The 215,450-nt window shown below is 44.6% G+C and overlaps 1 protein-coding gene across 1 annotated transcript; it reads left to right on the plus strand.

Moving 5' to 3' along the window:
• Nucleotides 1–74,291: 74,291 nt before the first annotated feature.
• LOC116463624 (hepatic triacylglycerol lipase) lies at nt 74,292–208,305 on the plus strand. Its single transcript, XM_032146804.2, has 9 exons — nt 74,292–74,421; nt 176,937–177,121; nt 180,412–180,594; nt 181,161–181,278; nt 184,354–184,587; nt 186,936–187,178; nt 199,459–199,576; nt 202,117–202,335; nt 207,174–208,305. The coding sequence occupies exons 1-9, from the start codon at nt 74,334–74,336 to the stop codon at nt 207,283–207,285; spliced, it is 1,500 nt and encodes a 499-aa protein (XP_032002695.1). The 5' UTR covers nt 74,292–74,333; the 3' UTR covers nt 207,286–208,305.
• The last annotated feature ends 7,145 nt before the right edge of the window (nt 208,306–215,450 follow it).

The following is a 215,450-nucleotide window of genomic DNA, read 5'->3' on the forward strand; positions in this document are numbered from 1 at the left end:
ACACACACACACACACACACACACACACACACACACACACACACACGTCCAAGTAACCCAGAGCCCGCTGCTGCTGCTGTGACCAGGGACTTCTGTACAGACCTCCATTCCTCCTCCTCCCCCAGTCTCATGCCCATCCTTATGCCCCCACTGGGGGAGTTAGATTTCTGCCTAACATGACTGTTCTGGCACTGCACCTCTCCAGGGTCTAGAGATCTATCCCCAAGCTACTAGTTGAGCTCTGCTCCAAGGGGACTCTGGCACCAGCTGCGTGTCTGGTTCCCTTTGCTGTCCTGGCTAATGATAAGAGCAAGGGCTTGAGACTCAGACAGGCCTGAGCTACAACCCAAATCCACCACTTACTAGCTGTGTTACCTTCGGCAACTTTCCTAATCTCTCTAAACCTCAGTTTCCAGTCTGTGACATAAGAAAAATGAGACCTACCTTGCAGGTTACATTGTGGATTAGAGATGACCTTCATAACACCAAGTAACACAGCTACATGGCAGGTGCTGACTACATGATGGCTATTGGTTTGTGTCCTCTGGGTCAAATAACCTCTCTATATCCCCCCAAAGGATCCAGGCATTGAGCTAAATACTCATTAAGCCCCTACTCTGTGCCAGGCACTTTTCCAGGCACTGGAAATATGCCACGAACAACACGTAATTCCCGTCTTCATGAAACTTAGATCCATAATAAAAGAGATAAAGTGCTTGTACTAATTCGCTAGGACTGCCATGACAAAGCACCATAAATTAGGTGGGCTTAATGACAGAAATTTACTGTCCCACAGTTATGGAAGCTAGAAATGTGAGAACAATGTGCCAGCAGGGTTGGTTTCCTCTGAGGGCTGTGAGGGAGTACCTGTTCCCTGCCTCTCTCCTGGTTTCTGTAATGACTGGCATTCTTCGCCTTGTAGATGCATCGCCCTATCTCTGTCTCCATCTTCACGTGGTGTTTTCCCTGTGTGCATGTCTGTTTCTGTGTCCAAATTTCCCCTTTTGGAAGGACACCAGTCACACTGGATTAGGGTCCATCCTAAAGATCTCATTTTAACTTGATTACTTCCATGAAGATTCTATTTCCTAATAAAATCACATTTGGAGTTACTGGTGTTTCTATTTCAACATCTCTTTCCAGGAGGAAAAAATTCAGTCTATAATGGTGCCCCTTTCTGTCTACTTACTCCGTCTCATTTGATTTGTGAGTTGAGTTGATTCCACACAGGAATCCTTCTAATCCACCTTAATCTCCTAGAATTGGACATATCCAGCAAGTTCAGTTCAGGCTATCTCCAAGAACCATCTCTGTCTCTCTGTCATCTGCTCTCAAGAAGGTAAAAGACCCCAAAATGGACCTTGCCCTGTCTCAAAAGAGGGACTACATGACCTCCCACAGGGGCTCAGGCCATAGCCCAAGCTCCTCTTCCAGAGTCTCCAGCTCAAGCCACCTGCCCACCACACATGGTGCCTGATGCATGTGCACTTGTCCCAGGCTCTAGACAAAGGGTTTCACTCCCCGCACCCCGTATTTCCTCTTACTCGGTCATCTTATATAAATGGAAAAATAATCTTGTTGTGAAATTGACTATCTCCTGCAGCTTAAGTTGGAAGAATGTTTACATATTTGGCCCCAGGGAATCATAAACATCTTGCAGCATATGTTAACAGTTACTACATGACACCATTCATTTTTAGGATCTCAAATTACTAAGTGTTCCCACCAGGATTCTCCTCCAGTGGTTAAAAGACTGATGGGCTCGGTTTTCCTCGTCAGGCCTCAGAGAAATGACATTATTGGTTCTGGCTTGTTCCCTTCAAAAAAAAAACAACATCTCATAATGGGAAAAAGCAGAGGAACCAGCCACCAGGAGCAAGCCTTGTTGCAAAATATCCAGAAATGCCCAAACAGAGGAAGAGTCAGTTAGTAAAACTGATCAATGGTTGCCAGGGGTTGCGAGGAGGAAGAGATGAATAGACCACGCACACAGAGGCATTTAGGGCAGTGAAGCTACCCTGTAGGATCACTGTAGTGGTGGATAAGTGTTACTATACATTTGTTAAAACCCACGGAATGTACAACATCAAGAATGAACCCTAATGTAAACTATAGTCTTTGAGTGATACGGATGTGTCAGTGTAGATTCATCAGTTGTAACAAATGTGCCACTCTGGTGTGGTTCGATAGTAAGGGAGGCTGTGCATATGTGGGAGCTGGCAATACATGGAAAGTCTCTGTACCTTCCTCTCAATTTTGTTGTAAACCTAAACTGCTCCAAAATATAAAGTGTATTTTTAAAAAGTCAATTACTATAAAAGAATGGCAATCATTAGATTTGGTTTAAAACAATGGTTTCTAAATACCAGTGAGTAAACCTGAGATGGATTTAAAATACAGACACCTGGAGCCTACCTACTGCCTGTGCTTCTCTAACAAAACACCTCAGACTGTGTAGTACTTTATAAACAATAGAAATTTCTTTTACAGTTCTGGAGGCTGGGCCAGCAGGTTTGGTGTCTGGAGAGGATCCCAACCCTGCTTCCAAGATAGCACCTTGCTGATGCATCTTCCAGAGGGGAGGGACACTGTCCTCACATAGGAGAAGATGGAAGGGAAAGAGGGCACTCGCTTCAACCTCCAGCTCTTTTATAAGGGAACTAATTCCACTCGTGAAGACAGAGTACTCACGACTTAATCACTTCCTGAAGGCCACACTTCTTAATACTGTTGCAATGGGGATTAAGTTACCACAAAAACTTTGGAACAGAAACCATCATTTAAACCATAGCACCTGCTGGCCGGGCATGGTGGCTCACACTTGTAATCCCAGCACTTTGGGAGGCTGATGCGGGCGAATCACGAGGTCAGGAGGTCGAGACCACGGTGAAACCCCGTCTCTACTAAAAATACAAAAAATTAGCTGGGCGTGGTGGTGGGCGCCTGTAGTCCCAGCTACTCGGAGAGGCTGAGGCAGGAGAATGGCGTGAACCCGGGAGGCGGAGCTTGCAGTGAGCCGAGATTGCGCCACTGCACTCCAGCCTGGGCGACAGAGCGAGACTCTGCCTGGAAGAAAAAAAGAAAACATAAACCATAGCACCTGCTGAAAATCAGAATCTTATAGTAAAAGGAGAGAACCTGTATTTTAAAAGAATGCAGGGAGACAGGCTGGCAACATGGCTGAATAGGAAGAGCTCCAGTCTGCAGCTCCCAGTGAGATCAACACAGAAGGCGGGTGATTTCTGCATTTCCAGCAGAGGTATCCAGCTCATCTCACTGAGACTAGTTAGACAGTGGGTGCAGCCCACTAAGAGTGAGCCAAAGCAGGGTGGGGCGTCACCTCACCCAGGGGGTACAAGGGGTTGGGGAACTCCCTCCCCTACCCAAGGGAAGCCATGAGGGACTGTGTCGTGAGAAACGGTGTATTCCAGCCCAGATACTACACTTTTCCCATGGTCTTCACCACAGACCAGGAGATTCCCTCGGGTACCTATGCCACCAGGGCCCTGGGTTTCAAGGACAAAACTAGGTGGCCGTTTGGGCAGGCACCAAGCTCACAGCAGGAAGTTTTTTTTTTCATGCCCCAGTGGTGCCTGGAACACCAGCAAGACAGAACCATTCACTCCCCTAAAAAGGAGGCTGAAGCCAGGGAGCCAAGTGGTCTAGCTCAGTGGATCCCGCCCCCCACAGAGTCCAGCAAGCTAAGATCCACTGGCTTGAAATTCTCACTCCCAGCAGAGCTGTCTGAAGTCAACCTGGGACGCTTGAGCTTGGTGGGGGGAGGGGCATCTGCCGTCACTGACGCTTGAGTAGGCGGTTTTCCCCTCACAGTGTAAACAAAGCCGCCAGGAAGTTTGAACTGGATGGAGCCCACCACAGCTTGGCAAAGCCACTGTAGCCAGACTGCCTCTCTAGATTCCTCCTCTCTGGGCAGGGAATGTCTGAAAGAAAGGCAGCAGCCCCAGTTAAGGACTTGTAGATAAAACTCCAATCTCCCTGGGACAGAGCACCTGGGGGAAGGGGCAGCTGTGGGCGCAGCTTCAGAAGACTTAAACATCCCTGCCTGATGGCTCTGAAGAGAGCAGCACATCTCCCAGCACAGTGTTCGAACTCTGCTAAAGGACAGGCTGCATCCTCAAGTGGGTCCCTGACCCCTGTGTCTTCTGATGGGGAGACAGCTCCCAGCAGGGGTCGACAGACACCTCATACAGGAGAGCTCTGGCTGGCATCTGGCAGGTGCCCCTCTGAGATGAAGCTTCCAGAGGAAGGAACAGGCACCAATATTTGCTGTTGTGCAGCCTCCACTGGTGATACCAAGGCAAACATGATCTGGAGTGGACCTCCAGCAAACTCCAGCAGACCAGCAGCAGAAGGGCCTGACTGTTATGAGGAAAACTAACAAACAGAAAGGAATAGTGTAAACATCGACAAAAAGGATATCCACAAAGAAACTCCTTCTGAAGGTCACCAATATCAAAGACCAAAGGTAGATAAATCCACGAACATGAGGAAAAACCAGCGCAGAAAGGCTGAAAATTCCAAAAGCCAGACACCTCTTCTCCTCCAACACATCACAACACCTTGCCAACAAGGGAACAAAACTGGACAGAGAATGAGCTTGACGAATTGACAGAAGTAGGCTTCAGAAGGTGGGTAATAAACTCCTCCAAGCTAAAGGAGCATGTTCTAACCCAATGCAAGGAAGCTGAGAACCTTGAAAAAGGGTTAGAGGAATTGCCAACTAGAATAATCACTTTAGAGAAGAACATAAATGACCCAATGGAGCTGAAAAACACAGCACGAGAACTTAGTGAAGCATACACAAGTATCAATAGCTGAATTGATCAAGTGGAAGAAAGGATATCAGAGATTGAAGATCAACTTAATGAAATAAAGCATGAAGACAGGAGTAGAGAAAAAAGAATGAAAAGGAACAAACAAAGCCTCCAAGAAATATGGGACTATGTGAAAAGACCAAACCTACGTTTGATTGGTGTACCTGAAAGTGACAGGGAGAATGGAACCAAGTTGGAAAACACTCTTCAGGATATTATCCAGAATTTCCCCAACCTAGCAAGACAGGCCAAACTCAGGAAATACAGAGAGCACCACAAACATACTCCTCAAGAAGAGCAACCACAAGACACATAATTGTCAGATTCACCGAGGTTGAAATGAAGGAGAAAATGTTAAGGGCAGACACAGAGAAAGGTTAGGTTACCCACAAAGGGAAGCCCATTAGACTAACAGCAGATCTCTCTGCAGAAACACTGCAAGCTAGAGGAGAGTGGGGGCTAATATTCAACATTCTTAAAGAAAAGAATTTTCAACCCAGAATTTCATATCCAGTGAAACTAAGCTTCATAAGCGAAGGAGAAATAAAATCCTTTACAGACAAGCAAATGCTGAGAGATTTTGTCACCACCAGGCCTGCCTTACAAGAGCTCCTGAAGGAAGCACTAAATATGGAAAGGAAAAACTGGTATCAGCCACTACAAAAATATACCAAATTGTAAAGATCACTGACACTATGAAGAAACTGCATCAACTGATGGCCAAAATAACCAGCCAGCATCATAACAACAGGATCAAATTCACACATAACATAAATGGAAATGGGCTAAATGCCCCAGTTAAAAGACAAAGACTGGCAAAGTGGATAAAGCATCAAGACCCATCAGTGTGCTGTATTCAGGAGACCCATCTCACATTCAAAGACACACACAGGCTCAAAATAAAGGGATTGAGGAAGACTTACCAAGCAAATGGAAAGCAAAAAGATGCAGGGGTTGCAATCCTAGTCTCTGATAAAACAGACTTTAAACCAACAAAGATCAAAAAAGACAAAGAAGGGCATTGCATAATGGTAAAGGGATCAATGCAACAAGAAAAGCTAACTATCCTAAATGTATATGCAACCAATACAGGAGCACCCAGCTTCATAAAGCAAGTTCTTAGAGACCTACAAAGAGATTTAGACTCCCACACAATAATAGTGGGAGACTTTAACACCCCACTGTCAATATTAGACAGATCAACAAGACAGAAAATTAACAAGGATATTAGGACTTGAACTCAGCTCTCTGGACCAAGCAGACCTTATAGACATCTACAGAACTCTCCACCAAAAATCAACAGAATATACATTCTTCTCAGCACCACAACACACTTATTCTAAAATTCACCACATAATTGGAAGTAAAACACTCCTTAGCAAATGCAAAAGAATGGATATCATAACAAACTGTCTCTCAGACCACAGTGCAATCAAATTAGAACTCAGGATTAAGAAACTCACTTAAAACCATACAACTACATGGAAACTGAACAACCTTCTCCTGAATGACTACTGGGTAAACAACAAAATTAAGGCAGAAGTAAATAAGTTCTTTGAAACCAATGAGAACAAAGGCACAACATACCAGAATCTCTGGGACACAGCTAAAGCAGTGTTTAGAGGGAAATTTATAGCACTAAATGCCCACAAGAGAAAGCAGGAAAGATCTAAAATTGACACCTTAACGTCACAATTAAAAGAACTAGAGAAGCAAGAGCAAACAAATTCAAAAGCTAGCAGAAGGCAAGAAATAACTAAGATTAGAGCAGAACCGAAGGAGATAGAGACACGAAAAACCCTTCAAAAAAATCACTGAATCCAGGAGCCAGTTTTTTTTTGAAAAGGTCAACAAAATAGAGCGCTAGCCAGACTAATGAAGAAGAAAAAAGAGAAGAATCAAATAGACACAATAAAAAATGTTAAAGGGGATGTCACCACTGATCCCACAGAAATACGAACTGCCATCAAAGAATACTATAAACACCTCTACGCAAATAAGCTACTCATCTGACAAAGGGCTAATATCCAGAATCTACAATGAACTCAAACAAATTTACAAGAAAAAAACAACCCCATCAAAAAGTGGGCAAAGGACATGAACAGACACTTCTCAAAAGAAGACATTTATGCAGCCAAAAAACACATGAAAAAATGTTCATCATCACTGGCCATCAGAGAAATGCAAATCAAAACCACCATGAGATACCATCTCACACCAGTTAGAATGGCCATCATTAAAAAGTCAGGAAACAACAGGTGCTGGAGAGGATGTGGAGAAATAGGAACACTTCTACACTGTTGGTGGGACTGTAAACTAGTTCAACCATTGTGGAAGTCAGTGTGGCGGTTCCTCAGGGATCTAGAACTAGAAATACCATTCGACCCAGCCATCCCATTACTGGGTATATACCCAAAGGACTATAAATCATGCTGCTATAAAGACACATGCACACGTATGTTTATTGCGGCACTATTCACTATAGCAAAGACTTGGAACCAACCCAAATGTCCAACAACGATAGACTGGATTAAGAAAATGTGGCACATATACACCATGGAATACTATGCAGCCATAAAAAATGATGAGTTCATGTCCTTTGTAGGGACATGGATGAAACTGGAAAACATCATTCTCAGTAAACTATCGCAAAGACAAAAAACCAAACACCACATGTTCTCACTCATAGGTGGGAATTGAACAATGAGAACACATGGACACAGGAAGGGGAACATCACACTCTGGGGACTGTTGTGGGGTGGGGGGAGGGGAGAGGGACAGCATTAGGAGATATATCTAATGCTAAATGACGAGTTAATGGGTGCAGCACACCAACATGGCACATGGATACATATGTAACAAACCTGCACATTGTGCACATGTACCCTAAAACTTAAAGTATAATAATAAAAAAAAAAGAAAAAAGAAAATCTAGAAGAAATGGATAAATTCCTGGACACATGCACCCTCCCAAGACTCAACCAGGAAGAAGTCAAATCCCTGAATAGACCAATAACAAGTTCTGAAATTGAGGCAGTAATAGCCTTCCAACCAAAAAAAAAAAAAAAAGCCCAGGACCAGATGGGTTCACAGCTGAATTCTACAAGAGGTACAAAGAGGAGCTGGTACCATTCCTTCTGAAACTATTCCAAACAATGGAAAAAAAGGTACTCCTCCCTAACTCATTTTATAAGGCCAGACTCATCCTGATACCAAAACCTGACAGAGACACAACAAAAAAAGAGAATTTTGGGCCAAATCCCTGATGAACGTCGAGGTGAAAATCCTCAATAAAATACTGGCAAACCGAATCCAGAAGCACATCAAAAAGCTTATCCACCCATGATCAAGTCAGCTTCATCCCAGGGATGCAAGGCTGGTTCAACATATGCAAATCAATAAATGTAATCCAATCACCATAAACAGAACCAATGACAAAAACCACATGATTATCTCAGTAGATGCAGAAAAGGCCTTCAATAAAATTCAACACCCCTTTCTCCCAAAAACTCTCAATTGACTAGGTATTGATGGAACGTATCTCAAAATAATAAGAGCTATTTATGACAAACCCCCAGCCAATATCATACTGAATGGGCAAAAGTTGGAAGCATTCCCTTTGAAAACCGGCAGAAGATAAGGATGCCGTCTCTCACCACTCCTATTCAACGTAGTATTGGAAGTTCTGGCCAGGGCAATCAGGCAAGAGAAAGAAATAAAGGGTATTCAAATAGGAAAAGAGGAAGTCAAATTGTCTCTGTTTGCAGATGACATGATTGCACATTTAGAAAATCCCATCGTCTCAGCCCAAAGTCTCCTTAAGCTGACAAGTGACTTCAGCAAAGTCTCAGGATACAAAATCAATGTCCAAAAATCACAAGCATTCCTATACACCAATAATAGACAAATGGAGAGCCAAATCATGAGTGAACTCCCATTCACAATTGCTACGAAGAGAATAAAATACCTAGAAATACAACTTAAAAGGGATGTGAAGGACCTCTTCAAGGAGAACTACAAACCACTGCTCAAGGAAATAAGAGAGGACACAAACAAATTGAAAAACATTCCATGCTTATGGATAGGAAGAATCAATATCGTGAAAATGGCCATAATGCCCAAAGTAATTTATAGATTCAGTGCTATCCCCATCAAGCTACCGTATACTTTCTTCCCATAATTAGAAAAAAACTACTTTAAATTTCATATGGAATGAAAAAAGAGCCCGTATAGCCAAGACAATCCTAAGCAAAAAGAACAAACTTGGAGGCATCATGTTACCTGGCTTCAAACTATGCTATAAGGCTACATTAACCAAAACAGCATGGTACTGGTACCAAAACAGATATATAGAATAATGGAACAGAATAGAGGCCTCAGAAATAATGCCACACATCTACAACCATCTGATCTTTGACAAGCCTGACAAAAACAAGAAATGGGGAAACGATTCCCTATTTAATAAATGGTGCTGGGAAAAATGGCTAGCTATATGGAGAAAACTGAAACTGGACCCCTTCCTTACACCATATACAAAAATTAACTCAAGATGGATTAAAGACTTAAACATAAGACCTAAAACCATAAAAACCCTAGAAGAAAACCTAGGCAATACCATTCAGGACATAGGCGTGGGCAAGGGCTTCATGACTAAACACCAAAAGCAATGGCAATAAAAGCCAAAATTGACAAATGGGATCTAATTAAACTAAAGAGCTTCTGCACAGCACAAGAAACTATCATTAGAGTGAACAGGCAACCTACAGAATGGGAGAAAGTTTTTGCAATCTAATATCCAGAATCTACACAGAACTCAAGCCAATTTACAAGACAAAGACAAAAAACCCCATCAAAAAGTGTGCAAAGGATACGAACAGAAATTTCTCAAAAAAAGACATTTATGTGGCCAACAAACATATGAAAAAAAGCTCATCACTGGTCATTAGAGAAATGCAAATCAAAACCACAGTGAGATATCATTTCACACCAGTTAGAATGGCAATCATTAAAAAGTCAGGAAACAACAGATGCTGGAGAGGATGTGGAGAAATAGGAACACTTTTACACTGTTCGTGGGAGTATAAATTAGTTCAACCATTGTGGAAGACAGTGTGGTGATTCCTCAAGGATCTAGAACCAGAAATACCATTTGATCCAGCTATCCCATTACTGGGTATATACCCAAAGGATTATAAATCATTCTACTATAGACACATGCACACGTATGTTTACTGTGGCACTGTTCACAATAGCAAAGACTTGGAACCAATCCAAATGTCCATCAATGATAGAATGGATAAAGAAAATGTGGCACATATACACCATGTAATACTGTGCAGCCATAAAAAAGGATGAGTTCATGTCATTTGCAGGGACATGGATGAAGCTGTAAACCATCATTCTCAGCAAACTAACACAGGAACAGAAAACCAAACACTGCATGTTCTCACTCATAAGTGGGAGTTGAACAATGAGAACACTTGGACACAGGGAGGGGAATATCACACACTGGGGCTTGTCGGGGAGTGAGGGGCAAGGGGAGGGATAGCATTAGGAGAAATACCTAATGTAGATGACAGGTTGACGGGTGCAACAAACCACCATCATACGTGTATACCTATGTAACAAATCTGCATGCTGTGCACATGTATCCCAGAACTTAAAGTATAAAAAGAAAAAAATGCTAAGGATACAGTGAAGTACCACAAGTTTGAAAGACACTGTGAGAGTCTCAAGGCAAATTCTCCCGTATCCCACGTGTCTCTGAAGTCCCTGTGTCCCCAGCCCCCAAGCCTACTTCTCTCTAGTCCTCTTTCCAGCTCACTTGTACACTCACCCTGCCCTTCCTACAGATCTACCTGCCACCTTACATTATCACTGCCCCGCCTCATTTATCTTACTAAATCCTGTCTTCCTCCTGGTGCTCAGTTGGGTCCATCACCTTTCTCTGGGGCCCTACAGCACCCCTGGCTTCTACAGTAGCACTTGCTATTCTCACTGTAATCCTTGTTGGCGCATCTGTCTCTCCAGCTAGACCATCAATATCTGCAGGAATGTAGCCTTTTTCCTGTACCCAGCCCAGATTCTGGTTCACCACATCCTTGTTGCCTGAGTAAATAATGAACTGAATCCTCCCAGGCCCATCCCACGCTTCTGTGACCACTCCAGTGAGCAAGCTCACTCTCACACAGACTCTCCCCCGTCTCCCCCGCTTGCTTGCTTTCTCTCTGTGTGTGTGTGTGGGTGTACATGTGTGTGTGTGTGCATGTGTATGTGTGTGCATCTCTCTTAGCACTGGTCTGGAGTTGTTACTAGCAGCTTTCTTATGTGGCTGTAAACTGGTATTTTTCTATTTTTCTGTTTGTATCCCCTCCCACCCCAAATGTCTGGGACCATGCTTTCTACCCAGTAGATTCCTGCAGATGCTTGTAGATGGCTTGGTTGATAGAGACACAGGGTTGTACAGAGGAAATAACAGGAAAACAGAAGACCTGGGTTCAAGTTTCAGCTTCACATTTAGAGACTAGATTTGCTGCATAATCCAGAGATTATTCCTTGACAACTATGACTCTAGACCTCTTTATTTGTAACTAGGGGTTTACCATTCTTTCTGGGATGCATGTAGGTTAGATAGAGTAGGGGAACAGTCTTAAACCTTTGGTGTTCCCTATATCTGCAGGTGAAGATGTACTGTGGTTAGAATGAAGTCCAACTACAGTGATACTGTTCCATAGAACAGTGTAATCACCCACAGATCCCAGAGCAAAGGGGAAGGAAGGGATGGGAAGGGAAGAGGCACAGCTTATCACATCAGCAGCAGTCCAACCACAGGGCCTCAAATCAAAACCTGTTCACCCTCAGGTGGGGAATCTTCGTCATGCCAAGGTATTGCCATTGTAAATCAAAAAGTGGCTGAAGCAGATCTCAATCAATTTGAAGTTTATTTTGCCAAGGTATTTCCATTGTAAATCAAAAAGTGGCTGAAGCAGATCTCAATCAATTTGAAGTTTATTTTGCCAAGGTTGAGGATGTACCCAGAAAAAAGAAACACAAGTTACAGTAGGATCTGTAACCAGTATTTTTTCCGAAAAGGGTCTTAGGAATTTCAATATTTAAAGGCAAAAGAGCAGGCAGGAGGTGAGGAGAGGGAAAAAAAAGGGAGGGTAAGGAATGGGGCAAGTGGTTACATTATTGTAAGGCTTTGATTAGCACTCAGTGAAAAGAAGGGAATGGGGGAAACAGTCAATTATACATTCACCTCATGCTCAGTAATCCTACATTTTACATAAGATAAAGTAAGCATGTGAAATTACAGCTATCCATTTGGGAATAAAAGGAAGGTAGTTTGTTGTGTGACTCCAAAAAAGTTCCCAACCTTAACTTTCCCTTTGACATAGTGAGTTTGGGATCCTGAGATTTTATTTTTCTTTCACATTTCCCTCCTGTTCTCCAAAATCTTTTGGAGAAAGCATTGTAGAAGAAAATAAGTCTCTGGTCACAGGTTCAGTCATATCCCTCAGCTCTAGAATGGTTTACTCCTAGAAGGTGAGGTCTCATATGGCTAGGAAGGCTTATTCCTAAGAGGATATGAAGTCTGCTGTCCCACAGAGAAAAACAGAAGGAGGAAGAAACAAAGAAAAAAGGGCAGGGAAAAAAGGAGGATAAAAAGGCCAGATTATAACAACAAAGGGAAAGCAATCCTGAAAACACAATTCAGGCTATATTACCAAGAAGGCCAAGAAGTCTATACATCTGTAGGCAGGCAGGAAGGTGATATAAATAAATAAATGCACACATATATAGGTTATATGTATGTGTATGTGTATATATATATACAGAGACAGTGTATGTGTATATGTGTGTGTGTATATATATATATGTATGCGTGTGTATGTATATATATATACACATATAGCTGTTATTTCTCCCAAAGTCTAAGTTGCCTATCTTCAGTGTGTAGGGCTTTAAGAAAAGAACAGTCATAATTTCTAGTGATTCCAAGTAGTAGTTAGAAAAATGGGAGAAAAAAATAATTTGAAAATGTTAGCTTGGAGACTTGTAGTCAGGAAAGAATTCAAGGTACAGTCCAGATAAACTGTAAGCAAATAATAAAAACTGAAAAACAGACAAGGCTAGAATCTAATAACAGGTTTACTATAGTTTCTTTTGAAACATTATTTTTCTCTCTCCAGTTCCCCATTTTTACCAAAGATAAATTATAGTAGGACCAGTTTATTTGCAAAATAAGTTTTAGTCTTATTATACTTAGCCTGATTATTTGCATCAAGTGCAGCAAGAATAATTATTGGTCAATAGGCTCTTTTTGAATTGGCTTTGCTGGAGCTTTTTCATAAGGAATCTCAGATTAGATTTTTAAGGCCTCTCAAGCCCAGCTGAGAATTTATCTGTACCTATATGAATTGGGTGAATTCCTCCCTTCTCAAGATCCCAAAATAACTTGAGTTTTCTGGGCCTGTCAGAAAGTGAGGCAGGCAGAATCGCTTGAACCCAGGAGGCAGAGGTTGCAGTGAACCGAGATTGTGCCATTGCACTCCAGCCTGGGTGACAGAGCGAGACTCTGTGTCAAAAAAAAGAAAAGAAAAAAAAAAGAAAGTGACATTCTTTACTTATCACAGGTCAGGAACCCTGTGAAGGAACTACATTGACAAAATACGAGGCCAATAGTTCCGAGGGGCTTTTATCAGCTCCATAAAGTCAATTTGAATTCCTCAAAGCAGTCTGTTCATATCTGAAAATGTGCCATTCAAGTCAAAGTCTTGGTAAAATAACCAGTATCTCCAACTGTGTCCTATTACAAAGAAAATACTCTCACTGAACTTATGCAAATAAATATATTGCCAAAAATTAAGAATACTCACAAATAGTTGCCAAATTCTGGAGAAATCAGGTAGAGAAAAAGAACATGTTTCAAATTTTGCTCACAAGAGTATACTTTACTCAATTGTTAAAAACTAAATGGCTCAAAAGAAAAAAAAAGCTTTATTGACACTGAGAAACAAAACAAAAAGAATCAACAATGTTTCAGACAAAGAAAACAGGTCATAAAAATTATTTCAGTCCTCTATTAGTTTAGTCACATGAAATTAACTCGTTCCATTTCATATTGGGGTTAGTAAACCTCATGAACACATTCGTTCTTCAATGAGAGTTCTGTAAACACTTTGTTTTCCTCAAGTTCAATGGCACAATCACCAAGGTTATGAGAAACCTGCATTTAAGAGCACTCAACAGAATCCTTTCTGTGAACTTCCCTAAAGAAGCAAGTTTTGGACAATAGTTGACTATACTACTTTTTGAGAAGGATCAAAGTAAAACAACAACTGTGGATGATGAAAGTCTTAGGATGGCCATGATCAAAGACACAATTGACAAGGAAATTAGGAAATTTCTTTGGCATACAATAACTTAGCATAATAATCATAATTATTATTGATGATACATATTAAGACATATCAGAATTATAGAAATCTCATATAATTTCAGAATACATATTAACAATACATTTACATAAATAAAATTCAAAGAAAGTTAAATTAAACACCATATAATATTTGTCAATGCTTCCTGTATGATTTTAACATATCAAGTAAGCTGATATATCTCTTTTGGATTTCAGGGGACCTAATACCTAAAAAGAAATTAATGAAGTCAAAAAAGCTAAATTTAGAACTTGAAATTTTGATTTTGGAAGATTTGTCAAATATCAAAGGTTTAAAACACTTGATATGCAAAATAGGATCACAAGTCACTGTAAAATAAGTCATTCATTTAGCCAAAATGATAATTCAAAAGATTTTTAAAGCAAAATCTTTTTACTTTTTGGCAGAGAGGAGACTCAGTTTCCCAAACAATAAGATCCAGTAAAGACAGCTGACTGAATCTGACTCTTCTCTCTCCTCTTTTTTTTGCAGTTTACTCAAAAGGTAAACAAAAATCTTTTACTCTCTCTTAAAATTACATGAAAATCTTGTTGAAAAGAGAAAACCAGATTTTACCTTTGCATAGTGTATTATTAATGCTAAAGCTATTTTTTAAATGAAATCTCATAAACAAATCCATCAATCTCAGTTTGACTATAAGATTTCCATAAACCTTTTATAACATTTTATCATCTGTTTCTATTTTCTTTTTTTCAACTTTCTATATCCATTCAGTTTTATCCATCATTTCTTTATTCCTTCAATTTAAAAAAATACTTAAAAACCTCTGGTCTAGACAAAATTACTTTCCCTTTAAAAAAAATTACATTTTCGTGTCTTTTTATAATACTTTTACTAAAAGCACATTCTACTTTTCTTCTATATTTTGCGTACAGAATTATTTCTCTTATGTCTAGTGCTTTAAAAATATATATTGATTTCAGTGTTAACTATTAGCAACTCTTATTTTTAGTGAAAAGCCTAGAAAGTAAGCAATTTTACTCATATATCAGTTGTAGGGCCCAGTATAAAGGACACTGCCTGAAGCTAGGTTTCTTCATGGCCCCTAAAGTTTCAAATCTAAATACCCTAAGTCTGTGGACAGCTTAAGCATCTGTGACTTGTGCTTTTTCCAAAGAGGGTTTGGGGAACTTCAATATTTGAAGGGGAAAGGGCAGACATGAGGGGAAGAGGGAAATAAAAAAGGAGGGAAGGTAGGCAGTGAGGCAAGTGGTTACATTCTCCTGAGGCTTTAATTAGTGCTCAGTGAATCTACATTTTACATGTGAGAAGAGGGGAGTAGGGGGAAAGTCAATTATGCATTCATCTCACACTCAAGTAAATCTGCATTCCACATAAGATAATGTAAGCATGTGAAATTATAGCTATCTGTTTGGAAACAAAAGGAAGGTAGTTTTTTGTGTAATTGGACTCAGTTCCCAAGCTTAACTTTCCCTTTGGCATAGTGAGTTTGGGTTCCAAGATTTTAGTTTTCTTTCACATCATCACCAAACCTATGACCCCACTGGCCCTTCTGTCCAGCAGAATGTTGGCTACATACTTCAGTAGCCAAGACCTAAATTTACTGCACATCTGCTTGAGCCAATAAACTGCAAGAAAAGAAGCCTGCCACCAGCCCTCATAGCCCAGTGGGTGTTGGGATCTTCCGTGATTCTGGGCCCACATCATGCATAGTAGGAAGGTGTCAGCTGCTTCCAGGAGAGGGGGTTGCTGGCAGAGCTGGCCCAGGGGAAATCACTGGCTGAAAGATACTTGGAAATTAACCAGCCCTACCCAAATCGCTGAGAGGGGTGACACTCTTTTCTCAGAAGCAAGACTGTCTAAAGGAAGCTCCCCCTACAGTGCCCCTACCAAGACCTTGTAAGGATTCCCAGGAGGATACCCTTATTCTACCAGGATAGAACAGGTGAATACACTGGGGACTTTGCAAAACACCCATTCCCCGCAGCCCCTCTCTGGACATGCCTGGTATTAACTGCTACTGCTTCTGCTGTCCTTATTATTTTTCTACCTATGCTAACCTTTGTGTGGACCATGGGAGAGAAGCTGACACCAGAGTTTGCAGAGTGGTGGCTGCCTGTTTGCTGTGACTTTATTCAATTGTCCAGCAAACACCAATGTCTTAGGCTGTGGCAGCCTCCATGCCTGGAAGGCTCCCTGACTCTTAACTTATCAGGTGGATTTGTGAATTTCACAGTTCAAAGAGAGCCTTTGTTACTGTCAGGGCTGAGGGAAAATTTTCCCTTTGCCTTCTGAAGGTCCACTGAAAATCACTGGCAAGAGGCAGATTAATAGTAGAAAAGGAACAGAAATGTATTTGATCAGAGTTTTACATGACATGGGGGCCTTCAGAATGAAGACCCAAAGATGGAGGGGAAACTGTTATTATGCTTAGGTTCAATAAAGTATGAACAGTGTAGAAATATGATTGGACAAAAAGGCTATGATCTAATGCTAATAGACCGAGTGGGCGAACCCAGCAAGACCTGTCTGTCTGGATTCCTCTCAGCCCCTCTGAGCGTGCATTCCTTCCTTCTGGGTATGGGCAGAACCCTCTCTGGCATGAGGGTCTTATGACCTACAGCCAAACAAGCTAGGTCAGATAACTTCTTTGTGCCCGGTTTTTACACAGAAATGTGGGGAGAGAGAGAGTAATATTTTTAGTTTTCCTGGCTGCCTTTGGGGAAAAGGGGTTCTGGTTCCTATGACCCACCTTGGGAAAGAGACTAATTTCCATGGGTAGTCTTTGGGGGAAATGGGACTGAGAGGCAAGACAGGAGGTCATAGAAAAACTTTTGCTTCTGAGGATTTCATTTTTGGATATTGTTTTCTGAGCCCCAACGTTACAATGTCAATATTCTATCTCTGGAAGATAAGGAACAGGAGGTCTCTATTAATCACTGACACTCCAGTTAAGTTATCTGCTCTTTTTCAGAGTCAGCTTTTCTTTGGGGGTGAGGAAAGGGAACAAAAAGAAAATTGTTCCTAACTTTTCAAGGAATAATTCAAGTGTGTCCTTGACAGAAGTTAGCTTTCTCCTGGAATGAAAACAGCACCTTAAATTTTCATAGCTTGTTTTTATTGTCAAAGCACAATTTTTTGTGTTGTCTTCAGAATATTCTTATAAGTTAACCGTGGACAGCAATGATCACACCCTTACTCAACAATCTAAAAAACAAAAACTATGAAGGGTCACGTTTAAGAGAATCTGAAGTTTTTTACTTTGATTTTTAGCTGAAAAGTATAGGAGAATTTTAAGTTTATCAATAGTTGTGCTATTGTTAAGGGAACTTGATTCACTATAATTACATGTTTAGTGGATACAAGAGTAATTTAAATGCTTAAGAGGGTTTTGCTGATTAATATTGTAAATTTACCCTGCCAGGCAGGTGAATGTTTAAAAAGCAAACATATTAATTTATAAATGTTGTTGAAGATATTTAAGGGAGCTGAATTGTGTCTCTTCTCCAAAAATTCAGATATTGGAGTCCTAACCCCCAGTACCTTAGAATGTGACTGGATTTGGAGATGGGGTCTTTAAAGAGGTAAAATGGGGTCATTAGGGTGGGGCATCACCCAATATGACTGGGGTCCTTACAAGAAGAGAAAAGGAGGACACACACATACACAGAAAACCTTGTAAAGACAGGAAGAAGGTGGCCATCTACAAGCCATGGAGAGGGACCTCCAAAGAAACCAGCCCTGCCAACCCATTGCCCTCAGACTTCAAGCCTCCAGAATTACGAGCAAATGTCTGTTGTTCAAACTATCTAGTCTGTGGTACTCTGTTACAGCAGCCCCTACAAACTGATACAGTCGTAATTAGCTAGACTTGAGATGAGATTATCCTTACAGGGGAAGAAAAATAATTTCCCTCCCCTTTTTCTGAGTTTTATTGGCATGGACCCTTGTAACAAAAGACAGATTAACAAGAGACAAACAGAAGTTTATTAACAGGTCTACTATATATATATATACAAGAAAGATACCCAGGGAAAAGTGAGTAAATCTCCAAGAAGTGGCTTTTAGTTCAGGTCAAATATCATCTTAGGAAGTAAGGAAGGGAAGGAAGGGAAGGGAAGGGAAGGGAAGGAAGGAAGGAAGGAAGGAAGGAAGGAAGGAAGGAAGGAAGGAAAGAAAGGAGGGAGGGAGGGAGGGAGGCAGGCAGGCAGGCAGGCCAGTTTTGCGGAGGTCAGGAAAAGCACAGTAATAAGAGCAAGGTTTTTCCTGTGGATTTACTCAGTGCCTTCTCCATTGAGAAAAGGCTCTAGTGATTCGGAGCATTTCTTCTCTTCCTGGTACAGAGCAGACACCTTACAAATGGGGATTTCCTTTAGAAAATACAATTCCCTTACAAAAGGGTAACTTCTACTCTTTGTTTTTAGAATTACTCTGGTGTCTACAGTTTCTTAAAATAATTAGCTCAAAATAATCCTTATGCTAAAGAGGCATATTTTGGAGTAGCATATTCTGGCCTCCCACAGTCATATTTTGGAGTGGCATAGTTTTGGTATTCCACATCCTGGAAGATCTAAGGGGGCCCAGTGAAATCACAAGGGTCCTTATAAGTGGAAGAAGGAGGCAAAGGAAAAAGAACTAAAAAAATGACAGTGTGAGAAGGAGGTGGCCTGATTATGCTGGTTTTGAATATGGAGGAAGAGGCCACAAGCCAAGGAATGTAGCCTAGAGACACTGGAAAAGGCATGACAATGAATTCTCTCCTAGAGCCTGCAAAAGAAACACAGCCCTGCCGACGCCTTAATTTTAGCCCAGGAGCCCAATTTGGGACTTCTCACTTCCAGGATTCTAAGAGAATAAATTTGTGTTGTTTTAAGCCATTAAGTTTGTGGTCATTTGTCACAGCAACAATAGGAAGTTAATATACTTTCATACAGGTCATTTTTCTAATACAGTTCTCAATGCAGCCCTTTAGGACTTCCCTACTTAAAATTGAACCCCTCCCCACTCCCCTTTCCTGCTTTATTTTTCTCTAACATACAATATAGTTAGACTTATTTATCATGCTTATTGTCTCTATCCTTTGTTTAAAACATAAACACACAGCTGGCAGGGTGGCTAATGCCTGTAATCCCAGCAATTTGGGAGGCCAAGGAGGGCAGATCACTTGAGGTCAGGAGTTCGAGACCAGACTGGCCAACATGGCGAAACCCCATCTCTATTAAAAATACAAAAATTAGTTGGGCGTGGTGGCGGGCACCTGTAGTCCCAGCTACTCAGGAGGCTGAGGCAGGAGAATCACTTGAACCTGGGAGGCAGAGTTTGCAGTAAGCTGAGCTCGCGCCACTGCACCCCATCCTGGATGACAGAGCAAGTCTCCATCTCAAAGAAAATAATTATTTATTTATTTATTTATTTATTTATTTTTGAGACGGAGTCTCGCTCTGTCGCCCAGGCTGGAGTGCAGTGGTGCGATCTCGGCTCACTGCAAGCTCCGCCTCCCAGGTTCACGCCATTCTCCTGCCTCAGCCTCCCGAGTAGCTGGGACTACAGGCACCCACCACCACGCCTGGCTAATTTTTTGTATTTTTTTTTTTTTTAGTAGAGACAGGGTTTCACTGTGTTAGCCAGGATGGTCTCGATCTCCTGACCTCGTGATCCGCCCGCCTCGGCCTCCCAAAGCGCTGGGATTACAGGCGTGAGCCACCGCGCCCGGCCGAAAATAATAATTTAAAAATAAAAATAAAACATACACACACAAAGGCAGAAATCATTGCTTCTTTGGAATAGTCCTACCACACAGTAGGTGCTCCATAAAAATTCAGTGAATTAATAATTTAACTTGAATACAGTATTAAGACTAATCCTTTATCCACATAATAGCTTCCCTGCACCAAAAAAATTAGCAATTTTGTGGTTGTTATCTCTTCATATTTTCCTCATATAATTTTAGAATCAAATAGAGCCTGCTCCACCCATAATGAAAGTCAAGGAGGAAAGTACATTGGAAATGAGGAATAATTAAAATAATTGTATTAGGCAGGGCTCCCCAGTGAAATAGAACCAATAGGAGATTAGATAGATAGATAGATAGATAGATAGATAGATAGATAGATAGATAGATAGATAGATAGATAGACAGACAGACAGACAGACAGACAGACAGACAGGTAGATATAGTCATGCATCACTTAACTACAGCATTGTTTTCTGAGAAATGAGTCATGAAGGCAGCTTTGTCATTGTAGGAATGTAACCAAGTACTCCCATTCATCAAAGAAAAAGAGAATGATTTTTTTCTTTTCTTTTCTCCTTTCTCCTTTTCCCCTGTTCCTCAACTTCCTACTTAGACCTCCCCATCACCAGACATTCCCCACAGGGCAAGTTCATCTAACCATATGCTTAGACGCTCCAGAGTGGAACTCTCTCCCACCTGAAGATTGCCTCCAGAGGCAACAGTCAATTTACAAGCCTAAGTATGCCCACGACAAAATTCTCTCCCACCTGGAGAGTTTCAGGAACTTTTAAAACCTAGTTCTGCCCATGAAGGCGCCAGCTCAATGGCCCGGTAGATAAGGCACTGAAGCGAGTTATGTGGACCTCCATCCAATTGCTTTCTCCCCTGCATGCCATTCATGCCAAGCCCCCTTTTAAAATAATTTCTTTTAAAATAATTCCTACTTTCTGCACCTGCTTCCCTTAAGAAGCCTGTACTTCTTCCCCTAAGCTAGCTTTGAAATATATCACTTTTTTTTAGAACTAATAAACAAATTTATTAACCTTACAGGATACAAAATCAAGATGCAAAAATCAATGGTGATTTTATACACCAACAACAATCTCATTTATATTAGCAACAAAAAGAAATCACTTAGTAATTAACTTAGCGAAAGAGATGAAAAATTTGTACATTGAAAATTATAAAAGATTGATGGAGGAAATTTAAAAGACACAAATAAATGGGAAGACATCTCATGTTCATAGATTGGAAGAATTTTTTTTAACTTTTAGTTTAAGTTCAGGAGTACATGCGCAGGTTTGTTATATAGGTAAATTTGTGTCATGGGAGTTTGTTGTACAGATTATTTTATTACCCCAGTATTAAGCCCAGCATTCACTAGCTATTCTTTCTGATCTTCTCCCTCCTCCCACCCCCACTCTCCAATAAGCCCCAGTGTGTGTTGTTCCACCATGTGTTCTCATCATTTAGCTTCCACTTATAAGTGAGAACATGCATTATTTGATTTTTTGTTCCTGCATTAGTTTGCTAAGGATAATGGCCTCTAGCTCTATCCATGTCTCTGCAAAGGGCATGATCTCATTCCTTTTTATGGCTGTATAGTATTCCATGGTGTATATGTACCACATTTCTTTATTCAGTCTACCACTGATAGGCATTTAGGTTGATTCTGTGTCTTTGCTATTGTGAATAGTGCTGCCATGAACATACATGTGCATGTGTCTTTATAATAGAACATAAAGCAGTTTCTTTATACCAGACCTCGCTCTTGTTAATTGGACTCTGCAAGCGGTGAGTGACTGGATCTGCATTTCAGTTACAGAAACAACATAAAGTGTACTTACTCAAATTTACATGATAGAGTCAAATATACAACTAGGCTATATGATAGAGCCTATCGGTCCTAGGCTAAAAACCCTGTACCACATGTTACTGTACTGAATACTGACAGCAGTTGTAACACAGTGGTAAGTATTTGTGTATCTAAACATATCTAAACATAGAAAAGCTAAAGTAGCATAATCTTATGGGACCACCATTGTATATGTGATCTATCATTGACCTAAATGTCATCATGCAGAGCATGACAGTATACATATATAAAATAAGGAATTGGTTCACAAGATTATGGGGGCTGAGAAGTCCCAAGATCTGTGATCAGGCAGCTGGAGACTGAGGAGAGTCAAAGTATAGTTCCAGTTTGAGTCTGAAGGCCTGAGAATCAAGAGAGTAGATGGTGTAAGTTCCAGTCCAAAAACCAGCAGGCTTGAGACCCAAAAACAGCCAATGTTTTAGACTGAGCCAAAAGGCAGAAAAGACCAGTGTCCCAGCTCAAGCAGTCAGGCAGAAGGAACTTCCTCTTACTTGGCCTTTTTTTTTCTATTCGGGTCTTCAATTGATTGGATGAGGCCCAGCCCCATTAGGGAGAGCAATCTGTTTTATTCAGTCTATCAATTTAAATGTTAGTCCCATCAAAAAAACATCCTCTCAGACACACCAGAATAACATTTAGCCAAAAGTCTAGACACCCTAGGCCCCGTCAGGTTGACACATAAAATTAACCATCACAACAACCAATTTGCATCAATAGCATTGGGCAAAATGGTTTAGGACATCTAACAAGTGAAATAGAGGAGTTGCTCTGCCCCGACCAAGCCTGAGCCTTGGCTCCACCCCAGCTGGTTCCTGTACTTGGAGAATAGGAAATCTTTGGAAATATTAGTCAGTTCCCTAGAACATTTAGGAATCCTTGTCCTATAGTCAGCCATTTCTCCATAAATACTCCATCAGTTCTCACCTGGATTCCAGACTATATCCACACAGACCATGTATGCGTGAATTCAATAAATTCTTTACAAAGTAAGTGTCTGATGACTGGGTGCCGTGGATCATACCTGTAATCCCAGCACTTTGGGAGGCCAAGGCGGGCAGATCACTGGAGGTTAGGAGCTTGAGACCAGCCTGGCTAACATGGTGAAACTCTGTCTCTACTAAAAATACAAAAATTAGCTGGGGGGGTGGGTGGGGGGGTTGTGTGTCCCTGTAGTCCCAGCTACTCAGGAGGCAGAGGCAGGAGAATCACTTGAACCTGGCAAGTGTAGGTTGCAGTGAGCCAAGATCGGGCCACTGCACTCCAGCCTGGGTGACAAAGTGAGACTCCATCTCAAAAGAAAAAAAAAAGTGTCTGATGATTGTGATTACTTCTTTCATTTTTAAGACAAATGTTCTGGGCTCATCCATCTTTGGCCCAAACTTTCTAGGAACATCAGCTTTTTACTTGTAGCAAAACTATTTACCTTTTTTTGTAGACCAAATTATTCCCTTAACATAGGTAACACAGGCCAGGTCTTGACCCTAGGGAATCTGAACATTTTCCTGAATTATTTCTATGTTCTTCTTGATATAATCATGGTAACAATTCCTTCTTTTCTTTCTCCTTCAGGAATTTATTGAGCACTTATTATGTGCTAGTCTCAGTGATTAAAAACACAGTATTTCTGCCCCCAAGCAGCTCAAATGAAAGGAAGAGATGTAAATAAACAATAATAAAATGTTGTAAGTGCTGTCACGGACATACACAGGTTCAGAACAGTGTACCCTTGGTGAGACATGGGCTCAGGAGCTGAACTACTCAGATTCAAATGCGGCTTCCATCACCATCTAGACACACAACCTCACATATGTTTAGGCAGCTTGTCTCATTTCCTCAACTGTAATGGAAATAAGGAAAGTGCAGACTTCATAAGGCTCTTGTGAGAATCAATGAGACGATGCTTGCAAGGTGTCTGGACAGCTCTCAGCCTATCGAGAGAGCTCAGTAAGTATTCAGGGATCTCTGTTATTATGCAATGGAAGCACAAATAAGGAAATGACTAAAAGTGGCTAACTCCTACCCAGAGGGGTCTGGGAAGGCTTCTCAAGGAGGTGACAAAAGATGAATCCTCTTCCAGGAAGGAGGGAGGGGAGGGGCGCTCCAGGGAGAAGGAGTGGATAACCAAAAATCCTGAGGGTGATGGGGAACCCAGGAAAGTTGGTGAGCAAGAAAATGACACAAACTGATGTGTGTTTTAGAAGAATTTCTTGAGTAGCCATGTAGAAAACAGATTGGAACAGACGGAATCTGAAGGCAGAGAGAGGAGCTATGATGCTGTCACAGTTATACAAGGGAGAAGTGAGAGAGGCCTGGATGAAGGCAGGAGGAAGGAGAGTAAGCAATGGCTTCAGAGACAGAATCAGTAAAATTGATGACACCTGGTGAAGGCAAGGGGCCGACCAGAGCAGAAATAAAACATTTGTTCTTAGAACCTGCGGGGCTTCTTTCCCAAGGCTGGCCGGGATCTCACTGAACAGCCATCGGCCCCTTAGCTGGCAAAGCTGTAAGATTATACCTAAGTGGAGGGACCTCTGGAGCTGATGGTCACATTCACAAGGTCTCTGAAATAGAGTCTTGGAGCAAGAGGGAAAACAAAGCCTGCCCCAGACTCAGGGGAAGCTGAAGGAAGGGTCTGGGAAAACAAACACAGCATCTGCATGTCCAAGACCTGAGGCCCCTGGGTCTTTCCCTGGACACTTGGTCATGGTCGATGAGCATTTGTCAGACGTGAATGAAACTCAGTGCTGGGCCCAAAGGAAGAGAGCAACTAGTAAATCATAAGAAAAAAAGACATTCTCCATCCCTACCCCTTGGCACTTGCTCTTAATTCCTCAGCAAACTGGATGGCAGGCCAAATAATCAGGGTATTTGGAGCCAGGGGCTTTATTTATCATTGTTTCTTCCTAGCCCATCTCATTCCCCTCCCTCTAAGACTCCAAGAGAACTTCCCTGGTAGCTTACAAAGATCCATCACTCAATCGCAACATGCACAACAGGCCAGGTTGGGGAGTTTGTGTTTTTGCCTTGTAAGTCTGTGTAACAACAAAACACAAACTATTGAACATTAAACCTTTAGATCTATATATCCCTGTTGTTGTTGTCATGGCTGCTGCTGTTTGTAAGTGCCAAATATACAAATCTCCAAACATCTGAACACTGTGCCTCCAAGTATAACTACTCTTCGAATTTAAATGAGGTTTCCGTCTAGAATTTTCTTTGTTCTTGAGATGCCAAGTCTGAGAGTTCTGAAACCAAGTGAAATAAAGGTATTGAGTTTTCTGCAAAGACTGTGGCTGTCCAGCCACTGTACAGAATCTGGATGTGGCCGGAGTGGCCGCTCCCATCTGCCTCAGCTGGCCTCTACCACCCAGGAAAGAGGGGACCCTGGCTGCCCTGAGGAATCAACTGCTCCACTATTTCCTGAGGCAAATCTCAGCAACTGATTTTTACTCAAATGTACCATGCTCAGGCCCTGCCTTCTGGATTAGCTCCTGAGTCTCCTCCTTCCTATGAATAGTTTTTAAGACAAACAAAAAACCCTACAGATGTACACAGTTCAAAGGGCAGACAGGAACATCTGATTTCCCCATCCCAAGCTGAGGTCTGGTATCCAGTTAGTCCACCTCATCATTGTTTCTCCCTGCCATTTGGTGTTACTATTGAACATGGTCCTCAGAACTTGGAGAGGAGCCTGCACTCCCACAGAGCTAAGATCAGCCATTGAGGCTGCTTAGGCTTCCAGGTCACAGCTCCCAGTGCTCAGCGATTCCAGCCCCATGCCACACCTATGTGCCAAGGAGCTAGTTACCCTATCCCTCTGTGTCAGAGACTCTCACTGCTCTTCTCATTTTCCCTTTCTGCCTTTCCATCCTCAAAGAATCATACTTCTTTTCAATCCCTGAAACTCAAAGGGTCTCATCACAAAGGGCCTCATCACAAAGGGCCTCTTTCTTCAAACAAGGGAACCACCAGCCAAACTTAGGGATGGGTTCTAGCAATAGCCTCTAGGGGTCTGTCTTATTCAGCTCAGGCTGTGATACAGTTTGGATGTTTGTCCCCTCCAAATCTCATGTTGAAATGTGATCCCCAACATTGGAGGTGGGGCCTGGTGGAAGGTGTTTGGGTCACGGGGGTGGATCCCTCACGAATGGCTTGGTACTGTCCCAGTGGTAATGAGTTCATGTGCGATCTGGTTGTTAAAAAAGAGACTAGATCTCCCTCTCTCTTGTTTTCTTTCATCACCATGTGACACACCTGCTCCCCCTCTACTTTCTGCCATGAGTAAAAGTTTCCTGAGGCCTCACCAAAAGCTGAGCAGATGCTGCCATTCTTGTACAGCCTGCAGAACCATGAGCCAAATACGCCTATTTTCTTTACAAATTGCCCAGTCTCAGGTATTCCTTTATAGCAATGCAAAACAGACTAACACAGTCTGCTATAACAAAATATCATAGACCAGGTGGTTTACACAACAGGTATTTATTTCTCATAGTTCCAGAGGCTGGGAAGTCTGAGACCAAGGTTCCAGTAGATTCAATTACTGGCGAGGGCTCTCTTCCTGCCTTGCAGATGGCTACCTTCTCACTGTATCCTCACATGATAGAAAGAGAACTCTGGTCTCCCTTCCTCTTCTTATAAGGGCATTAATCTCATCATGGGGCCTCAACCCTCATGATCTCATCTACATCTAGTCACATCCACATCCAAAGGTCCCATCTCCTAACACCATCACATTAGTGTTAGGACTTCAGCATATGAATTTAGGGAGACACAAACATTCAGTCCATAACCAAGTCTGAAACCTAATTGTCTCTTTCCCCTTGAGGAAGGAGCTTCTTTGCAGTGAAAAGGAGACTGGTTTTCCTTCAAAGTTGACATGTAACTTGCAGAAATTTCCCTCTGTAGAACAAATAAACGGGAACACACACATATCACAAGTTAAATCTTCAGCCAGGTGAATTGCTGCACATGTTGGTAAGCTACAGAGTGATAAGGCCCATGGACCTTGCTTTGCCCATTTCCTACACGGATGATTCTCTTCATTCAATGTGGACCCTATGTTGCAAAGACTTCCATGAGGAGGGGAATGCATGCAAATTCTACTCATGTTTTCACAGAAGTGGAATCTCAGTGTTGAAAGGGATTTTGATATCACTATCTAACCCCTACTCAAGGTTTTAATCCCCTCCTGATCTCTGCCAGTGATTATTCAGCTTATTTTTAAATGCCCAGTGACAGAAAACTCACCCACTTCTTTCTAAGTTCTCACTTGCTGATTTGCTTACTCACATCTGAAAACACACACATATACACACACATGCATTTTTGGAAAACTGTTAAGTACAGTGTAAGAGAAAGCTTTGTGTTGAATGGACCTAAAATCCCAGCTCTGCCACTTTCTGTCCAGATTTTAAGGAAATGTTCTAACATTTTTGAGCTGTAATGTCATCACCTAATAAAAAGAGAAAGAAGAAGAATACATACTTCCTGGATTGTTTTGTGAATGTATTAGATAATGAAGTGCCTAGCATAGGTGTTAGTTTCTCTCCCATTCCTTCATCACCCTTCCCTTTTAGCCTTTTGTTCATTTCCTGCAATGTGGATATCTTGACTGATGATTTGGGTTAATGTCAAAATACTTTAGCCAATAGGCTATTGATGAAAACATCACAAAAAGCCATAAAAAAAGGCATTATGTTGACAAGGGAGACCCTTGCTTGGCAAGTAGACTCGTAAATCCAAGACAATAATTAATGTCCACACTTGATTTCAAATTCTTCAAGGACATGGATCTCGTCTTATATCCCCCATAGAATCTACCATAGGTCTTTGTGCATAGCAGAAACTCAATAAACACTTCAAAATTGAATTATGCTTTCTGTTACAAATTTAATTTCAGGAATGTATATAGATCATGGCAAAAATACAAACAGTATTTGGATGTCTGTTACTTTTGGGTTATCAGTTCCTACATGAGGGTATAGAGGTTTGTTTGTGCATTTAAGCTATCAAAAAGAAAGTTTACGGTCTCCAAGACTGCTACAAACTTGAGGGCTATTGCATTAGCAACTAGGCAGTAAGTACGAATCAAACCCCTGCAAATGTGTGATTGGATTCATTTCTCCATTTAGGAGACTAGAGTATTTGAAATTTTTTTTTTTTTCAGTAGAGACGAGGTTTCACCATGTTGGCCAAGCTGGTCTCAAACTCCTGACCTCAAGTGATCTGCCCACCTTGGCCTTCCAAAGTGCTGATGTGAGCTACCATACCTGGACAGAGACTAGACTATCTGAAAAGTTAATTCTCAGTTACCCTATATCCCTAATACCTGGCACAGTGACTGGCAGAGTGGCAACATTTCATGGGTGGATACACCAATAGATTGATCTATGGGTTCCAGAGTTTCCACTTCATTTGAGTTTTACTTGCTAAAAAGGTAATCAAAGTAGAATGTATGACTGAACTTAAATGTCTAGTGTATGCATTACTTACTTTAATGTAATTTAAATATTCACATTATCACTTAAATTTTAATATTGCATTCTGTTTCATTGGATTATTATATAAGGTAATATCAAAACCTAAATGACTCCAAAATTATCAAGATAAGTCACTCTTTGTGAATGAATTTGGTACAAATCGACATAGAATGATGAGCTTAACCTTGTAGAAATAACTCTTCCCAAGAGCTAGTTTGTAAATAGGTTGCTGTTACGAACTCAGGCATCGGCTAAATCAAATCAAGATTATTAAAATGTGACTTTAGAGAGTTATTAGAAAGAAAAAAATGTTAGTAGAAAGAGATGGCCAGCAAGCAGCAAGCAGCCTTCTTCAGTAAACTGTAATTATCTTCTTAATATCTGTGCAACCCCCACTTGTATCCCCATTAAACTACAAGCTCTAAGAGAGCAGGGACCTTTCTTTTTTCACTTTGGCACCCCCAGATCCTAGCATACCACCTGACATACCATGCATGGTGGGGTTTCCGGAAGAGCCTAGATGTTCTCCCTTTATTCCTTCTAGATTCTAAACTAGTTGGGAATCAAAACATCAGCTTTCTTAATAATAGAGTGGAAGCAAAAACAGTTTTTACTATTTCTTTCCTCAGTGAGATCTTGAAGTAGGGAGAGTTTGGTCTCTAGGACAGATCCCACTCAGCTAGCTTGCTCTGCATGGAGGGGATGGTGAAGCTGGGAGTATAGAACAAATATTGTCACCTGCAGGGAATCAAGGCCTCTTGCTGTCAAGAATTGTGAAGGGTCTGAGATTGTAGCCTACTTGCAAGCTAACAAGGAGCTTGTAACTGTTTTATGGATGCTGGCAAAAGACATAAGACTCCTGAGTCAGAGACAAATGACTGTATTACTCATAGCAAATGCCGTAGCCAAAGTATTAGTTTGATGGTCACACCAGTTTCCCATTTTCTCTCACTAGGTCCCATAGGGACAATATACGTGGTCCTAGATGAACCCTGAACATGCAGAGAGTTGTGTTACAAGAGAGAAAGTCTCTACTTGGGTGGTTCACTGCTTTTATAGCAGGTGGAGGCAAAGCCTGCTCTGTGTCCAGAGAGCGATGTCACCTTCTCTCTCAAGGTTGCTGCTGAAAATGCAAACTTGGGAAAGAGTACTCACAGTCTTGCATTCATGGCATACACAGAAGAACATGTAGAGATGCTCAGGGCCCATAGTAGATTGCCCCTTCCAACACCAATCAGATCAGGACCCCCTTCCCATGGGAGAGGAAGGAGAGGTTGAACAGAATGGGGAGGAGTTACTCCAACACCTCTCTCCTGGAAAATAGAGCAGCAATCCCCTCAAAGGGGAACTTCCCAGATTTTTGCTCACTTAACCCTTTGGGTTTAACAAGCAGGTCAACTGGGCTATGGATGCTTCTCTTTGGGAAGAGAACAGAAGTTTACGAGGGTAATCCTGCTCCCACATTTACTGGGATATGTCCAGATCCACTATTGTGCCTTGTATGGTCCTCTAGGGACGAGTTGTGGGCAGTTCTAATTTTGCCCACTGTGATGGTTAGCTTTATGCGCCAACTTGGCTAGGCTATTATGTCCAGCTATTTCATGAAACACTAATGTGAGTGTTGCTGTGAAGGGATTTTGTAGATACGGTTAACATCTACGATCAGTTGACTTTAAGTAGAGGAGATTACCTTTGATAATATAGTTGGGTATATAGTTGGGAGATTACCCTCATCCAATCGGTTGAAAGGTCTTAAGAGTAAAACACGTTTCCCCGAGGAAGAAAAAATTCTCCCTCAAGACTACAACATTCACTGCTGCCTGAGACTTTCCAGCCAGCCAGCCTACCTTACAAGTTTCAGACTTACCAACCTCCACAACTGCATGAGCGAATTCCTTGAAATACAACCTACCGCTATGTTTCTCTACAGAACCCAGACAGATAAACCCATGTATCAGAAATAGGCCAGAACAAGATATTAAATAAATCAGCCGACAGCTCTACTGCGTCCTTGCTCACCACACAGCCTTGTAATGGCTTACTCAGGGTCTCAAGTCTCTGGACACCTGAGAAAAAACAGACATCAATAGTCCAGCCACTGGGAGATAACAAATTGTCATCTTTGCTGGGATATTCATATTTTCTGAACTGAAATACGAGAGCACATGGTCAAACAGATATGAGTGTACTTTTAGGGAAAATAGAATATTTGAAACCTGTTTGTTCCAAAAACTCTGGGACATAGAGTCATTTTGTTTATACAGCATATGGGCTTGCTTCACCCTATTTCTCCCCACCAGCCAGATATTCTAAATATACCTCACAATGTTCAATTTCTGGACACTGTAACACCAAGGATCTTCCAATTACTCAACAAATCTCCACCGAGTACCTCAGAAAGTCCAGGCACCATCTTGGCATTTTGGATTAAAGGAAGAAGATGCCATTCCTGCTCACTGAAGGTGCACAGCCTGATGGGGGGGCAGAGGGCAAGTGGAAGGACAGTCACAGAACAGGAATACCTGTGTCCCAATAAAGCCCAGTCCCTTGTACCCCCACAAGGTTCTACCACCCCACCTCAGAGGCCACATGAGAGGGGCCTTCCTTCTGTGCCATTTCATCCCTTCCTAAACTCAACAAAGGCTCTCTGTAGTGTTCAGGGTAACTAAACTCACTTCTCTGCAGGATCACCCCAGCTGCCCACATCCATGACTCTCAGTTCACCCAAAGAGAAATCACAGGGACAAGGCTCACCCCAGTGGCAGCGTCCTTGGTCAGCCTGGCCCTTTGCCCTGCTCAGACAGGCCTCAGAGTCACCAGAGCTTGTCCTAGCCCCTAGGTCCAGGGCTCCCTTCCTTACATGCTGCTGTTTTGTTTTTTGTTTGGTTTTTTTTTTTTTTTTTGAGACGGATTCTCACTCTGTCACCCAGGCTGGAGTGCAGTGGCGCTATCTCGGCTCACTACAACCTCTGCCTCCTAGGTTCAAGTGATTCTCCTGCCTCAGCCTCCCAAGTAGCTGGGACTACAGGCACCCACCACCACGCCTGGCTAATTTTTTGCATTTTTAGTAGAAACGGGGTTTCATCATGTTAGCCAGGATGGTCTCGATCTCCTGACCTTGTGACCCGCCCGCCTCGGCCTCCCAAAGTGCTGGACATGCTTCTTCTGAGAAAGACTGGAGCTGACAAACATGAACTGCTGCATTCCTCTGTCCTGGATTTGCCTCCCACACTGGCCTATTAGCTCTGGAATGCAGGAAGCTGCTTTCCCAGACCCTGATCCAGCTGAAGTGTTCAGTGCCCTTGTGTTGAGGGAAGAAGGAAAGAAGGCAGAGAAAGAGTGAAAGAGGCTTTACAATGAGAAACCTCAGTGGCAAAGTCAAGAGAGCATGAAGAAGAATCCCAGGATTGAATACTGTCAGCTCTTAACTTTTAGTGTGACTTTGGGCAAGTGACTAAAATTTGTGATCCTCAGTTTCCTCATCTGTAACAATGGGCTCACAGTAGTTCCTACTTCCTAGGGATAAAGTGAGATGATATCTGTACAGCACTCAGTGGAGCATCTAGCAAACAATAACACTCTGTGTATGTTAATTTTATTATTATAATCATTATATCATCACTCTTGACCTGTAATTCCTTGCTCACAAAATGAGGAGTTCAACCAGCTCCCAACTCCCTTCCAGTTCAACAGCTCTGTAACTTGGTAAGGCAGAAATAAACTCTTTTAATTTACATCAGCCCCACTTCACAAATGACAATGGACACTAGGAGAGTGGAGATGCTGGAGCCCAAATTTGAGTTCTGCCAGCTCCAGCATCCAGTTTTGGATGATTGCTAAATCCAGTTGAAAGGCTTCCATCCCTAAATTGACTTGTGTCTTGCGTCTTGTTGCAATGCTAAGCTAATATTAAATCTTTCATTCGGCACACATTGAATTGCTATTGTCACATTGTGTCTCAGATTAGCTTTATTACATTATATATTCAGCCACGTACAGCTCGCTGAAAGCAGCAACCAGAGTCACCTCTCAGCTCTCTGCAGGCTTCAGAATGTTTTTGGGATTGTGAATTTCTTATAGAATGGGACAAAATTTTCATTGAACAACTGTCAACTTTCATTGGACAATTCACACTTAACAACTAAGGAAAAGAACCTCAAAAGCACTGTCTGCCAGGAATATAAATCACTACTGATCAATTTTAATGACTTGAATCATTTTAGTAATAAAACTGTTTGGGAAAAGACTGAAGGATTGTGTCTCTTAATCTTACGCACCCAGAATCTGCTATTAAATATGCCCAGGGCAACACTGGGTTATGGATTCACTTGAAGAACCATTTAATTCCTCAAAACGATCAGGACTCAAGTTGAATTTATAAATGGAATTAAACAGAAGATTTGTTGCTCACTAGAGTTAGTCAGTAGAGCTGAGATATATGGGTGATTTTTCTCCCATTAATGAATCTCTCAATACTCAAAAAGTAATAACTTCTGAAGAATTGCACTTATCCAGGACAAACCGGAAAGAGCAACTACAATTCTTCTTCCTTCAATATTCCACATGCTTCTCCTTCCCCAGTGAAAGCCATCTTCTTTTTCTAATAGAGTTTGCTTCCATTTCTGTCTACCCCTCCCTCAAAAAAGAAAATTACAAGATTAGCTAAAAATTAGATTGCAGTATGTTTCACAAGTTAGTACTTAACTGACCACGTATTGATTCATGACTGTTAATGTTGACTCCTAAGTACACTATAAGACCCTTAGCAGTAGAAACACCATCCGGAGTTTTCCCTGTGTTCTCCCACACATCCAGAACAGTGTTTCTCAATAAGGGCAGCTTTGCCCTCTGGGGGACATTTGGCAATGTCCAGTCACATTTTGATAGTCACGACTGGGTCATGGTAGATGTTACTGGAATCAAGTGGGAAGAGGTCAGGATGCTGTTAAATATCTTACAATGCTTGGGACAGCCCCCACAACATCGGATTATCCTACCCAAATTGTCAATACTGCTGAAGTGGAGAAATTCTGATCTGGAATCATTCTGGGCCCATAAAAAATGCTCAAAATGTTTGTTGATGGAATACAACTGGCTCGTGTTCACAGGAAGACAAATGACAGCTCAAAGGGGTGTGGGGTAGTTAGGGGGTTCATGGAGGAGATGTGCTTAGTAGACACTTGTAAGTATGGGTAGAACTCAGGTGAGCAGGGAGGAGGAGAACAGGAGACATTTCAGAAAGGGAAAAGCTACAGATGTATGGCACTCACGAGAGGTCCGAGAAGACTGATCTCATTGGTAAAACCTAAAGAAACCCTTCAGACCAAGGAGATCTTAGTAGAACAGAACTCAGCATCAAATTTGACTGAATAATGTAGTTTGGTTTCAAAAACAACTGACTATATGTTTTGGGGAAGGGGAGTAGGAAAAAATTATATTTAGCACCATTTATATTTATATAAATAGCACCACTGATTTATATTAGCACCATTTTACAGATAAAGGAAATGAGACATGGAAATGTTAACCATAAACTTGGGAATATTTTTGCTTAATACTTTGGTAAATCTGCTTACTTATTACACCTCTTGACATGGGCTGGGTGTTATTATAGACAATACCGCCAATGCATGGTAGCCCATGGTGTTTACACATGGGCTCTGGTTGAGAAACACTGTTCTGGGTGTGTGGGAGAACTCAGGGAAAGCTTCTGACGGTGTTTCTATCACTAAGCAACTCACAGTCTACTATGGGCTCACACTGACTCCACCACTCAGTAGTTCATGACCTTGGGCAAGGGGCTGGACTTGTGAATATTAAATTGGCTTGTAAGGGTAAAGCAGACAGGACAAGACGAGGCACACAGAATATGCTCAGTCATGTTGGCTGTTTTTATTATCGTCATCCTTTTTAATGAAGGTTCCTTAGCCCTAGCCTACAAGTTTCTGCTGGATTCACCACCTGAATAAGCAGCATCAACTCATCTGGGTGTGGAAAATGAAAGGGGAATTCATATAGGGCCCAGGGGAAAACTTTCCCTTTGCCCTCTGAAGGTTTCCTGAAAAATCAACTCACAAAAGACAGATTCATTGAAAGGCATATAAAATTTATTTGATCACAGTTTTACATGACACGGGAGCCTTCAGAATGAAGACCCAAAGATACAGGGGAAATTGTCTGTTTTTATGCTTAGGTTCAACAAAGTAAGGACAGTGTATAGAAATACGATCGGATAAAAAAGCTATGATCTAATACTAACAGACTGCGTGGGGAAACCTAGCAAGGCCTGTCTGGATTCTTCTTAGCCTCCCTGAGCACGCGTTCCTTCCTTCTGGGTTTGGGGCAGGGCCTTCTCTGGAATTGGGGTCTTATGACCTACAGTCAAACAAGGTGGATCAGATAATTTCTTTGTCGCCAGTTTTTATGCAGAAAGATGGGGAGAGGGGAAGCGGGGAGTTAGAGTTGTATTTTATGTCACAGGGCTGCCTCTGGGGAAAGGGGGTTCTGGTTTCTAGGACCTGCCTTGGGGAAGAAGCTAGTTTCTATATCTAGCCTTGGTGGAGAATGAGACTAAGAGACAGGAGGGCAGAAGAAGATCAAAGACAAACTTTTGCGTCTGAGCTCTTCATTGTGCGTTATCACCAACATTAGCAAGCCCCTTTCAGGACTTTCCCGACTCTTTTCGTTAGACTATTTTCACAGATCTCTCAAAACTCAAGGATTTCAATGACACTATTCAAGCTGAGAACATTTTCTCCTGCAACCTCCTTGTTAAATCTGTAGTTTGGACAAGGAAGCAATAAAGCAAGCATGTGCAGGCTGCTGCTTTGAGTAGCCAGCTGAGAAATGATTCCCACTAGGGTGGGTGTGGGTGTGTGTGAGTGTGTGTGTGTATGTGTGTGTTGTAGGGAGAGAAAAAATGCAACGTACACAGGAGGATGACCCACAGATTCTGAGAACAGAGTGTCAGTCTGCAGAAGGCAGGGAATTTTACACTTCTGAGCAATCAGCACCTTTATGTGCAATTTATTTCCAGTTTTAAACAAAATGAGGTGGGTGGTTCCTCCGTCAAAGTTACCTCCCTGACTTTTAATGACTCATTAAACGGGAAAGGATCGAGAGGATCCTTAATGGTGAATGGGGCTGGAGGCTCTGCCACTGAAAAGGACTGGGTAGACTGAACCTAGAAAGGAGAAGCTAATAGGGCCCAGAGTGGCTGCCTTCAAATATCCGCAGGGCTGATAGTGTGGACAGGAATTAAATATGTTATGTGTAGGAGCAAGTTGCAGAGAGCAGGTTTCAGTGCAACATACCAAATGTTTTTCTGCTATTTAGAATAGTCTAAAAATATAATCCCCTGTCAAGGAGTAGTGAGTTTCCCATCATTAGAGTTATGCAAGCAGAGGCTGCATGACCATTTTGCAGGGATGTAGTAATTATTTCAAACATTAAAGCCATTTCCAATTATATAGTTCCCAAATTTAAAACTTGCATTGCCTATTTGGACAGGAGGGGTAGATTCTGCTTATTTTCTTTGCCTCCCGCAGGCTTGACTCCATACCAGTGATAGAAAGAGTTTCCATCTCCAAGGCCAGCTCCTGTTGATTGTTACTGGATGACTGGACCACTATGTGGAGGTTTCCGAGGCTATGTAATGTGATCGATTAGTAATGCTAAGGACAAAAGGAAAGAGCAAAGGAGGCCCACTTTTCATTTCTATTGTATATGCAGCAGCTATATATAGTTAAGGATAAGATTTTTAAAACATTTTAAACCTAATTTCCCTTCTCGATAAGCAAAATTCTTTCCTTTCCACCATTATGGTTAGGGCATGAGACTTATTGCCTCAGGGAAGGGGCAGCTGGATCTCCCTAGAACAAGGAGACTATGGGGTAAGGAAGAAGAAAGATATAATGTAGGGCAATTTCCAGCAGATAGAAGGGTAAGTAGCAGCCCTTCTTCAGAGGAAGTGAAGAGGTCTGGAGAGGGTGAACTGGGAAGAAGGAGCTTCCAGAGACCTCCCTGCCCTGCCTCTGAGCCTCACTTAGGGCAGGGAGTAAGGACAGATGGAAACCTGGGGTAGGATGAAGGGAAAGATGAACACCAAGGAGGATCCACAGTGCTTCTTGTTTGGAGTTCCAGAGGAAGGCCATCTCATGCTGCCCTGCGCCAACCACACAAGGCAGCCACAGCAGGTCAGAATGACCGGGTGGCATGTGTGAGAGAAGAGGGCCACAGTAGGGGTCCGGAACATCTCTGTTCACAGGTGGTGTGGAAGTGTCTGGAGTTCTCAAATGCACTAGTAAGGGATACAGAGTTGAGAGCAAGGGGCCAGCCTTGAGTGGCCATTGTGAGTCGCCAAGTGACACAGTTGATTGCCAGAGGTTCTATAAGGCCATTGAGGTCTGAGACGGACATCACATCAACAAGGAAGTCACCAAGCCTGGAAGGTGCTAAAAGAGCACACCCAGGGGACCCCACCGTGAATGTGTCAGTAGCAGGTGCACAAGGACAGAGGCTGTGGCCAGAAAGAGTCCCGCTGGAGCTCAGAGGAAGCTGGGACACACAGCACTCTCACCAGGAACCTCTCCCTGAAGCAGAGAGGATGCAGAAGCTTCTCTTGTTTGAAGGCACTGAGGAATGTCAGAGGGAGGGGAGACCCTCTGAAATCACCCACAGGGAGCCTGAACTTCAAATTGACTAATTGCTACAAAGGCCATTTTAACCCAGAAAAGACTGAGTTGCTTTTAATTCACAAGTATAAGTCATAGTGTGTGGCATGATGGAAATGGAACTGACCTTTCCAAATCTGAGTGTGGCCGTTGCAGCATCTCCACCGTCTCCCTCACACACATACCTGCTGTAAGTTCATGTGCAGTCAGTCATGAGCGCCTGTCAAGCTGTAGCTACAGCAGTAAGATCTGGAAGACTTCTTGAAAGCAAAAGGAAAGAAGGAAGACGATTAGGTGGGCAAGAGCATTGGGCGTGTGGGTAGGAAAGAAAAAGTGGGAAAAATCCACCTAAAGGATAGCAATAACTAACACTATCGAATGTTTCTCACATAGCAGGCACTTTGCATCCTCATTACTCCAAGTGTGGCCTGGAGACCAGCAGGCATCACCCAGAGCTTGTTAGAAATACAGAATGTCAGGTTACTCCCTAGACCTACTGAATAAGAACCTGCGTTTTAATGTGATCTCAGGTGATTTGTGTGCTTGTTAGAGTTTGAGAGGTGCTACATTACATGATTTAAAATAATCAGTTTAACTCAACAATTCTATCCATTCAAAATTATTTTCTTATTTTGCAGATGAGGAAGCTGAGATCCAGCCAAGTTCACATATCTAGTAAGTGACAGAACCTAGATACCAACCCAAGCATCCTGACTCCAGAGCCTTCTTCGCTGTACCAAAGGCTTAGGTCACTCCACTTGTTTGTTTCTGGTCAAACATGTGTTGACAATTGTGTGGATGCACACCTAGAATGTTTTGGAATGATCTGTGAAAATATGGCAGTGACAAGATTTCCTTTTCCAATATGTTTTCCAAAGCAAAACACCAGACATTCATGATTCAGCCCATGTCTGGGATTCTGCATGATCAAGTGCCCCCAGTATTTTAAGCTTTTGGATAATTCATAGCTATCATGTCTAAATTGTTCTGCTTGTTCTAAATTTGCCCTGCATGTGTACCTTTCAAGATAAGTTCTTTCAGCTGATAAACTCCTGTTTTTAAATGCAAATGTGTTTTGAAATGTATCTGTTCCATCATTTCTCCTTCAAAATCATACTATAGCTGAATTACTCAAAAGGAATTCTAGTGAAGCACAGAACATTTTCAAGCATAAGCCTGTGGTGCTTTTCATCTAAAAAGGTGACTAACAGCTTGCATAAGCTTATAACCAGACTTAAAGCTTAAAATCCCTGTGGAGTTTGCAAAGGGCATTGCGAAAGCCAGCCAAACCTGGGAGACATAAATGTCTTTGCATGCTGACTTATCTACCAGTCACGAAACCAGTCTGGTTTAAAATTGCCGTTATTCATTTCAGCTCCACAATCTTTATTTTCATGACAGTGAGTTGAAAAAGCACTCTTACCTCGGTTAAGAAAAACAAGAAATGACTTCTATCTAACAAATGTGAATTAGGGCATACAATGTGGTGGAAAGAGTCGTGAAGTGAGATGAAACCTGTGCGCTGATATCTGGCATCGAGTGGGTAATTATAAACATATATTTGAAAAAAAATGAATGACATGGAGTCCTGGGTCCAGAATTAATTAACCAGTTTTTTGGCCTTGGGGGAAGACACTCTCCTCTCTAAGTTCATTTTCCTTGGACTCAGTGATTTCCTAAGATTCCTTCTCACTTCACAGGCTCAAATTTAAAATCAGATCTTAATTATGTACTAAGTAAATATAGCATACTTAATTTGAAGGATGGCATACTGATAAAGATAGTTAAGAAGATGACAAGGCAGCATGGAAATTAGTCGTTACATAATACAGAACACAAAATGTTGTTTATGATCTCTAAAACTATGTAAGATGCTGCATGCATTTGAACAAAAGCTGAAAGGAAAGAGCGGGCAAAGAAAACAGAGTGAGATCACAGGTGGGTCACCTTTCCTTATATTTTGATTGCCACTATTTGCTTTTTGTTTTATGTTTAAAAGCGATACTTTTAGGGAAGCATTTCTTCATGTTTTATGGAAGAACTGTTTGCCTGGCAGTTTGCTGTCATTTATTTTCTCAGCTTCCAAAATAGTGTTAGCCAGGTTGATCTCGTTGCTATTTATGGACTGTGTCACCTTCCAGAGCCCAATATTGTTTCCAAAGTTGTCACAGCAAGGCAGCCCCCATCCTCTCAGCCCAAACCCGCAACCACAGCCACAGGCTCTACCCTTGCTTTTCCCTGCAGTGCTGATGGGGAGAGGACAAATACCGAACAGAAAGGTCAAACTGGAGTGCCTCAGGTGGGAAGGGACCCCAGAGTTTGTGCCATCCTTCCTCTGAGGTAGCCCATGTACTATCTACCTGGTTCATGAAGAAGCCCAGCTCTGTCCACTTTGATCCACCCCGAGGGCCTCTTCAGTGTGTCTCTGCTCCCCACTGTGGCAGCATTGGATTGAACCAGTGCCAAGCCCCTGACCCCAGATGGCCAGTCGGAGCCTCTTTCCTGGACATTTGAAATTGGGACTAAGAAAGAGCCTCTCTCGAGAAGGTAAAATCGAAAACATGTCAGCACATCAGCTTGGGTGCTATGGGATAGGCTATTGCCATGTGGACTGTAAAAGCAGAGACAGTTCTCATGAGAGGCAGCATGCCAGTGAGGAGAGAAAGTGTCTGGATGGCTTTTTGCACCCCGTTCCAGCCTCTTCCTGCGGGACTGCGGCAGCCCGTCCTTTGGTTCTGTGAAACAGACTGAATCCCTATAATGAAGTATTTTTTTGAGCTTAAGCTAAGGCAAGTTGACTTATGTTACTTGCCATCAAAAGCGTTATAATATAGCTTCCCTCCCTCCCTCAGTTAACTGAGGGACCCTCCATCCCACATGCCATTGGAGGCCCTGTGTGACCCTAACGCCCTGCCTGGCCTCCCACTCCACATTTCAGCCACGCTGGACCCCATGTGGCTGTGCCACAGGCCTCCTTACCTCGTGTCTCTGAGCTCTGCTAGCTGCTTTGCCTGAAATGTTCAGCAGCCCACTAATCTCCCTCTCCAGCCTCCCCAGGCAGGTAAAAAAAGAAAACCTGGCTGCAGGGGCTGCTTACCTCCCTTGACTTTCAGCCTTGCATGTGATTAAAACACCCTAGACAGAGAGCTGCCTGGGATGCTGGGAACCACTCTTTCTAATCCATGCTAGCCAGAACAGGCTTTGAGCTTACAGAGAGCAGGTCCTCCCAGGGAAGCTGAGGGAGTTGAACCTCCTTGCTGCAGCCTGAGATGATGTTGTACTCATTAGGTTTGGCTGCATTCTTTTTTTATAAGGATTTCCTGTGCACCCAGGTTAAAGGCAGGCAGTGCCCAGCAGCCCTGTGCTTACTAAGGAATCAACACCATCATGCAAAATTAGATGTGGGGACTTTTTACCTTCTAGGGCACAAGTGAAAGGAGAGAGGTTCTCTGGATATGCCTGGGTAAGAGGAAGACCTCACCCCTAAAAGATTGTCTGAAGAGCAGAAAATGTGCACATTTTAATCCTTGAGTTGAAAGGAATGGCAAATAATAACATTACACAGTGCCTACATATAGAGCATACACAGTGCTTCACAAAAGCCCTCTAACATAGATGATATTATTATCCCCGACTTAAAGAAAGTGAGGTACAGAGGTTAAGCAACTTGCTGAGGCTACAGAGGGACAAAGTGGGACTCTAGCTGCAAAGCTAGTCGGCCTGGCTCCAGTGACTGCCTCTAAGCCAGTGGTTCTCAAAGTGTGCTCCCTAGACCAGCAGCATCAGCGTTACTGAGAAGGCACTTGTTAAATGCAAATTCTTGGGCCCTAACCTAGACCTAACTGAATCAGACACTCTGTTCTCAGAGCCCAGCAGTCTGGGTTTTAACAAGCCCTCTGGGGGACTCTGAGGCACACTCTGCACCCTGATTACTCAATGTGGGACTCCGTCCAGTGGCACTGGCATTGCCAGGGAGCTTATTACAAATGCAGACTCTCAGGCTCCACCCCAGACCTCACGAACTGGAATCTGCATTCTACCATCTCCAGGTGATTTGTATGCACATTAAAGTTTAAGAATTAGGCCAGGCGTGGTGGTTCATGCCTGTAATCCCAGCACTTTGGGAGGCCGAGGTGGGCAGATCACAAGATCAGGAATTTGAGACCAGCCTGGCCAACATAGTGAAACCTCATCTCTACTAAAAATACAAAAAATTATCTGGGCGTGGTGGCAGGTGCCTGTAATCCCAGCTACCTGGGAGGCTGAGGCAGGAGAATCAGTTGAACCCAGAAGGTGGAGGTTGCAGTGAGCCAAGATCGCACCACTGCACTCTAGCCCAGGCGACAGTGTGAGACTCCATCTCAAAAAAAAAAAAAAAAAAAAAAAAAAAAGAATTAAAAAGCACTGCTCTGCACTGTGAGGAGCAAACAGCTGGCATTTAATACAGCATAATTTTAATCCTGTTTAAAGTCCAGAAGAGGAGGGGAGAGTGGAGAGATCCACTGTGAATTAAACTGACAAAATACAGATTGACCGGAGAAGAGGCATACAAATTGTATTAGTATTTTTTCATTCTACATGCATGGGGGCTTCACAGAAAAGAAGTGAAAAACCCAAAGAATCAGTTAGGCCCAGGGTCTTATATATCATTCTAACAAAAGGTGATAAATTGTGGAGAAGTGACTAGACAAAGAAAAGAGGGCTGATAAAGTTTGGGAAATAGGAGTAACAAATTGTGGGAAAGTGATGAGGAAATACATAGGGGAAACTAATGAAAGATCAGGGTTATTTTAATAAGGTCTGTTTATGCAGACTCATCCTGGTGCCAGCTCTTCATTTCCAATGATAAGGGTTGCACACCTTATCCTGGTACAGAAAGGGGAGGAAATTTATGCTCTGCTTTTAGGCAGATAACAAGAAAGTAGAGAAGTTTTCCTGTATCTGTTGATTCACAATTGCTCAAAATAATCTTTATGCCAAAGTGGCATGTTTTGGGGTGGTACATTCTAGACTCCTTCACGAACAAGAGGCAAACAACCAGTATGGCTCACAAAGGCAAAAAGGCCCAGCTTTGCAGCTTTCAGTACTACTACCACAGCAGTGAAGTTGTCTAGTGGTGATTAGAAGTCATCATGCCCTATTGGCTCATAATGATCACAGATTTATTTTCCAAATATTTCTGTGCAATATATACTTTTACAAATAATCAATTACCACAGCCCCTTGGATAGCTATCCATATTATGAAATACAAAAAACATAACCTCTAAAATGATGCTGAGGGGGTTTACTTATTAACATGAAAAGGTTCTTGTCTGTGTATTAAGTGGGGGTAAACTCAAGTTACTTCTTACATACTTCTTACAACTAGTTATAGATACGTATGCAGGCAGATGACAGATTGATAAATGGTATAAATATACAAATATATACAAAGAGAGAACAGGAGAGCCAATAAGATGCTAACACTGGTTATATTTTTGAAGTAAGGGTCATAGCCATGTTTTATTTTCTTCTTTTGGCTTATATTTTCTAAATATTCTTCAATAAACCTACCTTATTTTATGATAATGAAAAAAGTCTTTGTAAAAATCTTACGTAATATTTTAATTCACTCTACTCCTGGTTACATGATTTTTCTCAAAGAACTGTTTCATTCCTATGTGTCTGTTTTAACCATTTGGAGAGGACATCTCTATAATGTCTAACAGAGTCCCTGCCCCTGAAATGGTCTCTCCTGATCCTAATGAAGAGTGCTGGTGTCACAGGTTTGTAACTCCAGACTCCATTATTGTACTGTGGTGTCCTCAGGTAATACTGAAGGGCTATAGCACACTTTGCCTCTCACTCAATGACCCCAGTTTGCTGTGCTCTTAGCTCTTGGATCTTACATCTGCTTAGTTTCAGCATATTCAGGCAGTCCACATTATCTGTCAAAGCGTCTGCTGTTACATGCACTCTCCTCTCTTCTAATCTGTGGCTTCCAGTATACGGAATCCTTAGAAATTAGAGGACCTCTATGATTATCATTGAATGTAAAGTAAGAGTAAGTATTTTCCAAGTCAAGGCTCAAAGAAGTTTCCCACGAGGAAGGCATGTGAGCTTTGGTACATGAGCTTCCCTCCAGTCTCAGCTGCACACAGCCTTTTTTGGTTTGCCTTCTGGTTCCTGAGTCCATTCTAAATTGGTGGAGTTGCTGGAGAGCAGAATTCTGCATACCTGAAGTGGCAGTGTTTCTCACGGCAAATAGCTGCCTGATGAAGAAATCGCATGGCTCAGATGCTCTGGACATCTCCCTCCAAGAGAAGGAGGCCACAGATGGCAAGAACAGAACCAACTGGGGTCCCCTCTGCCCCCACCCCATCAAAGTGAGGTTATTTAGGGTTACCACCTGGCTACTAGATTTGCCAGATGGCAAGCCTGAGTAACTGCTCAGAAAGAGAGGAACTGCCCAATCCATTACCCTCGCACAGTAGACACTGTTAATTTAACATGTGGTGGACATCATAGTACACAACACGGGGAATGAGGCAGCATAGTGCCATCATAAACGCAGCCATCTGGGTTCATGTTGGACAGCCCTGCTCACAGTGGCCATGGGAACAACCCAACTGAGTTTTGTGGGGGCAGGGAAGACGGCAAGGCGTCAGCAGTGGGGGATGGAGTGGAGAGTTGGGTGGGGGAGGCGAGAAGCAGGGCATGTGCCCACCTGTGCCACTGGCCTCAGAACTGAAATGGTTTTGGTCACGGGAAAGCCAGTTGCTTCCATCTCTGAGACATCACTGACTCCTGCCCAACCTCATCTTATTCTGAGTTTTTCTTCATTATTTTCAATTTTGATGAAAAAGTAGTATTTTTCCACCAATTCAGGAAAAACAAACATATGACTAAAGGTCGTTGTGAATACTTTGATGGTACTAGTCCAACTCTGATAGTGACAAAAATGGTTTTCTCTTAGGAAATGGCATGTGTGTCTAGTGGGGTGAGGGCAGGGCAGGGAGGGTTCATGCACTTTGGCTCTCCTCTCGAACCAGCTTGTGACAGAAAAGCTCCAACGGGTCCCAGCAGGGCTGTCAGTTGCAGGGCTGATAGACACAGGACCTTGGCACCACAGAGAGTGATGCCCAGAAAGAAAAGCAAGTGAACCGGACCGTGCCCTGTGTCAGGCATGGTAAGCTACATGGGGACAGGAAGCTTCTTGTCATCATTCAGATCCCTTTATGTTGCCTCTCATTCCCCACAGTGCCTAGCTGCCCACGCTGGGACATGAAGAGGGAGATGGAAGCAGCTGGTTTTCAGCAGCCAAAACGATCTCAGTTCTGAGGCCAGTGGTACATGTGGACACACACCCTGCTTCCTGCCTCCCCCACCCAACTCTCCACATCCCCATGCTGCCAAGATCAAGCAGTCCGTTTTATGTCTGTGGTAGTAAATTCATGCAGGCATCAAGTATTTACTAGATTAAGACCAGCTTCATTCTGCGTCTTTAACCCTGCTCTTCAGACACTTCTGAAACATCAGTTAGGGTGGGGGACGCTCCTGTGACTCACTGTAAGGAGCTGTCACCATTCCTGCTGCTCTCTAAGGAATGTCCTCAGCCAAGAACTGTTTTATGTCCTCCTCAAGGCCGTGCTCATTACTGCCATTACTGTCACAGGGAAGGAGAGGCAGCAGCTTAGGAATGAAAATGAAGGAGACTCTGCCCGTGTTTTAGAACAAATATAAAGACATAAACCAAAAACACCAAGGAGAATTCCACATACATTACATTTTTATCATGCTGTTCTATTGCCTTGTACATTTGCAGTTCGTCTACAATGCACAATAACCTGGGAGCCCAGAACCTGGGGTGGCCCTTGGCATATGACGAGACTGGGGTACAAAGGCTCCTGGATCACAGAAAGAGTGGGAGACAGAGCAGGTCTCGAACTCCCACTTCTGACTGGGGTGCCTGTTCTCTCTACACCAAACCCCACTGCTTGCACCCATGTATTGCCTTCTATCAAAATGTTCTTTGCTGCTCCTCATCTTGGCTGTGCCCTCTTCGTTGACCCCATACTCTCATTTTATTTTCATCAGCATTATACCATATGTGTCTCAGTTCTTAAATATTGTGTTCATCACTCATTAAATCACAGAGAGCAATAGTGTTTCAGTCTCATAGTCTAATGTTTTCTAGCTCCTGGGCAGGTGGTCTTGCTCCAAAATAATCCCCTTTGGGGAGGAACCTATAATGAGTCTTTCTCAGATGCCAAGGTGCCCGCTTCTAGTGGTGTCGTGTCACACATCCAGTGTGGCATGGAGCAAAGCAAGACAAAAACCAGGGAGAGCTTCATGTCAGACACCCAGCAGCAAGCGGCAGTCCCATGAGTCTAACTGGGAGAGGCCAAAAGTTGACAAGACCTGTGAGTGGATGCCATAAAATGTGAGTCACAGATGAAGAGATGGCAAAGTAGATGAAATCACAGGGGGCAAGCCTGAAAGAAGCAAGCCATTTCCTGGTTTATTTGGCACAAGGAAGCCTTTAAAGGGTCCAGGTATGACTGTCTCCTTTTGCTCCCCAGTGTCTCAAAGGCACCACCTGTCACCTGGCGGATGACTGACTCGGCAGCCTGAGAGTTCACGGGGGGCCAGCCTGCCTTGGACACAGCCCTGTTGAGTGAAGCCAAGGCATCTCACACAAGAGTGATAGGTTAAAGCCAACAGATGTCTTCACACCCTACATCATAGAGAAAATCGGGATGAGAGAGGAATAATTGACAGTGTCCCTGATCAAAACAGACATCTTGTCACAGCATATTTAGTGGAAAATACATAGGAAACAAATGCTGAATTCTCCATCCAGGCTGCAGTACCTAATATATCACTGCCAAGAAGAAAGCATTTAATAAAATCCTTTAAGTTTTATCTAGAGTAGGTGCAATATGGGGCAATTAGTCAGACAGCAAGCTCATGGTGCAGTGCAAACAAAGCTGGTATAGACAAATAGGCACAGCACAGTAACCCAACAAATATGTAATGAGCACACCTACTATGTGCCAGGCACCAAGCTAGGTTCTGACATCACACCAAAGCTGTTCTTTAAAGCTTCCAAAGCAAGTTCACATACACAGTCAAATCTGATCCTCACAAAACCAAGTGACATAAGGAGTTATTATCCTATCCCCACTCCGCAGATGAGTAAACTGATGCTCACTGGGGTCAGAGGAATGATCCAAGGTCATAAGACTAAAGCTTAGTATAGCATCAGTCCATGACCACCGTACTTTTCTGCATTGGGCAAGAATCTTAGAAAAAAAGAAAACGGAGAGTCAGAGAACATCTTGAGATGGAAGTCTCCCAATGTGTGTCAATTTCACTTGTTTTTAATAGTTCTAGATGTCACCCAAGGGCTACTTGTCTTCATGGCCCGAATACCTACATAATTTTTCTTACTTGTGCCAAAAGCCTGATCCTCAACTCTGTACTCGCTCTACCTCAGATGTCTCTGCATTTTGCCTTCTATACTTTTTGTTGGGAAGGGTAATGTATTAGCAAGGATATGTTCAGCTTCAAGCAACAGAAAACCCAACTAACATAGACTTAGGCAATAAAGACATTTAATCATCTTATATAACAAAAGATGTGAATGCAGGCAATTCCAGAGACGGCACCTTAGCTCAAAAGTGTCATGAAACAAACAAGACCTTCGTTTCTTTCCACTCTACCATCCGTAGACTTGTTGCCTCGTGGCTATAAAATGGCTGCTACAACTCTAGTGTTCTCAGAGGTCTGTGGCCAAAAGCATATCCCAGTCACATGACCACTCCAGCAGCAAGGGTGGCTAGGAAAGCAAGAATCCAGTATTTGTGACCTTCATAGTGGATGTATGGTCGTGTGCCTAAGGCAAAAAGCCAAAGGGTTATTGGATAACTAATCCACAGCTTCTACCATGGGTAACTTTCTGATTCCTGGTCAGGGTCAGAGCTAAAAGCTAATTCCTCTTGAACAGAAATATGGACTGGATTTCTTAACACTATATACATGTTGCTCTACTCACTTGCTATTGCTACAAAATAAATAACCACAGACTTAGCAGCTTAAGACAATGCCCACGTATTTTCTCACAATTCTATATAGGTCAGAAGTCCAGAAAAGCTTGAGTGGGTTCTCTGCTCATGTACTTACAAGGCTAGAATCAAAGTGTTAGCGGGGCTAACCTCTCATCTAGAGACTTGGGAAGAATTCACTTCCACGTCCAATCAGGTTGTAAGCAAAATTCAACTCCTTGCAATTGTAGGACTGAGGTCTCCATGGCCTTGCTGGCTGTGAACCAGGGACTGGTCTCAATGCCAAAGGCCACTCTCAGTCTTGGAACCTGGCACCCTCTATCTTCAAAACCAGCAATGATGCATTGAATCCTTTTCATACTTTGAATCTGACTTCCCCACTTCTGCCACCAGCCAAAGAGGGCTCATGTGCTTAGATAATAATATAGACAATAAGCCTTTTGCCATACTCATGGATGTGACACCAGAGGGTAGAGATCATAATACCATCTTAAAATTTTATCTACCATAGTTACCACTAAAAAATACGTAATTAGGACTTATTCCTGGAGTTCAGGATAGGGTCAAGTTTCCCTGAATCACGACAGGGACAGGAGGATGGCCAGTCAAAAGTAGGACTCTGCAAGTGAAAAGTTAAAGGAGAGAATGGCTGTTGGGTGGGCAAAAAAGAGTGTTTGATTTAATTTTTTTCTGTGAAATTGAGTTATTAACCTGTCAACATAAATTCACAGAGCTATAATATTGGAGACGAGAGGTTTGTTTTTTATAAAGGGTTGCAGCCTGCAGGCTGGAAATCCCACAGGCTTGGAAGCACAGCCTCCAGCAGAAACCAAAAGCAGGCACTTTGAGGGAGGAAAGAGTAGAACAGGAATTTGTGCTGAATGGGTTGGCTAAGTACACATATTCGACAGGTTATAGGAAGAGCTATGAATATTCCCGAAGGGAGGTGCACACATGCCTAGTAAACAAACATGCATGTTACATGCGTCCTATGTTCACTTTGGGGTAGAGACTTAACATTTAAATTCCTTGCAATTAGGTCCTATATGTCAAATGGTGAAGCAGAGGACAGGAAGGCACTCGGTGTAAGCCTCTGTAAACTGGCCAGAACCAGTCTATGGTCAGTGGACTCTTAACCAGGAGAAAGTTACTGAAATCAGTCTCTTACCCAATCAAAGTCGTAGTTATGGCTTGCAGAAAAGGGGTAGGGAGATGGATCAGTTAGTGTCTGGTGGTTGGTGAGCTGCAATTATTTCAATATTGCTTCTCCGGAGGCCAGTGCTTACTTAGCTGCTAGAGAAAAAGAAAAACCTTGCAGCTATTAGAAGAACCTAGTTTATTCTTTAAGTGTTGGGATGTGTGACTTAACCCTACACAAGCCTTGGGTCTTGTTTATAATTTAGTATCTTTTTGCCATAAAGAATCCATTCCGTCATTCTTATGATCTCTATTTTAACACCCCTAATTTAGTTAAACAGTAGAACGACATCTAGCTGGTGAAAATTTTTTTTTATAAGAACATAATGTATAAAAACCACTGATCAGGACAAGGATCCCTGCTTCATTTAACTTTCCCGTCCTCTCCCTCCACCCTCACTATCCCCGCCCCATCTCCTCAGCCTGCACCACGCTCCCCCATGGACTATGAAGAATGCAGACTCACGGGGAGTTTCATAGTGTTTTCTTGCAAAAGTACTGAGTGTAGCCAGATTTCTCATATGGATTTTTCACTGGTTTGTTTCTATTAGGCAATACGGAAGGACAAGGGTTGATGGAGAAAGGAGGCACATCTCATACAGCTTCCTCACAGCAGGCCCTAACGCTGTCCATGGTGTTTAGTGTGAGCTTTTATGTGGCTTTCCATGGGTTTCTGGTGAAAAATCACATCCCTCTCTGAGACGGAGACGCCCCATCACCTGCTCTTTCACTGAATTATTTTCTGTTTCACTGCCTCAAACCAGACTCCGACCTCCAATGCTCTTTATTTCAATTAGTTTTACCTGTTTTATGACATCTATTTGAGTTTAACTTTTGGTTCCTCCACCAAAAAGTCTGAAATTCCAGGTCAGAGTTCTCCAAGGAGCTTATATGTGTTTGCACAAACGTGTGGAAATCCTTAGGAACTACAAATTATCAACGACTCAGAGCTCAGGGCCTTGGTAATTTTTGCTTTTGTGGAGGCTTGTGTTTACCTTTTATTTTAAGTGCTTTCCAGCCCATCCTCTTGAAGCACCTCGCCTTACCAGGAGCCTTGCTCATTTGTTCTTGCCTTCTCCTTCATTCTGAAGACCCATCAATCAGTGTCTGAAACAAGGACCTTCTGTGTAGAATCAAAAGCTACCACATCACAGCTGAAGGCAACAGAATGCAGTGGGCATTGTTGTTTGTACACAGGCCTTCATCTCTTTCAGAAGTGTCTCTGTTTGAAATGAATGAGGCAGACAAGAGTGTGGCTTCAAAAGCAACTCTCCTCTGGGCTTTGCTTATTGAAAGTCCTGTGAGCACAGTTACTAGAAAGTAAAGAGAATAAAAGGCAAACCTGAGGCAGGCTACAGGTTCCTATGCAAGGCACTCACACCCAGCCTCAGCCAGGCAGTATCGCCAGTCATTGGCCTTCACTTTGTCTATTTGAGTTTGCAAGGTTAACATGAAAGAGGCTGTTTATTTTCTCCCAACGATTATGCTTAAAAATTACAGGAACTTCCCTCACCTAGACCCTTGCCCAGATGAATAACAGGCTTCTCTCTCTGCCGGTACCTCTTAAGGGTGTCATTGCTGATGGAACTAGAGCTGCCTTCACTACTGTTGCCATGGTTACAGTTTCTGGACCAGAAGATTGGCTGATCCTTGGCCCAGCTCTTCCACCTGGCTATCATCTCCTCTGCAGCAGAAGGCCTCCTTATTCCCTGATCTATTTTGTGTTTGGCTGGAAGATTGGAGAGCACATAGTTTTCCATGGTACTTATGACCCTTCTGTAGACTCTTAATGACCCTAACGTTGATTAAGACCCAAAGTCTTGGGCCAGTGGAAAAGTTAAAACAAAGTTCAAGACTCATACAGATGATGATCCAATAATCATCTACATGGCTTGAAAATCATCGCCTCCATCTTTTGTCTGCAGAGGGTTTGCAATGAGTGCTAGAGAGTTCAGAGTCAAATATCTGGCCTATCACTGGAAAGTATAAAAGACTGTACAACATGTATTTGAAGTGTAATTTCATTTATCAATTCACTATATTTTCCCATCCTTTTTTCCTACCTAAATTTTCCTCTTAATGTCTTGCATTGTTTTTATCTTTTAAAAGTGCTTTAAATTCTTTTGAAGCAAAACTAAATATAAGGAAAACATAGGTATAATCATCAAAAATCCATTGGATTCTTGCTATTATGAGGGGAGGGAGAAAAGTACAAAGGTTTTTGTGTCCAAAAAGAGACAAGTTCACAAAATGCAAAGTACCTAGAACACATTCTGTATAAAATCAAACTGAATAATTTTATGTATATTTTCTTTTGAAAAAAAATACACACACGATTAGATTCAAGAAAAATTGAATTTCTGGTACAAAGGAGGAATAAGGACATGGCCTTCATAAACCAAGAAGCTCCATGAGTAACTAGGGGCCTGCTTTCTTTCACACAAGAAAGCTGGGTAGTACTTTCAAAAACCTGAGATGGGTGGGGCACAGTGGCTCATGCCTGTAATCTCAGCACTTTGGGAGGCTGAGGAGGGCATATCACTTGAGATCAGGAGTTCGAGACCAGCCTGGCAAACATGGTGAAACCCCATCTCTACCAAAAATTCAAAAATTAGCCAGGCATCATGGTGCATGCCTGTAGTCCCAGGTACCCAGGAGCCAGAGGCAGGAGAACTGCTTGAGCCTGGGAGGTGGAGGTTGCAGTGAGCCAAGATCGCACCAGTGCACACTAGCCTGGGAGAGAGAGCAAGACTCTATCTCAAAAAACAAAAACAAAAACACAACCTGAGGGCTGGGCGCGGTGGCTCACGCTTGTAATCCCAGCACTTTGGGAGGCGGAGGCGGGCGGATCACGAGGTCAGGAGATCAAGACCACGGTGAAACCCCGTCTCTACTAAAAATACAAAAAAAAATTAGCCGGGCATGGTGGCGGGCGCCTGTAGTCCCAGCTACTCGGAGAGGCTGAGGCAGGAGAATGGTGCGAACCCGGGAGGCGGAGCTTGCAGTGAGCCGAGATTGCACCACTGCACTCCAGCCTGGGCGACAGAGAGAGACTCCGTCTCAAAAAAAAAAAAAAAAAAAAAAAAACACAACCTGAGATGGACCGTGTGAGCAGGTGATACCATCAGGGAGTGCTCAGTGGGTTCTAAAAATCCCAGTGTCTGGCACACAGCAAAAGCTTCACAAATATACAACGAATAAACAGGGAAAATAAGTAAAAAACATTATGCCTGCATGCTAAATAAATTCACAGATAATTTTCAAATTAACCTGGGTAGAAATGATTTAGCAATACTGAGAAAAGTGGGTGCTATCAAGGGTGTTAGAGTTATTTTAATCCTCTTGACAACACTTTGAGATAGATGTTTTTATCTCCAGTTGTTTTTCAGATGAGATTGAGGAAGATTAAGTAATTTGTGCAAGACCACATAACGAACAAGTGAAAGACCCAGGACTTGAGCCCAGGGCTCTTTAATTGTAAAAGCAGAATCTATCCCCTCAGTCTACTCCATTGTTGCCCAAGCTAATGTTAAGAACACAAATCCGGCTGGGCACGGTGGCTCATGCCTGTAATCTCAGCACTTTGGGAGGCCGAGGCGGGTGGATCACTTGAGGTGAGGAGTTTGAGGCTAGCCTGGCCAACATGGTAGAACACCATCTCTACTAAAAATACAAAAATTAGCCAGGTGTGGTGGTGTGCGCCTGTAGTCCCAGCTACGCAGGAGGTTGAAGCAGGAAGATCACTTGAACCTGGGAGGTGGAGGTTGCAGTAAGCCAAGATTGCGCCACTGCACTCCAGCCTGGACGACAGAGTGAGACTCTGTCTCAAAAAAACAAACAAACAAAAAAAAGACACCACAAATCTGAAGCCCCATCGCAGACCCACTGAAGCAGAATCTCTAGGGAGGGACTGGAAACATTTGTGTAACAAGACAAACAGATGATGATGATTATCAGAGAAGTTTAAAAAAAAAAAAAAAGACGCCTCTATTGCATCATTTGGGAAACGGATCTACAGCGTCCTCTGAGGGATCAAATAGAAGCCATCAGAGATTTGAAGTTCATACAACTAAAAATAAATCAGGTCAGTCTGGATCACATCAGATTATGATATTATAGACTATTCTTCAGTTTGGTAGTATAGAATTGTCTGATTTAAGTTTTTCTGGATCTTAAAATACCAAGAACATTTGAAAAGTTAAAAATGGGTTCCAATTTAAACCTCAGACTTTTTTTAGCTTTCCTCACTGCCTCTGATCCTGAGGAGCAGAAGTGAATGTGAATGCACTTTGAATTCCTAGCAGCTTTCACTGATGCAGAGGTTCCAGCTGTACAGGGGCTGGAGGACCGCTGAGGAGAACAACAAGCTGAGAATCAGTCCTCATCTCTGGTTGCCCCCCACCCCACCCTCATTGCCTTTCATTGGATGAGCAAGTCACACAATCCAGGAAGTAGAAAATCTATCATTTTGCTTGGTTGGTTTTTCTTAGTTTCAGTTTTTCCATGCCTGATGAGAATTGCCGAGGCACAGCAAAGCCTGCAGCTTCCATACCCATCATGAGAGCAAATAACTTATTTGTAAACCTAAGCACTTAATTAACTAAATGGAAAGCAAGGCAATGAGTGATTCCTGACATGGCTGAATTTAAGTCAAGCTGTGAAGCTCCAGGTGCAGCCAGAAATGGAGATGGACAACTTGAACTGAACCCTGAGAGCTTCTAAAAGGCTTTGGACCACTGCTTCTCAGCAGTTTTTCTTGTAAGTTATTCCCATTATCTCAAAGAAAAATTTAAAATATGGTTGGAGAAAAGGATAGAACTGATTATCCCCTTTTTGAGCATAGATCATCGTTTAATCAACTTGCTTTCTAACTGCCAAGAAACTTGCTTTGGATGGTATTTTCAGACATAATGTCTGCAATAGCAGATATTGACAATTGCATTTTACAAATAATCAGTTTAATATGCTTTAATATGCTTCTATTTCTGAGTGCTCTTGATCTCATTTAATCTTCGAAGCAACTCTATCACGTTGGTGTGCTTATTAACATGATTTTACAGATAAAGACGCCTGTAAGTAGCTTCCTCACAGGGTATTTAAGGAACCTGTAGAAAGTCCACAGCTAGTAGCTGGGAGCCCATCTCATATCAATACACTAGCTTCTCCCCAAAGAACTTTATATATTTAGGCCACTGATTTCTAAAAAGACAAATTCTCATATTAGAATAAAACATAAGACCCAACAATATGTATGTTGCTTAAAAATAGGAATCTGTTACCAAAAAAATGCAGAAATGCTAAAATAAAAAGGTTTAATGAGGAAACTCATAAAACAAAAAGAAAACAGTTGGTAAAGTTGATAGCATATAAAAGATTTTGAAGCCAAAAACATAGCGAGAGGATACAAAGAAGCTCCTGATTATGCTAAAAAATATAAAATCAACTGTGAAGACAGAGGTTACTAAAGTTAGACATGCAAAGAGAAATAGAATTAAAAAACAAGCAATTGTAATGGGAGGGTTTAATTCATTTCAAGGCTAAGAAAAAAATAGACAATAGTAAAAAATGAAGATGAATTTAAATAGACAAAAATTTAGAAGACATTGAAGATGTGACAAAAATAGACAATAGAGGTTATGTTATACAATTGATAAGTTAGAACCGATAGACATATAGTGAACTCAATACCAACATAGATTATACATTTTTTTCCATATGTGGGCATTGGTACATATATACTAATTCTCAAATAAGGCCCCAAAAATTGAATCAAGAGGAAAAAATATACATATTTTCTCACCACATGCAATAAAGCTAAATGCGAATAAGTAAAAGCAATGAAAGGAGCCTTGGGCAAAAGAATAATCTAACCAAGAGACTTTGCAGCAAACAGTTCAGGGTTTAGATTATAAACTCCATTCCTTACTGCAGTGTGACCTGCGCAGTTTACTGAACCCCTCTGAACCTTGGATTCCTCACCTAAAAATGTGGCTCTACTTTGCAAAGCTGTTGTGAAGATAACTTATGAAGTATGTCAGATAAACTAAGACTTAAAAGAGAGTTAAAACCATAAGCCGTACAATATAACTCCATTTTTAATGTACTCATATTTTACTAGAAAAAGTGTCTAGAATTTTTGTTGACTGAAAGCAAAAGTCTATAAAATATTCATCTAAATACTAACAGTGGTTGTCTCTATGCACTGATGTTTCTGCCAATTTTTGTTATATTGCTTTATCTTTTCTACTATTAATACATAGTATGTGAATAATAAAAAATAGCAAATATGAAAATAAACATGAACTTCTGAAAAACGGAGTACAAGAAGAAAATAAATATTTATGTTTGGGTGGCCTACAGATGATGGTTGCTGTAGGCATGCAGCCATCTCAGTTGCTTGTCTGTCATTGTAAATTCTAAAATATCCTCAATTTCTGTCTTTCTACATATATACATGTATATGCACACACATATATAAAACACACATATATTTTATATTTATATATGTTTTTAATATATGTTTTTTATATATATAAAAAAAAATTGGGATAACTGACAATTTGAATGTGGATGGTGAGATTAATCATACAGTATCAATATGAAATTTCCTGATTTTACTGTTAAATTTCTTGAATTTTAGAAAAGAAAATATTTGGGTCAGGAAATATATATTGAAGTATTTAGGTATATGTGTATGTATGCAGCTTACTCTCAAATTGTTCAGAAAAACATTCACATACACATAAAGACAGAGTGAATGGCAACTAGGGAAAAATACAAACCAACAGTGCACCTAGGTAAAGGGTGTATGAGTTCATACTAGTCTTTTAACATTTCCGTAAGTTTAAAATTATATTAAAATATTAATAAAAAATTACAGCAGCAACAAATTAATGGGTATCAATGTCCAACAACCACAAAAACTTTCCTAAACTACAATTTCAAGTAGAACAGGGGTCTCCAACCCCCCGGTACCAGTGTGTGGCCTGTTAGGAACCTGGCCACACAGCAGGAGGTGAGCAGTGGAGCTTTATCTGTATTTACAGTCGCTCCCCATCAGTCACATTCCATTCTCACCTAAACTCCACCTCCTGTCAGATCAGCAGTGGCACTAGATTCTCATAGGACCGCAAACCGTATTGTGAACTGTGCATGCAGGGAATCTAGATTGCATGGTCCTTATGAGAATCTAATGCCTGATGATCTGTCCCTGTCTCCCACCACCCCCAAATAGTACCATCTAGTTTCAGGCAAACAATCTCAGGGCTCCCACTTATTCTACATTATGGTGAGTAGATTATGGTTATAAAATTATTTCATTATATATTAACAATGTAATAATAATAGAAATAAAGTGCACAATAAATGCAATATGCTCAAATCATTCTGAAACCATCACCCATCCACCCCCATTCATGGAAAAACTGTCTCCCACAAAACTGGTCCCTGGTGCCGAAAATGTTAGGGACCACTGAAGTAGAAAATTAAGAACATGATAACAACTTTTGGGATGTTTATAAAATTGAAAACACCCCATATCAAAAGGGAGGGGGCTTTGTATAAATCAGAGCCCAGAGGTTAAGGCATAAATCTATGTGCTTTTATTTTAGAAATATGAAATAAGCATTTGACTTAAAATCTTATGAAGACAGTCAATATAAAGGAAAATAGATAATAATAAAGAATAAGGACAGAAATAAACTAGAAAAGAGGAAATCAGTGGAAATAATACATAAATTTAGATGCTCATTCTGTGAGAAGATTATAAGATAGATCAACCGCTTGGAAATACAATAAACAAAAGAAAAGGTATAAATCAACAAAATTAAAAACAAGGCTAGTGATTTAACAGCTGATACAAAGGATTTTAAAATATAAATGACTGCAATGCACAATTTATCATAATCAACTTGAAATGCTTAGCCAAATGGACAACACAAAATATTAACTGGCAAGAGAAAATGTAGAAAACATGAAAATAATGATGAAGGCAAAGGAAACTGAAAAGTTGTTATTTTAAAAAATTTATCTACCACAAGAAATATTATGACCTCAACAAATTTACTGAACAATATAACTACATACTCAAGAAACAGATTTTTCTGTATTATGTAATCAGTTTCAAATCACAGAGAAACAAGATCTGATACACAATTCATTCTAAGAGATGAGTATCGTCCCCATCCACAAACCTGTGCGAAATACCACACAGGTGCACACGCACATAAACACACGGTCTTAGGATGGCAAATGTGCACAAGTGCCAATTCCAATAAAACTGGCTCAAAATGATTAGAACCAGGCTCAAGGACATTAGCAGATTTTCCCAAAACAGCTGTTGAATAAGTGAATATATGAATACACAAATGAAGAAAATAAGGCAGGCAATTAGCAACGTCTACTAAAGACCTGAAAGGCAGGAATGGCTTGTGCATACTGTCTATTTGCTAAATTTTATTGATCAATAACTTTTATCTATCCATGGGTTACTCAAGGAGCATAGGCAGAAAAATCATTTTTAACTGAGCTTATAAAATGCAGCTACAAATTAAAACAATAGCATGTAGTCACTAAGGTAAACTCTACTGATGCCAGAAGATTATAACAAATCACAGAATATCTTTTGTAAAAGAATTACTATTTGGGCTGGACGCAGTGGCTCACGCCTGTAATCCCAGCACTTTGGGAGGCCAAGGTGGGTGGATCACAAGGTCAAGAGTTCAAGACCAGCCTGACCAACATGGTGAAACCCCGTCTCTACTAAAAAATACCAAAAAAAAAAAAAAAAAAATGGCTGGTTGTTGTGGTGCATGCCTGTAATCCTAGCTGCTCAGGGGGCTGAGGCAGGAGAATCACTTGAACCCGGGAGGTGGAGGTTGCAGTGAGCAGAGATCACACCATTGCACTCCAGCATGGGCGACAGAGCGAGACTCCGTCTCAAAAAAAAAAAAAAAAAAAGGAAAATTGAAGAAATGAAGACATTAAGGATATTCCTGAAGGGAAAGACTGTGTAAATCTCATTAAACAAAAATGTAAACTCTGTGAAACAAGACATTACAGGTGATATGAAAGACAAAATGCAAACTGGGAGGATATCTGCAATGAACTAATAGAAATATGGGCAAAAGATATGAATAAGCTATTCTCAGCAACAGAAATTTGAATGAATAATCACACACATAAGAAAATGTTTAACCTCACCAGTAATCAGAAAGTTTAAAATTAAAACAATGAGATACTATTTTTCATCCATCAAACTGGTGAAAATTAAATAATCTGACACTCCTCAAGTATTGGTGATGAGGTGGAAAAATCGAAGGAACATTCACATTTTGCCAACGGTATGTTCACAGGAGTAATTTATTTGAAGAATAAATTGTCAACATCTTACTAACTCGGATGGGACGTATATCTTACAATCCAGCAATTTCACTTCTAGGAATAAGTTCCAGAAGCTTTCACTTGTGGATGATGCAATGTCTACTGCAATATTGTAATAGGAAAATGAAAAAATTAAACAACACAACTATCCATCAACCCAATGAACAAATTCTGATACATTCTTATAATGGGACCATTTGTGGATATTTTGTCAACAGAGATAAATCGTGAGAATACACTGCTGAGTGACAAAACAAGTTGCAGATAGATGTGTAGAGTATAAAAGTTTGAAAACATACAAAATAATGGTACAGGCAGCCCTCTATATCCATGGGATTCCACATCCATAGATTCAATCAACTGAGGATGCAAAATATTTGGGGGGAAAATTATACAAAATTCCAAAAGGCAAAGCTTGAATTTGCCACATCCTGAGTACCATGTTAAAACCAGGCAAATGAAGGGATGTATAGGCATTGTATTAAGTATAAGTAATCTAGAGGTGATTTACAGCATATGACAGAATGTGCATAGGTTACATGCAAACACTATACCATTTTGTATCAGGGACGTGAGCACCAGTGAGTGGTCCTGGAACCAATCCCCCACAGATACTGAGGAACTACTGTATATTTTTCATAGCTACATACATATGCTACAAACATATACACACAAAGATGAGAATGAAAGACACCAAACTCAGGGTGGCGTTGCCTCTGAGACAGGAAAAATAAGATCAGGCTTGAGAAGAAATACACAGTTATACAGGTACAGCACTCTACTTTTTAGCAAAAATGGAAAGCAAATATGGCAAAATATTAGGATTTGATGGAGCTGGGAAGTAGGTGGTATTCAAAACTATGCATTATACGCATGTGTGTATTTGAAATCATTATAATTTCTTAAGTGAGCACCCCAGTTTTGAAAATATATAAAAAATATAAAAACATATAAAGTATGTAAAATATATAAATATGAACAGATAATTCATAAAGAAAGAAAAAAGGCAATAAAAATGGAAATGGTGGTAAATTCAACTGCAACCCACTGGTTTTAAAGAAACACTAAAAAAATGCACATACCATTTTGGCTTATCAATTTAGCATAAAGTTACAAAAATGTTAATAGCTAATGTTAACAAGGGTGGAGGATAGGACAGAAGAGGAGTACATTCACTGTTAATGAGTACTTAAAATGATAGAAATTTACTTAACGTAGCAGTATATACGTAAAGGCAAAATATATAGGTAGATATAGATACCTAGATATAAAACCTTTGCCTTAGCAATTCTACTTTAAGAAATTTATACAAAGGAAAATGTGGTACATATACGATCTGTGGTATTATTTTTAAGGAATACTACGCAGCCATAAAAAAGAACAAAATCACATCCTTTGCAGCAACATGTCTACAGCTGAAGGTCATTATCCTAAGCAAATTAACACAAAAACAGATAAACACCACATGTTCTCACTTATAAGTGGGGGAGCTAAACAGTGAGTACATGTGGACATAAAGATGGAAATAATAGACAGTGGCATTCACAAAGGGGTGAGAAAGAGAGGGGGACAAAGGTTGAAAAAGACCTATTGGGTACAATATTCACTACTTGGGCAATGGAACCATTAGAAGCTCAAACCTCAGCATCACCCAATATACTCATGTGACAAACCTGCACATGTACCCTCAGAATCTAAAATTTTTTTAAGCTACTAAAAAAAAATTTATACAAAGAAAATAATCATACATGTGGACCAAGATTTATGTATATGTTTATAGTAGCATTGTTCATTATAGTGATATCTTAAACACAGTTAGTGAAAAAACAACAGGGAATTAAGCCAATTATAGTACATCTACAGAGTGTAACAGTACCCTGTAGCTATTTCAAATAATGTTTTAAAAGAATATTTAATGCCCCTGAAATATGCCATTAATGTGTTGTTAATACACAGGTATTTAAACAGTTTGTAGAGTGTGTTTACGGCTATATTTTTTAAATAAATGTATACATAGAAAAAAATGACTTTTTTTCCACATCAAAATGTCAACAGTGCTATCCACATCAAAATGTCAACAGTGCTAATCTCTAAATGTGAAATCACAGATCTATTTATGTTTTTCTTTTTGTTCTTTTTTATTTTCCTATTTTACAATAATAAACATTTATTGATTTTATAATAGAAAAGTTATTAAAAATAAAACGTGCAACAAAATAAGCTTTGGTTGATTAAAGATTTAAATATAAAATCGAATTATGATAGAACTTGCAGGCAACTGGAAAGAGTTTATCAGCTCTCTGGGGTAATTTTAACTTTCTCAGCTTTGATGCAACTGAAATGATTGCACTATAAAAATTAGCATTACTAAAGATTTTTTAAGAGGGAAATATTTCTATCAAACATTACAAAGAATTAAGATCCATCATAAATAACTAATTCAAATTTGTAAAATAAATGTCAAGATTCCAAAAGATAAATGGGTCAAAGACAGGACAATTCCCCTAAGGGACATACAATTAGTAGATAAACATAGTGGAGAAATGTTAATTCTCGCCAGAAATCAAAGAAATGTAAATGGAAGCAGTCTGGAGATGCCAGTTTACATATTCTAATGGAACAAGAAAAAAATGTCAAATGCTAATATCCACTGATGGTGGAGCTACCTGGAAATTTATCCATACGTTCATTTATAATCATATTGCTCATGTCCTTTTACCAGAAATGTTATCACTAAGAATTGATTCTTTTTATTTTTTTTTTTTTTTTAAGACAGTTTCACACTCTTGTTGCCCAAGCTGGAAGCTGGAGTGCGATGGTGCGATCTCTGCCTCACCGCAACCTCTGCCTCCTGGGTTCAAGTGATTCTCCTTCCTCAGCCTCCCGAGTAGCTGGGATTACAGGCATGTGACACCACACCTGGCTAATTTTTTTGTATTTTTAGTAGAGACAGGGTTTCTCCATGTTGGTCAGGATGGTGTTGAACTCCCAACCTCAGGTGATCCACCTGCCTCGGCCTCCCAAAGGGCTGGGATTACAGGCATGAGCCACAGCACGCAGCCAAGAATCGAATCTTAAGAAGTAATTTGGCTAAAGAAGAAAGGTCCCTCCTCATCTCCTTTACTTCTAAATGTTGGAACACCCAGGGCTCAGTCCCTTGACACCTTCTCTTTTCCACCCACAGGCAGTGTTTGGAGGAACTCATCTACTTATGCAGGTGAGAGGAGCCACAGGCCCTCTCAGCATGGACTCCAGGGAGAAAGCAGGCCAGAGCAGAGGTTTTCCTGGGAGTGGGGTAGGGGTACCTTGAGGGCCATTCAAGGACTCTGACCTCAGTCAGAGAGGGCAATGAAGGAAAGAGAGACCAGCAAAGATAACCAGAGAGATGCCTAAGGTGAACTTGGTCATAATATTAACCCCTATGCAATAACAAAACATCCAGGCTTGATCTACCAGGGCTTACCAGTGAGGTCCCCAGGAATTGCCTAATTGCAAGTGAGCCCTCAGCTCACTTGCAAGCCACCAGATCCCACCTGGCCCTGACCACCATCTCCAAAGCCTGAACGAATTATTGTGAGACAGCCCACTGAAGGTGGGTACCTCTGAGAGCCCTGCCCTGCCCTGCCAGGAGCCAGAGCTGTCCCTCTGTTGGTGGTGACCCTGGGAATCTGGGACAAGAAGGTGCACTCTGGTCTGATGCCAGAAAGCAGAACTTCTTGGGCCCCCAAGTCTCGAGATCTTTTTGCTCCACCAATGTACTTATCCACCCATCCCAGCCTGGGGCCTCTGCTTTACATGGGTCTTTACATGGGTCTTTTTATTGCTTAAGGATGTTTGGGCATCTACCATCTCTTCTTCTATTTTTTGTTGTTGTTGTTGTTGTTTTGTTGTTGTTGTTGAGACAGAGTCTCTCTCTGTTGCCGGCGCTAGAGTGCAGTGGCCCAATCTCAGCTCACTGCAAACTCCGCCTCCTTAGTTCAAGTGATTCTCCTGCCTCAGCCTCCCAAGTAGCTGGGATTACAGGCCCACACCACCACACCCAGCTTATTTTTGTTTTTTTAGTAGAGATAGGGTTTCATCATGTTGGCCAGGCTGGTCTTGAACTCCTGACCTCAAGTAATCCGCCCTCATCGGCCTCCCAGAGTGTTGGGATTACAGGCATGAGCCACTGCGCCCGGCCTCATCTCTTCTGCTTATGACCTTGTGAGGTAGGCATCCCATGTTTCATTATCCCCGTTGTATAAAGATTACGACTTACCTAAAGCACTGCTGGACTCAAACCCAGATCTTCTGCCCTCGATTCCATGTCCATCTCTGTGACCCCAGGTTTGGCCAAGTGTGGATCTTGCTGCATATGAACAGCCTGCCATTTCCTTCCTTGTGTATGCATTGCCTGTGGAAAACAGACAAGGGAAGTTACATTTCTATCAAGAGCTGAAACAAGCAATTTTGCTTTCGAGATGATATGTAACAAAAAGAAACAGTCCTGGAGGCAAGGAGCCCTGTATGCATCTGCCTGTATTCTGCTCCTGGCTGACCCCTGAGATCGAATCATGCTGTTTGCTAATGTGTAGAAAGTATGTTTTGCCCTCTAGGAGTCCTCCCCAGAGCCTGACAGATTCAGTGATAGGAATAGAACTGTGGAGTGAAGATGGCTCTCTCCAGGTGTCACTCCAGTTGCCATACATGCAAAAAAAGCCTAGACACTGTGATAGCTTTGTCCTCCTATCCCTGAACTTTGCCCAGAGGCGAAGCTTCTTCCCCAACCCTTGCTCAAATGCCTTCTTTTTCCTCGAAGAATCCAGGCTGCTGAGCAAAGGGGGAGATCCTGGGAGCTTCACCCGAATCATCTGGAAGTTTCTTGCGGTGCGAGAATTGAAATAGGAGCTGATAGGGTCAATCCATCAGGCACCCTGACCCTAGACATACAGGAATTCCCCTCTGAGGTTGAGGAATTCCCCCTCCATCAGACCCAAAAGTGAAAAACAAACTTCGCAAAGGCACGTTTATACCAACTCCTCTGGGTGGGGCTGAGTGGAGTTTTCTCCGGTACTGGGCACATGCTGCTCACAGACTCTCTGTCCCGTGGACATGGGCCCTGGGGTCTGAGAATGCAGATGGGGGAGAGGCTCACCGAGGAGCTCTGGATGACCTGGCTCCAGTGTGTCACCTCCTGGCCTTGGCCTCCTATCCCCAGCTGGGCTGAGAAGACCCCAAAGAGGGCCTTTCCCACTCTCCCAACCTGTTTTCTCTGGTGATTAATATATAACCTGAGAAAATGAATCACTTGTTTAAATTCAGAGTTAGCTGGGCTAAGACAGGTGATAAGAATTACTCAAAAACAAGAAAGCAAATATTGAGGGTAAAGGTGCTTTCTATTTTTCTTTTCTTTAGTTTTCTTTTTGTTTTTCGTTTATTTGTTTTTTTGTTTTTGTGTTTTTTTTTTTAAGATAGAGACAGGATCTTTTTCTATTGCCCAAGCTGGAGTGCAGTGGCATGATCATAGCTTACGGCAGTCTTGACCTTCTGGGCTCAAGCCATCCTCCCACCTCAGCCTCCCAAGTAACTGGGACTACAGCTGTGCACTGCCACACTGGCTAATTTTTTAAAAAAAATTTTAGAGAAACAGGGTCTCACTATGCTGCCCAGGAAGGTCTCAAACTCCTGGGCACAGCCGTGAGCCACCACACCCAGCTTGCTTTCTTTTTTAAATAGAAAGGAACACATAACAACTTGATTTTAAAATCAAGAACAGGAAGCATAGACTCTATACTTTCTTTAAAACATTGTAAGTAAGTCTCCTATTCTTTACTATTTCAGATAAATGGGCAGGAAACAAGAAACGGAAGGAGCAGGTGAGGGATGGGAGAAATAAAAAGCATGCCGAAAAACTGCAATAATAAATAAAAACACTAATGGCTGATACGTATTTATTGGGCACTATGGTATGCACAATTCATGGTTTTTCTCATTTAATCTCCCCCCAAGCCCTGTGAGGCAAATAATTTTACTACTCCTATTTTAAAATGAGGAAACTGAGGTGCCAGCTATTAAATAATCTGCCTGCTTAATGGGACTAAAAACCGACAAACCAAGCTTGGAAATCCAATTCTCAGCGATCAGAGTCTTCGCTCAGGAGGCAAAAATGCAGCAAGAGACAGCTTTTTCCTCCAGAAAGAACTTTATCCTGTTATCAGAATTCTGGAGCTATATACTTCCTTCACCATTTTGTAACAATACTAAATATAGGGAACATTTTGTATTTCCATGGAAAAGGATGCTTTGTGTATATACGGCACAGCCTCCCTGGGTTATTTGATTCTAGCTTTCATTGCCCTTGAAGCATTTTGCAACTCTGTAAATTGCAAATAACTAATAGCAATGCAAAATGCACATTCTGTCCTATACTGTAGAAGGTACACTGACTTCACTCCCACACTGCAGAAAAACCTACTTTTGTATCCATTTGCCATTTGTACCTTCATTGCAACTTTTTTTTTTTTTTTTTTTGAGACGGAGTCTCACTCTGTCGCCCAGGCTGGAGTGCAACGGCGTGATCTAGGCTCACTGCAAGCTCCGCCTCCCGGGTTTCCGCCATTCTCCTGCCTCAGCCTCCCAAGTAGCTGGGACTACAGGTGCCCACCACCATGCCCGGCTAATTTTTTGTATTTTTAGTAGAGACGGGGTTTCATCGTGTTAGCCAGGATGGTCTCGATCTCCTGACCTCGTGATCCACCCGCCTCGGCCTCCCAAAGTGCTGGGATTACAGGCATGAGCCACTGTGCCAGGCCAACATTTCTTTACTCATATAAATTTGTGTGGTTTTTTGGCTTCTCCTTTGAACTGGTCATAACACCCTTACCAGTTGCCTCATTAGTTAAATATTTACCTTGTATTCATTTTTATATTTGAGAGCCATGATTTTACCTTTGTTTTTAAAAAAATGATCTCTTAACAGAATTATGAAAGCATATCAAAAGCATCTTGCTTGTTACTTTCTGAAGGACCCCAGGCATGATCTAACTCAAATGAATGACTTCAGGCGTAATTGGATAACTGATGTTCTCAGTTGGGTCTTGGGAAGCATAGCCTTGTCCTGACAACTTCCTTTCAAACACTCTGCTCTGTCCAGGACAAAGCATCATGGCCAAAGGCCCCAGTCCCCTCTTCCTGGCTGGTCTTCTTTACTGTTGATTGAGGAAAAGTAATTGGCATGTAAATTATATGATTATGTCCCATTACTATGTTTCTATTATTTCTAACTTCGGCTATGTCTCATCATTTATCTCAGAGCTATCTCCATTAAATAGCTGAGAAAAGGCTTAAGAACATTTGTTTTAAAAATAATAATAAACATGCGATGTGATGGTTAATATTGAGTGTCAAATTGATTGGATCGAAGGATGCAAAATACTTTTCCTGGGTGTGTCTGCGAGGGTATTGCCAAAGGAAATATTAGTAAAATTTGAGTCAATGGACTGGGAGAGGCAGACCCACCCTCAATCTGGATGGGCACCGTCTAATCAGCTGCCAGTTGGGCTAGAATGAAGCAGGCAGAAGATGTGAAGGACTTGACTTGCTGAGACTTCCGGTCTTCATCATTCTCCCAGGCTAGATGCTTCCTGCCCTCAAACATCAAACTCCAAGTTCTTCAGCTTTTGGACTCTTGGACTTACACCAGTCGCTTGCCAGGAGCTCTTGGCCTTTGTCCACAGATCGAAGGCTGCAATGTCGGCTTCCCTACTTTTGAGGTTTGGGAACTCGGGCTGGTCCACCACTGGCTTCCTTGCTCCTCAACTTGCAGACAACCAATCATGAGACTTTACCTTGTGATCGTGTGAGTCAGTACTCCTTAATAAATTCCCTTTCAGATATAAATGAAATACACATGATATATGTCTTTATACGCAGAGCAAGAGCATGACACAATTCCATCTTTTTAAGCAACAGATACACAAAGATCTCACAGCCAATCCCTACTATACTTGGCAAAACTACTTTTTGTTGTATGGACTCTGAAGTCAAACAAACATCATTCAAGTCTCATTCCACCACTTACTACAGTATGGATTTGGGCAATTCAGTAACCTCCCTAAGCCTCAGTTTCCCCTGGGGGAAATCATGCCTACATCATAGGATTCTTCCTAAAGTGTGGATGAGATCACATGGAGATTCTGGCACTGTGCAGGCACTTTGGATGCTGGTTCCTGAATTGTTAACTCCTGACTTTTAGGCCTGTCTAGGAATAATGATGAACCATGTCAGCAAGATACCCTGTCTTCAGAAAAATGATGACTCATTGGCAGCTCTTCACAACTTGAAACACATCACTGGGAATGAAGAGAATAAAGGGGAATTAGGTCCAGGTTTCCAGCAGCCATGGATCCTGTGTGCTAAACTCAGCAAGCCTTTGTGAAAGGAGGATGTGGCATCCTGCTGCAGGGAGGCTTGGGCCGTTGCGATCTGACCAGTGTCCAGCCCTGCCTGATACCCAGGGTGAGGACTGTGCCCCTGAACACCCCATGGTTGGGAGCACTAGGACCAAGAGAGAGAGCCAGTGTGAGGGTGACCCCTCCCCAGACTGTGCCCTTGCTTGTTGCACACAGCGAGTTCAGTTCAGGGCTTGGGGGGAGTCTCCCTCAGGAGCCAGCATGGTCACTGCTCACCAAGCCTGGCCAGCACCCCAGCAGCTGGAGGAAGCAGGCACAGAGTAGACACATCATGAATTCTAGTCTATACTCCTCCTCTTCCCCACAAAGGGGAGAACCCTGGGCAAACTTTACGGAGCCAACAATATTCACTACCTACCTGGTGTTCAAAGCCAACTTAAATCTTTATTTCCTTTTGCTTCAAAGCATAATACAAAGAGACAAAATAGGTTTTCCATTCTATTGGAATTTCTAAGATCATAAAATGCATTACTGGTTCCACAGTATCTAGTCATAAAAAAAGACTGCTCTGGTTCTAGGGTGGTGTCGTTGTGATGATCATTTTCCCAATTGTTCTACAATCTGGCAGCTGAAATCCTGATAAGGGGAGTCCGTGGGACAACAGAGACCAGGAAACATAAAAATAAGAAGAAAGGAGATCTCAACTCTTTGCTGCCTGGCTGCATAACTTGAGACTTTGGGAATCAGAATATTAGACCTTCCAGGGACCTAGCATCCTTATATCCAATCTATATCGATTAGATATGTGACCTTGCATAAGGAATCTCTGAGCCTCAGTTTTCTTACCTGTAAAATGGGGAAAATAATTCCTACCTTATTTGTTAAGAAAATCAAAAGAGGCTTGACTATGCACAGTTGTTATAAGCATTTTCATGTGATAATAATTTAACCTTCATAACCCCATTTGACAGGAGAATAAACAGGCAGAGATAGGTTACAGAATTTGCCCAAGGTCACACAACTAGTTGGAGGCAGAGCTGATGCAAAGACACCCTTGGTCACCAGGCGTGATAATCTTGGATGAATAAATACCTATTTGAAAGGCTTGAAACACCTAATTCTTCCAAATAGTCTAAAATGTCCTCTGCAATCTTGTTTTCACCCTCCATTTGTTTATGAGGTCTTTTTTTTTCTAACACAGATAAGGAAAAGGTTAAACTCCAGTCCAACCACTTTCCAAATGAGGACGTGTTCCAGGCTAACTCAAATTAACGAGGTTTACCTACTTGTTTTGCCATATTCCCTCATGGCGCAAGAATGTCCACACAGATCAGTGAGTGACCCAATAAAAACTTGGTAGTTCTCCTCATGGCACCCTGGCCCCAAGCAGGAGTAAAACAGGATAGAGTCATTTTCCTGTAACATAATCCAAGGAAATTCATTTCATCTTGGAAGTGGACCAGGCTGATGTGCAGAGAAGCCTGATTCAGTCCCAGGGAAAGCCAGATACATAGGGATTAAGGATTTGTGGTTGGTAAGAGAACCTGGCCTCAGATCCCCTGACTTCTCCTCTCTCAGCCTTTTACTGGTGAGATACAGTTTGGTACCAGTTCCTAACCTCTTAAATCTCAACTGCAAAATTAGGAAAATAACAGTGTCAAATTTTATTGTTTCAAGTATTATTTTATTATAACACCAACAAAAGCCTGCCTTTCTCAGGTAAGATATCCCAGTTCCTGAAGATGAAAAGAAGAAAACCTGATTCTGGGTATAAAATTCTGTTTCTGTCATCAGTGAACTTCACCTTGGTCCCCTGGCCTCTTCCTCTTGGGATTTGCTTGCTTTATCCTTGTAAAATATCTGTTTCTTCTCTCCTAATTAACTTTCTTATCACCATGACACTAAAGAAAAAGGTCATTCTCAGGTCATCAAATGCCAGTCTCTTGAAATCTTTATTTATTCAAGAAGCTCTGCAAATTAAAAGAGAGCAGGAACTGGGCAATATTTAAAAACCTAATTATAAAACCATTATTACTTTAGATCGAGGATTGCAGACCAGAGTGCAGTGTCACCCAAAATAGAAAAGTCTTTAAAGAATTGCAAAGGAAGAGGCCAGGCACGGTGGCTCACACTGTAGTCCCAGCATTTTGGGAGGCTGAGGTAGGCAGATCACTTGAGGTCAGGAGTTCTAGACCAGCCTGGCCAACATAGTGAAACCCCATCTCTACTAAAAATACAAAAAAAGAAGCTGAGTGTGGTGGCACACGCCTGTAATCCCAGCTACTAGGGAGGCTGAGGCATGAGAATCACTTGAACCCATGAGGCAGAGGTTGCAGTGAGCCAGGATCATGCCATTGCGCTGCAGCCTGGGTGACACAGCGAGAGTCCATCTCAAAAAAAAAAAAAAATATATATATATATATATATATATACACACACACATATACATATCACAAAGGAAGAAGCCGCAGGGCTCTGCTAACATGCACCATGCTGATTACTCCATTGGAGGCTCCAAACTCTAAGAGGCTCAGGCTCGCCTTCTCTTCAGCTAATAGGAAATGAAGAGGCCTCAAGAAATTGCTGGGCTTCCTTGGGCATGGAAATGACCAAAGATGCTATGAATGGATCTACTGACTGCTCAGATGCATGGCTGGAGTCAAGCACATGACAGGTCTTGCAGCCCTGAGAGCTAATCTGTCTCCCTAAGACAGAGGCTTCACCCATTTTTTGACAACACATCTTTATAAGTATTTTTTTAAATTTGAGGACTCTCCCTAATACCTGTTTATTTGTTTATAAATAATATAGCACTAGTATATTCCATAGTACCATGTGCAAATTATATAGTACTTATATACTATAAACATTATACATGCACAAACATGAACTACCTAAGGAAATACAAAGAAAAATCTGAAAGGTCTATATTATTTTCTTCTTGTGCCCCAAAAGATCTCTCAAGCACCATTCCAAGGCAATGGTTCTCAAACTTTGTGTAACCAAGAATTACCTGGAGAACTTGTTTAAAATGAAGGTTCACCAGGCCTTGACCCTAGTGTTGACTCCATGACTCAGTATTCCTGGGATGGGACCATAAGTGGTCCTTGTCTGAGCTCCCCAGCTGACTCTTATTCTGATGCTCAATTGGATTTTGGAGCCACTGATCCAGACTCTTGTGTTTTCCTGCCCCTTACATTTTTTGCTACAATTACGTCACTGTGGTCTTATTGTTATCTACCTCCTGGACACCTTCGTGATCCCCTCAGTGAATTTAAACATAAAAAAAAAATTAGCTACCATTAATTATTTCCTGTGGCCTAGGCTTGCTGAGGGCTTCACATGCATTGCCTCACTTAATCAGACTAGGGAGGTATTATTAGTCCCATTATACAGATGAAGAAAACTAAAGGTCGGTCACAATGTGTTATCCAAGTTCACTCAGCTAGTAAGTAGAAGTGACAGACTAGGAATTTGAGCCGGTAGCTGTCAGATTTCCAAGGCTGGACTCTTTTTTTTTTTTTCTTTTACAGATAGGTTCTCACTCTGTCACCCAGGCTGGAGTGCAGTGGTGTGATCATAGCTCACTGCAGCCTCCACCTCCTGGGTTCAAGCAATCTCCCTGCCTCAGCCTCCCAAGGACCTAGGACTACAGGTGTGTGCCACCACACCAGGCTAATTATTTGGTTTTTATGTTTGTATAGATGGGGTCTTGCTATGTTACCCAGGCTAGTCTCAAACTCCTGGCCTCAAGTGATCCTCCTGCCTCAGCCTCCCAAAGCACTGGGATTACAGGTGTGAGCCACTGCCCACTGCACCCAGCCTCAAAGCATGGACTCTTGACCACTAAGTATATCGCCCAAAAAATAGGTCATTATAATTTACTGACCCCCTACTATGAACCAGGCACTTGGCTTGGTTCATATGAACCTTACCCACAAATCTCTAATACTCATGGCATACCTCTGTTTGTAGAGGTATTAATTTCAGTCCACAGATTCTGATGTGCAATAAATTTCTCTATTCTCTGTAACCCATCTAAATTCCTGACTCCTAACCCTATTTTCAGGCCTTCTGGATTTCTTCTCCCCACCCCACCTCCAACCCCAGTAGCTATGCCATAGTTCTGAACCAACACAATAGCCAGGCATGGGGTCAGGGGAGTGTGACCTAGTCCTCTGTCATCAGTCCACATTGGTGGCCACTGAGGGGCCCATCCTCCCATCAACATGACCTGCTGGCCCCAGAGACTCACTGCTCTCCCACCCTACATCAAGCCAGGGATATCTTTTGCCCATCTGCCAACACAGCCATTTCCTCTCTGGGTTCTTCTCTCCCAGAAGGACTTCTGGGAAGCAAGGAACTGTCCCCTCGGCTCTCAGACCCATAGACAAACCTCCCCCTTCCACACCACCTGCAAAGCCCAAGAGACTGTCTTTCTAGTGATAGGAAGGTGAGGGGTTCCTTCTCCCTTCAGATCCCTTCAAGATATTTTAGCCTTTTGCTTTTCTTTGTTGGCAAGAATTCACCTGCCCACACTTTGGGAGGCCAAGGCAGGAGGATCACTTGAGCGCAAGAGTTTATGACCAGCCTGGGCAACATAGGAAGACCCTGTCTCCGAAAATTAAAATAAAATAAAATTAAAATAAAATAAAAAATAATAAAATAAAATAAAATTCACTTGCCCTAAGGTCCTATATTTTTGGATGACAAAAGATTTGTAGCCTTCTCTCTACTTTGCCCCTCTTAAGTGGAAGGGAGACAGTTTGGGAGAAAAATAAGTTGATATCTCAAAATATTATCTCAGATACATGTTGTCCCCATTTTATAGGTGAGGAGATTGAACTCATTAAGGTTATATAATATTATACACAGCAAGTAGATAGGCCTAGGACCCCCCAGTTCAGGAAAACTCACACTGTGAAGTCCTCCCCTCTTCCCTCACAGTAGCCTCCCTGGACAGCTTCAAGAAAACACAACAGAGCTTGTGCATTAAAACCACCACTGGAAGGTGGGACCCAGTGATGGGGCAGGCTGGAACAGCTCGGGTGTAAGTGAAAGCAGACACCACCCCGAAACGGGACATGTACCCCCCCCCTTGTCATTTTCCAGGACAGCCGCACAGAATTTGAGGTGGCATGAGATGATGTTAGAGGAATTTTGGGTGGTGCAAGTAAAGGAACTAGAAGAGCTAGAAACAATGTCGAAGACTTCTTCCCATGTAGAAACTGTTCTTACCATGTAGAAAGTGGTAAGAAAGTGTACTCGGCAGAAATTTGGGGGGTGGGTAGGGGCACAGGGTTGGTATTTCAGAGGCACTTGGATTCATTGGTGTCTTTTGATGAGTTTGTATCCCGAATAAAATGGGGAGTGGGGGTGGTTACTGGCAGTATCCAGAGGAGAGGAGATGAGGGTGGGCACAGGGGAGAAGAGCCTGAGATGGGTAGCCAGCTGGTTTTATGTGCCAGCTTTATAGGGGAAAAAAAAGTGGAACTTTCAGATTCTGCTTAACTGTGCAGGAGCCGGCCAAGTATCCAGGGCAGAAGTCCTTGCTCAGAAATTGTATATCTGATGGGCGCGGTGGCTCACGCCTGTAATCCCAGCACTTTCGGAGGCAAGGCGGGTGGATCACAAGATCAGGAGTTAGAGACCAGCCTGACCAACATGATAAAACCCCGTCTCTATTAAAAATATAAAAATTAGCCAGGTGTGGTGGCACGTGCCTGTAGTCCCACCTACTCTGAAGGCTGAGGCACTAGAACCTGGGAGGCGGAGGTTGCAGTGAGCCACTGCACCCCAGCCCGGGCGACAGAGGAAGACTCCATCTCAAAAAGAAAAAAGAAAAGGAAATTGTATATCTGACGGGATGGTCTACAAGCTGCAGGGCTTAAGAGAAAGGTACAGTCATAGGACAGAACACAGCTTTAGGCTGGGCGCGGTGGCTCACGCTTGTAATCCTAGCACTTTGGGAGGCCGAGGCTGGCGGATCACGAGGTCAGGAGATCGAGACCACGGTGAAACCCTGTCTCTACTAAAAATACAAAAAATTAGCCGGGCGTGGTGGCGGGCGCCTGTAGTCCCAGCTACTCGGAGAGGCTGAGGCAGGAGAATGGCGTGAACTTGGGAGGCGGAGCTTGCAGTGAGCCGAGATTGCGCCACTGCACTCCAGCCTGGGCGACAGAGCGAGACTCCGTCTCAAAAAAAAAAAGAACACAGCTTTAGACTGAGTCAAGACTGTCCAAGTCTGCTGGTGGCTTCAGAAGGCCCTTTGAATGAGGCTCGTCCAGGCAATAATTACCATGTTATCTAATTTTGCCCACTTTACATTTCCACTTGGATATCTAAGAGCCATCTCAAAGCCCCACACCGCCAAAGCTGAATCTCTAATCTTCCCCCACCAGACCTGCTTCACTCACAGCTTTCCCTTCTCAGCTGACGGCAACCCCATTAATCTACTTGTTCAAACCAAAAACCTGGAAGTCATCCTTAACTCATCTCTTTCTCCCACATCTCACGTCTCAGCAGTCAGAAAATCCTGTGGGCTCTACCTTCAAAATATACCCAGCACCTATCCACCACTCCCCAGTTGCCCTTTACCATGCTGGGCCAAGCCACCATCACCTCTCACTGGGCCACTCTAATAGCCTCCTAACAGATCTCCCCACTGCACCCTGGCTCACTTGCAAACCAGAGTGATCTTTTAAAACTATAATACAAATCATATCACCCTTCTGCTCAGAGTCACCCCCCCCCATGTGTCACTGCATAAAAGTCAAAGTCTTTACTATGTCTCCCCATTCATTGGCCTCCTTACTATTCCTGGAGCACACCAGGCATACTCCTACCTCAGGGCCTTTGCACAGACTGCCTGAAGCGCTCCTCCCCAAGATGTCCACAGGGGCAACTCCCTCACTTCCTTCAAACCTTTGCTGAAAGTTTAACTTCCCAATGCAATTCACTCTAACCACTCTGCTTAAAATCCCTACCTTCTCCCCAACCCCTTGCTTTTCTTGTGGTGGTTCTCGTTACATTCTACCAGTCTACATAAATACTTTTTGTTGTTGTTGTTGAGACAGAGCCTCCCTATGTCGCCCAGGCTGGAGTGCAGTGGCGCGATCTCAGTTCACTACAACCTCCGCCTCCCAGGTTCAAGCGATTCTCCTGCCTCAGCTTCCTGAGTAGCTGGGATTACAGGCGCGCACCTCCACGCCCAGCTAACTTTTGTATTTTTAGTAGAGATGGGGTTTCACCATGTTGGTCAGGCTGGTCTCGAACCCCTGACCTCATGATCCACCCGCCTCAGCCTCCCAAAGGGCTGAGATTACAGGAGAGAGCCACCGCGCCTGACCATAAATCTCTTCTTTGTTTTGTCTACTGTCCGTTATCCAACTCCTCCTACCTCCACTGATACATAAGGACTTGTACACCCCACATGCCTACAACAGTGCTTGGCACATAGTAGGCATGCCAAAATATATAAATGTTGAACAAATGAAGAAAGTTAAAGTAAAACTAGTGGCCCAAAAATATCACAGAAGCCATCTATGGTAGCCTTTTCCCTACCTGCTTCTGCTGAGTGGCCTTACTTTCCAGTCCTCTACACAGCTCGAACATTAATGAACACAGAGCGGGAAGAAGTGTGTTTACTCTAGGATCACCTCTCAATGGGTCACTTGGCAAGGGCATCTTTGCTTCTCCGTCAGCTACTTTTGACACGGGGGTGAAGGGTTTTCTGCTTCTTTCAGCTGTAGAAACGTTGCCCCACCACACTTTGACCACAAGCATCACCAATTTCACTGAACCCAACAGAAATTTGGACCCTCTGGGGGCTCCCCGCATGGCAGGGCCCTTTTCTTTTTCTTTGGGCTTAGACTGCAATTTGAAACACCGCTTTCCTGAGCCAGCATCCTCCTTGCAGCGCTGTCACAGGGAGGCTTAGGCAGCCGCGTGGAAGCCACCTACCCCGACCTTTGGCAGAATTTCCAAACACAACACAGTAGCTTTAAATTGATTAATTTGGAACTCTGACCTTGGCCCCAAAAGGTAAGAATACATAACAAGGTACTTTATTCTCAAAATGTGTCAGGATAAGAAGTACTTCTGTAAATCGACCTTTTTAAAATAGATATAATTAGATTTGCAGTTGGGGGCAGTAAAGAAAGGGTCTGAACAGTAGATAACATGTTGAGAGGTTAATTATTAATGGGCAGCCTTCCCTAACAAAGTATCTAATAGGCATTCTGGTCTCTTTGGCTTCAGAAATTACCAAGAAAGCCTGGACCCCGGGTGAAACGGAGAAATGGACACAAGTCCCCTGTGTTTCTCCATTCTCTTGGTTTTATGCATCTTTATCCAATCAAGTGCCCATGGACAAAGCCTGAAACCAGGTAAGAGCCTGACTTTTCTCCAGAGATGGGCATGAAATTTTCTTTTTAAAATGTGTGCCACAAATAATCCAGGGGTTTCTGACTGTATGGGACAGAGCTTGCTTCAGAGCGTGCCAGGTGGTTCTATACATGACTTCACAGGTTCACAGGGACACGTAGCCATTTGTAAACAGAAATGAAATTTTAGAAAATCATCCTGGCATTAAAAGTCTTCTAAGAGTGCCTGCAGCTAGCAGTGAAGTCTCTTGCATATCTGATACGGAAACAGTCATGCTAAAAGTTATTCAGCGGCGAATGATCTGAAAGCGATTCAGATCTTCCTGAGAGTTAATGCGGCATCTAATTTGCAACCGGGGAGCCAGGCTTGCAATGAAATGCTCTGTCGTGTTGGGGTTGTCTAATTGCCTGGCTCTCTCAGAAGAGAGGAGAATTTATGAGAGTTCTATTTCCAGTCAGGTCTAAAGTAGAGATTTCATTGCACAATTTCTAGACTTTGTTTTGCTGCCAAAATTTTAGTCTGAGACTGAAGAATCCAACAGCAGTCCTGCCTGTTTTGTTTGTAAATTCACAAACTAGATTGATGGTGAAAGACAGATCAAATGCCTGATCAGGAAGGTAGAGTGGAGCCCAGCTTCCAGGCTAACCAGTGGACCAATACATGACGGATCAGTTAATTGAACAATTTGGCCAAACTAGACAGGTGTTTAGGACTTTGTTTTGGTACTGGTTACCGGTCAGGAGCTGGTAACGCTAAGGTAGAGTCTTAGATTTTTCTTTTCTCTAAGACTAGCCTTGGAGAGAGCTCTGACAACTTTGAGAATTAGAAATTCACTAACAGGGGATGTACCTAAAAATTTCAGAAACTTTTTCCCCCTTTAAGAAAAAGGCTGTTCCTTTGTATTTGACTATAATTTTACTTCATAGGTCAGTTAATAACTGAGTAGTAGTATTAATTATTGCCATTCACTAGGTATTTTCTGTGCCAAGCACTACACTAATTATTTTTGACACATCATCTCATTTATAAAGCCACATCCAAAAATGACCCTTACATAATAATTTAGAGCCATACAGGTAAAATTGCTGGTAATCTTTATTCCCTTGGTTCATAGTGATTTTGCTAAAGGGCCTTTCCTGCCCTTTGCCCCAGAATGTTGTATTTGTTTGTTGACTTTTTAATGAAGTTTATAACACACTTCTAGAAAAGGGCCTATATCATAAATCCTCAGTGAATTCTCACAAACTGAACCAGTATCCCCAAAGCCTTCCTTGTGTGCCCCTTGAGACTTAACATATATGATTTTTCCTTTGGGGAGATTTTTCATTAATAGAAACACATCAGTTGCTCTTTTGCGCCTGGCTTCTTTCGTTCGACATTATGTTTGTGAAAGTCAACCATGCAGTTTCGTGGAGTTGAGGCTCATTCATTCTCACTGCTGTAGCATTCCACTGTGGGACCACGCCACACTTCCTTTATCCATTCTACTATCGATTGGCCAGGACTGTTTTTGCAATGGAGCCGTGGGAATTGGAAGCTGTCAGTGCTGAGATCAAGGCTGAAGGGAGGGATGGCATTCTCCAGGCTTCTGGGTATTGTCCAGATTTTCCTTGACCAATCTCATTGTCCTGGTCAGCCTGCTTCTTTCCCTGGGGCCTAGTTTGTGTAAATGCTGAGGAAGTGGCCACGGTTAGCAAGAGGGTTCCTCAGGAAAGAGGATCCAAGTCAGGAGGCCTCCTGTTCTCTTGGAAGCAGAATCTCTTGGCAGAATTCTTTCTGCAATGAGTGAGCCCAATCTGTGTGCATGTGGCTGGTGTGATGTCTTTCTGGGGAAACCGCAGGGAAGCTGGTGTCCTGTGGTGGAGCCCTTGTCAGGAAAGTTTCTACACCAATGGTTCTCAACAGGGGCAATTTTGCCCTCCAGGGGACACTTGGCAATGTCTGGAGACATTTTTGGTTGTTAAGACCAGGGAGAGAGTGCTTCCCTTCCAGCATCTAGTGGGTAGAGGCCAGGGATGCTGCTTCACATCCTGCAATGCACAGGACAGCCCTCACAACAATGAATTATCTGGCCCAAAATGTTATTAGTGCAGAGGCTGAGAAACCATGATCTATGCCAACCTTCAACTGTCACTCATCGAGCACCAGGAAGTACTCCCTCAAGGACCCTTCCTCTTTAGCCCCTCCTCCCAGCCTACTTCTTTTGAGTATTTATTATTAATGACATCTTACTAATGGAGTCACTAATGTGCTGTGCACCCAGCATGTGCCAGGCACCCCACGGACATTTTATCTTATCCTCACCGTATGGTTGAGTAAGCTGGCAGTTAAGTGCCTCACCGGTGGTCACATAGCTGGTCAGGGCAGAGCAGGGAGAGGTACCTGCAGCCTCATTCTGTCTACTGAGGCTGCAGTGCTCTCTGTCGAGCCCACACCCAGTGATTTGACAGCCAGAGGTTTCTAGAAAAACATTCTGCTCAGTTCGTCTCACAGAGAGGCAGATTCAGACAGTTGTTCCTGCCCTTCAGCACTAAGGGGGACTGGACAGAGTGAGCTGCTTGAAGCCCCCGTGGCAAATCACACCTATGCCCAGCCCCCACTGCTCAAAAGAAGTGGGCTGGGAGGAGGGGCTAAAGAGGAAACGTCCTTGAGGGATTACTTCCCGGTGCTCGATGAGACCTAGGTTCCCCAACCGGTGTTGCCATGACAGCCAACGCTGCTCCTAGACCCTGGCAAGCCCCACCTTCCAGGTACTGGGCCCACTATCAACAGGCACCTTCTCCCTCCCCTCCACCCCAGCCTCAGCTTGCAAATCCTAGGAGCAGCTGAAAGCCACCTATTCAGTCCCTCATGAATGTCACAAGCATACCTGAGCACCTGCCATACATAAGGCAGTGCCTGAGTACAACTCACACTCTGTTGACACACCTTTCCTCTCTTAAAAATCACTGAGGACCCCAAACAGTGTTTATTATGTGAGATATTAATATTTCCTTCATTAGAAATTAAAACTGAGAAATCCTTAAAATCTGCTAACGCTTTTTAAAATAGTAATAAACCCTTGCATGTTAACACATATAATGTAATTTTATGAAAAATAACTTGTATTTTCCAAATAAGTTTTAAATAGAGCAGAAGAGTGACATTGTTTTACAAAGAAATGCGGCAAATCTCTCTAATATCTGGCTTCACAAGACAGCTGGATTCTCTTACCTGTTTCTGTACTCGGTCTGTGGCGATGTATTGCTTTGTTTGAAATGTAGGAAGAAAATGTGGCCTCCCATAGAGGAAAAGGAAGGACATCCTAAGGCGATCTCCCTGGGGCCTTGGCCTGCAAACCACTGCGCTTGTGCAGTGGGCAATGTACAACAGGGGGCTGCACAGCCATCCCCACCTTGCAGGAATTTACGGTCAAATGGGGTGGGAGTGGGGTGGGGAGGGAATAGGGGTCCATGGGACTGGGTGGAGGGAGAATGTGCCAGCAATAAAAGAGCAACCGTCTGGAGAATTTAAATACAAATATAACCAAAAGCTGATCTGCCTGTAATTATCACAATTCTAAATAATGTCAGCCGGGCGCCATGGCTCACGCATGTAATCCCAGCACTTTGGGAGGCCCAGGTGGGTGGATCACCTGAGGTTAGGAGTTCGAAACCAGCCCGGCCAACATGGTAAAATGCCATCTCTACTAAAAATACAAAACATTAGCCAGGCGTGGTAGTGGGCACCTGTAATCCCAGCTACTTGGTAGGCTGAGGCAGGAGAATTGCTTGAACCCGGGAGGCAGAGGTTGCAATGAGCCGAGATGGCGCCATCTCACTCCATCCCGGGCAACAAAGTGAAACTCCGTCCCAAAAGAAAAAGAGTATCAGCGATAAAGGCAAAGCTCTTTCCAGAAAAAAATGGTTTTATGGCCTAGGTTCTAAACAATCTCTGTGGTTACTGTTGGGTTTTATTATATAGTAAGTATGTAATACATATAGTACATACAGTAAGTATATGTAAGCTTCAAATTCATCACATTTTTATTATTTATCCTTTCATAAATATTGTGTTCTACATTGACATTAATCTGGAGAACTCCTGGTTATGCGCTTGGCCCCAACATGCACAGACTCAGGGGCGTGTTCTTGTTGCGAGAGTAAGTGTGCGATGGTTCAGATCCTTTGACATCCTTATGTCTCCAACCTCAGTGGCACTTATTACCTGCTCCTGCATGCAAACAGTAGATTTGAAATAAAAAGTGATGGCATAGTGGTTGTACAAACAAAAAACCAGAACTTGAATTACTTCAATTCTGTCATCCTAGGTGACCCCTGTAAGCTTCTCATTTGTGTTTAAAATTTAAAGCAATAAAACAGATTGTGAACAATGAGGTGTAACATCTTGTTTGGTAGGTAAAACTTCGGACTCATACGAAAAATATTTTTACTGCATTTGAATATCTTAAAGTTGAAATGCATTTGTCTTTTTAAAAATTGTTCACTGCTTTATAACTAAAGAAAAAATTGAGAAAGTAGTGATGATTGCTGATTTTTACATAAATATTACTGAAAATACTTTTGTCTTACAGAGCAGAGGATCATTAAAATGATCCGTTCTGTGTGTCAGATACATGAGGTATACCACTGAGTCACATATGTAAATGTTATCAGCTAGAACATGGCATGTGATGAGGACCATGACAGAGGAATGAGTAGAGAGGCAGAGTTTACTTCCAAGTGGAGGGAAGAAGGCTTCTTGGAGGAAGCATCATTTGAGTAGGGTGTTGAAGGATGGTATCTGGACAGAAGAGAATGAGGCTTTCCTTGTGCAGTAGCAGAGGTACACAGCTGATAAAGTACATGTGCTTTTCAAGCCCAAATACCTTTCAAAAAATAGACCATCTAGGAAGAAAAAGAAAAAATATCCCATAGAACAGTGTTGATAGCAACACTGGTTAAACTGCAACAAACTGGAAACAAGTTGAATGCCCAAGCGCAAACCACTGAAGTCGGAGACTCCAGCTATTGCTAAGTCCAACTTCAAACAGGCATTGTTTTGAATACCTACTACTAGAAGTCACAGAAACTTTTGGAGGCAATAATGATGAAGTTCAGAAATAAAAGCCTATTGCTGGCCACTAAGGACTCACAGTTTAACACCAGGGATCTTAGCACAGAGGATGGGTTTCCAAGAGTGCTCGAGCCTCCTGAGACAGTTCCCAAGGCTGTGTGTGTGTGCATTTTGAGTGGGGAGCAGGGGTCATAACTTTCAGCAAATTATCAAAGGGACCTGTGACCTCTGAAAAAGCTCAGTAACAACTGGTCTTGTAGCTTTGAAAAACAAGTATAAGAAAACTGTATATGCAATAATGTAGGGGAAAAAAAAGGACTAAATAATCTACACGTTGAATCATAATTATGAAAAAACTGTAGACACATGCTGTATATTGCTAGAGATTCTAAGTATATTTAAAGATATATAAAGAGTTTGAAGGTTTGGAGGATTTTAAGTACTTAAATGTACAAGAAAAACAAAATAAAAAGACCCTGATCAGCTACAGTTAGATTGGTCATCCCAAGATGACCCCTGGGAAAGGGATTTTCCACTGTCCTTCCAACCTGCCACCTGCACCCAACTTTGCAGGTTCAGCCACACTCAAAATCACTACCCCAGCAGGGTCTGTCAGATTTCTGAGAGGCCTCCACAATTACACGGAATGTCACCCATGACTAATATTTGAGATAGAGTCCGGAGATGAAACTCATTCTTCCAAGAGTGCGCACTGTTCTGGAATCAGCAGAGGGCCAGCCCCCAGCAGTCCAGGGAAATTCTATCTTTCCCATGCAAGACACCCTCCCATCCACGGCCAGCCTTCCTAGCCCTACAGCTGAGCAGGTCTGTGGTCCTGCTGAAAGACCCACCCTGGAGAGGCAGGGGACAGCAGCCTGTCCTCCACTTTGCTTGCCTCTCACAGGGACCCAGGACTGGAATCCATATTCTTTCATTCTAAGCTGGAGAGAGAAACTGCAGGGCTGACGGTTGAAGGCATGGGGTCTGTAAGCTGATCCGAATCGCCAAATGAGTGTGCAGCCAAAAGCCAAGAGAATCTGTTACCTGGCTTCCCACAATGGCCCTCTCCCTGCCCTCCTCTCCACATCAGCTGCCACGGTGCTGCAGGCATGCTGGGTCATCACAGGTGGCACAGCAGGGAGAGAGGCAGAGAGAGGCTGGGCCCCAAGACAGGGTGGAACAGTCCCCATTCCATCATGAGGGGAATGTCACCACCCAGGCCTCACTCAGCCTGGGTGTCCCTGACAGCCATGGGCTCTACGTAGAACAGAGGTCACAGCGATTCTCACAGCCAGGAAGGTGCTGTGCGCTGGCCCCCAGGAGGGTGACCAGTTTCAAGTGGGGTGCTCTCAGCCAGGAATTGGGGTCCAGCCCACCAGGGAAAAGGGCTGACTAGGGGCCAATAGGACCCTCCAGATCCCTGCCCAGCAGGCTGGACTTCAGCCCCAAGGTGATAACTAGAACAAGGGGGCCGAGCCTGGTCTGTCCAGCAGCGGGTGGAGGAGCCGCGGTAAGAACAGCAGTCAGGTCTCACATTCAGGTACCTACTTGGGACGAGAAGACCAAGTCCAGTCATTCCAGCCCTGGAGGAGTCAGGGCGCCCACCTGGCTGCCCCACAGAAGGTGCAATTCCTAAACATGGTCACAAAGTAGCGCAGTGACATCTCAGCTGCTTCGGGGTTTCAGGACAAGGTTTCTGGCTCAGGAGAATGGAGTTTCTGGGTTACTGGAAGATGGGGCTGTTGGCTAACTTCCCTTTCCTTCCCACTTAGGGCTCTATTTCCAGAAGCATTCCTCATTTCATTTTTTCCCCAGTGGGGCTTGGCTAGGGATGGGGAGGCATGGGGAAAAAGTGAAGAGAAGAGAATGAAATGCACGGAATGCAAGCAGAGGCCTCTTTGTCTGCAGCATTTTCACCTCCACATGTGCAGGTTCGTATTCAGGGCCTGGTGAAGTCAGTTCTGGCACGGCTCTCCAGTGGACTGGCAGTGGCCCTTAAAAATAGTTCTCAGGAAGATGTGTAGGTGGCGACGCTGAGTAGTGTTTATGTTCCAACATGAAGAGCAGGCCTCATTGTGTGTGTCCTGTGATTACAACTGTGTGAAAATACACGTTTGAGAAAAAATGCTGGAAGAAAATGCATGAAAATGTTTATACGTCCATTGAGTTTGTATCTAAACTTTTGTCTCTTCTCCTCTTTAGGTAATGTTATAGTATGTATATGGTATATTGACTTTCATGATTTAAATAATCAGAAAATAAATTTACTACGAAATGATAAAATAAAGGAGATTGACTAGATCAGTGATCCTGGAACTGTAGTGGGTATCGAAGCACCTAAAAGGCTGCTTTTTTTGTTTGTTTGTTTTTCCTGAGATGGAGTCTTGCTCTGTCGCCCAGGCTGGAGTGCAGTGCCACAATCTCGGCTCGCAGCAACCTCTGCCTCCCGGGTTCAAGCAATTCTCCTGCCTCAGCCTCCTGAGTAGCCGGGATTACAGACACACAACACCACCTGTGGCTATTTTTTGTACTTTTAGTAGAGATGGGGTTTCACTATGTTGGCCAGGCTGGTCTCGAACTCTTGACCTCGTGATCTGCCTGCGTCAGCCTCCCAAAGTGCTGGGATTACAGGCATGAGCCACCGCCCCCTGCCAGGGCTTATTAAAATAAGATTCTGGGGCCCTAACTACAGAGTTGCTAATTCAGTGAGCCTGGGGTAGACTTGGATATTTGCGTTTCTCACCAGTTCCCAAATGATGCTGCTGGTGTGGGGACCACAGAGAACCACTAGAAAAAAACCAAAAGAACCAAGACTTGAACCTAGGTTACTGACTTCCAGGCTAGGGTGCTTCCTACAGAAACAACACGAGGCTACAGGGCAAACCTCACTTCATTTCTAACTCTCTAGGGTTGAAGGGGTGAGAATCAACATCTGTGGCTCCTGGATACTGACCTCTTCCCCAGTAGCAACAACCCCAATAATATTTAAAACCCCAAGATATTTGTGAAAATGTATTTGTCCAAAATAAAATATCTACATGCTCAAAAGAAAGCAGTCCTTGAAATGAAGAAAAATTCCCAAGCTGAGCATTACTTGTAATTGGTAGAAAAATAATCATTGCAAAAGCTAATTAACCATCCACCCTGAGCAGCTCCTTGGCAGGCCTGAAAATACGATCAAGAAAATTCTTTTCCTATGAGTGGGGCATTATCAAAGCTGGGCAGAGCCTATGGGTTATCCGTTGACTAGGACTGACCTTTCCATGACTGCCAAAAACCTTCCAGTGACAAATGTTCCAGCTTCCTTGTCCCAAGAGAAACCGAAGTGGTAAGAAAACAAACTGCTTTATACTGAAACGTAACAAGATCAACAGCAGCTGTGACAGCATTTATTAAACTGTCCGCTGTGTACCAGGCCCCATGGTCAGTAGGAAAGTCTGTCCCTGAGGGTAGAAAAATGAAAAAGCATGCATCCATTCACCAAGGACTTCCCACTGTGCCAGGGTCTCTAGCCCCTTATGGGGTGTGTGGGGGGCAGGGAGGTTGGAGGTTGGGAGAGGCGCATAATTTCAACACAATGCAATTAGTTTGCAAATAACACTACGTACAAAATGTCACAAGAGCCCTGAGGCAGCGGAGGTTAGCTGAGAAGCCTTTACAGAGAAGGTGATATCTGAGTTCAATCTTGAAGTTTCCTTCAAGAAGTGGAAGGATATTGTAAGCAGAGGGAAAAAAAGCATGAACCAGCCTTGCCTGACTCAGAGGCTGGAAAAGGGAGAGTGAAGTTGGGAATTCTTGAGATTTTGGGGAGGCCCTGGATGGGGTACATAAAAAGAAGTGGCCAGAGGGAAGGACAGCAAGGGCCATCCTCAGAAGTTTTGTCCTCATCCTAGAGGCAGGGCAGACCACTGATGAGGGGGAGTGTTTTTAAAAGGCTGCCTTTCCCAGATGGATTGATAGCCTTATCTCAGCCTGGCTAAAACCCTGGCCACTCCCTGATAGAGAGCAAGGTTCCCAGCAGGCAAGGGCAGGGGTGGGGCCCAGCAGGTACCAGTTTTGCAAGCTCACCTGGCCCTACACCCACAAACACTCAGCTCTTCCTCCAAGGCAGGCCTCAACCTTGGGCAAGTCTCTTTGAAGTTTTCTTATGAACTGCTATACTTAACGCTAAATCATGGGACAGATTAACACCCATGAAACTGAAGCAGGAGCACATAACAGAAGCTTAATATGAATCTTCCATCTTAAAAATATCTTATTCTACGACTGAAAAGAGAACCATTTGGAAATTCCACGTCATACTCACTTACAGACTTACAGCAATTTCAACTTTAAAAATTCATTCCCACGTGCATTATATCACTTGATTCTTACAATAGCCCTGTAAAGAATATTGGGTAGGAATTCTTATTCCCATTTTAGAGACGTAAACATTCACTATCCGCAGACCATGGGGAACACAACTGACATCAATCGCAAGTCAGTTTCTGTGATTTACCTCAGCAAGGGAGAGCTCACTCCAGACTTGGGCTTGTGCTGGATGAGTCTAAGGAAGGGTTGGAAAGCAAGGAGAATTCTGGATTGGATTCTGTCAAAAAGGAGGCCAATTCAATGATTTGGCGTCATACTAATTTAATAGTTAATTATCGCTAATTATTATTTAATATAATCCATAAATGATCTAGCAGATGGGAAGATGAAAACAGGGCTGAGCTGGCATTGATACAGGAGCACAAGTCATTCCTGTTAGTCAGAAGAGGGAAATGTTTAGTCATGTTTTTTGATTTTGGAGTGGCCTCCTCCCTGTCTTGATGCAAACACAGATGTGGAGGGTCTGTGCTGCACATGTTTCTATTCGGTGGGCATTGTCTCCATTCACTTGTGAATATTATGGTCTGGCTGATGGCAGAGCTGGTTTTTGTTGCTGTGTTGTTTTCGTGTTGTCTCTCCCAAAGGAACTTGGGGAATGCCTTTGAGGTCTCTTGATATCTATGCCCTAGCTGCACAGCTTTGGGTGACGCCCTTTACCTCCTCACCTCTGATCTCTCAGGAGTAATAGCATCCCTTTGACACTGACATTCTGGGTGTGAATGGGACTGATTAGAATGGTCATCGTGGTGCCAGGAGATCTGCAGTGGTGACCTCCCCCGGTATCAGCTATTTAAGTGTTATCAGGAAAGAGAAATGTGGGAGCAAAGTTCTACCCATTTTAAGCATGTGACCTTTTACCCTAACTGAACCTTAAGTGACTCATTTGCCTCGAGCAATTCAAAGATTCCCAGACACCAGGAGGACAAAGATGGGATTCTGTAAGGACAGCCCAAGTAGTCAATGACCGTTATGCCATTTCTTGCCCGGTACTGTCTTATTCAGGGCCAGACATGCAGCAGTGTTTGAACAAGCGCCGACAATGAAAATAGATATTTGATGCTGTTTGGAAGAAAACTCTTACATTTCTTGAACTAAGATGTATAGAAAAACAGAAACCATTAAGAATGTTTAAATGCGCCAAGTTCTTTGCCTATTTATGTCAATGAATCCACGAAAACACCCTGTGAGATAGGTATTATCCCCACTTCACAGATGGGGAAATTGTGGCTCAGAGTGTTGGAAACTCTCCTTAGACCACTCAGCTAATAATCTCCTCTCTGGTGTAGCTGAAATGTGGGCTTGCCTATAGAGCAAAGAGGCAGAAGCAGCCTCCAAGCCTCCCAAGGTCCTGTGATTCTCACTGATGCTTACTTCTAGTGGTTCTGGTATCCCTCTCAGAGCCCACATGGGTATCTTAGCCTTCAGAGATATCTCATTTGGTTTCGGGGGTTGTTTTTGGTTTTTCTGAGTCTCGCTCTGTTGCCCAAGCTGGAGTGCAGTGGCATGATCTCAGCTCACTGCAATCCCCGCTTGCAGGGTTCAAGCGATTCTCCTGCCTCAGCTTCCCAAGTAGCTGGGATTACAGGCGTGCACCACCATGTCCAGCTAATTTTTGTGTTTTTAGTATAGTCGGGGTTTCTCCATGTTGGCCAGGCTGGTCTTGAACTCCTGCCTCAAGTGATCTGCCCACCTCAGCCTCCCAAAGTGCTGGGATTACAGGCCTGAGCCACTGTGCCTGGCCGAGATATCCCATTTTGGATAGGGGAGCCTGGGACATATTCTGAACCTCTGTGGGTCTGGCCACTTCTTATCAGAAGTTTCTGCTCACCTTACACAACTGTGAGCGATGGCCAGGAGCAGCCTCCGTGGCCCAAGGGGAAAAACCTCTGGACGAAGCCCTGGACCCCTCACGTCTCAGCCTCCATCACTGCCCCTGGCTACACAAAGTCAAGCCCAGAAACACAGATGTGAGCACAAACCCAGGCAGCCCAGAGAAGGCAGAGCCCTGTGATGTCAAGCCTGAAAATTATGGGCTACTTTTAAGGTCACCAGGGATATTTCAAAACAGCTGAAGCTTTTTCCTCCATCCAAGAACCCTCTAGCTTCCAGGTTGTTTTTATGAGCCGAAGAGGACCCTCCACGGCTCCTCGGTGGCTTGGTAATATCAAGACAACACCTGAGAAAGCCCCTTTCGTGCAAATCTCTGTCTCACGCCTGTGAAGAGACCACCAAGCAGGCTTTGTGTGAGCAACAAGGCTATTTATTTCACCTGGGTGCAGGCAGGCTGAGTAAGCTGGCAGTAAAGTGCCTCAGTAAAGTGCCTCACCGGTGGTGGCATAGCTGGCCTATGCGACCTATAAAGTATACATTGTTATTCTTACTCTACATATGAGGAATCTGGGGCTGATATAGCCTAACTGTCATGTTCCCAACTAGTAAAAGAATGCAATGAGGTTTGAAATGAGGCCAGTGTTGTTCTGCATGCACCTAACACTTAATCTGAAGCACTTCCCGTCAAGTCCCCAGACCTGATAGAGAAAGGGCGGGGAGAGAACGACCTCGTTCAGGCCTGGCCCTTGAAGCAGACCTGCCAGTGGCCATGGGGAAAGAGTGGGAGTGGTGGCAAGCCGGAGGCTTCTAATAACTACCAGAAAGGAGAAGTGGGACCTAAAAAGTTACTCCAAGCTGCCTCCCCTAGGGTCTTCTGGCTGTTTCTAGTAATGTATATTCCTGCTGATGCTCAAGCCCTTTGCAACAAATTCCTAACGTGGTATCTAATACTGCCCATGCTAGCAAACTTCAGCCATAAATTAGGGCCCAAATGTTGTCACCAAATAGCTGTGTGACTTTGGATAAATCACTCTGCTCTCACCTGGACTAGGGTTGGGAGCTCTTCAAGTCCCTTCCTGTCTGCCAAAAGGTTTCTAAGCAGTTTCCAAGCTGTTTCCTGCAGTTCTCCCATCAAGCCAGGTGAAGGCATGTGTTATGTCCCCATCAGGGTCCCCCAGCCCCCTCTTCTTAGCTCAGGACTGGGTCTTTCTGGGGCTCACCTACAGTCTTCCTCCTTTCCTTCCTAACTTCACACGCATTTATCCAGCACATATTCTGCATCAAACCTGTGCTCAAGGCTAGGGAGGCAAAGGTCAATAAGATGCACTCCCTACCTGGGAAGGAGACCTAAAACAGACTGCAGGTGCCCTGCAGCGGGGCTGGCTCACTCTCAGGGTGTTCACACCCTGAGAGCACCTCACTCAGCACTGGCAGAGGCCGGCAGGCCTAAGAGGGCCTTCACCATATGCCAGGCCTGGCTAGGAGCTTCCCTGGAAGATTCCACGTAACCCCCAGCAACCCTCAAAGGAAAATGCTCGTATGGTCCCCATCGTAAAAATGGGAAAACAGGCTTAAAAAGGTCAGATGACTGGCCCAACGTCACACAGCTAATATGGATTCAGTGAAATATATGCAAAAATACTCAGCAGAGTGACAAGTAGTAACTAAACGGTAACTAAAATACCTTTTCAAATGACAGGACAGAGAGTGGGGGCCAGTAATCTGCACTCTCAGACACAAAACTGACAAGTGGGAGAAAGGCTTGTCTCCCCTGAAGGACAAAAACCAGGCTTGGGAACAGCCACACATGAGAAAACCACTGAGAAGAGAAACAGGAGAGACTTTGGAAGAGGGCTTGGCAGGCCGGAAAGCGCTGGGTACACACGACGGGCAGTGGGGGCTCAAACAGAGGCGGGAGCCCAGGAGAGGAGGGAGCGATTAGTCATGCCGAGGAGGTTCCAAGTGCCCTTTGTCCTTCCTAGACGGCTGCTCAGACACCGGTCTGCGAGCACCCCAGGCTCAGCTGCTCCATGCTTCAGCCGCCACGCACCCCATCTGGGTAATGGACTGTTATGAAGCATGTTTGCAGCCATTGATTAGGACTAAACTCAATGCTCATTGGGTTGTATTTGCAAGGATGCTCTGCTAAGACCCACAGCAGAGGTGCATCTCTCTCCTTCTCATTTGATGGGTTGGAATTAAAATGCCATCCAACATTATCTGCCAAAGAAATGAAAATTTATGGGTGACTGTCAATATCAACACATGTTGGCCATTATTTGAGTCTCCTTGCTGCTTGGGACTGATTGCTATTTACTTTGAAAGATAAATGTGGCTTTGTAATCCATGCGGGTTGCTGGGAGGAATGGGTTTTAAATGCATTTTTTTTTTTTTTTAAGACAGAGTCTCACTCTGTCAACAAGGCTGTGCAGTAGCACGATCCTGGCTTACTGCAAATTCCGCCTCCAGGTTCCAGCGATTCTCCTGCCTCAGCCTCCCGAGTAGCTGGGATTACAGGCATGCGCCTCCGCCCCCTGCTAATTTTTATATTTTTAGTAGAGATAGGGTTTTGCCATGTTGGCCACGCTAGTCTTGAACTCCTGACTTCAAGTGATCCCCCCGCCTCGGACTCCCAAAGTGTTGGGATTACACACAGGCGTGAGCCACCATGTCCGGCCTTGGGTTTTAAATGCATTTGTTTCTTCCCTTGGAGGCCTTTCTATTCCACTCCATCCTGCTTTGTCTGGTGGTGTGAGCCCCACCCTGTCTCCACCATCAGATATTCTAGTGTCCTCCGAGGCTCTGGAACAAAGACCAGAGGGAGCAGCCTGTCCTCTGTCCAGAGTCAGCAGCCTGTCCTCTGTCCAGAGTCATCAGTGTGACAGTATGAAGAGATCCTTAGCACCTTAGAAAAATTGCCCCTATCTTATGGGATGACACCACTCATATATGATCTGGGGCAGGAGTCAAGAACCCCAAGGAGCTTGCTTGAGGAGCAATAGGTAGTCCCCTCTTTGCCTCTTCTGGTCTTTTGTGTTTCTGAGTGTGGTGTGGAAACTGAGTCAGGAGCTAAATCAATTAGGTCACTGGTTCTCAAATTCGAGTGTGTATCACAACACACTGAAGAGCTTTTTAAAACACAGATTATGGCCCCCACTCTAGAGTTCCTGATTCAATAGGCCTAGGGTGGGGCCCAGGAATGTGCATTTCTAAAGATGTCCCAGGTGATGCTGATTCTGATGCTGTCCTGCGTCCCACCTGAAGAACTGCCTCAGAACAGGAGTGGGAAGCATTAGAGGCCAATCATGGGAGGGATAAGGCTGCTGGCAGTGTTTGGCAATTGGGAAAAAGAACAGCACTGTCTACAGGAGAATTTTATTAAGTTTCACTAAACAATGTGCAATTTAAATCCTTTTGTATGACATCTTCAGTTAAAGGTCAATTTCCATAAATATGTGGATCTATGTATCTTAGAAATGCATCGAAGTGCTACATGGGTCTGGGACCACCCAAGCTACCCACTGGTGGTCTGCTACACCTAGGTACTAGGAAGGTCAAGGTACTGAGTAGGTCACAGTCCTGCCACCAGGATGTTTTGCTAACTTCATTGAGTGAAAGTAATAAGAAATGCCTGGTATTGATAACAGAGCCCACTGTGCTAGTTTATACCAATGGTCCCTAAGCGATTTTCTCTGTAGCAGTCAGGGTTTACAGGTAAAATTGGATCCAGGGCAATAAAGGGGTTCAGTCTAAAGATTCTGGGAGTTTCCCAATGAACACTAAAGGTCTTTGGAGGCAGACAACTTTTTCTTTGCAGTGGGACTTCACATTATAAGTCATGATGAGGCTGCAATTGTGATTTATCAGTGCTGCCTTCCTCCCCCAGGAAACGTACTAGGAAGAATCATATTTTACTGAAGCCAGGCTACCCTCCCCATCAAAGTCTAGTGGACTGGGCAAGCAGTCAGTTGGGATTCATCACTTGGAGGCAAGTATCCCCAGAGCAATCAAAGGCCCTGACCCACACAGGATTGGGAGGCTGTTACTGAGACCCAGGCCTGGAGTGACAGGCAGAGCAGTGGGGTGGAGCAAAGTCAACATATTTGGAGATATAAAAAAGGCAGGTAAGTAAGTGTATTCTTTGAGACTTTGGGTCACAAGAATAATAATCCAACCCACATTAACTTGTGGAGAATTTATTTACTCATGTAACAGAGATGTCCAAATTATAAGCTTCAGGGGCAGCTGGATCTATGACCTTAATAAAGTCACCATGTCTCTTCATTCATTCCCCACCCCCTCCTCCCTTCATAACACTTCAGAGTGCCAGATTCCTCAGTCCTTGGAACTCAAACTTCCAGAGAGACCATACTTTATCACATACCTATGGTAAATGTTCCAGAAATGATTCTGGCCAGGTGCCCACCCCTGAATAGATGGCCACAGGCAGGAGAATGGGATCTCTGATTGGCCTGATTTGGGAACCATCCTATCCACCCCTTGGATAGGATCAACTTTACCCAAACAGGACTGATCAGGATCCACACGGGAGGGTCGCTCCATTGGAGGAGGAGATGCCAGCAGACCGTGGAGGACTGGCTGTGAGGCACAAGGATGAGCAGGAGACAAGGGCGGCTCCTGCTTCCACAGAAGCAAGCAGGAGGATGTTCCTGCCCTGCTCACACAGCTCTGGCTCTGCACCTTGCGCCCCACTTGAAGGTGTGCTGTCATAGCTAATCTACCTGGGCAGAGCAGACCTCGTGAGTGTGGGGAAAATCCTGGGTGGCATAACAGACTCATCTGTAGGGCAAAGGGATTTGCAGTTAGTTCTGTAACACACTGGAGGACCAACACAATGCTCAAGCATTGTTCCTCCCAGAGGAAGCAGATTGGTGAGATAAATAAAACCAGCACTTTCATTGGCATCCTAGGATGCTCGGGGCCCTATTTTCAAGGCTGTGTATGTTGAATATACATTTCAGTGATACTTTAGCCTATTCCACAGTGATTCTCAAATTGTGGCCCCCAGGCCAGCAGTATCATCATCCCCTGGGAACTTGTTTGAAAGACAAATTCTCCATCCCACCCAAGACCTCCTGGAATCAGAAACGCTGGGTATGGGGCCCAGCAGTCTGTGTTTTAACGCACCCTCTGGGTGATTCTGAAACAGGCACCAAAGTTTGAGAACATTTGCCTATAAATGTATTTGATCCAATCCATCAAGTTCAAAGGGACCACTTACTACAAAAACTAAGGCTTATGTTCAGGGTTTATTGAGCAGTCTGAATTTAGAAGAGTGTAAACATGAAAGTTTTCTATTTCTCCCATCCCTGCCTTCAGCCACGCACTATCAAGTTATATGCTTCCATCCCTTTATAGCATCTTGGGCAGATTCCTTTAACTTTTGGTCAGTTCAGTTATTAAAAGTTATTTTATTCTAAAGCCTCAGTCTCACATCTGATTTGACATTCTTCCTTCTCTCATGAGCTAGACTCAGAGAAGATGGAATCCGCAGTGGGGAGGGGATAGGATAGTTCTGCTCTTTCACTCTTTTCTCTGGAGCACCGTGAGGTAGGGTGGAGTGGGATGGGGTGGGAGGGCAGGGTGAGGCCTGGTGCTGGGACTGCTGCCCCTCATTTTTCAGAGCCCAACCCCCATGGGACTGGGAGCTGGTAGTGAGGGTACAGCTCGGGGACACAGAGGTCCTCACCTCTTGTGAGTGGTCTGCTCTTGCTCTGGTTCACTGTGGTCCCATCTGCTGCTGGTGGCCTTGGCCTGTGAAGTTGTGGATGTGGTTTTCTGAGGGCCCTATCGGTGTGAGCCCAGCCCATTTGTCACTAAGAAGGACAGCTGTGGCCCCTTTTGGCTTCTCCAAAGGTCCATGCCCCTCCTACTCTGTCCTCCTGTACAAAGTCTCAGAAATGACTTGGGTCTTCCTCCCCGCCTCTGAGGATTGATGGGAACTGAGGTGTGGGAACCCATCCCCTCAGGTACACTGCCTCATAGTATTTCTTCTCCCCGCTTGGCTGAGCCTCCTATCTTCAGATGGCTAAAGCAGGCACAACCCCCATGTTCCCACACAGCCCCATAAACTCCCATGGATACAGGTCAGTCTGTCTCCAAAACTCCATCCTCATATCCCCAGCACCAGATGGGACCTAGAATAGCAACATCTCAGCCAGCATCCGGCCTGGAACAATATGACCATTTCTGCCTCCTGCAGGCACCCTCATCCCGCATTCTTGATAAGTGATTCTAATCGATCCCCCAACTTGAACTCAAGAGACTAACAATGGGAAGAACAGAACTAAATTATTCTCCCAGCAATTCCTACTCTCCCTCTCCCACTTGTCTGTCTACATGGGCTGGGAGAAGGTGGTGATGGGAATAGAGACTGCTTCTTTGAGAGCCCTGGAGTTGGAAGAATTTGGCCCCAATTGCTGGCAACTCTCATTACAGAGTGTGGGTTCCGTACATTGGCACAGTGGCTCATGCCTGTAATCCCAGCACTTTGGGAGGCCGAGGCAGGTGGATTGCTTGACCCCAGGAGGTCAAGACCAGCCTGGGCAATATGGTGAAATCCCAACTACTAAAAGTAAAAAAAGGTCAGCCAGGCCTGGTACAGTCCTAGCTACTGGGGAGGCTGAGGTGGGAGAATTGCTTGAGCCTCAGAGAAAGAGGCTGCAGTGAGCCATGATCATGCAGAGCAAGACCCTGTCTCAAAAAAAGAAAGAAAAAAAATGGATAGAATGTGGGTTCGTTAGCACCTGTTGTTTCAGCAGAGGTCCTGGTGCCACATTTGCTATTTGCAATGTGTCTTCACGTACATTATCTCAGTTGACCCCACAGTGATTCTGTGAGGCATTTAACCTATAAGGAAAGAGGCTCAGAGAGATTAAGTGACAAGCCCAAGGTCACACATGCAGAGGTGATGGCGAGATGGGAACCCAGCCCAGTGACTCCAGAGCACCTGTTCTCTCCCTGCTGTTTCATGCAGGTGCCTCAGCCACACTTGTCTTCCAGCTCTGGGTGAACTTGGAGCAAATAACCAGAGAAATAGCTTGTCTCCAAGGCCACAGAGCAGCTGGCAGGGGAGGATTTGGGGCATGGGATTTCCTTAGGGAAAACACCAATTCGCTCTGGTCATGCCCAGTCACATGGGTCCCAACCATCACCTTCCCAGGCCAAGGTCTTATGTTCCCCTGGAACCCCATTGGCTTTACTCCCTTCTTGGGCTGGGGGAAAGGGTGGGGATATAAGTTGGTACTTCCAAAGCAGAAAGCTGGGGTTTGGGGCTGACAGAGCCGACCTTGAGCTTGAGCTCCATGGAGTACCCAGCCCAGGTCAAATGGGGTCAGGGAGCCATCTGTGCCTTCTGGATGGCTCTGTCTGAATGATTCACTTCTGCCTATGGTGGGTGGAAGTTCACGGTTTCACTCCCACATGGTGACCACACTGCATGGCAATTTTCTTGTCAACAGATGGGGTTGGGGCCTCTGTTACACACAAGAGGCTTCTTTCTTCAAGTTTAAGACTTCTGATGCTCACAAGACCCTCCCGTGCCCTTACCATGTGCAGCGCTCACCCCCAGGGCCCGGGGTTTGGTGAGATGTGTCACCCACATGGGCTGGGATCATATTTTCCCCAGTGAAGATGAAAGCCCTCACCCTCTCACAAAGCCAATTGCTAAATTTTCAAGAATTTTGCAAGCTGATTTTTAAACAGATCCATTATTTTAAAATTACATTATAGAACTTACAATGAAATAAATGTTTAAAATGATAGTAACAAATACTCAAAATTCCTCTGTTCTCATTTTACTATTGTCTCTGTCTGTAAGGTTATTTCCGTCTGTTGTACTGTGTGGTGGAAATACTATTCAATGGTACACCAAAGTGAATCTCTTCCCAACTCCGTTATCAGTAACATCACAGTGGGAGCTTAACAGCAGCCATGATGGCTGTATTTATACATGGAAATGGACAAACATTACAGACTAGGGTTTGAGGTATTGTTTTGTTGACTGTGTAAAGCAAGATTCAGCAAACTTTTCTCTATAAAGGGCCAGGCAGTAAATATTTTTCCTTTCGTAGGCTATAGGTCTCTGTTAAAACTACTCAAATCTGCTATTGTAGCACAAAAGCAGCCACAGACAATAGATACACAAATGGACCTGGCTGTGTTCCAATAAAACTTTATTCACAAAAACACGTGGTGTGCCAGATTTGTCAGGCCATAGATTGCCAGCCCCTCGTCTAGACTTAAGAGAGCCATAGAAAAAAATGTTAGTAATGAAGATTAAACTTAGAACTGTCCCAGTTGTAACTAGCACAAAACATTAAGGAAATATTCTTCCAATGCTCAAAAACAATGATTTGATTGAGCAGAGAATTCATATCATTGTTGAATGATTGAAGTTCCAACATATGTCTTTATTTTTGTCTTCTTCATTAATGTAAATAAACCTGTCAGCCAACCTACACTTGTCATTTGCCACCATAGGTGAGAAAAGGGTCCAACAAAAATCAGCAAAAGTATTCTGTGAAAATCAATTGCTATTTGGAGTTTACAATAAAGAACACTGTATTTGATTATTATTTATAAATTATATAATACTCACCTTGATAGCAATGAAATGCACAATATATGCATGTATGCATGTATATATATGAATATATTTTCTTCCAGAGAGCCAGTTGCTGAGTATCCACCAACGCACCACTGCCTGAGGGGTGTCTACATAAAAAGAGACCTAACAGCCCAGAGCAGCACTTGTTAAGGACCCAAGGCATGGTCCAAACCCCAAGGAAGGGAAGGGGGTCAGGGATGGATAGACAATCTAGAGAGTTCTCTAGGGTGGTCTGAGAAGGCTTCGTGGGGGACAGAGAGCCTTAAAGCATGGCAGGACTAAATGACAAATGAAGAATGGCTGCACTTGAGATAGGCACACAGCATGAGCACAGGAGGGGAGGCTGAAGTCAGGGACACCGACAGAAGAGGGTGAGCACAGGGAATGAAGTGGGGTCAAATATATGTAATGGCATGGAAACATGCTATGAGATCGAGCCAAAAGAAAAGAAAAAGTAGAACACAAAATTTTACATGTGCATTAAGGAAAAAATACGTTAGAAGAAAATGCACTTAAATAAATTGCTCTGTGTGATAGTATGATAGTTGATTATATATTTATCCTCAACGCTTTCCTATACCTTCCTGTTGTTCTGAAGTTGTATTACTTTGATATTCATGGGGAAATATAAGCTTTTCCAGTACGAAGGGCAAAAAGCACTGAGCCAAACCTGAAGCCATAGCTAAGGACAGGGCACATCTCCCCTGATGCAGCCCAGAGGCCCCTGGAGGGAGGTGCTGGGGGGGCGTGAATAGAGACTAGGGGTGTCACTCCCTCCTGGGAGGACTGCAGGAGCACATGGGTAGCCAGTGCTAAGGCCTCCTGCCCCCATGGGCCTGAGTAGCCCTGTCCACACTGGGGATCTGCCCCCTACCTCACAGCCTCCGGTAGATGTCTGTTCTCTCTTTGCAAATGTCCCCTGCAACCCATCACATTCATGAAGGCAACAAAGTGGGGAAGACGAGAGGTCCTCTGTCTTTTCAGGGCTTCACCATTGCCATTTTCCCAACTAAAGAAATATATACCTATGTTTAAGTATACTTTACCACGCGTAGAATGGGAAAAATAGAAGTTACTCTAGAGAACATCTCGCTCAACTCGTTTATTTTACTAATAAGAAAATAGAAACTATGGAGGTCAAGTGGCATACCCAGGGACACAGAGCTAAATGAGAACTAGGCTCCAGCAGAGATGATGCCCGGGGCTGGGCACTTCCTTTGTCGGCATGCAGATATCATCAGACAAGCCCAAAACTCAGCACTGGGCGAAGTGGGCTGAGCAGCCCTTGGCTTTGAAGATATGATTTTTTTATTTTATTTTTTGAGATGGAGTTTCACTCTCGTTGCCCAGAATGGAGTGCAAAGGTGCGATCTTGGCTCACCACAACCTCTGCCTCCCGGGTTCAAGCATTTCTCCTGCCTCAGCCTCCTGAGTAGCTGGCATTACAGGCATGCGCCACCACGCCTAATTTTTGTATTTTTGGTAGAGACAGGGTTTCTCCACTTTGGTCATGCTGGTCTCAAACTCCCTACCCTCAGGTGATCCGCCCGCTTCGACCTCCCAAAGTGCTGGGATTACAGGCGTGAGCCACCGAGCCCGGCAGACGTGATGTATTCTAAGCGCTCCTCAAATTTACCTGTGGACAGCAAGAAGGCCTACAAGGCACCCCATTTACGATATGCCACTTGGCTCCCTCAGGGCAGAGCTGTGGCAGCAGTACTTGTTTCTCTGTGCACCACACCCCTTCAGCATGTAAGACCACTTCTGCCCCACCCATTGCTGAATGGGACCTTCAGATGCTATCTTCTCCATAAAGCCTTTCTATGACTCAGGCCATGTCATTTTTTGGTCAATTACTTTCACTATTATTGTGTTTATTCCCCCTAAACCAGCCAAGGAATCCCATTTGGTAATCGAAAGAGCCAGTAGCACTGGCTTGGTCATTTCCTCCACATAAACCTGACTGAACTGGATATATGGTGAGGATTTCCATCTTGTACATAAACACTTTTCTGCCTCCGTGATTCACACAATTCCCTTTCCACTCTATCCTGGGCCCGTGTCTCCATCCTGCCCCCGATGCTGGCTCTGCAGGCATTTTCTACATGGCTCTCTGTGTATATGCCATGTGGTTAGTCTTAAATCATGTGCTCCTAGAGTGCAGAGGACATACCAGTTTATACTTTTTCTAATCAGGAACATATGTGGGTAGAGGATTAAGAAATACATTTTCATGAGCTAGACAATAACAAAAATTAAATGGCAAAAGTCCTTGCTGTCCTCGGTAGCTAGAGAGCTTTAAAAATAAATGCATAAGCACCTGTTTCCATTTTTTTTACTCCTACAGAGGCAGGGAAATTGCTGGAGAAAAAAAAAAGTTAAGCCCATATATTCTGTACTGTGTCCCTTGGAAGAAGAATAAAATTTTAAATGAGGTCATCAGGAAGTGCTTCCTAAATGTGAAGTTCACAAACTGAACTTTGAAGTTTAGCAATGGACTTCCCCTCAGCAAGGTCGGCTTATGCTATTGTTAGACCAGCAGCTGAGCCTCCCCCACCACGTCCTTCTACCTCTTGCAATTAAAGCACAGCCCAGGCAGGTTTTTCTTAAACGGGATTTTTCTTTATGTTGGTGCATATGCTGCTGTTATAATAGCAGGGACATTGTCCTCATTCCCAGCTCTTTCCTCCAAGTCAAAACATTTAGAATGACACCATCCAAAGGATAAGTCTTATTTGAGGCTTTGCAACCTCTAACCCTTCCCACCTCTAACCTTTTCCCATCTTTATCCCCGTTATCTTGGATGCTTTCAGTTTTTAGAGACCAGATTTCCACCAGGGCTAAATAACACTATATGGTTTCTTTAACCATCAGAAACCAAAGAACTCCCTGTTTCTCAGCCCTTGCCAGCAGAATCTGGTCACCCCTCTGCCCCTCAAAATTACACATCTGATACAACTAGTCCCTGTCCCTGCACCATTCCTGTCCCTTGTCCTTGATCCTGGTTTCCCAGTGGAATAGGAAAAAGGTTTTACAAAGGGCATTTTGCCACCATCTCTTTGTTCTTCAGGAGATGATTAAGTTGTGCGTTAAGTGAGGAAAATGTACATTAAGTCAACCCCAAAATCTGCCATGGATAACATCAGAGTTTGTCCATGGCTGTATCATTTTTCTAGCGAATATTTAAGAGAGAAAGGTGCTAGGCCATAGGATGTTGAGAAGGCTATACATCTCCCCTTGGCTATAGGTGCGATACATTCCGAGAGGGAGAGATGGTAGCCATGCCTCCTATTTTTTTAGGTGAGGTATGTATTTTGTAGTTCTGCTGGGACAAAAACAGCTTTCAGTCATTGAAAACCAAAGGCCCAGTGGACAACAGGAGGAGCTGGCCTCCCGCACTGCAAGACGACGTCCGGGAAGTCTAGTCAAAGCCTAGTGAACGTTTGGCTTTTCCCAGCAAGCAGGAAGTGACATAGACAGGGTCTTTTTAGAGACCTCACTTTGGAGAATGCTCAATGAGGGGCAAACATTTGCTGGTGACGTTGTATTTCTGTCCTTTGCTAAGCTTGAGTGAAAATCTTTTGGAGAATCGACTTTTTTCTTTTTTTTTTTTTTTTTTTTTTAGGTCCCTTAGAGAGCTCACAATGAATACATAAATCAAAACAAAGCTAAAAGTACATAAAGTCTCAGGCATGGTCCAGGTTTTCAGGAAACCAGCAGTTTCTGGAGGAAGTCCCACCCGCTCCTGAAAACAGAAAAAATAAACGAGAGAGAGTCCACCAGCAAACACGTGTTTAGTCTTCTCTGGAGTCACATTAAGCAATTTTTACATTTATGGAAAAGCAAACACTCCCCCCACATAGGGTGTGGCCCACACTGGGATGGAAAATCAGCCTTGTGCTCTGCACCGTGTTCTGGTGGCTTCTGCAGCTGTCACAGGAAGGAATCCACACCCGTCCCCAAGGACGCCTGCACGGGAACAGATGCCCGCTCCATTACCCCATGGGGGAAGGACAGAGGTATCTGAGGGATTCACAGCCCTGGGCACTCCTCTCAGCTTCCTCCTTCACAGGCGGGGCCCTGGGAGGCCGTGAGTGGGGCCACTGGGTTCCTATGAGATCAGAAGGCAGCCAGTTGGTGGGTGCAGCAGGCTTACACCTAGCAAGAACCTACCTCTCCCTTTTTCCTAAGAAGGGAAAACAACTCTCAAGGCTCACCCTGGAGGCCTACAGGGAAGGCGGTGTGGGTCCTGTACTGCAGCTTCCGAACCCATGATGGTTACGTCTGAGCACCCTGTAGGGCTCTGCTCTGAAAGTCTTTTCAGCTCCCAATGAGCATTGTTCAAGCCAACGAACATCCCCAAAACCCTTCCACTCTCGGGGCCTCGGCCCCACCCACCACCTGGCACCTGTCTTTAAAGATGTTTATAACAGAGTTCTGAAATAAAGTTTTGGCTTTTTCCTGGAGTTCTAACTCTGCAGGAGAAGCAGGGAGGTAGGACTTTGAGGAATTCAGGAAGTGGAGAACAGCTCATGGTGAGAGGGAAGGCTGGGGCCGACTTGGGATGTGGATGTGCAAAAGGAAAGGTGAAGGCTGGATGGGAGGCAGGGTGAGCACAGTTAAGGTGGGCCCTGGGCCAGGTATGGCCCCCCGACCAGAGAGTAGGCTTCAACATCTCAGCCTCGTACTGTGTGCCAGACACTCCACCAAGCCCTTCACTTAGGTAATAATCACGTCTTCCACCCTCACTCTCACCCTGTAAGGGAGCTGTTAGAATAACACTGCTCTCCATGGCTGGGAAACCCAGGCTCTGATGGGTGACATCACTTGTTCAAGGCCACTCAGCCAGTAAGGGCCAGGCTGGGCTGCAAACTCAACGGCCCACTGCAGAGCTCACACAGGTCCATTTCCTACTCGCCGTGATGTTTTCCAGGGAGAGATTAGAGAAGCTCTGGAGCTGGGAAAAGAGGGCAGCTGTTAAAGAAGAGCGAGCAAGAATGAGAAGTCAGGAGACCCAGAGCTCAGGAACAGACTTCCTCAGCAGGTGGAGTAGTCCAATGGCTTCTTTAGCTCTCAGTTTTCTCATCTGCAACAGGACAATGGGCCAGATTGGTGCTTCTCTGAGAGAAAGTACCAGTGGTTTTGACCAAAGGACTGACCTGAACACGGCATGTAAGAGGGGTTTGTTTGGGGTTGGGCCACAGGATGGTTACAGAGGAAGGAAGCCACCAAGGCCAATTCGAAGATGTGCAGAAACCCAGAAGTGAGGTGAGGACAGCGGTTCTCAAGTGCAGAGCTTGAAGTGGTCACTGCTGGGAGGGAGAGGTCATAACAAGACCCAAGAAACACTTCAAAGGAAAAACTAACAGCATTTAAAGATTGGCTGCAATAGTAACAATAAAGAAAGCTAACATTTACTGAAGGCTATACCAGTTGTCCCATCAAGTGCTCAACTACCAATCCTCACAGCAGCCCGCTGCGGGAATTATCATTGCTCCCACTTTAAAGATAAGGAAACTGAAGTTTATAGAGGCAGAGAAACTTGCCCAAAGTCACAAAGCTGGCAACTCCCAGAGCCAGGATTTGAACACAGTCTCGGTACAGAGCCTATGGTTTCTTTGTTTTTGAGACAAAGTCTCGCTCTGTCACCCAGGCTGGAGTGCAGTGGCTCGATCTTGGCTCACTGCAACAATTGCTTGGCTCCCTGGTTCAAGTGATTCTCCTGCCTCAGCCTCCCGATTAGCTGGGTTTACAGGTGTGCACCACCACGCCAGGCTAATTTTTGATTTTTTGGTTTTTTAGTAGACATGGAGTTTCACCACGTTGGCCAGGCTGGTCTCGAACTCCTGACCTCAAGAGATCTGCCTGCCTTGGCCTCCCAGAGTGCTGGGATTACAGGGGTGAGCCGCTGGGCCCGGCCACCTATGTTCTTAATCCCTGTGCAACTCTGCCTCCTATCTGTGTGCCAAAGAAAGGAACAATACTCCCCTCCAGACCTCTGCCTTTCACACCCATTGGCCTTCTTGGATGCCCTTGTCTCCCCCTGGTTCCGATTCCCTTCAAATTCCAGCTCCTTTAAACTTTCACACCTTATTCTGTCCACGCTTCCACACTTGCCTCGTGCTGTCCCCCCGCCCCCATGCCCCACCCCACCCCCACAGTTCAAACCTGCTCCTGGAAGTCCTGGAATGTGTTTTCTCCCTTGTCCTTAGTCCCACCCATCACAGAGCCTGCACCGGATCATCCAAGTTACATGCCAAATGTCTGTACCCCTCTGTGTCCAAGTGAGGCCCACCTTCCTCTTTGCTTCTGTCATCTATTTTCCTGTTTCTTGCATGTATTGCACTGTGTTCATTATGTCTATTGTTGTCTGCTTGTTCATATTTCCACCTTCCCTATAGGATCGTGAGTGCTTTGAAGGCAGAGAGAGGCGGGGCCTTAGTCCAATCTGTGTGCAGCACATAGCATATAGTGGATGCTGGAGAAATGTTGATGACTGAATTGACATGATTGATTGATTAGATCAAATGAATGACCACAAGAATAAATGAACATCGGGATCCAGGGAAATGGGTCCTTCTGGCACCAACCCTATTCTGTCCTCCTAAACAGTATTACATTTAGTGTTTATGATAAAGGCTTTCAGCACCTTTTTGAAGAGTTGGTACCACTGGTCCACTTTCTGCCCTGCCCTTAATCCATCCAATTTGGTTTAGATATTCACACATACATTCTTTCTTTCTCTCTCCTTCCCTGACTGGACCCCAGACCGAAGCCAAAGAAATAAATGTCCCCTCTCCTGCTCTGTTCCCACTTAGACAAATTAATCCTCAGCACGAGAGGAACCAAAGCCAGCACCTTAGAAGTCAGGTTCCTGTCAGCTCGGTTTGCTCACCTGCACGCAGCCCTTCACTTCCTCCTCCTGTGTGGGAGGAGCACAGCCCTGACTCAGAGGCCACTCCAGGCAATCCTCTCCTCCCAGGCAATCCCAAAAGGAACCCATTGGCTGCGCTCTGGCCTCTGGGCAGAGGAAGAAGGCCTGAAAAACCCTTCCAAGACCAGCTGAGCTCTGCTGGTCCGCTGGGCCCTGCCTGCAGAAACAGGTTGGCGGAGTTATTCTTGGTGCTCATTAGCACTGCGCAGGCTGTGGATTATTCCTTTATTGCTAAGTGGCCCCCAGAACACTGCAGACTCATCCCTGCTTTTGAAGTCCTTGTAAAAGCCTCCAAGAAGTTGATTCCAATCTCTTCTGTCCCAGCGTGGACTGCCCCTGGAGCAGCACTGGGGGTGTGTGGCTGTTAGAGTGGCAGCCAAGGGCCAGATCCCCAGTGAAAGATGGTATTGTGCTTCTACTGCACACCTGCACATTGGGATGGTGTTTGCCTCCCGGCCTGACTGCTCTGTTCTCATCTTCCATGGACCATGGAGGTGGGAGGGGAACTTATGTGTCATTCACTCCAGGGTCCTGATTCTTGCTCAGAGCAAAGAATGTTGGTAGGGCCTGCAGTCTAGGTTCTAGCTTCAGTGAGCTCTGAGACCTCAGGAAAAGGGCTTGACCCCTCAGAACATCTGCAGGAGTCTGTGACCCAGACCACACCAAGCTTTCGGAAACTGCTCTGCTCTTTTACTCTCCCACTCCTCTCCACCCTCTCATGCTGTGCTATATCCACAATGCACCAGCCCAGGCTGACTCAACTTCCCGCCCACTGCTCCCTTTTAAGCTACAGCACCCACCCTTTTGCCCCAAACTCGTCTATCCTATCCGAGCCCCTGCAGCCAGCCTGGGTCAGCCATGCCCCTCCTCTAACCAGGAAAGAAAGCAAAGCATCTATCAGGTCTTTTCTGTGTCCTGAGATTGCGCAGGTATTCACCCGCTCCACTCCCATCTCCTTGACCTCTTTCTTGCCCTGTTTCTCGGCGACCTAGGCATTGGGTCCTGGTCAGTTTTCCACTTTTCCATCACTCCCTTAGGACCCCTCAACCTGTCTGCTCATCAAAAAAGTCCAATAAAGGCATTCATCTCTTTGAATACTTAATTTTACAGTACCTCTTGCATAACTCTCAAGTTTGAGATCAATACAAATAAAATCATTTAAATTGTCTGATATTAAACACTTCTGACCCAAAAAGCAAAAAGCCTTTTAACGGATAGTTACATTGATACAAGAGTCACAATGACAGGTTTCAAAGATGAAAGCAATGGATCAGTAAATAGAACAGTAGAGAAAACACAGATGAAAGGCAAATAACCCCATTTGAAAAATCCAAAGCTTTCATTTTTTTTTGAAAAAAAAAAAAAAAAAAACTTCCAAAAGCACTGTATTCTGTTTTGTTTTTTTTAATCATGATAAAAGGAGCATGCACCTGTCACCCTCCCATCCCCCTCTATACTTGTCCCTTTCTATCTTTAAGTCCTGTGGTCTTTGTGGTGACTTTATTGGCTCAAGTTTCCTAGGCTGGTACTCCCAGAGCCTGGTTTGTGTCTTCCTAGGAGCAGTACTCATAACGTAGGTGGGATGGACACCTGTAGGTGGGTAGTGCCACCTGTGTGAACCAACTTGGCTCCAAAGAGCCTAACTCACTATCTGCATGGTTAATCCAGTCAAAGCCCAACCTGCTTTCCCACACAACAAAGTTCAACAGAGCTTTTCATTAAAGCAACACATCATAACAAATACTTAACTAGTAGAAATAAAGCATTTTATTTAAAGCAAGGTTTAAAGACATATAAACATTAAGCATCAGAGCTCCGTTCTTTAGTTGCTATTCATCACAGCCTATGCCAGTCCTTGAATTCTAACTTGGGTAGAAGCCAATTTTCTAACTCACCTCGACTTCTTGGGATGAGTCCTTCCCGGGCTCCTTGTTTTTCTAGAAATTTCAGTGGCTTGACCACACATCAAAACATACACAGTGGCCAGGCATGGTGGCCCACACCTGTAATCCTAGCACTTTGGGAAGCCAAGGCGGGCAGATCACCTGAGGTCAGGGGTTCAAAACCAGCTTGGGCAACATGGTGAAACCCGGTCTGTACTAAAAATACAATAGTTAGCTGGGTGTGGTGGTGTGCACCTATAGTCCCAGCTACTCATGAGGCTGAGGCAGAAAAATCGCTTGAACCTGGGAGGCGGAGGTTGCAGTGAGCCAAGATTGTGCCACTGTACTATAGCCTGGGCAACAGAGACTCTGTCTCAAAAATGGAAAGAAAAAAAAAAAAAAACCCCACCACACAACAAAACATATAGGGCTTCTCATTTAAAGTCCAAATAAAAGAATAATACTATGACTGGTTTGCACTGGAGGAAAGAAAAGCCCTATCACTGCTGCTACCTTACTTTGCTGATGTTTTGGGTTTCTACGTCTTATCCCCTCAGGAACCAGGGGAAAAACAAGATTCTCTGTCATGTGTACCCTGCATTTGTCCGTGTCACCCTCCTTCTTCCAATCAGAACCAGTCATTTCCCCCACTTGACTGCTTCCCTAATCTTTGCACCTTGGAGCAGGATGTGTTTATCGATTGATGGATATTTACTTATAATGGTACCTCTCATGAAAGCCAACAGTTTTTACGTCTGGCTTTTAACAGAGACTGTGCTCTTTAATAGTCTTAACACAGACTGAAGGTTTTTTCACATTTTTAGAAAAGAGTTCCATTAAATTCAACATGAACAACGAAAAAAAATTTAAATGGGACATTACAGTGATCAATTATAGCTTGTAGGACATGACTGACATGTAGGGCTGGGCTGGGAGGAAGAGACAAAGACCAAATGTTCAACCAAGGGCAGAGGTGGGGTGTAGATTACGGATCAGAGCCGTAACATAACGGATGGAGTCCCAAGTGAATCCAGGAAGTTGGAGGGAGCAGGTAAAGTACTTGGGTTAGGCATTCACAGGCCTAGGAAGTCAGCTGGGGCAGGAAGGATCAGACAAGGCAAGGGGGCCAGGAAGGTTGGACCCATCCTGGGAAGATAGAGTCCAAGAGGGCAGTCATCACCGGTCCCACACTAAAAGCATCAAAGCTCTCTAATCTCTGTCTTCTCTACTCTGTCTGTGGTGTGTTGTCAAGGAAGGAATAGGTATGCAGGAAACTAGGGAGACAATCATAGCCCTCAATGTCTATCGTTTCTAACTAACACAGCACAGAGGAGTTAGATCTTTTGGTGGAGATCTAAAATTCCTCTGAAGTTCTATCAAGCCCTGTCTCCTGATGATTCAATGCTAGTTCTAAAATAGGAAGACTTACTTCCAAAACCAACAGATGTTTGGGCTGTCATCATTATGCCTGTACTAAACTCATCTGTGATTTCACTGTGAAGTCCTGTCTGTGTAATTTATTAGGAATCATTTATGTAAGATTATGTGGAAAATGTTACTAGTCGTGAGGTATCTATCCATCTCAATGATTTGACTTTTACAGCAATGCAATGGGACGTGCTGAGGGACCATTTGGTCAACTTTCCACCGAAGGGTGGTGTGATTAGAACTCTTAGCAGGTGACTCATAGAGAGTGATTAGAAGTAAAAACGTTCTGGAAATTCCCCCACACTCTTTAAGGCAGCCTTTGTTAGGTATCTTAGTTTCGTGAAAGGTAGACTGATGTTTTCCATCTGGTATACAAAACATTTTCTAAGTAGTTATAGAACCTTGAACAAGCCACTTGGCTCTCTGGGCCTCAGTTTTCTCATCTGTAAAATTAAATCCATCAGTAGATCACATGATCTCTATGGCTCCTTTATTCTAAGAATGTATAGTAATTTTAAACACTTGGTTAGCCATCTTGACCAAACTAGCATCACAGGTAAGAAACAAGCTGCAAAGACCAAAATTCTTCTCTGGTTTATATCCTTTGGGTCAGAGGCAACCACTTTCTATGTTGTTTGGGCTACTTTTCCCTAAACACTTAACGGCTTTGTCTGCATCAAATGTCATCTTCTATTTTTCTGCCCATTCATATGACCCCATAAGACCTTCCAGCATCTCAGTCAGCTGAGCATTTTACCTCCTGCAAAGCACATGGTTTCCTTCTTCTCTTTGCAGGTCATACGAAATGCTCACACAGCACTTATTGTAATCACTTTGTAAAGTTGCTTTTCACATATCTTCATCCAGGAAATTATCCCAACTGTTATATATAACTTTATTCTAATTGAATAATTCCAGTTTTCAAAACACTTTTCAGACATCCATTGCCTTGTCTGAATCCTCTAGACAACCTCATTTTTTTATAGATTATACAGCATTCCTACTTATATCTAACAGTTATAACTTTTTATTCCTAATAAACTTTGGCATGACGTTTCATGAGATTCTGATAGTTTCTTTTGTTTTTCATTCATTGCATTCCCATCCAAATGTTTACTGACCCTGGGAAATAAATCCAGTAGACCAATGAAGCATGAATCCAACTCACAGAGGGTGATTAGAACTAAAAGCTGAAATGGACTTCAGTAATCACCTGACCCACTCATCCCTGACCATAGCCTCTTGTTCACAGTGACCAAAAGGTGCATGTCTCTCAGGGGCTTCCTGCTTGCAGAGCAGAACCTTTGCTTGCAGGCTCCTTGTGTCTGTGAGCTCCTCGGAACCACTCTTGAGCTCACAGTGCCTGATTTGCATGTATGGGTTTCCACTCCATTGCTTATTCTGGTCCTCTCATAGAAGCAATGTTTTCCTTTCTTCAAACCTTTCCTTTCCCAGAGAGCTTTGCAGCCACTTTTACTGGGTTAATGAGTCAGCTGCAGAGTTTATGATCCCGTACTAGGCCTTCTGGGAAGCAGCTTTCCTGGGCTTACATCAGGCTGTTCAAGAGCCTCCTGACCTTCCTGCCGACATTTGCTCGGCTACTTTTTCTGCCTAATTAATGCATCTTATCAGAGTGGCCCATTCTCAAATGCAGTGAATGAGTCCTTGATGTTCTATGTTTTCTTCTGGAAACTTCCCACTCTGCTCAGATCTGAATTGGGATTTGCTCACTGTTGTGCAGTGGTTTGCCCACCAGGTATCCCTTACATCAAATCCTGCCCGCCGCTTAGAAAAACCACAGCTAAAAGTTGTTTGGCAAGTCTCGGTGTTCACAGGGTTTTCCCACTGAGGGTCAGGGACTGCACAGCAGTTGAGAGCTTGGACTCGGGGATCAGCTGGAACTGCTTCTAACACAAGGACCGCTCTTAACAAAGAACTGAGGCTTCCTAAACTTCGGTTTCTGGGTCTGTAAAATAATAGGACCCACTTCCTATAAATGTTGAGAAGATTAATGGGAATGATGCATGTAAAATGCTTGGTACATGATAAAAGCCCAATGATTACTCATTCTCCCACTCAATGCTTGGGGAAGGCAAAGCAGCTAATATTACCCCGGATTATAGGTAAGAATACTGGGTTCAAAAGAAGTCACTTGGCTTACCCTTGTCTATACTGCACCTGCATGAATCATGGACCTGAAGCCAGGTCCTGCCACCTCTCAGACCCTTGCTGTCTCTCTGCTTCCCCAGCAGTGCCTCTCAGAGTGAACACCTGTCACCATGACAGTGATTCCCAAAGTGTTGTCCCCAAATCAGCACCATCAGCATCACCTGGGAACTTGTTAGACATGTTAGGGTCTCAACCCGGACCTAATCAATCAGAAAGTCTGAAAATGAGGCCCCACAATCTGGGTTTTAGCAAGATCTCCAGAAGATTCTGATGCACACCCAAGTTTGAGAACCAAAGCTCCATGGAATACTAATTTGCCTTTGGATCTAGCCCTGCCACCCGCTCAAGATGGATGGTCCACAAATCTCAATGTGATTCCTAACATGAGTTAAGCTGTCCAACCCTGTGACATTATCAGGGGATTTGTGATTAATACATATTGAGACCATTTAACTGTGGCAGTGGTTCTCACCCTTGGAAGCTCACTAGAATCATCTAGGGAACTTATAAGATAACACAAAAGCCCACCCCAGACCAGTTCAGATCTAAAGACAGCCTGGACCGACAACCACACAACTACAGAGCTGCCACCCAGACTCCATGGAACTCTGTTAGGCTGGTAATATTTTTACTTCGTTAAGGGTTTATGTGTTTAACAATCCAGTTCCAGTAAATTGGCTCCTTTCCTCCCTGTGAACCTTGGACTCTCTGGCTGGTCAAGCCTCCACCTCATGCCCACTTGTTTGCACAGCTACTAACGTTCATGAAGTATTTGCTTAATGTACCTAAGCTCCACTGCCCAGAGCTATCCCACTTGATCTGAAAAGTCATGATGAGGTATGGTAAGCATTAAACATTAGTTCACTATAGTTCTGTTTTTTTTCTAATAACTTAAAGGGCTTCAGGGAACATTTTGTGTGTGTGTGTGTGTGTGTGTGTGTGTGTGTGTGTGCGCGCGCGCACCTTAAGAGACTTATCTCACTCTGTTGCCCAGGCTGGAGTGCAGTGGCATGATCATAGTTTACTGTAACATTGAACTCCTGGCCCAAGTAATCCTCCTGCCTCAGCCTCCCAAAGCACTGGGATCACAGGCATGAACCACCATACCCACCCTAGGGAATATAGTTTTATGAGCATGTTGGAGTATTCAGAATTCTCAGCTCACCTCTTGGCCCACTTGGGTCTCAACCATTTAGAGTACTGATTACCAAAGGAAGAGCACAGTATCAGCTTTTCTCCTCTTCCTCATTGTGGGAGAGGGTATTTGGCTTTGGCTCAAAGCCATAGTGATGCTTTCTGCTCCACCCCCTTTCAATTAAAGATCACCAGCTTCCCAAAAAGAGGCCACCCTCATTTTCCAACCAGGCTCAGGCAGGGAGGCTGAGAAGCTTGGGGCTGCTCATTCACCTAGTCACCAGGCAGATGGACAGGTAAGAGAACTGGGAGCTTCAGGCCTGACCTCGGGAGGCCTGGCCACCAGGCTTTACAGCCCAGAGCAGAGAAAGACTGTGGCTGTTACAAAACTCCTTGAGTGAAATGACCCTACCCTCTACTAAAAACGTGGCCCAGTGGATTCCAGTTATTAACAAAGCTCGTTGAGAAGATGCAAGAAAGGGATGGAACAACGGCTAGGACCTCCCCGCGGTAGCACTTCCCCCAAGAGAATAGAGGAACTGATGGGCATGTCACATTTTTCTCAATGATAGATGACATTCCATCACCTTCCTCATCTTCATGAAATGTTTTTTGTTTGTTTGTTTGTTTGTTTTTAAGACAAGGTCTCCCTTTATCACCCAAACTGGAGTGCAGCGGTGCAATCATGCCTCACTGCAGTCTCGATCTCCCAGGCTCAAGGGATCTTCTCACCTCAGACTCCTGAGTAGCTGGGACTACAGGTACATACCACCACACCCGGATAATTTTTGTAATTTTTGTAGAGATAAGGTTTCACCACGTTGCCCAAGCTGGTCTCAAATTCATGGCCTCAAACAATGCTCCCATTTCAGCCTCCCAAAGTGCTGAGATTACAGGCATGAGTCACCGCACACCAGCTGGAATGCATTCTTTGAATTTTAAGAGACTGTAAATGAGATTTGTTCAGAGAAGAGGGTGTTTCCTATGTACAAACCCAAAGACGAGCTTTTATTTTTTATTAGGTATTATAGTCACAAAGGTATGAAAGGGTATATAGTAATAAGTCTAAGAAATTTTTATGAAGTTTTTGAAGTAAAATGCATTTTTGTAAAATTTTAAATAAAAATTTTAATAAAATTATTAAATGTAACAAAACTACATTTTTATAAAATTACTCATTTTATAAAATACATTTTTCCTACTTTGAAAAGTAGTACATGCTTAATACAGAATTGGAAAAGACAAAAATACAGAAAGAATTGCATTTAACTCCATCTATTTATTTTTTTATTTTATTTTTTTTTTTGGTAGAGACGGAATCTCTGTCGCCCAGGCTGGAGTTTTGTGGCGAGATCTCAGCTCACCGCAGCCTCCACCTCCCAGGTGCACGCCATTGTCCTGCCTCAGCCTCCCCAGTAGCTGGGACTACAGGTGCCTGCCACCAAGCCCAGCTAATTTGTGTATTTTTATTTAGTATGGACGGGATTTCACCCTGTTAGCAGCCAGGATGGTCTTGATCTCCTGACCTCGTGATCCGCCCAAGTCACAACTTCAGATTTTGCCAAACACCTTGAAAGTATGAGTAGATAGAGGAAGACTTGTCCTTTCGTCTGCCTCCTTTTCATCTTCCTAATACCTAACACCTCTCTAATCTTTCTACTAATGGGTAAGAAAAGCTTCCACAAAGAAAGGTGGAGAGAATTGAAGCGTGGTAGCATTTTTGCAGGAGAAATTATAAGGTTTGAAATTTATGGAGGCCTCAGGACATACCCAGTGACCTAAGGTCTAGGCCAGAGATGGTAAGTAGGTTTTTTTTGTTGTTGTTGTTTTATTCTTTTTTTTTTTGAGATGCGGTCTCACTCTGTCACCCAGGCTGGAATACAGTGGTGTCATCTCGGTTCACTGCAACCTCTGCCTCCCAGATTCAAGCGATTCTCCTACCTCAGCCTCCCGAGTAGCTGGGATTACAGGCACTCACTACCATGCCCAGCTAATTTTTTTGTATTTTTAGTAGAGATGGGGTCTCACCACGTTGGCCAAGCAGGTCTCAGACTCTTGACCTCAAATGATCCACCAGCCTCAGCCTCCCAAAGTGCTGGGGTTACAGGTGTGAGCCATCATGCCCAGCTGATAAGTAGCTTTAAACACAAGTGAGGATTCTATTCCATCAGGAATGGCTGCTTTATGCAGAAGAACTTTAAGATGACATCAGGCTAAGGGTGACAGAATGCTGTAATCCATTAGCCTTATCTGTCATGGTCATGGGAGCAGCAAGAGGCAGTCTGAGTGCCATACACTTCAGTGATCTAGGGGTGAGCTGAATTATGAATGGAGATTTGCCTAAAAGAACCTTCTGGAGTCAGTGCTCCAAAAATCTGAAACAACCAAATGAATGAATTGAGCCAAATAGAAATGCCTGACTATTCAATCTTTACTATGTAGAGAGGTTTAGAAAGGGCAGGCACTGAGAGTTCCTCCACCCTCCTCACCCAACCACAACTGCCCTTACTGCCCTGCCAGTCCAGCCACATGCCCTTTCCCGCCCCTGTCAATGACCCTTGGGCTCCCTCACTGAAGCTCCCTGAGGGCAGGGGACATAGCTCTTTGGGGCCATAAAGGCATTAGTTCACCCTTCTCAGCCCCTTACACATTTACTGGGTACTTAGATCAAGCCAAGTGTGGTGGCTCACGCCTGTAATCCCAGCACTTTGGGAGGCCGAGGTAGGTGGATCACCTGAGGTCAGGAGTTCGAGACCAGCCTGGTCAACATGGTGAAACCCCATCTCTACTAAAAATACAAAAAATTAGCCAGGCATGGTGGCACGTGCCTGTAATCCCAGCTACTTGGGAGGCTGAGGCAGGACAATCACTTGAACCCGGGAGGCAGAGGTTGCAGTGAGCAAAGATTGCACCATTGCACTCCACCCTGGGCAACAGAGTGAGATTCGGTCACAAAAAAGAAAGAAAAGAAATCTTGGCAGGATTACATCTGTAACCCCAGCACTTTGGGAGGCCAAAGCAGGTGAATCACATGAGGCCAGGTGTTCAAGACCAGCCTAACTAACATGGTGAAACCCTGTCTCTACCAAAACATACAAAAGTTAGCCAGGTGTGGTAGCATGCACCTGTAATCCCAACTACTCAGGAGGCTGAGGCATGCGAATCACTTGATCCTGGGAGATGGAGGTTGCAGTGAGCCAAGATCCTGTCACTGCATTCCAGCCTGGGCAACAGAGTGAGACTCTTGTCTCAAAAAAAAAAAAAAAAATCTTGCCCCTTCCCTCAAGGGGCTCACAGCCTGTGGGAGAGGGAAAATAAATATAATTATATTTAAATAATTATAAAATAAATTTTATAAATTTAAAATTATAATTAAATCATTGTAATAATTTAGATCAGAAAAAATAAAGGCAAGTAAGTGCCAGGCATGGGGCTAAGCATTGTACTCACCCACTGTATTCCATGTCGTCTTCACGATGGCCTTGTGAGGTTTACTAGTATTGCCCCCATTTTACTAAGAAACTGAGGCTTAGAGCATTCAAGCTAGCCAAGGGCTAAGCCATGACTCAAACCCAGGTTTGTCTGACTAGGGCTGTTACTAAGAGGGGAAGGGAATCACCTAAACCTGGGTTTGACTCCAAGGGGCATGGTTTTGGTAACTTTGAAAACACTACCACCCCACCCTCTAGCACTGGCAGGGGGGAGCTGGACGGCTGGACGGCTGGGGAGGGGCAGGACAGCAGCAGAAGCAACAGCCTCTGCAGTCTCAGCAGCTGGGACCTCATGCCTCAACCAAGGATCAGCACTGGGTATTGGCTCAGAGTAGTGACGGCTGCTGGGGGCCTGCGGTTCCTGCATTTCCTGTGTTTATGCTGCCAGGGTGGGTTTTATGTGACCAGAGAGAAGCAGGGAAAATTGCTGAGAAGTCAGAGATCTGCCAGGGAATCGGTGATGAGCCCCGGGAAATGCTTTTTGTCTAAAAATATGCCATTTCCGAAAGGAAAACAGTCATTAGAGGGTGTGAGAAGCCCCCGTGGTGAGGAAAGCAAAACAGTAAGACTCACTGGGAGGCCAGTGCAACAACAGAGAAGCCCATTACCCACCCACTTCCTGCGCGATTAACAAGACGTTTGGAGGATGAAAGGCAAGCAGACAAAATGACAACCCACAGACAGAACTCCAGGGGAAATGTCTGGGGACAGCATGGGAAGACGCAGCAGCTGGTTCAGCTATAGATTTGGCTAAAATTACCTGTGTGCTTACTAGACGCCGGGCAGTCAGGGGGCTTTGCTTAAATCACTCTCCTGCATTCTTTACACAGCACTTGATGAAGGAGGCAAGTGAGTCTTGGAGGTTAAGTGACTTGTCCAAGGTTACACAGCTGGGAAGGGAGAAAAACATGGCTCCATCCCAGGTTCCCTGATCCCAAATCTCCCACTCACTGCAATGTACCAAGCTGCCTCCAGTAAGGTCAAGAGTCTTGACCATCCCCAACCTGGTCCACTCAGTCCAGTTTTCCTGCTAGACTATAGCTGTTCTGCATTCCTTATCTTGTGTTGAAGCAAACCGGGTAAGGGAACTCCCCATCTTTTTTATTAATGACTCATTTTCAGCTAAAACACATTGCAGCCACATCAGGTACATGTGCCCACTCAGCAAAGATGTACTGTGAGAAGGTAACATCTAAGTTACTTGATCCAAAGCCCTTCTACATCAATCATCAAGCAACAAACACTCCTTTGCTGAAATCTCCAGGGGACTGGGCCCTGTGGTGGGGGAAGAGGGGACAGTTTCTTCAGGGGCATCTCACTACTGGGAAGTGCATCCTTTCTGCTGGGGACAGTAAAAAGGCTTTACATGGGCTGGCCGTGGCTCATGCCTATAATCCCAACACTTTGGGGGCCCAAGCAGGAGGAATCACTTGAGCCCAGAAGTTTGAGACCAGCCTGGGCAACATAAAGAGATCCTATCTCCACAAAAAAATATAAAATTTAGCTGGGCTTGATGGCTACACACCTGTGGTCCCACTTACTCGGGAGGCTGAGGCAAGAGGATCAGAAGGTCAAGGCTGCAGTGAGCCATGATTGCACCGCTGCACTCAAGCCTAGGCAACAGAGCTAGACCCTGTTTCAGAAAAAAAGAAAAAAAAGGGGCTTTTCGTGAATTTCACATTCCACCCTCCACCATCTTTGACGTAGGTAATTTATCAGCATTTTGTAGAGGAGGAAACAAGGTCTCCCCTACGTTGAGCCCAAATCCCGTTTGACCTTGGGGAACACAGTGAGCGTCCCTGCGTGGAGGTACGCAGGATCGCTGAGGGTGACAACCTTCAAGGTCCTTCCCTGGCCTCTCTGCCCAGGCTGAGCATCCTCAGAGACCTCAGCTCTCCTCTCAGCATAGAATTCTCCTCCACTCATGGCCCTCCCAGCTGCCCCTGGCTTCTCAAAGCTACTCCTGCATGGAGGCAGGTACAACTAGCCAATGAGCCTCCTGACCTACCCCATCCCAGAGAGGAACTGCTGCTAGGTCCCCATGGATTCTGGGCCTCTGTCCAGTGACCAAAGGAGAGGATGCATCTCCAGCTAACATCCCTCCACCTATTTTCTAAGGAAACCAATGAGTTCTCAAATGCCACCTCTGGTGGCCCCTTCTCAGCCCTCACCCTGAGAAGCCTTCCCCACATCAGAATTTCCCACAGGGGAAGTCAGTGTGTGCTTCTCTCTCCTTCCCCCACCTCATATAGTCAGGAAGTCCAGCTGGCCTTTTCTCCCGTCTGTCTCTCAAATGTGTCCCCTGGCTCCCCCCTCCATTGCCACTGCCCTCTTCAGTGTCTGGCCTGTGCTCCCACGATAGATTTGAAGCTGGCTGCCCTCTCCCCTCCATCCTCCACACCACAATCCTGGTGATCCTTCTAAGAGGCAAAGGTAATCATGTTTCTTCCCTGCTCAAGATCTGTCCAAATATTCTGTGGCCTCCAGAGAAAAAGCAGACAGCCCCGCCACCCAGGCCCTTCACCATCTGCCTCTTGACCATCTCCAATGTCCTGCAGTGTCCTGAATATACCCTTTCCCTGCCTCTGCCCAACACACTCCCGTTCTTTCAACACCCAACTCGACTATTACCTTCTCTCCATCAGATCTTCCCTGAACCACCCCCCTCTAAAACAAAGGTGATTATCCCCCCACCCCCGGTTCTCCACAGCCACCCCTCCACTTACCCTGCTCAGGCACTCCTGGAGCACTGCATTGCAACCACTGGCTCACACATCTGTCTCTACCAGCAAACCGCTAAACCGTGAACAAGTGGCTTCCTGAGCCAGGCCTTGTACAATGAATGGATTTGCAACAAAGGGAGCCATTGAGAGATTACATGAGCTAAGTCATGGCAGTCGGTCCCCATAGAAGCAGCATCTCAGGGCAGGGTCCAGACTTGGGCAGGCTTAACTGTGCGGGACACTCCATTAACAATAGGCACCACTCTGAGCATTTCCTATGTGCCAGGAACTACATGAAGCTCTTTACCTAGATTCTGTCATTAAAAAGATTGAATTAATTAATGGAAAGCAGGTAGCACAGTGCCTGACACAGTATAAGCACTGAACACATGTTAGCAAGAAAAGTGACAGATCATTTATGGGACCGTTCTTACACCAGGCAGCGTGCCAAGCACAGTCCATGCATTGTCTCACTCTTCATAACAACCTTGGGAAGAAGGAAGTCCTGTTTGTCCCCATTTTACAGAGAAAGATACTGAGTCTTGGCTAGGCTAAGCCATCTGCTCAAAGTCTTCAGCTCAGAAGTAGTGGATTTGGTCTTCCATCCCCAATCCATCTGCTCTGGCACCCAGGTTCTCAGAGTCTCTGGTACAGCAGGGTGCCAAAGTCCAGTTGAGAAGAAAGCAGGCCAGGTTTTTCAGGCACAGCCTGATGAAATATCCAGGGGAAACACATGGGACTAGCAGGCTTCTTTTTCTGTCCCATTTAGTCTAATACCACATTTAACATACCATCCTCCAAGGGACAGAATTCACAGGAAGCCATGCAGTCTGGTTCCTCCTGATTTCTCCTGTGTGCCACATAGTTATGCCTTCCTTCTGGGAAGGTGTGAGTTGGAGTCAGTCCCCTCCTGCATGCAGCTGGGGAAACTGAAGCCAACACTGTTTTAGTTACTCACATGGAGCTAAGACAATCACATAAAACTCAGGCATGGGGTCAGCCCACCAGCAGTGTGGACTTCACCCTACCAGCTGCGTTCCAAATGACAGTGGCATGGTGCCACAGAAAAAACATGAGGTGTGCAGCTGGACCCCCAGAAGCCCTGACTCTGCCAGGTGCTACCTCTGGGACATCTTGGGCAAGACATTTGGCCTGAGTCTGTTTCCCCACCTATGAAACAAGCCAGAGAGCTCGTTCCTCACAGGGCTGTGGTAGGAATATGCCTCTGTGCTTGAGAAGCTGTAAAATGTTCCTCAGTTGCTGCCCTTCATAGGGAGCTCAGAAGAAAGCTAGTTTTGCCTGTCCGTTTCTGTTGGATTGCCCTGTACCCAGGGCACGGCCTGCCCTCTGACAACAATCAGGGTCATTCTAACTCAAATCAAACCACCTGGTCTCAGAACTGGTCTTGCACCACCATGGTGTTAAGCTGCCTTCCCATTTCATCCATGTTTGCTGAGCCGGGCGGGATCTTTCCCCTACAAGCTCCTATAGGCGGCCACATTTTTCTTTTAAAGATATTTTCCCTTCGACTATAAGTCCACAGGCATCGGAGGATGAAGCTAGCAAGTTGTCTGTTATATAGACTTTCTTCCAGGGAGGAAAGCGGCTTTGCTATATCCTACCTTTTTAGACAAAATCTGCCTTGATTTTCTCTGCCAAGATATATCTTTGGATGGGGTAAAGCGCTTCTGAGGGAAGCTACGTGAGCCACGTTGTAGCTGGAGAGAGAATTGAAAGAGGAAGCCGAGCTGAGACCGCCACAGTTCCGGGGCTGGAACCCAGCTTTGCAGAATGCCTGCATAGCAGTTTGACCCCAACAGATGAGGCTCTTAGGGACAGAAATGAAAAGCACTGAGAGAGGGGAAGTGTGGGTGGAGCTTACGGACATTCTATGAGCCAAAGCAATTTTGAAGTCTAATCATTTGGGGGGAAAATATTTGCCATGTCATTTAAGGGTACAAAACAACACAGAGGAAAATCAAAGGGTTAGGAAATAATTGGTAGCTCTTCTCCCTTTACCCTTGTAGAAGATAGCTCTCTGGTCTTCAGCTCCATTCATTCTGTCCTCCATTGGAAGCTCCCCCAGTGTCTTAGAGATGGATGATGCAAAAGTTAGAAAATGCCTGTGTTTCCTGCTTGCCTTAATTTAAGAAACTGCTTGACTGAAAAGTGACTGAGGTTCATTTATAGGATAAAATACTTGATCTCCAGGGAAGCCAGGCCTCAGTAGATGGATTTTTACCATGTCACTTCCCCCTAGACCTGTGTGAACTGGCCTGATTCTTGGGGAAAATTTGAGCCATGTGGCAGTCTGCAGGTGCCCACAAGTCCCTCTATGATCTGAGTACCTGTCTTCCCAGTCTCATCTCACCTCCCTCCTCTCTAGCCAGGTGGACTGCACACTATACCCACCCCATGCACACCTGTCCCAGGCTCTGGCTTTCAGCTCCTACCCCAAAAAGGCCCACCTCCCCCGCACAGCTCAGTGTACCCAAGCTTGGCCCATCCTAAAGCCATCTCTGATAACCCCACCACCACCTGTCTTGGTCCAAGCTGGAAGTGATGAGTAAACTCTCAGAATAAATAATAGTAGCTCACATTTCTTGAGTTAAGAGCCAGACACTTTACAAACTCACTCTCATATTTTTTTTGGGGGGGGAGACAGTCACGCTCCATCACACAGGCTGGAATGCAGTGTTATGATCTCAGCTCACTGCAACCTCCACCTCCTGGGTTCAAGCTATTCTCCTGCCTCAGCCTCCCAAGTACCTGGGACTACAGACACACACCACCACACATGGATAATTTTTCTATTTTTAGTAGAGATAGGGTTTCACCATGTTGGCCAGGCTGGTCTCGAACTCCTGACCTCAAGTGATCCACCCATCTTGGCCTCTCCAAAGTGCTAGGATTATAAGCGTGAGCCACTGCGCCCAGCCAGCTCACTCTCAACTTAATCCTTGAACAACCATGTAATATAGGTATTACTATGATTTATCCCCATTTCATAGAGGAAGTAATTAGGACTTAGGGAGGTTATGCAAGTTACCCAAAGTCATATAGTTGATAAGTATCAGAGGCAAGAGTTGAACTCATACCACCTTTCCCAAGAGCACCTTGAGCTACTAGAACTACTGCACACTTGTTTTGTAACTTTTACGGAACTATAGTTCAGTGGGCAAAGACCATGCATGATTCTTCACACCTCCCACAACACTGAGCCACCAGCAATCAATGCGTGAATAAATGAATGAATGAGAAAATATCCACAGACTAGAAAGTTAAGACAACTTTTATAAACGTTAAAAGGACGCCATGTCAACAAAAACGCATTCAGCACCAACCATGTGGTCCACATTCTGATGGGCTCTACGCCCCGGAGTTGAAGCCAGGGTCCACTGGACTTTCAGATGTTCAGTGAATTCCCACTTTGCAGCCGAGAAGACAGTCTTCTATCGAGGACTGCTTTTCAGTCTCTAGCTGCTTCTTTGTTCATTATTGCTCAGCAAACAGTGTGATTTATGCCTGAGACACACACATTAAAATGCAATGTAGTTATTCCAACTGTCATAACTACTAAATTGAATTGAATGGCAATCTACTGAGAGTTCAACCTCTGCAGGAAAAAATAATCAGCCTGAAAAATAATCAGTGCAATAGCACTGTAGTGACATTGTCGAAAACTGTACAAACAGTAGGAAAGGTAATGTTGTGACTGTCATTTATTAATGCACAGAGTTCTAGTGTTCTCTGTGCATTAATAAAGCACACTTTATTAATAAGATAAAGACCACTGAAATGTGAAGCTAATTTGTCCAAACAGAATTTCTAATAAATACCTTTGATTGTTCCTTTGTCTGTATCCTTTACTAAAGTCAGGCAATTAGCAGTGTTTGCAATATTACAGGCAAATGAAATTGGGTCTCTGCCCGGTCCACCTACAGAGGACTTCTATAGCAATAAAAATAATCAACTGGATTCTTCATTTTCTGCTGGGTCCATGTGATTTTCCTTAATAATGTCAATGCAGATTGTAATTTGTAGAAAAAAAATACTGCTTGCATGAGGCGTGAAATTTCAGACCACAGAAATGTCATCTTTTCTTACAGAATTGTTTTGTTACAAGGGTATGTGGCTTGGACAACTAGAAGAGACCTCAGGTCTGGTGCCCAATTCATCTTTCATAGACCTGTATTTTGTTTCCCAAATGTGCCTTGTACATTTCTCCTATACCTTGGCTCTCTAGCTGTTGGTGAGGGAAAGGACAAAAATTAGAGTCATAAAATCACCATTAACCCCCCAGCTTGGCCACTCACTAGCTAGTCATTTAGCCTCTGCGGGCCTCAGTTTGCTTCTCTGTAAAATGAGGCCGCAAACTACGAAAGTGCCTCCAATCTAAGTTCCCCAGGCTCCTAAGACAATGCCTGGCCCATAGAAGGCACACAGTGCATGTTGCTTGAGCAAATGAGTCAATTTCTTGCATGGTATCTGGCATGTGATCAGCACAATTAATGGTTGCTTAAAAATTAAGAGTCTGTTCCCCACCAGTAACATTCATCTTCTTCCTCTTGGCCTGGTGAAATCTTACCCATTCTTCAAAGCTAACATCAAATTCTGCTTTGTCTGAGAAACCTTCCCAAGACCACACCAACTAGAAGTGATCTATTTCCCTAAACTCCTAAGACGTGTGTTGTCCATAAGCTTCATTCATTCATTCATTTTATGTATTGATTTATTTTTGAAATGGAATCTCGCTTTGTCACCCAAGCTGGAGAGCAGCAGCGTAATCTCGGCTCACTGCAACCTCTGTTTCCTGGGTTCAAGCGATTCTCCTGCCTCAGCCTCTCAAGTAGGTGGGATTACAGGTGCCTGCCACCACACCTGGCTAATGTTTGTATTTTTAGTAGTGATGAGGTTTCACCCTGTTGGCCAGGTTGGTCCCAAACCCCTGACCTCAAGTGATCCGCCCCCACCTTGGCCTCCCAAAGTGCTGGGATTACAGGTGTGAGCCACTGTGCCCGGCCTGTAAGTTTCATTTAGAGCAAGCTTGTCCAGCCTTCAGCCCAGGACTGCCTTGGTCCAGAAGCTTTGAATGCAGCCCAACACAAATTCATAAACTTTCTTGAAACATTATGAGATTTTTTTCGTGATTTTCTTTTTGTAGCTTATCAGCTACCGTTAGTGTTAGTGTATTTTATGTGTGGCTCAAGGCAATTCCTCTTCCAGTGTGGCCCAGGGAAGCCAAAAGATTGGATAGTCCTGATTTAGAACTTGGGACTCAGCCTCGTACTGTTGGTTCCCTTCTCAAAGGATTTATTAGCTGCCCAGTTATATCACAAGCTTCTTGGAGGCAGGTCCAGAGACTTTGGTTCCTGGTGATTTCCACAGCCCCTAGTCAAGTGCATGGCACACAATAGATGTTCCATAAGCATCCACAGATTGACTGGGGGAATGTCCAATTCCCGTGGAGATGGTCAGATGCCCTGGAGAGGCCACAGTGATTACAAGCCCTACAGCCCTCCATGGGATACACTGGGCCTCTAAAGACTTGTCTTCTGTAGAAAGTTTGCTCCGTTTCGCTAAATATCTTCCCATTTGTAAGGAAACGGATATCCTCATGACTTGTGGTGGGAGGGAAATTGTACGGCCTCTTCAAGGGACAGAGTGACAATGACTCTCAAAGTTTAAACACACATACAATTTTAAAAGATTTAAAAAAACACAAACGTCTTTTGACACAGTAATTGCACTTATAAATGTTTATCTCACAGACTTACCTACACTTGTATGAGAAAAGTCATTGAGAAGATTCACTTTTGGGTTATCTGTAGTAGCAAAAGACTGGAAACAAATGTCTATCAACAGGTAACTGGATAAATAAATCAGGATATATAAATGTAGAAGAACACTATGCAGCCTTTTAAAAGGCTGAAGTTGGCCAGGCACGATAGCTCACGCCTGTACTCCCAGCACTTTGAGACTGAGGCAAGCAGATCACCTGAGGTCAGGAGTTCAAGACCAGCTTGGCCAACATGGCAAAACCCCGTCTCTTCTAAAAAAAAAACATAAAAATTAGCCAGGTGTGGTGGCGGGCACCTGTAACCCCAGGTACTCGAGAGGCTGAGGCAGGGAGAATTGCTTGAACCTGGGAGGCAGAGGTTGCAGTGAGCCGAGATCGGGCCACTGTACTCCAGCCTGGCTGGCAGAGCGAGACTCCATCTCTAAATAAATAGATAGAATAAAGTAGAACTGTATGTACTTGTGTAGAATATTCTCCAAGATATAAGTGAAAAGACAAGGTGCCAACCAGTATGCATGGCTTCATCCAGCTTATGTAAAAAGGGAGATGTACACATGTGCACTTGTATGTGCCTGCGTGTCTCCAGAACAATAGCAACGGCTGACTTGGGGCAGCAGGGAAAGAGCCTGGGGTCAGAAGCAGGAGGAGACTTGTCACTATATTCTGTATTCTCATTCAAATGGACTAAATTTTTTAGCAAGTGCATGCATTATCTTTCTTTTAAATTTTAACTTTATTTTTAATCAGATGATGAAGTCACATGCACAAAATCATGAAAGGTACAAAATGGTATATGGTAAAAAGTCTTCCTCCCAGCCCTGTCCCCAGCCACCCAGTTTCCAGCCTAGAGACACCTAATAGGAGCCGTTTCCTCTGCCCTTTTTAGAGACAGTCCATGCATTGCAGACATTTTCTTTTAAAATAATCACAATAAAGTGAACTGGAAGAAAGGTTCCACTGACCTCACCACCCTCTCCAGCTCATGCTTTGTTCTCCAGAGCCAAGCTTTCACACAGGGTTGTCTACTTGTATGGAGTGGTGAAAAGAGTTCCTTGGGCTTTGGGGTTAAACCCGAGTCTTCAATAATTGACCTAACCTCTCTAGGTCTTATGGCTTCATCCATAAAATGGACAATTCATACCTGGCTCTTAGGTTGTTATAAGGGTAAGAAACAGTCCATGAAAAGCATATGGGTCACTTAGCCACAGCCACTCTAAAGCTCTGGGCACCAGCGCCCTCCATGGCTGAGACCCATCCTCACTGAGCAGTGTTCCTGAACGCAGCCAGAGACCCCAAGACCCCTGGATGTCCCCCTAATCCCCTGAGAAGTACATCCTATATTTCTGAGGTAACATTTTACAGTAAACTTCTACAGCAAGCAAAAAACCTGAAGGAGCTCATGATCAAGACCAGTCCTCCCTGGGTTTGGGGGCTTTTGAAAGGGCCCAGGGTTAGACATCAGGAAACCTGTATTTGAGGCCTGACTCTGCCATTAACTGAGCCTCCTGGAGTGATTCACTTCTCATCCCAAGCCTTGCACAGACTGGGTGGTGATTCCTGAGGCCCAGAACCTGGCCAGCCTTATAGCCTCAGTCAGGGATGTGTTAGTGGAGCCCTTCACTCAGCGAAAGCATAGCTGGGTGAGTCTCTAGACAGAAAGTGTGTGTTTTTCAGGCTAAACTATCTCCCTACCATGGGCATAAAATGACATGGGTATAGAACACACTAAATTCTTCAAGGTAACAAATTCTTCAAGAAGGGAGTGACTATTTAAATTATCTAATTCACTTTTAGCATTACTGAAATTCAACGTAAATCACGGTGGCCATATAGAGTTGAGATATAACCCTCCCTCTGTCAAACACCAGGTTACTAAAGTCATAGGGATTAAGAAATGACGTTTGGTAACAAAAGTTACCAATGCAGACCAGTTATTTGGCAGGTGGGGAGAGCTATTCTAAGGTTCCTTCCAACTCCATGGGGCTCAGATCGGATATTTGGCAAGTAAGCAATTGGCACATTGACCCTGCAATTTACAAAGTGATTCCTATGATCCTGAGGGTAAAAGAAGATTTTGCCCCTGGCAGAGGTTTTGCAGGATGTGGGTGGGGTTGGAGGGGAGGCTGCTGTGAGGGTAGAAGGGGGTAACCTCTGTCCCCTCACCATGTTCATCTTGCCGTATCACCATAAAGCATTCACACTCCATTCCCCAAAATAAACCACAGATACAAAGTAGAAAGATACTTCTCCATCTATTTTTTAAGTAAATCTAGGAAGTTAAAGATCACAGCTGTCTCCAAGAATACCATGCTCATTGAGTAAAAATATCTCTTAGCAAGTTGTCCTAAATCTATTTTTTTTAATGAGACCTCTTTTTTTCTACCTAGTATTGATAATTTAATAGCTCTGCAAAAAGTGCTTCTGAAGCAAGAAAACTGAGTATTTTCTAATTTATTCTCTGGGAGATTCGTCTGCTAATCAAATATCTTAATTCCCTCCATAATTAAAGGGGGCATTTTAAAGTGACTTTCCCAGCCGTTCCAAATTACTTCTTGAGGTTTATTATTTGTTTTTAAATTTATGTCTAACATGGGCTCTCTTCTTGAGGACTGAGCTGTTTCAGAAAATGATGGAAATTTGAGGTGAATCTACCAATAGTGTTCAGTCTTTCCAAAAAAGACAGTTCATTAAAACCTGAAAGGTTTGACCCTCTGGCTCTATCTTTTTGGCCTAACATGCTAACACATGTGTGGACAGGGTCAAGCATGCAGGCCTCTCTCTGATACCTGGTTATAGCAAGGCTGTCCTTGGCATTTCACCTCTTCTGCATCATACATTGTTTATTTTCACCTCGTTATTCCATTCCTACTCCATTTGGTGATAACCCACTATGTGCTAGGCACCTTTCCGGGAACCAGCATACAGAAAAATGCCTTAGCATTTATCCCTGCCTTCAAAAGGGCCTTGGGATCAAGAAGAAGTGGACACAAGCACATCTGACTAAACGCAATATGATGGAGGGTGCATCTAGGATATGAGCAAAATGCTCAGAGACAACTCTTTTTATTTATGTCACAAATGCTTCTACAGCACCTACTATGGGCCAGGCATTGTACTAATAAGGGCTTTACCATTATTAATTCATTTAATCCTCACAGCAACCCACTGAGATGGATACTATTCTTATCCTTTTGTACTGGTGGGGAAACTGAGGCACAGAGCAGGGGAATAACTTGCCCAAGGTCACACAGCCAGTCAGCTCCAGGTAGGGCTCATGGGGCATGGGCCCTGGAGCCCACACACTCTGACTCCAGGGCCCACACTCCTACCATTGGGCCACACTGCCTCGCAACACACTTTCTCACCAAATTCAAAGCCACATAACTAAAACCACTTACAAATGGAGTATGCTGACTGAGAATACTACAGAACACATTGAGGAAGTGACATTTACACTAAAATCTGAATGATGAACAGGAGTTAACTAGACTAACAGGGGAGGAAGTGGGTTGCAAGCCGTGGTTCCGGGTGGGGAATTCGTACAATGTGTTCCAGGAACTCAGCAAGGCCATCAGAACAGGAGGGTAGAAAAGAAGGAAGAAAACAGCTCAAGAAGAGGCTAAAACATGAGCAGCAACCATAGCATTCAACACCCTCACCATAGGCCAAGGGTCATTCTGTAGTTGGGTTCCACGAGAATGATAGGAACCTAACAGCTTTGGCAGGGATAATAGCATCAGTTATGCATCATCCACTGATCACCTGGGCTGATGTGTAGAATGCACTGGAAGAGGATGGGGGGTAAGCAGGGAGACCCCGGGGGAGGCAGCAGCCAGTAGAGAGCTGATACTCCCTTGGATGGGCTAGAGGTGGATAAAAGTGGATTCAAGCGAGTCTTAGGAGACAGTATCAACAGGTCATGCTGCATGTTTGCTTATGATGGGTGAGGAGAGGGAGAGGTCAATGGGGGCTCTGAAGATTCTAGGTATTCACAGGGTCAGGAAGCACTTGTTTGTCACAGGTTTGTTGGGTGCTGGAGGGGAAGAAAGTCCCGTGCAACAGCCACATGCAATGTTCTTCACTCCTCTCGCTCTCAGGCTGCTTCAGGGCTCCAGACCCTCGCACGTGCTGATCCTGGGCTAAGGGCCGTTTCCTTCCCTCAACTGAAGACCTTTCATACCATAACATTCAGCTTGAAAGTCTCTCCCTCCATACACATCACGCACTGACACTGGACCAGGCACTTATTTGGATCTCACAACATCTCTGCAAAGAAGATATTGCCAGCCCTGTTTTACAGATTACTGAGAATCAGAGAAGTTCCAAAGCTGGCCTGTCATTTGCAGTGTAAGCGAGAGAGCCCACTGACATCCCAGCGCTGCCTTCCCAGCCACACTGAGGTGGAGGTGGGCTTGGCCTTGGGGCCCCTTCTCAAAGGCATTGAGGTTACTTTCCATGTAGATTAGAGGTGAGAACAGTGAGAACTTCTGGAGTACATGCCGTGGTCTGTGTGAGGACGTCAGCAAGGGAACAGACTAAGATGGCTAGAAAATGTCCCTCTTTCATCTCTAGAATTCATCTAGTAAAGCACCCCCCAAGCCTCAGGTATCCAGGGTGTCCCTGTTCTTCCTAGAAGTAGGTTCCAGTGAACAGACAGCCCACAGCATAACTAAGAACAAGCTTTGTGCCTCTACCACGCTGGTGAATCCATGCTGCTTCCTTGTCCTGCCACTCCTTGACATGGACCCTCTATTCGAACAGTGCCACTCTCTCATGTCACTGCCCCTCTGCCTGGTTCCTCCTCCTCTGTTATCTGCCTGGAGAGTCCCACTCCTTGGATGAGTCCTAGCCAGAGCATCCCTCCCCCATCTCCTCAGGCTGGGTGTAGGGTGACCAGCTGTCCTAGTATGCCTGGGCCTAAGGGATGTTCTGGTTTGTGGGACTTTGGGTGCTACATCAGGGCAATCCCATGCAAACCAGGATGGTTGGTCACCCTAGTTAGGCATGTGGATTGCCCCTGCTTATGGCAAGCCCAGCAAGTATCCAAGCTGTCTTGTACTCATTGGTTCTCTCCTCTGCTCCTTCCCCAAAAGTAGTTATGACCCTTTGAGATGAAGCCCTGTGCCTTCTTCATCACTGTATTCTCAACATCTAGGCCTGGTACAGACCAGGTTGTGTGGTCAATGTTTGTGCAATGGATGTACAAGCCCAGAGTCAGCGTATTAGGAGATGGCTCCCACCACCCAGCAGTTAGAGGCGAGGCAGCACAGGCGGAGGACACCCTACCAAAGCAGCACATGAGCAGGACATAGGGCCTGGGAACAACTGAACCCTGGCCCACAGATGCCAAAGAACTGGTTTCGCTTGCTTGTTTCATTTGCCAGTCAGAAGCGTGGCGGACAATTTAGTGGAATCCCTTCACAGATAGGTTTAACTGGAAATAATTCAACTATAGGTACTTGGCAAACAATCAAATAGTGAACAGGTCCAAGAGAGAAGGAAAAAATTTAGATGGCAGATGGCTCCACTAGAAGTGCCACCTGGTGAGCACAGGCCCCCAGTGGGTGTGAGGTGGGACAACGGGGGCACACTTCCCTCCTGCGTGTGTGCCTCACACTGTGCTAAGATGACTATGGCTCTGGCATACAAAGTCACTTATTTTTCATGCAACCTGGTCCCTAATCTTCAGGAAATGTCTTTATCTGGTAATCAACTGCAAAAAATATTGGCTGAACCCCATACTTTGTAAGTGCTTATGAGATTTTCAAAGGTGGTTCTTACACACTAACTTTAGAGTCCCCAGATGGTGAGTCCCAGCTGTGCTACTTAGTAACTAAATGATCTTAAGTACCTAATGACTTAACCTCGCAGAGCTTCTGTTCTCATGGGCAAATGAGGGATACTATCTGTCCCTCACAGGCTCACAGTGAGGATTAAATGAAGGGAATGTATGCACAACACTTAGCAGACTGCTTGGTACAAAGTAAGTGCTCAATAAACCAAAGCTATTATTTTTAGTGGTGGTAATAGCACTGCTTTTATTTGGCATTTAAAGCTGTGTAGCTAATCTGGGCATTCCACCAGGTTGCTGAAGCAATAGACAGCCCCTTAATACATAGCTTCCAGACAGCTTGTCATTTAAAACTGAATACATTTTTGCTTCTCAGTTATTGGACATATTATTTACTACCTGATGATCTTGCTCTGGCCCAAACAAGCTGACTAATTATTGCAATTCCAGAGTACATACCATCATCCAGATATAGCTTTCTGTAGAGTGTGGACCGAAATTAACAGGCAATTAGCAAGTTTAACAGGATTTCCTTTCCCCAACACCACCCCTGGCACCTCTAACACATTAAAGCTCATCACAGCAGTTATTTTAAGGAAATTCAGCAGAGGTACTTGTGGGGTACGAGGTCATCTTGTGTTGGCCATGGATAGATCATGAAATCCTATTGCCAAGGAGCATGGTGGGAATGTGGCAGGGAGGCTAAAATCAGGAAAGCCACCTCAGCCACTAAGTAGCCATATGGCCTGGGGCAAGTCACTTCTGAACTCTGAGCTTCAGTTTCTTCATCAGTAAGGAAGTGGCCAGGCACAGTAGCTCACACCTGTAATCCAGAACTTGGGGAGGCCAAGGCCAGTGGATCCCTTGAGGTCAGGAGGTCAAGACCAGTCTGGCCAACACGGAAAAACCCCATTTCTACTAAAACTACAAAAATTAGCCAGGCACGGTGGCAAACACCTGTAATCTCAGCTACTCAGGAGGCTGAGGCCGGAGGATGGCTTGAATCCAAGAGGCGGAGGTTGCAGTGAGCCGAGATCATGCCACTGCTCCCAAGCCTGGGCAATAGAGACTCCATCTCAATAAATAAAGTTAAGAAGTTAGACTGCTCAATTCATGAGACTCCTTCCAACCCAGGAATCTGGTGTCCACACTGGGGCTGGCCACTGAACTACATGGAGGCACATGCCTCAGTTTCCTTATCTACGCCATTCATCCAACAGCTATGTATTAATCCCTGTTAGGCACTAGGCACTATGCTAGGTGTTTAGAAGAGTCATTCTCAGGCCTATCCTATCTCAGCAACCTGTTGGAATGTCCTCACCTCCAGAGTTAGCCTCTTTGGAAGGAAAACACTTAGTCCCATGTTCATTTCTTTCCTAACTGAACCTGGAATGACTGGGCACAGCCTCTCTGAACTGCCCCATTTTCTGCAAAGTGTCAGAAGTGGAACCCAGGCATGGGGCCTTCAGCAAAAAGGGCCCAAGTCTTGAGAGGGGGAAGTTTAGGAATGAAGAAATCCCGAACTCCCACTATCCAGTCTTATGGTAAAAAGAATTGTACAGATGAGCACCTTTCTTCCCTTTGGTATTTCCCTTTGGCAAGACCTAAAGACCACTCCCATAAAGGGCCATACCCTAGTGTTTTCTGACAATCTAGGGATGAATTCCCTATTAGATCTCAGGATGGGAGAAAAACAGGATTTGGGAGTTCTGGTTTAATCACTAAATGAACTTAATCTTGACTTCTGGTTTTGTCATCTGCAAAAGGCAAGTCGTCTTAATGGCTACTTGATAAAGCTGTTTGTGGGCCAAATTAGAGTGTGCATCTGCAAGGGCATTGTAAACTGCAAAAATAATTGTGGTTCTCTCTGGGCCGCCTTCTACTTCACAACAATACTGAGCTGACCTTACAAATAAGCTGAACAGATGGTTGCCTCCATGATAGTATTTGAATAGCACCAGAAAGTTTCACCTCTCCAAAGCATCTTTCCACTGGCCTGAAATTCAACCATTAGTGATTCATTTTGTAGGGGGGCTTACAAGCTCCCCAGGGTTCAGGAGCACTCTATTAAATAGCTGTTGTAATCACCCAGCAGGTTCTTCCTATTCGCTGCATAGACAAAACCAGTTCTCCAAGACCATGCTATTGTAGTAGAGTTTAACACAAGGCCAGCTACATAGAAAACAGTTATTACTCCAATCAGTCTCCGTGAAAGCTCAGAGGTTAGGGTTTTTCAAGGATAGTTTGATGCACAGGGGATTAGGGAATGGGTGCAGCAGATTGGTTGGGGATGAAATCATGGGGTGGTGGAAAATGGTCCTGGTGCACTCAGTCTGCCTCTGGGTGGGGGCCCCAAGACTGGCTGAGTCATGAGTCTCAAGTCCGGATGGAGTCAGTCTAAACAACATCTCAAAAGATCCATCTTAGGCTCTACAATAGTGATGTTATCTATAGGAGAAATTGGGGAAGTCACAAATCTTGTGACCTCTGGCCACATGACCCCTGAGCAGTAAGGGATGATAGAAAATTTGCCTATATCTTAGCAGAATTCAGTCCCCTTTCATAATCCTGACCTTCTGGCCTTTCATTGGTTTTGCAAAAGTGGTTTAGTTTGGGGAGTGGCTATTATCCTTGCTGTAAGGTTAAACTATAAACTAAATTCCTCCCAAAGTTAGCTTGGCCTACACCTAGGAATGACCAAGGACAGCTTGGAGATTAAAAGCAAGATGGAGTCAACTATGTCAGATTTCTCTGTCATCATTTCACAAAGGCAGTTTCACTGTGACCTGCTAACACTGTGAAGAAAAATCGTACTCATTGGGCCTTAGGCATATTCTAGGTTCTTTGCAATACTTTTTTTTTTTAATCTCAAACTAGTCTGAGACAGGATTTACTATTCAGCACATTTTTAAAACTGGGAAACTGAGTCTCGAGACATTTAGGAAACTTGCTAAAAGGTCACTTGAGTGGTAGGGTTAGGACTTAAACATGGGTGGGGTCAGGGAGGTGGCAGGCACAGGGTATCAGGCCAGGGGAGATGCCCTAGAGCCAGCCACACTCAGCCTACTTAACTTCTTCTAGCCTGCTACCTAAATGACCCAGTCACCTCCATAAAGACAGCCAGAGCTTCTGCCAGGAAACAATGTTGATGCCATTCGTTTTCCGAAAGAGCATATCTCCTCCGGCTAATCTGAACATATTTCTTACAGGGCTCTTGAATGCCCCTTTGTAGCTGAGTGGGTGAAACGTCATCACCAACATTTGGCCCTGCTGCTCCGCCGAGAGCCGGCGCCGTTCGCGGGATAATTATCCTGTTGTCTTCTCACCTCCGGAGAGAATGCAAGGCGCCCTCCTTCCCAATCTGGCCCATCACGCCAGCAACACTTATTTTTAGAAGCTGTTTTCCCCTCATAGTTTCACAACCTCTAATCTGCCACTCTCCAGTGAATGTAAATTAAAACACAACAATGAAATATGGAGAAATGTTTCCTCCCGTCATCTCCAGCAATCTGAACCTGGGGCTAGGAGTGGGTGGAGCCCAATTTGTCTCCCAGGCGACACTGAAAGGGAGGTAGTGGGAAGTGCTACCTGGTCACTTCCGGCTCTGATGAACCACTGCCAACCAGTTATTAGGGAGGAGGGCAGCACTTGCAAAAATTTCAGGTCTCTGAGAGCACAGAGCCTGAGAAGTGTGGAGGATACTAATCACACCCAGGTGGAAGCCTGGCCACAGCTCACCTCCTAAGGAAACAGCGAGCCCATTAAATAGCAGGGAAGGAATGGAGTTCACAGGGGATTAGATTTCTAGATTATAGCCTCAGAGTCATTCTCAAATTTTATCTCCTAAAATCTGGAGGTCAAGGAACAAAAGCGCCCTTGAACAGGTAAAGGGAGCCTGGTCTGAATTCTTAGCTCCTGACAGCCAGGCCACAAGAGGACAGACATCCCGTGCACACACGCCCGCCCCATCGCCAAAGAAAGCTCCAGAGCTAGACACTTAGACTGGCCTTTCATGAAATGACAGCACCTGCCAAACACAAGAGGGAAATAGTCTTAGTCCAACCAGGCAGTGCCATAGAGTGGTTGGAGCATGGGAATTTCAACCAGACAGCGGCAGGCTTTAATCCTCACTCTACTCTTCCCAGATGTGTCATCAAGGCAAGTCACTCAGCTTCTCTGATCCTCAGTTTCCTGGCCTGTACAGTGGGAACAATTATAATACCATCTTGGTTGTCAGGTTTAAAAGACCAAATGAACGTCAATTGCCTGGCAGACTACTTAAAACAATAAGAGGTACTAAAGTTAGTTTAAACCATCCCTCTCCACCCTCTCCTTCCCCACCTCAGTCTCATACCCCAGAGACCAAATTCCTGATGGATTCCTAAATGATATCTCTGCCAAATACTGGTGCCAGGTGCTGGGCAAGGCACAGTTTTGAACCAGCTGTCAGGCAGCAACAACTTCACAGTCATGCTTTTATTCAGTGTGTGGTAACACTTCTGGGCCAAGAGTCAGAGTCATAGGGCTTTAGTGGGAACCTGCCATTGCCTGACCAGAGGTACAAAGCACTGGCCCTTCCCTCATCCCTGGCCTGACCTAAGAGGGCTGGGGTACCACAGGACTTTTGACCCCACTGAGAGCTCAGGGTGCCAGAAACACTGCCTGCCACATGATTCCTATTGGTCCTTCCAGAGATGCTAACAGGCCTGGAGGCTGGAGGTCTCTCTGCCCACACTTTCACACATGACCTGGAGCAGGGGTCCCAGCTCTGTAGCTGCATTTCTGACCCAGGTGGATACCTTGACATGGTCCCAGCAAGCAACAGAGCACCCATTGCACAGCCTTCCCCAGCCCCAGAGAGGGACTGTCCCTGCCAAGCACAGAGGTGCCACCCAGATTCTGGCAGCAGCAGAGGCTCCTCAACCATTCTACCCAGAAGAACAAGCACCCTCCCCTGATGGCCCGCAGCCCACCCTGCCCTCAGTTCCTACCAGATCCTCAACTTGGCCCGCTTTGCTGTTTGTGAAGGGCAGGTAGGAAAGGTCAGGCAAGTGGAAGAAAACTAAACCAGGCTCTCTATGGCTGTGGAAGCTGCCTAGGTATTATTACATAGCTGTAATACATTAATATTACTGCAATTAACTGATATGATTGTAATGTTACTATAATATATATAGTTATAATATAAACACATTATAAAGCTGTAATAGCGAATCTTTATTCTACTATGTGGCAAGTCTGTACTAAGCATTCTCCCACTCTAAACCCCCAACAAACATATTAGGTATGAACTATCATTGAATTTCATTTTACAGACAAGGACAATCCAAAGAGGCTAAGTCACTTGCCCAAGGCCACATAGTCCGCAAGAGCCCAGGTTCCCACTCAGGCCCGTTCTCTTAGCCTCTGTGCCACCCAGCTCTGCAAATGTGACCACCCAAAGCCAATCAAGCCAGTGGAAGAGTTCTAAAACCAAATCTAGGGCTCTGCCCCACCGATCGCCTGGTGCCTGGAATTCCTCTATTTGTGTTTTTTGTTTGTTTGTTTGTTTTAAAGTTTCACCCACCCTCCTTAAACCCAAATATCCCTGGGACAGGATGGAAATCCATAAACAGGTGCCTGAGTAAGACATCATTCACAAAGCCTTTTCCTCCAGACAGCTGGCCAAGAACAGGAGAGGGGGCCCTGGGCAAATCTGCAGGATTATATCAGAGCTTATTTTCCCCCGCATGCCCCTCATTTTCTACGTGCTCTTCCATTCCTGATGAATCCCTAAATGATATCTCTGCTAAATCCTGGTGCCAGGTGCTCTTCCATTCTCCCAGTGATCCAGAACTTTCTTGCTGTCATGAAGGAAACTGATTTAACAAGTAAACTCATACTTAGGAAGCTTCCCATCCGCCCTGGACCCCCATGGTATCTCACGTCGTCATCATCAGACCAAAAGAACCCATACCCTCATCAGTGATGACTCAGCGAAATCAACTTCACATGATTAGGAAGCTCACATGACTAGCAAGGCAAGGAGGTTCTCTCTGCCGGCCACCTCCTCCCCCCAGCACCCCACCACAGCCTGCCTACTGTCTGCTCATTTGGACTAGCAGCTGGTGCTGTGGGATCTTTAACTCCACTGAAATTATGTCACAAAATTGGGGCATCGTAGGGAACCTAGGAAAACAGACAAGCAATAAAGACTCCATATGCGCCTGGCCCATACCCGAGTTTGGCTCAGTATGCACACATTAGATCCTGCCATTCACCATTTTAAAAATATGTATTTTATTTTCTGTATATATATATATACATATATATATATATATACACACACACACACACACACACACCACACACACACACACACACACACACACACAGGAAAAATGTATTTTGTATATATATAAAATAAAATTATGTATAAGTAAAATTTATACAAAATTTTGTATATATTTGTATATGTGAAATATTTTTTATATGTTAATATATCTATAATGTTTATATATTTGAATATATATGTTTATATATATTTATATGGCTCACTATAAAAGAAATTGAAAACTCCTTAAGCATGAACATCTCCCAGGGCTGTTTTTTTCATGAGACGCACAGGAAGATGGCAATGGGTACTGAAAGGAATGAATTGCTTGTGGGGGAAATTTGTTTACTAGACCAACTCCAGGTAGGAGGAGAGGTTTTAGGAAATGAGAGTAGGGGTTCTGGAGGAGGTCACCTTGCCTCCTAGTACAGAGGTAAGACTCCATTGAGGCTGGAGAATAATGCTCATGAGGAGATTGGCAGGCCCCAGATCCCTGCAGCTACTGGGACAGAGGCTTCAGTTCCTTGCCATGGGGGGCCTCTCCCTAAAGCTGCTCACAACATGGCAGTTGGCTTCTCCCACAGCGAGAGAGAGAGAATCCCCAGCGAGAGTGAGAGGCTCCACAATGGAAGGCCTAGTCTTTCACAGTCTAATCCCAGCAGTGACATACCCATCACTTCTGCTCTGTTATTGGTCAGACCAACCCTGGTGCAATGTGGGAAAGGACCACACAGCGTACAAATCCTAGGAGGCGGGGGCCCTTGGGCCATTTGAAGGGTGGTTACTCCAGCAGGTACAGAGTATGGTGAGCCCACATTAGGAGGTGCCCAGATTACAGCCATAGATCCTTGGGCAGGTCATGCAACCTCATTTACGCTGTTTGCACTTACAGAAAATGAGAATAGACTTGTCAGGGCTTGGCAGTGCCTATGAAAGTGCATTGAACAAAGGGAAGTGTGCTGCAGATAGAAGGCAACATGGTTTTGATTGTAGTTACTAGTACCAGTAGCACATAGTTGTGAGGACTCCTATTCTGTTGAGCTAACAGGCCTGACCCACCTGTATCTATCAGTGCCAGTGTATATTTCACATTGCCAATACCCAGCATCAGATAATTAAGTTTTGCAAAATACAGCTTGGGTGGGATCTCTTTAATGACCTGTTAAAGCTGATTTATAGTTAGCTTTTTACCTGAATGCACATAAGGAATCTGGAGTTCTTGCTAGTTCTTGCTTAGAAATCATGTTTCTTCATCTGAATGTCCTCCCTTCCTCTGATTTCCTTAGCGACCCTGGTTTTTCTGTTTTGATTGACAATACAAAATTAAATATTAGTCCAGTCCCTCTCTGGGATGTCACAGGTTCCAAAACACCCAGCCCTCATGTCATTGATCCCAACATCACCCCTCCCACCCGTCCTTCCCTCCCCTGCCCCCTTACCCTGCCCTAAGGGCTCTCAAGACAGACCTGTTTAACTCTGGGCATTTAGAACAGAGAAGACTTTCTCACCAGGGAATCTCTCTTTCTAAAATCCCCACAGAGCTGGTCAGGCAAGAAGAGCACTGGACTAGGCATCAAGACCTGGGGTACTGATCCTGACTCTCATCCTTAACTGCGGTGTGGGCTGGACAGGTCACTTCACTGCTGTGAGCGATTTAGTTCTGGTTATGAAAGACTGGATGATTCTACCCATTATTCACTGAGCACCTCTAGGCCTTCTATTGTGGCCTCCTCCCTTTCCTGCCCTGCAGCTCCCTGCCAAAAACAAAGCCTATGCAACCTTCGTAGATACTCTTCATAGAATCTGTTTCTCTCCCCATGGGCTCTTTCCTTCTGAGCACTGGCAGGACTTAACCGTATGTTCTAGGCATTGGGTGTGAAACCAGCACACTTTTGTGCTGGAAATTTAGCCTCATCTTCCCAACCACCATAGCTAACCCTTGTCAAGTACTTGCTCTGTAAGCCAGGCACTGTTCTACCTCATTAAAACTTCACAGCAGCCCTGAAGTGGCTATTATCATCTTCATTTTACAGATGAGGAAATTGAGGCTCAGAGAGGTTAAGTAACTTATTCAAAGTCATCAAGCCCTCATGAGGCAGAGCCAGGATTCACGCCCAGGCAGTCCGAAACCCAAACAGGCTGTCTTGGGACTGGATTTTCTTTCCCCATGAAGAATGTAAATTTCTTAATTACAGGCCCTGTTTATTTTACATACAGTTAGCATCTACAAGTCTTTGTTAACTGATTACAGGTTTCTGTAATCCTAGGCATGTTAAGCATAGGATCAAGCATAAACTCTGTCCCTACCTTTCCAGAACATATGCTCTGATATATTATAGCAGACAAATACAAAATTTCCAAGACTCACGGGATTTAGAAGGGATTTTTCTCAACTCTTGTTTTCCAAATAAGAAAAGGGAAGCTTGAGGAGATTAAGTTACTTCTGACCACATAGCTCCCTGCTGCAGAACGAGGACAGAAACCCAAGCCTTCTCATCCCTATCAGGAGTTGGATCTAGGGCAGTGGTTCTCAGTGGTTCTCAACTGGGATGATTTCGCTCCCTCACCCCATAGGACATTTGGCAATATCTGGGGGCATCTTTGCTTGGCACAGCTGGAGAAGAGGATGTTACTGGCATCTAGTAAGAAGCCGGGGTGCCATTAAACATCCTACAATGCACCGGACAGCTTTCACAGTAGAATCATGTGGCCCAAAATGTCAATACTTCTGAAGTTGAGAGATCCATTCTGTGGGATTTACCAGTTCCTCTAAGGCTCTTTGTTTCTGTATCTGTACAAGTAGTCATCTACAGGTGGACACCTCGTCTTATTCATCCTTGGCTCCAGTGCTCAGCAAAGTGCCTGGCATGTAATAAAAGCTCATTGAACAAGGGAGGGAAGGAGAGAGGGAGAGAAGGAAGAGAAAGAATGACAGAAAAAGACGTCAGGCTTTCCCGGCAGGCAAAGCAAGTCCAACACTATAAATCAAGACCTCTGTTCATGAAACAGAAGACGTCTGACTGTTTGAAATCAATTCTTGTATATCATTCCATAGAGAACACTAACTCTGAATACCTTAATTATGCGTTAGCACAATTTAGACAAATACTCACAAAATGAATTAAGCAGAGAAACCAAGCCCTGCTATAAAAGTTTTCTCCCTCTTAAAAAAAAAAAAAAAAAATTTAAGATGGAGTCTCCCTCTGTCACCCAGGCTGGAGTGCAGTGGCTCAATCTCTCCAGGGATTACAGGTGTGCGCCACTGCACCCAGCTAATTTTTGTATTTTTAGTAGAGACAGGGTTTCACTATGTTGGCAACAGGCTGGTCTCCAACCCCTGACCTCAGGTTATCCACCCGCCTCAGCCTCCCAAAGTGCTAGGATTACAGGCATGAGCCACCGCGCCCGGCCCTTTTAAAGTAAATCTTGATTGATGGACGTGATGAAGTCCGTGAGGTACAGATGCACTGCCTTTTACAAAAGTAACTGGTTCCTTGGAGGTGTCCATTGGGAAAATGGCAGTAGTTAGAGCTGGCACTGAGGAAGACATAATAGACAGCTCTCATTCCAAGGCAGCTGAGCCACAGAGGAAGGCTGGCCTGAGTGGTCAGTGTGCAGTAAATCCAAATCTCTAAATGCAGTTCATGCTTCACCCCCGACCGAATGACAAATGGCTCCCCCGTCAGAGCAAGCTGGCAGATGATGCACCACCACCCCTCCCCTCCCCCGCCACCCGTGGTGGGACAATCTGTCAGCAGCCACTAATTCTCAGGAATGGATGGGGAAGTGGGGAAAGTCAGGCTGTGTTTACTGGGCAAGGAGAAGGGGTCTCTGAGCCCAAAGACCTTCTTGGGAAATGCAGCTCCTGCCCTCCGCAGCAAATAATGCTCAAGCATCAGTCAGAGAGAGCTTGTCTGTGCTCTCATCAAGCTATGGGGAGCATCTAGAAAATGCCTTGAAACTGTCAGATGGAAACATCCTCTCATCTTCCTCCCTCCTGGAAGCAATGTGCTCCGCCGCTCTCCCAAACCCTTCCTTTCTCCACTGGTACACCTCTCCAAAGCCCTCAGGATGCCTGCCATGATATGCCTTTCCCAGGCTCCAGGTCAGCACAATGCTCTCTCCACTCTATTCCCCAAATTCATACCCGTCTCCATCGCAGACACCTTCACATGCCTGGCTGGCAGGAGCTCAGCCCTGCCCATCTGTCTTTGTTCTGCGACCACCTTCAGGGTCCTCCCTTGGGCTCAGCAGTGAGCTGACTTGCCATGGAGCCAATGGAGCTTAGGTGTCAAGATCCTTCACTTGCACAAGCCCCTTTCAACCTCCTCTCCCCAACACACAATTATGCATTCATGATGTATTTTTTTTCTTAAAGAGGACTTCCAAATCATATCTAAGATTCAGGCTCTGTAGAACCTGGCTCTTTCCTGCCAAAATATGATCTTTACAGAGCCCAACATGCCTTGCACATACTAGGTGTTTAATAAGAGCTGAAGGATCAAAGAGAATGGATCCTGACCATGATTACAATTAATTAAGAAAGAGTGATTAACAGGAAAGGGAAGATCTGTGTTTCTCTCAGGTGGGCTTTAATAATTCTTCCTCTACCATCAAACTGAAAAGAGCCAATAGTCTCCCCTATCTCAAATCCAGGATCCTCGGGAGGGCTTGTTAAGTCACAGCCAGCTGGACCCCACCTCGCAAGGATGTGGTTCAGTAGATCTACAGCAGGACTCACAATCTGCATTTCTAACAAATTCCTGGTGATGTTGCCGCTGCTGGTCCGAGGCCCTCACTCTGAGAATCACTTTGAGCCCATGCGTTATCAATAGAGGCCATATTGCCCCCAAGATGGTGAAATTGTATCTTGAGGTGGGTGATGAAAAAGAAGTTTTTTTGATTATAAAGCAGATATATATATATATACACACACACACACACACACACACATCTACAGTACACAAACAGGTGTGCAGTATATCCCTGGTGTTAAAACTTCACAGGTAGACAATTAGGGGGTAAAAATGTCTAGAAAGACTCTTTAGGGGGCAATCATGATAAAACATTGGGAAACACTGACCTGGCCCAAGTGCCTACTTGGTGCTTAGTCCCCAGCAGCTGAGCCAGAATCCCTCACCTGCAGAGACCTGGAGCCCACACCATCTGATACTGTGGAAGAAGCATTAGACTTGGAGTCACAAAACCCAGGTTCAAATCCTAGCTCTGCAGTAACTTCAGGCCTTCCCAGCCACACCCACTTCAGCTTCTGTACGGAAATAGAGCAAGTTACAACCAAAACTGCCAGGGAAAGAATGCTGTGCATGCTTGGAAGAGATACATTAGGGGGTTGTTTATACAAATAGGAGTGAGCAATACTCCACAGGGCATAGTTGAGTAGCAAAAGCAGCGCATTAAACCATCTCCCAAGGAGACTGGGCCTGTCAACGGCCTTGCTTTGCTCAGCGTGGAAAAGCACGTGTCAGGCAGAACAGGATTACTTGGCACAAGAGAGGCCAGGCTGGGGTGGGAAGAATGGAGAGACAGTGCCTGCCAGTGACAGGCTGGGGCAGGGCGAGAAGACCAGGGAACATGCACATCGATCCTGATTTGGGCAAGTGTTCTCAGTGGCAGCTCTATAAACTCCTTCACCACCCCTAAGAATTCTGTACTTTGTCGCCTGCCTCTAAACAATGCCTTTGGGGATAGCAGATTCTTTGGGGGTAGAGCCAAGAGAGGCTGAGTCTACTTTAATGTTATGCTGGCTCAAAAACAGACTCACACATAGTGGGGACCACCAGACTCCTGGGTTACACATCTTGTCTCTGTTAACTATGTGTCCAATCTCCCAGGCCCTAAATGAGGATTCTTCAGGAATGAGTGTGCAACAGGAAAGGGACGATCTGTGTTTCCCTGAAGCAGGCTTTCATAATTCTTCTACCATCAACTTGAAAAGAACCAATAGTCTCCTGTATCTCTAATCCAGATTCCCATTTCTTCCTTAGAAACTATGTCCGGTCAGCCACCGAACCCTATAGGTGGATCCCAGGGGATCAGCTCTTCCGCTGCAGTTTCTCTGAGCACCTAGTAACTGGTCCCTGTCTCTCTCCTGGGGGTATCCATTTCTTATCTAGGCCCCAGCTCTGCCTGTCCAGCCCAGGAGCCACCCCAAATGCGAAATCTGTCTTCTTGCTAAACAAGTTGGATTGTCATAACTGTATAGCCCTGGTCTAAGTGAGGTTGGATAACAGAAGTGGTCTAGGTCAACTGTGTCCTGGGGAGGAGGTTAAGTGATAAATAGGATGTAGTCACGGTGTCCTAGGCAGTAGCCCCTCGCAATGCTGGTGGACATCAGGATCACAAATGAGGGAGGTCTGATTCGGCACAAGACATGAGGTGGGGAGGTCTGATTTGGTACAAGAGATCCAGAACTTGTGTCCAGCTGGAGTAAGGAGAGTAGGGTATAGCAGAGACAGGACAAAGTAAATTGAACCTCAGAGACAGGGCACGGGGCAGGGTCTGATTCCAGCTGAAACTTTAGGATCCCCACATCTCTCAGCAGTCCCTCAGATGGTGAGGTTTAGGACACAGTAAGGACGGGTGGAAAGAGCATGGGTTTGGGTATCTCTTCCCTCATGCAAACCGTGGAACCAGGAGCAGTGGTGTTACAGTGATGTCATCCCGAGGCTCAGTTTCCTCGTAGGTAAGGTGGGAATGGAAATGTCTGCTGCATAGGCTGTGAGATGACTTTGTGAGATGTAAGCGCCCAACAGATGGTGGTGATGACGATGTTGGAATCGGGTGTCTTCTAGCCCCTTCGCTGTCACGCTTGCTCTCATCTGAACATGCTTCCATGTCTCCATGTTGCTCTTCTGTCCACAAGCAAAAGCAATAATCCATTGCCACTTAACCAGCACAGAACTGAATGAGACTGTCACTTCCCTTTTCTAAAACACATGCTTCAGACAGCACAGTCTACAGTCATATGAGGGCTGGAAGAAGATGCTGTACAATATTTACTCCTGTTGAAAGTTATAATCAAGAAGTCCTGGAGTGTTTTCATATGTGCTGCTACTAAGCCACCACTCCCTGACCTTGAGCAGATAGGTTTGGGATCCACGTGTAGCCCTGTTAAATTTTATCTTTTCAGATTCAGTCTCTCCCTCTCTCTTCTCCCCCCACCACCACCCTCTCCCCTCTCCCACCACCCCCCTCTTCCCCTACCATCCCCCCTTCTCATCCTTTGTGACACTTAGATTTTTGTTTGATATCTCTTCTAGCTTCTTGACGTCAGAAATGTGGTGAACTCATACTCTATATTGTTATCCAAATCAATGACAAAATTCTTGACAGACAAAGCCACGTCAAACCACAGGAACTCCCACCCCCTTGGAAGACACACCATGCCATTCATTGATACTGTTTGGGTGCATTGCTCCCATTAGTGACACAGCCTTACCATTCTCGCAGCCAATCCGTATTTCTCCCATCCTTCCTCATAGGCATCACCGAGAAACCTTAGCAAATCTGCTGCCCAGACCCTTCTGTTCTCCTTTCACCCCTTCATTTGATCAGCCTCTGGGTCCTGCTGGCTCCACCTTAAAATGCCTCCTGCGCACCCTTTCCTCTGCGTCCCTACAGCCGCACGCCTCACAGGGATTTCTCATCTCCTCCCAGACCATTGCAGTGATTTCCTAACAGGCCCTCTCGTCTGTATACCTAGACTCTTTCTGGGAGGGATTTAAGGTGGCTCAGCCTATCTATATTCAAATGTCTCCACGTAGTCCCAATGTGATCATTACCTAGAGGCCTCTCACACTTTTTTTTTTTAATGCCTGAAGTTTTTTTTGTTTATTCCTTTGTTTTCCAGCTCTACCCTCCAGTATTTTTTTCGTGATGACAGATCTCCTCCCAAAATGACAAAGAATTTAGAAACATTTTCCATGTATTTTTAACATCTGCGTCAGTGAACAAAGAAATCATAGTTGATGACGGGGTGGGGAGGGAGAAGAGGGAAACTTAATTAGCTTTAGCTTTTATAAGAACTTCCATCAGCGCTGGATGAACTAGAACATGACATCTGATTGGGCCTAATCACAAGGAAGAATACATTAACTTGCCATGAATATATTTACCAGTTTTTACAATATCATTTTTAAAACTCTACAGAAGCCAATTTTCTTACAAGAAAATTACCCTACCAAGATTTTTTTTTTTAGAATAAGCAAACCCAAATTTCTTTCTTACCCTAACCCAGTTCATCCAGCTCTGACACTGTGGCCTGAGGACAGACACTGATGCTATCTTGGAGCCTCTGCCTCTCCACCCTTCAGGAATGTTCTGCACCCTAAAGGAGGTAGGAAAACTTGAGGATGCAAAGAAAAACCAGACATCTGTTATGTCTCTTGATGTTAGGGAGTAGGAGTGAAATCCCAGCTCACCCACACTCCTGGGGAGGCTAGAATTTAATGGGATGCTTGAGATGCGTAGGCCGAGGGTGAGGCTGCAGCCAAAGATGCTTGAGGCTGGACCTGAAGGTGATTTAGTGACCAGAGGGCAATGCCAAGGAGAGAGAGCCTTGCACGGAGTTAGTGACACTACAGTTCCCAGAGTGGGGCAGGAAGAAGCAGGCACACCATGACATCTCATTTTCTTTCCTTCTCTGCCATTCCCCAGATGCCCCCTCACCAATTCATCAGCCCTTTCTTTCCTTCCACACAAGCTGCTCAGCACTTTGGCTCTGCTCTGGAAGCATTTCCATTCCTGTGCTGCTACAGATCCCACCCTCCCCACCAGATTGGATGAACCTGGACAGCAGGACTGTGACTTAGCTGCCATTCCGAGTTTTACCTGGCACACGCGGGTGCTAGGTAGATATTCCTTCAAAACAAGGAAAAGATGGTGTCGCATCGCTGCTTAGCTCCTACCCTTGGGTTGGTTTGCAAATTTTGCATTGAATTCCATGTAATTTTCTCTTTTTTTGTTTGCTTGTTTGTTTTTATGAAAACGTATCATTTAGCTTGCCGTAAGTCTTGCTTTGAGGTCACGAATGTCAAAGTGGTTAACTCCAAGTCACCTCCAAGAACATCCTTCCTATTGGGTTAAGGCCCCACCCTTTTGAGCTCTAATTATCTCCTTAATGTGTGAGAACTGGGAGAATGTTCCTAAATTAGAAATAAATTCTCTAAAACTAAGGCTTCCAGTGCTGAAGAGAAGGTACAAAATGAGAAAGGCATACTCAGTCCTTCACTTATACCGTCAAAGAGCAATTTTTAGGGCACTCCCATGTGCCAGACAGCCCATCAGGCTTTAGGGAGGCACAAGGATGAAGAGGACATGGTTATCATCACCGCCAAGCAACTGTCAGCCTGTAGGGCTTTCCTAATCATTCAACAGGCATTTGATGAGCCCGTGAGGTGCTGAAACATTGCACCTGGGCTTTTTTTTTTTTTTTTAAACACTTCTATCAGATGTGCCATGCATCATTGACAATAGTATACACATATTATTTATAATATGTATAGGTGCTTTATAAATATTAACTCATTTTATCTCCATAATAACTGAGCTATGGACAATTAATGATTATTATTATGGACAATCTCTTAACCCTCACAATTCAGATAGTGTTGCTAATCCCACATCAAAAAGGGGGAAACTGAGGTGCAGAAAAGTTAACTTTCCCAGAGTCACACAGCCTCTTAAGTGGTAGAACCAAGATTTTATCTGTCTTCCTGGTGTAAGAGAACTTGGTGGGTTCCTTAAACCCTGTTCAGAATCTGTCACTGGATTTGCCTGTTGTCCATTAGGAGGCTGGAGAAGGAGTGGAGGGGGCAGAGTCCAAGGTAAGACACTAAGAGTCAGGGAGAGGTGATTTGTGAAAGGCTTTAGAGGCAGCACCAGCCCCTGGATAACAGGGACCCTGGGGGTATCAAGGCATCATTGGCAGGACTCTGGGAGGTGAGGACTTGGTCTGCATGGGGCAGCACCTCGCATCTGATACTGGCACACATCAGCACCCTACTGGACACGTTCAAACAGGCAACACCCTTTGAGTGTCTCAGCACCAGCACATCAACCTTCCAATTCACCAGCTCACTCCAGGGAATGTGAGGAGCAGGGTTCCACTGGGCCGCACCACCCAGCCCCGGGGTGGCCCCAAAGGCAGAAGGGATGTGAGTGCTGTCTCTGTGAACCTAATTAGGCCCTGCACCTGCCAGAGACAGAGCACAGAGCAAGTGCCTGAGGGCAAGTCACCCGGACACAGCAGTGGCAGAAACCAAGAAGAAGTAGTCATGCCAGGCAGGTCTCCAGCAGCCTCTGAGTTTCCAGGCACAGGGCCCACACCAGGGTGGACTTTTATATGTACATACGCAGCCACACACCCACACCCACACATCCCCAACCACACACCCACACCCACACATCCCCAACCACACACCCACCCCCACACACCCATACCCACACACCCACACACCCACACCCACACATCCCCACCCACACACCCACACATCCCCACCCACACACCCACACATCCCCACCCACACACCCACCCTCGCACACCCATACCCACACACCCATACCCACACATCCCCACCCCCACACTGCACCAGTCCCATTTCCTCAGATGGACATTTTTCAGAAGAAAGCCAATGACACTAGCAAGTCCATGACCCATTTCCAGATATGACAGGACATCATTTTCCAAGTGGAGAAAAGAAAAATTCTCAGAAAGCCCTGTATACCACAGAAATCCATACACCAGTTTCAAGTCTCATCCAACAGACCAGGCCAGAGTGCAGGGCCACAGGCCATCCTGGCTGGGGTGAACAAGCTCCCTCCAAACCCCCTCAAGACTCTAGGCCCACCAGCATAAAAGTCCTCTTGATGGTGGGGTCATTCCAGCCCCATCTGGGGTTGTAACCTCTCAGAGCAGAGGAAAATAAACAGGCTGTTGTCAGGCAGCCCAGGGCAGAAGTGATGACACCTGCTCATTCTAAACTTCTCTTTTGTATACATTATGGCCACCTGTGGACCATTCAGAAAAGACGCTTTCTTAGTCTCAATCAAGTGACCCTTTAAGCCAAATCACAAAGAAATTCCCATTTTGGCCAGTTCTGTTTCTGGACGTCAACACCTCCCTCTCTGTATGAATAAGGGGTCTTCCAGAAGGCCAGGAACAGCACTCAACAGGCCAAAACAAAGCAGAAGGTGGCTTGAGAACTACACTGCTACGTTCAGCCTGAGGCCCAGCATCGACCTGGCCTTCTCCCACTTCCAACAACTCATTTTGTAGCTTTTTGGTTAAGAACAAATTTGGATTTCTTCTTTTTCTCCTCCCAGGGATCTCAAATGTATCAGAAGAAAGGAAATTTCTGCCATTATTGTCAGAAACAAGACAAGTAAAAGGCCATCCTCAAATACTAGTGTTCTCTTCACCAGAAAGCAGCACGTGGAGAGTCGCAGATCTCTAAGCACGAGCCGGTGTGTGTAAATCCGAATGGCCCCCTTATCCTACCTCGAGGAGAGCTGGGCACGCTGTACCCCGTTTTACATGGCCTGCCATGCTTCTGGTAGCAAAGCCGTAATATCCCAGTTATGTAGCACCGGGGATGCCAAGAACAGCCAGATAAAGAACAGAAGTCATGAGGCCAAATATTTTCGGTCAAACCAAGCTACAAAAACCACAGTGATGCAGAAGCTGGAGGAACCACCAAGGCAAAGAGAATGGAAATTCCCTTATGCTAGACAGCACAGGTCCTCAGTTTTCTGGGGCATCTGAAACTTAATGTGACAGCACTGGGAGAGGCCGACAGTCCACGAATAGGCCAGGACCTAAGGGGAAAGGCTACCACTCTACAGCCAGCCATCGGGGTGCTGGGCTACAGCAGGGCTGGCGGGAGCAGAGGCCACATGCCGACCCCAGCCTCTGCTACATAGGGTCCCAGCACCCCTACTCACCAGCCATGTGGCCTCAGGCAAGTGGGATAATCCCCGTGTCTCAGTTTCCTCATCTTTAGAAAGTGGGATAATAAAAGATTCATGTACTTTATAGGGTTGTTGTGAGGATCCAGTGATTTAATACACAAAAAAATGTTGAGAACAGGGCTCAACAGCTGCTGTTGGTATTGGTGGTGGTGGTGAATGGTCTGCCAGCTTGGTAGGGACGTCTATGAAGTGGGACAAACATTTCATGAGTATGAAGATAGACTATTCAGATGATACTCATCTAATGCCATTGGCAGCTCCTCTCTTTATTGTACCAAGATCTGTTTCCTTCATGTTTCACCCAACCTCAACCAGCCCTTCCCTTCTTTGGACTAAGTCTCCCTTCAACACATCCTCAAATGACACGGTTTCCAGTCCCCTCACTCTTAGTCACCATCCTTGGAACAAGCTCAAGTCGCTAAACAACTATCTCTAAAGCCAGTTCCCACCCGAGCCAACATTCCAAGGCCAAAAACCATCACCTCTATCATGAGTTGAGTATCCTGCTTTCATTAGGCGACTGCATTGAGGTGGCTGCAGGCTGCTGGTCAGCCCTGGGGAGCCAGCACCACACAGCCCCGCGAGCTCCCTCCTCACAAGAGGCGGCTGTTGCCTCCTTGTGCCAGAGCTCCTGGGCTTTGGATAGAGGAATTCCGCTGCTTGGGTCTCAACCTTACTCGCCAACTTGGAGGAACTTTCTTAGAGCGGATGGCAGCCACCCCTCCTCACTCTGTCTCTGTGGTGTGTGCCCCACCTAGGCTGTGCTCAGGTGCCTGTAGTACCTCCTTCCTGTTCTTGTCTCAAACACACACCTGTGGGGCTCCTTTCCCAGCACTGTGCTTCACAACGGGGCTCTCCTTAGCCCAGGAAGGGAGAGGCTGTGCAGAAAGGAGACTGCTATGGCATCCTTGGGGCATGGGTATTGTTTTGCTCCTTCCATAGATCTCTGAAGCCACAGCTATGCTGGAGGACACAAATAGAAGCCAGCCACACCCAGCCTTCTTTGGCATGGGCACACTGAACGGGCTCAGTTCTCCTGCCACGACTGAAAGGGCACCCTCCCACAGAAGACACTTGACCACAGTGTCCAAGACGGTCCAGATCAGAGAGAGGCCTTTGAGCAAGGCAAAGCAGCTTCTGACGAGAAGGCACAGTAAAGGTGGCCCAGGCCACTCTGCCTATTCCCTCTCCCTCCCCTCAACTCCACTCACAATTCCAAACCCAGAGCCCTAGCTTCTGAGATATCCATGCAGGCGACAAGATTTTCTTTCTCCACATGATACAGACTGCTGAGAGGCTCCCCTAATAAAGCACCAGTGTTCTCCCTGAAGACACAGGCTCAAATTGTGCTCTATTCAAAGCTGGCTGTGTTCCCAACTCCTAAGCCCTGCTGGCTTCCTCTGCCCCCCACCCTGAGGTGGGGCAAGATGCTACAGGTGTGGGGGTGTATTAGTCCATTCTCACACTGCTAATAAAGACATGCTCAAGAAATACCCGAGACTGGATAATTTATAGAGGAAAGAGGCTTAATTGACTCACAGTTCAGCATGGCTGAGGAGGCCTCAAGAAACTTACAATCATGGCAGAAGAGGCAGCAAACACGTCCTTCATCACGTAGTGGCAACAAGTAAAAGTACCCAGGGAAGGGGTGGGGGAAGCCCCTTATAAAACCATCAGATCTCGTGAGAACTCACTCACTGCCACAAGAACAAACTGGGGGAAACCACCCCCATGATTCAATTATCTTCACCTGGTCCCGCCCAGGACATGTGGGGATTATGGGAACTACAATTCAATATGAGATTTAGGTGGGGACACAGGCAAATCATAGGAGTGGGGAAACCAGGAGAACACCAGTAAGTACATTTACCAGTCTGGATCAGCTCAGGAAATAAAACTGGTTTTCACAATGGCTAAACTTTCCCTATCCTCTCGAGAGTATTTCTAACCAAAAGAGAAATATACTTTTCTTTTTCCTCTCTCTAAAAAAAGAAGGAAAGAAGGAAGGAAGAAAAATTGGAGGGAGAGAAGGAAGGAAGGGAGGAAGGAAGGAAGGAAGGAAGGAAGGTCAAACTGACTTGATTTAGCTCATTATTAAACATACAAATAGGATAATTCCTGTTCTTGGAATGTGATCAATCATCTGCATAAGGTCTTGTGACATACCTACAATTTAACTATTTCTTTGAATCAAGGATTCCCCCGGCCACACACAAATCACTACTTCCCTTACTTTGGAAAACCAAAAGAGCTCACTAAAGTGGTCCGTCTTATAATAAGGTGAGAGTGGCCTCTAGGACAAATTTCAGCTTCTACAATTCTGGAGTACAGAAAGGGTAGCTGGCTAGTGACTTTAAAATCCATACCCCACCAGGCACTGTGTAGGGGCTAAGGAAAAGCTTCCCCTTTGCCCTCTGAAAGTTCACTGAAAACTCACAAAAGACAGATCAGTAGAAGAAAAGGCATACGAATTTATTTTAACATGTGTAGCACTGGAGGATCCATAGAGAACAATTACTCATTAACCCTTCTTCATAGGGGAAGGGGAGATGGGGGAAATGTGGCAATTTGAGAGATGGTAAATGATTTTTAGGGGGAGATAAGTGGACTTGGGGAACTTACATTGGCCATGGAAAAAGTCTGTTGAGACTGTAGAGCAGACAGTGGCTGGCAGATTATTCTCTTTGAAATACTGAAGGGGCACCAAAATAGAAGATGATGGTTTGTGACAAAACACTGTCCAGGTGTGTTGACAGACTTCAGTCTTTCTTCCTGTGATATGGGTTCAGTTGATGAAAACTCAGGGAGGAGACTAGAGGTAATTGTTTTCTTCCTTGATATTTCCAGACTTTAGGCAGATAAGGGATGAAGAGAACAACTTCATCCAGAGCTTTGGGAGAGATGAAGAATTGAGAGATGGGGTAGGGCCAAGGGTTGGGGGTAGGGGGTGAAGATCAGAGAGACCCTGAGGCTCTTCTTATTTCAGCATGTCAAAGCACCATATTTGGGGGTAACAGTTGCTGAGCCCCAACAACTGCCACCCCATAGTCAAATTAAGCCGATCATCCCCAAAGCAATATTAGTCCAGTCCAGTTCCTCTCATGACAAATGACCTGAACACAGGATTCAGGGAGTCTTACTCGCTGTGGTCATTTTGGAGGTAGGGAGATCATTAACCCACATACTTTGATAAAATACGAAATGCCTTTCCTAGCTGGCTCTTTTCCTCTCCTATAGGCCGACCCCCCATCCTTTTATTAGTATTGAACTGAACAAATTAGTTAATATGGGAACATTTGGATATATCAACTTTGCTCTGAAACAAAAATGTATTCATCCCCAAACTCAGTGCTGAGGGCTGAGGGAGAGTCCCTTATGACTGGCATAGTCCCCAACAAGGTTCTCATTAGTCCCAGTTTTTTTGACACCTTTTCCTCCCCGTTCACATACTTCTGCCCTCTCTAGCGCTGTGCAGGAAGAACCAACCAACCTGACCTTGGTGAAAGGGCTGTAGGTTTTTCAACACTTCATTCCTGCTACTTTTTTTTTTTTCTAGTATTCTTTTCTGCATCCTCCTTTCTTCTCTCCTAGGCTTCTCACCTAGCCTCTCTGTTGAGTACCACTTGTAGACAGAGCTCCTTCATTCACAACATCCCAATGTATTTGTCCTGTATCAAAGCAAACCTTATACAGTAGCTCTTTTAACAACTGCTAAAAGAATGAAGGAACAAAATTGAGCCAAATAAAGCAAAATGAAGAGGATATGTATGCAGGCAACGGTGGGAACATATCATCAGAATCCTCTCTTGTTATTGTACCCAAATCCACACATTGTCCTCCATGTTGTCTTGGAAATACATCAATCCACTGTGAATGGTCAGATAGAATAGAATCCATCAAGTTCACCAGCTTGATTCCTCCTCAGATGATGAGCCACCTTCTCCATTCCAATTCCAGGGCTGGCCCCAGTCTTCCTAATGTTCATTAACTCCTATTAGGTATTCCGAAACTCTCAGGTTTTCTGAGTCAGCATAGAATGGTTGGAAATGCAATCGCTGTAGAATCAAGAAGACTCAGATTGGAATCCTGGAGCAACTACCTACTAGCTACAGGCAGGTTACTCTCTCTGAGTCTCAGGTTCCCCATCTGCAAAATGAAGCAAAGCTATCTACTCCAAGGATTGCTGTGAAGATTAAATGACCACATGCTAACCTAATAGGTGTTCAGTAAATAAATATATTTTTCTATCTTTCCCTGCAAAATTCATTTCCCAAACACAATCTTTATTCTTCTGTGTCTTTTTAACATATAATAGCCATACTATGGCTCACCAACTCCCCAATAAGCCAGGACTCTGGATACGCAGTGTTTTGCCACATCATTTACATGGATGAAATTGTTCCCTGTACTCCCAAATTTACCCTGCTTGGTGACCAAGAATCACTTCTGTCCCTATTGCTAGTGATATCATGTCTGCGTTTGGAAACAGACAAGTGTTATACAAAATTACATAATATGATAGGAATGCTGTCAATGGATATCTATTATTATATTTATCAGTCAAAATTTTAGTTCTTATAACTGGTATCACCAATTAAAAAATTTTATAAGAAAGGGGTTTTTATACCATTGAATCTATTGGATCGTTAAAAAAAAGAGTTTAGAAAAAGAAGAAGCTATTTATATACTATTTTCATTCCATAAGACTTTAACCAATTCCACTGTTAATAAAATGTACGTGTGCAGAATTGTATTGTTTTCTCCATTACTAAACATGTATTTGCTAAGTACCTTCTGAATGCCAACATTGTGCTAGGTGCTGGGCATAGGGAGGAAGACACAATAGACAAGGACGCAGCTCCCTGGCATGGGAAAGAGATACTTTATTTCTTCAGTTGTAAGGTCCACTGTTGTTCCTATTTAATATCTTTGAATGTGGAATATATCTTACAAATGCTGTGGGCTAGGGCATGGTTGTGACATTGATAAAAAGGGCTCTTAACTGCCATCACTTCAGTTGACTTGCGTGCCTTCTTGAGTGACACTGCATGGCTTGAGCTTAATTTCCACTCAGAAGGTTTTTGAAAAGACTAACTCATTATTTGCACATAAAAAGGCACAGAGAGAGAGGTGAGGCATAAATTTGATATTCATCATTAGAGTAATTTGTTTTCTTACAAAGTAACAAAAAGTGTTTTATGAAACGTAATCACAATATATGAAGCTGTGCTTTACTTGTGCACATGCAAAAGGATTGCTCATCAGTCTCTAAGCAAAGCAACTAACAGTAGGAGAAACTGCCAAACCCTAAAGTAGGGGAAAGAAATCTTCAAACAAGAGGCACTGTGACCGATTCACACAAGACTATCACTAAGACGTCAGGTTTTAACTTGTAACTTGCTTTTTTCCTTGTTAGTGGTATGTTAAACAATGGTATATCATGCTATTTGTGTATATTGGATTCAATGAAATACTATAATAAACAAGTAAGCAAAACACAAGATCATAACACGTCCTGAAAGGACCTCTCAGCAAGAGTGACACATTGCCAAGTAATGCACACTGTTCCACATGGAGTTGTTGAGGAGAACAGCACTTCCTTCCAGAAATACTTTAGTATACGAAGTGCTGACACGTGATGACGTCTCATTTCAGCATCTCAACAACCACACCTGGAAGGTGTTATTATTGTGTATATTTACGGATGAAGAGACTGGGGTTCAAATAGCTTAAGAGACTTCCCTAACATAACTCAGCTAATGCCTGGAAGACCAAAAACTAGAATCCAGGGCTCCTGACCCTACATCCTGTGTTTTTCTTCTCGGCTACATGAAATGGTACAAAATACAAATTAAATGATTATCCACGGTCTTGTGTAATTCTGGCATGTTTCCAGCTAAGACTTCTCAGCTGTTCATTCAACTCAAAGGCATCCTTCAGTCTTCTTCCCCATTCTTCCCTGTCTCAGGGATCCGCCTGGGAAGGGAGTGTGGTGAAAGGAGAGTAATTGAATCCTCACTAACCCCAAGGCCCTAACGCAAGGAGATGCAGGCAATAACTCATTCCATTGCATTTACCATTACATTGCATTTACCATTTCATTGCATTTACCCATACCTGGGGCTCTCCAGGGATGGCATCAAATGCTGCAGGAACATGAATGATAAATACCACATCCCAAGGGTTAGGGCCCAGGCAAGTTCTCAGGGGAGAGCTATACATATGACTGGTAAGACCCACTATGTCCAGAAGACAAGGGCACCCTGCTGGTTTGCACGAGCAAAGCTAAATTGGCACTGACAACTGGCAATAGGTATTGAGAGTCTTTTTAAAAGTTGATGTCACTTAACCTAGTAATCCAATTTCCAGGAATTCATTCAAAGAGAATTAATCTGGGATATAGAGAAAGGTCTATGAATAAGATTGCATCACAGCGTGGTTTACATTTGGAAAAAACTGTGGTTGTAACTTAAGTTACAACAGTAGAGGGTTGTTCAAATATTATAATTCTGGTACAACCACACGTTAGGATTCTCTCTTGCCAATTATTGATGTCATGGGGAAGTGTTCAAGACAAAATATTGAGTTATAAAATCAGGATTCTAAACTATATATATACACACACATACACACAATTAAACTCAAACATACACATGGAGACACACACAGCATTTTAAAACCTAGGAGGAAATCATAACCATAATACAATAGTTATCTCTGATTATGGGAATACAGGTAATTTTGGTGATTTTCTCTAAGTTTTCTTTTTTTTCTTTTTCTTTTTTTTTTTTGAGACAGAGTCTCAATCTGTTGCCCCAGGCTGGAGTGCAATGGCATGATCTCAGCTCACTGCAACCTCCGTCTCCCAGGTTCAAGCGATTCTCCTGCCTCAGCCTCCCCAGTAGCTGAGACTACAGGCATGAGCCACCAAGCCTGACTAATTTTTGTATTTTTAGTAGAGATGGGGTTTTACCATGTTTGCCAGGCTGGTCTCGAACTCCTGACATCAGGTAATCCACCCGCCTCAGCCTACCAAAGTGTTGTTGGGATTACAGGCATGAGCCACTGCACCTGGCTGTTTTTCTCTAAGTTTTCTACAATGTTTTATTTTGCTTTTTGTTTGTTTGTTTTTTGCTTTTTAAGAGAGAAAGTCCACCCAAATCAGAGACAGGAATAGATGTGAAAAATGGGGATGGGGCCTTTGAACCAGGAGCAATATGAGAAGGTGAGAAGGATGGCCTGGGCCTGCTAGGTCTGCGAGACTACCTGGAAAAGCCACGGGAATCACAGCCCACAGAGTGACATCTCCAGATCCAGCAGTCTTTTAGGAAGGCAGATGGAGTCTCAGACCTGTCCCACCCATCTTAAAGTGGCCTGGTCACAGGGTCAGAGCTTCAGCGGATGTAGGCGCCCTGGGATAAGTTGCCAAATATGGGTTGAGCAACAGCGGCACTGGAACGAGGTAGGAGGCGGGGAAAGGGGATGAAAGGTAAAATCCTGCCCCTGTCCTCGAGGTACTTACAGTCAATGTGAGGAAGGCTGACAGCCATAAAATGATGACCTATGACAACAAGGGTTGTTCCACACACATCCTCCAGACCCCAGTACAAGACCTCCACCTTTCATCTCCATTATATTGGGCAAAACACAAAGCATCAACCAAAAAAAAAAAAAGTAAAAGTACATAGAAAAGGAGACACAGAGGAATACAGAAAAGCAAAAACCTCCTTCAAACTGGTGGATGTTTCATCCCAAAGGACGCTCGACCTTTCTCAGGCATCCTGCCACTGAAGAAGTCAATTATTCACGGCCCACGGTCCCTAGGTTCTGCTCAGCACAGTCTGGAATCGAGGAGTTCATTTAATGGAAGCTTAACAGATTCAGATTTCTCTAAAATTCCACATCCCCTTCTGCCAAGAAGCTGCTTTGAAAGATGACACTCCCTTGATGTGAATTTGCAGCCTGCCCCATTAACAAGGCTTCAGTCAGAAAACATTTTTAAATCAACCCTGTTCCAGACACTTGCTCCCAAGGACAAACTAGAAGAAAGTCTGCACCAGCTCAAACCTTCCAAGCACTTTGATGATCAGAAATGATGGGAAATATTAGAACAAATCTTATTAATCCAAATATTCTCAACAATCTTCAAAGCAGACCGTTGCTCTGGGTTACAGAAAGCAGAGCTCAGGCAGAGCCGGCCCTTTCCATCCTAACTCCTGTTAACCAAGCCAGCCCCCTAAAAACAGACCTCAGAAGAGCGGAGGGAAACATTCAGAATCAAAGGTGATGGGAGGAAAAAGGAAGAGGAAACAGGTAAATGAAAGAAGGAGGGTGAGGATTGGAAAGCTGACTACTTAAACTTTTAGCACGTCCCTCAAATAAAAGGATAAGGTGTTGCATGCCACACTGCCTCAAAGCAACTCCCTCAGTTCACTGTTGTGCAGCTGAGAATTCTGGAGAAACCCCATGGCAGCTGGCATCTATGTCCTGGCTCCACTCACAAGGGGCTGAGAACCCCAGAACTCCTCACTATGCACATTTCTCTTGGGTGTGGTGGGAGGAGCATTTCCGCTTCCAAACCTCGGGGCCATTTGCTCTTAGATACACAAACATCTCCCCAGCCTTTGCCAAGTTCACCCAGCCAGAAAGCCATAATGCAGAATTAGTAGCATTTCAATCATTTCTGTGACGAGCTGTTGACAGGCTGGAATACGATGAGTGAAGCAATCAGATGTTGTTACAGGAAAGAGGCATGAGAAGAGAATGACAACAGAGTGGTACAGTAATAAGCATCATCATAAAAGCCCCCATTGGCATCAAGTTTATCATCGCCAGCATAACTAAAGGAGCCAGAACACCTGTTTGTAATGGGGATTCCAGCTCCTCCACATTCTAGCTGTGTGGCTGAACACGCTTCTCGCCCTTTCTAAGTCTTGGCTGAGTATCTGTGGAAGGTGGATAGCAATCGCTACTTCGTAAGATTTTTCAGTGATTAAAGTCAAAAAATGTCTATAAGGCATTTGCAAAGCATTAGCAGTACCAGTAGTACCAGTAGTAGTAGAAGTAGTAGTAGTATTTGGTATTATAAGGAGTATTTTATATTATTTCAAATAGGATTATGCACTATTTCATTACACCCTTATCTCATATAGAAGACATTTTTAATGCTATTTGATTGAAAGTAGACCAGAGACTCAGAAAGTTTAAACCTCTTTCCTAGTAGGTATAAAAAGTTAATGCAGGCCAGGTGCACAGGCTCACATCTGTAATCCCAACACTTTGGGAGGCCAAGGCGGTAGGATCACCTGAGGTCAGGAGTTTGAGACCAGCCTGGCAAACATGACAAAACCCCATCTCCACTAAAAATACAAAAATTAGCCAGGCATGGTGGTACACACCTGTAATCCCAGCTACTTGGGAGGCTGAGGCAGGAGAACAGCTTGAACCCAGGAGGCAGAGGTTGCAGTGAGCCAAGATGGTGCCACAGCACTCCAGCCTGGACGACAGAGTGACATTCCATCTCAAAAAAAGTTAATGCAGAAATAAGACTGTATATGGGTTTCCTATTGCTTCTGTTAACAAATTACTACAAATTTAATTAGTTAAATTGACACTATCTTACAGTTCTGGAGTTGAAAGTCCTAAAATTAAGGTGTCAACAGAACTGTGTTTCTTCTGGAGACTCTGAGGACAGAGTCCATTTCCTCACCTTTTTCAGCTTCTAGAGGCGACCTACATTCCTTGGCTTGTGGCCCCTTCCTATATCTTTAAAGCCAGCAGCATAGCATCTTCCAATTTCTCTCTCTGATTCTAAGCCTCTTGCCTCTTTCTCATAAGAACCCTTGTGATTACATTGGGCCCATTCAAAGAAACAAGGATAATCTCCCCATCTCAAGATCCTTACCTTAATCACATCTGCAAAGTCCCTTTTCCATATAAGGCAACATATTCTAGGTTCTGGGGATTAAGATGTGGACAAATTTGGAGGCAGTCATTATTCAGCCTACCATAAACTGGATCCTGTTCTGCAGAACATAGCTATTTGGAGCAAGAATGGGGGTTTTGTTTGTTTGCTTTGCTTTAAACTCTTTCATTTCTTTACTCAGCAAATACCATAGAGCAGCTACTATGTGCAGGGCACATTTATAGCTCATAACCTCCTCCTCTCTGGATATAACCACATCAGAATCAAGCTTCATTAGTGTGATAGAAAAGAGGTCTTTACATATATAGATATAATCTCAAAATATCACCAAAACCCGTATTTAAAAAACAAAAAGGGCCTTTGGAGATCATCAGCCAATCTCCTTATTCTATAAAGGGGCAGAGGAGTAATACAACAATCCCAGTGTCAAATAGGGAGTCTGTGAGACGTAATGAGGGCCTGAATTAGATCTGGAGGAAAAAAAGTAAATGGAGGTATTTTTGAGAAAAATCAGTGAGCTGAATGGCAATAGGGTAGGAGAAATGTAGGGGTCAAGGGTGCCTAAAGTTCATGGCTTGGGGATGTCACTCACAGAGCTGGGGACAGATAGAGGAAAGACACTTTCGAGGGAAAATATGTATTCAGTGTGTTCTAGAACTCGGATCTCTTCTTAGTATCACTGTGAAATTTTCCATTACTTCATCTCACTGCCTGTTCTCTCACAAGTGTGAACACGGGGCTGTAATTATATGCTGACCACCACGTGTCAGTGCACTGTGTTTCTTGCTGACACCTGGCTAGGTTTTGAGGATGAGATTTCTATCCCAACATCTACCAACGTATAAGGAGCCCAAGGCAATGGGATTTGCTGCGCATCTTTGCTTGAACCTTAAAAGTGCTGCCCCATTGTCTTCTGGTAGGCCTTGTTTCTGGGGAGATGTCTATTGAATTCTTATCTTTGTTACTGAGTATGCAGTTTGACTTTTTACCTCTAGCTTCTTTTTCTTTTTTTTGTCGCTGGTCTTCAGCAATTTGATTATTCTGTGGGTTGGTGTAGTTTCCCTCATGTTTTTTGTGTTTTGAGATCATTGATCATCTTGGATCTATGTATTTAGTGCTTTCATCAAATTTAGACATTTTTCCACCATTATTATTTCTTTAAGCATTTTTTCTGTCCCCTTTCTTTTCTCCTTTGGAATCTTCAATCACATATATACGAGGCCTCTTAAAATTGCCCGACAGCTCCCTGATGTTCTATTATTTTCAGTCTTTTTTCTCTGTGTTTCAAATGGATGGTTTCTGTTGCTGTGACTTCAAGTCCACTAATCTTTTCTTCTGCAATGTGTAATCTGTTATTCATCCCACCCAATGTATTTCATATCTCAGACACTGGTTTTTGAATCTCTAGAAGTTCAGTTTAGACTTCTTGTATCTTCCATATTTCTTCTTAGCATGCTTACATTTTCTTCTACCATCTTGAATAAATGAAATATAGTTATAAGAACTGTTTTAATGTTCTTGTGGACTAATTTTACCATCTATAACAAGTCTAGGTTGGTTTTGATTGATTGATTTTTCTCTTCATTATGGGTTGTATTTTCCTGCTTCTTTGCATGCCTGGTAATTTTTGACTAGACACCAGACATTGTGAATTTTACCTAATTGGTGCTGGGTATTCCTACATTATTTTAAATGTTCTTCAGCTTTGTCCTGGGGTGCAGTTAAATTACTTGGGAATAGTTTGACACTTTTGAGACTTGCTTTAAAACTTTGTTAGATGGGACCAGAACAGCCTTTAGTCTAGGGCAAATTTGCCCCTTGATTCCAAACACTGTTTATGTTGTTAATGATGACAAACTGATGACAAAATATCCATGTCCCACACTATTCCTTACTGTCTCCCTTCAACAATTGTATTTGAGTAGAACTGTTGACTGCCTCACCTCACTCTCCTGTGTATTCACAAGGCAAAGATCCCCAAGGTTTTAACAAATACCCAATGTTGCTTTGGTACCAGCTTGCACAGCACCAGGGCTCTTGCCTCTCATAGAGAATTGTGCCCCTCTCTCCACTATGTGGCACAGCACATTGAGCTCAACAACGTTCTATCAGACTGACGTTGCCATAACACTGCATATCTTCACCCAGGAGGGGCGGCAGCCCTAAGTCTCTTATGTGGCAAAATAAAATCCAAGTTTCAGCGCTATAAAGGCCCTGCTTTTCTGGAACGAACCCCTTCAGAGGTCTCACAAGAATTTAAAAGAGAATTTCTAGACCACAAGTTTCAGTGTGGAGAGCTGCAGGCTTAGAGAATTGCAGGGATGTTTGAAGCCCTGCCCACAGTTCCAGGAAACACCCTTTGTATATGAGCTCCTTTCCCACACAAATGTGAGAAGGAGGCTATGACCCTGGAAATTGAACAAAGGGAAACAGAAACCCTGCCGAAACTATTCTTGCATTGACGTTAGACACAAAAACACCCATATAAGCTTGATTTGCTGTCACAGTCAAATAAAATAATAACATGTAAGCATTTCAAAGAGATTCCACTGACATTCTCACTTGTGATTCTGACAACAAGCCTGTAAGTAAGTAAGAAAGGCAGGCGTCACAGCTCCTAAGTGACAGACGAGGAAATCAGCCTCGCGGAGGTTAAATGATCTCAACAAGGTCAGACAGCTAGTTGGTGCAAAGTGGGGTCCTGAACCCAGATCTTCTGACTCTTGGGCAAGAGCTCTATTCATTCCGCTCTGCCTCCTCTCTTACTGTATCAGAAAAGGGAACAGCCACCAACTTCCTGTGTTGACCCTAGACCAGGGCTTCTTGATCACAGCACACTTAACATTTGGGGCTGGATAATTCTTAGTTGTGAGAGGCTGTCCTGTGCATTGAAGGATGTTGAGCAGTATCCCTGGCCTCTACCCACTAATGCCAGTAGAACTCCCCTTGCCCCCTGTTTTGACAACCAAAACTATCTCTAGGTGTTGCCATGTTGCCAAATGCCCCAAGGTCAGGGGAGGTAACAGCAGAGCAAACTTACCCCTCAGTTGAAAACCACTGCCCTAAATGATGCCTGAGAATGCTGTCCACGTGTTTGAGAAAGCAGTGGTGATTAAGTTAGTTCTGTAAAAGGAGAAACAAAATCAAAAGAGGAACTTGTGCTGATACCAGTGAGTCTGGGACCATGAAACTTGGCCGTGAGAGACAGAATTGTGCAGCACCGGGTAGTTATCTAAAAAGTTCTCCTCTGGGCCACCCTCTGAACTTAACCTTTTGTGTTCTTGCTCCACTCCTTCAGGCTCAATCAACTCTGCAAAACCCAATCCACTTTCCAAGGAAACATTTCTGGAAGGCAACATGGAATTAGTTAATGTAATGAGAGGCAGAATAGAGGAGTTAAGATGCAGGCTCTGCACATACAACAACATGGATGAACCTCACTTAGTGTTGGGTGAGAAGAGCCAGGTCCAAAAGAGCATCTATTGTGTGAATCTACTAACTTGAAGTTCAAGAGCAGGCAAAACTAATCTCTGGTGACGGAAGTCTGAACAGTTACATCTGGTGGTGGTGTTGCCTGGAGACAGGTTTCAGAGAATAGAAATGTTCTCTGCCTTGATTTTGGTGGTGGCTACACTGGTTGTAAACATAATAGACACTCACAACACTCACAGAGCTATACACTTAGGATTCATCACCTAAAAAAAAAAAAAAGAAAAGAAAAAGGAAAGAAAAGAATGTTGACTCTAGAACCAAATTGTCTGAGTTTAAGTTTCATCCCTGAGGATGACTCTGGTTACCTTAGAGCATTTCGTGAGAAGTTAATAAACTACACAGGGTATACAGGAAGTGCACAATAAGTATTTGCATCATTATAATTAACAGAACTACACTTCAGCCAAGCGCAGTGGCTCACGCCTGTAATCCCAGCACTTTGGGAGGCTGAGGCGGGCAGATCACGAGGTCAGGAGATCGAGACCATCCTGGCTAATACGGTGAAACCCCGTCTCTACTAAAAATACAAAAAAAAAATTAGCCGAGTGTGGTGGCGGGCACCTGTAGTCCCAGCTACTTGGGAGGCCAAGACAGGAGAATGGCGTGAACCCAGGAGGCGGAGCTTGCAGTGAGCCGAGATTGTGCCACTGCACTCCAGCCTAGGCGGCACAGTGAGACTCCGTCTCAAAAAAAAAAAGAACTACACTTCTAGCCAGTCAGGCAAAGCCAAGGATTAAGAGAGTTACTCTGAATTTCTCTGCTGCCCCCTCTGCCTCACCTCCCATGCACTGAACACAGAGTGTATACGTAAGTCCTCCCACCCCAACCATCAAGATAGGAATATGTGCCATTTTTCTATCGTCTTCAGTTCCTTCCAGGTTCTCTCTGGAGGCTTGCTTAGGAGCTGCCCTTGTTTGCAGAGCTCTTCATCAATAGACTGAATATTTACAGAATAGCGCAGTTTTGATTAAACAGTTCATTTCACTGGAGACTGGGGTGGTGTATTGTGTCTCCTCTGGAGTTATTCTTGGCATCAGCAGCCCTTGCTGTTAGCATCCATTTCTTTACATTTTAAGGTGGAGCATAAGAAGAGCTGCAGTGAAACAGATCAGATGGGGGGCAGGTGAGATTTCTCTTTACCTTTCCCCCACTATTTCTTGGTAGATTTATCCCGTTATCTTCGCTGCTATTTGCTCCTTGCTATCTTTTATTCTCCTCTTTTGAAACTGGCTGAGTCAGAAGGAAATAAACAAATGCAAGGGTGTGTGGAAAGAGCATTAGATGGCAGGTCCAGAAACTTGGACTCTACATCCAGCATCTAGTGATGTGATTGATTGATGTGTGTTTTAGCTTTTCAGCACCTCAGGTTTTGGGCTTTTTTTTTTTTTTTTAATCTGTTAAATGAAGTGATTGGTCTAGATTTGTGGGCTTTGAATGTGTGTCAGCCATGGAAACCTTCCTACAAACAGAATCTCAAGCAGAAAATGTTAAAATCTAAAAGCAATTTTGTTTGGGTTGAAACAAGGTGGGCAGGCAGTCAGGAACCCACCCTTTTATCTTCTGTGTCCTCTACCATCTCCCGTAGCAGCCCCCAAAGTAGTTCCACAAGATCCTCGGCCTTGGGATCCTAGAGCACAATGTCTAAACCATTTGATGTGCCTATTTGGAAACTCATTTCCTACTCTTAAAGTGCTCAGCCCTCTCCCCTACATATAAAGCCTTGCCTCCATGAGAGCAGGGACGACTAGCCTTCGAAACCCCAGCACACAGAGGTGAGTGTGAGCACAGCTCAACAGTACACAAGCCCGCTGGAAAGCTGCCCCAGACAGAATTTCCTCAGTTGCATCCTATGGACCATCAGTCCCAGAATTGCTTGACCAAAAATGGAAATACAGAGGATGGGGGTGGCTTGCTTCAAAGTAATTGAGGTTGAGAGCCACTGTATATCATCTGCCCCTACTAGAGATTAAATTCACAGTAGCTTCTTCTCTCGGGCCAGCAGGAAGCCTGATTAATGTTGCTTAATACAACATTTCCCAAATTTATTTGGCCACAAAACTCCTTTTTCCCCATTACTCCTATTAATATCACAGGAAACAGTTTGAGATCAGAAAAGCCTTTACAAAGGCAATTTTTAAAGACTGAGTTATAAGGCTTGAAATAAATGAGGAATTCTGGAAAAGGAAGGGAAGAGGGAGAAGGACACTGGTTTGGGGTCTAGAGGGCTTTAAGATGAGGGCGAAACAAGAACCACCCATGATTCTAAAGAATATCCAGAACTTGCTTGTTGTCTGTTGGTGCCTTTCTTTCAGCTCATTCCTAGAGGGCAGACAGAGGCAGGAATTGCTGTGCTGCTGGCCAGTGGTTCCTGACCATAGGAAGGGGACTGTGGGTGTGAGAAGTGAAGCAGAGCAGGTCCCTGCCTCTGTTCTCCCCTTCCTCCTGGTATTGACTCACTGTGACAAATCTTTCCCTAGGAAGGGCAGAAAATGAATTACCCTGTTAAATCAATTCAACAGATAACCCACCTCTGTGCAGGCCTTGTGCTGGGACCACATAGATGCATAAGACATGTACAGCTTAGAGCCCAGTTATGAAATGGGACATAAACAAACAGCCCAACCCTCAAGGTCTGAACAGGGGACTGGGGAGCACAGAGAAGGGCCCCACCCCTGACCAGCTGTCAAGAGAACTATCCATACATTCTGATTCCTCCAAGGTTGAGGGCTAAGGTGTAGGAAGAGGAGAGAGGTTCCAAGCAGAAGGAATTGCAGGAGCAAAGGCACAGAGGCATCCGGGACCTGCGAGCAGCTATGGCTGGAGCCGCGTGTCGCAGGATGGAGAGCGTGTGAACAGAGGGGACTGGAAGTGGATCCTCCCAGGAAGCAGTTGCAGGCGGTCATGCTACAGTGAGTTGCTGATAGTAGGAGGGGAAGAAAGAGGAAGGGGGAGTGGAAGATGACTCAGTGGGGGTGAGCCAGTGCCTGGAAGAGAGGAATGTGTGAGCAGAATGAGGAAGTTAGCAAAAGCTGGTTGGAGGTAGGAGGTGGAAAGACAAGTTCAGCCCTCAATAAGTTAAGCAGGTTATATAAGAAGTCCAGGCATGGATGACGATGATCATAATCATGATGGGGAGGATGACAAAGATGATTAGGAACTCTCTCTCATCTCTCTCTCTCTCTCTCTCTCTTTCTTGGTTGTGGGAGTTTGCAGGGAGTCGGGAGGTTGTGAAGAACAATAATCAGAAGAGAGTTTGTGTCTTCATCAGAAAGCACCTGGGGCAGGTAGAGTTGGTGCTAGTTTCTCCATCCATCCCTGACACCCCAGCCCCATTCATCATTCAGCAGAAGACAGGCTGGGCTGGCCCAACTCGGTCCTGTACCCCCACCACCCCAGAACCCCACTGGTCCATAGTGAGGATCCCTTCTCTTTGACTCTCCTCCTTCCCTGTGACTCGCCTAAGCCTGATCCTACACCTCCTATCCCAGCCACTGCCTCAGCTTCCTCCACCCCCAGCTTGGGACGAGCCACCTCCCTGGCTGGGTAGCATGGGACAAGCCATCTCCCTACAGAGGCAGAGAACCAGTGACACTACACGCAAACCAAGGCCATGCTGCAAACACCACCAAGGCACCCTCCTCTTAGGATGCATTATACTCAGGGTAGATGTTGAATTCTAGTAACACATTCCCTAGGGTGTTTTCAAATCCAGACACACTGGATCCTTGTTCCAACCTCACTGTGGGCGAAGGCTCCGGGCTCACCTCCAGCCTCAGGCTGGCTCTGGCTGCTGCCCCTGTTCCATCCTGGCGAGCGCAACTGAACAGGCCCAACTCCACAGCTCCCGGTGCTGCCAGCTGCAAGCTCTGCTGACTCCAACCTCAGGCCCCTGAGTGCCTGCTTCTAAATCCACATGCTCCTGCTCCTTCCTGCCCCTGCTGGCCTCTCAGAATGCCACTTCTTTCTGCCAAGACCTCAGGCATTGCTATGGCCCAGCCCCATCTTTATTGATTGCGGGCCTCTGTCCCCTTGCAGAGCCCATCCCATTGCCACCCACATCTGGGACAGCAAAAGACTTCTCAACTTCCTCCAGAGTTCAGTTTCTTCCAAAAAGCTTGGCACATCTTAGCTGCCAGTGTGAACTGTGAGCTCCCAGAGATGCCCATGGCACTTTCCAACATTCATCACTTTTGACACATCTAAAATATCCCAGCTCCCAGAGCTGCGTGAGCACCAGCCCAGATGGACCGGCTGCTGGGGAAGCATCAGTCTCTCCAGGGCCTCTGAGAAGCCCTGGGGCGGGAGGGGGATGTCTGACAAAGCTTCCTAACTGAGGAGCCCCACTTCCTCTCGCTCTGGGCACCCCTGCCAAATGATCGGGCACCTCTATGTTCCAGCAGCCCTCGCTGCCCGGCTTCCAAGCTCCAAGCCAGCTTCCTTCCACAGAATTCTCTGCACCTTGGCTTCCAGTGGCTCCAAGCACTTTGCCATCTGCCGAGTCAGTTCTGCCAGAGAGGAAGCAGCTGATGTGGGGAGTTCTCTGTGGGGGGCCACCTTTCCTCTCTCAGGTCACCTTTACTCTCAGAAGGAAACTGACCCCCTGACCTATTAAATAGCTGAAATCAAGGGCCACTAGGGCCCAAGTGGGTGAAGGTGCAGCTACAGGCATGAAGGTCAGCATCTAGCTAGACAGACAAGTAAGCCAAGAAGACAGGTGAGGTGAGTGGACCCTTTGACCCCACAGTCAGACAGCGAGAGAGCTACTCCCAGAGTTCTCTGGGGCATGAAAGGGCTGCAGGGATAGATGAACAGCATCCAGAGAAATAGTTATCATGGAAAGTGCAAGCAGGAAACAAGCTGGGATCTTCTTTTATTTAAAATTATTTTTCAGGCCAGGCACAGAGGCTCACGTCTATAATCCCAACACTTTGGGAGCCCAAGGCAGGAGGATCACTTGAGGCCAGGAGTTTGAGACCAGCCTGAGCAACACAATGAGGCCCTGTCTCTATGAAAAATAAATAAATAAATAAATTAGCTAGTGGAGGGGGGCTGGTGGCATGTGCCTGCGATCCCAGCTACTTGAGAAGCTGAGGAGGGAGGATCGCTTGAGCCCAGGAGTTCAAGGCTACAGTGAGCTATGATCACTGCACTCCAGCCCAGGCAACAGAGCCAGACCTTGTCTCTAAAAATATAAAGAAATAAAAGAAATTCTTTTAAGGAAGTAAATACTCACATGGCTCATAAATTAAAAGAATCTAAAATAGAATAGATTTGCAAATCTCACCCCCATCCCACGATGTCCATATCCATTCCCTCCTCCTCCCCCTCTCCCACCATGGTAACCACTTACATTCATCTCATCTGTATCTTTCCAACATTTCCTTACGCAGCTGAAAGCCAATATGGAGTTATTTACTTATGTCCCCACCCTTCCACAAAAGGTATCACACTTTAGATGCCATTCTGCACCTTACTTTGGCAACTTAGCAGTACATTCTAGAAACCTTTTCAAATCAGTACAGAGTGTTTCTTTAGTCAAGCTGCAAAGCATTCCATTGAGGGATATGTCCCAGTTCAGTTGTCTAGACACTAGATGGACACTTTGGATGTTTCCAGTATTTTACAATTACAGACAATCCTGCAATGAATGACCTTGTATTAATTTCATTTCGCATGTGTGCAGATATAGCCACAGGGTAGATTCCTATGCTGGAAATGCTGAGTAAAGAGAAAATGCATTTGTAACTTTCATCGCTGTTGCCAAATCCCTCTCCATTGGAGTTGCACCATTTTGCATTCCTGCCAGCGTCTCCATCAAGGTGTGTGGTCACATTTTTTAATGTTTACCAGTCTGATGGGTGAGACTTGTGTCTCAGCATAGTTTTAATTTGTATTTTTCATCTTAGGAGTGAGGTTGAGGATCTTTTCATATGTTAAAGGGCCATTCGTATTCCTTTTTCTGTGAAATGGCTCCTCGTGTCCTTGGTTGGCCCATTTTTTGTTCTGTGGCTTGCTGGTCTTGTTCTCCTTGATTTCTAGGCATTCTATAGATATCGGGAAGATTCGCCCTTTGTGTTATGAGTTGCAATTATTTTTTCTCACTTTATTGTTCATTTTTTGCCTCTGCTTATGATCTTTTTTTAAATTTAGTTGGTCATACAGAAAGTTTTTTGTTTGCTTTAATATAGTCTTATTTAACAACCTTTTACAGCTTCTGAATTTTGAATCATAGAGGGAGATTCTTATTCAAAAGGTTATCAAGTAATTAGCCCATTTTTTTTTTCTGGTCCTTTTACGATTCCTATTATTTCATTTAAAAATTGGATCCATTTGGAGTTTTTCCTGAGTATGATGAGAGGACCCAACTTATATCTTTTCATCTTTTTCCAGATCTCTCAACACTATTTTTTAAAGTCCATCTTTACCCCAACACTTTGAGAAATTAGATTTCCACTGCCCAGAACAACCTGGCCAATTTGAGAAGTCACTTCTATCAAATACTGAATTCAAATATATGCATTTGAATGTTCTGGGTTTCTATTCTGCTTCTTTATCCATGCTTCTGTATACACAGCTTGAATTACTAAATCTTTACAGTTCGTTTTAGTATCAAATAGGACAAATCTTCCCCCATAGTCCTTTTTAGTTCAGAGCTCCCCTGGCCATTTACTGGCAAGCTGAGCTCTGTCACTGGGGCTCTCCTTGCTCACTGTCATGTTTTATTCTCTTCTCTCCTACAGAGGCCAATATATGCCTGTAGGCATCCAACCAGGGAAAGAGGCAAGCACAGCCCACTCCCCAAACAAGGCAGAGGCAGGGGTGCAAGGCCTTCTGGGAGAGTCCCAGTAGGCCATGTCTATGTACCCCTTTGAGGCCGGTGTTCTGGGGAAAGGCCAAATAGGAGACCTGTGTCTTCCTGGAGGTTTGGACTTTGCCCTGAAGATTCTCAGCACTGACCTTCTGGTCCATCCAATCTGTTTAAATGAAGGTGATCCCAAATAACCTCAACATAAAGAGTTATCCTGTCTGATATTCTGTCTCCTCATGATCTGTTACTGATCAGGTGCAGAAGAACCCTTCAAGGAGGAAGATGTCATAATAGCAATATCAATCCCTACTTCTACTACCACCAATGCCACCATGGCCACCTTTATTCATTGAGAACCTGCTATATACCAGGCATTGTGGGAGGTACTTTACATGTTTATCTCATTTAATTGCAACCCCATGAGGAAACCATCTGTAAATGTGCCCAGAATTGTGGCTTATTAGTGGCAGAGCCAAGCTTTGGATCCCAGCCTGGTTCCAAAACTCATACTCTTCACCACCGGGCAACTTCCTCTCAGAATGATCTGCCACCCTGGGATGATGCAAATTCCCGGGCCTCCCAGACCTACCGAATCAGCTACTCTGGGAATGGCGCCCAGGAGTCTGCATCTCCAGGACATGAATACATGACAGCCACTGCTCACAAATGTAGAAAGTTATGCAATATATCAGGGAGGCTGTGAGGATGAGTATTTCCTTAGCAGTGGTGTAAGGGCAGAACCCTGGCTGGTGTGTTTTGCAGTCAGACTTTGATTTCCTCATTAGCAGAGAGTGTTAACTGGTAGCCTAGTTTGGCGCCCCGAGGTGCCTCATTCAGACAGAGCACCCCACAGCTGGAGCATCCCAGCTGGTAGAGGCAGGGACTCAGCCACGTAGGCTCCAGAGCTGCCACCTAAGCCCAGTAGATTTCTCCTGCCCAGAACAACCTGGCCAAATGGAAGATGGGAGGCTGAAATCCTCACTCTAAAGAGGGGCCTCCTTTTCTTGGCACAAAGGCACTGCGCCAAGCCACACACCTAAGGCAGTGTGCTACCTAAAGCAGGTGCACAGAATTCACAGAGAGGTACCAAATAGGCTGGCAAAGACCTTGGTGGATAAGTATCCACAAATATCTGGAAGGAACTATGTTGGGTTGAAACATGAGAAGGAAGAGATCTTAGGCAAGTTTGGAAAGGGAAACAACACATTGAACGCCAAGCCCTGGACTAGACATTTCATCAACTTCATTCATCCTCACTACCACCCACACAAGACGGTCTTCCTATTTCCAACTTAGAAGAAAGTTGAGGCTCCTACTGGTTAAGCAAGCTTCCCAAGGCCGTGCAGCTAATAAGTGTTAAACAATCAAACACAGAGCTGACTGGCTCCAAAGCCAGTGCCCGCCCCACTGGCCGCTCCACTACCCTGCCTCTGCCATTGCTCCCTATGGCAACCTGGAAACTGCGGGGGTACCTGCCCGTGGTCTGAAGTGGGCAGGCAGCAGTCAGCTGGGCCTCCAGATATAGGTGGTGAAGGGAGGATACGGGTCCAAAAGAATATCTTAGGGGAAATAGTGCACATGCCCAGAAAAGTTTTATAGTCTCAGAACTTAGATGTGCGGAGAAATCGAATTCTGGTCCTGATTTGCTTTTTTAGCCCGTTGTGGGCCTTGGCAGTCACTGAACCCCTCCTTATTTCTTCATGAGGAAATTAACATGCCTAGGATAGGAATAGCTGTGCTGCAGACCCCAGGGTCAGGCAAGTCTCAAAGAAGATGAGAGACACCAAGGGCCTCAGGAAAGCCCAGGGTGGATGCTGCAGCCATGACCTCAACCTCTGTGAGTCTAGAGGTGACTATATATTGGCCATACATAAGCTCACCTTCCCCCTACATTTCATAATCCTTCCCTCCCATCAGGGCCAGCCTTTGATTAAAATTCCCAAGATTATCTGGGGAGCTGGCAGCACCACCCACCAATGGAGTTCATCTGGCTGTCTTTACACTAGCCACCTTATGGCTGGGTGGGCACCTTCCTATTCTTCGGCCAACGCAACACTTTCGAAACTGTGTGACAGTTGTTTATTTACTTGCATCTACCGTAAGACCATGAGCTTTTTGAGAGCATGGTCTGTCTTATTCACTGTTAGGTATCACAGTGTATTCACAATCCCTGACACATAGGTGCTTAATAAATGGGTGGTGGAATGAATGAATGAATGAATGGGATCAGGGTGGGCCTTCAGTCTCTAAAAGTATACCCAAGAGCCTGCCCTCTCAGCCCCAGGCCTCCACATGGGGAAGCCCTAGGGAGGTTCAAGGACTAGATCAGGCCCATTTTCTCATCAGGCAGCCCCCAAACCTCTGCCCCAAAGAGCACGTCCAACATGCTTCAGCCCACACTCCCCACCCACGGTTTACTGCCTGTAATCCCAGCTACTCGGGAGGCTGAGGCAGGAGAATCACTTGAACTCGGGAGGCAGAGGTTGCAGTGAGCCGAGACCACCCCATTGCACTCCAGCCTGGGTGACAAGAGCAAAACTCTGTCTCAAAAAAAAAAAAAAAAAGAATAACCTTGGGCTGTTTGGCCGAGTTAATGCTTAATGCTTTCCTCATGCTGCAAGAGTTTATCTTTGCCCAGATTCCAGCTCCAGGGAGGGGAACACTCCTGTAGAACAGCCAGGCGTTCCCAGGTCACCTCTGCCCTCACTCTCACTTTTCTTTTTGCCTGATTAAATCTAGCCTAAAAACACATCTCGGGGGCATATATCTGTCACTCACAATAATCCTGTAAGGTAGGTACTACTGTTAGTCTTATTATATAGCTGAGACACAGAGAGGTTAAATAACTAGCCCAAGGTCACACAGCTAATAAGTAGCAGAGCTGGGATTTAAGCCAGGCAATCTGGCTCCAGAGCTCAGGTGCCTTTTTTTTTTTTTTTTTTTTTTTTTTTTTGGCAGGGTTTGGCTCTGTCACCTCAGCTGGAGTGCAGTGGCACAATCATGGCTTACTGCAGCCTCAACCTCCCAGGCTCAGGTGATCCTCCCACCTCAACCTCCCAAGTAGCTGGGACTACAGGCATGCACCACTGTACCTGGCTAGAGCCCAAGCTCCCAACCGCTTCACAGCACTGTGTCTTGCTGTGCAGTAACAAGCCACGCTCAGGGTGTGGGCCCATCTTGAGTCTCTTCCATCCATGGGTCTAGACTGGAAAGAAAGCTGCAATCTTATCTTCTTTTCTCACTGAGTATAAGGCACCCAATTCATCTTCTGGCAGCTGACCTGGAGGAGGGAGTGGCCCTCGTTTTCCTTTTACAGGCACAGTCACTGCCAATACTAAAGCAGTGCCTGTCCCCACCTGCCAGGGCACCCAGGATCCTTGTCTCTAGCAGTAACTTCATGAGGTAGGTGGCGTTGGGCTGAGATAGGACTTGTATATTCCTAGATTCCTCGACTGTGATGTCAAAGGTCCTCCGCCCCCACCCCTCCTTCTATTCCTTGTAAGCTTCACTTGGCAATTGTGTAGTTATGGCTGATACAGGAAGGAAGGATAAGGTCAAACGAAGCTCAAAGCCAGGAGCTAGACAGTCATGATACATCAAATAAAGTTTTGGAACAAGAACACAATAGGATTAATTTGCCAATCAAAACAGCACTTGACAACTTCACTGTAAGCCAAGACCTCTCATGGCAAGAGCAGCTGAAGGGCCTGTGATTGTCCAGCTCCTGGGGAGCCTCTCTGGCCTAACTGTGGTCAGATGCCAGCCTCACAGCCCCCTTAGCTGGGTAAGGATTCTCCTAGAGTTACCTCTGGGAGAGAAAGAAAAAAAGTCTAGTCTGAGAATGAGACCAGCAGACAGCAGCTCTGCCAGGTGTTTGAAGGGTGAAGGTCATGGGACTCTTTGTTTTTATTACCCTGGTCACCCCAATTGTTTGGGGGTATTTCCCATAGACAAGAGGATGCCCCAGTCAACTGTCTTCTGTGATTCAAGACCCGGTCTGTTGTCTTGTGTGATCCAAGACCCATTTCCTCTTGTGCCGACCAGGGGCCTTACTTCAAGGCATCGGCCTTTATGTGGCATGGAATGTAAGCCCTCTGAGCTTTAACAGAGATAGGATGAGTCCTAGAACATGCAGGGAAGAGGGTCGCAACCTCTGTCCTCCAGCACAGTAGAAAGATGCTGGCTTGAATGTCAGGAGAGCCCAGTGTTTCTACCTGGATGCATGGTTTGGGGCATGTCAGGTGCCTTTCTGGGTTCCAGTTTCTTCATCTGTGACATAAGGAAGGCAGACTAGATCATTAGTACCAATAAAAGCTCCCTGGTCCTTGGGGAGCAATGGTTGGAGTGGGAGAAGGGCATCACCCAGCTATTTTCCAACACATAGTAAAAGATATCGCATAGAACAACTGAATGTTGACTTGGTTTGCTTCCCTGTGGCATTCTATCCACTTGGTGTGGTAAAGCGGATTCTCTCCAGAGAACTGGAAGTGTAGATGGGTGGTGTTATCTAGATCCTTGTTTGATAAGAGAAGGAAAATGAATTATTCCTCAAAAAGTACAGGTTGTTTGAAATGCAGGCTGGGTGCTGTGATGCTGCATGGTCTCCAGGCCCCTTGTGTTTCTAACCCTCTTGCTGGACAACTTGGTTACCCCAGGGACCCCTTGGCCATCCCCAGCCTGAAGGAACCAGGGAAGACCTTCCGGACATGCCAAGTCTCCCTGAGACCCTGCTCCCTGAGGGTTGGCTCCCTCCCTGACCAGTTGAAAGTCAGTCCTGGACTTATCTCTGACAATCGACCCCAACCTCCAGAAAACTCAGAAACATCCTGTCCTCTGAGGCCTGCAAACCAGGAGCAGCCAGGCCCAGCCCTTACTTATACAAGGAACTACCAGAGAAGGCCTGCTGTGCAGCCTATGCCGCTCGTCCTGGATCCAGGGCAATGTGGAGAAACCACATTATTGCTTGACTGTAGTGCATTATTCCAGCAATCATTTTAAATATGCACTTGTGTAACCATGATCACCATCATGATATAGGATATTTCCATCTCTCTTTAGAGATTCCCTTTTGCCCTTTGCTAGTTAATCCCCACCCCATTCCCTGGACCCAGGAAATCACTGATCTGCTCTCCATCACTATAGTTTTGCTTTTCCAGAACGTCCTATAAATGGAATCACACAATTTGTAACCTTTTAAATCTAGTTTCTTTCACTTAGCTTTATGCATTTTAGATGTATCCATGTTCTTGCATGTGTTAGCAATTTGTTCCTTTTTCCTGCTGAGTAGTATTCCATTGAATGGATATGCCACGATTTGTTTATCCATTTACCAGTTGATAGATATTTGGGTTGTTTCAGGTTTGGGGTTATTATGAATAAAGCTGCCATGAACATTTGAATCTTTATGTGGACATATGTTTCCATTTCTCTTGAGTAAACACTTAAGCCCGGAGTTTACTGGGTCTTATAGTAAGTGTACATTTGCCTTTAAAGAACTTGTCAAACTGTTTTCCAAAGAAAGTATTTTTTGTTTTCACCAGCAGTCTATGAGGAGTTCTACCCAGTTTTGTCAGTCTTTTTAATTTTAGCCATTCTAAAGGGAGAGAAGTGATATTCTGTTGTGTTTTAAATTTGCATTTCTCCCATGACTAATGACGTTAAGCACCTTTTCTTGTACACGTGTGCCCTTTGTGTATCTTCTTTTAAGGATATCTGTTCAATTCTCTCACCCTACCTTGAACCTACACAGGGTAGAATACTCCCATGACCTCGGAAGGACTTTAGGGAAGTAAGCCCCACTTTCCCCAGAGAGGATTCCAGTACAAATGGAAAGCTCTTCTGAATGGCATACTCTTTCATAACCAGATTTCTTAAAAGAAAAAAATCATTCTAATTCTAGCCAGAAGTGCAGTAGAATTCAAGAGAATTTAAGAGAAAAGTTTAGAAGAAAAAAACTTTTTGGCAAGAAGAAAGACTCTACTTACTCTCTTCCCTGGGATCCACAAAAGAAGAAATTGTGGCCTCAGGCTACAGTAGTATGGCACCAAAATGGACTAAAAAAAAAAAAAACAGAATAGATCAGACATGAAAATAGCTTTCCTTCCATCCCATATCTCATTTTCTTATATGACAACAAAATAGTAAAGAGCAACTACAACAACAAAGAACAGGTGAAACAAGAATGCAAAAAATGATGGGAAGATGGCAACCTCCAAAAGGTGATAAATTAATTTCAGCAGCTTTAGAACCTAAAGCTGTTTGTAAAGAATAGCTAGAAAAGAAACCCACTCAAGACAAACTTAGGAATTTCTTCTGAGTTCAAAACAATATCTTAATGACCTGAAAAATTACCACGGCTTTACAAAGCACCTCATTCACTCCTTAGGAGTGATTTATACCTTGGGTAATTGAGGTTCAATATTATAGTGAAGTGATGCTAGGGTGTCACAAGAGGTGAAGGAAAATACAAAGTTTAGTAAATATTGTGCACATTCAGAAATTGAGACACAGAATTATTTTCAAGAAAATAAGTAAATGGGAGGGTCAGGTGTCCAGGTCAGGGCAAAATTCAAGATGGCGGGAGTGGGAGAAACATTCCTCACCATGGCCTTGGGCAGAATCTGCTTATCTCCCGACAAAGCTCAGCAACAGCTAGGGGCTGAATCTGTAAGGTCCAGCAGTGACTAAATTCCCACACAAATGTTTCCATCTTTCCATCGTGCAAGAAATTCTGAAGTCAACATTGCCCAGCTACAAATCATTGGCCTGACCACAGAAGCCAGGGACAGAGCTGCAGCTACATTTATCACATAGGATTGTTCCATCCTGAGCAGAGTACATGGCCTGGAGAGTTTTCAGGGCAATTATGAAATTTCGGTCTTCCAGAGGACCCTTGCCAGGTCTGGGAATATTTTCAGCAGTGGATGTTTACAAAGCAAACGCCCCCCCCACACACACATTTGCAAATTAAATAATGCATGTTGTATGAAAAACCTTGTGAGGGGCATAGCAATACCTGAGGCTTCTTATGCACTTGTGTGCCCAGCACCAGCCAATACATGAAAGGGCTCAACAAACACTGAGCTGAGCAACCGCCTCTAGCCCAGGCATCATGGGCGGGAGGCAGATCCTGACTCCAATCAGGCTTCCTATGGTAGAATCCCTGGTTCTCTCCCATGGAAGGTGGCCCACCTCAATTGCCTGCAGTCACCCATCTCCTGATGTCCTTACCCAAAAGAAAATGAAATAATTTCTTCTTGTATGAAATATCAGGAACCCTCAAACCTAGGAGTTGACTAGGAATAGAAAAACCACTTGCTGCAAGAAATAATATTAGAAATGTAATGGCTGGACCCAGCTTCTCCTTCTGACTAATTTTAAGGATTGTTTTGCTGCTCTAGGAACTTACTATCATACAGAGGACAACCCCGAGCCTCCCTAGTCCATCAACCCCTTTTCCTGGATACAGGGGCTGAATCCCTTGATGGATTCGATCACTTACCTCAATTAAACATTCCTCCTCCTCAAACCACAGTATCATCCCCAGATTCTTATCACTGGTGTGACTTTACCTCTTCTGAAGACATGAGAAAAGCTCCAATTTCAGAAGATATGCTTGGAGAATGTGCTGCTTCTAGCTCATCCAATATGGAACCAATTTCTTCACTCATAGCTAAAGCATATCCTTTCCTCACAGCTTATCACAGAGTTGCCAGGTTTAAATGAGTCAATACAAATAAGACTGTTAGAAAAGTGCCTGGCACAGAGAAAGCATTCAATATATATTAGCTTTTAAAAATGCTGAAGATCTATTTGGATATATATGTATATATAAAGAGATATAAATAGGATCATACGTAAGGAACTGATTCTACTTTTAGGAAACTACACTAAGAAAATACTAATAGATTCAGACAAATATTTATACATAAAGAATATCATCAGAGAATTGTTTGTAATAGGGCAAAGAAAACCTTGAAACAGCATAAATTTTCAACAATAGTGGAATAAGTAAATTATGGCACTTTTTCCAAGTATGTTTTGAAGAATTTTTGATGCTATGAGAAAATGATAATGATAAGTGAAGAAGGATTTAAAACCATTTATGTAACATGATCTCAATTATACACACTGTAAATAATGATCTATGGAACAAATATCTCCATAAGAAAAGATTATGAAGACATACTCCAAATGTTATTCGTGTTTTTTTCTAAATAATAGTATTCTTTATTTTTTCAGCATTTTTCAAATTATACTGAAATATATTTTCAGCATACATACAACGAGCATCCCTTAATTCTACAAAAAGCAAGATAAAATATGAAACAGTTAAAAGTCTATTGCAACACTATAATTTGAAGGGGAAAAAAAGGCTAAGGACCTACACTACGCCACTGGGCAGAGAAAGAAAAGATCATTCTGAGGCTGAGTCCTCAGTATTTGGTGACCCAGTAGAGATGCAAGAGAGGGCATAAGCTCTAAGCTTTCTAGCTTGGGCATAGAGATGAATGACAGTGTCATGAACCACAATAGGAAACGTAGGAAGAAAGGAAGAAGAATGGGTTGGGAGGGAGGAAAATACATTTAGTTTGGCCTTGCTGAGTCTGCAGTGCTCAAAGAGTACCCAGGCAAAGATGCCCAGTCGAGACCTGGTGATGTGCAAAGCCAAAGCTTGTAGGAAGAAACTGCAGTAAAGGTATGAGGGTGGGCACAGCAGTGAGTCCTTGAAGCCAAGGGCTTCCCTTAGGATGCCCAAGTGTCCTAACTGTTCTAGGAATAAGCAACAGACTCTGATCTCATGGAGGCTCAGACCCTTGGGCTTCAGGGCTCTATTCCTTCCACCCCTAAATGTGACCTGAAATGGCCCCTGCCTCCCTCAGTCATAGGGACTGCAGCTCAATTATAGTGAAGAATCTCTTATAGACTCACTGTGACTTAAATGCTATTTGGTGCTGTGGCTGCTGTTTCACTGAAGATTACAGGGCTCTCGGAGTTAACCACAGAAAACTTGCTGCTATGTATTTGTAACCTCCTTTTTCAATAACACATAGGGAAACCATCTTGGGTTTCAGGACCAAAAATGTATGAGTACCTGGCCACCAGGAATGCTATGACTGATCCTGCTTCCCTCTTTGATGTGGCCAAGAAGAAGCTCAGAAAAAAATCTGTGGCCCATCTTCAGCAGCCTTATAATATCACATAGTGTACATTTTTGGGTGTTAATATTGACATTTCTGTCTTTATTGTTTTGCTGCCCTTATTTTCTCTTTGTCCCAAGTTCTTCAACTATGAATTTTTGCCAACTACTTCAAGTTAAAAATGTTCTTCCATGTCATGCCCACCCATTGATTCTGTTTGTTTCAAACTCTTGAAGTTGCACAAAATAATTCTAGTCTACCTTCTCCACAACTGCCCTTCAACGCTCATGTCATCCACCCAATCTTATTTTTATAGGCACCAGAGCCCCACTTTCTTTAACAATTGCTCATGGATATGAGCTCTTAAAGAATCTTTCATCCGTCTAGACTTGACCGATGCTTTATCTTCTCTTGACGTCTTCCCTAAAGCCCCTACGCAGGGCATTCCTCCGCTGCAACACAGCAACCACTTTTAATAGTTGCTTTTCATGCTTGCACTCCCCGCACCGCCATGGGGCTGGGGACTCCTGAAAGGAGCCACATGCTCTCTTTGCCTCTAACTAGTACCTAGCCAGGGCCTGGGGCATAATACATGCTTAATAAGTGTTTGTTGAGGAAGTGAATAAATGAATGAGCACATACCTGTATACAGTATACAGCTTTCTCGCTCATACACATGTTAAAGAGAGCTAAAGCCCCCAGGAAGAGAGAAAAGAGAGGGCCCTGTTCAGTCCAGTTGTTTGTGGGGCTTTCCATCTGACAACTCTTTTCCATGGTCTCTCCTGAACAGCCTCGAAGCCTCAGCCACCTGGGCTGGAGCTTATCTCACAGCTAAATCCAGAGTAAATATACACAAGACAGAATTGGTCCTATGAGGACAACTGGGGTGAATTTCCACAGAAAGAAAGGATTTCACTGATCAGAAATGTAAGATGCTAGATGCTCCAATTGGTACTTATTCTAACAACACTCTCTTCTCTAGGTGCTAATTACATGTCAGGCATTGTTCTGAGCTCTTTACAAATATCTTATTTAATCCTCACAACAACCTCATAAGATAGGCACTATTTTTATCCCCATTTTATTTTCATATGACCCTCTTAACATTTGAGGCAGCTATCCTAAAATGAAGAAAGGTATAGTGTTTCAGTCTCTGAATAAAAGAAAATGAGATACATTAGGTCCAATGTATAAATGGCTGAAGATTGAGTGCCAGCCTTTGGTCTGAGATCTGGATCTGGCAGGACACCTCACCGCTCACTAACATTTATTGAGCACCCACCATTGTGCCCAGTGCTACCCTCCATGAGTTCACCGACTGGTGGAGGAAGCACACACCTGGATAAATAAATCACCCCGCTGCAGGGCAAGTGCATTAGGATCAGGGAGGCAGTACGGTGCTGAGAGCAAGAAAGAGTAATTATCTCTGACTAGATGAGAAGGCTTCCTGGAGGCTGTGAAGTCTCAGTTCCATTTTAATGAATGGAGCAGCAGAGACAGAGCAGAAGGTGAGGTGCAAAGGTACTGGCGTCCAAAAGGGCATTTGGGAACTGTTGGTAGCAGGAGAACGAAAAGAGAGGAGGAGGTGGGGGATAAGGGATCATCATTCAGGTGGTGGCCTTGGCTGCAATACCATGAAGCTGAAAGTCACTAACAGGCATAGTCATTTCTGTTTTAGACTCTTTGAGCAGCTGTGTGCAGGAGGACAGAGAGACCAAACAGAGAGAGACCAGTTAGGAGGCTGCTGTAACAAACAGAGCAAGATACAGTGTGCATGGGAACTAAGGCACAGGATTCTAGGGATATTTAGGAAGCCTGAAGCTTTGGACTGATCGAGAGGCTGGCATAGCAGTGCAAGGTGACACCCCGGCTTCTGACTTAGACAGTCACGAGGGCAGCCAGTGAAATCAGAAGGCTAGGTTGGAAGCAGGCTTCCAGGAGCGAGGGCAAGCTGAGACTGTCTGTAAGCTCAGAAAAGCCAAACAGGGCAGCAGAAATTTTCTTCATTATCTCAGAAAAGTTATTCAAATTCTTGCTCACACCTCCTTTTAATAAAATATGATGCACTTCATTCTGTCATCATAGTGAAAAATCATTGCCCTTTGCTGAGAATTAATAACCTTTTGAGTTAATACCCTTTGGGTAGGAAAATCGGTTTCATTAACACCTCCCCTTGCACTTTGTAGGTTCATCATCTCTTGGTCCTGCTGTCCCCTGAAACCAAAAGCCCAAAACATATTATTCGAGAAGCCTGAATGATTTTATTCTCAGAAAGAATGATCAGGGTCCTTATTAATTGGGCTGAATTGAGTTCACTGACCAAAAAGGTCATAGTGGCCTTGTGTCTGCTCCTCAGCCGCAGGGGAGCCCACCTTCCACCAGAAGGAAGGGATGAGAGCTTCCTCTCCCGGCTCTTGGCCTGATCCCCAATCTTGGCAGAAAAGATGCGCCCATCTTGACATGCCACGCCATGGAAACGCGCCACCTCCTCAGGCTCTACCAGGCCTCTTCGCAGAGGTGTCTCTCTCTGGTCCAGCACCACAGACAGGACAGCTGTCGGGCTGCCTGGCAGAGTTGGATGGCAACCCACCCCCACTCCAAAGTGGCTCATGGTCATAGTGAGGCTCCCCCAGAAGAGAGGCTGGAAGGCCCTTCAGTCAGACAACAGAAGTTGAGATGTTAAAAACAATCTTCCTCTCCTTTTCCACCTCCCACGGCCTTGGAAAGCCTCCGAATGGATATTCCTCTACTCTTTTCTGCTGCAAACTCTTTAGCAGCAGCCTGGCATCTGGAGCATGAAGCCCAGAGTCTTCAGTATCCCAGGGCCGTCCATGCTCTGGCCTGCCTGGCCTTGTCTCCTGCCTCTTTGTGTATGCAAGGTTGCATGCCTCTGAGCCTCAACTCATGTTGCTCCCTCAGCCACCCCTGACCCCCGCAACAAAACACACACACGCTCAATCATCCTGCAAGGCCAGGGTCAACATCACATTCCCTGAAAAGCCCTCCCTGAATGCCACACCCTCCCTCAAGTGGCATCCACTACTCCCTCTGTGATTCCCCCCACCCCACCCCACCCTCACCCCTGTACCTTGTCCCTGCAAAGCTTACCTGATATAATGTGTCTGCACGTGAGGACAAGTTGAGCCACAGGAGCTAATACACAGTGTCACCCAACTAAGATGCTCTATTCACTGTCTCCCTAGGTAGGGACGTAGAGATGAAATTGTAGACAGCGATACCTGGGTTCAAATTCCGTCTCTATCAGTTTTTGGCAGTGTAATTTGGGGTGAGGTGCTTATCCACCAAGCCTCCAAAACTGCCTTGCCTATATTCCTCATGACCTAGAGGGTGACTCTAGTGCTTGACTGGCTGGTCACTGGGATAACAGGCTAGAGGATCTGGTGATCTCAACCTCCTAGGCCACACCCTCCATCGCTTGGCCATTCCACTGGAAACAGTCTTTGGGGCTCCCCAAAGTTGTGGCTCATTCTGATCTCCAGCATCTCCCAGTAACCTCTTTGGCTTGTGCTTGTAGAAGCAGACTTTGAGAAGACGGAGGGCTGCAGGTGGAGCAGATGCCAGGCTAAGCACTGTCCCCAATCTTATATTCCAGAGCCATTTGGAAGAAGAGCTCAAGCTGTTGAAACAAACAAAACGCTGCATGAGATGAAGACCAGATTCCTGCTCTTTGGAGAAACCAATCAGGGCTGTCAGATTCGAATCAATCATCTGGACACGTTACAGGAGTGCGGCTTCAACTCCTCCGTGCCTCTGGTGATGATAATCCACGGGTGGTCGGTAGGAAATGCTGACATGCCTTTTTTCTCTCCGATTTCACATTTTCTTTTTTTCTTTCTAGTGTGTTCATGTTCATAAAAAGATAGGGAGCTGGTGATAACAACTCCATGCATGATGTTTATAAAGCACGTTCTATTTTCCAAGTGCTTCCCCACGCATTAGCTCATTGATTATCTCAATTCCATAAGTAAGCAGGGTGAGAAAATATAATTATCTCCACGTTTCAGATAGAATGTGGCTCAAAGAGGTCACACAGCCCATTGGGGCCCACGAGGGATTGCAGTCCATGCAGGAGGAAGCCTCCTTCCTGAATCTGCATGTTACACATGGGGGGACATAGGAAGCCAGAAGAATGGACTCCCAATGAAATGTTGTATCGGCAAGGTTTAAGTTCAGCAGCAAGTAACAGAGACTCCAATTAGCAGCAGTTCAAAGAAAACAGAAATTTGTTTTCATTTCACAAAATATTCCAAAGATATGTGTAACCCAAAAACCAGCTAGACAGCTTTGGTCAATGAAGTCCTCCAGGCCCCAGCTCCTTCCAGCTCACTCCTCTGCCATCTTGGGGTGTGACCCTCATCCTCAGAGTCCAAGATGGCAGCTAGAGGACTAGCCATCACATCTTTATTCCAGGAAGCACAATGTAGTAAAAGATGTATGCAAAGGGGTCAAAAGCAAGGTTTTTACAAGAGCTTTATAGAGATATAATTTACAAAGCCTACAATTTATCCATTTAAAGTGTACATAATTCAATGGCTTTTAGTATAAAAGAGTGTTTTTTAGGTGTCCCAGAGCCTCTGTGAAATTCTCCCAGTTACATCCATTGACCATATCTAAGTGGAAAGGTGGCTGAAAAGTATAGGCTCTTAAAGAAAATGTAGCCTTTTAGTGATGCTAAAAATTCTATTACTATGGAAGAAGGAGAGAAAGGATATTGCTGGCAATAGGTGAAGTCAAACCATGTGAGAACTTGTCTCCAAGAGGAAATCCTGCCTCCCCAGTGTCTAGCCCACCCATGATTTCAAGCATAGTTCACAATTTGAACCCTCCAGAGATTTTGGTGTCCACTTCATGACTTAGAAACCTTTCCCTGCCATCTAGTTGAAAAGTACACTTGAAACCCCCATCTATCCTATCCTGGAGAGCAAAACAAAGACTTCCATCACCTGCCTCCCCTCACCTCTCCCTGCCTCCCACATGACGTTCCAGCAACATCCAACTTCTTGTATTAATAGCTTCCTCCACACCCCGTGCACCTGCCTTCTCTCTTCTTGGTCTTGGCTCAGTCTGTGCCCTCTGCCTAGAGTGTTCTTTCTCCTCCTCTTTTCCTGATTAACTCCCACTTTTCCTGTAAGACACAGTCCCAAACAGGTCCTCCTGCAAGCCATTGCTGCCTTCATCCCAGCATTCCCACAGGGGCATTCAGTGTAACCCAAAAACCAGGTCACCGGGAGTTCCCATGCGGCCCTGAGCACTCTCCAGCACTGCTCTGCAGCTCAGTTTTCTAATTGTCTGTGTTTCTCTGCTCTGCTAGGCTGTAAGCTTCTTCCTGGGAAGGATTCTGTCCTATTCTCATCTAATAGACCACTGTGGGCCGGTATCCATTATGTAATCAGTGCTCCAAAATGTTTGTTAACTGAATTAAAGATCAAATGAATGAGTCTTGTTTATAAATGCAACATGAAGACCACAGGAGCCTCTTACCAGGATCCTTTTACCAAAATGCACTCTTCATTATCAAAATTCTGTCCAACCTAGTATATGTCTCCTCCTCCTATTACTGCTAATATTAATAACAACAACAACAACAACTGCAGTAACGAACATTTGCTGAGTCTTTTCTATGTTCTAGACACTGCTGCAAGCACTTTAGATCTATTACCGTATTTCTCCTTCATAACGATCCTGGAAAGAGAGCATTATTAACCCCATTTTCCAGGTGAGAAAACTGAAGTGCAGAGAAGTTAAATAACTTGCCCAAGGTTACACAGCTAGAAACTGAGAGAGCCTAGATTTGAACCCAAGATGCTCCATGTACATAGAAGGCATTTGGTAAACATCTAGTAAAGGAATGCCTCTTACCCTGGAATGGCATGACAGGCCCTCAGTGGAGCTCTCCAGCTTCACCCCCTATTGTCAAGCCTTCACCTCACCAACTTTCCTCCTCTCCCCTGACATACCACACTGCCCTTTCACGATTCTGTGCCTCTGCACGCACTGTTCCTTCTGCCTGGAATGCCCTAGACCTCACCACTACCACATTCACCTGCCCACCGGTATTCTTTTTGTTTCTTTGTTTTGTTTTGTTGAGACAGGGTCTCACTCTATCACCCAGGCTGGAGGGCAGTGTGATCTCAGCCCACTGTAGACTCGACCTCCTAGGCTCAAGCCATCCTCCCACCTCAGACTCTGGAGTAGCTGGGACTACAGGCATGCACCACCATACCTGGCTAACTTTTGTATTTTTTGTAGAGTTGGGGTTTCGCCATGTTCCCCAGGCTGGTCTCAAACTCCTAGGCTCAAGCAATCCCCCTGCCTTGGCCTCCCAAAGTGCTAGGATGACAAGCATGAGTCACCGTGCCCAGCCCCCACCCATATTCATCTTAGTGGACTCCTACTGATCCTTTAAGGCCCAGTGCAAGGGTCTTTGCTCTGTAAATCCATTAGGAGTGCCCTGCAAATTGGTTCTCAAACAAGGCACACACACAGAACAATTCTCTGTAAACATTTTGTACCTCCTACTATGTCAGGCTCCCAGTGCCCATCCCGCTAAGTCCAGCATAACGCAGTCTGCAGGGCAGAGCCAGCGCTGTGGGTTTAGGAGTGAGGTGGGGCAGCCGCACGCAGAAGGAGGTGTACAAATGGCCCTAAGGGACAGGTCAGCTTCCAGGACCTGATTTACACGTATTTCTCTACTGTTTTAAGGTTTAGAAAGTCCCTAAGAGGAAAAACAGTAAGATAATTGTTCTCGGCAGGGGGCGGGGGGGAATGTATGGAAAAATCTGGAGACATTTTTGGTTTTCAAAACCTGAGGCAGTGGGTGGGTGTTGCTGGCATCTGGTTAGTGAAGGCCAGGAACACTGCTAAACATCGTACAATGCACAGGACAGCCCCCACAACAAGGAATTCTCTGGCCCAAAATGTCAACTGTGCATTGCTGAGAACCGTCGTAGCAAGCCCTTCCTCCTGCGGGGAAGGATCCAGCATTATCCAAGAGCTGGAGAAGGAATTCCGAAGGGTGAGCGGGGAGAAAGGAAACGAGTGCGACCCTCCCTCTGTCCCCTCCTCAGGTGGATGGCATACTAGAAAACTGGATCTGGCAGATGGTGGCTGCGCTGAAGTCTCAGCCGGCCCAGCCAGTGAACGTGGGGCTGGTGGACTGGATCACCCTGGCCCACGACCACTACACCATCGCCGTCCGCAACACCCGCCTTGTGGGCAAGGAGGTCGCGGCTCTTCTCCGGTGGCTGGAGGTACGGACCTGCCCCGTCCTTCCTTCACCTCCCTTCCCTCCTTTCCCTTCCTCTGAGAGTGAATGAATTAAGCTGGTCTCCAACAGCAGCCCAGGCAGGAGAAGCACTAATGCTTAGCTCACAGGAATGAGAAGGCACAGGACTGACACCAGACCCCAAGGCTCTCTCAGACGCCTCCGTTGAACCCCTGTTTCACAGAACCACCTTCTCCCCTCTCCTCATCCACTATTTGTCTTATGCTCACCCCCTTGGACATGCTAAGGGATACAAACAGACTCTGTAAGCTACCAAGCCCCCACACAAATGAGTGGGATCACTTCTGTAGGGCATTAGTGTCCAGGGGAAGACAGGCAGGCGGGAGGCCGCAGCTACCAGGTGAGGTCACGGGTACCTGAGTCCCAGGAGAGTCAGCCAGGTGAGAGACTAGTTTCAGTTTGGAGTGTGAATAAGGCACCTCATTTCTGAGCAGGCACGAAGAACAGGGTGGGGGCCGCAACACACTGGACCACAAAAGGCTTTCATCCAGGCAGCTCTTCTCCTGCCCCCATCCCGCTGCTGTCTTCCAGGAATCTGTTCAATTCTCTCGAAGCCACGTTCACCTAATTGGGTACAGCCTGGGTGCACACGTATCAGGATTTGCCGGCAGTTCCATCGGCGGAACGCGCAAGATTGGGAGAATCACAGGTAACCATGCCTAATAACTCACACACTGATCTCCACTGCATGGGGGTGTCCAATGAGGACCTGCTTTTCCAACAGGCTCATCATTAAAACACCCCCACTCTTATTGTGAGGGATCAGAGCTCATGAGAGGCTTGTAACATTCTCTCAAACATGACCAATGTCATGGATTGCTGTTGCAGAGAATTCAGAGCAAATTACAGCCTCGATTCCTATTGCCTGCCCTCAAACGAATGCCTCATGTTGGTGTGCCAAATGGGACTAAAAGACGGACTTTTCTAGCAAGAAAGAGTCTTATTTTTTAATCTATAATTTACAAAGTCCAATTTGGGCGAGTTATGGAGTGAAGAATCACAGCCTTAATTTGCTGTAATTCATCAGCCACGTTAGTGCCTCCATTTCCACATTTGTGAAACGTCTATGTTTTATTCTGGGACACATTTGGGTTGAGGGAGGGAGCTCTGCATCAAAAACTTCACCCCAAACTCCATACCCACTCAGAAATTGCCCAAGATATCCAGGAAGGTCTGCACATGTGCAACGAAGGCCTTCCTCCCAGGCTTCCGTGACACCAACCCCACCCTTCACACTGCCAGGGATTAGGATCCAAAAACACACAGCTGGTCAGATTGTTCCCCAGTCCAAGTCTGAGGCCCACTAATACCACAGGTATAAAACCCAGGAGGCACAGGCAAGGCCTTTCTCAGTGTGGAAGCCCCAGAGCGCCCCAGCCTCTCCTCCTGCTGATCCCTTCCCATAGCTCTAGGCTTCAACAGCACAAGGTTTTTCTCTACTTCACGAACATACCATGGCCTCTTGTGCCTCTGGGCCTTTGCATGCACTGTTTGCTTTGCCCACCACTCACCCACTCAAACTCCTACTCATCCTTCAAGACCTAGCAGGCTCAAACAATATTTCACAGGCCAAAACAAAGAGCATTTTAGATGAATAACAGAGTTGTTGCGATTTTATATTTTATCAAGTGAGGCCTTTTTTTTTTTTTTTTTTGAGACAGAGTTTCACTCTTGTTGCCCAGGCTGGAGTGCAATGGCGCGATCTTGGCTCGCCTCAACCTCTGCCTCCCGGGTTCAAGCGATTCTCCTGCCTTAGCCTCCCCAGTAGCTAAGCCACACCTGGCTAATTTTTTTGTATTTTTAGTAGAGACAGGGTTTCACCATGTTGGTCAGGCTGGTCTCGAACTCCTAACCTCAGGTGATCCACCATCTCGGCCCCCCAGAGTGCTGGGATTACAGATGTGAGCCACCACGGCCGGCCATGAGGACATTTTTACAAACAACTACTATCTACTATCACCATTCATTTATAAAAGAATTTCTTTTAACATAAGAAAGGATGGGGATAATGGCAGACATTTAAACGGAATACATTTGTGATTATGACAGCTCATTTCCTCATGCTTTTTTGTTCATCTTGCTGGTGACTGGGGAAGCCTGGTCACAGACCGGCGTGTGGCCCCCATGGATTTAACCCACATTAGCCTGGGGATGAGCAGCCCTCCCACCGAAGAAGTAGGGCCAGGGGTCAGAGTCCGCACCCAGCAAGGCAGCCTCAGGCCCGAGGCCCAGAACCCTCTCCATCCGACTGGTGCTGTGGGTCACATTAGGCCGGGCCCACCCACCTCAGAGACAGCAGGAAGGCTGAACACCCTCTTGCCATCTTGTCATCAGCCTGATGAAGAAAGGAATAGAAATCATATCAGGACATTTTTCTTTTTCCCTTTTTTTTTTTTTTTTTTCTGAGATAGAGTCTCATTCTGTTGCCCAGGCTACAGTGCAGTGGCATGATCTTGGCTCACTGCAGCCTCCACCTCCCTGGTTCAAGTGATTCTCTTACCTCAGCTTCCCAAGTAGCTGGGACTACAGGTGCCCACCACCACACCCGGCTAATTTTTGTATTTTTAGTAGAAACGGGGTTTTGCCATGTTGGCCAGGTTGGTCTCGAACTCCTGACCTCAGGTGATCTGCCAGACTCAGCCTCCCAAAGTGCTGGGATTACCAGGCATGAGCTACCGTGCCCGGCCAAGGACATTTTTCATTTGTCACTGTGGGTAGGCCTGGAGAACGGGTGATCTCATGGCCCACTCTCAATTCCTTCGCCCCCCAGTAGGGAAGGAAACCAGGGCTGGGGTGGGACACCAGAGGGTCCTACAGAGAAGGCAGAGGAAGAAAGACAGGGAAAAAACTTTGAGCGCATAAATACTCCCCAACCACAGTCAGCCAGGAGCTGCCACCTTGCTTCATGCACAGTTATCTGCCACTTGAGGTCCAGAGCTTTGAGCTCCCCTACTTGCATACATGTTCACCCCATACAGTGGTGTCCCGCGGCTGTTCTGGACATTCTAATGAAATGACATCGTAGGAGAAAAATCAGCTTGTTTAGGGAAATTATTGACCACATACAAGCAAATAAATTTCATTCTTTGATAGGTAGGTTGGAACTACTTATAATGAGCATATTGGCTTTTTTTGTATGCAAACAGATGGTCTTGAAAGTAGCTTGAGAGGTACTCAAAATTGATTTGCTTAAGTAAATCAAGCATTCCCTCATAACCTTATTCCTTTTTTTTTCTGTTTGAGATACGATCTCCCTCTGTCGCCTAGACTGGGTCACAGTGGTGCAATCATGGTTCACTGCAACCTCAAACTCCTGGGCTCAAGTAATCCTCCTGCCACAGCCTCCTGAGTAGCTGAAACTACAGGCACATGCCACCATACCCAGCTAATTTTTGTATTCTTTTTTTTTTAGAGTTGGGGTTTCACTATGTTGCCCGGCCTCCTGGCCTCAGGCGTCAGAACCTTGTGTCTACCACTGGATAGTTTCTGCAAACCTCTTTCCCCCCTAGCTAATGCCCAGCCTGTGTGTCATTGTTAGCACCATGAATTACTGTGGTTTTACTGAGAAAAGGTTACGGTGAGGTTTTCTAGAGAAGGATTATGCCCTAGGTGTTTCTTCTTGCTGCTAGTTCATTAATGTGTAATAATATCCAAAAGCTAAAAAGCACATTTCTCTTCCCCTCTCCTTGCTCCCACCTAACCCTTACCCCTGCTTTCTAATTAGGGCTGGATGCCGCGGGCCCTTTGTTTGAGGGAAGTTCCCCCAGCAATCGTCTTTCTCCAGATGACGCCAATTTTGTGGATGCCATTCATACCTTTACCCGGGAGCACATGGGCCTGAGCGTGGGCATCAAACAGCCCATAGGACACTATGACTTCTATCCCAACGGGGGCTCCTTCCAGCCTGGCTGCCACTTCCTAGAGCTCTACAGACATATTGCCCAGCACGGCTTCAATGGTGAGAATGAAGTCATGGGCCGGGAGTACCAGCCTACATTTCAATGTGGCCTCTGGAATTCAGCGGAATCTACCAACATACGGGACTCAGGGAAGAGTTCAGCAAGGATAGGGGCCCAGGGTGTATGGTCACCAAGCCCACGCAGAGAGAAGGAATACAGGAGTGGGCAAGGGTGCCCGTCCCCCAGCAGGCCACTCCTGGCAACAGGCCAAGGCCATGCCCTGAGGATGAGCAGAGGGCACCAACAGGAACCCCCACTTCTCACCCCAGCCCCGTGTGCCCAGGCAAAGCCTCTCCTAGGGTACGAGCTCTTCTGAGAGTTGAGTCCGGATGCCTGTGGTTATTCCTCCTTCTCTGGAAGTTTCCTGATTTCAGGGACTGCCTCTATTCTGAACCACATGAGGATCCACTTAATAGGTTGTGGCTTCTTGATGAAGTTCTCACTCGTCATCCCACCCCATCAGTTTAATTGGGGAAATTACTCAGACTCTCCCAATGGGAAATTCAGCTTCAAATATGTCCTCGTTATGCCCTTTACCTCAGGGCAGACACAGAATGTGCTGTTATCTGGGTTGTGATCCCACTTCTCTCTCAAGTCCTAAAACTGAAATATTAACATGCACATTGATAATATGCACAGGATTAAAGAACAAAAATGTCAGCAGAAGCGGCACATTCCACGGGCATTCCAAATTTCTTGCTATTATAAAATATCACCCTGATTAAGACATGCCAATCACTCCAAGCCAACTAGAGCCCTCCACCCCCACAAGCCACCTCACTCTGATCATCCAACACTCAGCTGAGAACACATTCTCTTGTGATGACACCATCCTTGCCTCTCCAATATCAGAATGACCTTCACACTCCACATCATCTCATTTTGGCTGGACTCCCAGCCTTCCACCGCCCAGGCCTGAGAGAGCCTTCTGGGAACTTGCCCTTATCATTGCTTACATCCCTCCCACCTCCCCCACCCCATCACCTCCCCTCCAGCCACCAGCAGTTCCCAGCTGACCATCCAGCCCTCATCCCAAACTTCACCCCCACAAAGCTCAGTACAGTCCATCAGGATGGTGTATGGGCTTTATTTGCCTGGTAAATCATTCCTGACCAATCATTACCATTTGCTCTTTTGTGCTAAACTTCAAAGCGATGGAACCAAATGTAGGTATTTAGCTTGCGCAAGCTTGGGCTGGTTTTTCTCAGTCGTCTTCACCCCTGTGTTTGAAAGGGTTCCTGGGGTAGTTCTCCCAGCCACAGCTGCACAGGGGCTCACTGGATAACTGTAGTTTCACCTTCACTACCTCCTGGGTGGATGAGCTTGGGTGAGTTAGTGGATGTCTTGGAAGCTCAGTTTTCTAGCCGATAACAGCTGCCTCAAGGAGCTGCAGTGAAGATGCAGGCAGTGGAGGAGCGGAGGGCACGCAGCATACACAGCTTCCTAGTAGGTGCCCAAGGAATGCAGCCGCTAGCATCCAAGGCTGTAATGACTAATCTTGGCATTTAGCCTCCAGACACCTGGAGAAATAGCTTTTGGCAAAGTCACCTGTGCTGTCCCTTTACAGCAAGTGTTTCACATATCTTGTGGTGGTCCCTCAACATCCCTTGAGAATTATTTACTACAGATTAGGTTAAAATTTGGAGAGTTAAAAAAAAAAAAAAAAAGGTCAAATCCTTAGTAGATCAACCTCATAAGCTTGTTTTGGAGGTGAGGCCTGTCCAGACCTGGTTACTGGGCAATGTCCTTCCAAATCCAATTCTTGTGCTGGTTCACAGGCCTGCTACCTAAGGGATGCAATGTCTGCTTTGGGACACAAGGTAGACGTTGTCGAGAGGCCTTAGCGTTCTCCAGACCATCAGAATGCCACGGGATTGTCTCGTGTATCTAGTTATATTAAGAGAAGGGGTGTCCCACGCAAGCCTGTTCCACAAAACCCACCCTCCAGGCATCAGCACCTGGGCCTTTTAAATTATCTCATTTAAGATAGAAATATTTCTATAATAAATTACACTAACCTGCTCTCTTAATAAATTGGATCTTTCCTTAGTGACTTGGGTGCCTATTAAACTGCCTACTGTAACACGCTGTCATAGAGGAGTGCTCTCAGGATCCCGGCAGTGCCTGGGGTTTTGCCTGACGCTACGTGACTCAGAGGGCCTACTTCCCTTAGTTTCGGTCAGTTGTCGCATCCTGCTGTTGTCAAGGGGTCTGCCTTGACAAGCCCACCCTTGCCTGTTCTGTGTGTTACTGCTAATCCCCTGTGGGCTGAGAACCAAGGTGATCCTCTGAGTTGAGGCTGCTTTGGGTTAAGGGGTGATAACGTCCTTCTTGCCCTGTGTTCCAGCCATCACCCAGACCATAAAATGCTCCCATGAGCGATCGGTGCACCTTTTCATCGACTCCTTGCTGCACGCCGGCACGCAGAGCATGGCCTACCTGTGTGGTGACATGAACAGCTTCAGCCAGGGCCTGTGCCTGAGCTGCAAGAAGGGCCGCTGCAACACGCTGGGGTACCACGTCCGCCAGGAGCCGCGGAGCAAGAGCAAGAGGCTCTTCCTCGTGACGCGAGCCCAGTCTCCCTTCAAAGGTGAGTGTGGAGCCAGGGAACCTTCAGAGGGGCAGGATGCGGTCCCCTGTCCAAAGGGCTCAGAAGTCCCCTTGGCTCCTTTCCTGGAGGTGCTTCAGCTCTGCTGTTGCAGTGTTTCTGAAACTGTGCAGGCTCAAACAGCAACGTTGACACAGCCTTTCTCCTGTCCCAAGAGTGTGGCCACCTTGCTGCCAAGGGCTAGGAGGAGAAACCTCGATCATTTCTGAAACGATCCTTGGGTTGGCCTCTCTATCCATTTTCATGCTCCCCTAGAATGTTAGATCTGTAAGGCCATACGCAGTTTACCTGGGCCACCCAGATCTCACTGTACAGGGACTTGAGGCATCTCTAAACACAGCCTAGAACCCAGTTATTTCATCTCTGTTCACGGCCCCCGTGAAAAAACTGGATTCTAGACTGCATTTCATTTCTTCTAAGATTTGAATCAGCTGATCTGATAGGATATGATATTCACCCTGCGGCACTCCCAAGACAAGATTCAGCTTCCAATGTTTCCCAGCCAGATTTTTAACCTCAGGGCAGAAAGTGGGCCCAGCAGCTCTCTGGATTGAATGGAAGATTGTAGACAGGGCTGTGGCCATGTCTTAGGCTGAGGCCAGCAGAGAAATACTCCACTGAAACCTAAATCTTCCTGGAGGGAACAAGCCGACATCTGTTGCCATTAACATTTCTGCCTAATCCTTAAAACAGCTCGGGAGTGATTTAGCATCTCACTGTTTCATCACACAGCCTCTCCAGTGCTGGGAGAAGAAATCTGATGTGCTGTTTGCCTATTACCATGCAGATATTTGTATCTGGAGAATGTGAGCAGGCCGTCGCCACCACTTTGCTTTTAGAGAGCATTTTACACAAAACATTCGACGCAGCCATCAACTCCTTGTGGTTCTCACAACAGCCAGGCGAGGATGGCAGGGCTGGTTATTACCCCATTCTAAAGAGGAGGAAAGCAAAACTCGCGTGGGGTGCCCACAGCTGTGCGGCTGTAAGGAGACCTGGAACAGGGCCACCTGACTCTCAGTTGTGAGTTCAAACTCCCAGGCAGCTTATTTTTGAGGCACAGGATTTCTCTGTGTATCGGAACTTTTGCTTTCCAGCTAGGTTTCCCTCCCGTGAGTCAAGCAGGTCTAGGAATGACAGAAATTTCTTGTGGGTGCGTATAGCATCTGAAGAGTAGCTGGTGTGAGGGCAGGATCTTTCGGGCCAAAGGGTCCCTCCACTGGCTGTCTCTTAGGGCTGGAGGAGACGGCAGCACGCAGGTGAGGGAATTTGGAAGTCCTCCTGCTTCGGGGAGCTCCTCCGCAGCAGGCTGCCAATTAGAGACTCATCTGGGTGAACCAGCTCCTCTTTTAAATGGCAATGCCGCCTGGAGTGATTAAGCCTCTTAGATAATCACATTTCATTGGATCTATTTTAATCATGGAATGTTTGCATCATGAGGAGCAGTTCAACCCTGCCGTTTTTCAGATGGGGAAACCAAGGCCTAGGCAGGGAAAGTTATTTGTCCAGAGACAAAAAGCTCTTGGCAGACCCGGCATTTAGACCTAGGGCCTCCAAAGAGTGAGCGGAGTGATTTTTACCTCCATAACCTGCCGCTGGTCTGCTTGTGGGGGTGAGAGGGGTATGGAAGAGAAGGGTGGGGGGATTGCTTTCTCCTTGAAATCACCTGGGAAGAAAAGAGGTCATTTTTCATCTTCCAGGGCTAAACTGGGCACTTCATCTGAAATAAGGGATTTGGCCCAGCCCTAGGACATCGACTGGGGGCTTGGAGATGGGGAAGGGAAGCATCAAGAGAAGGAAGAAGGGGAAACAAGAGCAGTAGGCATGAGCCAGGCCGAGCTTCTCCCATTTGCCAACGGCCCCAGTGCCCGACCACCATACACTGCTGGTGTGAACTCACAAGGATCCCTTTCTTATTAAAGAAGACCAAAGAATTGCATTAGGGCATCAATATCTCACCCACCAGCTACCAAAACCAACGTACTCATCCATCCGTGTATTCTTCAAACACTCCTACCCTCAGGGGACTCGGTGGAGACTAACCCATGATGAGTCCCTTGGAGACCACATTTGTGTCTCTTTATTACTGACTACTTATCTTGCTCCTGGGACATCCAGTGAGGAGGAGGTTAAAAGCAGGACTGACTGAAACTGGTCAGGAACCGAAAGCCCCAGCCTGGATGGAGGTTCCAGTGCTGAGCTGTGGCTTGTACCACACCCTCTCATTTTCTTTCTTACTTTTTTTTTTTTTTTTTTTTGAGACCGAGTCTCACTCCATCGCCCAGGCTGGAGTGCAGTGACGTGATCTTGGCTCACTGCAACCTCCACCTCCAGGGTTCAAGTGATTCTCCTGCCTTAGCCTCCTAAGTAGCTGGGATTACCGGCGTGCACCACCACACCCAGCTAATTTTTGTTTATTTTTAGTAGAGAAAGGGTTTTGCCATGTTAGCCAGGCTGGTCTCGAACTCCTGACTTCAGGTGATCCACCCACCTCAGCCTCCCAAAGTGCTGAAATTACAGGTGTGAGCTACCTCGCCCAGCCCACAACCTCTGCTTTTATGCTCCCCTACAAATTCTCCCCAGTTCTGCTTCAGCCCCTCCAGCGAGCAAAGTCCTCACCCGCTCAACCCAGTTTCACTTGCTAATGAAGAGTAATATCTCTGTGGTCACATCAAGCCACCCTGGGCATGGCTGGAAAGTGCACCCTTGGGAGACTCGCCTGTTAGAAGTAGCTGCTCATGGGATACTGCTATCTATATAATGTTATGTTGTCCGATATGGTAGCCACAAACCATATGTGGCTATTTAAATCCAAATCTAAGTTACTTTAAATTAAATGGAACCAAAAATTCAGTTTGTCAGTCACACAAGCCACCTTTCAAGTGCTCAAATACGTGGCTGCTGCATGAGAGAGCACAGAAATAAAACATTTCCATCGCTGCGGAGAGTTCTATTGGTGGTGCTGGGATGAAGATTTTAATCTAGGCCACCACAGCTACACCACAGCTACACCACTCCCCGCCCATCACAACCGTGATCATAACTGACTTGGGCCCCCAAAGCCTATTTCACCAGCCACCTCCAGCATTTTGATGAATACATATTACACTCTTAAAAGAGCAGACTTGCCCAACCCCGGCCTACAGAGAAACCACAATCTCTATTTTTCAAAAACATCTAATTGTACTATATATTTCAGTGCAGGGTCTGGTTGGGCAAGATAAACATCGCCTCCTGATTGTAGTTTCACAAAGGATGACTAACTTGGCCTGAATTCCTCTGGCTCCCAAGATATTTCGACAAAACCATCAAAGGATCTATTTTCTACAACCGTACACCAGAACTCGGATAAACACTGCGAGAGTACAGCAGTAGCAAGAGAGAATTGGGAAACAGTCACCGAGTGAAACGAGGCAATTTATCGCCCACTTCCATTCTCACTCTCTCACAAGGAACCTTTACCAGTTTGGGAGCCTGTTTTTCACGGAGGGGGAGGGAAACGGATCCGTACGGAGTAAATCCTGTTTTGCCAGTGCCTCATCTCATTTCATCCTTAAAGCAGTCAGATGAGGTAACCGGGTGGAGAGGAGGGAAGGGGCCCTGGGAGGGCACTCTGCCCAGGCACTGGGCTGGATGTGTTGTACACGTTAGCTCATTTCCCATTTGATCCTCACAGCAAGCCCGAGACAGACAGACAGACACACACACACACACACAGAGAGAGAGAGAGAGAGACACGATTTCAGGGCAAAGTCACACAATTTGTGAGCAGGAAGCACTGCATTGAATCCCAGCCTTTGCTCCTTTTACTGCACTTGGCCTCGGCATAGGACCAAGGCCCTCGACTGAGTGCCTCTCCCTCCTGCGGCATTCCAGCTACGTGTCCCGCCTCCTCCTCTCTGCCCTCCTTCCACACTCCCTCTTCCATATATCTCCTCCACTCTTCTCCTGCCCTCCCCGTGCTGCCCTTCCCCCGCCCCCCTCCCCCCTGTGGCCCAGCACTCCAGGCTCCCTGGGTCGGGGGTGAGGGGCACTTGCTTCTGTTGCTCGCTGCAGCCATGAGGGCACCCTTTCTTGCTGGTCGGTGAGATGACGAGCCAAGCTGTGACTCGGGCAGTCGGTCTGTTTTTGGCTTTTCTCAGCTACTTCTTTGGAAGGTTTCCACTGACTTCAGGGAGAGTTCCAGAAGAAGTAGGGGTGTCGTAGACAGCACAGGCTTGGGGTTGGGATGAGGAGTGTCAAGAATCTTGGCCTTGCTGCCAACCACTTATGTGACCTTGACCTAATGACAAAACCTATGTGGGCACCAAGGAAGAGGTGTGAACAGACATGGGGATGAACTACTAGCACGGGACCTGCAGGTGGGTCTCAAAACCTGCCCCAGTCAGTTCAATGTGGAGGAAGGAAGTAGACAACACCTGATTAACACCTTCTGGAAGGCAGGCATTTTTTCATCGCCATCTTATCACATTCTTACAGCGACACTACAAGAAAGTTTTTTATCTGCATTCACAGATGAGGAAATCGAGCCCCAGAAAGGCTATGTGGTCTCAAGATGACAAGGTAGCAGGCATCAGAGAGGACTCAAACCCTGGGCTCTGTCTATCCATTGAGGGCCCTTATTCCACCCACAGCACAAAGAGCTGGCAACAGGACACCAGTCAGCACAACAGTCCTGGCCACACATACACACTCCCCCATCTCCACCGCTCACAGGCAGCAACAGACCCCCACAGAAGGGGCAGGCATTGGCCAGGCACAGTGGCTCACTCCTGAAGTCCCAACACTCTGGGAGGCCAAGGTGGGAGGATCTCTTGAGCCCAGGCATTCCAGACCACCTTGGGCAACAAAGCAAGATGCCATCTTTAAAAAAGAATTAAAAATTAGCCAGGTAGAGTGGTGCATGTCTGTAGTCCCAGCTACTTAGGAGGCTGCAGGAGGGTTGCTTGAGCCTAGAAGGTCAAGGTTGCAGTGCGCCATGATGGTGCCACTGCACTCTAGCCTGGGTGACAGAGTGAGACCCCATTTCAAAAAAATTCAATTTAATTTTAAAAAGAAAGGGGCAAGCATCCAGTCTCGTGACATCAGGGCATCACTTAAATGGGACTATACTGTTAAACCCAAATGTGGCCACGAAAATACATACACATACAGGTATTACATACAAAAGCTTACACAATCACTTTCCCTTTTTCTTCTTCACTTGCGCCTGCTCTGAGTTAATTCACTTTCATTCAGCCTTGCTGGCACTGGCTGCCTTCTTTGCGCAGCAACACCCTGGACAACACCATCCTGGGCCCCTCAATCCTATGATCTTCAGCTTCCCTCTGACTTAGAGGCAGCCCTCTGGGCTTGGAGAAAACACAAGAGGTCTCATTCCTACCATCTCCGTGAGATAAATCCATACACTGAGGGAGAAAAAAAAAAAAAGCCCTCTTTGATGTTTGCAAAGAGAGCCATAATATCTCCCAGAGCCAACATCTAATGATTCAGAATCATTGTTTCTGGGAGGCAAAAAATAGAAAGAAACATATTCTCTTTTCATAAATTCAATGACCCGATCTTGTGAAAAGAAATATAAGTTTTTTCTTTTTTAAATGGCACCAGCAGGGTCCACACAGGGTTACAATCCAGGATATTTCCTAGTGAGGAGACTCTCCGGAGGCCTCAGATTTCTGCTCTAAATGGAGTTTCCCTGATCACATTCGAGGTCAATGGACTATTTCATGCCTTTCATCTTTAAGACCTGAAATAATTTCTCCTGCCAGAACTTGGGAGTATGTTGTACTTGTCTCTTTGCAGTCACAGGATCAAAAGCATTTTCCCCAAATCATTTTTTAATGTCCTTATTAAACATGTCATAAAGTAAAGTGGGCAAAATCACTCACACTTTTTTCCTTAATCTTTGTAATAGCATCATTGTGCTGGGGGTGGCAGGGTAGAATGATAGGCAAATTGTCTTTTCTTTTCTTTCTTTCTTTTTTTTTTTTATAGAAAAACACTTAACAAAATCCAAATAAGAGTAAATAATTAGGACTGGGTGTGGTGGCTCACACCTGTAATCCCAACACTTTGGGAGGCCAAGGCAGGAGGATTGTGTGAGCCCAGGATTTTGAGACCAGCCTGAGCAACATAGAGACCTCATCTCTAAAAAAGAGGAGGAGGAAGAAGAAGAAGGAGGAGGAGGAGGAACTAGTTCTCAGCAGGAACTAGTTCTCAGCATGAAAGACTCATTTATATTTAAAGTTAATTTCATTTAAAGATTTCTCCAAAAAAGGGCAGTCATGCAAGATTCCCCGTGCAGACATGGAGTTTCTCAGGAGTGCTCCTGCAAACTCAAGGGTGCCTCAGCCATCAGTGCAGGTTCCGTCCACAGCCCATTCCCTCGTGAGCCTCAGAAAGCATGCTGGCTTGGCTCTTCACAGCCCACACACCTTGGCAGGTTCCATCCTCCTGCAGAGGTGCTACTCTAGGGGCACATGTTGTAGAAATAGGCAATTCTCATTCATAGGATGTGCAAGCTAAAGGGGACTTTGCATCCTCTAAAGCTGACTCTTGGGTTTTACACAAGCACCTTCTCCTAAAATCGTGGAACCATAGCATCTCAAATGCAGAAATCAATCTCCTCCTACTCACGATTTAAGAAAAAGGGAAGAAAAACTGTATCTCCAAGACAAGGGCATGAAACATTTTCCCCGGCTCAGGGGCCAGACGTTTAGGGGACAGGAGAGCGTCCTTTGTGGCAGCCATAGCCCAGGATGGATGTCAAGGGGTCAGAGCCGGCAGGCAGTTTGTCTTGGTGGCTTCATTGGAAGCAGGTGTTGAACCACAACTTTTCTTCAGGGGCTGTTGGCCATTTGCTTTCAAGGGACAGACTCAGCTTGCAGAACCAAAACAGCAGACAATGTAGAAAGAAGGGTCTTTTGGAATTAGACACACCTGGCTTTGAATCCTGCTCCACTGAACTATCTGGATAACTAGAAGTCTCCAAACCTCCACTTCCTTATTTATATTCACCAGGATAATTAACACTGTGTCAGTCTTGGTCTCAACAGAAAACAGGACTCCACTGGCCTGGATCAGTTGAAGAAAGCAAGTGGGACTCCTTACAACAGGGTGGGCAGTGGTAAGGAAACCAACAAGGACTGAGGCTGCTCCCCGCCTCTAACAGCAGGATGGATGGAGCCGGGGAAGGGACTAGCCGTGGGAGAACCGCAGCCGGGGAGGAGGGGCTGCTGATAATCGTGGGAGTGCAGTGGCTGCACAGTCAGGCTCCAGAGCACACGAGAGCAGAGGGAAAATGCCCCTGCCTCTCTCTCCTCCGCCCTGATCTCCTGCTAGTGCCTCTGCCTCCAGTGGTCACACCCAACCAGAAACCAATTGACAACGGAGCCCGGCAGATGCAGCCTAAGGGATCCCATCCTGGGGCTCAGAGCTGAGCAGTGGAGGGCAGAGTGGATGAGGACAGCAGGGGTAGAGGCAGCAGATGGGCACTACCCAGCAGGGCATCATTATTTAGCCTGTTATGAGGACAAAAATGATGTATGTAAAACACTTGGTATGTAGCTTGATGCATAGTAGGATCTCAACAAACGGGAGCTATTTTATCATTCTTGGTGTCTTTAATGCAGTTATATATCCACGTCGTTCTTCACTCAGAGAGCCTGTGAAGTAGTCCTTGGAGGCCTAGTGTGTGCTGTGCCCTTGTAGAGATACAAGCAGTAGTGTGGTTCTGAGACAGCCTTTGGGGAGATAAGACATGGACACAGATGCCCATGAGACAAGGCAGAAGCCACAAAGGACCGCAGCTTCTAGTTCTCTTTTTTTTCTTTTTCAATACTTGTAAAAGCTCTTTCTTTTTCCAATAGGATTCCAATTAGAATACATGTTTACTGCAGAAAACGCGAAACTTACAGAAGAACATAAGGAAGAGAATAAAAATGACCACTCTGCCCTCTCCAGAGATAAGCACTGTTAATATTTTTGTGAATTCCCCTACTTCTATACATTCTGTTTTGCAGAGTTGGTCTCATACTAGACAGTTTCATAGCCTGTGTTTTTTTGTTTTTGTTTTCTTTTTCACTTCTTTCATAAGCATTGAAATCATTCCAAAAATAGCTTTTAATGGCTTCATAAGAGTAAATCACATATTTGGGACGATGAACTGAGAATCAGCAGACTAACTTCTAATTGCAGCTTCGTCAGTTATTAGCCACGTGACAATGACACGTTACTTAACTTTTTCTGAGCCTCAGCTTCTTCCTTTGTAAAATGATGTGGGAGGGAAGATAAAGTAGGCATCTTATAAAGTTGTTGTAAAGAGAAATGAGATAATTATGTGAAACTATTAGCTCAATGTCTGGGACATAGTGAAGCACTAAATAGTAGTTATCATAATTGCTGTTATTAGTTCATAGCCATCCCTCTATTACTGAATGTTTCAGGTGTTTTCAGTGTATTTTTAAACAAACGTTAGGACATTTTTTAACTGAAATCTCTTTCCACAATTCAACTTTTCCCTTAGAGTATATAAAGCTAGTGATCCTGGATATAAACATGTAAAAGTTCAAGTTCTGGAGTCAGGTTGCATGAGCTGACGCCCCAGCCATATACGACTGACTAGCTGTGTGATCCCAGAAAAGTCACTTAACTTCTCTGTGCTTCAGTTTCCTCTCCTCTAAAATGAGACAATAATCATATCATTTGTTTGAGGGTTAAGTGAGATGACAGAAGCAAAGCACTTGGCAAAAACCAAAATAGATACTAGCCAACGTTATTATCATGCATACTGCCATTATATGCTTTTTTTTTTTTTTTTTTTTGACAGAGTCTCGCTCTGCCACCCAGGCTGGAGTGCAGTGGCGCTATCTCAGCTCACTGCAAGCTCCACCTCCCGGGTTCACACCATTCTCCTGCCTCAGCCTCCCAAGTAGCTGAGACTACAGGCGCCTGCCACCACACCCAGCTAACTTTTTGTATTTTTAGTAGAGACGAGGTTTCACCATGTTAGCCAGGATGGTCTCAATCTGTTGACCTCGTGATCCACCCGCCTCGGCCTCCCAGAGTGCTCGGATTACAGGCGTGAGCCACTGCACCCGGCCTCATTATATGCTTTTAATTGCATTTAGCACTGGGCTGAACACACAGTAGACTTCCACTTAATACATATCATATTAAACTGAATTGAAGATCAGTTACTATGAGTGTTCCCTGAGTTCTCTGGAAGGTATTCTGACTACTCATAAGGAGGTTAACCCAAGGCCAGTCCTCCCCCATCTTACCCCCTCCCCCATTTTGGAAAGAACTTTCTTTGGAAAGTTCTTTCTTTGGAAACTGTCTTTGGAAATAACTTTCCTTTTTGTCTCAGTTTGACTTACAAGACTGTTCACTTGTTACAGAGTTTCCTTGACAAACCCCCAAATAGTGTAAGACCTCTCCAGAAGCTTCTGGGATGACGGGCTAAGTCCCTTTCTCCAGTGGTGTCACCCAAGAGTTTAGGGACCCTTCCCAGGACTTGCACCTATAGCTCTTTTCTTTTGTTTTCTTTCTTTTTTTTTTTTTCTTTTTTGAGACAGACTCTTGCCCTGTCACCAGGCTGGAGTGCAGTGGTGCAATATCAGCTCACTGCAACCTCCGCCTCCTGGGTTCAAGCAATTCTCCTGCCTCAGCCTCCCGAGTAGCTGGGACTACAGGCACCCACCACCACACCCAGCTAATTTATGTATTTTTAGTAGAGATGGGGTTTCACCATGTTGGCCAGGATGGTCTCAATCTCTTGTATTACAGCAGGGGTCCCCAACCCCTGAGCCACGGACCATGGGCAATTAGGATCTGGGCCTCACAGCCAGAGGTGAGTGGTGGGCGAGCAAGCATTACCTCCTGAGCTCCGCCTCCTGTCAGAGCAGTGGCAACATAAGATCCTCATAGGAGCACAAACCCTATTGTGAATTGCACATTCTAGAGATCTAGGTTGCGTGCTCCTTACAAGAATCTAATGCCTGATGATCTGAGGTGGAACAGTTTCATCCCGAAGCCATCCCCCCTGCCCCCACACTGGTCCATGGAAAAACTGTCTTCCATGAAACCCATCCCTGATGCCCAAAAGGTTGGGGACTGCTGGTGTATAGGGTACTGTAGTAGGTACCAGATACTACCTGAGCTAGCTCTTATCTAAAGCAGAAAACTCTTGGCCAATAAATCAACTCTTAGTATTTGGCTCTTGTTGTGAACATAAATAACCATTTGGTGCTTCAGAGATAACCCCTTTAGTAAACCCAAGAGATATCCCCACTCACATGAGCAAATTAAATACAAAATCCAAATGGGAAGATTAGTTTATGCCAAGGATAGGATTGTGTAATCTAGAAACTTGGCAATACAGGCATACCAGGACACTGGAGCTGGCGTGTTAGCAACACAGCATTGGCAGTACCCTCTGCTGGGCTTGCTGTATAGCTACCAACCTCCAGTAGAAATAGTACCATTTAGGAGTTAGTAGACTGATTGATGAAGAGATGCATTTCCACATGCTGGGTACAAGGGATGGATGGTCAAGTGGCTAGTTACCATGATCTAATTTTTTAAAATTCTCCTATGACAAAGCTTGAAAATCAGGTCTTGAATCCTCAGAGGTGATTTCCATCTTGTCAGATGTTAATGTGCATTGTGATACGTCACCCCCAAGCAAACCATCAGTTCATTCATCCCACAAAAGTTTATTAAGCACCTACTGTGTGCAAGGCACTGTTAGGATTCATGGATTAACCATTGTCTAAACAGGAAAGGCAAATACACAGCAAGCATTCCATAAATCCCTTATCCTTTGCCCAAACCAGACACTCATCTTGCCACAAGCCTGGACATGGCCTCAGAATCCATCTCAACACAGGGCTCCAGGCAGTTACTATCAATCAAATGGAATTAACATGCCATATTAAACCTGTTTGCAATCTTGGAGCCTAGAACACTGTAGATACTTAGAGAATATGGAGACAAGAGAGCTCAGGAGGTCAAGGCTGCAGTGAGCCAAGGTGGCACTGCACCCCAGCCTGAGTGACAGAGAGAGACCCTGTCTCAAAAAAAAAAAAAAAAAAAAAAAAAAAAAAAAAAAAAAAAAAAAAAACCCAAAACAAAAACAAAAGCCAATCCTGGTCTGGAAGCTGGATGCTGTATCCAACCCTGGGGAATCCACTAGGGAGAATATGGAGACAAGAGAAAGAAGTGCAAGCAGTAATCAGCCATTTTGGAATGAGGTAGGACAATTTTCAAAACAGCTCCACAGCTGTGCCACCATGCAAGCTAAGCCAACACCATCTAGGGTGAGGGAGGCTAAGAGCACAGATGTTGCTATTTGACCTTGAGCAAGTCACTTTCATCTATCTGAGCTCCAGTTTTCTTATTTATAAAATGCGGGTGACAGTAACAATGCCTACCATCATAGGGTTGTGATAAGTAAATGAGATGATGCAATGTATTCAACAATGCAAAAATGTATTTAATATTTAATGATGTAATGTATTTAACAATGCCTGTCTAATAGTAAGCCATTTGCTTTCAATAACTAAATGTAGACTGTGTTAGGTAAAGAAGAATAAAATAAATTATCCTCTTCCAACCAACCCATCAGTAGGAGGACATTCCGGACATTTGATAAAACAGAAAGCTTTTAGGCCCAAGTTCTAGATCTAGAGTTATCTTATTTCCATTAGGAAATACACTCATTGAACCTCACAGAGCTAGTTTCCAGGAACTACCCAGAATATAAACATTTGGTCACTAGGGCATATATTTCTTAGCTGGGGCTCTGCCCCACCCTGAAACACACCCCATCAGACAGTGGCAATAGTGTAAAATGGCAATGTGTTCTCTCTTGCCTTGTCAAATGCCTGAAAGGCATATATTCTTTGATTTATGAAAGGAGACCCTCGCCAAACACACAAAATATTACAGCAGAACTTGCATCTAGGACTCAGTGAGAATGCCAGATATCCTATACTCCTATTCTGCCATCTTTTGTTGGTGAATATTTATCATTATTACATTATAAGCACAATATAAGTCCTGTATAGACATTTAGGAAATACAGAGAAGCAAAAACAAGAAGATAAACCACCATTTAGGAGCAAAAAAGATGTTGTTAACATTTTAATCTCTATCTATCCAAACTCTTCCCTCTGCATGTTTAAATTTTAAGAAATAAGAGATTCTTAAATTTAAAATCACCGCTTAAATTATCTCTCTCTTTCTCTCTCCCTCTCTCCAGTTTATCATTACCAGTTCAAGATCCAGTTCATCAACCAAACTCAGACGCCAATACAAACATCTTTTACCATGTCACTACTCGGAACAAAAGAGAAAATGCAGAAAATTCCCATCACTCTGTGAGTAGGAGGTGTAGCCCCCTAGGGTGATGACACGCTTATTTTTCTTGCAGTGTATAAATGGACTCTGTAATTTTCAAGAGTCAGGCCAGCTACAACTACTTTATTCCAGATGTAAACCAAAAAGTATCTGAGACATGTCTCAATCAACTTAGAAGTTTATTTTGCCAAGGTTAAAGACATTCCCGTGACACAGCCTCAGGAGGTTCTGGTGACCTGTATCCAAGGTGGTCATGCTACAGCTTGGTTTTATACATTATAGGAAGATATAAGACATCAATCAGTACTTGTAAGATGTACACTGGTTTGGTCCAGAAAGGCAGGACAACTCAAAGTGGTTTGGGGTTGGGTGTGCAGGGGAGCTTCCAGGTCATGGGTGCATTCAAAGATTTTCTGATTGGCATTGGTTGAATGAGTTTATCTAAAGATCTAGAATCAATAGAAGGGAGTGTCTGGATTAAGATAAGGGGTTGTGGAGACCAAGGTTCTTATTATGCAGAAGAAGCCTCCAGGTAGCAGGCTTCAGAGACAATTGACTGTAAATGTTTCTTATCAGACTTAAAAAGGTGCCAGACTTAGTTAATTCTCTCCTAGATCAGTGAAAAGACCTGGATAGGGAAGGGAATTCTCTACAGAATGTAGATTTTTCCCCCCATGAGACAGCTGTTCAGGGCCCTTTCAAAATATGTCAAAGAAATATATTTTAGGGTAAAATAGTTTAATTTCTTTCAGGGCCTGCTGTCTGTCATGTGATGCTATACTAGAGTCAGGCTGGAATTTGGTGTCTTATTTCTACAAAAAGTCTGCTTCATCAGTCTTAAAATCTGGGTTTTAATGTTAATGCTGGTCAGTTGTGCCTGAATTCCAAAGGGAGGAGAGTATAACGAGGCATGTCCCACCTCCCCTTCCCACCATGGCTTGAACTCGTTTTTGAGGTTAACTTTGGAATGCCCTTGGCTGAGAGGAGGGGTCCATTCAGATGGTTGGGGGGGCTTAGAATTTCATTTTTAGTTTACATGGTCTTGAGCATTTGAGCACCAGTCACATACAGGGCACTGTGGTAGGTGCCAGATACTACCTGAGCCAGCTCTTACCTACAGCAGAAAACTCTTGGTCCGCAAATCAACTCTTAGTGTTTGGTTCTTTTTGTGAACATAAATAAACATTTGGTGCTTCAGAAACAACCCCTTTAGTAAACACAGCCCATCCCACATGGCCATGCTGGTCAGACAGGACATCAACCCAAGGCCAAACCCTCACGACCCTCCTCAGCCTCTCCAGGTCCCACCACCTGCTCAATGTTATGCACTGTGGGCTGAGCAGACAGGGAAGCCAGAGATGGCCCCACCAGGGCGTGCAGTGCAGAGGCGAGTGGTGAGGGGCAGAGCAGGTGTTCCCAAGAGTTCCCAAGAGCCTTTCCAGTGAGTTCATAACCCAGAAATTCAAGTGGTATCTTTTGACTTGGCACAGATTTCCAATTTCAATCAGCCTGCTCTGCCAGCCTTCCCATCTGTCCCTCACCCTGTTACCCACCTGCTCACTCTGAGGCTCCCCAGCCTCTCTGACCTCTCAGCCCTCAGCATGGACTCTCCCTGGAAAGTGACACTAGCCCCTCACCCACTCCAGGGATGGTCCTGAGCTTCCTGAAAATTGCCCCCAGCTTTAGATCTCTGATCATCACACTGATTCAGTCATTCAGCAAGCATTTGTTGATGCTCTGTCCAACACCTACCTAAGGACACAGAAGACCCTAGCCTCTGGATGCTCACAACCTGGCAGGGTGGGGGGATTCCTAAACAATTCTTCACAGCATACTCAGGAAGAGCTATGCCAAGCCACACAAGGGACCACCCCCCCCATCCATCTGCCTCACCCTAAATCCACTGCTGCCTCTGCACTGCCAAAAATCTCTCCCAGGGGATGGTTCTCAATAGTGGAAAGGGCATCTTGCTGCTCTATCAACGGTGGGATATTTTAATGTTTTGGAGATTAGTGAGTAAAGCTGATAATGATACCTCAGAGTCTGCATTTAAATCTTGCTCTAAATCGGTGCATCCTTTTTATGTGTAGTTTATCTATTACTGTTATGCCTCACTGTTTTAATAGAGGTTTCTATTTATATGGAGGGAGGAGCATTACTTGGGAGAGAGTGCATGGCATAGGCAAACTATGTTAAACCTACAGAAAGCTAAACTGTCCAGATGCCATTGCCAAAGCCCCACTGTCTCCACGGGGGCTTCTTCCTAGAAGCTAAGCTAGAGAAAGTTAACTAGATTTGTTATAGTGGGACTTCTCAGAGCCTTTTTGATGTGTTAACACAGAAAATAGTATAGTTTTCGCAATTTTATTATGTGGAAATCCCTTTTTTATCCTGGCACACCTACTGCTAGCTCTATCAATAGTCTGTTGAACACTAGTTTGGGAAATGCAGCAAAAATCCCAAGTCATTCAGGGAAACACAACACATCTTGAATGTGTGTGACCGTCACTTTGCTGTTACAACTAAACTGATTGCGTCTGATTTTCTTTGTGTATTCAAGGGGCAAAGGAATTCTTAGTAATAAAACGTATTCCTTTCTCATCACGCTGGATGTGGATATCGGCGGGCTGATCATGATCAAGTTCAGGTGGGAAAACAGTGCAGTGTGGGCCAATGTCTGGAACACGGTCCAGACCATCATCCCATGGAGCACAGGGCCCCGCCACTCAGGCCTCATTCTGAAGACGATCAGAGTCAAAGCAGGAGAAACCCAGCAAAGGTGACTGCTGTTTCAATCTCCTATTAACATCCATTAAGCACCCACTTGTACCAGGCAGTTTCACAATTTAACACTCACATTCATCATGTGAAGTGAGTATTATTAGGCCCTAGTGATGGAGTACAGAAGCTCAGAAAGGTGAAGTGACTATCCCAACTTTACACAGCCACAGGTGCCAGGACAAGGATTCACACACAGGTCTTTGAATCCCACACCAGGGTCTCCCCACTGCCCGTGGCTAACGCTGCCTGCCTCTGGAGCCTGAGGACCACCACACTAGCCCCAGGCTTCTCAAGCTTCAGCGCAGGTGAATTACCAGGTGATGTCAGTGCTGCCGGTCCAAGGTGCTGTGGTAGATGCAACATCTTTTTTTTTGTTGTTTGCCCAAAGAAAAGCTTTTAACAGATCACAATCTCAAAAATCTCAATGTATCTCTCTGTCTGTGGTCGTATCTTTCAAATGTCAGATGCCAGAGAATCACTGGGAAGCCAAACACATTTGCAGAATTCCTGGACCTACCTGCAGATTCATGGTGGGCTTGGGAAGGGGTCTAGGATGCCTGTTGTTGAATAAGAGCCCTAAGAAACTCCGATGTAGAACAATGGGTCACCCATAAGAAATGCTGCTGTGTTTGATTTAACATCTCCCTGGCCCCAAAGTCTCCAGGGATACGAAGGAGTTGGGGTGGGGAGCAAAGAAAAGGAAGGACAGGGCTGGGCGTGGTGGCTCACACCTGTAATCCCAGCACTTTGGGAGGCCTAGGTGGGCGGATCACCTGAGGTCAGGAGTTCAAGACCAGCCTGGCCAACATGGTGAAATCTCCCGTCTCTACAAAAATACAAAAATCAGCTGGGCGTGGTGGCGCACACTGGTAGTCCCAGCTACTCGGGGGGCTGAGGTGGAAGAATCGGTTGAACCCAGGAGATGGAGGTTGCAGTGAGCCGAGATCGTGGCATTGCACTCCAGCCTGGATGACAGAGAGAGACTCCATCGCAAAAAAAAAATAGAAAAGAAAAGGAAGGACGCTCCAGCGCGCTGAAGTCCTCCCAGCAGAAGAAAGGGCTGCCTAACACACCCTGCCATAGCAACCATGCTTTTCGGTCATCCATGGTTCTCCACAGCAGAATTCCAGGTGTCCCTGGGCCCTCTCCTCTCTCTGCCCTTCTCTATTCAGGACATGTTCTCTCCTCTCCCACCTTCGCTTGTCGCGAAGGCCATGTTTCTCTTTGGCTTGTCCTCATAGAGGTGGAAACAGCAGGCTTCTAACCTCTGAACTACCCTCTTCCCTTACCCCCTGGGTTTCACTGCCAGGAGCCGGCCTGTGGCAGATGTATGCCCCCGAGTCCCTTTATACAACTGCAATCTGAGATTTTATCTCCCTGGAATGCGAAATCCTGGCAATTACTAAGAGCATACTCTGCCGTCTGCCAACAGATCTCCCAACATGATCCGTCTGGGAAGATTAAACTGCTCGCTCCTCTTCTGCAGTGAGCTCTTCTCACATGACTCTTTGGCCCATTGGAGCAGTGCTGCTTCTGAGCTCTGACCCTGCCCAGATGCTCTTAGCTGGAGAGTAATTCTTCAGCTTAGGTGGCTGCTCACCCTGACAATCCCATGTGGCTTGACCTGAAAGGGTGTCTAAAGCACAACACTACATTCTCCACTGGGGCACACCCATGTGGTATGGAAGAAGAAATGAGGAGAGGGAAGTGCCTGGCACTTCCAGGGCCCCCACACAGGGTGGGCATTGAAGCAGGTCCTCCACGGCATTGATCTCACGTGATCTTTGCTGTGATCCTGAAATGGGTAGTACTGGCTGTGCAGATTAGGAACCTGAGGCTCACAGAAGTTACACAGCTTGAGGACATTGCTCAAAATTGTCCCAGTCCAGATTTGACTGGGATTTGTCTCATTTATTACCCATTTGTTGGGGGTGTGCTGTTTCCAACAGTTCCTTCTTCCATTAGTTTTGGTTCCATTAATCTGAATTTTCTCAGTCTAATCTAGCAGAGTTGCAGTGCTAGACATTAACATATATATGCATCAAACCCATCTTTAGGGCTGTAGGAGGTATGGCATGCGGGTTATGGGAGCTATAATTTTTTTTAGGTTGTAAATACCGAGTGCCTCCTCTGTGTCTACACAGTGCCAGGTAATATTGGAGAATACAAAAAAAAAAAAAAAAAAATCTGAGTTGTGGCTCTTGGTAGAAATAAACTCCAGGACCGAACCAGGAAAATAAGATGAATTAATTTTACCAACAGTGTGGTCCATCCCAGGGCTTCTCAAACATTCACAAGCATACAAAGCATCTGGGAATCATGTTAAAATGCAGGTTCTGCTTTAGTGAGTCTGGGGTGAGCCTGATGTTCTGCATTTCTAACAAGAGACCAGGCGATGCTGTTGCTGCGGGTCCGTGGACCACACTTTGAATAGTGAGAGTCCAGCATTACACAACCCAGGAAGTGTAAGAAGAAAGTTCAGACCCATACACTTGGGGCTGTGCCGCAACACGCTTTGAGGAGGCCAAGAGGTGTTCCCAGGGAGACAGGCAGCCGGCAAAGCAATATGGCTGGCAGGAACAGATGGACTCCAGTGTCAGCCAGTCCTAAACTCACATTTTAACTTCACTGCTCACAATCTGTGTAGCCTCAAACAATAACTTCACTCTTCAAGACTCAGTTGTTTAGTGATAAATGAGAATCATAATATACATTTCATGAGACTAATAACAGCTACCAATTTTTTAGTGCCTTTTGCAGACCAAAATCCCAGAATCGGGATTAAACTCTACACTCATAATTAATTAATTAATTAAACTCTACACTCTTAATATCGCTGCTAAGTGCAAGGGGGAAAAGAAGTAGGTTAAGTAACTTGCTCTGTGCCTCCATGGAAGAAATTCAGTGGAAGGTGGTTTTCTTCCCCCAAAGGCACAAAGTCAGGGATGAGTAGGGTTGTGGAGATGGTGAAGAGAAGGAGAAGAAACTATTGGCCCTACAGCAAGACCAAGTATAATAACTGGCTAAACCTAATGAGAAGACATTCAATTTCCACAGTACTCATATAAATGCAAAATAAAATCAAAGAAATTATCACTGGTTACTCATTAGTTTGGCAGGAATTCAAAAATGGACTGTTGTCCAGAGTTAGTAAAGATGTGGAGAAACGGGCATTCTCATACACTATTAGTAAGAGTGTAAATTACAGGCATTTTGTAGGGGAATTTCATTCAACAACTAACGTTTAGTGAGTACCTACCTTATGCCAGACACTGTTGTGGACACCAGATGTGTAATAGTGAACAGACAGGCTGGGCTAAAATACAAAAAAATTAGCCGGGCGTGGTGGTGCATGCCTATAATCCCAGCTACTCGGGAGGCTGAGGCAGAGGAATCGCTTGAACCCGGGAGGCAGAGGTTGCAGTGAGCTGACATCACGCCACTGCACTCCAGCCTGGCGACAGCGCAAGACTCCATCTCGAAAAATATATATCTATATATCTATATATATATAGTGAACAGACAGAGTCCTTGGTCTCATGAAGTTTACATTATCACATTTTTAAATATGCATACTACTTTGAGCCAGAATTTTATTTCTAGGTGTCTTATCGTCTTTCTGTAGTATCTGTGCACATAATCAAAATATGCACAAAGGCTGTATATGAATACATATGTACAGAATGTTTGTTGCAGTACTATTAAATAAATACTATACATAATAAGTAAATAGTAAACTCTTGAGAAAATCTTAATGTCTAACAGTAGGAAAATGCATTGTGGTACATCCTTAAAATGGAATGTCATGCAGCAGGTGAAAAATAGTGAAATAGACTTCTACCTACTGATATGAGCAGGTCTCTGAGTACCATTTTCTGGTAACAAGGAAAAATTGCAGGAAAACATATACAACATGATGCCACTCAATATATGTAAATGCATAGGAACAAGTCTGGAAATGCATAAACCAAATCATAAATGTAGACAGGGGAGAGATGTTAGTGAAGGCCAATGGTGAAGAGGTTCTTTACTATTCGGCTTCATTTATCCCTTTACTATTTGAATTTTCAAGAATGCATTCACAGATTACTCATAGCATTTTTAAATTTTAAAAGTCCAGTTTAGTGAAGACTTGATCTTAGATGCAATTCAAAGAAAAAAGAAGTAATAAACTAGAATTTTTCTACAGATATATCTATAGATATATATTTAACAGATGCAATTGGAATTAGTAACACAAAATGGTATCTGGGGCCAAGCCAATAGCCAAAGCAGTCTAGTTGTTGTTTCCAAAACAACTGTCCTCTTTAGTGGACAATGTCAGCTCCAATATGAGCAAGGGGCAGGGCTTACAGGGCTGAGCCAGGCAGAAACCAATGATAGTGGCCTCATGCCAAGGACCTTTAAGAACAGCATTTACAAACTGGAGCTTGTCCAAGGACAGAAGGCTGGGGAGGTAAGCTTGCCTTAGGAGGAAAGGTGGAGGAACTAGAAATGTTTGCCCTGAAGTCAAGGCAAATGTGGTCAAGGAAACAATAGTCACCCTCAAATCTTGTCATAGGGGAGAACAAAGGAGGGCTGCCCCAGGACTTTCCTTCTTACAGAACTGAAATCACCCCAGTGTAGAACTCCAGGAAGTCTTACACTGATGGCTTTCACTGACTTGGGTTTTGTTTTTCTCTGAAGTTACAAAAATATTTGCGAACATAAGAATCTAATTTAAAAAAAGACATCACATGCCTTACACAAATTGAGTGGAATTTGATAAAGGATGAAACACTTCAATAAGCTCCACCTAAGACTTAATGCTGTGTTTGCTTCCTGTTTTCTATTCAGAATGACGTTTTGCTCAGAAAACACAGATGACCTACTACTTCGCCCAACCCAGGAAAAAATCTTCTTGAAATGTGAAATAAAGTCTAAAACATCAAAGCGAAAGATCAGATGAGATTTAATGAAGACCCAGTGTAAAGAATAAATGAATCTTACTCCTTATCTGGAATGGCTGCCTTATTTAGAAGCCAAAATTACATGAAGAATCTCACATAAAGCTTAAATAAAGTTTAGATTTAAGGGGGGTATGTTTCACTCTCATAAACGGAGCTTTTAAAAACGATATGATGTAACTATTTTCCAGTATTAGTACAACCAAAAATGTCCCAATTTTATCTCTGGTTAAATGTTAATATATGCAAATAAGTACAAATGCAAGAGCCATTTTAGATCTGTTGTTCTAATTTACAATGTCTTTTATAATTAAGTCAAGTTTCCCACATGTCCTTGCTAGTTTATTCTGACCAGTTTTTGAACCATGCTAGAAAGATACTTTCTTATTAGGTAACTAGTGCTTCAATAAAGCAAGATTCTAATTAATCACCACTACTTGTGTATACCAAAATGCACACCCTTTAAGATAATACAGTTCATAAAAGATAAATTATAATTATTCTAATAGTTATACAAATCATATAATGATTTCACAGAACCAAACACTTACAAGTACAATTCTATTAAAACTACCAGTGATAACAGTGAAAGCTAGACAGGTGGTCATTTTAATAATGGAATTACAAATTAAGTAAATATAATTATTGTATCTTACTAATGCTTGCAACAAAAGCTAATTTAAAAAACTTGGAATGTCTCAAAGAGTTTGTTATGGACTGAATGTTTGAATCACCCCAAAATTCATATGCTGAAATCTAATCCCCAATGTGATGGTGTTTGGAGGTGGGGCCTTTGGGAGGTGATTAGGTCATGAGGGTGGAGCCCCCATAAGTGAGATTAGTGCCCTTACAGGGGATAAAGGGTCAGAACTCTCTGCCATGTGCAGATATGAGAAGGCAACTATATGCAAACCAGGAAGTTGACCCTCACCTGGAAGTAGACTACCAGATCTGCTGGCACCTTTATCTTGGACTTCTCAGCTTCCAGAACTGTCAGAAATAAATGTTTCTTGTTTAAGCCATCCAGTCTATGGTAATTTGCTATAGAAGCCTGAACTGACTGAGAGAGCTAGATGTCAAATTTCAAACTGTCCAATAAGTGAAATAATAATGTTTTGACCAGCAAATTCCATCACAAAGCACATGGTGACAATGGACACTAAATATGGTAATCAGTTAGATATGTGTTTTACATAATTCAGAGAGGAGGAACATGTTATGCACATTAAACAACCTAACCTAACATGCACTTAGGTTCGGCTATATACAGCCCATAATTCATATTCTCTTCACCAAAGCAGGGTAAACTGGGGCTCAGGAAAACAAAAATCCTGGAAAGATGTCTGCCTCTGACTAATCAATTTAAAATTATCTTGTATGATTCACTTTTATTTCCCTTAGGAAGACCTAGAAATCTAAAACGTATGGGGTGGTGGGATAGGAAGAACAGCTGGTCAGTGTTTCCAAATGAAGCATTCTGTCCTGAATGTTAATCTTACCTGCAAAAGTATTTGACTCCACTTAGGGAGTGTGTGTGAGTGTGTGTCTAAAATTGGTAGATAATAAAATGAACAACATTTCCCATTATGTCTAAAATACTAAGGTTTACAATAAAAGGTTTGCATTGGATTGCCAGGTTTTATCATTAACCATCCAGAAGGAATTTAAAGAATCACTTTTGAAAAACAACAGGGAAACACTCTTTGCTATATATGCAACAGTCCATGCATATGTATTCCAGGAGACATGTATGTGAGCCTTGAAATCATCGCAGGCAGAAACAGCCCAAATGTCTGCCAGTACAATGCAGAAATGAACTGGGGTATAGTCTTGCTAATGGACTGTCATACAACCGTGAGAAAGATGAGCCAAAGCTACACACACAAAAGAACAGGGCTGGGGCCAGCATGAGGCGGCGAGGCATCTAGGGAGCAACATTTAAGGAAGCACTCATGCATTTTTCATTTGCACAAAGACACAAAAAAAGGTATAATATGATACAAAAAATGGATAAACACCTGTAATCCTAGCACTTTGGGAAGCTGAAGCAGGCTGATCAATTGAGCTCAGGAGTTCGAGACCAGCCCGGCCAACATGGTGAAACCCCGTCACTACTAAAAATACAAAAATTAGCTGGGCACAGTGGCGCACGCCTGTAATCCCAGCTGCTTGGGAGGCTGAGGCACAAGAATCCCTTGAACCCGGGAGGCAGAGGTTGAGGTGATCCGAGATCGCAACACTGCACTCCAGCCTGGGCAATAGGGTGAGACTCTGTCTCAAAAAAAAAAAAAAAAAAACCCAAAAGGAAACAAAACAATAAAATCATTATCACAAAAGCGAGGCTGTGATAATCCCAGGAAAGAGGAAGGGCACCCTGGAGTTCCAGGTGCCAGCAATAGTCTACTTCTTACTCCAGGTGGTGGGTACGCACACGTTCACTGATTTAACCGCTCTATATACATCTACATTTCATGCACTTTTTAGTATGAATGTCACCTTTCACAATGTGAAAATATAAAAGGGAAAATAAAGGACAGAGTTAAACAAACATGTTTCTACTATAGTGTGATATGTTTCAAAAGTAATATAGTTTCACAAGCAATATAATTAGAAATTATTTCATCTTTAGTAAGATAACTTGAAGTGCCACAATACATGGTAACATTTTGGGCAGAGAATTCAACAAGCATCCAACGTGACAAGTGGTTAACTGGAACATTTGAAACTCCTCTTGGCATGTCCAAATCTGGTTGCCAATTCTGTTGTCGGTGGATTATTTTCACTTGGAGAGATGTGTTCATCGACATCACATTTTCTTAAGTATATTCGAGTAGGGAAGTCAAATCGGGAAACTGAATAATGCAGTCACATCTGTTCGTTGCACATGCAAAATGCTGGCTCGTGAACTGATTATACACACCTCTCTCCAAAGAATCTGCATTTATGAGCCCACTCAGGAAAGATAACACTAGCATCTTGCCTTTTAGGCAAAAGCTTATTTGTGCTTCTCTTGTAAGAGAGCACTGGGAAAGAAATGGAATGTCGATTACACTGCAGCTGGGCTCTTTGAGGTGAGTAAGTCAGAGAGAGAAGGAAACAAGCACTCCAACATTAAAATGAACGCAGTCTGCTGCATCGCAAAGCTCCCTGTCCTCAATGTTCACCTTGAGCCATGTCGGCCGCAAATACTGCAAAAGCTTGGATTGCAGTACACGTCTGTGGGGCGGCAAGGCAAGGGGTAAAGCTGCCCAGTGCTGTGCTTGCGCTCCCACAGAGGCTGGACTAGAGGAAAGTCAGAGGGATGGGAAATAGACAAGCAAGATGAAGACTAAAGAAAGTCAATCCCAAAAGGGACCATTTACTGGCTAAACTTTTCTTATAATACATACTTCTATTTGAATCCCAATGATCTGTACATGATTAATGCCTCCCGAAACATCTCATTCCTTCCCTTCTCTTATCCCTTTCTCCTTTTCTTTTCTCCTCTGGAATTGCTCTGCCTAACTTAGTCCTATTTATCTACCCAGACCCAGTTATTTTCACCAGTTGCCTCCTAGCCCGGCCAGGCCACAGAGATCTTTCTTCTGAGCACTTGGCAGTCACATAAGGGATGCTCTCCGCCATCCACTTGGCCTTTAGTTATTTGTGCCCCTCTGATTCCCCTCCAACCTCCCAGCCTCCTCCCAGCCTCCACGCTGCTCCCTGCCCTCGACTGAACCATTCCAGGGGAGCCCAGGCCTCCTTCCCTGCTCGCCTGGTTCTCTCTTTATAGGCAATCTCACCCACTCCTACGGCTTTATTTATGACCAACCACATAGGCCAACCATTCTCACTATAGAGCTCCAGCCTGGGCCTTCTCTCCAGACCCATATTCCCATATATTATGCAATTGTCCATTCAACAGTTCCCGCTGTGTCATCTCTCCCTGCATCCAAAAATGAACGCATGATGTTTCTTGCCCCTAGAACCTACTCGTCCCCATTCTCTCTGTTGTTTATCTCCTTGAAGGTCATTACCACCCACCCAGTTGCTGGTGGTAGACTCTGGGAAGTCATCCATTATGTGTCCTCCTCTTTGGCCCCTCACAATCCAACAATCACCACATCCCATGAATTCTACCCTTATTTCTTAAGCGTGTCTATGTCTCCCCACCTCTACTGCCATCAACCCAGCCCAAGCCGAACTACTGCTTACCCAGACGTTTGCAACAGCTTTCAAACTCATCCCCCAGACCCCCTCCTCCCTCTCAATCCCTTCCCCTCACAGCGACCAGAGTGATCTTAAAAAAAAAAAAATGTTAAATCATTTTCCTGCATAAAGCCCTCCCAATGACCTCCCACGTTTTTTGGAAAAAGTCCAAAATAATTACCCTGGCCTTCAAGGCCCCCAGTCAAGCCCCTACTTTTCTCCCCAGTCTTGCCTCCCATTACTGTCTGTCTGTCACTCACTAAGCCATTGTCCAGTTCCGCTCACGGAGTATCCACCCAGCCTGCCCTTTATTTTTTATTTTTATTTATTTATATATTTATTGGAGACAAAGTCTCGCTCCATCACCCAGGCTGGAATGCAGTGGTGCAATCACAGTCATTGCAGCCTTGACCTCCTGGGGCTCAAACAATTCTCCCACCTCATCTTCCTGAGTAGCTGGGACTACAAGTGCACACTGTCACATCCGTCTAATTCCTAAACGTATTGTAGAGACAGGGGTCTCACTGTGTGGCCCAGGCTTAGCGTGCATTTTAGAAATGCCTTAGGAGCTTTAAAAACTAGCCCTGCCTCAGTCCCACACCTACAGATTTTTGACTTAATTGGACTGGGGCAGGGCCCGGAGATTGAGACTGTTGAAAGCTCCCCAGGTGATTCTAATATGCACTAAGTTTGAGAACCACAGGTCTAGACAACACTGGCCACCTCAGTTGGTTCAAAAGTACAAAGCTGTCTCCTCGGCCCATTCTGTTGCTTACACTCCCATCTCTCCTCCGTTGCACACTTGCAGCTCCAAGTTAGGTGTTACTGCTTGGGGGATCATTTAACAATTATCTCATACCACCCGAGCTTCAAGCAGCTCCCCCTGCCATCCATAGTCATCCTGGTGAAATGATTTGTGGTCATGCCATGCAGAGCCATATTGGAGCCTGAGGCAAAAGGAAAAATCAGTAATAGTGAACCTGTCTTTATTTATATATTTATTTTTGAGATGGGTCTCACTCTGCTACCCAGACTGGAGTGCAGTAACATGATCACAGATCATTGCAGCCTCAACCTCCTGAGCTCGAGGGATCCTCCCACCTTAGCCTCCCAAGTAGCTAGGACTACAGGTGCATGCCACCATGCCCAGATAATTTTTTTATTTTCTATAAAGACAAGGGTTGCCCAAGCTAGTCTTGAACTCCTGGGTTCAAGCAATCCACCCTCCTTACCTTCCCAAAGTGCTGGGATTACAGGAGTGAGCCACTGCACCCAGCCTGATCTTGCTCTGTCACCTAGGCTGGAGTGCAGTGGCCAAATCAGAGCTCACTGCAGCCTCAACCTCCTGGACACGAGCAATCTTCCTGCCTCAGACTCCCAAGTCACTGGGATTACAGATGTGAGCCACCATGACAGCAAAATGTTTATATTTTACGTATCATAGATTTTTGCATTCGTTTCCACTTAAAAAATTTTTGCATTAAAAATTTTCATGATAACTGAGTTTTTGGAGTCCCCTTACATTTTTGCACCCAAGGCAAGTGCTTCACTAGCTTTACCCTAGCCGTAGGCCTGATCTGTGAAACGGTTTCTTTACTGCCTTTCTCCCCCACTGGCCTTGAAGCTTGGTGAAGTCAGGGAGAGGCTCTCATTGTTCACTGCATTATTCCCAGTGCTCAGCCCATCACCTGGTAGAGAGTCGGCATCCCGTAAATCCTTGCTGAATTAATAAGTGACAGTTATCTCTTCTTATCTGTATTTTTTGCCTCTTGATTAAATCAGAAGCTTCAACTACCATACCTGTCCAAGATAGAGTTCACTGCTTCCTCATTCAGCTTAGAAACAAAGCCAGGTTGGCGTAGGGGTTGACTTCCTCCCTCCCTCATCTCTTGGCCCTGCTGGCCTCCTCTTATGTTAGCTCAGTTTCTGCCTCAATCAGTTCATCAAAACCCCTTTGTGTTCCTTGACTACATTTTTACTTTTGAAACAGGTCTATCACAAACAGAATTTTCTAGGGTCTTGGAGCTATCTTCCTGCCAAATAAGATAGAATTAGAGAATAACTGTAAGGGTCACCTACGACATCCCTCTCAACCCATTCTGTACACACGCACCTTGTTCACTGGCATTTCTGACACCGTATGTCTGGGGCAGAGCCTGAGAGCAGGCATTCCTAACAAGCTCTCAGGCGATGCCACTGCGGCTGGTCCCCAGGCTACACTGAGCTGCGTGAATGTAGACCAGCGTTTCCCAACTTTCCCCAATGATATGAATCAGCTGGGCACTAAAAAAATAAAGCTTCCCAGACTCCTCCCCTGGAGATTCGAATTCAGCGGGTCAAGGATAGATCCTAAAGATTTTTCTTTTCAACAAGTACCCAGGCTAATTCATCTCTTCAGAACACTGGGGCAACACTAATGGAGTCCAACGCCTTCCTCTCAAGAGAATATCACAGGTATGGCCCAGCACCGCCAGGGAAAGAGCTTCTCCTACCTTGCCGTACTTTCTCCCCTCGCTTTCTTCCCTGGAAGCCATAGAGAGCAAATCAAACACATCAGCTATCTGAAGACAGTCTGCAGGAGACTGTGAGCCCCTTGAGGGCAGAAGCTGTAATGTATTTTTAGGTTTTGTTATGTGGTTATTTTAGATTTCTCATTTTAAAGATATTTTATAAGAGTATAAAAGCAGCGTGTGCAACAATGCAAAGGTATATAAAGAGAAAGCTGGTCATCCATCTCCCGGCACCCACCTTCTTCCCCACCCCAGCGACCCGAAGTGAAGATTGGTAACAGCCTGGCAACATTATTCCTTCGAACATAGACAAGCATTTATCCACACTCAAGGCTTTTGTTTGCTTGTTGTTTTCACCAAAGTGGAACCATAGTGTATATATTACTCTGCAGCTTGCTCAACTTGCTTGCTTTTTGTTTCTGTTTTTGCTTCTTTTTTTTTTTCTTAGTGACTTATTAGTATCCCTACATGTCAAAAGATATGGATCTTTTTTCTAATTTCTTTTCTTTTCTTTTTTTTTTTTGAGAGAAGTCTCGCTCTTATCCCCCAGGTTTGAGTGCAATGGCTCGATCTCAGCTCACCGCAAACTCCGCCTCCTGGGTTCAAATGATTCTCCTGCCTCTGCCTCCCAAGTAGCTGGGATTAACTCACCTGCCACCACGCCAGGCTAATTTTTGTATTTTTTAGTAGAGATGGGGTTTCACCATGTTGGCCAGGCTGGTTTCAAACTCCTGACTGCAAGTGATGTGCCCACCTCGGCCTCCCAAAGTGCTGGGATTACAGGCGTGAGCCGCTGCGCCCGGCCCTTTTTTCTAATTTCCGTATGCCTATTACACAATGTTTTTATATAAATAGAATTATACATGCTGGAGGGGTTAGTGCAATCTTTTTCCTACTCTTCTTACTTGGGTCAACGCCCTCTCCCCGACCCATGTTCATAACTAGGAGTGTAACTCTGAAATGTTTCTATAGTCATATATACTACTATATACACACATTCCCAAAGAGAAGGGACTTGTTACTGTTTCACAAACATGTAATTATACATTCTTTTCAGCAAATTGATTTCCTTACTCAACAATATGAGCTGAAATATTTCTTGGTCAATTGGTACAGATCTTATTATTTTTTAATTTTTTTCTTAGTTTTTTAGAACTGTTGTCCAGACTGGAGATCAGTGGCCCTATCACAGCTCCCTGCAACCTCAAACTCCTGGCCTCAAACAAAATGCTTGGATTACAGGTGTGAGCCACAGTGCAGAGCCTCACTATTTTTGATGATTGCATAATATTCCCCATTGTAGAGAGAACCTTAATTTATTGTCAGTCTCATACTGATGTGCCTTCACTTTTCTCCAGCTTTTTGCCTTTTTGAAAAATGCTGCATTTAATATCCTTATACATGTATTCTTATATACCCATTTGTGGGAAATATTTCTAGTGTATATATATATATATATATATATATTT

Source organism: Hylobates moloch, unplaced genomic scaffold (assembly GCF_009828535.3).
Source record: "Hylobates moloch isolate HMO894 unplaced genomic scaffold, HMol_V3 SCAFFOLD_45, whole genome shotgun sequence".
NCBI lineage: Eukaryota > Metazoa > Chordata > Mammalia > Primates > Hylobatidae > Hylobates > Hylobates moloch.

Bases quoted from the DNA above. Each gene is read 5' to 3' on its own strand.
- LOC116463624 (XM_032146804.2), top strand. From the start codon at position 74,334: ATGGACACAAGTCCCCTGTGTTTCTCCATTCTCTTGGTTTTATGCATC. The intron at 180,595-181,160 runs GTACGGACCTGC...GCTGTCTTCCAG, and splicing joins CTCTTCTCCGGTGGCTGGAG to GAATCTGTTCAATTCTCTCG. The intron at 181,279-184,353 runs GTAACCATGCCT...CTTTCTAATTAG, and splicing joins CAAGATTGGGAGAATCACAG to GGCTGGATGCCGCGGGCCCT.